At 39.4% G+C, this 288,358-nt stretch overlaps 3 protein-coding genes across 6 annotated transcripts; all 3 read right to left on the reverse strand.

The window, feature by feature from the left end:
* Positions 1-11,284: 11,284 nt before the first annotated feature.
* CYP26A1 (cytochrome P450 family 26 subfamily A member 1) lies at positions 11,285-14,785 on the reverse strand. The gene is made up of 7 exons (XM_081235984.1): positions 14,588-14,785; positions 14,170-14,394; positions 13,626-13,916; positions 13,378-13,536; positions 12,758-12,892; positions 12,088-12,240; positions 11,285-11,814 (listed from the first exon to the last, which is right to left on the reverse strand). The coding sequence occupies exons 1-7, from the start codon at positions 14,774-14,776 to the stop codon at positions 11,473-11,475; spliced, it is 1,494 nt and encodes a 497-aa protein (XP_081092110.1). The 5' UTR covers positions 14,777-14,785; the 3' UTR covers positions 11,285-11,472.
* A 4,761-nt stretch (positions 14,786-19,546) lies between these two features.
* On the reverse strand, positions 19,547-27,348 carry CYP26C1 (cytochrome P450 family 26 subfamily C member 1; the record flags this gene model as incomplete). The annotated part of the gene is made up of 6 exons (XM_081247452.1): positions 19,547-19,924; positions 21,816-22,145; positions 24,106-24,264; positions 25,630-25,905; positions 26,396-26,620; positions 27,145-27,348. 6 exons carry the CDS (start codon positions 27,346-27,348, stop codon positions 19,547-19,549), a joined length of 1,572 nt encoding a protein of 523 aa, XP_081103578.1.
* A 1,721-nt stretch (positions 27,349-29,069) lies between these two features.
* EXOC6 (exocyst complex component 6) lies at positions 29,070-235,965 on the reverse strand (the record flags this gene model as incomplete). Of its 4 annotated transcripts, XM_081236717.1 has the most annotated exons (23): positions 29,070-30,348; positions 31,466-31,578; positions 66,207-66,280; positions 82,270-82,411; positions 94,830-94,859; positions 105,418-105,597; positions 128,522-128,656; positions 129,207-129,318; positions 133,152-133,261; positions 138,828-138,933; positions 142,893-142,990; positions 148,163-148,234; positions 149,729-149,849; positions 149,973-150,019; positions 161,109-161,192; positions 166,003-166,071; positions 168,085-168,237; positions 181,424-181,628; positions 186,429-186,474; positions 189,158-189,248; positions 189,338-189,385; positions 190,661-190,832; positions 223,822-223,933. In XM_081236717.1, the coding sequence occupies 23 exons, from the start codon at positions 223,920-223,922 to the stop codon at positions 30,216-30,218; spliced, it is 2,442 nt and encodes an 813-aa protein (XP_081092843.1). In that variant the 3' UTR covers positions 29,070-30,215. The 4 variants fall into 4 exon arrangements, with proteins under 4 accessions (XP_081092843.1, XP_081092846.1, XP_081092845.1 ...); XM_081236720.1 differs by lacking the exons at positions 94,830-94,859; positions 223,822-223,933 and adding an exon at positions 235,853-235,965; XM_081236719.1 differs by lacking the exon at positions 148,163-148,234.
* Positions 235,966-288,358: the final 52,393 nt, after the last annotated feature.

Consider the following 288,358-nt stretch of genomic DNA (forward strand, 5'->3'; position numbering starts at 1 on the left):
CCGCATGAAAGCCCCCTGAATGCACACAGCCTGCTTTAAACGGCAGCCACCAGCTTCCCAAGAGACATGAGCAGGAAGGCTCTTCAACAAGCCCCCAAATCTTCCCTGGCCTCATCCCTTAGCCACCCCTCTACAAGGATCCGGGAGCAGACAAAATTCGGCCAGTCCCCCCGGGTGTCCATCCAGTCTCCTCTGCTGATGCCTGCTGCTTCCTCGGTGAGCAGAGGAAGAACCACTTGGCAAATGAGTGGCCTTGGAGGCAGGAGCACAGCCCAGGACTGTCTGGGCAAGGAGAACTGGCCCCTCCTGCCTTGTTCCCCAGGCTTTCCTGCTGGGATGTGTGGAAAGTGCCAGACGGGGACCTTAGAGGGTTGGGAAGTGGACGGCCCTAGGCCTCTCCTCCAGCCATGCTGCAGTCGCCTGAAATTTATATAGAGGCTCCCCTCCCCCTCTCGTCTTCCTTCATCTCAGTTGACCCACAGCCTCCCCTAAAGCTCACAAAATGCATTTTCATTCCACTGTGTTATCGTTATGCACGAAAACCTTAATGTTCATTAAGATGGAAGACTGGGACGACAACGCAGATCTCTGTCCTGTTTGTTTGTTTTGATAATGAAAGCTTGGTTCCTTAAAATCCAATTTTTATGTCTTTTTAAAAATGTCTCTTGGGCTTCCCTGGTGGCGCAGTGGTTGAGAGTCCGCCTGCCGATGCAGGGGACATGGGTTTGTGCCCCGGTCCGGGAAGATCCCACATGCCGCGGAGTGGCTGGGCCCGTGAGCCATGGTCGCTGGGCCTGTGTGTCCGGAGCCTGTGCTCTGCAATGGGAGAGGCCGCAACGGTGAGAGGGCCGCGTACCTCAAAAAAAAAAAAAAAAAAAAAAAAAGTCTCAGCCTCCCTTTATAGCCCTCTCTCTCTCAGGCCTACATCTTGCTCTGTGCCCTTGGGAGTTACCTCCTGAAGAGCCTTGAAAAAACACAACCACAAAAGTCTGTCTATCTCCTCCCTTGGCTTCAGAGATCCTGGCTCCCCAGCTACCCGCCCCCCTCCCTTTCTATACACCTCTAGACACCGCACCCGCTGAACAGCAGTCTCTCCCTCCAAACTTGTGTCCACAGCCAAGCTCTCCTGAAAACCAGACCTAGCACCTGCCTGGGGACATGTCCACCTGGTGTCCTGTGGGTCTCCACCCCACAGACCCACCTGTCTCTTCCCCAAACCAGCATCTGCTTCTGGTCCCCGTCCCTCTCAGGAAGCTCACCTGTGCCTAGTCACCATTGTTATTAAGCTTGGGCTCCTGCATCTCCTCATTCCCTGATCTAGAGCATCATGGAGCCCAAGTACATCCACCACCCAGATGTCTCTGGCTTCTGTCTTCTCCTTGACACACCCAATTGTGCCCTAACTTCCTCTCCTCTGAACTTCTCCAATAAACTCACAACTAATTACCAACTGGGGAACTTTACCTCCTTGAGCTTGAGGATGAACTCTGGTAACATATGTAAATATCAATCACCTAGCAAGTGCCAAACAAACATTAATTCTTCCCCCACTTCTTCAGGCCAGTTCTCCGTGATGTGGTTTATCCTCCAGGGACAAATCTGATTTCTAGATCTGTAGTTTGCCAAAGACACCCTGCAATTTTCTGCTTCCGATCATTCAGCCGCAAGAGTATTGAGTGTCTTTCTTCCCCCATCTTAAACCAAGTTCATATTGTATAAAATGATCTGCTTATTTTGATTTATCTAAAATTTTCAGATCAGATTGATACCTGACTTTTTAAAAATAATTATGATTTTTTAAAGCTTGTCTCAGGAAGTTTTTATAAAACAAAGTAGAAAAAACTCATTCCCCTTAGGCATTATCCTTCCTTCTCACTCTGCTTTTGGAAGGATTTTCAATTCAAATTGAGGATAAACTGTATTTTCACTTAGAAAAACACATTCCCTCTTAAGAATAAATCCCCCCGCAAAACAGCCATATCTTTATATGTGTAACAATTTAACATGAAAATGTTATTGATCTCTTTTCTTCTTCTTCTTCTTTCCCATCATCTCTTTAATGATGGAAATTTAGGACTGCACAATCATACGTGCGCGTGCACACACACACATACACACATCCTTTGTCTTTTCAGATTTCTTCCCAACAAATCCTCACAAATGACAGTGATCAGGTTTAATTTAAGTTAGTTTAGCTGACATCAGCTTAGGGCCAGATCCTCAATATCAAAACAGAATGGAAAATTGAAATAAAACTCATAGCTTCTACCAAGTTATCCTGACAATTGCCCGAAGGTCTGTATCTCTCTGCTTGCAGATCAATAGAGAAGAAAAGGTGTGTTAGTGTGTTGATGACTAAAGGGACAGTTGGTTCTGGAGTGTCGAGCTGAGTGTGTGGGCTCTGGAGACAGACCCTCTGAGCTGGACTCCTGACTGTGCCCCTTAAGAGCTAAGGGACTCTGGATGAGTTGCTAACATCTCTGAGTTTCAGTTTTCTCATTTGGGTTGTTGTGAGGATTAAATTAATTCATATATAGAAGTTAGGACAGTGCCTGGCACATACTAAGCATTCGGTGACAATAAGAATCACTATTATTCCCGATAAAATCAGTGCCCCTTCCAAGTACCATAAACCTATAGGCAGTATAATGTAATGATTAGAACCTTTTACTCAGACAGCCTGGGTTCAAATCCTGACTCCACTACTTACTGGCTGTGTGGCTCTGGGCAAGTTACATAACCATTCTGTGCCTCAATAGCTCCATTTGTAAAAGGTGTATTAAAAACTGTACCTGCATCATGGAAATGTCCTGAGAATGAAATGAGACAATGTGAAATACTTAGCACATATAGTAAATGCTCACTGAAGTCTGGTTGTTACTTTTCTTTGCACTCTATGAAAAAAAAGGTTAATTAACTCAAAACTGCTTCCCGAACCGCACAGAGGTTTTCAAAAGGCTAGTGTTGTAAGGTTTTCCACTTTAGCTGCTGATGAGGGACCAAGCTGTATTACAACACACCTCCTATTTGAAGGTTATCCCGAGGTAGGTGGGCCGCAAAGGCCCCTGGGATCAAAGGAGGTCAGAGAACCCCTCTCTCTGCAATTGGCAGCCGGAATGTGGGCATGTGACTGGGCTCAGCCAATCAGATGCTTGCAACTGGGCGGTGGTTTCTGAGAGAGAGTGGGGAAGGTTGGAGCGGGGGAAGGGTCCGAGGGGAGGGGAGACTGAGGGCTGACCTCTAGAGCATCATTCACTTCACCCACAACACCTTCACCTTTTCTCTCTCCTAAAATTAATTACAAAATCAACACATATTCTTTACAACCAGAAGAAGCATCCATAAATGTACTCAGAAAGTGTGATTTATCTCTTTGCAAAGTATCCCCCTCAATTTTCCCAGTCAATAACCTAAGTCCCTCTGCAACTTTTTCTCCCTACTTAACAGTACATCGTAGTCATCCTTCAAGGTCAATGGAAGTCTATCATATGCACCCTATTATGACTCCATAAATTTCCATAACATAAATGAACCACTGTTTTTCCAAACACTCCTCTTCAGATAGACACCTTTTTTGGCTCTCCATTACAGTTTTAAATGCACGTTCTCATTGCCACAGCCTCACTTTCAGGACTCAATCCTACAGAAATATAGCACTAGTTTGTATATAAGGCTGCACAAACAAGGTTACTTACTGATTGCAAGTTGCTTAGAGTATCAGAAACTGGAAATAACCTAAATGCCCAGAAATCTCCCCTAATCTGTGTTTTTATGGCATTTTGTTTGGGCAAGGGGGAGGAATTTCAACTGTGAAAAGTGATTTATGAAAACCACTACTCAAACCCAGGTGAGAATTGGGGACTTTAGGTTCCTTCCAACAATGAAACTTTAGATGCCCTTCATTTTGGGGAATCTTGGAGGCAGGAAGAAAAAAATAAGATGTGTACGTCAAGGTCAGATTACCACAGCACAAGTGGGCCATTGTCAGATCTATTTCACCCACATGGACAGCAAATCTGAATCCTCAGAGAGCCCAAGTTCAGGTTTTGTTCCTATTCAGAGTCCTGGACTGCAATGTGCATAAGAATCACCTGGGACTTTTGATAAACTGCAGATTGATTCAGCAGGTCTAGGGTGGGGTCTGAGATGTTGCATCTCTAACAAGCAACCAGGTGATGTAGATACTGCTGGTCCATGGACCGTACTTTGAGTTGTAAGGACCTAATCAATTCACATCTGCTGTCTGAACTGAATTTTCCTATTTTTCAAATAATGTGGTCGATTAGGGTGACCAACCATCTGACTTCTCCCAGGACTATTCAGTTTTGCACTGAAAGTCCTGAGTACTAGGAAACAGGACAGTTGGATTAGAGCAGGGTCAGATAACTCAGTGGCCTGACAAGTAATATAAATGAAGGAAGTGGGCTGGTTGGAGACTTTGGCAAACAGAAGGGCTTAAACGCTCGCTCTGAGGCTCTACCCAAGGGTCTCCAACTTGCAACCTTGGCACACATGACCCCTCAGACTCCGTGCGCTGAGAAATGCTGTAATAGAGATTTTCTGATGGCAGTTGTAAGTTCCCATATGTGATGGGTCACTATGAAAATATTAGAAATCAAGCACTGCCCAGAAAAGGGATGAAAATGCTTCTAAGAGAGAGCAGAAGAGGCTACCCACCCACTCAAAAACTGAGTATGGTATCCAGCCTCCAAGATGGCCCCCAATGGTCCTCACCTCCTTGTATTCACATCCCTCCTACAATGAATAGGGCTAAACTGTGTAACCAACAGGATACTGTGGAAATGGAGTGTGACTTCCAAGGCCAGGTCATGAAACATACTGAGGCTTCAGTATTGTCTTGCCACTTTGTTAGACCACTTGCTCTGAAGGAGGTCAGCTGCCATGTTGTGAGGATGCCCAAGCAGTCCTAGGAGAGATTCATATAGCAGGATACTGAGACCTCCTGCCAACAGCCCTGTGAGGGAGCTATCTTGGAAGTGGATCTTCCAGCTTCAGCTAAGCCTTCAAGTGACACAGCCCCAGCCAATATCTTAGCTGCAACCCTATGAGAGACTCTGAGACAGAACCACAGTCAAGCCATCCTCAATCAAGCACTCTGAAAACTTCTCAAGGATCAAAGACCCAAGATGTTGCAAACTGGCAGCCATCAGGGCCAGAAACAAGTTTTATTCTGCCTGCACATTTTTTTTAACTTTTTATTTTATATTGGAGTATAGGCGATTCACAATGTTGTGATAGTTTCAGGTGCACAGCAAAGGGACTCAGCCATACATATGCATGTACCCATTCTCCCCCAAACTCCCCTCCCATCCAGGCTGCCACCTAACACTGAGCAGAGTTCCCTGTTCTACACAGGAGGTCCCCGTTGGCCATCCATTTCAAACATATACCTGCACATTTTTCTTTAATGTGAATTAGTTACGAACATCTAAACATCAGGATGTTCCCATGCAAATCTGAATTTCTAGCACCTCCTGAAAAATGGGAAGAGCTTTCATGCCTACAGGTCAAGGATAGGCCAGACTGAGCAGCACCTGCCCCTTTAGAGTGGACTGGTATGCCCTGCATTAACACACCTACCTTCCCCATCTGTTTCTCTCCCTGGTTCATATCACTTGTTAAATTACCTCCTGGCACCCATGAGTCTGTGATCCTTGACTTAGAGATCAGAAACCTTTCTGTCGGTGGTTCTCAAAGCGTGGTCCTGGGACCAGCAGCATCAGCATCACCTGGGGACTAGCTAGAAATGCAAATTCTTGGGTCAATCTAGAAACTCTGGGGTGAAGCCCAGTAATTTGTATTTCAGCAAGCCCTCCAGGGGATTCTGATGCATGCTAACATTGAGAACCACTGTTTCTCACAAATAAGGTTTCCTGCCTTTGGAAACTGTGTTAGTTTTCTAGGGCTGCCATTTTTAAAAGTACTACAACCTAGGTGGCTTAGAACAACAAAAATTGATTGTCTCACGGTTCCGGAGGCAGCTCTTGTCTAGAAGGCTGAAATCAAGTCTCACAGTTCTTGTCTGGAAGTCTGAAGTGGGCTCCCTCTGAAACCTGCAGGGGACTCCTTCCTTGACTCTTCCTAGCTTCTGGAGGTTTGTCAGGAATCTTCAGCATTCCTTAGGCTGCAGATAACATCACTTCAGTCCTCCATCTTCACATGGCATTCTCCATGCGTGTCTTCACATCATCTCCCCTCTGCGTGCATCTCCCTGGGTCCCAATTTCCCCTTCTTATAAGGACTCCAATCAGATTGGATGAGGACACAGCTGAAGACCTCATTTTAACTTGATTACCTCTGTAAGGACCCTATTTCCAAATAAGGTCACATTCTGATGTACTGAGGGTTCGAACTTAAGCATTTTTTTCCCCTGGGAAGGGGGATACAATTTAACCCATAACAGAAACAATTTTCGGCTGTGCAGTAGAAGAAACTTAAAATGTCTGAGGGTCCAGCTCTACCAACACGCAAACCCAGCCCCCGGCCCCACCAGAAATGCCTGCAATCTGTACCCAGGTGCTCTCAGAGGCACGGTGAGAAGCAGAACCTGTAAGCAATTTAGTCTCAAATAATCTGCTCACCTGCCCTTTATTCCTGACATGTATATAAATAAACAATATGTTTTTTTAATTGAAGACTAATGCTACAATGTACCAGACACTGGACAGCCAGTCCTGATTCTCTGTTGTGGCCTTAAATTTCTTGGAGCCTCAGATTTCTCGGCTGTAAACCTAGGGGCTCGGATGATCTATCCATAATCTCCCTTCCAGCTCTAAAAGTCTGTGACTAATTGACGATTAAATGAACTTTCCATTTCAAAATACCAAATCCCCTCCTCTATCATTAAATAAATCACTGTTATGTTGGATGGTATGGCTGTACTTAATGAATCAATCAACATGTTTCGTCAAATGTCTGTTGTAAGCGAAGTACCTTGTCCTCTTTTCACAAAGCATTTGAGTTAAATACATCTGTTAGTGACCAGATAAAATACTTGAAGCATCTGTGGTCAGAGAGGAGTGAGTAGATTTCTGACCCCTTGATAGACTAGGGAGGGGCTTGGCAGTGGTGAGAACTCGTAAGCTGTGGGTCAGCTTCTGTGCTGCGGTGCATGGTTATGAATATTGCAACATGATAACTCTCACCCAGAAAACTCACCTCGTAATCCAGGGCTAAGTTTCCACTCTGTCCCAGGGTTCTAACTCGAGTTGACTCTACTTCAAAAGAAGGAAAGCTTGTTTGGCCAAATACCCATGGAGCATCGGTTTCAGGAATGTGACATGCTGTTAAACCACAGCCGTGTAAGCTTGCGGCTGCTGAGATTTTCCAAGGAAGAAAGTTTCACTTTTCAAAGAAAAACATGGCACCGCAAAGCTGGAGAGACATGAGGTGAATGGCGTCGATTGGCCTCAAGAAACATTTTCTCCCAAAGAACACCTCTTATGTGTGAGTGTGTTCTGGGGGAGGGCAGGGAAGCACATGAGAATGAATTTACAGGATTCCAACGATGAGACACAGCTCCTGCCTTTGAGTAGCTTTTCAGGGAGCTCTGGGGAACGTCTCAGGGCATTGCCCCAGAAGCCAGGTCAAGAGGATGGTCAGCATGGCACAGCTGGGAGAGGCATAGGGGCTGCAGGAGCAGACACAGGACCTGGACCTGCAAGCAACAGGTCACAAGGCAGGAGAGAGGTCTCCCAGCAATCAACGCAGGGATTCAGCGTCTCTGTGAGGACACGCATCAGCCTCCCTGGGTCCCACCTCCACATTTGGCTTGGAGCTTTGACAGAATGATCACCAAGGACTGCTGAATGCCTCTGGAAGAGGATGTCAGGACGTCCTGTCTCCTTAGATTGGAGTTAACGTGCATTTCAAAGTAAAATGAGTATCTGAGCGGCTGAATTAATACAGAATCAAGTCTCAGAGAATCACAATTCTTGAATTTTGGAAGGGAATTTGGGAGTCATGTAACCCAACCTTTCCCTCCGTGTCAGAATCCTTATGGCCGCTTGGTTATCGGCTTCAGTTTGGATGCCTCAGTTGACAGGGAGCTTCTGTCTCCCTTCTATGCCAAGCTCAGCGACCAGTGGTTTCCCCACCAGTGTCCATGAAATCCAGGGGGGCAAGGGACCAAAAAAGTTGCAGAGGGACTTAGGTTATTGGCTGTGTCATCACCAGAGGGCTCTAGTTGACTCAAAGTGTTTTCCTTATATGGTGCTAACATTTCCTTCCTTCTCGCTTACCCCTCCTCAGTGCATGCTCTGTCCTTCAGAACAGGTCTGAACCCGCATTTACTACAGCAGCACTTCAACTATTGGAAGGTGGGGCCTCCACAGCCTCCCTAAACATTCCTAGTTCCTCTCACAGTGCTTTTGTGGGGCAGCTCCTGGACCTGGGGAGGGTCGTCTGAACCCTGACTATGTCCTTTGAAAAACATGGGCCCCACTCCCTAAAAACCGAGAGCCATTTTCCAGGGAGAGTGAAAGCAACATAGGTCAAGTAATGGGCAGTACGTGGGCAACGCTCAAAACCAGAGCCACAGAGACGCAGTGGATGGTGGCTACTTCAGAAGCTAAAAGACGGTCCAGGTCAACCCCGCCTGGGGTGACTCTTCCAGAGGGGCCGGGAAGCCATGACCAGGCCTGAGGCTGAGTATTTGCTAAGCCCTGGGTGATTGTAGCCTCTCACTGTCTGGGGCAAAAGCAGGCCCCGGGCCAGAGTCTGTGGACCCTGGATTTCATGGACACTGGTGGGGAAACCACTGGTCGCTGAGCTTGGCATAGAAGGGAGAAGCCCGCCCCCTTGTGGACCTCTGGGGGGTGGCAAGGTACAAAAAGCACCCTGAAACCTAGAAGGAGATGAGGGGTCAGGGGGGAGCAACCGCTTCCTGTCGCTGCTCCCATTTCCCCAGTTGCCTGCAAGAGAATTGATCTCTGGAGTGTCACAGGGAAGGGGAGTGGTGGCAGGGGACATGAAGGGAAGTTAGGATGTGGAGACTGCTGGGTCTTCTGGCAACAGAAAGTTGGAGACAAATCAGGCAGGTGTTACTAGATGATGGAAAAAAAAGAAGGAAAAAGCAGCAGGAGGCCTTTCCTGGTTCTGCCACTCCCTGGGTGGCCCCAGGCAAATCACAGTCCCTCTCTGGGCCTCCCAGGGCTAAGCTGGGTGAAGACTACAATCCCTCTGAATGCTGGTGCTTTATGGACTAAGCTGGATGCCTTCATATGCCAGTCCTGACAATGGTCTGTCCTTGGTGGCACCACACTCCTGACTGAAGAGAAGGGGGGATGGGAGGCAGCCAGGGCCAGGGGTACGTGTGGAAGGGGAGACGGAGGCCGCCAACTTGACCCGTTTGGCAGGTCTACCCAAGGCCCAGGAGGGCACAGCACCCTCCATCACAATGCCAGGCCCCGGGGTGCCCCCAAAGAGTCCTTTCTCATAGTGGTCTCCCGTCCTTCCACAACGCTGGCCAAATCTAAATCTGGAACAGTGACCTCCTCCTGAAACACTTGTCCACTGGGTGATGCACGGACGCTGACCCAGAGGAAGCTGGGCTGAAAAAACACGCTTGCCCCAGACATTGTGACCAGGGCCCATCTAACGTCCACACGGCAGCCACAAGCATCGATTCTGCCTCACACGAACACACGTTGAATCTGCCTTTACTCAGCGCTAAGCGCATTATCAAAGATTGTGTTTTTAACGTATTTTCGAGATAAATTCCGCAGTACTCTGTAATCGATGAGTCTAATTAAGCTAAGTGTAGCACTGGGAGAAGCAACCCAGAAGCACTTTCCTTAGAGCTCTCTGGGTAAAAAATATAGGTGGATTTCAAAAATTAAATTATATGCTAAAATGGCTCAAATTTCTTTCTGCACTATGCTCATACAGACACGCGGTCACGGTGTCACCGAAGACAGGGTTTTGAAACACTGACTGTCCTCTGGCAAAAAGAAAAGTATTGAAACCCTTAAAAAATGACCTTGTATAAATTATCCGAAATAATGTCCTCAGGCTAGTGTGCTTCTAACTGGAATGATCCAGGGCGAACGTTATGGGGCGGGGTGGGTAGGGTCAGCTTTGTACATCACAGTACACTAAAGCTTTGGCTGAAAAAAAAAAAAAAAAACCCTGTAATTTCTCATTAAAAAAAAGGCATTTATAAGGTTATTATAAGGTATTATAAATTATTATGTAAACACCCCTTAAAAAACAGAGGATTCCAACCTTAAGTTACAATCCAAGTTCCACCTAAAAAACTAAAGTCAGTTAGAACATGTAATTCTCATTGTAGTCAGAACCCTTTTCAAACACCTATTTAGACCACCTAGTTTTTCTGCAGTATTGCCAAATTCTAAAATTGTAATGAAAAATTTAAAGTCCAAAACCTACAAGCCATCAGAGTTTCAGTAAGCAGATTGTGCCATTTCAAAACTGAAAATGTGCTTGCATAAGCAAGTCACTGGGCTAACCTTTCTGGATTGAGAGTCTGGCCTTCAGTTCAGAACATGGCTATGCCAGGGTCAGAAATGTGACAAAACTGCGCTTTCACGGAGGTTAGCCAAGGTTCACAGGGTCATGACTGGGCCATTTTATCAGTCATGTCAGGCTCACACCCTATTGCCTGGCATAGATAAAAACTTTATCTGTCAGTTTGTTAAATTTACTCCTCCTGCCTTATTTTCAATAAAGAAAACCTGGACTCGCTTATCTAAACCAGAGATTGGCCTTTTCCAATACTGTTTTCATATGCAACTTCAGAGTAAAGGAAACACACCAGTGATCTGGGGTCTCATTTTACTCAATAACTGTCTTACCTAAAACTCTAATTTCAGAAAACAGTTCTGACACTGTGCAACACCATAGATTTATTATGTTTATTAAACATACTAAGTTTATGGCTGAAGGTCTTATATTAGATGACCTTCTCAAAGTGTTCTCTTTTCAAATTCAGCTTTCCCTAAAGTAAAGCAAACCCCTCCCCAAATTTTTAATTAACTTTGATAGATTTTCCAAATAGAGAATCTAAATTATCATCAAAAACTTAAGAAAATTACCTTTAGACTGACTCACACACATATAATATATGCTTTCTAATAACTGTTAAGAGAAAAAAACAGCTAAAGTTTCTTCCTCCCAGAAAATAGATATGTACAGATGACAAATAAAGCCATGAATGTAGACATTTAGAAATCTGGTTAAATATACAAATATAAAACCGGTGAGTTTCCCCCCACAGGAATATTAAACGCAACACAAGCACCTTCAGATTTTACTTTATTTGTAAACTATCCAGTTCATTATTTTAATATTTAAAGACTGTGGTACTGTAGAAGAGACACATAAATATTATAATATACATTTAGCAATTAAATATAATAAAATCAACATGACACTAGGTAAAAACGCATATGTACTCTTCAAATAAGTCTGAGGTCTGGGCATTCCCGCCCATCAGATTTCCCCCTGGAAACGGGTGAACCTTGCCGGGAGATCATCCACAGGATACACAGTGGGACTCGTTTTCATTGTAGGAGGTCCATTTAGAAGCTGCCAGTCACAATGCCTGGCCAGCTCCACTGTAAATATTTTGAGAAGAATTTTTGCGAACTCTTTCCCTACACAGCTCCTAAGGCCTCCTCCAAATGGAATGAAGCTGAACCTGGATGCATCCTCCGGGTGAAGCAGCAGAAAGCGGTCAGGATTGAATTCCTCCTTGTTGGTGAAGATATCGGCGACATCGTGAGTATCACAGATACTGTAGATAACATTCCAGCCCTTGGGAATCTGGTATCCCTGCAAAAGATTATGAAGTCCAAAGGACTGACAAACTGGAATTCAACCTTCAACAGGAAAAAAATCTATCACTGATATCCTTGGAGGAGTTATGAGCTGAAAGAAAGGAGATGGGGGAGGTGGAGAGAGAAACAGAGAGACAGACAGACATTCAGAGGCAGGACAATGTTATCAAAAGCCTAAGAAATTTAAGTCAAAGGACAGAGAAACAAAGGGAGATTTAAAACTACAACACAAAAGGTAAGGGTGGGAGGGAGAGAACTTTTAACTTACATTTAATTCAAAAGTCTTAAGGGCAACCCGAAACCCTCCTGGAACTGGGGGATTCAGCCGAAGGGTCTCTTTAATAACACACCCAGTGTATTTAAGCTGTTCCAAAATTTCCATGTCCAACTTGTTGTCTTGATTGCCCTTGCAAAGTAAACCCTATCAAAACAGTCACACAGAGGTGAACGGTTATTCTGTGCTCCAATAAAATCAGCCCAGCAGACGTAAACAGGGCTTAAGTAGTGGCTGGACCCAAAGGGCCTCATGATGGGAAAGTGTGAGGGGGAAACAGGGAGCAGCTAGTTACCATTTGCCTCCACCCCTGGGCCCAAGTCCACTATCTGTTTACAATTCCAAGAGAGTCCTGCTCACCAGTTAGAACCACCAAGTTTCTCCCCTCCCCCAATCACCACCACCACTGCTGGCTGCCACCACAGTCCCCCGGGAGTTCCCCATTCATGCCCTTGAACACACAAATCCAAGAAAGTGGAACCTCTCTGAAAATCTCCAAGGTTCTGCAAAACGTGGAGAAGAACAAGGCTGAACCCTGCCCGAGTGGGATCACAGCTCAAGATTCCTTCTTTTTTATTGGGAAAGGACACTTACCTTTTGGGAAGCTGGCTAGACAGTAGCTGAGTTTCTTAAGGTAATCCCCCCACCCCCTCAGTTCCCCTACCTTACTTTTCAGCTCCTCTCGGACTTTCTGGAGGACATGTGGGTAGAGCCCCAGGTAAGTGATCAGAGATGTAGCTGCACTGGCCGTGGTTTCGTGTCCTCCAAAGAGGAGCTCAGTTGAAGACTGCTTTAGTGCCTAAGAGTGGATTAAGACGAACGTTTTGACAAGTCTGCATGCGATTTTACAGAGCGACTACTCAGAATAGAACTGAGGGTCCTGGAGGGAAGATGAGAAGGGCTGAAAGGGTGCTGACAGAAAATCCATTTAAACAAAATGCTAAGACCCTTTAGTTCAGCTAGAGCAGTAAGGCCAGTAAGAGGCCACTCTCCCAGGAACTCTTAAATTAAAGCCTTGGTTGTATTATAATCACCCAACATTATTTATTTACATCTTGCAAATTCCAACTTTCCTTTTAAAACCTGGAAGGGATAGGGAAAGAAGCCTCTCCCCACAGCTCCGCGGACCAGGTGTCTCACCTCTGTGTCCCATCCCTGGGGTCTGGGAGGGCTTCCTACTCTGGGAACCTGGGCCCCAGGCGGGCACTTTGGGGACCCCAGGAACTGCGCTTGGAAAGCCAGGGGATCAAACTCCGCCGTGTCTCTCCTGAAGCTGCCACTCACCTGCATGTCCAGCCTCTCTCCCCTCTCCCACGAGTGCTCGATCAACAGCTGCAGCGCATCTTTGTAGCCCCCGTCCGCCTCGGCTGCCCGCAGCCCGCAGATCTTGGCGCGAATGTTCTCCTCTATGCGCGCGTGGATGAGGTTCCGCGCCTTCAGTCCCTGAGCGCAGAGAGCGCACGGCGGTGAGCAGAAGCCCGGACCCCGCGCTCCCGGAGCCTCTAGCTCCGCACCCTACATGCCGCCCTTACCCGGTACAGCCCGCTGAAGGGCACGTCTATGGGCAACGAGAAGAGATTGCGGGTCATTTCCTCGAAGGCCTCTACCAGCTGCTGCTCTGCTTCCCCGCCGCTCGCCAGCCGGGACTCGCAGCCCATCAGGATGCGCATAGCGATGCGGAACATAAGGCGCTTCACCTGGGGGTAGACTAGGAGGCCGCTCTCACCGCAGCTCAGCCACTGCTCCAGGCAATTGCCCACTTCCTCAGCGATCACTGGCACGTAGCACTGGAGCGCCTCGCGGCTGAAGGCCCGCATAATCACCTGAGCTCCGAGGAGGGAAGAGTGTTAAAACCGGGCCCCACCCGCCCCTCTCGCCTTCCGGGGCCCCCTTCCGGAAACCCACAACCCCACCAGACCCAAGGCACTTCCCGGCTGGGAAAGCTACACTGGGTTTGAGAGGGTACCTAGCCGAGGCCTTATGCAGCTGGCGCTCGCCCAGCATCTATTATTTGCCTGAACCCCACACGCGAATCGGGTACCCCTTCCTGCCCAGGCGCCGCCACCCCCCCCTCACCTTCTTGCGCTGCTTGTGCAAGGAGTCGTGCAGGTTGGAGAGGCAGCCGGAGCCCAGGATGGTGCGCACAGACGCGGGCCAGTGGACTGACACCAGCCGGTGCTCCCCGAGCAAGATGCGCCGCACGTTGTCCGCTCCCATCACCCGCACCGTGGGCCGACCGAACAGATGTGTCTTGTAGATGAAGCCGTATTTCCTTCGCTTCATCTGCAGGAACTTCCTTCGCTGCGAGAGGAAAGCGGAGGAGAAAGGCGGGAGTGAGGGGGCGCCAGGGAGCGCCGAGCCTCCGGCTAGTACTGATCCTAGCCTCAGTCACCTCCCTCCCGGGGGCGCCTACCCCGGCTTCAGTGGAAGCCTGGAGCCGAGTCGGGCTCCGGGACTCCGGGGAACCGCCCTGTCCCGCCCCTATCTCCCTTACCTGAAGCACCATCTGCAAAGTTTCCCCAAAGAAGGGGAAGCCCATAGTTCCGGGGGGCAACGGGAGGGCGCAGCTGCGGTCCCGGCTGCTCACGCAGTACAGGTCCCAGAGCTTGATCGCTGCCAGGAAGAGCAGCAGCGGTAGCACGAAGGTGCAGAGAGCACTGGCCAGCAATGCTAGGAGCCCCATGGCGCGCCGCGACCTCCCGCGCCACCTGCCGCCGTCGCCAGAGCTCCGAACCTGCCGCGCGCCCGCTTTATAGGCGGCCCAGGTTGCTGCCCACGTTACCTTAGACAAATTAGTTCACCCAAAGTTCATCTTTAATTGCGGATTGGGCCCCTGGCTCCTCCCCCCTCGAGGCGCTGCCCAAAATCTTTAACCGTTTGTTCCGCGCAGAGGCAGAGGCGGCGCGGTGGCGGCTTCCCTCGGAGCGCGCCTCCTGGGGTGCAGGGCTAGGAGCAGCCTGCTTCGCCCATACAAGTTGTGCGGGGCTCTGGGACGCTGGCAGGGGCCGAGCCGGGCTCTGGGGAGCGGGAACTCCAAGCCCTGGGCTTCCTGGCGGTCTCTTTGGAATCCCTCCCGCCGGGTCCGACGGGCGGTCCCAGACCAGAGCTGCCTGCACTGGCTTTCCGTTTACAGGCGCCGTGTGGGCCCCCTTCCACCTGCTGGGGGAGCAAAGGGAAGTGCGTTCAGAGATCGTCCAGCTTTCTCGTCCCACAGGTGGGGAAACTGAGGTGCAGAACGCAGAGCAAAACGCAGGCCTCCCGATTCTCCCAAAGATCCCATAGAAGAGCCCAGGGCCAGGACCCAAGCGAGAGTCGCGGGGAGTCGTGACCAGCTGACCATAGATTGCCAGCTCTCCAAGCCCCTCAAGGAGGTCCACACTCATGAAGTCTTGGAAAGTCCTACTTAAGGTACAAGAGAGGCTCCAGATCCTCAGGACTCCAGGTGCAGCCCTGCACAAGTCTGAGCCCTAACTCTTGACTCCCCAGTGGGGGACAACAGTGGCAATTCATCCGCGGCTCGGCGGCAACCAGAGCTCTGCGATCCTGCCACAGCCGGCCGGATCCCGAGGACCCTGGGGTTAGCAGCTCCAGCTAGGCAGAGGGGAAGAGGGTCCTTGGCCCTGGCAGGATAAGGACACCGAGATGGAGGATGGATGGAAAGCCCGGAGTCTGGGCTCTGAGTCCCGGCTCCATCTCCACTTGAATGACCTTGGGCAAGTTACCGCACAGCCTTGCGCCTGTCTCCTCCTCCTCAATATGGAGGTGCTCATTCTTGACCTGTCTACACCACGGGGAAGCTGTGAGTTTCCAAAAGGGGCTTCTGGGTGCAAATACTCTTCCCAGCTCCAGGCACGCTAGGCTTCGTTACCAAGGTGACCTGGGCTCCGGGCACTGGAGCCATCCTCCGCTCTCCCAGCTCCCACCGGGCAGAAAGCCACCCAGGCGAGAGGGGGCTGGGTCCTAAACTCAGGCCTCTGCCGGCCGCTGTTAAGAGTGTTGAGGGAATCCGTACTGGGAAGTGAGGCTTCTGGCCTTCGCCCAGCTATACAATCGGCTGCTCCTGCAGCCAATGCCTGGAGCTCGGACACTGCGGGAAGCGCACGTGCGCTCCCTGCTTCCCGCCTGGTCGAGCCAGTGGGATTGGGTCCGAACTGCCTCGGACCAGTCAGGGCCACACGCCCCCTTTGATTTGAGCGATGAACCCTCCAGTCGCGCCTAAAACGAAGCAATGATATACGTTTGTTTAAAACTGAAGAGCCGGCTCTCCCAGGAGCACGCCTCACTCATTGGAAAGCGTCCCTCGGGGATGGAATATACTTTGATCCTGACAGCTGTTAAATACGCGGCCCTCCCGCGGTGGTCCCCAAGCCCGGCGGGTCGGGAAGTGTCTGCGGAGTCGCAGGGACCGCACACTCGCCGAAACGCTCCAAGCCTGGGTCGCCCCAGTATGTATTTCGGAGAGTCGGCGTTTCTCCGTAAACCTACTTGGCGTTTCAGAGGCTCTAGGGAAGGGTCTCTCCCACTGTTATTTCTTCTAATGATTTCACAACTCTAAACAGTGACAGACGACTTCGGGGGCACCGACTGGAACCGGGTCGAGACGCGCTGAAGGTAATTCTCAGAAATCCCGGGCCCGCCCCTTTCTGGACAGTGCCTCCGGCCGGTGAGCAAAGCTGGCGAGCGGGGGGCGTGACCTGGGGCCCAGTCCCAATCCTCCGGCCTGACCCGCCTGTGACCCCTGCAGGCCGGACCGTGACATCCGAGTGAACTCTGCAGGGCCATCTCGCCAAGTTCAGCGCGCGCCGGGTCACAAGATGAGCGGGGCCTGCGCGCTGGAAATTGCCACAAGGGGGAAAAATGTTTTAATCTACCTGCCTATCGAGACCCGCGGCGGCGACCGGCAGGAAAGGATTAAATGGGATAGTGAGGATCATTAAAGAGCATCTTAAAGAGGGGGAGGGGCCCATAAATTACCAGCCCAATAAGAACTTTGATCTAGATACCTTGCCAAACTTCTCGTGGGTGGCAGTAGGTGGGGAGAGGGTTCACTGGAAAAAAAAAGTTTCCAAGATGTCTGCAAAACAGCCTGTTGCTAAGGGTTGGGGGGTGGGGAGTGACTTCCTGACTGGGGTCAGGGGAGCCCAGGCAGCTGAAGCACGCATCCTCCACCTTTCTTTCAACTCCTTCTTCCTTTGTCTTGAGCACTCATCCCCACCCCAGGGTTCTAGACCTGCTGTTCCCTCTGCTTGGGGTGCCTCTTTCCCAGCTCACCGCTTGCTGGTTCCTTCCAAAGTAGAATGTCACCCCAGGGAAGTCTTCCCAGGCCCCAGCCTGCCCGGCACTCTGCATTGCAGGCCTGTTTTATTTTCTCCGCAGCACTATCATCATCAGACATGTTCTTGCTCTTGTCTGTGAGTTTATTTACTGTCTACCTCCTTGGTGAGCACGCCAAGTCCAGGAGGGCAAGAACCACATCTGCTCCTTCCTCAGAGAATCAAGAGCTACTAAAGCAAGAGCTCAGATTTTCTTGGAAATTACTGAGAATGAAGTATCAATGGGAAATTAGAGCAAAATTGGAGCTGCCCCTACAGGGGCTTATAGTTAGTGCAGACCACCAGCAGGTAAACCAGGTCTCTTGGAACCAGCTAAGTCTGGGCTTCTGAGAGCCCCCTCCCCCAATCTCTCTCCCCAAGTCAGAATCAGCCCCAAGCCCTCGTCCTCCCACCACCTCAGCCTAGTGGAGTTTCTCAGGCCGAGATGTTGTCTCTGCAGCCTCAGGAGCGCCCTGAGGGCAGGCCCCCAGATCTGCCACTTCTTGCCGGCTCTGTGGCTCTGTCGCCTGCCTGCAGATCCCATGGCCTGGCGCCAGGGCCTGTGGTCAGCAGTGGGTGATGAATTGCCCTGGAGGGGGTTATGGCGGTGTCAGCCGAGCTCCGAAGGGCCTGCTGCACTCTTGAGCTACCGACCCTGCCTGTGTCTGCTGCTTCCCCCTTTCCTTCTGGCCCCAGGATCCACCTTAAGCGTAAGGTCAGGAGGGCACCAGCTTTCTTCTGGTTCATTAAGGGGTCAGCTCAGGCCTTGGCGGCAACCTCCCTGACTCACCCATCATGTCCAACTGCCCCCAGCCTGTCCAAAGGTGGGTGGCAGGTTACAGTGAGCTGTTAGGAATAATGACGCTGGAGGCTCTTGGTTTAGATTTAAACACTGGTTGGGAACTTCTGTGTTGGAAAGGTCCAGAGAGTCCTTAGGCCAACCTAGGGATCACGCTGAAAGGATAAAAGGCCAAAAGCTTCGCAGCAGCCACAGGCCTGGGAGCTGGAGCAGGGAGTAAGTGATGGGGTATAGGAGAGCACTGGCTGAGTGGTCCAGTCTCTTGCCTGTTTCTCCCCTGTAATAAAGGTGGTTGAAGCAGTAAACCAGAACGTTCCTGCAGCCAACTATCTTGGAGATAATTCACAGGCCAGCTCCCTGGAGCTATGCTCAAGAGAGTTCTAGCAGCCTGGACCCCAGGCTGCCCCAGTTCCTAGTCTCTCTCTGGATATATGCAGGGTAGGTCCTTCTGGGGGAAGGGGAGGGGTTCTTTCCTGAGTCTCCCTCACCCCTCATCCCACTTTCCCACCAGGGAGCAGCTGCCCAGCTAAGCTGTAGCCCCCTCACCCAACTATTGCCAGGAAACTATTTCTTGGCCTTTCTGTTTTGGGTACAAATACCTCAAACGTCTCTATGTCTCAATCTCCCATGAAAATAATCCAGCCTTAAAGAGTCCTCTCGTTTGCCTATTCTCCCTTGTATAAATGGAAAGATTAAACGCGTTCTTGAACTAGGAAGTTTTCTTTTAAGAAATCGCCAGCAGAATCCGGCAGTGTTGAGCCTGTTTAGAGCCCTGGAAGCGCCCACCGTTCTGGGTTTCTGCCGAGACCTGCAGAGTGGCTAGGGCGCACCTAGTGGAGGCCAGCTGCCTGAAGGCCTTCCGTTGGGCGCCTTCTCGGTGTCTTCCTATGGCCCAAAGCCAGGCCAGAGATGCGCTCCCGGCGTCCCCTCTTCCTCGCGACCGTTGCAGGTCCCGCATTGTTCTACGGCCCAATCCTCTCCTAACAAGCCTCCCCACGGCCCTGCAATCCACGCCTCCTCCCGGGCTTGGCTTCTAGTGGAGATGTTCCCTCCATCCCTGCTTCGAAATCCTGGGAAGGGCTTAAGAGACTTGGCCCACCACCTTTCCTTCCTCAGGGTGCGTGCGGAGTGCAGGAGGCACCTTCCCACTGGCCAGGGCACTTCTCCAGTGCGGTGGCGGTGGCTCACGCGTCTCCTCCCGCAGAGTCCGGCAGAGAGCCGCATTCGGTAACCGTTTGGTGAACTAGAGAGTGCGCCCGACCCGGTACTGGGGAACGGCAGGAGGGCGGCTCCGCAAGTGCTCCGCTGCCACTGGCCAAGTCAGGTTCCGCGGCGCAGCGGGTCAGAGGCGTCGCCCATCCTGCGCAGCCGAAGGCGCAAGCGGGTGGAAAAAGAGCCGAAGACCGTCCACCGGGTGCACGATGGGCACGGTCTGCATGGCAGGGAAGGCAGGCGTGGCTAGCTCCCAGCGCGCCGTGCGCACCAGCTCCACCGCGAGCAGCTGGAGCACGGCCTGCGCCAGCTCCTGGCCGAGACAGCTGCGCGCACCGCCGCCGAACGGGATATAATGGAAGCGGCCGGCGGCGCCCCGCGCATCCTCGCCCTCAGTGCCGAAGCGCTCTGGGTCGAAGCCCTCAGGCGGGCTGCGGTACACCGCGGCCGTCTCGTGCGTGTCCCGGATGCTGTACATCACGTTCCAGCCCTTGGGGATTTGATAGCCCTGCGGGGAGGTGAGGAGACCCGCCTGACCACGAGGCACCCGGAAACCCAGCCCGAACTGATCCTCCACCCGGGGTATATCAAACAGGCTTCCGAAAACAAGCAGGGAGGCGCGTCTCACCCGGAAGCTACCGCTCTGCATACCCATATCAGCTCCTTCCCTGGTGAGCTGTGTGACGATGGGCTACATGCTCATCTCTGAGCCTCAGTTTCTTAACTGATAAAGTGAGAACAAAAATGCCCATCTTGTTGCGAGGATTCAAATAACGGGTAAATGTGCTCTATTATTTGTTTCACTGTTTTGTTTTTGCCTTTTTTGTTCTCACGTTAGATCGGGAGACCTAAGTTCTAGTCCTGCACCCACCAGTTGCCTGGGTCAGAACAATGCAAACGACAGCTCCTCTATGGTCATCTCAATTTTACAGCTCCTCTTGGGACTGAACGGAAAACTGCCTCTCTGTCCTCACCACCCATCAGCTGTAATGTTCAGATCAGGCAGCCACACTCTAAAAAGGTGCACATGAGAATTAAATTGTTGGAAGGCAGCTTTCAGGCTCCCTTTGCTCACCTCCAACTTTTTCAGCTATTCCACTTTTGTGATGTCTTCCAGTCCCGAGCATCCTGCTTCCCTTGCCTGAACAGCTTCAGGAGGCTCTCACAGGCAAACAGATCTCGGAATCACCAAGGCACTCTCCCTCTCCTCTCTAGGCCTGTTTTCCCATCTGGAACCTGGAGGATGGCTAAGACCCCTGCCTCTATTCACCTTGGTGGTCCAGTGCCCTTCTCCTGCGGTTTCTCTAAGGTCTTGCACCCCAGCGCCCTCATGACATCTGAATTCCAAGATTCAGCATCCACGACACTTCTAAACCCCTCACTAATCCACCTACCTTTGTCTGGGCCATCCCCTCCCAGTGATGTGCCGTCCCCATCCTAACCCCTCACTGTTCCAGTTCAAATGCCGGCTCCCAAAATGTTTTGGTGTCATTCAGCTAGAGATCACTCTCTTCTTCACACCAGTTTGTGATGAAGTTGCTGGCTCTGGCCCCCTTTCTTTCCATGACAGCAACTCAGGGGTACAATCCCATTCCCTTAGGGGTCCTCAAATACTGGTATGCAATGCACTAGGGACATTTGCTGTTTAAGGGTCAGGGAAGGAGGTGCCCACTCTGCCTGGAGCCGCCCAGAGACTGGGCTGGTGGTAGGGGGGATGCAGGGACAGCCATTCAGGCAAACACCTTCAGTTTAGCGGTGCTAGGGCTCCCCTCCCCCGATGCTGCTACTGCAAAGCACAGCGGGGGCCCCACCTGGAGTCAAAGCTGGAAGGGACCAAGGCAGCTTCCTTCCAGAGAGCAAACTGAGGCCCAGAATGAGAAGGGAATTGCCCAGGGTCATAGAGAGATGGAGCCAGTCCTAGACCTTAACTTTCTTGCCCAGCTCATGCCAACCTGATCATACCCCATACTTTAATTAGCCCGCTTCCCTGGAATCCGGCCTCAGCCGGAGGCCTGGACCGGTAACAGTGATTAATCCCTTTTTCTTGTGAGGGAGCCAGAGAGATGGGGTACGGGACATAGTGGGGGTCTCTCTTTGTGCCCCACCCAGCCTCACTGGCTGAAAGGGGGGTGCTGGGCAGAGAAAAGGATGTTTTTATTCTAAAACTCGGCTCTAACTGGTTCACCCAGACCACTGCCAAAAGCTAAAGTGTACAGAGCCCCTAACCTTGCTTTGCTCCCTCAACCGTGGTTCCCGGGAAATGGAAGAGGATTCAGCCCATTTTCCAGGAGGGAAAGCGGAGGCCCGGAGAGGGGAAGAGTAGACAGCTCGGTCGTAACCCCTACCCCACCTCCCCGCGGCCAGCGGCAGGGGCGGGGCGGGCGGCGCGGCGCACTTACGTCGAGCTCGAAGGTGCGCAGGGCTGTCCGGTAGCCCCCAGACACGGGCGGCAGGAGGCGCAGCACCTCCTTGACCACGCAGCCGACGTAGCGCAGGCGGCCGAGCGCCGCCAGGCTGAGGTCGGGCTCGCAGCCGCAGTTGGCCAGGGGCCCAGCACCGCCCTCTGAGGCCGCCGGCAGGCAGCCGCACGCGCGCCCCAGCCCCTGCGCCGCCAGCTCCTGCCGGATCTTGGCGATGGCCGCCGGGTGCTGCAGGAGTAACAGGACGAGGGACGTGCTGGCACTGGCCGTGGTGAAGAAGGCGGCGAAGAGGAGCTCCACAGCTGACTCCTGCAAGACAGCCCGGGAGCGCTGAGTCTCCGTTAGCCGGGCCTCGGCCTCGTGGCCCCCTAACTGAGGCGCAGGGGCCCCACATTTTCCGTTGCGCACAGGCCAGAGCGCCGGGTGCTCCCGTGGCGCGGCTACCTGTGCAGGTCCTGGAGTCGATTGAATCCCAAGTCCGACACTTGGGGAAGTCACAGATGGCAACGAGCAAGAGGAGGATCTATCCACTTGCCGTGGGAGGTTCCCAAAGATAATGCCAGGAACTTTTTTTGTGTACTGTTCTTAGCGCTTTATGTGTACTAACTCATTCGATACTCACCCCGATCCTGTGCTGCACAATATGCCCGTTTTACTGAGGCTCTGAGAGGTGCTCGAGGTCCCTGCTGTCACCAGTCCCAGTAGCCGAGCTGGGAGTCCAGCGCTCTTAACCATGCAGCGCTGCCTGCAGCACTGCTGACAACCCCAGTTGGGCATCCTGACAGTGACGGCAGTGGAACTGACCAAGGCACCCGCAGCAGCAGCGCCAGCCTCCCACCAACGCAAGCATCGTGCTCCTCCTGCTTAGTGGTGGTCCCAGTGACTAAACCTCTTCCTGGTGTGCACTGCCGTAAGGACGGAGGGGCCCGGTGGCTTCGGCGTCCAGGCCCCAGCCCTCACTGCCTGCCTCTGCCCTCCCAACTCCCCGTGTGTTGTCTTCCTTCCTTGCAGCACCCAGTTTGTGTTTACACACTGATTGATGTTATTATAGGATGAATACGTACCCCTCCCTCTCGCACCTCGAGGGCAAGGGCTATAGTTTGCTGATGGCTGTATCCCCAGGCCCAGCATGGAGCCTGGCACTGAATAGGTAGATAATAATATGTGTGGAATGAATGACCTGATCCAAGGCTAACTGCCTGCCCTGGACAAGATGGGGAGCTGGGACAGAGACCTTGGGGCCCCAAGGTCCTCCCTGGCCAGCCAGAACTGAAGATTTCTGGCCAGTGGGTCCCTTCCTGAGAACCTGGAGGGTGTTGTCACCAGCTCCCCAGCCCTGCCAAGGCCGAGGGACCATCCACTTCTTTCCACACCACTCCCCTTCCCAGCCCAGAACTGCTCCTGTCCACTGGCTCCCCCGTTGACTCATAAGCCCCCTGCTCATCTACTTCTAACTCCTTTGACTCTTCCAGACTTCACAGCCACCCAGGAGTCAGGAAAGAGATTATCAGTCCCATTCTCGGAGAAGAAACTCAGGCTGAGTGAGCCCCACCCTTCAGTGGCTGGCTAGTGGAAAGTGGGAAATTGAGGCCCCGAGAAAGGATGGGAGTTGCTTATGGAAGGCTTGAGGTGTTCCCATTTCTAACTTCCCTGCCCCCCAACCTCTCCACTCCTTTTTGGGTTCTGGAGCAGGTGGGTCCAGGGACCACTCCAAAGCTTCCCTCCTTACCTCCATTGTATGTGCACTATGCATACATGGGGAGGGGTTCTAATTCTCCAGGAGATTCTGCAGTGGCAAAACAGAGAGGTGCCAGGTGCCAAGGTGGCTCATGGAAGTGTAGATTTGGGGAGGAAGAGGGGAGCTTCAAGGACACTGTGGAATTTAACCCTGAACCCTTAGGGTTTGTAGAGAAAAGGGGTGAAGAGAGCTTCATAGGCAGGGGGACAGCAGAGGCAAAGGCATGGAGTGACAGAGAAGTGGGGGAGGGGGAGAGCGGTTTGCTGCCAGAACCGGTAAGGGAGGGCCTAGGATTCATGCCATGGACTCTCCTCTGAAAGGGATGGTGACTGGCCCAAGGCCACAGAGATAGTGGGTGCAGCTGAGCCATAAGTAGAAGCCAGGTCTCCTCTTTCCCCTCGCCCTGAGGAGTGCCTGTGGCTCAAAGTGGGCCCAAACAGGATGTGGCTCCGTTGCTCCAGGGATGCAGCATGTGTGTAGAGACCTGCTAGAAACGCAAAAGAGGGGAGGAAAAAATCTCCCGCCACCTACCTTCAGCTCCTGCACTGAGAGCTCATGGCCCAGCTCCCTAGTGCTGTGTATGATTCCGTCGAGGGCATCGCCTGGCTCCGCAGCAGCCTTGTCTTCATGAAGCTTCTCTGCAATGGCCTCCTCCAGGTGCCGATGCAGCTGGTCCCGTGCCCGGATGCCCTGATGTGCGGGGAGAGAAGGGAGGTGGGGCAGGAAGGCTGAGGGGACCAGCCCTGGACACCTACCCCCAAAATCTCCACAGTGCTGGTCTGGCTCTGCTGAGAGCTTGGTGTTAAAAGTTTCCCAGCTTAGCTCCATGCCTGGCACATAGAAGGGGCTCAATAAATGCTTAGGAATTTGTCCATTAACCCCACACACCATTCTCTCTTGATCACAAGCCCCCTTTGGGGCAAGGCAAACAGTTACTGTCCTCCTGATGGGAGGATGCTGAGGCTCAGAGAGGTCAAGCCATTATCCAGAGTCACACAGCTGTCAAGTGTCCATGTCTGGCACAGAACCCTCCCAGGGAGTCAGTCCATTGTTCTTTCCCTGCACAAGGCTCAGGCAGGGGCAGTGGGCACCAGTGCAGAGAGGAAGGGACAACTTGATGCGCTCAGGAAAGCTCTGGCTTAAAGGACACTACTGGAAGTCTGAACATTAGCCTTTGTAAAGGGGTAGGCAAGAGGGCTGGGGTGACCCTCCAGAGTTCATGGAGCAAGCACAGTGAAAGCGGCTGCCTGGGGAAGCATTTTGAGCACTTGGGCTTTTTAGTCAGGGGAGATGCCGTTCAAATCCTGCCCCCCTCCCTAATAGCTGTGTGATCTTGGTTAAGTCATTTAACATCTCTGAGCTTCAGCTTCTTCATCAATAAAATGAGAATAATAATACTTTGCAGACTGAGAGGATTAAATCAGAAAAGGTACCCAAGGCAATCAGCCCATATAGCATGTACGTTTATACATAACTATTATTTTTATTCAGGTGACTGAAAACCAGGGCACCAGCACAATAAGAAGCCCCAGTTCGGTTGCTCTCTGGGCCCAGCCCATCGCTCTGAAGTTTGAAGAGGCCATGGTTCTCTGATCCGGAAACTAGTGGGCCTGGGGCCGCAGGCGGGGAGCCGGTACCCACCCCTCTCCAGCTGGCGCCGGGCTGGGTCGGGGGTGGGGGTGGGGGGCGTGTCTGCGGCCCTAGTGCTCCCATCCATTCCGCAGCCACGGGTCTTCCAAAGAGGCGCTGGAGGCCAGGCCAGGAGGCGCCGCCCTGGGGAGGGGCTGGGACGACTGGCTGGGCGCCCGCCACCGAGACCCAACATCGGGAAGCCGGCGGCTGCTGGGGCTGGAGCTCGTTCCTCAGGCGTGACCCAGAGAGGGTGGGTGGCCCGCCGCGGGTCACACAGCGAGTCAGGACAGAGGCCAGCCCCGACGCCCACCGCCACACCACGCCGCCTCCCCACACTGCAGAGCCTCCATCTCCCAGCAGAGGTGACGCCTGTGGCGCACCGAGGGAGCCCCAAAGGGAAGGTTTGGGGAGGGGCGGCAGTACCTTGCGCAGGCCACTGAAGGGCACATCTAGGGGAAGCGAGAAGAGGTTCTCCACGAACTGCTCGAAGGTCCGGGCCAGCTCCGAGCACTGCGCCTCGTCTAACCGCAGCCCCAGTAGGATGCGCGCAGCCATGCGAAAGGTGAGCGCTTTGGCGGCCTCATAGACAGCGACCGGCCCGCGGGTCGCGCACCAGGAGCGCACCTCACGCCGCAGCGCCCCCTGCAGGCGAGGCACGTAGCGCTCCAGCGCCGCGCGGTTAAACACTCGCGCCAGGATCTGTGGGGAGCGCGCGGGGTCAGCCCTGGCAGCCGTCCGGCTCCCTCTGCTCCGCGACTCCATAGGAGCCAAAAGGCCAATTTCGGCCCCTTTCTCCTCTTCTAAGAGACCCGGACCCAAATGTGTTGGGTTTTGCTCTCGCCATTCCGTCTAGTTCTTCTCTGATGTACACAGTCCCTCCCATCCATCCAGGCTACAGGGGCCACCTCCTCCAGGAAGTCGTCGCTAACCCTCTCTAAGTTTGAATTTCCAGCGCTTCTGGTATCAGAATCGCAGAAGATCGAAGATGAAAGGACCTTTAAGTCCCAGTCCTAGCCTTATAAACCAAAGCCGGAGAAGGTAAGGGGCTGGCCCAGTGGCACCCACTTGTTAGTCAAGGGCCCTGGCCAGGTTCACAGTGTACCCCTAACCTCGCCCCGGACTGGCCCACAGCAAGTTCTCTGAAACCGCGGGTCTGACGTCCCGACGGCACCTTCTGTTTTAGGCTCACCTTGCGCCGCTGCCGGTGCGGCTCGCCAACCGCGCCGAGCAGTGTGTGCGAGCCCAGTAGGATGTGCGCGCTCTGCGGCCACTGGCTGCGCACAAGGCGGTGCTCGCCCAGCAAGATTGTGCGCACGTTCTCGGCGCCGCTCACGCGGATCACCGGCCTGCCCAGCAGGTGCGTCTTGAACACTGTCCCGTAGCGCTCCCGGCGGGAGCTGTGGAAGCGCGAGCCCTGCGAGCCAGGAGCGAAGAGGGATGGGGCCGCTGGGCCTCGGCTGGGGATCTAGCCCAGGCCTCCCAACTGCCGCTTGATAAAAACCTCCTGCTCTAGGCTGGCGCCTTACTCTTTACAAAACAGTCTCAAATGGGCCTCGCGACTACCCTATGGTAATGTACATGCTCCTGTTCCCATTGGTGAGATGAGGAAACTGAGGCTCAGAATGGGGACACGAGCGCCAAAGAGCTCACTGCTGAGACTCGCCCTAGACTCGCACCATTCTATGGTGGCAGGACATAGGGTCCTGGAAACCCTCTGTTCACCCCCGCGTTTTGTCGGGACTTAAGTTGCGTTGGAGAGAACGCCAGTGACATACGGTCCCTTCGAGGGAGCAGCTGGGCAAAGGTCAGGGCCGTGTATGCTCCCTGGGGCCCTGGGCGACAGGAAGAGGCTGGCTACGAACCCTGGGAACATTGAGAACCAGTGGGGGATAGGGAAGAAGGGGCCATATTGGGGTGCGGAAACGACGGACTGCTCACCTGAACTAACCAATGCAGCGTTTCCCCGAAGAAGGGCCAGCCCATGGAACCTTTGGGCAGGGGCAGGGCAGAGGCTCGGTCCCGGCTCAGCGTCCAGCGGAGGGTCCAGAGGTGCTGGGCCAGGCTGAGCAGCAGGCCCGCGCACAGGAGAGCGGTGCCCGCCGCCCCCAGCACCGACAGGCAGCTCAGCCCCCAGGGGAACATGGCGAGCCTGCCGGGGCCAGGCCGCTCCGAGCGCAGGAGGCGCAGGAGCTGCGGCGCCGGCAGCGCGCAGTGTTCACCTGTTCTGTCCGGAAAGGGCCTGGGGCTTGGGGATCAAAACCGAGATTTACAACCTCGGACAAGGACTTCGCTCTAAAAGCAGACGGGCAGCGGAGGGCGGCAGTGACCACGCGCCCTTAGGGAACGTGCCTTCATCGAGACCCGCGCGCTCAGGACTTTCCCCGGAGTCCGACGGCTCCCGGGCCAAAACGCAACCCCCTTGCGCGGGCGCCGGCTGCCTCAGGACCGCTCGAACCGAGCACCTCCCACCTCCCCTGGTCAGCACTCCTTCGATAGAAGCAGCGAAGGAGGGCAAAGAAAGGAGCAACTCACCGGTGTTGCCAACCAGGGCTGCGCTCAGCCGGACTGTAGACCCCCGCCCACCTCTCTCTTCTCCAGCCTTTTAACCCTTTTCGGCCCACCCAGGCCACATTTATATAGGTATTGGCTCCCTCCCTACGGATTGATACCGATTCACACGACGTGACCCGCCTCTGCATATTTAAAGCGCTCCACGCAGAGTAATGATTGGAGGCGGTGGGCAGCGGCGCGCTCTCCGAGGGGTTGAAGTGGGGGAGTGGCAGCCGCTGCGGCGCTATGGCTAAGCCGGGGGCCGTACCCCCGCGCAGATCCTCGGGCGGGGCCTGCAGTTTCGCGCCAAGAACCTCCCGGCTCCCAGCAGGAGCTCGGCGGGTGGACTGACCAAGCGCACGGAGCTAATGCGGGCTCTCTCTGGGATCCCCACCCTCGAACTTCCAGGTGCCCCTTCCCCTCCCGGCACTCCAAGCCTAAAGGGCTGGGGGTTCTCCCCTTTGCTCTGCTTCTGTTTCAGGGAAACTGCGGTCTTCGATGCCTACCTTGGCATCGCAAGCCCTGATGGCCGGGGTTGAGAATCTCGACGTCCCCACCCCTTCGAGGTCTCTGATCTACCACTTCCAGAATCCTTCAAAAGATGGTAGTGTCACTGCTTCTCAAAGCTTCACGGAGACCCCCTAATCCCACGAGGAGCAGATATCCCCCGGCGCCTTTCGGGGCTCGAGGACCAAATTCACTGTCCCCTCCCCCTTCGTATCCTTCCCACCCCATCATTCTACATGATTGCTTCTTGGGGCTTTTTGTGGGACCCGAAATGCCCCAGGACTCGGGCGTCCCAGTCCCTACAGCGCAACGCGAGGGGTGCGGGGTGTGTGTGTGTGTGTGTGTGTGTGTGTGTGTGTGTGTGCAGGGTGCTTGTTTTCCTGCGAACAGTAAAGCAAACTCCTCAAGACCATCACCGCTGAGGACCCACAGTGGTCTGCTCCAAGCAGTACAAAGGCGGCGTCTCTCCGAATCTGGGGACGCCTCATCCCAAGCCAGGGAGACATCCCTGGTGACCTGGAGAGCTGGGTAAGGCACTGGAGGGCCACTACGTTCCAGTCCTCAAAGAGAACTATCAGCTCACGGCTTCTCTGGTAACTTCCAGATTGTATTGTGCCTGTAATTACCATATTTTCCATGTCATATTTTTTAAAACGTTGAATACTTTAGGATAAGAGACGGTCAAGGGAATAAAGGCTTATTTTCTTTGTTTTGGTGACACTCCCATTCCAATAACTAGGGAATAATAGCCCTTCTGAAGAAAGCAGTTGTTTTAAGTCAGGAAGTTCTAAATAGATGCAATATCATTGAATTTCCAACAACTTGCTCAACCTTTTTAATATTTAATCACAAAATCAAGAAATGTACATATAATTCTTTACACTTACTTTATACAGAGTCAAATAAAAGTTTCTTACAGGCATAAATCCTGAAAATGCAAAAGGATTATTCAGCTTAAATACAATGAAGAGAAAGTAAGGATCAGATTGTTATTACCATCTGGACCACAGTACTTTACACAGTAAAACGTACATTCATTTTAGGTTTTCCAGAGTTCATTTGGTTTGGCTTGTTTCCACAGTGAGGACAGGGTACTGAGTCTGCTCTTTGAAGAAAGTAACCTGACCCCTGTGGTAACTTCTGTGTGTAGGAACACATCGCTCCTAGCACAAGCGGCACCTGAAGTGGTTAGCCCCACTTAGTTTCTGTCCTTCTAACTTGAACCAAACCAAACCAAATAAATGGGGCCAGCTACAAACACTATAGTTAGAAATATTAACCCTGCTGAACAGAAACACCTTGCATCTTTAGAAAATCAAATTCCTTTTCTTCATATTCAGATTAAATTAAACCACCCAAGTAGAACAAAATAATTCAAATTCTTATTGGGTTAAATTAAGTTTGATTTCAGGGACTTTTAAAGATTTATATTTCCTCCCTCGAAATCAGCAGAATTAGAAATTTTAGTCTATTTAAATAATATTGAGGTGAAAATTAAAGCTAAAAGTCAGAAAATGACAGTGAAAGATCAGACATAATTTCATTCCAAAACCAGATACTGGAAAACAAACAAACAAACAAAACAGAAAAACCATTCAAGTCTAAGTAGAAAAAACACCAATATATAGAGGCGTAAGTTCTTCTAATGTATTTACACAATCAGTTTCATAGACCATTTTTGACCTGATTTATATATTAGTTTTGCCTTTATTCCCTAGAAGTGAAAAAAAATTAATGTCAGGTTTTCCATATATAAAATATTATTCAGTTATTTAAAAATCCATACAAATGATATTTATAATTCTTTCTTGTTTAAGCTCTCTCATCAGTGTCTTTTCTCTACTGTATTTTTGAATTCTGCAAACAACTTTCTGTATCATGACCAGTGCCTGTTAGAGATCAATGTTGAGACACCATGGATTTGGTGTCACTGAGTGCAAGCAATGTGAAGTTTATGTGTGCTGGGACATACCATTCACCAAACTTCTCAGCTGCTTCACAACTGTCTCTATCAACTTCTGTTTGTCTCGATCATTCTTCCTGAATTGAGCAAATATATTGTTCTTTTTGCTAGTATCCTTCATCCTAGGAATATACGTGAATGAAGAAGCTTAGTAAAAGGAAATTAAAAGCTATACTGTCACAAGTGAAATATCTTGGCATGCTCTGGATTATCTCACACTAATTCTATGCTTGAAAAATATACTTCAAAGAAAATAGGTACTACTAATAGAATTACAGAGAAAGCAACCACACAAAATATTAGCAGCTTTATTTTGCATTTTATATCAAGTGGTGTTTTTTGCATTAGTATGTAAATCTAAAGCAAGTTTTCTTACGCGATGCTATTTTCTAATATCATTCCATAAAGTATGCTAAAATACATACCCTCTATGGACTCTGCAAATCACACTCATAGCAAGACAAGGTGAAAGGAAAAATAACATTAGAAAATTTAAAGCAGTAATTTGTTTGCCTCAGTGGTGTTTCATGGCATTGTAAAACAAGATTACATTTATTTAAAACAGTTCCTATGTCCTCTCAAATCAAATACACCACAGATATTTTGAAATGTGGGAAAACAATATACACTTTTAATTCAAAAATTGAAAATTTTAATAGTGATGCTTAAAATGAAATATGGTAGAGTGAAAAGAAAACCTGCCACATAAAAGAAGGAAAAGTAACACCTACACTTGTTTTACTTTTAATTGGACAAGACACACCAGTAAGTGTTCTGTTACTTCAGTTTTATAATATCATTTTTTCGAAACGCATACCTCTCTACCTGTAAAGAATCCAAGCCCATCATGGTAGGATCTAGACGGCACTGGTGGCAAACATTCCAATCCCTAACTACGTTTTACAAAATACTTTCTTTCCTGTGTTACAGTATTTAAAAAAAAAAAGTTCCAATTCTCACTTATCTGCAGTAAACGTATTTCTAAAGCCAGTTAGGTCAGATATTGAGGATACAATAGGAAAAATGTTTTGTTTGTATCAACATAAACAAATCTCATATAAAATTACACAACACTGAAGGCGAGAAAGAAAGAGGCTTATGTTTTGATCATTAAAATGAACTGAACTTTTAAGTTCCATATAGACATTTCTCTTTTGATAAAAATGTCTAGTTCTTCAATTATCACTGAATCACAAAATGCTAAAATGGTATGCAAAAATGTTTGCAGAATATACTCACTTCTCCAAAAGAGTAAGGGCTGTGTTTGGATTCACCCGAAGGTACTTAGAAGCTGGCTGACCATAATCAGCTAGATAAGTAGACCAATCCCAAACCATAAACAGGTCAAGGAGCTGAGGAAGACGGGGAAAAATGTTAAAGCAACTTTTGACTATTTATCCACAGCTAATACATAAAGTATATGTTACTCTTGATCCATTTTAATATGACCTGCTTCTCAGATGGAACAGAATAAGGAATCTCATTTTTAAAAGTTCATTAACTATATTTTATAACCAACAGTGTATAATATCTTTTCACTTTTCAAATTACTAACATTGTCAGGCCTTGCCTTTCTAATAAAATACTTAATTGCATTTTCAAATAATTGTAAAATAATGAAAACAGTTATATAATTATATTAACACGTAGTGAGGTACAGAGGTTTAATCTTTATACATTATTCAGTTCATACTCAAATTTAATTAATGAGGGTTGCTGCTACTAACTGAAGAATTTTAAAGAACTTAAATTGAACCTTTTTTAAAAAAAAGAGGTTAAGTATGTTTACCTTTCAAAGAAGTCATTTGCACCTAGACTTTTCCCAAAGTAATTTAAACCGAAAAGCTCAGATAATCTCAATGAAGTGCATTAAACAACCTCTTCTGGATTCTCCCTGGTGATAGATCCTCAGTAGTGTTATGAAATGAGGCCTTCAGGACTCAGCCTGTTAACTCTAGGCAATCATTTTGTATAAACAAACAACAACAAAAAGGAAACCTTCTTGTTTTCCGTAGTGTTTTAAAATTGACTATTTGCTCTATAATCTCCAGTTAGAATTGTTGTCAAATATGGAAGTAATCTTTTAAAAGCAATGAAGTGCCTAAACCAAAGCACCAAACTCCTTATCCAAATTTAAAACCCTAATCCCCTTTAAGCCATTTAAAACCAACTTCCTATCCCCATTTGAATTGTTTCAGAAAGATAAATGCTTTACTTACTACCTTCCTTCGGTTTTTATATTACTTTTTCTTTTTGTTTTAGCTCACTTTATAAGTAAGGGGTGTGTTGGTTTTGCTTTCAAATGAAGCAAGTATTTGTATTTACTCATAGGATATGTGAGCCAACCCACTGGCTCTGAGAGGGATAAAATTTCTGGGGTGGTTAAAACCTACAGAAAGTTACAAGAAAGTTACAAGAAACTAGCTCTTCCTTAGGAAGATAATGGACTTGTTTGACTCTTCCCATCCAATATACGGCTACTAATAGAGACTTTCTTGTACAAAGCAGAAAATTCTATAATGAAAATATTTACTACTAATATTAAAAGCCACACTATTTTCTTTCGGACAACATTCTAGGCCATACCAGCCATACCAAAAGTTAAAACACTGGTACAGAAACTACACTGAGACAATGTTAAAAGAACACAGTCTTAAAAAGAAAAGGGAACATATTTCAAGTTCTGTGCAATTTTTGACTCTTGCTTAGCAACAAGTACATTTTCCCCTTCTTTCACAAGGAGGAAAAGTTACTTTCTACACTCTGCAGTGAAAATGTAAATTAGTATAACTTCTCTGGAATGTGAATTTGCAGTATGTATTTAAGAACCTTATAAAAATGGCCATCCCCTTTGACTCAGTAATCCTACTTCTAGGAATCTAACTTCAGTAGACAATAATAAAGGTAGATATAAACTTATGAACAAATATATTAATCTCAAAAATGTTATTTGTGTTACCAAAAATTGAAGAAGAAAAAAACCCCACTGAAAACAGCTTAAATCTCAGTATTAAGACAATGGTTAAGTAGTGAGGTGTATCTATCAGATGTAAGACAAGTATCATGTGGTTATTCAAATTGATGCTTACATAGAATTTTAAATAGCTTGGGAAGAAGTTTATGATAAATATTACTACTAAAATTACATAAAAACCCATCAAAAGAGAGTGGAAAAAAAGTTGAGAAAATGTTAAGAAGAGTTGTAATTTGTGTGGTGGGATTATGGGTAACTTATTGTCTTCTTTATTTTCATAATATTCTACAATGGGCATGTATTAACTTTAGAGTTAGAAATAAGGTTTACATACATATATGTATATTTTTTTCCAATAAATTTCAATAATGAATTCTCCTCATTCAAAATAAAAGCCTCATTTTGAAGGAGTCCTCTTCCAGGTATACGTATGTGTTAGCTCAAGTGTGTGTGGGCATGCGCACAGTCAGCAAAAAGCAACCACTTAATAATGTACTGGCTGCAAATTCCCTTTCTTTCCAAAGGCAAGAGCAACATGACCTTTGGGACCTGGAAGAAGAGGCCTTAAAATAAGGGCTGATCTACCCCCAGGTGGGAAAGGAGGAGCCCATTTAATGAATTTAAAACCTACACCAACTCCAGCTGTGAGTATAGAAATGGTTCTTTTACAGCACAGAAACAGACTTTCCTAGATAAAGAAATATTACGCTTACTTTTTTCATGTATGGTCTGACACTCATATGCAAATTTCTTATTGCTAGAAATTACAGGAACCACAAAATTTAACCTAACTGCCCATCTGTAGACAAGTCTAATCCACATGCTTTCAAATTTACACTAATACTTTATAGAAATACATACAGTGCATAGTTAACTTGTAGATATCAATGGAAATCTGCATAAATTTGCACACTAATGGTTAAGGAATGCATTGCCAAGGTGGATAAAAGGGCTAAGGAAGGTAAGATTTACTTACTCATTCAACAAATATTGACTGCCCACCTACAACGTGCAAACTACTGTGCTAGGCACCAGAGATACAGTATTGAATGAGACAAAGTCCCTGTCCTCAAAGAGTTTCCGCTGTAAGTGGGGAAAGTGGGGAGGCAGAGCTAATAAGGAAACAAGTAATTTTTATGTTAACATGAAGAAATTATAAAGAAAAAAACGATTCACACACAATCTTAGTAGCTTAAACTAGAGTAACACATGAGGAAGCTACTGTCAATTTAACATTAAGTAAGATAGAAACTGATTTACATAGGAGCTAACACTGCTTGCTCTGTATTCTCAGGCCATGAATCCAGTGGCTATAGACTTGAGCACCATTTCAGTGTCCATGCCCCAAAGGATACATGGATGTGGGTGGAGAGGAATGATAAGGCCTAGCAAGCATGCTGATCTCATATTCTGATTTCTCATTTCCACGTGTGTAAGTGACAGGGCCCTGTGGGGCTCCTAGGCACAAGAGTCTTCTTTTGTCCCCCAATTCTTGTAGGCAAAACTCCAGCCTCCATGACCTTCTCTGAGTTCCAAAGGGTAGATGTGAACAGCTGCTAATCAAGGGAGGAGCAGCCAAGAAACCACCTGATTAAAGGGAGCAGAGACTCTCCTCGAGATTAGGAGACCACCTGAGACCACCTGAGACAGATGAAAGGAGGGCAGGCCCTGCACATACCTTAATCTTGTCAGAGACCCCATCCTTGAACCACTGTTATAAAACCCTTCATCAAATTCTCTGGGGTTGGGACACAGTTTTTTGAGGCAGGAGCCTGCTGTGTCCCCCTTTGCCTGGCAAAGCAATAAAGCTGTCCTTTTCTACTTCACCCAAAACTCTGTCTCTGAGATTTGACACCAGTGCAGAGAAGCGGAGCTTTCGGCATCATAAGGATTTTTCAAATGCATAAACCACATTTAATAAGTAAACAGAAACAAACTTCACGGAGCTGGCAGGCAAACTCATAAAGTATGTCCAGCAGAGCGTAACCTCTCAGTAGATATTCAAGAAATATCACTCCCTGACTGATGATACCAGACCACTATTCCAAGTTACTTAGGAGCTTTTTTCTTAGGCTTCATGAGTACAAAAAATGAGCACCCTACAGACAATTTCGGTTTATGAAGACAGCTCTAGAAAAAGGCCAAAGTTGGCCAGCAGGCAAACTAGGGCTAGTGAATGTAGTCAACTGACTTCCACCTTTCCCAGGCTTTCCCTGGGGCTTGATAAAGAGGGATACCCTTATGATAAGGCATTGGGTCTAATGTTAATTGAGGTAAATGATCTTCTTAGAGAAAGAGCAGTAATATTTCTGAATGGTCTACCAGTGTCCTTCCATCCATAACAATTATAAGATCCTTTTCACTTTTTAAAGTACAGTTATACTGACATGAAAGATGTAACACAAAACTAGGACGTTATTCCTGGGTCCTACCTAACACTATGCCAGGCCAGATTTACGGAATGAGTCCATTTCTATAGGTTGCTACCTATGCCTATTTCGACCAAGAAGCATGATCCCAGGTCTCTGGGATTGTTTTAAAAGAACGTGACTGCTCTGGAGCCAGAGTGTGACGGGAAGGGATGCGGAAACTGGAGTGGCACCAGGTACAGCCACTGACACTCCTCTTCACTCCACACAGTCATTGCCTTGGGGACTGCCTCTCACATTCGGTGAGGTTCCACAGGATGTACTAGGTCCTTAATATTTAAATTATGGAAAACCTTACTTCTCTATCTCAAGTTTTGCTTTCTTCAGATGGCAGTAAACAAATAATACATTTGTTATTAATCATACAAAACCTCCCTCAGTCTTAGAAATAAACTGTAAGACATGGTCTCAACAGGTGAATTTATTAGTTAACACATATACCTGAAATCCAAAGATGTAGACCAAACATGAACAAAAACAAAATCTCCCCTAGATTATCCAAAAGCAATTTTACAATTACTTATTAGAGGATAAAGTCAGGCATATTAAAATGAAAATTGGTATTAAGTTCTAAAAATGGGTTTGTTCCAATAGTCAAGTAAAGTAATTCCACCTTAAATCCTTTAGGGAAGTCAGCAAAGTATGGATCATATAAAAATGAATAGCAAAATAATGTGCCTCAGTTCTATTTCATCATGATTTTTAAGATTACCTAAAATTAGCAACCTTTTTTTTTCACCAAGGATTCAAAAACACCCTTCATAACTAATCTAATAATGTAAGGTGGGATTTATGCCAACTTTTTAAAGTGAGTTGTATGTTTCACTTCCTCAGCCACCCCTGTGTGTGTCCAGCAAACAAAAAGATTCAGCTTAAGGAAAGAAATGGTTGCATGGGTGGTCCATTTATATCCTCAAAATAGTTGAATCACGGAAGAATCACTGAATTAGTCTGTGTCAAGGCATTTAGCTTGCTGACAGCTTCTCATCCTAAGTCGCACTCGAAATCTACACCCAAGAAACTTGGGGTCTCAGACCTGTTGAGATCACTTTGCACAACTGACACAATGAATCTAGGCCGACTTTAAACCATTCTATGAAACTCTTGAAGTGACTTTTTGCTTTTGTAAAAGTGAACCCAGAGCGCCAGGTCATTTTTTCCTTGAATCTGGTTTAGCTTTCTTTGTTTTGGGTCTTTTGGGTTTTGCTTTTGAAGCACCTCAGGGGCAGTGACCCAAGGCAGAAGATAAATAAAGTTAAGCCAACCTCAAGAGAAAAGCAATTGGGGATACCAGGTTTGCTTTTGTAAATGTGAACAGTGACCTGGGGGCTCAGGGTCAACTTTAGTCCCCCAAATTCCCCTTTCCAAACACTAAATCCACCTGGGGGACCTCAAAGTTGCTTTGCAGATTCCAAAAGTAAACCAGGAGATCATTTTTCCTTTGCCTCCAAAAAACAAAGCCAAAGCAAGGGTTCCTAAAGTGCTTCAGAGATTTTAACAACAACAAAAATCCTAAATCAGAATGTAGCTTTAAGGAAGAAATATGAGTAATTAGGCACTGGGGATTCAAGAAAAATGGGTCTTATTAAATTGGCCACAATGGGGGGAAATACAAGTCCTTTTTCTAAATAGATGTTGAAATCAAATGACGAGCTCTATATGCTTTTTTTTAAATAAATTTATTTATTTATTTATTTATTTTTAGCTGCATTGGGTCTCTGTTGCTGCGCGTGGGCTTTCTCTAGTTGCAGTGAGCGGGGGTCTTCGTTGTGGTGCACGGGCTTCTCACTGCGGTGGCTTCTCTCGTTGTGGAGCATGGGCTCTAGGTGTGTGGGCTTCAGTAGTTGTGGCACGCGGGCTCAGCAGTTGTGGCTTGTGGTCTCTAGAGCACAGGCTCAGCAGTTGTGGAACACAGGCTTAGTTGCTCTGCGGCATGTGGGATCTTCCCGGACCAGGGCTCAAATCTGTGTCCCCTGCATTGGCAGGTGGATTCTTAACCATTGTGCCACCAGGGAAATCCCTCCATCTACTCTTTTTTTTTTAATTAATTAATTTATTTTTTAAAATTTTTATTTATTTTTGGTTGCGTTGGGTCTTTGTTGCTCTGCCCGGGCTTTCTCTAGTTGTGGCGAGCAGGGGCCGCTCTTCGTTGCGGTGTGTGGGCTTCTCCTTGCAGTGGCTTCTCTCGTTGTGGAGCATGGGCTCTAGGTGTGTGGGCTTCAGTAGATGTGGCATGCGGGCTCAGCAGTTGTGGCTCGCGGGCTCTAGAGTGCAGACTCAGTAGTTGTGGCGCACGGGCTTAGATGCCCCGCGGCATGTGGGATCTTCCCGGACCAGGGCTCGAACCCGTGTCCCCTGCATTGGCAGGTGGATTCTCAACCACTGCGCCACCAGGGAAGGCCCCCTCCATCTACTTTTTAAAGCACTTGGCTTTACCCTTTTCCAGCTATTTGAAAACATATTTGGAAAATTCCACATGCAGCATGGAAGAGAATTTTCAGTAGCAGTTAGAAAGGGCTTGGGCAAAAACTGTAAAGAAGCAGTAATGTGCTTCCACTCACCTCACTTTTTGCCCTCAGGTGTTAATTGCCCTCCTGCTGCCTTTTGGCTCTCTGGTACACCTGACCCCTAACCGGTGCCTGCCCTCTTTAAACGTCCCATCTGCCAAACCCGCTCTCAGCCAGCCTTTCCACTCCCACCTATGTGAGGATCAGAAGCAAGCTCTGAGCACATTGTGGCTTAAAGGCATTCATCTCTTCAAGTCACTTAATTCAGGTGAACTGCACACAGCAGAAGTAGAATGTTCTTAAAGTATTTTTGATGGTAAGCCATGTAATAGTCCTAAATAACTACTAGGTGAGTTTGGAATTTGGGGGGAAAAAAGAGGCAAAAAGAATTTATATCATCAGATTTATACACATCTATATTTGCTTTACCTTGAATTTCTTGGTCACTACCATGGCTAAAAGACCATGCAGATACATATACGTGTACAATTTTATGTGGAAATTTATTCTTTATTAAAAAAATTTTTTTTAAGGAAAGAGGTATTTATTTATTTATTTACTTTTGGCTGCGTTGGGTCTTCGTTACTGCATGCAGGCTTTTTCTAGTTGCAGCGAGTGGGGGCTACTCTTCGTTGTGGTGCGTGAGCTTCTCATTGCAGTAGCTTCTCTTGTTGTGAAGCACAGGCTATAGGCATGCTGGCTTCAGTAGTTGTGGCTTGTGGGCTCTACAGCGCAGCCTCAGTAGTTGTGACACACAGGCTTAGTTACTCCGCAGCACGTGGGATCTTCCTGGACCAGGGATCGAACCCGTGCCCCCTGCATCGGCCGGCAGGTTCTTAACCATTAAGCCACTAGGGAAGTTCCTCTTTATTAAAATTAATTTTATCAAGTAATACATGGTTAATAATCAAATGGGGCATGTCATGAAAACCAACAGTCCATTACCCTACCCTTTCCATTCTCAGAAGCAATCATGTTAACTCTTTCTGTTTTAATACTGGTGATTACCTCAGTATCTCTAAATATGCTTATTTTTCTAGTTTTTATTTATCATGTTGCAGTTACCATATATGAGGATTTACCTTACTTATACTACCTTCCTGTTTTTGGTAGTTATAACAATTTTTCTCTATTTTTGCTTTTATAATTTTAATATAATTAAACTCCTATTTTTGGGCCTCCCTGGTGGCGCAGTGGTTGAGAGTCCGCCTGCTGATGCAGGGGACACGGGTTCATGCCCCGGTCCAGGAAGATCCCACATGCCGTGGAGCGGCTGGGCCCCTGAGCCGTGGCCGCTGAGCCTGCGCGTCCGGAGCCTGTGCTCCACAACGGGAGAGGCTACAGCAGTGAGAGGCCCGCGTACCGCAAAAAAGAAAAAAAAAGAAACTCCTATTTTTTGTTATATAACCTTAAAAAAATTTTTTTAACAGTTTTGAGATATATTTCACATACCATTCAATTTATCCATTTAAAGTATACAAATCAATGGTCTTGAGTACATTCACAGAATTCTGCAACTATCTCAATCAATTTGAGAACATTTTTATCCCGCAGAAGAATACCCATACCCATTAGCAGTCACTTTCGAAACTGGAGTCATGTAACATGTGGTTTTTTGTGTCTGGCTTCTTTCACTTAACATAATGTTTTCAAGGTTCAGCCATGTTGTAGCAGGCATCAGGACTTCATCTTTACTGCCAAATAACATTCCATTATATGGATATACCACATTTGTTTATCCATTGATCAGTTAGTGGACATTTGGGTTATTCCCATTTGGGGGCTATTATGAATAACAACTGCTATGAACAAGTTTTTGTGTGGACATGTGTTTTTATTTCTCTTGGGTATATATCTAGGAGTAGAATTTGTTACAGAAACTTTTAAGAGGATCTTTTGACTCTCCATTTAGTAATGTAAGAATATTAGCACATTATATAGCTGAATTTTAAATAATTCTTTTGGCAATTGGGGTTTAAAATATTTATATTATGTATTTAAACCCAAATAATAAAAGATGTGTAACTAAAGTTTTCTAAAAGTTATTTATGAATGCAGAATATATTAATAAATTATTATCAATAATTTGGGGGGACTGCCCTGGCGGTCCAGTGGTTAAGACTCCACGCTCCCACTGCAGGGGGTGCGGGTTCTCTATCCCTGATTGGGGAACTAAGATCCCACGTGCCATACGGCTCAGTGCTCCCCGACCCCAACCAGAGCCACCAAAGAAAGAATTTTTTCATCCTCTATTTCTAAAACACGAAAAACCTTGTAACTATCCAAACAGAAGAGAACATTTCAGGTATTTTGCTCAAGTAGATTTACCTCAAATAGCTGAATGTGATTTTGGTTTTTATGATACCTTTACATGTATATGTGGCTTGTTTTTCTTCAGCCATGAGTACCTGATTCAGCTGCCTCATACTGTAAGGCGAGTCACACACTGAGTGCTAGCACTTACCTAATTACCCAAACCAGAAACCTGGATTCAGGTTGCTTTGACTCTTCTCTCTCACAACTCCTGCATCTTACTTATTGCCAAATTGTGTCAATTTAACTTCCTAAATTTTTTTTCCTAAATATTTCTTGAATTCACTTGCTACCTACCTTCCACCACCACTACTACTACTACTACTACTGTCCTAGATTAGATATCATACTCTCTCCAATGGGGCCTTTGGTCTTGCCTATCCCCTCTGCTTCTCCTTCTAATACGCCAGGATCCATCAACCTCCACACTGCTGCCAGAGAGATGCAGCTAAAATACAAGTCTTATCATACCATTCACTTGCTTAAAACTTTCAGTGGCTTCCCAGCTCCTACAAGATAAAGTTCAAGCTCCTTAACATGACATGCAAAATGACTTTTTGGCTTCCTCTCCTGCCTTGGAATTTAAGCTCCTAAACAAGGAACTACTCATAGTTCTCTTACAAACCGTGATGATGCCCCAGGACATTGTCATTTTCTTCTCTGAGTCCCCTTCCCCTCCTTCTTCACCCAGGTAACTCTTACTTATCCCATAAAACTTAAATCTGGATTCGCCTCTCTCAGGAAGTCTCCCCAGACCACTAAGCGTTAGCTGTTCCTCTTTCGTGTGTCCTCAGAGCCCCCTCCACAAATCTCTATCATAGTATGTTTCACAGTATGCTGATATCACAGTTATTCTGTCTGTCTACCCACTAAAGAATCAAATATCAATAATTCCTTTTGTAGTCTGGACAGTTCATGGCTATCTCAGCCCTGTCTCTTTCTAATACGCCAATAGTTGAAGTGCCTTTTCTTCTTCCTAATAATGTACTTTGTAAGTGCCTCAAAGCTGGTGACTTGTTTTGCTTACTCTCTGTATCTTCACATTTGGCCCAGTACCTGGTATATAGTAGGAACCAAGTAAATGTATGTTGAGATGAACTGCAAATGTTACCTTTTGACACAAAGGTAAGTATGTTGAGATGAACTGCAAATGTTACCTTTTATGTCTACACAGAGCCCACATCATATATATTAATAAGATGGCGATGTTATCATTTACTTTACATGCCAACTATTTACAATCAAGACAACTCTGAATTTTTAGTAATGTCTTATAATTATTCTGAAGGCCAGACTAGTCTCTTTGACTGATTTAGTTTACGTTATAGAATGTACTAAAATATTTCATAACCAAAGTTCTGCTCCTGAGATTACCGTTTGTAAACCAGTGATGCTACCGTCAAGCATGTTAAATAAACATTCCCAGGTCATACCTTTAATTTTCTGTCTGATTCATTATATCATCTGCCACACTTATATAACAGGTAGTTATATAATGACTTCACCAATGAAGCTCAGACTTCTAATACTAAAGAAATCAAACCTTGAAATTCATGATGTGAGGTGTTCACTAGACTTTCAGTTCTCTCTGATGAGTCACTTTGCTTCATTGAAGCTCTGAAGAAATAAGATCTGCTTATATGAATTGACTTTGGAAGAAATCAAACAACAAAGGAAAACAATATGGATTAGCCAATGAAGAAAAATTGTATGCCAGTGTGTCTTTACTCCAGGATATAGTAGTTGTTCAAATGAGGGAAGCTAGACTGGGCTTTCTTTAAGTTCTCCTTTAGACTGCAGTTGTTAAGAAAAAGAGGGAGGGACTAACCATTTTTTTAAATTTGTAAGAGTCTAAGTGGATATTTCTCTCCCTTCCTCCCCATGGTTGTGTTTTAAAATAATCCAAATGAAAACTTGGGAGACTCTAATAGCTGGATTAATTTAGTCTTCAAAAAAATAAGTCACATATGTTTTACTCTAAAATTTTAGCAAGTAATATATATTATTTATAATTTGTCATTAGTTATAAACACTGACTTTTGCCTTTGAAACAACAAAGCTAAACTAAAACTAAAACTAAATACTTCAGGCCCCAAGACATATTATCATTCTACTCTTTAGCATGGAACTCAGACCATTTGAGACAAATGAAACATACTATGACCATTAAATCCCAATTGCCTCAGAAGGAAAAGGGAGATTGTCACTGTCTGCTAAGGTATTACCATAGAAACTAAGGCAGACACCCCAGTTCTAGTCCTTGCAAGAAATTTTTAGTGAAGTGGGGAACTGAGTTTCAGATACATATGTCATTTGTTCAGCTTTCTAGAGATAAGGTCTCAGTTTTATGTCCTAGAATATAAATACAGACTCTTTATCCTTTTGCCTTAGATTCCTAAAGAATGCAGAGTTAGCTAGTCTACCATACTTAGCATAATGGACATAAGGAAAATAAGGACCTTTATGGTCTATATTAAAGACAAAGAATACTACAATATCTTGGTGAGTATTTGTATTTAATGGGGCTTGCATCCTCACTCATTTTTTTCTTTCAAATCTTATAATAGATTTTATAATTTTTACTCAACTTAAAAAGATATGTATTTTTTGCTTTTCTAAATCTAAAAGGCACTTAATTCTCTTATGTTAACTTATTAACCTCTAATTATCCAGACCTGATTGTATGTAATTACCTTTTGTCAGGTATAATAATTTGCTCAATAAACATGTCAGAACACTTGCTGCTTTGTCTGTTTTAACAGATAAATTTGTTTTTCCATAGCCCCGAGGCATAATTAAATATGAAAAAAGGGGGCAGTTATCAAACTACACAAAAGCTGATTCATGAAGGAAGTGCATATTGGGTTGGCCAAAAAGTTCGTTACGGAGTTACGGAAAACCGTAAAAGGAGCCATGGCTTACTTTGGGACCTGACGCTTGCCTGAGTGCTTAGTTAGTTACAGGTTTCTGGGACAGGGTAACAGTAACAACACTGTGATGTGAACTTCAAAAGGGCAACTGGCAAACTTTAAGACGCACCTTAGTTAAGAAGCAGCTGTTGGTAAATAGCTATTGGCATCCATCCCTCTTTCACTACAGGTTACAGCAGTAAAATACAAAAAGAGAAACTAAATAAAAACAACAGGAGAAGGACTTATTTTCTTGGGAACATAAATGCAGCCAGTGGAATTAAATGGCTTGTGATCTAAGTCCTACAATGCTTGCATGATGTGACTCTACACTATGGGAGTGCAAAATGAAATCCCTACCTGACCTCTGGATAGCCTAAACAGGAAATTAGGACATTTCTAAGCAAAATAGGCTGCGTCATCCTGTTAAGATAATTGTTTCCTTTGACACTCTGCATAAACATCTTACACTAGGCTGTCAGAAAAAATTCAAGCCATAGAGTCTCTTCATTGACTGCCCTCAACATAGCTGAGGAGGTTAAGTTTGTTAGTAATTAGGAAGACAAAGAAGGGGAAAGAGGTATAACAAACAGGTAAGAAAGTTGGAAGCAGTCTTTAAGTATTTAGAGAGAAGCTGAAAATAAATTAATATTTTTTAAAAGGAATTTAATTCTTAAGAAGAATCTGGGTTAATTATGAGAGTATTCAATGATTGGTGCTTCAGGGTGTCAGAAATTGGTACCATTTGGTTGGGAAAAATCAAGTTCCTCCAATGTCTCACATGATTAATACTCTACAGATATGACTTGTTTATCTGATTATATTTCACTTGGATAAGAAGTGCTGTTTCAGGACTTCCTTGGCGGTCCAGTGTTTAAGACCCCGTGCTTCGATCCCTGGTTGGGGAACTAAATTCCCACATGCCGCACGGCCAAAAAATTGGAAAAAAAAAATGCTGTTTCTTTTGACGCCAACAGAATATTTATGTCTATACCTTATTAAATTCCCTCCCAACTCAGTTTTTTTTTTTTTAAATCAGCTTTCATTTTGAATTAATAATTTAAGGGAGTTATAAACTCTGGATCTCAACTTCCTCTTCTATAAAATGAAGGGACTGTGTCTGTAGTATGTGACAAGTACTCTATTTGACACTAGCAATGAAAAGATAAAATGATGACCCAGTGTTTGGATTCAAAGAGTTCCTAAGTGTAATGGAAGAGATAATCATACAAACATAATTATGAACTAACATGAGAATTACACTGACAGAGTTCGGTATAGGTTATTATTATTAGAGCCTTCAATCTTGCTTGGGGGAGTGAGAAGTAAACCCAAGAAAGTACCTTAGTTGGTACCCAAACTGGGTCTTACAAAGGAGTTAATCAAGGGAAAGATGGGGTTTTTCAAGCAGATGAGACAGCATGAGAAAAGGTACAAAGATAAGAAACAGCTGTGTTTATGGGCAGTGTCATGCACTTTATAGTGTTGCTGAACTGAAATATAAGTAAAGAAGACGGTAGGACGAGATAGGCTGGAGAAGGGGATGGGGGCCAGGCCATAAAAAAACATGTATGTCTTGTTAGGGAACTTTGGGTAGCCACTGAAAGGTCTTAAACGAGGGAGCTGACATAGTCATATTCATCATTTAGATAGGTAACTCCAGCAGCTCTGTGAAGAATGGATTTGAGGAGAAAAAACTAAAGGCACAAAAATTAGTTAGGAAACTGCTGTGATAACCTTGAAATACACCAGAACAGATAAGTAAGTAGTTGGGTTTAAGAAATATTTAGGAGGGAGCTTCCCTGGTGGCGCAGCGGTTGAGAATCTGCCTGCTAATGCAGGGGACACGGGTTTGAGCCCTGGTCTGGGAAGATCCCACATGCCGCGGAGCAACTGGGCCCGTGAGCCACAACTACTGAGCCTGCGCGTCTGGAGCCTGTGCTCCGCAACAAGAGAGGCCGCGATAGTGGGAGGCCTGCGCACCGCGATGAAGAGTGGCCCCCGCTTGCCACAACTAGAGAAAGCCCTCGCACAGAAACAAAGACCCAACACAGCCATAAATAAATAAATTAATAAACTCCTACCCCCAACCAAAAAAAAAAGAAAGAAATATTTAGGAGGAAAATTCCCTAGGACATGATGAAAATGACTAGGTGTGGGACACAGCAGAGTGGTGCCATCAACCAGAATAGAGAACATGGAAAGAAGATCTGATTTGAGAATAAAGGGAGGTGATGAGTTGATGAGTTGACAGCTTTGGCCACACAGGATGCAAGACACACATCCCATTGGAAATGTCTACCAAACAACTAGATATGTATCTAAGGCATAGAGCATTTGTGCCAGAGATCTGATGAGAACGGATGAGTTCACCCAGGTAAAGTGGATAGAGAACAGTGTCCTAAGAACAGAAACCTCAGGGACACCAACATTTAGGCAGTAGGAAAAGAAAGCCACAAAAGAGACAGACAAGGAACATTAAGAGAGGACAGCCTTTGAAGAAGAGAGCATTTGAGAGAGGATGTGATCAACATTATCAAACGCAGTAGGAAGAACCAGTAAGATAAGGGCTGAAAACGTCTACTGGCCTTCCCTGGTGACTTAAGTGAATACTGTTTTAGTGAGCAGTGCAGCAAAGCAGGTTGGGTTGAGGAATGAACTGAGAAATGAGGAAATACGGACATAATCCCTTCTAAATCATTCTCTTAAGGAAACTGGGTGCAAAGGAGAGAAAAAAGAGATTGGAAATAGCTAGAATGAGACTAGAGAAGATACTCTCAAACTTCCCTGGCAGTCCAGTGGTTAAGACTCCACGCTCCCAATGCAGGGGGGAAAGGTTCGATCGCTGGTCACGGATCTGGGGAACTAAGATCCTGACTGCAGCACAGTGCAGCCAAAAAGAAAAAAAAGAAGAAAATACTCTTATTCTCTCTTTCCTTCTCTCAGATAGGAAAGATCTGAACATGTTTTTAGTCTAAGGTAGTTAGGAAAAGGATAAAGCAGAGGAAAGGTAGAGGAGTAATGAAACAAAGTCTCATAAAAAAAAGATGGCATCAAGGGCATAGGAAGATGGAGAGCCTTGAATAAAATGGCTACCTATCATCTGAGTCTGAAGGAGGGAAAGTGAGGATGAGCGTGAATACAGATAAACTGTTTGACTGTAAAAGCAACAGCGATAGATTGACGGTGATAGAGAGGAATTAAGGAAGCTTAAAGGGGCTGGAGCTTTCACTCAAGAGTGGAAGAACACTGGCTCTATAAATAGAAATGGGGAACTAGGAGAACAACAATCTCTCCTTCACACAGTGCAGCCCGTGGAAGAACGCATGGCTACCACTAGAGAGGGCTATGGGCTTAGCAGTACCCTCAGAATTCTACAACAAGGAGGCAGAGAAAACATTCTGCCCCACAGTAAAAGCTGTAGGGCCATTTACATTGGAATGAAGGTGTAAGAGGGCTAGAAGAAGTGAAAAGGTACAGAGTAAACAAAACAATGAGGGAATGAGACAGGAAAAAGGTTGGGAGGTGGGAAGGAATGGAGAAAGTAAGTGGAAAAAGAAGGGAGAAAGTACTTAACTTTATTAAGCAATCAAATATTTAATCTTCTAGAAGGAGGGATGCACGGTTGGGAAGTGCCAGAAATGACAATGTCTGACCAAGACTCAGGAAGAAATGGGGAAAGTTGCCATGAAGTTTTCAAAAGGACAGAGAGGCCTCTGTTTGAATGTGGGCTATCTCAAGACATCTGGAGCGGCAGTAAGGGTACTGCCTGGTTAAGGGGAGAGCTTCTAGGAGCTCTGGTTAGATTTTCTGAAATCCCTTCTAATTCTCAAGTCTTAGGATTTCATGACCATGAAAATCATTGAGTCACAGACCGAAGGTAATTGGAAGATGATCTGACATTTAAGAAAACACAAGAGTCAAAGATAAAGAACTATAAATTGTAACACACTTTAGGGACTAAACTGTCAATTAACATTAAATACTAAGCACTGTAATGTATACCTAAGAAGGAAGTTCAGGCAAAAATACTATAATGATTAATTCTCAAGCCAAATAATTGCTTCAGCGATCTCATCCTTTCAATATATATTAGCAAAAATTTTCATCATGACTATATGATCCACTTGGCTCTTAAGAAGTCACTATTGACCTAAAATATACTAATCTAAATTTATTTATTTATTTATTTATTTATTTATTTTTTTGGCTGTATGTGGGCCTCTCACTGTTGTGGCCTCTCCCCTTGTGGAGCACAGGCTCCGGACGCCAGGCTCAGCGGCCATGGCTCACGGGCCCAACCGCTCCACAGCATGTGGGATCCTCCCGAACCAGGGCACGAACCCGTGTCCCCCGCACCGGCAGGCGGACTCTCAACCACTGCGCCACCAGGGAAGCCCTAAATTTATTTTAATACATGGTTTCATAAACATGTAAGAGTGGAATGCATCCCCCCTTCCAAATGCTAGCTGAATGTTAGCAGTGTTGAGTTCCCCGAGCCATCTAAATTTGAGGATGGGTGGCTCTACAGACAACTGAGAACTTCCTAAAGTTTGGAATACGTACATATACCTAATTTGGGGGTTATGTCTGTTTCTCACTTTCCAACCAAATTATGAGTCCTTCAAGGGCATGGTAATCTGTCTTACTTCTCCTTTAGGATACTCAGTAAAAGTTTGTTGAACTGAACTAAATTACATTTCATAGAACACTTTCAGATGCAAAAGTTTAAGGACTGTGTCTTTTCTGTGACAAAACACAGCCATAAAGGAAAAGCAGAGAAATTAACGCACATGTAAAAGCTTCTAATTTAAATCACTAGAAAAGCTTTGCACAAATATAGCCTGACTCTGGGACTCTTTCACACATAGATTACCTAGTGGATCCTGATAGTCTTTACACAAAGTTCACAAATCACCTAACTGTTAATTTTTCTTTATCTCTATTTCAGACCATTAATCATATTTGTGTATAACTTTTCACTTGAACATCTCATTCCAGCGAAGTGGAGGCTTTTCTATACTTTATAAAAGGAGAAACCAAGTTTCAGAGAGATTGTCTTGTTCAAATTTATATGTGAAGTAGGATTAAAAACTAATTTCCTCAATTTATAAATTAAGTGCTTAAACAACTTATTTAGGATGGCTTAATTTACACAGGACTTCTTTTTATTTGTATGTATAACCCATCTGCTTTCAAAAAGAATGCTTGGTAAGGTTTTTTAGAACACTGCTGTAAGATTTCACATTAGATATAGCAAATATAGTATGGGCAATCCAGGTAATTTTGTTATATGTAGCAAAAAAATCGTAACAGTGAATATGGTGTTTCTGGTTATAATATTCATTAGTATGTGAAACAAACTACATTATTGCTATCTTTCTGACAAAGCATTTAAATATTTAAACTTCTCATAAATTATCCTCACAACTCAAAGAAATCTATAATTAAAAAGAGGAACATTTCTGGCTTCCCTGGTGGCACAGTGATTAAGAATCTGCCTGCCAATGCAGGGGACACGCGTTCGAGCACTGGTCAGGGAAGATCCCATGTACCACAGAGCAACTAAGCCCATGCGCCACAACTACTGAGCCTGCACTCTAGAGCCCATGAGCCACAACTACTGAGCCTGCGAGCCTCAACTACTGAAGCCTGAGTGCCTAGAACCCATGCTCCACAACAAGAGAAGCCACCGCAATGAGAAGCCTGAGCACCGCAACGAAGGGTAGCCCCCGCCTGCCGTAACTAGAGAAAGCCCGCAGTCAGTAACGAAGACCCAACACAGCCAAAAATAAATAAATAAAATAAATAAATTTATATTTAAAAAAGAGAAACATTTCTATTTAATAAAAGAAAAATATTAGAGAAAAATATTATTTCTTATAAATGAATAATTGGAATTTTGGCAAAAATGTGAATTAATTTTGAGAGGAAGGATAAAGTTCCCTTTTGGAAAGTGTCAAATACTGATTTTATATCTAATAATTAATGGATGTATAATAGTTATTAAAAGCCAGAATATCACTACTCTTTATTGCTGGCAGACTATTCTAAAAATTTTAACTTATCCCTATCAGTGAAAAAAATAGCAAGAATATCAATGATTAAAAACATTTAGATTTGGGACTACCTCTATTTACATTATGCACTGGCTTATAATTCCCAGTCTATGGAGACAAAGACTCACTCCTTTTGTAACACATTGAAAATTTACCTCAAAATTAATCATACTATAATACTATAGATAAGGAATATTCCCTATTTGTCCAAATGCACAATTACACAAATGATTTTTCCCCATAAATCTGTTAATTTTGTTTATTGTCATATTTACTAACTTAAGCATTTCTCTTTAAAATAATTCTGATTGGTATAATTTTTTTGAGCATTATTTTGGCAGTACCCAGTAATTCCACTTCTAAAGGGCTGTAAAAATACTTACACTATTGCTCAATATAGATGCCTAGGAATATTAACTGCAGCATTACTTATATGTAGAGAAACTGGAGGGACTTCCCTGGTGGTCCAGTGGTTAAGAATCTGCCTTCCAATGCAGGGGACATGGGTTTGATCCCTGGTTGGGGAACTAAGATCCCACATGCCACGGTGCAACTAAGCCCATGTGCCACAACTACTGAGCCTGCGCTCTAGAGCCCGTGCGCCACAACTAGAGAGAAGCCTACGTGCCACAACAAAAGATCTCACATGCTGCAACCAAGACCCGATGCAGCCAAATAAATAAATATTAAAAAAAAAAGAAAGAAAAACTGGAGACTCCTTAATGTCCAACAAAAGAGAACTTGTTTAATAAACTACTCATATGATAGAATGCTATGAAGAAGTGAAAAAGAGTAAAGTAGAGCCATATTTACCAATATGAAATCATGTAGCGTTGCATGAAAAATGTAAATTATAGCGTATATGATCCATTTCCCCCCTCAATCAAAGAATTCTATATGTGTGCATACAAGTGGGTGCATGTGTGTGTGTTTAAATGTACATTTTAAAAAGTCTATCGGGAAACACACCAATGATTTTGAGGTTGAAGAGGAGGAAAAAATGAGAGCTTTCCTTTTATACACTTCTTCATGTTAGATTTTTCTGTGTGTTTTAAACAGGAAGCATGCAATGTTAACTTCCTGATTTTTATAATTGTAGGTAACTATACAAAAAATTACCATTGGGGGAAGCTGGGTGAAGTATACAAAGGATGCCTCTTAACTATATTTGTAACTTCTTGAGAGTCTGTAATTACTTAAAAAAAAAAACCAAAAAGAACTGTGAGCATGTATCATTTTTGTAATTATTATGGTGTTTGTTTGATTTTTCCCCCCTATTTTCAAAAAATCATTTAGAGGGTAATTTTCCAAACTACAAAACAGCTCTAAACCTTTACCCTTAAAATAATCACAAAAATCTAAGTTCAAAATTTATATCAATAACTGAAGAAGGTATAAGCATAAATTACATACCTAGTTAAGCACATAAACTGTAAGGCACCAGAATTATGACACTGAAAGGCAAAAGTCATTTAGGTACAGCCTAATCCTTCCTAATCTAAGCTCTCCCAAAGGGCAGCATACTTTTCTAATATCTGGACCTTAAAGGTAAACTTTGTGAGATGTCTGATCTTGTTATATTCAGGAGTAAACCCAAAAACGTCTTCCTTTTATTCTGTGGCACTTCAAATGAATTTAGGATTGTCTAAGGAAAAAATGCTTGCTGGAGGAGCTGTGTGAACAAGCTTGTTGTCCTGCTACCATATCTAGTCAAGCATTTGGATACTACAACTTTGGCAAATCCCATTAATACTTTAAGAAGTCAAAGACTTTAAAACTTCTAAAGAAAGTTCCTGTGAAGTAGTCACAGGGGCATGTTTAAGCAAGCAGAGTGTGTATACAATATAGTAACAAATACAATGCAAACAAAAGAAGATTTGTTTAATTATAGTGGAAATAATTGTTATTTAAAAGTGCCTTCTTCCTCATCATAAAAGAATAAACTGGACTAGTGGCAAAAGAATTGTATGTTATGATGCCTTAAGATTAGTAACAGAAGACAGAAATTTCAAAGTAAAGTCTTGGCAGACGCCCAGTCTCCAAGGCAAGAATTATGGCCTAACAATTCCTTCATAACTTACAAGGCTCGTTCATGTCCCTTTAGGTAGAATCCAAAGTTGTTCAGTTTGAGTCAAATACAAGTATATATTTATCAGGTTTCTCCTATCTTTCTCTGGTGAAGTGCATCTGAACTTCTTTCCTAAATTTTATAACTATTTGGGGGCATGTTAGAGAGAGACTGTCTGACAATGTATATAAAAGGGTAGAAGAAATTAGGTGAGGAGGATAATGAGAACAAGGAAGTGGGTTCCCAGGGTACTTCCCTTATTCAGCAATATTGTTGGAAGGAACTATGCTCCTCATAGTTTAACATGATATAGGTCTGGCACACAAGCCTTGACATCACCCAGATGAAGTACGGTATACACAAAGAGATGGTAACTTCTAACTCAATCAACTAATGACACCTGCAATGCAAATTTCACACAATTCACTGATTTTAACAACAAAGATTAAGCATGCCATGAAAAAGATCTCTCCCTGAAGTAAATTATACACCATTTTCCCACACAGATTTCATTAAATCATTAAAATATATAGTTGAAATAGTTGAGGAAATAGTTTCCCAACAGCACATGGTAGTTATTAAGAGAAGCAGGAATCCATCCTATTTCCTGATTTCCTACGCGATAATGTCCTCCTCAACACACCATTTAGATTCTTCAGTGGCTTTCTCTCTACACTCTTTAATTTCCATCCTTTCAGCCAAGATATCTTTCTGAATCTAATAGTCATGTTTATCTTCAACTTTATCTTCTTTGATACCAACTAACTCATCTCTCTAGCTCTTATTTTATTGTCTACTGTTCAATTCTGTTTCCCCAGTGGCTGGCTACATAAGGCACTCAATAAACATTTCTTGAATAAATGAATTAGTAAGTGAAGCAATAAATGAAAATCCATCCATACATAATGCCTTTTACTACAAACAGTTCTAGGATTCCGCTAACAAATGTTTAATTTACTTATACACTGCCTTGTTCCAAAGGCATCTTAAAGCAACTTACAAAAATACATGCAAGATAAATACAGCTTAATAACTGAGAAAAGTCAGGGCCAAGAGAAAGTGAAGACAGGAGAGAAGATAAGGTTAGTATACAAAATGCATGTGATGCTATCCTATATATTTGAGCATTCTAGCTCCGTAATAAAGAAGAAAATATAATTAGTTGGATAACTCACAGTATTTTGAGATAAAAACAAACTAGTTGTTGTGGATAAATTCAACCATTTCTCATACTGAAAACAGAAACCTCTGAGTCTACATGAAGAAGCTACTGTGAAATACAGTGAACCACAGCATCAGTAATTAAGTATAGCAATCAATCATCTATACCCTAGACTACCAAAATAATCATCTAACTGTTCTTCCTGATTCTAATTTTGTCCCTTTTCCATCTATTCTCCTTAGGATAGCCAGCATAATCTTTTTAAAATGCAAATCAGAGGATGATACTAACCTGCCTAAAATCCTTGAATGGTTTCCCATCATACATAACATCCCAAACTCCTTAACAAGGCCCTCAAGGTCCTACATGACTTGGCTCTGACAACCTTCCCAATTTCATTTGCACCTCTTTTCCCCTTGCTCACTACACTATAGCCACACTTTCTCTTCCCTGACAGCACCTTAGGACTTTTCATTTGCTCCTCCCTCTGCCAGGAATACTATTTCCCCATATCTCCTAATTTCATTCGGATATCTACTCCTTAAAGAGGTTTACCCTGACAACCCAATCTGAAGTGGTCCACTAACTCCCAGTCACTATTCACGTTAACCAGTTTTATTTTTCTCACAGAATCTAAATGTATTTGAAATTCTATATAAAGCTATTTGAAATTATCATTGTTTGTTATGGATCTCCCTCCAACAAAACAAGTTTTAAGAGCAGGGATCTTGCCTATCTTGTTCACCACTGTATCACGAGCACTTAAAAGAGTGCCCAGAGCAGGTGCTCAAATATTTGTTTAATAAATAAAGACATCTCTGGAAATGGGACAGCTCTTTGTGATCTGGCTTCATCTGGACAGCTTTCAGTTTCCCTAGAGCAGTGATGGTGAGACAACTGTTGTTAGGTCATATATGATGCCTTTGTGAATGTATTAAAACACTGGACCTTCTTCTCGGAAATATGCACATATAGACAAAATTTTGCATAAGCCTCCTAAAACCAACCTGTGATCCCCAGGTTAGAACCCCTGATCTAAAGGCACATAAGGACATTTATGCAATGCAATCTATGTTATAACCAATTCCTGCTCATGGAGTTGAACGCTGAAGGAAAAAAAAAACAGTAAAAAGCTACAAATCATTCCTAACAGATTTCTCTACAAAGTGGCAGAATATCAGAGAAGTCAAATGAGCAATAGTCACAGCTAATGGTTACTTAGTCTCTCATGTAGCATATGGTACTGAGAAGCCCAGATTTGGAATTTATCATGAAAGAAAATGGCATGTATGTTGATGACATATATAAATAAGAAAACAGATCTGAAGTAGTTTTATGGGTTGCCTTTTTTAAAAATGGCATACACTATACTCTTGTTCCAACTATATGAGGTCATATTGGATCAGGATATGGATAGTAAAGTTCCAAAAATTGATAAAGTTAAAAAAAAAAAAACTAAAAAGAATTGGCTTAATATTCAGAATGGTCCATTGACTCTTCTGGGACACAGAGAATCTTCCCTGGGTACCATTAATAAAAAGATGCATGTATCAGGTCACAAAATGACTTTTAAAAAATATATTCTTTAAATTATGTCAGATCAAAGAAGTGATGGAAGGTAAAAGAGTTCTTTTAGGTGTACAGCTCCTCCTTTGCCTGCTAGGGAGGAACTGGTGACAGGTAAAAGAGGCAAAGTGAACAAAGCAGCTTTTGTTCCCCTACCCCTTCTCTTTGTGTATCTGAAGGTGCTTACAGCTAAGTTAACGTGTAAAGTAAACCATCTAGGCAAAAAATTTCTGTAAGTTCTAAAGGACTTTGAAGTTTTTTCATCATGTTTTTAGTACCACTAAGTAGGAATACTATCTTCTTTGTGACGTTTTGGCTTTGTTTTAAGATTCTTATTTTGGAAGGTATTAGGTTTTCTGTCTTAAGGAAAGGTGCCGTTATCTCGAAAAAAGTCACTTCAAATGTATTTAATACTAGGAGATGCTCTTTATAACAAACAAAATATAGAACATACCTTGATTATTTTATCAAAATATCTCTTTCAAAAATTTCCCATCTCATTTACAGTGTATTATTAGTAAGGGGGGGGAAGTAGCAAATATATTCTTTATTTCTCTCCAAGTATGCATACTGTGGCTCAATAACGATAGCCTTGATGATTCACTAAGGAATCTGACAACTGTTAGGATCTGAACTCCATATGAGCTGGTATTTTAATTTCCCCCTTTAATCTCTTCATTCTTCACAAGCAATCCTGTGTTACTGTCTCATGCTTCTTAAAAACAAGTTATTCTGTATGACTGACTGGCTGGTTTATTGAATCTAAGCAGCATTAATCCTCTAGTAATTACCATCCTTCATAAAATCATCTGAATGTTTTAAAAAAGAGGAAGTTCAACAAATTATTTTTGAAAACTTTCTACTATTTTCAGCACTTTTGTATTATTTGTATTTTAGTATTTAAATTTCATCTATCTACTGAAAGGTTTATCTTTTTGCTTTCAGAGCCCTATGTTTTTTTTGTTTGTTTGTTTTGTTTTTGCGTTATGTGGACCTCTCACTGCTGTGACCTCTCCCGTTGCGGAGCACAGGCTCCGGACACGCAGGCTCAGCGGCCATGGCTCACGGGCCCAGCCGCTCCGCGGCATGTGGGATCCTCCCGGACCGGGGCACAAACCCGTGTCCCCTGCATCGGCAGGCGGACTCTCAACCACTGCACCACCAGGGAAGCCCCAGAGCCCTATGTTTTAACCAGAACATAGTTCTAGGAATCCATAGAGTAATGCAGTGTAATAGTGGTCCACATAATTCAGTGTTTTCAAACTGTGTGCCATGGAACACTGATTTGCAGGATAGTAAGAGATTTTTTTTGAAAAGTATTTAGTACTCAAACAGGTTTGGGGGGAAAAAGGGGATACACCTCTATTATAGGACTTCTCAAAGCCTTCAATGTGCTAATGAAATTGTGAATTTACAAGAGAGGAGCACAATATTCAGGATTTCCTAAATTTGTCTATAATTTACTTTCTTCATGACTCACTGTTCCAAATAACAGAAGTTTAGGACATGGTGTTTTATTTAAGTTCTGCTCTATATTTAGTCATTGCTGATCACTCAATTAAGGCATATACTGCCTTTGTCTAAATTCCTATAATTCCCCTGTTCAAAATATTTCTTTATCCATAGAAGAACAGTTGGGTTTGGAGCAATGACAACATTTCTTAGAAATAACATATTATTATTTTAGTATCCCTAATGATGACCAAGGTAAATCAAGAAATGTTTGTAATGCTTACACGTTTACTCGAGAAGGCAGAGAAATGTGTCATGTATTTTTAGAAATACTCCCATCAAAACTAACTGAAATAAAAATTTTTTTACCGCTTTTAAAGTATGTTTCTTTACATGGAACATTAACTGACATGTAATATCCCAATTCCAAATAAGGTGTTTCTGTACACCAAAAATATTTTTGAATATAACTGAATAATTTGCATTCACTTATTCAACATTTCTTGATTGTTTACTATGTGCCAGGAATAGGGTTAAGCAATACATGTATGGTAGTGAACAAAAAAGGCATGACTGGGCTTCCCTGGTGGCACAGTGGTTGAGAGTCCGCCTGCCGATGCAGGGGATACGGGTTCGTGCCCCGGTCCGGGAGGATCCCACATGCCGCGGAGTGGCTGGGCCCATGAGCCATAGCCGCTGAGCTTGCGCATCCGGAGCCTGTGCTCCGCAACGGGAGAGGCCACAGCAGTGAGAGGCCCGTGTACCGCAAAAAAAAAAAAAAAAAAAAGGCATGATTCTTGTCTTCATGGGCTTGTAGCTTAGTTTTTTTCTTTTATGTTACCTGAATTGTTATGAATACTTGCTCTAGAATTGCTTTATTTTTAAAAATACGTTTGATGTGGTGGGGGTATAGTTAGGCTGCTATTTTAAAAACTCAACTTGATAACTAATTTGCTAATGGGGAATGGCATGAATCATGAAATATAAGCATACAGTTAGCTGGGGGACAACAGAAACCATTTTACTTGTATATTAGAAGCACATATCATTTATATTTCAAAGTCTTGTGTTTTATAACTATTTTACATTAAAATGCTATGAGAGGGACTTCCCTGGTGGTGCAGTGGTTAAGAATCCGCCTCCCAATGCAGAGGAGACGGGTTCAAGCCCTGGTCCAGGAAGATCCCACATGCTGCGGAGCAACTAAGCCCGTGCGCCACAACTACTGAGGTGCGCTCTAGAGCCCGCGAGCACAACTATTGAGCCTGTGTGCCAAAACTACTAAAGCCCGCACACCTAGACCCCATGCTCCGCAGCCAGAGAAGCCACCGCAATGAGAAACCCGTGCACCGCAACGAAGAGTAGCCCCCCGCAACTAGAGAAAGCCCACGTGCTCCAACAAAGACCCAATGCAGCCAAAAATAAAAATAAATAAATTTTATTTTAAAAAATGCTATGAGAGCCAATTCTTTTCAATAAATGGTGCTGGGTCAATTGCATAACCATGTGGAACAAAATCAATCTTGAACCTTACACCCCATACCATGCACAAAAATCAATTCCAGATGGATTGTAAACCTAAATATGAATGGTAAAACAATAAAACTTTTAGAAAAAAACATTTATAATTTCAGGGGAAGGCAAAGACTTCTTAAACTGGACATTAAAAAGAACTAATCATGAAGGAAAAAATGATAAATTGGATTTCATTAAAATTATGAGCTTTTATTCATCAAAAGCCACCACTAAGAGTGAACAGACCAGCCACAGAGCAGGAAAAGATACTTGCAATACACACATTTGACAAAGGAAGGACTCATATTCAGAATATACAAAGAACTTCTGGAAATCATTAAGAAGCAGACAATCCAATAGAAAAAAATGACGAAAAACCTGAAAAGTTTACTCACAAAGGAGGATATTCAAATAGACAATAAATAAATGAAAAGGAGTTCAATTTTATAAGTCATCAAGGAAACGCAGATTAAAACCACAATGTAAAACTATTGTATACTCCCTGGAATGGCTGAAAAGGAAGAGACAACTAATATCAAGTGATACCAAGGATGCAGAACAACAAGAACTCTTCTACACTGCTGGCTGAAGTACAAACTAGTATTCTTGCTTTGGAAAACGGCTTCACAGTGTCTACTAAAACTGATTATACACCTACCCCCCTGACTCAGCAATTCCACTCCTAGGTAAATACCTCAACAAAAATGGGTCTGTTCACCAAAAGACATGCAAAAGAATGTCATGTTAGCTCAATTTGTAACAATACAACTGGAATCAATTCATATGTCCATCAATAGTAGAATGTATAAATTATGGTATATTTATATAATGGTAGACTACACAGCAAAGGGAATGAATGAACCATAGCTACATGTAACAACATGGATAAATTTCACAAATATAATATTGAGCAAAAGAAGGCAGAACCAAAAAGTTAATATTGGGGTCAGGGGTGGTGGTGGTAGGTTGAACTGGGAGATTGGGATTGACATATATACAGTAATATGTATAAAATAGATAACTAATAAGAACCTGCTGTATAAAAAATAAATAAAATTAAATTAAAAAAGAAAGTTAATACTGCATGATTCCATGTATACAAAGTTCAAAATCAGACAAAATTTATCTGTGGTGTTAGAAGTAACAATAGTTGTCATCCTTTGAGAGGGAGAAGTGCAGTGAGGGGTAGGGGTCTCTTATGAGGTACTTACTGGTCAAGTTCTTTTTCTTGATCTGGGTGTTACAGAGATGTATTTACGTTGTCAAAAATCAGCAATAGTATGATTTGCCTAAATGTACGTTATATTTCAATAAAACATTTATTTGAAAAGTGCTATGAGATCCATATATATTTTGCACAATTCGAATTCTCTCTCAAATTCTCTAAATATAGTTCAGAGGAATGATCACTCCTCTTTTCCCTATTTTGCCTGAAATAAAATACTTGAAAACGGAATCTAATCGTAGATAAAGAAAAATTGTAATTTTTATGGCACAGGGTTGTAACAGGCAGAAGAAAATGGTATAGAAAAAGAAAATGGCTCATATATAAGCTAATAAGAACCACATATTTGATTTACACTACAAAGGCATACCTCTCTAAGGCTTTAGACTATATATTCCCAGATTTTTTTTTTTTTTTTTAGCCGTGCAGCATATGGGATCTTAGTTCCCCAACCAGGGATCGAACCTGCACCCCCTGCAGTGGAAGTGAGGACTCTTAACCACTGGTCCGCTAGGGAGGTCCCCTATTCCCAGATTTTTAAAAGGCTCTTCATATGACAAGGTATCCGATCACTCACTACCTTTGTAGTTCTCTCATGTGCTCTCCAATCTGTGAGCGTCCATATCATCATGCACAGTCTTAACAGCCCCAAAGCACAGTGGTCTAACCCAAATACCACACTTTCATTAGTGTAGTCTAAGAATTCCCAGCACGCTGTTGGTTCATTTGGAGTTAACTGAAATGACCAGGTCTTTTTCATAATATAAGTCAGATTTCCTACATCCTGTATTTTTAAAAATTTAATTAAAAAAATTAAATACAGCACTTAGTATTTTTCTTGCTAAATTTAACTTTTTTGGCTTTGGCTTATCACTCAAGACTACTGAGAGCACTTTGATTTTGTCTTCTCTCATCTTAGGTAACTTTTCTAGCTTTGTGTAATCTATACAAATAATTCATATTTCTTCTATGTATTTATCCAAGTCATCATTTAAAAAATATGTTGATCCCAAACTGTCAAAGACAGACATCTAGGGCTTCCCTGGTGGCGCAGTGGTTGAGAGTCCGCCTGCCGATGCAGGGGACACGGGTTCGTGCCCCAGTCCGGGAAGATCCCACATGCCGCAGAGCAGCTAGGCCCGTGAGCCATGGCCGCTGAGCCTGCGCGTCCGGAGCCTGTGCTCCACAACGGGAGAGGCCACAACAGTGAGAGGCCCGCGTACCGCAAAAAAAAAAAAAAAAAAAAAAGACAGACATCTAGAGGGTGCTGCCAGATTCTTGACTTAAAGCAGCATTTCCCGAAGTATATTTCATGTAATACAAGCCAAAATTAGTAAGGGATGTGTTCTGTGATGAGTTTAGGTTTACCACACCATTTCTCAGTCCTTACAATTCTAATGCACATGGTAAGTCTCTAAGAGGGAATTAGAGTACAAAGTGTTTCCCAAACTTAGCTGACTCGGAATCTTTTTTAAAGAAATCTTTTCTCATCTTGAGAAATCAGTGTTCCTGGAAAGACACTTCAGGAAAATATAGGGTGAAAAGATACATCAGCCAACATTCTTTAGGGAAGAAACTGTTTTATTAGCTTCAAACCTACCTAATTGCATTATCATCCAACCTACCTCAACCTCTCCATATTGTCTGAAGGATTATCAAGATACTGTCAAATGCTGCAATAATATCTTGCCAGTCTAATTTATCACAAAGTGAAATAGGACCAGGTAAAGAGGATTTAGTATTAGGATTATTAGTGAGCCATGGATGCTCAGTCTACTGTGAGAATTATGCTCAATAAGAAGCTATGAAAGTGAGAGATACATTTTTAAAGTTTCCCGCTAAATTGGCTACATTTTAAAAGTTTTGGTGATTAAAAACTAATCTTTAGTGGACTCTCCTGGTGGTGCAGTGGTTAAGAATCTGCCTGCCAATGGAGAGGACACGCGTTTCATCCCTGGTCCGGGAAGATCCCACATGCCGTGGAGCAGCTGAGCCTGTGTACCACAACCACTGAGCCTGCGCTCTAGTGCCCGAGAGCCACAACTACTGAAGCCCGCGTGCCCTGGAGCCCATGCTCCGCAGCGGGAGAAGCTACAACGGTGAGAAGCCTGCGCACTGCAACAAAGAGTAGCCCCTACTCACCACAGCTAGAGAAGGCCCGCACGCAGCAATGAAGACCCAATGCAGCCAAAAATAAATAAAATTTAAAAAACAAAACCAAAAAAACCTAACCTTTAGTTTCCTGGGAAATTCAGTTATGTGGGACACCTCACTTTCCAGTGATATTTACTGAAATCTTGCTATATATTAAGAACAAGTTATTTTTAAAAGTATCACTGAATACTATATATTATACAAAGTCTTATAATAAAAATAGTTTTAAAATTTTAAGGTTTTCATACATTGTCAAAAGAATTTTACATATTTTGAAATTCTTTTGAAATCCGTTTGAATACATTTAACAAAAGAGATGGTCTTTGTAAAAGAAAACAGATACAAGTAAACAGATACAAGTAAGTATACCAAAGTCCTTCACCATTTAGTGACTTCATTTCAGAACTGGGGGTAGAAGGTTGGTAGGCTTTACTTATAAAAAATGTACATACAGACAAATCATGTTCAAACGGCACGTTTAAAATTGAGTGAAGTAGTAGTATGCTCACATAATGCAGTACGAGTACTGCTAATCCTCCACATTGTCTATTGGGGCAGTAGGTCTTAAAATGTTGTTGAGATAACTGGCTTCCATTAGCAAGCATGTGATTGGCAGGATGATAAAGTCTTTTCACTCACAGGTCAGCTATTTCCTTTTCTTTAGAAGAGGGCAATTCTGATGATCCATCTTTTAGCTACAGTCTCTCATTGAGTCCCAATTCTCTTGCCTTCAGCTTTGATATGGTTCTAACTTTCCTCTTGTATCAGCTCATACTTGTCATCAACTCCTCTATTCAGAACAGCAAATATCAGGAGTTTGACCTCAGGGCAAAGTCCGGGTGGGCAGGTAAAATTTGACCACTAGACCTACTTCCTAATCTTTCATACCCAGCAATTCATGAAGCAGTATCAAATTCAAACTAAAAAACAGAAGCATGACCCCTTATAAGTACTATGAAAAGGGCTTTTTTGCCTTTCTAAGTATACTTGAAAAGAACTGTCAGCTGCCCTATTAAGACAGAAATGGATCACAGACCAGGAAAAAAAAAAAAAGGAAAAGTGTAGAAATTCAACTGAAATGTAAATAAAAGTGTTAGCACCCTCTTTATGTTTGGTGATATACTACTTCACAGAAAAGTGTTAAAATAATATGCTGCTAAGAAATATCTTTATGAAGTTAGGAACATAAAAACACTACTGAAACTTAAGGTATCCTTATTTAAATAATCACTGATACTGATAAAAAACATTACATCACCTCATATGAGATTAAAGTTGTCAAAATGAATTTTATTTTTGGCCAATTCCCATACTTGGCATTTCACCACTAAACTGTTTGTAAGTTAATTTGAAAAACAAATATAGGTGAAAAATAACTATCATTATCAAATTATTAAATCCAGGCCTCTCAAATCATAAAATTCAAGTTATATCACAGCGGTCCAGTAGCTGAAGACAAGAATTAGTTGCATTGGGACTTCCCTGGTGGCGCAGTGGTTAAGAATCCACCTGCCAGTGCAGGGGACACAGGTTTGAGCCCTGGTCCAGGAAGATCCCACATGCCGCAGAGCAACTAAGGCCATATGCCACAACTACTGAGCCTGAGCTCTGGAGTCCACGAGCCACAACTACTGAGCCCACGTGCCACAACTACTGAAGCCTGCGCACCTAGAGCCCATGCTCCGCAGCAAGAGAAGCCACTGCAATGAGAAGCCCACGCACTGCAATGAAGAGTAGCCCCTGCTCACTGCAACTACAGAAAGCCCACGCACAGCAACAAAGACCCAATGCAGCCAAAAATAAATTAATTAATTTAAAAAAAAAGAATTAGTTGCATCTTCTTGTTTATTTATTTATTTATTTATTATTTTTGGCTGTGTTGGGTCTTCACTGCTGCACACGGGCTTCAGTAGTTATGGCTCGTGGGCTCTAGAGCGCAGGCTCGGTAGTTGTGGCACACGGGCTTAGTTGCTCCGTGGCATGTGGGATCTTCCCGAACCAGGGCTGGAACCCGTGTCCCCTGCACTAGTAGGCGGGTTCTTAACCACTGCGCCACCACAGAAGTCCCTCTTCTTGTTTTAGAATACAAAAGTACAAGAAGAGAGCATAATTAAATTTTAACATTAATAATCAGAGAAAATAATTTTAAGACTCTTTTAAGACTAGAAAAATTAATATGACAAAAATTAGCTCATGGGGCTTCCCTGGTGGTGCAGTGGTTTAGAGTCTGCCTGCCGATGCAGGGGACACAGGTTCGTGCCCCGGTCTGGGAAGATCCCACATGCAGCGGAGCGGCTGGGCCCGTGAGCCATGGCCGCTGAGCCTGCGCGTCCGGAGCCTGTGCTCCGCAGGGGGAGGGGCCACAACAGTGAGAGGCCCTCGTACCGCAAAAAAAAAAAAAAAAAAAATTAGCTCATCAAAATTTTCTATCCACTACTCGCTTCCACTGTGTACTAACTACCATACTTTAAAACTATGTTTTATATTAACTAGTTATTTCTATATAAATCTTTTATTTTAACAGTTCCATATATGTGTCATAATAGATTTCAGAATTCTAAATGTTTCATAATAGACGTTTTTATTCACTTAAGTCTCTTAAAGAAATTACCTTGCAGTGGTTAAGTATCCATCTGCCAATGCAGGGGACATGGGTTCGAGCCCTGGTCTGGGAAGATCCCACATGCCACGGAGCCACTAAGCCCGTGCGCCACAACTACTGAGCCTGCATACCACAACTACTGAAGCCCATGTGCCTAGAGCCCATGCTTCACAACAAGAGAAGCCACTGCAATGAGAAGCCCGTGTGCTGCAACGAAGAGTAGCCCCCGCTCACCGCAACTAGAGAAAGCCCACGCGCAGCAACGAAGACCCAATGCAGCCATAAATAAATAAATAGATAGATAGATAGATAGATAGATAGATAAATAAATAAATATTTTAAAAAAAGAAGTTACCTTGATGAGGAAATGTCAATCAGGACTTAATGCCTCTAAGTGTACTACTTGATAAGTAAATCAACAAAAAAGATTTGAGATGTTTATTAATATTTATAAGTCTGCCTTCATAACAATTCCCTAGTGAGCTATATGCTTGTAAAGAGGATTTCTTTGCTGTCAAATGATGATTGTGTTTGAAGGAAGAAAGTACCTAGGATCAGAGTTTTAATCTGCTTTGAACTAACTACCTATCTGGACAAATCAAGGAACAGAATCTTTGCCAACAGCTTTATAAATTATGTGATCCTACAGCAACATGGATGGATCTAGAGAATATCATATGAAGTGAAGTAAGTCATAGAAAGACAAATATCATATGATATCACTCATTATGTGGAATCTAATTTTCAAAAAATGATACAAATGAACTTATTTACAAAACAGAAACAGACTTACAGATATCAAAAACAAACTTATGGTTACCAAAGGGGAAACGCTGGGGGAAGGGATAAATCAGGAGCTTGAGATAAACATACACACACTACTATATACAAGATAGATAACCAACAAGGACCTACTATATAGCACAGGGAACTCTACTCAATATTCTGTGATAATCTATATGAGAAAATAATCTGAAAAAGAATAAATATATTTGCATGTATAACTGAATCACTTTGCTGTACACCTGAAACTAACACAACATTGTAAATCAACTATACTCTAATAAAAAAATTTTTTTAATTATGTGATCCCATCTACAATCCTACAATGAGATTACAAGCTAGTTAACAGCATAAAAATTCATACAAAACTGAGAAAACAGCAAACAATAAATTTCAAATTTTCTGTGAACAGATTATTTGTATATAATGGGAGCTATCCTTGAATCACATATTCTTTGGATTGGAGATCATATTCATGTAAGTGGTCATAACCTAATTTGGAAATGAATATACCACCAAACCTGTTTCCAACTTGGTAAAGGACTCAGTTTTCTATATCATCTTATTAGGCGCAACAGGACAGCAACAGAGATAACTCCTTGTAAAGAAAATGGATCTACCTTCAATAGTAAGAATATCTTCTAATAAACTGAAATGGAAGTTCAGAATCCACTTTCTTCATTTTCTACTATCTTCCCCTTAACTTAGTAAAGCTAACCATCTGTAGATCTAGGTCACTCATAATAGTGTTTCTTGTTTGGCATAATACATGAGCACCAATTGTAAACAGAAATAAATATGAATACATTTTCATATTTATTTAGGTTATGAAAATATTTAGGTTATTTCATACTTAGGTTATGAAAATATTTCATAAATACTTTCAGTGCTTTACAGATTATAATTGGGAGACAGAACAGCTTTTTCAATTTTCTTCTAAACTTGACTTGAAATACCAGTTATTTCCACATGACTCACTGTCTTGTAAGTATTCCTAGCCAGTTTGTGGGTATTGTGCTTCTCTAAAGGATTGTTAAGTTCCATATGACTCACTGTCTTGTAAGTATTCCTAGCCAGTTTGTGGGTATTGTGCTTCTCTAAAGGATTGTTAAGCTCCATAAGGATGAAACTATCTCTTATATTACTTTTGTGTCTATTTCAACCATATCTCCTCTCTCCAAATAATCAATACTTAGCATTTCATAAATACTTATTGAACACTGGCTTGGAATTAGAAAAAGCAGCTCTGTGTTCAAACATTTATTAAAATCAGAGCTCTTTAACTGCTCACACTGGTCCTGTTCCAAACATCACTGTGGAAGAGTCTATTCATACCAATGGTGGAGCCCCATCTCCAGTTATCTCCATCCCTCAAAGGGGATGGGACCATTAATAGACTGATACCACAGTGACTTTCTTTTAATTCCATCTCCATTTGGTTCTTCTTGACAAGGGCAGCAGTCACGCCTGTTGTCAATCCTAGCACTCCTAAGCCCTCTAACTTGGATCTACCCCTCCTCCACACTCCTGTGCCTCTCAGCTTTATTAAGCTCCTTAATCCTATGATTAAGAAAGAAAAAGAAAAAGGAGGAGGAGGAAAGAGGAAGAAAGGAATAAGAAGCAAAATTATGAGAGAGATGGAAAAAGGTAATATGAAGAAAATAAAGAAAATGACAATAGAGAAGTTAAAGAGTAAACTGAATAGAAGAAATTTAAAAATCACATTTGTTATTATACTTAGAGTTATGTGACTAGAAAAGAATTACATAAATGTATAATTAATTACCTTTAAAAATTAGTTTTATCCTTCTTTCTGGAAGCATACAGAAAAACTATAGAAATAACATTCTTTACACTGACAACATTTTAAGCAAGGGGTTCCTTTCAAGGTTGTAATAATGTACGTTTAACTTGGGTCCTAAAACTAATGTTATACTACCAATTTTCATATACGACCATGAAATCATTAAGAAATAATTTAAGCTTCAAGTGTTACTAAACCAAAGTATAAAGTTTTAATTTATTCATGTGCTTTGCAAGTAATAACTAAGTTAAATATTCACCAATAAGAATGCCCCATGAAGTTGAGACACTGAATGGGTATAGGTTCAAAAGAAGGACCAAATACAGTTATCAAAGAAGCACTTTTCTAAAGAAAAGTGTTTTCAAGGCAAACAAGCATTCCTGTAGCATTAAAAAAAAAAAAAAAAAAAAGGTGAGAAGTAGAAACCAATAAATGAGAAGTACATTATTACATCTTACTTGTCTGAGGTCAATGAATGCTAGCTGCAGAGTATCCCCTTGGAATCCTGGCACGGGCTCAGAGCTGGCAAACACTATTTAAAAAAAAAAGAATAAAAACAAGATTGCAAAATATACAAGGGTTTAACCACTAAATTAATTTCTACTCATTACAAATGTATTATAATATTTACAAGTAATCATTTCAAATGAAGACTATTTATAACCTTCAATTTTCACCACTGAGGATGTTCTCCACACCCATTACCACAAATATTTTAATAATTTTAAACTTCCAATCTGCCATTTAATTACTCTAATCCTTAATTACAATAAATTTTAAATGGTTATCCATTTAACTTTTGTAAAAGTTCAAGGGTAGTAATATACTTCAATCAAGAAAAGTTTTCTGACTCTTTTTAGCCTTAAGTGAATGATTATAGAAGCATTTTGAAACTATACCAATTGCACGGTTGTCAACATATTTCAAAACATCTGCTTTGTTACAGAATTTGCTCTACACAAATCCTACTCTAGCTAACAGCGATAATAGGCAGCCATGTAAGAAGTCAGTTTTACATGCAGTTTTACATTTTACAGCAGGTAAAATGTTCAAAGTAGCAAAATGAGGATGATGCAGGAATGCCTGTTCATTTATTTTAAATAATTTTTTTCCATAAAGGAATCCCACCTCTTTAAAAACTAAGAGACATCTTAAGACAAAATAGATTTCTTAAGACAGATTTCTTAATATCTTTAGAAGAAAAATATTTTGAAAGATATTTTTCAACAAATTTTTTTTTTTGGCCACACCGCACGGCTTGCAGGATCTTCGTTCCTCAACCAGGGATTAAAGCAGGGCCACCACAGTGAAAGCGCCTATCCTAACCACTGGACCACCAGGGAATCCCTTTCAACAACTTTTTTGTACTTACAAAAAGTTAATACTAGTAACATAGCTTTGTTTAGTTAGTTGAAGACAATCTCAATACTAGTTATTTTGAAAACAAAAGACTTGTGGCTCATAAAAAAGACCCTATCATTTTACACACATGCTTCTCTGGTAAGAATATGAACGCTTGCCACCACTCTCCTTCCCCATTAATATCTGAGTTTTCTTAGAGAGTATTATGGATTTTCCATTTGTGAATTTATCTGAGCCAGTATTTTAGAAACCGCTTACATTGTTAGCCTATATAGATCTTGGAATAACAAATATAATTCTTAACTTTAGTATATTCTTGTGAAATATAGTTTAGAAAGGCTCAAAAATCAACATCTAAAAACAATAAATACATGAAAGCCTAGCACAGCGTAATTTATTTGGCATTTTTGGAGAATGAAGAATTCAAATTAAGTTTTTCTGTTGATGTTGTTTTTAAGTTAATTATAATTTTTGCTTTAAGCATCAAAACTTTTTTTCATCGTAGGCATTTTTTGATAAAGTTTTAAACTGCATCATAATACTTTCCCTGTCTTTTTTTTTTTAGAATACTAAACACTATATAAACTTTTCTTAATTCTCTTCATTGATAACCATTAAGAACACTTTTTATTCTATACAATACAATAAATTCCCAGGGCTGCTATGGTATTAACAGCTGTTTTCTATTACATTAAATAGCTCAGAATGCTGTGTTGTTTGAGTTCTCGTGTCTATCTTTTATAATTTTTCTGCCTTCCCTCTTACAGTTTTAACATAAATTCTTACTCCCTCCTCTCTCACTTATCTCTTATTTTGTTATCTTTAATCTCCTTGAGCAGGTAAGTAAGCTAATCAATTACTAGAGTAGTATCTAAAGTAAGAGAAAATACAGCCTGAGCATGGGCCTCTCCCACAAGTAAGGTGAATGAGTTTATATATGCCTTTGAGTATATGTACCTTTCAGTTACTCAGAGTTATACCATTTTCCTCCTTACTTCTTGGTTCTCTGCTGGGTACTAAGTAGCTATGGCCATTAGATACGTGACTACATTCACCTTTCTCAGGCCCCCTATTTCCAGAAAACTAAGATTCATTCAGCAAATCTAACCATACTTTTCATTGTTTACTATACTCTACTCACATCACTGTCTTTTCATACAATGAGAAGTAGAATACTTTCATACTGTGGCAACTCCATCACCCCCTACCATTGCCCAGATAACTGAATTGCCTCTTTTTAGTAACATGAGATCTTAATTGAAAAATAACAAGTAAAATTCTAATAGCTTATTAAAAGAAAAGATTTTTTTTTAATCTAAAAAGTACTTTTCTTAAGACCATCCAGCATATCATTGGCTTTCGTGGCAAGTCTCAGGCTACTGTTTCCAAGTAACAATTAACTATGAATCCCCTAATGGTCTCTAATCAAGGCTGTATATGTTAGCTCAGCTTCTACCATCACCACATATACATACACATATAAAGACTTCCTATAATACAGAGAGACTTACTTTATATATCAGGCATAAAAATCAGCTCAATTTCAATTATACTTCGATTATTATGCACTTAATCTTCCAGAATTTTTCTACACTGAAAATAATCTGTCATTTTTCTTCTCTCTCAGTTCCTATTTAAGATACTACAGTTTAATAAGCCCCATTGCTTGGCATTAATCCAAAGAGCTTAGAGTCAAAATTATAATAGTACCATAAATTTATATAACACTTTATAGCTTACAAAGCACTTTCTCACATACCATCTTCTTTAATCGTCATATAATTTATCTTAGTAAACAGGGCATGCAGATGATGGATCACAAAATCTTGCAGCTAGAAGAGACACCCCCCTTTGAAATATCTCCAACAGTCCTCTGAAGCCTCCGTTTAAAACTCACCGAGTTCTTCATTTTATAGGGCAGAAAAATTAAAATTGAAGTGATTTGCCCAGGTCACATAGCTGATTTAGATTTCCTGACATTCAATTCATTGATCCAGAACCTGATTAAGTATTCAGCCTCTCATCTTTTATGCCATCTCTTCTAAGAACCTAACCAATATGGAAGTGAAATTCACTAGTTTATAGCTCTCCGGTCTTTTCTCAAATATTTTTTAGGGATAGGAGGCTTCATATTTTTTCCTTTACTTCTTTAAAACTCAAATGCAGTCAATCCTGTTGGTTTTATCCTCTACAATATCTTCAGTCTGAATCTGTCTCTACCTCAGTTCAAGCTATCATCATTTCTTGCTTGCATTACTAAAATACATTCTTATCTGGTCTCTCTGCTTATTGTGTGCCACCTTTCCATCTACTTCTCCCAGTAAGATGTAAATGTGATTTATGCCACTTCACAGTTTAACACCTTTCAATGGTTCCCCATCACCTTCACAATAAAGTAGGACAAGTAAGATCCTTTATAACCCGGCCTTTGCCTATCTCTCTAGCCTCATCTCTTACAACCTTCCTAGGGGCACCTTAAACTCCTTCCATTCCAAACCATCTGCACTTCCTTGTATATACCACAGTCTCTTACCGAGTACCTTTGATCCTTCTGCCTGGAGCATCCTTCCCCTTCTTTTCCACTGGGTAACTCTTACTTATCCTTCCATTCAATCTACATCTTCCGTGGAAGACTTCCATTACCCTGCAGCCTGGGTTAGGTCCCTCCTCTGTGATCTCCCTGAAACTTCTGCACACAGCCTAACTATACTACCCATTTTGCTATCTTATAATTGTTTATCGGTCTGGGTTTTCCCACAGACCATGAACTCCCTGAGGGTAGGAAATATACTTCCATTTTTATATCCCAATCACCTAGTATAAAGCCTGATACATAATGAGTAGGCAATAAAAGTTCCTTAAGTGAATGAAGGAAAACTGAACAAATAAACTCTAAGGGGATGCCATCCAATCCTGGTAATTGATATGTTCTCCAGCTTATTGATTAGATCTAGAATGATGTTGTCCAACAGAACTTTCTCCAGTAATAGAAATATTCTATATCTGAGCTGAACTGAATTCTTAGTTTTATTTAATTTTAATTGAATAGTCGCATATGACTACTAGACAGTGTAAATCTAGAACATTCTGTGCATATTTAGTGTATTTATTTCAAAATAACTGAGTGTGGGTAAGAATACTCCAAATGTTTCCTTCAGCCGAAACTAAATTGTGAGTTCTCACAGGAAATAGAGATTTTTTTTTTCTTTAACCTTTACATACTCTGTGCCTGGTGTACAAGAGATATTCAGTAAATGCGCTGAATGAATAAATAATAATACAAATAATTAATTTATACTAATATGGTCCCAATAATTCTAGAGGTAGATTTCCATCTGAACTTTTTAAAGAATTGATGACTGATTTTTGGAATAGCTTTAAGTTTGTCTTCAGATTCCTTCTTGGCTCAAGCAGATTCTCAATTTTATATATTTGTCATATTTTGGGGCTTCTTTGTTCTCCACCCTTGGGCCAACTTTTTATTATTTTTATTTAATATCACCTACTTCTTAATATGATATCTTTGTCATTTAGTCATGCCATTAAGGAAAGTTTTTTGTTTTTTTGTTTTTTCCAGTACACGGGCCTCTCACTGTTGTGGCCTCTCCCGTTGAGGAGCACAGGCTCCGGACGCACAGGCTCAGAGGCCATGGGTCACGGGCCTAGCCACTCCGCGGCATGTGGGATCTTCCTGGACCGGGGCACAAACTCGTGTCCCCTGCATCAGCAGGCGGACTCTCAACCACTGCGCCACCGGGGAAGCCCAAAGATAGTTTTTAAAAACACACATTGATCTTGGTCTTTCAATAAGATATTTAAAAATAGTTTCCAGGGCTTCCTGGTGGCGCAGTGGTTAAGAGTCCGCCTGCCAGTGCAGGGGACACAGGTTCAAGCCCTGGTCCAGGAAGATCCCACATGCTGTGGAACAACTAGGGCTTTGCGCCACAACTACTGAGCCTGCGCTCAAGAGCCCACGAGCCACACCTACTGAGCCCACGTGCTGCAACTACTGAAGCCTGTGCCCCTAGAGCCCACACTCCACAACAAGAGAAGCCACCGCCAAAGTTACCCACCGGATTCTTAACCACTGCGCCACCAGGGAAGCCCTGACCATTTCTTTTTTAAAATAAAATAGCTTCATGATATATTCATTTATTCTTTTTTTGCTAGAATATGGAACTTAATAATAATGATTCCAAGTTTAGAAATACTCTAAAGTAGCATTAGACGGACTTCCCTGATGGCGCAGTGGTCAAGAATCTGCCTGCCAATGCAGTGGACACGGGTTCGAGCCCTGGTCCAGGAAGATCCCACATGCTGTGGAACAACTAGGGCTTTGCGCCACAACTACTGAGCCTGCGCTCAAGAGCCCACGAGCCACACCTACTGAGCCCACGTGCTGCAACTACTGAAGCCCGCACACCTAGAGCCCGTTCTGCGCAACGAGAAGCCACCACAATAAGAAGCCTGTGCACTGCAACGAAGAGTAGCCCCCGCTCACTGCAACTAGAGAAAGCCCACATGCAGCAACAAAGACCCAATACAGCCCCCAAAATAATTATTTAATTAATTAAAATGTAAATTTAAAAAAATTTTAAAAATTAAAAACAAATAAAATAACATTAGAGAGGGAGGTAGAGGGGAAGGTGTCACCTTATTGGGAAGGTAAATTTTTGCTGTATCAGTCTAACTGAGAAGAAAATACAATTGAATTAATTTAGATAAAACAAAGTAAAAATTAATACATACTGTTGAAGCTGTGATTATAATGGCAAAAAAAAACCCTTACAAATTGGCAATCTATGACGTTTTAAGAGAACAGAGTATCTATAGGCAAAAACATGAATTATTTGTAAATCTAACAAAACTTTAAGCAGGAAAATATGCCCTTCCTGCCCTCAGGATCTATGCACAGATGTACAGGATTGGTATGGGGGGAACAAAGATGGCTAAGAAGTCAGGCTATAAGTATTTACCCTGGCATGAAAATATAAACCTCTGAAATTAAATGCAGAGGGAATAAGTCCTTGAACAATCCTGTCCTAGGCAGACCGTTATTTTTACTGTAAGGTGGATTATTTGGAAAACATTTACACAGGGTAGGAAGAATTGGGAAGTGGAAGAAAAAGTGCCCATGGAATCAGAAGAGTAAATAGATCAAAAGATTGAAAAAGAGGGTGAGGAGGCTAGGCTAAATAAACTCTCAAGACTGCTTGTGGATGACAAGGCAAGGACATATAAAATGGAATAATTTCATAACTAAATAAATGACTGACTGTAAATAAAAACAGTCTGCATATTGAAAAGATTTCTCATAATTCCATTTCTTACTAGATCTGAAGATTTAAATTGGCTAGTTAGAACCCAAATTTTGGCTCGGCAACGTATTCTATGTGGACCAGATGTGTCACTAGAAGCGATGACGAAGAGCACCATCTAGTGGTTTTTCTGGTGGTAAAGAACTCATGACTGGGAGTCAGGGGTCTTGTTAGAATTCTTGACTGTTAAATTCTGTTACGTGTGGTTGGTAGCAGTGGAATGCAAGCCTCTAGAACCAACTGCCCCTCTACATTCATCACCCCACTCTTATATAAGGTAGTATCTATTCCTCTCCCTTTCTTGGAAAAGGAGCAAAGCAGCCTAAATTTGATACCCTAAATGCCATTAAAACCAGGAACAAACTCAAGTAGGCAAATAATAAAAGAGCATCCAGCTTACTTAAAAAAAAATAAAAGACAAATATCCTCTCATACCATCGACATGATTTTGCCTGAAACCTTTTATTTTGGGGTACGGACCTTTTTCAAGGCTAGAATTAGAGGCCCTGGGGTCATAGCCATATACATACAAAAAAATCTATAGAGACTTTCTTTTTTTTTTTTTTTTTTTGAGGTGGGCTAAGCCTTTATCCAATTGCAAAAAGACCAAGGCCTTCAAACCTAGAGATTCACCTATTTCTCAATAAATCATCATTGAAAAAGGTACCAGTGCTCTTCAACCTGGAGCTTTTTTAGTGCTTATGAATTTAGGATGTTAGAGTCGTAAGAGTTAATAACCTCAGTTAGGTATTTGTGTAGAATATATGAAAAAGTACATTCTAGACCTATTCTGGGTACCTCAAATCCTTCTGATTGCCTGATGCTTTGGAAATGTTATTTTGTTAGGGATGTGAAGGATTTCTGAGATACCTTTATAGGAACTTAAGAAGACACTTTTATTTTTTCCTCTATACTGTTGCATTTGTAAGGTGCCTTCTGTTGCGACCCAATATATGAGGTGTTTAATAAAACAAAAGCACATACACAGATTTAGAACATCAGCTTTATGCCAAGCTTGGCAAATGCTCCTCCAAGAAGTGATTTCTCTTGAACTTATACAAAATCTGTAACAGGATTAAAGGTTCAATGTAGCTTTGCGGGGGGGGGGGGGGCCTACGTTTGCAATTCCGAATGGAATGCCTTCCTGACTTCTCCAACCACACAGTTATAGTAGTATTATTGGTTACGGTCAAGTTAACCAAAAATCTCTACTTTATTCATGCATAAGCCCTACCTAATATTCTCAATCAATACAACTTTTTATCTAAATTAGGTCTGCTTCTTATACTCTGTCATAGTACCATCTACTTTTCTAGAATTTAACAACTTACAATCATATTTATTAGTGCAGTCATATAACGAATGCCTCCCCACTGGGCCTAAACCCCAAGAGGGTTAGGGGCTTTTTCTGTTTTGTTTACCACTGTATCCCCTAAATGCGAAGGACTTGGTAGATATGAAGGAATTAATTAATGCATGACTCTAAAGTACCATACTCTTCTTCGCCTTAAATTTTACTACTTCTGGAACTTCCCTAGTGGCGCAGTGGTTAAGAATCTGCCTGCCAATGCAGGAGACACAGGTTCGATCCCCGGTCCGGCAAGATCCCACATGCCACGGAGCAACTAAGCCCGTGCACCACAACTACTGAGCTGACATGCCACAACTACTGACGCCTGCGCGCCTAGAGCCTGTGCTCCACAACAAGAGAAGCCACCGCAATGAGAAGCCCACACACCACAATGAAGAGTAGGCCCTGCTCACCGCAACTAGAGAAAGCCCACGTGCAGCAATGAAGACCCAATGCAACCAAAAATAAATAAAATAAACTTATAAAAATAAAAATAAACATAGTCATCAAATATGTGAAGAATTTTTATAAATGATCAGTTATATCTATATCAAGAAGTTGAATGGTCTCAAAGAAAATTACAGCAGCATCAATTGGCCTTAACCTTTTTTAAAAAAAAGAGGCCGCATTTTATGTATGTATGTATGTATGCATGCATGTATGTATGGCTGCGCCACGAGGCATGCAGGAGCTTAGTTCCCCCTGACCAAGGATCGAACCCGTGCCCCCTGCAGTGGAAGTGTGGAGTCTTAACCACTGGACCTGCCAGGAAAGTTCCTAGCCTTAACTTTTTGATAACAAAGTTAGGAGAACTCTAGAAAAGCAAATGTAGATTATAGAGACTTCCTGATTTGTTAATTTGTTCATTTATGCAACATATACTCTATGAGCATAGCATTCTGCATTGGGTGCGGACAATTATAAATTCTATGTTGAATTTAATTTAACTATGTATCCTAGATAATTAAATCTCTTCTCTTTCCTCTCTCCTCTTCACCTTCCTCTCCTTTTCTCTTTCTTTTTTTCCCTCTTCATACCACCCACCCCAACCATGGGATGTATTCTCGGGTCTCTTCTACTATGTGAGTCTCTGACTCTAACCACCTAAATCATATAAAATTTACTCATTCACTAATTTTATGTATTCCCTCCTCCTCCTTTCAAAATGTCTGAAATCCATCATCTTCTCTTCATTCCCACTGCCCAAAGTCAAGCTCTTTCTATCCTTCACAGGAAAAAGTTGAATAGTCTTTTAACAGGTCTTCCTACTTGTAGTACCTCTCTCATTTCAGTTCAATTTCCACATGACACAGAGTTAACTTTCTATAATATAGACTTCATCATGTCATGGTCCTGATTAAAAAGCTTCAATGGATCTCTATTGCTTATTAAATAAAGTCCAAGCATTCAGAAGTCTAACTTTTCTCAGCCATATCTTTCAATACTTTCAATCATGCATCTTGTAGTCTAGCTATACAAGACCGTATGAAGATTCCCTAAGCATTCTCTCATCACAGCACTTTTGCCTATGCCATTCCCTCTGCTCAGAATGCTCTTCCTTGCTTTTGATGAAACCTGACTCATCCTTTAAGACTCAAATTTCACTTCTATGACAGTCAATCTTTTCAACCCCATGGCATGTAGGATTAATTGCTCCTTCTCTACAAGTGATACATACTTCTATAAAGAATTTATGGGGCTTCCCTAGTGGCGCAGTGGTTGAGAATCTGCCTGCCAATGCAGGGGACACGGGTTCGAGCCCTGGTCTGGGAGGATCCTACATGCCGCGGAGCAACTAGGCCCGTGAGCCACAACTACTGAGCCTGCGCGTCTGGAGCTTGTGCTCCGCAACAAGAGAGGCTGCAACAGTGAGAGGCCCGCGCACCGCGATGAAGAGTGGTCCCCACTTGCCACAACTAGAGAAAGCCCTTGCACAGAAATGAAGACCCAACACAGCAAAAATAAATAAATTAATTTAAAAAAGAAAGCTGTTGTATGTAGAAAACTTAAAAAAGAATTTATGTTCTATTACAGTTATTTACATGTCTGTTTCCTCCCCATCTAGTATGTGAGATCTTTGCACCTGATTCATCTTTGATTTCCCAGTAATAACAGGTAGTAGGTTCCCATTAAACATCTGAATAAATGAATCTTCCCTACAAATCAGTTGACTCTACATGGAAAAAATTCAGTTACAGACTGAAATTTGAGCTCAAGCCAATTTAACTCATAAGTATGCGTGTCACAAGGAATACCAACGAAAAGGGCACACACTGTTTGAAAAAATAAGTGAGTATATAGATGGATCAGTGCTAATTCTTTCACTACCAGAAAAAACAAAAACAAAAACTAAAAGCACATGGCTGAATGATATGAGAAACTGAATTATTCGTAACTTTCTACCTCCCCAACTTCAGCTGGTTGTGCTATTTGTTTCTACCTGCAGACTGACATTTTAAGGCCTAGGAAATATATGCATAATGTTTTTACAAAGTAATGAGGATGGAAAAATCATCAAACCAAATTATAAAATTTAATTCAGAATAAAGGCCATTCTTGATGCTTATATTTGATGTTAACCTCTTATTGCTTAAATTCTTTGACTTAAGCTTTTCTTGAGTTACCCAAGATCTTTGGTCGTTTATGGTATCTAGTTCCTGATCTCTGCTATCTAACTTCCTTGGACTCTGGATTTCTTACTAGTGTAAAACAGACTAGTAGGATTTTATGTTAATCCCACAAACCAGTCACAGACTTTTTTTTTTTTGGCTGCGTTGGATCTTTGTTTGCTGCACAGGGGCTTTCTCTAGTTGAGGCGAACGGGGGCTACTCTTCGCTGCAGTGTGCGTGCTTCTCATTGCAGTGGCCTCTCTTGTTGAGGAGTATGGGCCCTAGGTGTGCAGGCTTCAGTAGTTGTGGCACATGGGCTCAGCAGGTGTGGCTCGCGGGATCTAGAGCACAGGCTCAGTAGTTGTGGCACACGGGCTTACTTGCTCCACGGCATGTGGGATCTTCCCGGACCAGGGCTTGAACCTGTGTCCCCTGCACTGGCAGGCGGATTCTTAACCACTGGGTTACAAGTATAAGTGCCACCAGGGAAGTCCCTGGTCACAGACTTTTAAGTAATAGTTTCTAAGCCTCTTGAAGGGAAAGTAATTACTATGAATCAATATGGGTTTATGAAGAATCAGAGTAGTAACATTTTCTTCTTTGAAAAACTAATTAGACTGGTAGATGAGGAAAATTCAATGGCCATTATTATCCCTATATACCAGCAAGGCATCTGGCAAAGTTGCTCATAACTTTGAGCTATGATTTAGATTCAAAAATATGAGTTAGATTCAACTAGGGAATTAGCAACTGGCTGAAGAAATCTAAAGATACCCAAGATTTTGAATAATGGATCTAAGTCAATATGAACAGATAGACCCATGTAATGTTGTGGTTCTCAAACTTTACTGTGCATCAGTATCACCTGAAAGGCCTACTCAAAAAGAAATTGCTATGTCCTGTGCCCAGAATTCACAATTCAGCAGGTGGGGTTCAAGAATTCACATTGCTGGGACTTCCCTGGTGGTACAGTGGTGAAGAATCCACCTTCCAGTGCAAGGGACGCGGGTTTGATCCCTGGTCAGGGAACTAAGATCCCATGCGCCACGGGGCAATTAAGCCCGCGCACGTGCACCACGACTACTGAACTTGCGCACATCAATGAGGGAGCCTGAGTGCCGCAAACTACAGAGCCCACGTGCTCTGGAGCCCGTGCGCCACAACTAGAGAAGAGAAAACCCACATGCCACAACTAGAGAGAAGCCCATGTGCCACAAACGAAAGATCCTGCATGTTGCAACTAAGACCCAATGCAGCTAAAAAAAATAAAGAAAATAAAGAAATAAAATAAAATAAAAAAAGAATTCACACTGCTAACAAGTTCCCAGATGATACTGCTGCTGCTCATCTGGGAACCATGTTTTGAGAATCACTGATGTACTTTATATCAGGATACAGATATCAGGTTTTGTTCAACATTTTGCTAATGACCTTGTTAAATAAAAGCATGATTACAAATCTGCAGATGATATTAAATTTTGATATAAAAAGATCTCAATAGGCTAGCTGTGGGACAAATCTTTTTTTTTTTTTTTTTTTTATAGTTCAGAGTACAGACACCCCCTTAATTAATTAATTTATTTTTTTGCTGTGTTGGGTCTTCGTTTCTGTGCAAGGGCTTTCTCTAGTTGTGGCAAGTGGGGGCCACTCTTCATCACGGTGCGCGGGCCTCTCACTATCGCGGCCTCTCTTGTTGCAGAGCACAGGCTCCAGACGCGCAGGCTCAGTAGTTGTGGCTCACGGGCCTAGTCGCTCCGCGGCATATGGGATCCTCCCAGACCAGGGCTCGAACCCATGTCCCCTGCATTAGCAGGCAGATTCTCAACCACTGCGCCACCAGGGAAGCCCCGGGACAAATCTTAAAATAAAATTTAATAGGGATAATCTTAAAATCCTAAAACAAAAACTAATCATCCAAGTATAAGAAAAACAAAGCTCGACAATCACACACAAAAGAAGAGAAAGATAAAGAGATTTTAGAACGCTACAGCTTCAATGATTCGAGAGTATACTCTGGTAACCAAAAAAGGTAATAAGAGTTTGGATTTTACTAATAAAGTACAAAATATGGAACAATGTATTTGATAGTCCAACTACATATTATACTGGTTCCCCCACACCTGGGTATCTCTGTATTCAACTTCGGGTGTCAGACATTAAACAGAAGGCAGTCAAACCAGTTTGTTCAAAGAAGAGCTTTGGACCTAAAATCATTATCACATGAGAACAGTAAGAGGAATTGTTTATCTCTGGCCTCCAGAAGATTCAGAAAGATATGAGAGCAGTTTTCATATAATTGGCTTGTGGATGAAGACTCGGTTTTCTCTATATGACCCTAAGCGGAACTGCCACCTGTGGTTATCAGACTGCTTACTATACACAGGTACCCAGCTGAGGAGAGGAGTGGGGAGGGAACAGGGGCTGAAATCTAGCTCACTTGATAAGTCATGTGCCTTGGTGGGGATGTCCAGCTGGAAAAGGGGTAAACTTTTTCTAATTCATAGAAAGGGGACAACACTGGAGGACTTTTTCCCTTCAGTGGGAATATCTTTTCTAATTTGCACAAAGGCACAATATGGACTAGTGGTCACTCTAGCCCTAAGGCAGAACTAGGTCCATTAGGAGAAGTTTAGAGAAAACAACTGCAACTCAATGTGAGAAACTGACAGAGTAATATATTAAATGCAAACTCATTTCCTGAAGAGTAGTTAATCTCCCTAATTAAATGTTCAAAGAATAGCTGGACAACTACTTGACCGGGTTATTTTAGAGTGTGTTTCAAGGTAGAGCAGTATGTGAGTATGTACTACTAGGTGGGTGGTGAAACTCAATGATCTTTTAGTTTCTAGGATTCTACATCTGAACTATCTGCCTATTTTCTCCATATCCCAGTTGATTCTAAAGGCATCCAGATTCCTTCTCTTCACAAATTTACCATACATTCTAGCCTTCCTCTTACCTAGCCAAATTCCTCTTCCTGTCTCCCTTTCTTCTCCTTTCCCTGCCCCAATATGTAGAAAGCATACACACGGCATTAATACTGAAAATAAACCTTGTATTTAAAAAAATTGCTTTCTTCCAGATTAAAAAACAAACAAACAAAAACACTACTTAAAATAGGGATGAAGGGAATTCCCTGGTGGTCCAGAGGTTAGGACTCCATGCTTCCTTTACAGGGGGCACAGGTTCGATCCCTGGTCAGGGAACTAAGACCCTGAAAGCTGTGTGGAGCGGCCAAAAAAAAAAAGGGGGATGAAAACTAAAATTCCTTTGAACATATTATTAGAGAAAGCTAAGTTTCATTTTTAAATGATTTATATATCAATCACTAAAAGTCATGAGTTGGGGAGTAGATAATTCTTTTGCACCAGGAAGAGAGTGGAATAGATATGAAAAATGTAATGTCAGGGAATTCCCTGGTGGTCCAGTGGTGAGGACTCTGAGCTTCCAATGCCGGGGGCCTGGGTTTGATCCTTGGTTGGGTAACTAAGATCCCACAAGCCTCGTGGTGTGGCCAGTGGGGGGAAAAAAATGTAATGTCAATTTTTATTTGTTCAGTGAGTACTGAATGCGTGATCCTGTATTAAGTAATGATTAAGTAATATTTGATAAAAATCAAGGAGCAGAGCCAACCACAGCCATAATCTTATAGGAATCTGAGTTATCTTCTGTGGTTTGTCTTTGAGTCCTGGTTTCCCCCTTTCCATATCTATAGTACCAGAACCTTGGCCCCCACCAGGCTAGGGTTTATTCCTCTTGCACGTAACCCCGACATCTTTAACTGAGTTATACCTTATACTTAGGTATAATCTCTTCCAAGAGATTAGTCTTTTAAGAAAACATCAACATTTTAAAAGGAACCTTCAGTAACTCCACCCAAGTAAGTAACTAAAGGGAGAAACTGTCCTATGATGTAACAGAGAGGCAAAGTTTTGTGTTTTTTGTGCCTTTCTCTAAGTATAGTTAGGCTTACTCTTCATGGAGAGGTAAGAGGACAGAGAAAAGCTCTAGATACCTGAAGCTGCCTAACCAAACAGTAATTTCCATTTTTTAACAAAAATATCTAATTGAGAAGACACAACCAAATACCAATAAAGGGCTCAACCACCCTCAAGCAATATTTATGTAAAATGTTTACATAAGCATTATCATACTGAAATGATCTCATAAGACAAGTTTTTTTTCCTTTTGGCGTGCGGCACAGCTTGTGGGATCTTAGGTTCCTACCAGGGATCGAATCCAGGCCCTTGTAATGAAATCGCGGAATCCTAACCACTGGACCGCCAGGGAATTCCCTCGTAAGATAGCTTCTAAAGAACTTTAAGAAATCAGTTTCAAATTATTTGTAGAATGAATTAACAATTACTTTGAGTTAGAAACATTTTAAAAAGTGCTTTTTGGTAAGTATTTTTGTAAATACAAGATAAATATCATTTTATAAACAATAGTTTTATTTTGAGAAAGAAGTATATAAAGGTTTTCTAATTAGAGAAAATTAGAAATGCTTTCTAGGAAAAGAAAATGAATCCTTCTCTACCCTAGGGAAAAACTATCTTTCTTTTGCTTTGTAGGTCAGTATTTCTCTTTCTTTGAAGGGAATAGGTGGGGTTTTTAAAACTTTGCGTTTCTTTTTTTGTGTAATAAACAATTGACCTTGATCGAAGAGCCTATATAATTATTTTAAATATTAATATGTTTTTTCCTAGCAGAATGCTTTATATACAGAAGCAGACAAATATTTTTTACTTGTTGAAAAAAAAAATCTGTCACTCCTGCTTCAGGTGCAAGCCACCGACATTTAATTTTTTAACATCTTTCACAGAGAATATATTATTGCAAAATCTGCCCAAATAAATATTTTATAATCCTTCTTGTGCCCCACTGATTTTCAGTTTATCAACAGTGGTGCCTGACTAAACTGTCAACCAAGGATTTTTATCATTTAATCAGTGTACCATTCATTTGAAAGTAATGCAAAAAATTGTCCCATAAACTCATGTTCTGTATAAGGGTAACCTACATCTAGAAGTATATATAACAAGGCGAATAACTAAATAGCACATTCAATTTTGAAGGTGACTGGCTAATGTCAACATTAGATTATGGAATCTGCTAACTTGTCACCTAAAGAAAATAAAGTGAAAAACAATGGTAAAGGTAAAGACTTGAGAAATTCTTTGAGAAAGAGAATCAAAATTTCAGAATATAAAAGAAGCTTCACTTGGAATGCAGGGTCCTAAGATTAATCTTTAGCAGGTATCTGAAAAGTTATTTACGGTAAAGTAAGAATGATAAACTTGGAATAATTTCATTCACTTACTACAAACCTCAGGAGAGTCCTGGCAAGAAGACAAGAATAACCAAGAGAAGGAATAAAGGAAAAAAAATGAATCATAAATGAATCACCTTTTTAATTATCCAGTCTGGATTGTCACTTCAGTGCCCCTCTAGAGCAGAGGTCCCCAACCTTCTTGGCACCAGGGACCGGTTTCGTGGAAGACAACTTTAACATGGGCAGGGGGGTGGGAGTGAGGGGGGTGGATGGCTCAGGTGGTAATGGGAGCGATGGGGGGCGGCAGATAAAGCTTCGCTCACTCGACCGCCGCGCTCACCTCCTGCTCTGTGGCCCGGTTCTGAACAGGCCGTGGACCAGTAGCGGTCCGCGGCCCAGGGGTTGGGGACGCCCGCTCTAGAGGCCCTAAATGTGAAACTGAGATATTTTTCTCTTGTTGAAAAGAAGTTGCTTCTAAGGCTGCCGAAAGTTTAACTGAATCAGGCCTCTTCCCTCCTTTATGAACTATCCTACTACATACTATTTTTTCATATAATTTAAATATAGATTCTTAGAAATGCATCAGATTTAAACAATAAGGTACTTACATTCACACTGTATGACATCTAAGTTAAATTGCTGAACGGCTCCCATGCTTATCTGTTTTAACTCACTGTCCAGGAGCATCTGCATTAATGATGTTGACAGATGCTGGCAGGCTGACATGCAAGCAGTCTGGGCAACTTTCCCCTGTTATACAAATATCCAAACCAAAAAATAAACAAACAAACAAACATATAAATATATCATCGTGTATCACAAAAGTTATATACATGGCATTTTTTTGTTGTTTTTTTTTGGTAGAATAGTAATTATTGGCCTTTCTCTTTCTATGTTCTGAGTGGCTGTCTTTTAGCATAGGAATTGAAAGTAATATTCTGTTGACTTGTCCTTCTCAAGATATAAATATCATTAAAGCTCTAACTGCATGCAGAAAAATTAAAGTACAAGTTTAAAACCCATTATTTATTATTTCAGATCTCCTGAAATGTCTCAAGTATTTTTAAAAATGCACACTAAAATATGACATTTGTGACATAAAGTAACTGTCATGTTGACAGAACATTTTATTCATATAATGCTCTATAAGCTTTCCTTTATAGAGTTAACCAAGCCAAGAATTAAAGAAGTTAATAGTGTAATTTATTAGAATTGAAACTATACCTAATATGCTTTATAGTATATACTTTGATATGTATGTAATATATAAAATATACTTTATAAAATATATTTTGAGTCATTAAGTCCTTACTTCTAATAGGAACATTAGTTTGTAGCACAGCTTCAATTAGGAGGGAAAAAAAGAAGCTTGCATACCAATATGATTTCACAGTCATCTACAGATCTTCATTTAGTTTTAGAAATTAAGTTTTAGAATCATCTGATAATTTAGAAATATGTAGTTAAGTGAGCTGTAAATACTTGTGGTTGTCTTTTAGTATATATATTATTATGTTTTCTACTATAATAAGCTCCTAAAACTCTACATGAATTTTGACGGACAGCCTTGATTCAGGCTATATCTTCTTTAAAATGATAGAAAGTAATTTAAAATGTTTAGACTCCAGATTACTGGGATCACAATATAATATTGCTTTTAGTATAAATTGTTCTTCTAAGCAGGCTTTTTATTTCAACTAAAAGTTTAAATGAAAATATTACAAAAACTATTTTAGGTAAAGTTTTCTAGTGTAATGCTGCTCCTAGTATGGCTATCTCCAAACCACAAGTATGTGATTTGTTGATGGATTGACTCCCATGATAGGATTCAAAGATCTAGGAACAGGGTTAGAAATAATGACATTTGGAAGATGTGCCGTGTTCTGCCTCATTCTCATTAACAAATATTTACCCAGTGATATTTGATAATTATATTTTTTCCTACTTATCACAAAGGCCAATAAAGCTACAAAATCATGAAAATCTTCCAAACATAAATGCTATAATAGATGCAAAATGTTTACATAGGGTTGATCTGTTAGAAAAGTAAGAACAAACATAATATATTTTCAAGTTTACTAGAACAGCTGTTCATTAAGTTACACATTTAAAGTCAGACTAGAAACAAGCAACTTTTATGAATCTTTTATGAGTCTTCAGCATATAGACACTATGCGCAGTGGAAAAACTGTGCATCTGAAATGGAATGCCAATATCTAAATCAAAAACTTTAGAGATAAAAGCTGATGCAAACAATATATTTGACAGATACTGATGGAACTGCCAAAAAGGAATGTAACAAACAATGCAAAACCCAGCATGCTTCAAGACCCCCCAAACCCAAGAGGAATTAGTCTAGGAGACATGCAGCTCCATTCCCCAAGCAGAATAATATCAATATGAATGAGGGGCAGGAGGGAGACAGAAAAAGAAGAAATCAGTGGCATGTAATTTAATTACAATGTAATAGGCTTGAGAATAGTTAATGGAAATGTCATTTTGACCAAATGGAACAACTAGTGCGTTTTAGTTTAATGTACTTCTCCATCAAATCAGCTCCATGTCCTACTTATGTTGCCACTATAATGTACTAACTGCAAAAGCAGATTAATAAATTGCCAGAACAATTATTATTACATTCATTTCATAAACAAACACACTGCATAATGTTAGTAGTATTATTTTAAGGTGATCTTTAAATTTTCACATAGGTTCAGATGCTACAAATGACTATGTAGCAATAGTAATGGAGCCAAAATGATGGTACTAGTACAAAAATTCAGGCTATTCCATAAATTTGGTGGATATAGGTAATGAAAACATATGTGTGTGCGCATGCACACGCACACACACATGCAAACACACGTGCGTTTAGCTTTTTGTTTAAATAATACATGTAATAATAAAATCTTAATATAAAATTTCCTTTGATTATGCACATTAAATACAGGCTTATTGTTCTCAAAGATAGAAGTTTAAAATATTTGTAAAATATTCAAATGAAAAATTCTACCTTTTTTATAGCTCAAAATTAATATCAAAGGTTCAAATCCTTTAAATATTTAAAGTTATATTCTATAAGATTATACTTTCTTAAATGTCTACTTCCTGATTATAAAATGTGAACAAATATTCTTAAATTTTATCTATTACTTATTTTGAGACAGAAAATTTTAATGTTCCCGAAACTCGCACATTCCAAAAACATCTCTGGCAATTCATTTTTGATGTCTGTAGGCCTTGGTACACTTTTGTATAACCAAAACACCCCTTTCTGAACACTATTTTGCTATTATTGTTGATCCTTTTAATACTGTATCACTTTCTAGAACAAAAATAATCTAAGTACTTTTACAACTATCTTTAAAAACTAGCCTTTTTCATTAGAGATGCTCTGGTTTTTAACATTACAGCAAACAAAGCCAAAGTAATTAAGTGAAGTGACTGAGAAAACACAGCACATTTAATATCAAGCACCTAGAAATTTCTGCTGTCCTCATCTGAAAAATTAATTGCAACTATTATTAACATTCTCCTCTTTAACAACATAAATTTCAGTAAATAAGTAAAAACACCTGCCAAACTTTTAAAGGTAACTACTTTTTTACCCTGATCTAACATTTTGCTGAAAAACAACTTGTAAAGAGAGAAAACCCTTGGACAAACTTCTTATATTTCAAAGGAACTTGTAAAAGAGAATCTGCTGACATATTAGATCCTTTTTGCATTACTCAAAAGCTTTTCTTCTAAGAACAATTGTGGTAAAGAGACATTTGGCTCCTAGGAAATTCCCAAAGGGTCAACCATATGCATCCTTCCATGGCACCTTCACAGTGCTGCTTTCTAGATCCATGTCTCAAAAGCAGCTTTCATCATTTACTTGTGTGTCAGTCAATATGATTTATGGACTGCATTCAACAAAGTCAAAGCATATAGAATGAGAAATATGACTACAATCTGCTAATTTGTTTTGTATTGAGCCACTTAAGAGTCAAAGACCTAATGTCAGACTGAGACCAGCAACACAATTAACCGGTCGGTGACAGATTCATCCATCCTCCCTGCCAGGCTGTGCCAATCAAAGACAGCATGAGGTGACATTTGGTGAAATCAGTAAGAAAACTCATTCTCTAAGTAACCTATGTGCGACCTTGATTGACACTTTTTGAATTTAGTTTGTGGAACACAGACACTCTTTACCCAATAGTCCCTCACTGCAAGCTGTGAAATAAGGCTTTTAATGCCAATCACAGGAACAATAAACCACAAACCACCAATCCTCAGTTTAAAAGGAATCAAGAAAACACATCTGTTTGTATGTCGAGCCAAATTTTCAAAATAATTTACTATTATAGATTAGGCTAAAGATACTCTGCTTCCTTTGAAACGTCGTAAAATGACATGGTAACAAAAATACAACACATTTTATTAGATTATAGCTCAAAACTGTTTTGGTTTCAAAGTAATGTTTTGATACATCTACTCTTATATAATAGTAGGAGAAATGTAGAATACTTAAAAACTAATTTGACACATTTAAATTTTCATTTGAAGTTTTCATTTCTGTCTCACCATTCTCTTATTTCAAAGGCCTAATAAAGCAGGACGGTTTGATTTCAATAGTACTTATTTGAAAGCATTTTTCAATGCTGCTTTCATTCTCTCAAATACATTTAACATAAAAATGTACTCCTGAAATCACAACCATTCTTTCTGCGTTGGTCTACTTTCCTTAATGATCCCCGGAGAATCCACTTTCCTTTATTTAAACCCCCACAAAAGATCAACGTGGCACAAAAACCTACTTTTTATTTAAGTTAAAAAGAATATAGACTCAGAAATATTATGTGCTGTATTTATTAATCTTTAAATTGATAACAGGTTTTGTTTTAAAAGGTTATGTAACTCTTGTCAGGAAAAACTGGAAAACAAAATCATGGTCAATTTGAATATTAAATCTAACACTGATAAGCAAATTTATTAATTCTGATTCTATGTGGCTTTTTAAAGTTGTTATTTTTTAAAGTTATTTAAATAAAAATAGTAAAATACTGCTATATTATTCAAACTTACTGCCTCTCAGTTTGCTTCATGAATTTCAGTTATGAGACTATGAAATAGTCTTTTCAGAGGGAAGACAAAAGACGAAAGGAAGTATTTTGATGAATTGGTCAGTCTCCTAAAGAGCTACGATTTCTAGCCTTTTAAAACACATAGTCCAAAAGAGTGAAGTCTTTCATCAAATATGGAGTAAACATTAAAATTAGAAATAAATTCTTAATTGAAAAGTGATGCCTAGTTGAAAAGTAGACATTTTAATTTAAGAAATCTATTCTTCTTTCTCTTTTACATAAGAATCACTAATTTAAATTTTACTATATGAAACTACATTTACTCAAATGTAAAGAATGTTATTAAATCAGGAAAAAAGTACCTAAAAACATGAAAATTTCTCCAAGGTGATTTCACAAATGCACAAAGATTCCTTTACCTAGTTAAGTTATGTTTTAATCTATTTTCTGGCTGAACACTCTATATAAAACTGAAATGTCTCCGATTCCCAATACTACAGAATAGATGAGTTATAAAGGTTTAAATATCAAGATGAATTCCTTTAGTGAGTTTTAATAATAACGTTAACACTATCTTAAAGACACATTTTTGAGATTATGCCCCCAAAATTCACAGGTCTATCAAAATATACTTATTCTAACACCCCTAACATTCTCTAAAATACCTCCTTCACACCTCTCTATTCCTCTCATACTCTCTCTGTCCTCATCTAAGTAGCTCTAGCTCCCAGAGGATTGGTTATCACATCAGTTAACCACAATTCCCATAGTCAATTATGAATTCCCTTTTTCCCCCTCTGAGGCTTTTCTCCTCTAAACAATCCTCAATCATAAGGATACAAGACATAACATAAAGGCTTGCTCTCGGGACACACACACACACACACACACACACACACACACACGGATTAAATAAAATAGAAGTATCGCAAGGTTAGGTTGGAAAAAAAATTCCCCAAACTTGGAAAACTTCAGGACACTTGTAATATATGGCACATTTCTATTTCATGCCTTATCCCAGCTTCCTTATCCCAACCATAGGTCTCATCAAACTTTGGTGGCCTTTTTCTTTTTTTTAAACAATCTTTTGAATGTGGCCTTTGATGCCATGTAACACCCAGATTTTTAGCTTTCTGCAAGTATCATTGTTGCTGTCACGGCAGGTCCCATGACATCTTCAAACTCCTCCTAACTTTAAAAGGCAGAAAGAGAATGCAAGGACAAGTAGAGCAGTGAAAGTCTAGAAGAGGTCAAGGTTTTGAAGCTACTGATTATACCAGAAATCTGGATAAAATGGTAAAAGCTGCACGCATTCTTGTCCGAAATAGCACAAAGAGGGAGCTAGTTTGTACTATGTAGGAACTGACAGATTCTTCCTATCTCTTAAATCTACTTGATAACAGCAAGTTGGGCAATTAGATACATGTTTAAGTAGGGAAGCAATAAAATATCAAGACCCTCTGACTTTCTCACTTGGCAAATGTAAGAAATACAAGAGAAGTTTCCACATGGTGACTGAATACTATGGTCAAGCCACAAGAATTAAGACTGAAAAACCGAAGTATCCCAGGAACTGTTATCAAAGCAACATCTCTGCGACAGCAAAGTCATAGCCTCCTTGTTTTCCATAAGAACCCAGCTCAGAGTATTAGGGCTCCTATAATCATTAAAATGTACTATTTCACAACCCCAGTATGACTTAAAATTTACAAAGAAGTTGTCAGAATCACTAACAGGTTAGGCAACATAGAGTATTTCTGAAACAGGAGGGAAGGGGGCAGGGCACAACCTTTAAAAGAATGACAGAGCCCAAGGACACGACATAAACTGATTAGAACCAACTAGGTCCAAGATGGTGGACCAGTCGACTTCTACTAGACCTTGAGCCTCAGTATATGCTCACTGTAACACGTGAGCAAGCTAAATGACACACCCACAGGTGCCATGACAGTTCCAAGGCCTACCATAAGGGTCAAAAAGTGGGTGGTAGCCCAATTCCTGGAAATCCCCACCCCTTCCCCAAAATAGCTGGAATACTCTTCCCACTCATTAGCCTATGAAATTACCCACCCCTATAAAAACTGACAACCCCCATACCCTGGTACCTTTCTTATCTTCTGAGATGGCCCACACTTTGACTGTGGAGTGTGTTTCTCTCTAATAAATCACTTCTTACCTATCACTTTGTCTCTCACTGAATTCTTTCTGTGATGAGACATCAAAAATCTGAGCCTCATTAAGTCCTGAGACCAGGCATGTGATCTCAGTTAAAAGACCGTGGGTTCAAGTCCCAATCTGGGTTTTGGCCAGGTTCAAGTCCTGGCCCGTGGGTTCAAGTCCCAACCTGAAGTTACACAGTTTCATTTCCACATGATCATTAGTAAAACGGACAAATGTCACCCAAGCCAAGAGGTGGCTGATATATTATAAACATAGCCATGTATATATAAACAGCACAGAGCAGGCCTTTGTCATTCAAGGATTTATGTTTAGGTTTCAACCTTTTAAGAATGACTCTGAGAATCCAGTACAAGTAGGGCCTCATTTGCTGAGGCACACATTTGAATTACTTGCTCTGTGAAATGGGTATTGGGCAGGGAGGGACCACTCAGACTGAATGCAGTCAAAGTCCCAACCTCCCCAAGTCAATGTGGCTTTGCTGTCTTCTGTTAGCCGACATGGATAAAGTAACTCTCGCTAAGGCCTACAGTTTTCAATTATATTTTATATCATTTCTGAAAGAAATTACATGGCGTGGCAGTATTCTCATATTTGGGAATTTTCAAAGGTTTTGGGTATACTCATCCAGAATGTTAAGGGCTTTTTGAACAAGTAACTTCACTGGGCTAAATCCTAGATTGTGGGAATGTGGCTGGGGTAAATACTGTTAGAGTCACTTCCAGTTGAGGGGGTACCTGGGATAGGAGTTTAAAAGACTCAGGGAAATGTATCATGTGAGGGGAGGATACTTATTAAAACAAAACAAAACCCATACAAAGGAGTGATGCCGAAAGCTCAGCTTCTCTGTATACCAGTGCTGAACCAAATCTCGGGGACAGAGTTTTGGGTGAAGAAGAAAAGGAGAGCTTTATTTTGAATACTTTGCCAGGCAAAGGGGGACACAGCAGTCTCCTGCCTTGAAAAACTATGTGTCCCAACCCAGGAGGATTTGATAAGGAGTTTTATAACAATGCTTCCGAAGGGTGGGGTTGCTGACAAGACTAGGGTGTGTGCAGGGTCTCAGGTGGTCTCCTAATCTTGAGAAGCATCTGTGGTCCCTTTAATCTTGCCTCAGGTGGTTTCTTGGCTGCTCCTCTCTTGATTAGCAACTGTTCAAATCTGCCCTTTGGAACTCTGGCAAGGTCATGGAGGTTGGAGTCTTGCCTCCAAGAAATGGGGGACAAAAAAAAGAGGCCTCCATGCCCGGGAGCCTCACAGGGCCCTGCTCAGTTTCAGGAGGAGGGAGCAAACAAGGTAGGTTATCTACTTACCTTGTTTTTTCTAAAGACAATCTTGCAAATGACATTCAACAATACCCTGAGAGTGAAAAATAAGTAGGTCAACTGCCCCCCTCTTGTTTCTAAACAGACAAAGGCTTTAAATCTCAATGCTACCATCTACCACACCAATTTCCATAAGAGGTAGAAAGATTTAAAACATGACAGCTTCCCTACCAGGCTTAAAGTCTCCTGAATGAAAGAAAATGAAGTGATTAAAATGTTGTTGCTTATCTTCTGAATTCCTCCCCTATGTGCAATATTCATCTAAACATGCACTTTTGTTGGGACTTTACTCTGCAAAGTCTAATCTCTTTACTTTTTGTATTACAGTATCTTGCGCATAAGCTTTTTATGAGTATGTATCAGCATCTTGGCCTGTTGCATTTTGTCTTCTCTACCTGACCTGCAAACATTCTGTAAATATGAATTCACCAAAGCAGTTCTACCTCTCCCATCAGCTCTATCCTCACCCTTATCCATTCCTGTCTGTTCCGTACAGGGAAGAAAAAAAAAAAAAGTAGGGGCTCTTTAGCCTCACCAGACCCTGGCTTGCACAGGAAACTTCTGACTCCAACATCTTTCCCTACCATCTCCTTTCTTTCTCTCCAGGGGATCTGACCTCCTTTTCGCTATCTTCATCTGCTCACAATAAAACATAAATTCCAACTCAAACAATCTCTTATCCACATATTTTAGTCTCTTTTCCTCCCCCATCTCGACTTTTGCCTATTTAACTCGAGGTGGGGTGGGGTGGGGGGAGAGAACTATCTTTTATTTTTTTCTTTCTATTGTGTAATACAGGTTAAAGGGAAAGATAACATTTGCATTCCTAGAACTTATTCCTATCTGCAAAAACTCAAGTAACTTTCTAAACATGAATTCTCTGCTGCCATCTGGTAGTGAAACTGCTAGTGGTACATTTTCATTTGTTTTTAATACTGAATCTTCCTGTTCAAAATGATCCTTTGCTCATAAAGCCTGCATCAATGGTATAGTTTATTTCATCTACAACCATTGAAGAGTAAAGTTATAGGATATTTGTAAGTGTGCACATGCATGTATGTACTAATACTGTGTGTATTTGTATAGGTTGGGAAGAGTCCACTTTATGTTTTATTATTATTATTTTAAAATATTTATTTATTTATTTATTTTGGCTGCGCAGGGTCTTAGTTGCTGCATGCGCACTCTTAGATGCAGCATGTGGACTCTTTGTTGCGGCATGCAAACTCTTAGTTGCAGCATGCAGAATCTAGTTCCCTTACCAGGAATCAAACCCAGGCCCCCTGAACTGGAAGTGCAGAGTCTTACCCACTGGACCACCAGGGAAGTCCCAGAGTCCATTTTACTTATTTCCATTTATATGTCCCTGATCTGTTACAGGTCGTTCTTATAATTCTCTCCTAGCCCACTGGCTTCCTACTAAAACTCCCATGCTATTTCCTTCTAAAAGCCTTCTATTACTACTACTTCTTCCAACTATGCCCTGATTAAGAGCAATTCAAAATACCGTTTTTTTCGACCTTTGACAGCAGAGAAATATTTAAGTATGCTATGCTATATACACACATAAGACTTACAAACTTTTGAAATTAAATTTCTCACCAAGATTAGTCAGCATTTAGCTAATAGAGACAGCAACTTAATACCTAAAAGGATTAAAGTTATAAAATTCAAGTATGTTCATTTTCAACTAAAAAGCAAGATTCTTTTTTTTTTACAATTAACTTCCAGCAGTGAAAATAACAACTGTTTTATTACATTATGAAAAAGCTTAAGAAAAAATATAAATTCTATTTCTAATAGTGGGCTTTGACTGTTTTCAACTTTTTCATTTACATTTTCTCTCAAAGTTCTCTCTCTCCAATGTACTGATATACTGTCAATGGTTTGCTCTTGTTGATTTCTGTGTACTTGGAAGTAACTTATTATAAATGTATGGAAATGAATATCAAAATGTGTCATAGAAATACCTAATTTATCACCACAGAAAGAATTATTTCATATAAGTAACTTTTTCAAAACACTGGACATTCAAGTGCCAAATCTTTCTAAATTTCTCATGAATATTTATCTAAAACTGATCCCAAAATCTATCCCTCCTTAAATACAGGACAAGAAACAATTCGAGGGTTTTTTTTGGATGGCAGGATTAGTGTCACTTCTGCATTTTGAATATGCATATGGTCTATCTGCAGGAAACCTGTTAGCATGCTTAATAAGTACTTAACAACTACTACATTCATTTAATAAGCAAAAAGGTCAAGTGAAAGCATGAGGGTCTGTCTCTTCCATGAGTCAAAGTGTTTGTCCTTAGTGATGGCAATTTGCAAGTTATTTTGGTGCTGTAGGTTCTTTTATTTGATTTTAATCACTCTTCAAAATTTATAGTAGCATCTAGAGAGTTGTGATCTGAATTATATTATTCTTTCAAATATTTCTAATCAGTACTGATAACATCTTTACTAAATCACACTCATATAGACATTTTCTAAATTAGTGTCTGTAAATAATAGACTGCAAACTTTCTCTTCAAAACTAGAAAGTATTCTATATTTGACAAATAAATTTCTTGATTCAAAAATTCTGATTTTTGCAGTGTACGTTTTTTTTTTTCTTGGCTGCGCCGCACAGCTTGCAGGATCTCAGTTCCCTGACCAGGGACTGAATCTGGGCCCCGGCAGTGAAAGCCCAGAATCTTAACCACTAGGCCACCAGGGAACTCGCTGCAGTATATTTTTCACACTTTTTAAACATATAAGAAAATGACTTTGGGGCTTCCCTGGTAGCGCAGTGGTTAAGAAGCCACCTGCCAATGCAGGGGACACGGGTTTGAGCCCTGGTCCCGGAAGATCCCACATGCCGCAAAGCAACTAAGCCCGTGCACCACAACTACTGAGCCTGCGCTCTAGAGCCCAAGAGCCACAACTACTGAAGCCCATGCGCCACAACTACTGAAGCCGACGCACCTAGAGCCCGTGCTCCACAACGAGAAGCCACCACAATGAGAAGTCCACACACCACAACAAAGAGTAGCCCCCGCTCACCACAACTAGAGAAAAGCCCGCACACAGCAACGAAGACCCAACAGTCAAAAATAAATAAATTTTTTAAAAAAAGAAAATGACTTTTATAGTAGTCCATTTCTTCACTATTTCTCTCATATTAACTTTAAAAATACTTATCAAGCACTTACTCTATGCAACACACTGCTTAGATGCTACAGAAGATACAATGATGAGTAGATATAGCTCCTAACATAAACAGATTAAATTCCAATAGCAGAAAGAAGGCAAGTCTACAACCACAGTACAAGACAAAATATAAATAGAACCTTGAAAGTGGCACAAAGTAGCAACATATGGTTAAACAGAATTAGCAAAAGCTTCATGAAAGAGGTAACATTAAAGATGTCTTTTGGAAGAGATCCAAGATTTTTACAGTTATAAATGAAGACAAGATAGAAAATTGAAGCTAGATCCAGGACACAGTGAATTTTCCACTTTAAATGCCCTTGTTGAATCATGGACAGAAATGTATCAGAAAGAGGCCGAGATCATTTATTTGTTAGCCTGTGGAATTTTTACTTAATTCAGTAGATAAGTGAGAGACCTTGAAGTTTTGAATACAGAAAATAAGATTAAACTGTGCTTTGGAAAGGATTATCTGGCTTTGATATGTAGGATGAACTGCAATAAAGAGAGGCTATTGGCAGAGACTAACTAGAAGACAATTACAATAATCAAAATTTGAACTTTGATAATAGAAGTAAGAACACAACGGACAAAATATAGGTTAGGAACATTTAAATTTCAAAGGCTAGATGAGATTTTTCAAAAAATAAGAATAATTTTTGATATCTATATTTAAACAACATTTGAGTTCTTATTTTGGCCGTCAAGAGCTTATAATTGGAGGTGGAAAGGATGAACAAATACAATAAAAAGCAAAATGTGATGAAGTCATTAAAAAAGGGTAGAAGCTAAGGCAATTCCGGAGAACAAAACTAGGCTCAGGGTGAAAAAGAAACATTTGCATTGGGTCATGAACCACACTGTGTTATGCACTGAGTTGGATTTCTAGAAGTAGAGTTTGGGTAAGTGTTGTAGAGAAAAAGCATTCAGGAAAAGCATAGATAGTCTTACAAACAAGTAATAGTAACAACTAATATTTTTTGAGTGTTTATTTTATGCCAGGCACTTTTCTAAACATTTCATGTTATACTACCTCATTTAACCCTCACAAAAATCTACAGGCTATACACTCTTATTGAACTCATTTGCAGATAAGGAAAGTATCTCCAAAGTGTGGCCTGTCATGCATGAGGTGACCACAGACAGCTTTCCCAAAGCACTGCCCTCACCACAGACACGTCATGATATTAACTTTCACAGTCAAGTCCCAGAGAATCTTGACTGCTTCACCAAAACTACTAGTATTATCTTCAAACTTTGGTTTCCATAAAACTACAAATATAACAAGAACACTGCCAAAACAATTAGAATTTACCATAAACACCTATGCAGAGAAAAATAAGCCTGCAGAAAGTTCATTATTTTCTAATTCGCATGCTAGCTTTAGCTTGTATCTACTTACCGACATGGCTGCATGATCATTGCTGTTAGTCTGAGAAGGAAGTCAGACAGGCAATCAAATAAAAAAGGAAAATGTATTCCAATAACAACAAAAGTGGTGTTTAAAGTAGCAAAGCAAAATACACTGTAAGACAAGCAAGCTGACTGTGTGTTGCTATAACTTAAAGGCATTAATTAATCACATAAATGTGACTATCATTTTATTTTGAAGATTTACAGGTGAGTTTTTACACCCACACTAATCAGATAAATCCTCCTCCAAACTTTTGTCTACCTAATCAAGTTGTCTAGTCAGCATTAAAATACTGAGAACTTTAGCAGTTACTAAATGTCTGCTGAACCAGCAAATTTAGAAAACACCAGCCCATTGAAAGGGTTCTTTCCTGGAGAACAGTTATTCTCCAATTTTAAGCAAAAAAAGGTAGATTTCTAAGCTCCAGAAATTTTAGTTCAGTTAGGTCTAGAGGCAAGCACTGGAATCTGAATTTTTAACAAGTGTCTCTCCCAAGTGATTTTAATACAAAAAGAAATAAAATGTCTATTTCTTTACACATAGAAAATTATACTGAATAAATGACTCTGAAGATGCGTAGAAAGGATAAGCCACTATGCTTCCACATACTCTAATGTAGCTTAAAATAAATTACTCAAGGAAACATGGCACACTAAATCATCTTACAATTAAGCATTTAAATATATTTTCTCCCCTAAGAAGTGACAAGTCAAAGCAAAAAACAAATCATTGGTCTCAATTTAAATACATATTAGCCCCTGCTGAAGTTTTGTACTAAATACATGGTACTGGCTTATTCTTTTAAGACATTAAGAACTAAATTAGTTAAATATTAATTCCTTAAAATAATAATGATTAATAAAATTAAGTTTAAGGAGCCTTAAAATACTGTTTTTTAAATGATCTAATTTACTTTTCAAATTCCAGTAATAAACTATGTAATATTTAAGCATTACTTTTTTTTTTTAGAAAAAGATATTTACCCAGAAACATGGATTTAACCTTATTATATATTAGGTCAATGAAACTCAAAATCTATTTATTAGTGGCAGTTGAACATCTGGTATAGCCTACACCAAAGGTGACCCTCCATATGGGAAGTTGCCCTCTTCGCCAAACATACAATGAGTAAAGGAGCAACCACAAGCAGAAATGGAGGAAGAGGACACTTACCTAGCCAGGCAGATTATTGCAATTAACCCCAGTAAGCAGTGAGCTGGCAGCTGTGTTAGCCAGACAATTCATTCTTCTAGAAGACTGGACTAGACTCTAGATAATCTCTAAGTCCTTTCTAGATTTAACTTCCAATAAATTTTCTTTGGAATAGCAAAATTATCCCATCACCACAGTTATTTTATTCAACTATTTTTCCCAAAATCTTTCAAATTGTATGTAAAGGTATAAAATTGTATGTGAGATATAAAAGTCATAGAGTCAAGATGAAATTTAGCTAAGATTTAGTAACTCAGTCAATAAAAGTCAGTGAACAACATTTAACACATGAACACCATGTAAGTCATAAGACTTGTGATGTTTTCATCATTGCTCACATTATATAATTTTTGTATGTTATAGTCAATAAATCATCAGATCAATATTATACATTATCATTTTTTAAAAATTAATATACCAATAAGAAAAAACAATTCGTAAGCATATATATATACAATAAATATATGGTTATGTTTTCATTTGATAAGGAAAGCACTAAAATGTATTCAACGTTACCTATGTCACAATTTTAAAAATACAACCTTTTTTTGTTTGTTTGTTTGTTTGTTTGTTTGTTTTGCAGTACGTGGGCCTCTCACTGTCGTGGCCTCTCCCGTTGCGGAGCAAGGCTCTGGTTGTGCAGGCTTAGCGGCCATGGCTCACGGGCCTAGCCGCTCCGCGGCACGTGGGATCTTCCCGGACTGTGGCACGAACCCGTGTCCCCTGCATCGGCAGGTGGACTCTCAACCACTGAGCCACCAGGGAAGCCCCTTTTTTGTATTTTTAATACAATTCTTTCTTGTCTCACATAAAAGGGTGATTAAAGCCTGTGACTGTACTATTGACTATTAAAGTTCACCTTAGCAGTTTTCAGTGAAGTCAAAGGACATGTACATTTATATACTTAACTCAGGAAAAAAGTATGGACCAAAGAACATAAAAGGGAAGAGCTATATGAGAAAATAAGGTGCCAGAATGAATAAATCTTAAGTTTAGGTTGGGATTTTACAGCTGTATAACACTTAATAACAAATTTTAGATATGGGAACCTTAGAGATGGACTCATACAATCACTTTACTTCAAAGAGAAGGAAACAAGTTGTTCAAAATCAAGATGGTAGACTAAGTTTATGTGTTTGCTTCCCATTGATCCTGAGATATAAGTGATACAAAAAGCACAGAATTACAAAAGGAATAAAATATTTAACAACAGAGAAAATGAAGGTGTAGGGAGAAATTCATCAAGGGATATTTTCTAAAAGACAGAAAGCTGATTAAATAGAGAAGAGAAAGCAACTGCCCATTATATGCTACCAGGGAACTACAGTGGAGCTGGGAGTCAGCTGTGCATTAGAGAGAGGTCCAGCTGTGCATATGAGAGAGGACAGAAATAAGAAATGGAATGGAAAACAGGGAAAGTAACTGAAGATTTCTGAAACAACTGTGCCAGTGATCCCCTAACTACAGAGCACAAGCATTTTCCATAATGAGAGAACTTCTAAGGGGAGAGCTGAGGCTCCTGGTATAGGTGGAAAGAGAGAGAGCAGGAAGGAGGGAGGGGGGGAAAAGCCCTCCTCATTCTGGCACAGTGTCATGACAATGGAAAGAGAGGCAGAGAAGGCTACACAATTTGTGGAGCTCAGTGCAAAATGGAAATGTGGGGTCCCTTGTTCAAAAATTATTAAGAATTTCAAGATGCCAGCAGAGGACCAACCCACATGCAGGACCCTTCTAAACTAGAGACCCCGTGCAACAGCACAGGTTACACATCCATGAAGTCAGCCCTGAAGAGAGGAAACCACAATCTCATGGATAGCTCCAGACCTGCTCACTCTAAGGTGAAGAATCCTAGGCAAAATGCCTCTCAAATTAAAAAAAAATTCCAGTCAGATTCCTACTAAGGGGAAAAATAATCTATAAAAAAATAGGGTATTTATACAGTAGCAGAGTAAACCTATATCAGCGTTCCAGGTCCTCTTTGTTAAAAGAGAATGAGAAAAACAAAGAAACAAAAAGCCTATTCGAGAGTAACAGAGATAATTCAAGAAACAGAAAATACCTTCTTTAAAAAACACTCTAATACCTCAGGGAGATTTGAAAGATATATCCATTAAAAAAAATAGAGAGAACAGTATTCTAGGAAAGAGGAACACTTTTAAAACAGAAGTGATTCCTTAAAAATTAAAAAATACAACTAATAAAATATTCTCTAGAAGTACTGAAAATAAAATTTAGAAATTCTCCCAAAACAGGGAACAAAAAAAGATAAAGAGATAGGAAATGAAGGAAAGGATAATAGATATAGAAGACCAATCTAGTTAATGAGAGTCCAAGAAAGAGAGAACAGAGAAGTAGGGGGAAGAAAATTATCTAAAAAATAATAAAAGAGAATTTTCCTAAGCTGAATTTCTGCTTTGACAGAAAGGGATCATTGAGTAAAGAGCTAAGTGAATGAAATAAAAGCTTACATCTCCACACATCCTGTGACATTTTAGAATATTAAGGAATAAAAAATAAATCCTGAAACCTGGATGCCAGAAGACAATGGAGGAATGCAATAAAAATTGTCAGAGAAAAACTATTCAACCTAGAATCATTATAACCAGCTAAACTATCAATCAAACATGAGGACAGAAGAAGGTATTTCATGATATGCAAGGACTTAAATAGGAGGAAATTACTGAGGCAGTTTAGCAAAATCAACCAGTGAAGCAAAAAAAACCACACAGAATCCAGGAAACAGTTCCCAACCCCGGACAGCAGAGAAGGAAAGTCCTAGGTTAACAGCTACACAGAAATTCTAGAGAGCAACTGGTACAAAGTAGAGACAGAGGTCTCTGTAGCTGTCAGAAAACAGCAGATGAAGAACTGATAGAGTGAAGGGTAGGGAGGCTAACACCTTTACCTTACATAGAAGAGAATTAAGATACTGACTAAAGAAAAGGAACAAAAAATAGGAGTATAACCATTTTATATAAAGAAATGATAAACAGAAGAAATAAAACAAAATGTAACAATGAATGGAAGAAAAAGGGGTAAGCAAGAGGTTGCTATATGTGCCTTATCTTTCACAGTAGGGACTAACAGACATTCTCTTTTTAAGATAACCACCAGAAGAAATGAAAACATATGGTGAAATGGTAGCCTGGGGTTTGGGGGGGACAGGAGGAGGAGGTTATTTTCCATCCCAGACTCTTCTGGGCTACTTGATTTATTATCATGTACACAAATTAACTGAAATAAAAGTATATTAAAACCAAACAACCTTTATTTTCAGTTCTATGAAATAAAACAGACATTAGCAAATTAATCCAGAGACTGAATGATTTGTCTACTTCCATAATGCTGGTTAATTGGAAGAATCAGGCCTAGACCCCAAATCTCAGAACTTTCAGTATAGTGCTGCATTTTCAGAAAAAAATTCTTAAGGAGAGAATGGTTTTAAAAGTTAGACACTATCCATTTCTGGCTAAATCATGCATCTTCATTTACTGGATATATATATTTGTTTCTCACAGAAAGCATAATATTTTAAACTACTTATGGAAATAAAAATGCAAATTAAAAATTCCGTGGCACCAGATTCATCATTTACATATATCCCTTAGTGGTTGTAAATCAATAAAACATCTTTACTGAAACAAATACATAACTAGCATTTATGAAAGAAAGAAATGCTGAGTGTTCTTTTCAGCAGCAGATCAGTGCTGGGTCTTTAGGTGGTACTGTATTCACAGTGGAAGGTTACTGAGTTCCATTTGGCAGTCATGAAGAATTACTAGATAACTTCAAGTTGCTCAACAATTTCTTCTATTTATAGACTTGTAAGGGGTGAATGAATGTTGAATGCTTTAAAAAATTCTTCTGGTTTTAAATTTTCTAGCTAATATAAAATCTTATTTAAAAAAACACAAAGCTTACAAGTTAGGCTTAAAAATAAGTATCATAAATGCATAGAAAAAGATGACTTGTAGAATACATGCCAAAATGTTAACTGTGGTTTTCCTTTTACAAGATAACAGCAGGTAATTTTTATTTTCTTCTATACTTAGTTCTAGTTGTCAGGGAAAAAAAATTATTAGAAACAAGAAGGGTCACTTACACATTTAAAGTAGTAAAAATTGCTGATTCCAAGAGTACTGATTTGGGGATAAAATAATATTTATTCCATATACTAATCATACTTCACTGGCATTAGCTAGCATCTGACCATTAGCCACTGTAAGCACTGCAGTCAAGCTATAATAATTATTCAAATAAACATGCTTTACAGTATCTTTCACAATTAATGAAGTTTTTAAAATGTCTATATAATGCAAAAGTATAGAACTCAAAGCTAAATAATATCAAGCTAAAAATGTAGGCATAAATACAAGGAAAAAAAGCAAAAAGATATTAAAATAAAAGTAATACTATAAAGGGCCTTAAAACAACAGAGGAGGGCTTCCCTGGTGGCACAGTGGTTGAGAGTCCGCCTGCCGATGCAGGGGACACGGGTTCGTGCCCCGGTCCAGGAAGATCCCACATGTCGCGGAGCGGTTGGGCCCATGAGCCATGGCCTCTGAGCCTGCGTGTCCGGAGACTGTGCTCCGCAATGGGAGAGGCCACAATAGTGAGAGGCCCGCATACCGCAAAAAAAAACACAAAAAAACAGAGGAAGAAAGGAGAAGGAAAGATAAAACTAACATTTATTAGCAGTACCTACTTTATGTCAAGCACCCTGCCAGTCAACTATTTCACACACGATTTAAATTCATACTCTGATAGTCCTATGGGAAAAATGGATTCTGCCCATTTTGCAGAAGGAAAGGGGCTCAGAGAGGTTACGCAGCTTGCCAGGATTCCAGAGCCAAGAAATTAAAAATCTAAGGCTCAAACATAAGTCCTTCTAACTCTAAAGACCACCCTGTTCTCTCCTCCCTTCATCACCTGGTCCCTAAGAACAATAACAGATAAATGGGTCTAGCTCTGAGTCATAAAACGGCAAGTTCCCTTGAGGCAGATAATATATTTAGCAGGGCAGCTTAACATCATTATTATAAATACTGCCTTTTAGCTTGCTGTTAATTCCTATGGCCAGTAGAGAGCCTGGCTTCTCTGCTAGAGCACAGGGAAATGCAGATGAGGAGATAATTTAACATGGAAGCAAGGAAGCTCTTTACTTTTCCGCCCTCTGCATAGGCTTGCACTGGCTGACTCTTAAGAGGAACAGGTGAGGGAAGTAATATACCAATACTCTCACGCATCCAACCCCAGAGATAGGAGGTATTTAAAGTAGACATTACTGGTGATCTTCCAAATCCTGCAGCTTTCTACCACAACCACAGTGTAGTAGAAAAGAGAAAACAATAAAGTTCTTTCTCTGGGCTCCATCAAAACCATTATTATCCATTAACTTCTATTATTCTCATACCCTGTGAGCAGAGAACACAATTCTATTAGGTGGATTATAACTTTTCTAGAACCAATGGAAATTTTACTAGGCAATGTGGTCAGCAACTGCATTTCATGGCTACCTTTAATGGAGAAAATATTCTTTTGCAACAATGGTAGGGACTGACAAAAAATAAATATGCAATGAAGTTTAGAATGGAGCTTTTAAACTAAAAGTCTTAGGTACTTTTTAGGGTCGGGGGCGAGAGAGTCATCTTTATACCACAGAACCTACACTTCTCTGTCCAATTATTTGCAGTACTGGCACTAGTTGCACTATTTGAAAGAGTGACCCTTGGTTTCATAGCTCCCATTGACTCAAACTCATGGCATTGTTTATTAACACTGCCAAAACCAACAATCATGGAGCCAAAACTAGCTCCCCCATGTAATTCCTCATGTCTATACATGGATAAGCTGATCGACTTGGGACTGACTGTGATAAATAAATATCTTCTGAAGATTCTTTTAGTTTGAAAGAGTCCAAAACTGGCCCCTCTTTCTATCTGGGTACAAAGGTAACCTGAAGACAAGGATTTATTTTCAGCTTAAAACATTTAAATAAAAATGGTAGCTTATATAATGCCATATGTTGCTTAGAAAAATAATACATTTAATAACATTGCCTCTGTTCTTTGCTTGAAAGAACACAAACTAACTGGATATTTTATACAATTTCCGGATTTCAGAGAATTAATACACTAAGCCATAATATAATTATCAATCTTGCTAAAATTTACCATAGGCAATAATTTAATATTTTTGCTTAGGAATTATACTTTTAGTTCATCCCTTGAATAAGAATATACTGTTGTTAGTACCATTTTTTTCTTTTCCTAGCTGTAAACTATAATTTTCTCCTTATTTGGTCATATACTACATTTATTGTTGGTCTACATTGTATAAAAGTGTGTTTTCTTTGCAGAAAAACCCATGTTAGATGACATAAAAATCCAAAATGGCACACAAAGGTTCACCTAAAACTATACAAAATATCATAATAGATCAGATGAGTGACAGGAGTCTGTCATTCTCAATGTCACCACAGTATGTCCTATGAAAAAGCAGGATTTCCCTCTAGATGTCAGTCTCCTGAGGTGAGGCATTAACCCCAAACATTTCTAACATATAACCTCTCTTAATCTTACCCTAGTTATGCACAAAATCCCTACCCATCATCTCATGTCAACCTGCGAAGCAGATACTGCAACAATAGAAACATGATGTGTGTGTATCTTGTGTATGTGTGCACACATGTGCATGTGTTTATTCTTGAGGACTGGTTTTGGCTACAAGCACGGAGATTTACATTCACAAGGTGAATTCCAATTAACTGAACAATTATTTAATGCATACTTTTTTGAAATTAATTGATATAAAAATTATACACACACACACACACACACACACACACACGTTCCCTTTTTCAACTCAAGGACAACAGTGAGGAATATAGTATCATCCCTGGGTAAGCTTCTAAAAGTTCTTTGGCACAAATGCACTGTTAAAATCTCTTTAAGAAATTCTTTAATTTATTTTTTAGCAACACCTTCCTTCAACTATTCTAAGTGGCCCTTTGATCGGGAAAGAGTGAAGGGTGAGGAGAATAACATTATTTTTTTTTTCATTTTAAACAAGGGAGATGGTTGGAAGCAGTTGGGTAGGCTCCATATTAAACTTTTTTGTGTCTAGCTACATCTTAGCATGAGATTAAAAAGGTCAACATTTCTCCCTATTTTATTTGTATAGAACTATTCCATTCACACTTTAACAGTAGTTCTGTTATTTTTTTAAATATACCTAATGAGAGAATGTGCACCCTACCATCATCTCTTTGATCTTTGCCTTCCTTTTTTTTTTTTCCCTTTGGTTGCACCATGCAGCCTGTGGGATCTTAGCTCCCCAACCAGGGACTGAACCTGGGCCCTCAGCAGTGAAAGCGTGGAGTCCTAGCCACTAGACCGCCAGGGAATTCCCTTTGCATCCCTCTTCTGAAGAATCCAGTGTTTCAGCCTATTCACGCTCAAATGTCCCTGTTACATCGGTTTTTTTTTAATGTTTCTTCAACAGATTATTCAAGATATAGATGTACTATGACTTTATATTAGTATAGAACAATGCTCCTATTTTACTTTTAATCTCTAGCCTAAAAATATCCAATAATTTCTTGGCCTTTTCTGATAGGAAAAGGCGTTGATTATACTGACTTTCATAAAAACTACTCCTATTAGAGTTTATTTCTATTTAAGCCTATGCTGTCAACTTCAGGGTTCTGTTTGGGGTTTGGTGGAAAGAGAGTTGTAGTTATTTGGGTTAAAAAGTAAAACAAATTAAAATTTCAAACAACTGACTAAAGAGGTATCATGATCCCTAATTTCAAACTATACTGCAAAGCCACAGTAATCAAAACATGGTATTGGTACAAAACAGACACACTGTTCAGTGGAACATAATAGAGAGTCCAGGAATAAACCCACACATACATGGACAACTAATTTACAACAAAGAGGCCAAGAACATACAGTGGGGAAAGGAGAATCTTTTCAATAAATGGTGTTGGGAAAACCGGGCAGCCACATGCAAAAAAATGAAACTAGACCAATATCTTATACCATACACAAAAATTAACTCAAAATGGATTAAAGACTTGAAACTATAAAATTTCTGTAAGAAAACATAGGAGGTAACCTCCTTGACATTGGTCTTAGCCATGTTTTTTTAGATCTGACTCCAAAGGTAAGAGAAACAAAAGCAAAAATAAACAAATGTGCCACGTGAAACTAAAAAGCTTCTGCACAGTGAAGGAAACCATCAACAAAATGAAAAGGCAATGGGACAAGATATTTGCAAATCATATACCCAATAAGGGGTTAATATCCAAGATATATAATAAACTCACACAACTCAACAACAAAAAAACAAACAGCTGAAAAACTGGACAGAAGATCTGAATAGATATTTTTCTAAAGATGACATACAGATGGCCAACAGGCACATGAAAAGATGTTCAACATCACTAATCATCAGGAAAATGCAAATCAAAACTTCAATGAGATATCACCTCACATTTGTTAGAATGGCTATGATCAAAACAACCAGAAATAATAAGTATTGGAGAAAATGTGGAGAAAAGGGAACCCTCATATGCTGTTGGTGAGAATGTAAACTGGTGCAGCCACTATGGAAAACAGTATGGAGAGTCCTCAAAAAATTAAGAGTAGAACTTCCATATGATCCAGCTGTTCTAGTTCTGCATATTTATTTGGAGAAACAGGAAGATACAGATTTGAAAGTATATACACCCCTATGATCACTGAAGCATAATTAACAATAGCCAAGATATGAGAACAACCTAAGTGTCCATCAATGGATGAATAGATAAAGAAAATGTAGCACATGTATACAACACAATGCTATACAGCTATAAAAAAGAAAGAAATCTTGCCATTTGTGACAACATGGATGGAACTTGAGAGTATTATGCTAAGTGAAATAAGTCAGATGGAGAAAGACAAATACTGTATGATTGCATTTGTATGTGGAATCAAACAAAATAAAAACAAAGACAAACAACAAACTCAAAAATACAGAGAATGGACTGGGGGTTACCAGAGGGGTAGGGGTTGGGGGGAGGGTGAAGTGGGGAAGTGGGTGAAGGGGATGGTAACTAGACTTATGGTGGTGGTCACTGTAGTGTATACAAATATTGACTTACAATGTTATACATCTGAAATTTATATAAATGTTATATACCAATTTTTACTCAATAAAAAATGGCTAAGATTCATCACAAATTGATTTATAAAAACAGAGAAGAAATATTCAAGCTAGGAAGTTGGTTTAAACAAGTAAGCCTCCAACTAAAATTGAATTCTAAAGTATACTTTAGAAAGCAAAATTATAACAATTTTTTGAAATTTTTTATACTTACGGGCAAATGAGTAAACACTTGAAAGATGCTTCTCAAAAAATTAATAAGATCCATTAAGTAACCACTAGCTCTTCCATCTGGCTCAGACATTGTCCAGTCATAATCAGCAAGCTGAACAAATTCATCAATTTTCTGATTAAGTTTGGTATATATTTCTCCTTCTGCTGCATGTCGGGCATCCTGACAGGAGACAACATAAAAAGTAAGAAACAGTTATAGAAGCAGTTAATAAAACAAGTTTTCTTAAAATTCTAAATTTTGTTTTTTATTTTTCTTTGGTCTAACATCTTAAATATTTATTCAAAGTCCAAGAAAACTGTTGGATTTTTGGCTGGAAGTATTTGAGTAGATATCACTTTTTTTCCATTTTTACTATTACCTTTTTTGTCTTTATCTGGTAGTAGAACTTATTAGTTATCAATTCTGAATTGTTCTCACAGCTCTAAGAAATGGAAAACTGAAGTTGTCAAGAATGCAGAAGACCACTCCCATCCGTTGACTCACTGAGGGAAATTAAGTTGGACTATCACAGAAGAAATGAAACTTACTGGTGTTTTGAGTCAAATAGCCCCCCACCCCCACCGCTGCCCACAAAATGGTAACTTCTCAAGGAGGAGAAAAGAAACAAAGGGAGTGATGCAAAAATAGCAGAGTAAGGATATACAAACATTTTCTGATCCATAAAAGCATCAAGAAAACTAGCAATAGTTGTCAAAAATCAATTTTTCTAGAAGTCTGGAAATTAATTCAAAACTTGTAGCAATTCAAGCAGCATTATTCATGAAAAATTTCTGAATCTTGGTAAGGAAACAAGCTTTGTGATGTTTTGATGTGCCCCATTTCCACTCTCCTTGCCCGGGTCCAGCTCCACAGTATCCTTGAAAATCAACATCCCACAACTGTGGTGCAAACCAGCAGCCTGTCAGTGAACAAAGTGGGGCAGAATGGACTGGAGCTCCTTCAAAGCCACATTCCCAGAAAATTATCATTATTTGACCTATCTGGTGGTTCCCTGGAAGACATCACTTGCAGAGATGTCTTTATATGACCTAAACTGGTGATTGTCCAGAGCAGAAAGCCTTTTTCTTGGGAGCATTTGTTAAAAACAATTATAGGCAATTGTTTAACATCACAGATACCTCAGGTGGTAGATAATAGCTAGGGTATACAATAAGCTAACCAAAAAGCTTAAAAGGAAAAACTGGGGAATGAGATGTCCACAGATGGCTTTGAAAAGCTCTGACATATTCCTGGGAACCTAGAAAACTATGACATGCGTAGGGCTGTTCACCTGCTCAGGAAAGACCTGAGAAAGCTCTAAGCTCTCAGTTACAGCTGACCCCAAAGCTCTGTGCAAGCAGGAAGTGAAGACTAATGCAGAGCTGTCAAATGCCTGATTGCTGAAGGCATGCCCCAATACACACACAGAGTCCCTTAGCAAAGACTGGGAGACTGACTGGTTCCAGGTTTTTAGGGAAATCTATGTCCAATCATTAGCTGGCCACTAAGCTAACCAAGCAGAGACTTAAGTGGCCACACACAACAAAAAATACAGACTTCACAGAATTAATTCAGAGAAGTCATGAAACAACCAACCAACCACCAACAAGAAACAACAAACCTTGAGGAGAGAAGAGAATCTGACTTCCAGAATTGCCACATTACATTATTTAATTAATTTATTTATTTAAAAAATATTATTGGAGTATAGTTGATTTACAACGTTGTGTTAGTTTCAGGTGTACAGCAAAGTGAATCACTTATACATATACATATATTCACTCTTTTTTAAGATTCTTTTCCCATATAGGCCATTACAGAGTATTAAGTAGAGTTTCCTGTGCTATACAGTAGGTTCTTATTAGTTATCTATTTTTACTATTAGTAATGTGTATATCTCAATCCCAATCTCCCAATTTATCCCTGCCCCCTTTATCCCCTGGTAATCATATGTTTGTTTTCTACATCTGTGACTCTACTTCTGCTTTGCAAATAAGTTCATTTGTACCCTTTTTTTAGATTCCACATATAAGCAAAATCATATATTTGTCTTTCTCTGTCTGACTTACTTCACTTACTATGACAATCTCTAGGTCCATCCATGTTACATTATTATTTTAAATGTCCAGTTTTCAACAAAATTTACAAGTTACACAAAGAAACAAGAAACTATGAGACACTGGTCTATAAGACAAAGGTTTTAAATCAGCTATTTAAAATAACCAAAGAACTAAAGGAAAATGTGAGAACAATACCTCACAAAATTGACTATAAATTAAGAGACAGAAATTACTTTTAAAAAAGAAGAACCTAATAAAAATTCTGCAGTTGAAAAATACAATAAATGAAATGAAAAAATCATTACAGGGGTTCAACAGCAAATCTGAGTAGGCAGAAGACAAAGAAGATTAGATCAACAATATGAACCACTAGACCTAACAGACATCTACTGAACATTCAACTCAACATTAGCAGACCATGCATTATTCTCAAGTGAACATAGGACACTATCCAGAACAGAGCATATGTTAGGTCATAAAACAAACCTTTAAAGTACTGAAATCATACAAAGTATGCTCTCTGACCACAACGGAATGGAATTAGAAATTAATAACAGAAGGCGATGGAAAATTCACAAATATATGGAAGTTAAACAAGAGACTCCAATAAATAACTAATGGGTCAAAGAAGAAATCATGATCAAAATCAAAAACTAGTTTGAGGGACTTCCCTGGTGGTCCAGGGGTTAAGACTCAGCACTTCCACTGCGGTGGGCGCAGATTCGATGTGGTCGGGGAAGTTCCACATGCCGCATGGTGAGGCCAAGAAAACGAACAAAACAAAAACAAAAAACTTTGCGATAAACAAAAATAAAAGCACACTATCAAAACGTACAGGATACAATGAAAGAGGTGCTTAGAGAGAAATTTATAGCTATACATGCTTATACTATAAATGAAGAAAGATCTCACATCAATAACCTAAACTTCCAACTTAAGAAGCTAGAAGAGGGCTTCCCTGGTGGCGCAGTGGTTGAGAGTCCGCCTGCCGATGCAGGGGACTTGGGTTCATGCCCTGGTGCGGGAAGATACCACATGCCGTGGAGCGGCTGGGCCCGTGAGCCATGGCCGCTGAGCCTGTGCATCCGGAGCCTGTGCGTCCGGAGCCTGTGCTCTGCAACGGGAGAGGCCACAACAGTGAGAGGCCCGCGTACCGCAAAAAAAAAAAAAAAAAAAAGAAGCTAGAAGAAGAAATGAGAGTTGTGGGTTCTCACTCAGACAGCGGCACTCTGACAGAACAGCATGAGGGATGTTGGCGGACTGAAGATTATGCATTGTGTCTTTTGGAACCAAGGCAAAAGATCTTCACGCCTATGCTTCTCTTTTAAAGGATCACACAGACTTGGACAAAAAGCATTTTGAAAGTTAAAACTAGAACAATCTTTGCCTTTCTCTCAGTTTTTTTTAGACTGTAAAAGGCCCTGGAATTCCTTTTATCACCTTAAGGAGGGTGGACAACTTGCCACTCTGGCTAGTAGAACTGAGAGCTAGATTTAATTTGATGGTGGTTGGGGGCAGTGGTGGTGGCAATGTGATATTTCTGGCAAAACTAATACTTATTGGGAATTCCCTGGCAGTCGAGTGGTTGGGACTCTGAGCTTTCACTGCCGAGGGCGCAGGTTCAACCCCTGGTCGGGGAACTAAGATCCCGCAAGCCACACATCACGGCCAAAAAGAAAAACAACAACAACAACAAACATTTATTTAGATTCATATCTTGACTAAGAAGAGACCTAAGTATCACTCACCATTATCAGTCCCATAATATATTTGAATACAACTTAAGCTAATATATCATTTATATCATGTCTATGAATAACAGCAGTACGAAGACACAGATATCTCCCACCCTCAAGGATCTCACAATCCAGGAAGAGATACAATATTACAAAACATGATTAGTGCTATATTAGAGGTTTAAAACAAAGCATGCTGAGTAAACAAAGGAGGAAATAATTACTACTTATTTGATAAAAAGCTTTGTAGAAGGGATGTCATTTGAGTTGTAACTTTTAAAAATATAATCAGGAACTCTTACTTTGGTATTTTGGTTTGTGTGCCTTAAGAAATTTTCAAAAAAAGAACAGCATAAGAGAAGGTAAACATGGACAATCAAAACGTACCATTTTCGCATTTCAATGCTTTTTTGGCTCCCTCTCTAATTTTCACAATGTCTAACCACTTACTACTCACGTTGGGTTGAAGAAAACTAACTACTGGTAGACATCTTTCCATTTGCATGCTTGCCTACACAATAGGATTGAAACAGGAATTCCAAGAAAGATTTTTCTGTTCTCCCTACTCAGAGGTCTAACACAAATTTGACACAGATAACAAAAACTTTCAACACTGTCTCTCCTCAACTATAAAGGAAAACAAACATTGTTTTAAATAAACAGGAATTTAAGATAAGGTAATGTTATTAACTGAAATTTTAATAATTATTAAATATGACAGTAGCTAAATAAGCTCTGACTCAAAATAAAGTTAACTACAGCAACTTAAGCTCTGTTAAAATTTCTAATGCAATGCAACTCTACTCAGAAAAATCTTAAGATTGAGGAGTTTAACATTAGAGTTTATCAATAACACTGTATCAGCCACTATAAATTTGGTACTCTTAGGTAATGTAGGTACAAAACACCCACTAAAATGTAAGCTCCATTAAGGCAGAAAGTTTGCATCTGTTTCTGTTCACTGATTAATCCTCAGCACCTAGAACAGTGCTTGCAACAGAGCAGACAGTTGATGAGTACTTGTTAAAAAAATTTTTTTAATCACTCCTGCCTCAAAGAAGTTTATAACCTAGTTGGGATAGAAAAGTACCACAAATAAAATAATCACAGAATGAATAAATATTAACAAATTAGTAATGACTACATGTGTAGTAAAAGTGTAGTGAAAAAGGAGAGATCATGTGGGCTGGAAAGGCTTATATCACTTGCTGTTCCAGTTACTATTGTTGAGCAACAAACTACCCCCCAAATCTTAGTGACTTAACATAATAGGCATTTTATTCTGCTCACAGACTCCATGGGTTAGGAATGCAGACAAGGAACAGTAAGGATGACTTTGTTCCACTCTATCCAGGACCTCAACTGGGATGACTTGAAGGCTGAGAATGAGACTCAGCAGGGGATTAGAATCACCTGGAGGTTTCCTCGCTCACATGTCTGGATAGGCAGACTCTCCATATGGCTTGGCTTCCCCACAGCATGGTGGCTACAGGGTACCTGGACTTCTTACATGGCAGCTCAGGCCTCCAAGCATGTGTGTTCCATGGATTAAGGTGGAAACAACATTGTTTTCCCTGTCATCTATTGGTTAAAGCAGTCACAAGCCTGCCCAGATTCCAGGGGAGGGGACATAGATCCCCACTTCTTAAGGACAGAAGTGTCAAGAAATTTATAGTCATGAAAAGAAATCACCATCTTGCTAATAATGAATAATGGAAAAATTATTTATAAAAAATACGGGCCAGGGGTTTGAGAAAATAAGAAGAGGTTTGACGGCCACTATTTCACTTATTTTTATATCTTGAGCAAATTACTTAACTTTTGTAAATCCTAGTTTTTCATCTATGAAAAGAGCATCATCATCACTCAGAGAGCTGTTCTGAGCATTACACAAGTTTCTACCATTAATGTAAAATACCAAACAGTACTTGGTACCTAGTAGGTGCTCAAAAAAAGTTAGTTTCCTTGCACCTACTAGTGTTGGGTACTTAGTAATGCTCAATAAATGTTTCTTAAGTGAACCGTATTGAGACAATTAGTATAATCTCAAGCCTTTCATATTGTCCAATTAGCTTAAGTTAACTATAGTTATTTGCATGTAAGGGAGAAAAAAATTGGGTATTAAACATTCACAGAATAATTTTTTAAAACATGAAACAGTGGTGAGATGGAAAGGGGGTCATATTTAATGTGCAGCAATTAGTCATGGCAATAATATATATCTCTCTTTAGCCTCCTGAACAGCATTAGGGGCAGGTACCCAAGATGGCAAATGCTTATGGCCTACAGAACTAAACCATTACACACACTAATGATACCACTTATATGTCAATTTCTCAAAGCAATATAAGTGTTTATTATTACCACTTTGCATTTTGCCCCAGTGTTCATCATCAGCCCCCTCTGTTTCATGTCTCACTACCTTTACTGAATCTCTGCAATTCTAGAAGACAGCTGGATAAGGGAGGCTTAAAGCTCAGAACTGTATAAGCATCCCGTAATGCTCAACCCACTTCCCTTCTATCACCAGGCAAAGAAAATTTGGAGTCTCACTGCTCCCATCTTCTACTACATTCCCTATCTGCTGCACTCAGACTGCTACATATGATTTCTCCTGCTTTTCTGGGATGCCTCTAACATAGGCAAAAAGGGAACAAGATACCTAACAAAATTTAAAAAACCAGTATCAAGGGACCCCTTTCCTCCAAACTCAAAGAGCTAAATAACTTGGTGAAATTTTAGACTTTTTTGTTAAATGGCCATTCTTTTAAAAGCCTAATTTAAATCTACCTTTAAAATCAATGGTATACTTAATTTCCCTTTTTACTCTACAGAATTTCATTAAAATAAAGAAGATGCTATTTCGCATTTTCCTAGATTTTAAAAAAAGCAATATGGAACAATTAAAATATTAACCAAAATTTGAGATGGAGAGAGGGTCCAAAAATCTAGAAAATTTGAAGTCATGAAAGAAAACAAATGCTGTATTTATCTGAAGGAAGAAAAACTATAAAAGTGATGATGATGAAACCATTCACATTATAGTCAAATAAAGTCATTATATGCTTTCTGGATAAAGTGATTCAAAACCCACTAATTTTCTAAAAAAAGAACTAAGCAAAAATAAACGGAAAAAACTCAAAATTTATTTATTACGTTTTGTTGTTACTCTTTAGAAATTTGCTGATTGATCTACTTTTCTGAGGTGACATCAAGAACAGGTTCCACTTTTCCCATAAACTATCCAGATTAAGATAAATTTAAATGAAGTTTGGGAGAGGGGTATTTTTTATTTTTAGAAGCTTATTAATACTTTCAACAGGCTATAATAACAAAGAAATCTAAGGCAGTCAGTGGCTGTGCTGTGTGAAAGAAAAATTTCGAACAGCAGTTCTAGGCAGAAACGTGTTTCTTTTCTTTTCTTTTTCTTTTTTTTTTTTGGCTGCATTGGGTCTTTGTTGCTCTGTGTAGGCTTTCTCTAGTTGTGGCGAGCAGGGGCTACTCTAGTTGCGGTGCACAGGCTTCTCACTGCAGTGGCTTCTCTTGTTGCATAGTACGGGCTCTAGCCTCGCAGGCTTCAGTAGTTGTGGCATGCGGGCCCTAAAGAGCATGGGCTTCAGTAGTTGTGGTGTGCAGGCTCAGTAGTTGTGGCACATGGAGTTAGCTGCATGTGGGATCTTCCCAGACCAGGGATCAAACCTGTGTCCTCTGTATTGGCAGGCGGACTCTTAACCACTGCGCCACCAGGGAAGTCCAGAAACATGTTTTAAAGTTAACACCTGAAAGGACTTTGCTAAGGACTAAGGATTCTGCTTATTTTATAATCCAGACAAATATAATCATTACAAAACAGGTGCATGACCTGACTCACTACATTTTATTTTTAAAGAAATAGGAGTAAGGAAAGAAACACAGAAAAAGATTTCATTGTAACTTTTCCTGTATTTATACACAAGGATACACTGAATTATTTGGTAAGATATTTCTAAAAGAGATCATTAATTGTTATTTAGAGACTGTTAAGAAAATTAGTTTGGATTTCCTGGGTAGTTATACTACAGGTGAAACGGAAATACTCTCAATCCTTATGACCTGACCAGAAAGTCAAGAACATATCAACTAACTCCTAAATTAAATTTTAAAAGATTCAGCTTATAAACAAAGCAATTAAATTCCTCCTTTGCTTGTTAAAGAAACAGTGCCCTCTGGAGACAGAAATGTATGCCGCATAACTTGAGAACTATTTTTTATTTCAATGTACAAGAACTAAGTGATACCATACTATCAGTGGTTCTTAACCACAGGTATGCAACAGAATCACCCTAAGAATTTTTTTAAACAGACATATGCACAAACTCCATGCTAGACTTCACAGACCATAAGCATGTGTGTTCTGAATAAAAGATAAGTAGTAATATCACTGAGTATTTTAGTAAATATCTATGATTTACTGTCTATTATCCATTCCCCCTTCTTGGAAAAGTCCTCAGATGCATTTTGGAAAAATCACTCTGCCCCCATTCACAGCTCTATTTGGTCTGGATAGGACTGATCTAGTGCCAAGGATGGATCCTGATGAGTTTAAGTCAACTAACCATGGTCATCCTCTTACCCACAGGGAGTTCCTTAGCAGCTAGTAGAGGGACACACTCTTTTAGATGATAGAGCATGAGGATATAAGGTTTGGAACTGTGACCTCGCAGCCATTTTACTACCAGAGGAGAAAGCCTATAGCTGCTGCCCCACCATGTACAGTCTGAAGATGAGGCCAAAACTGCATAAAGTGGAGTTCAAAGATAGAAGGACTCTGGGTCCTTGGTGACATTTCCTGAGTAGCTGGCTCTGCCTTACATGGAATCTGCCCTATTCTTGGACTTTCCAGTCATACTGGCTAATAATTTCCCTCTACTGTTTAAGACAGTTCGAGTTGGGTTTTCTATCAGTTCTTGTCAATTTTCTTTTAGTTTCCTTGATTAGTACAAGTGGCTTAAAACATTTTATTGAACATTCTAGAAAAAGAAAGGTTACATTTAATATTACTCATTTGGAGCAAGGGGAACACTTCTATGACGTTTTTCTGAGCCTTAAAAATCTAAGCAAGAGATGAAGTTGGAATTGTCAAAATGAAGGTGTCCTCCCTAGCTAATTTCTTCCTGCTCTTAATTCAAGAAATGATGCTTTGATAACCTATGCTCTTGATCTGGAAATTTCTAAATGTTAGTAGCATATAGCATCCAACTCGTTAGTCAACGTCACTAGTGATACTATAGACAGAAGGAAAAAAGTAGATAAGACTGATCATAGAAACCTAGTAATCAGTTATGATGTGGGAAGGGATATGACAGGAGCAGTTAAAAAGAAATACATCTAAGATAGCTCCAGATTTTCCAGGAAAGGAAGCAAGAAAAATGGTGGTACCACCATAAAAAAATCAGACAGGCAGAAAGAGGAGCCAATTTTTAAAATTACGATTTTTTTACCTTTACATATTTTAGATATCAGTGTGACAATTAAGGGAAGTTGTTTTAATCTTATATTTGGCACCTAAAATCAATTTAAAAAGAAAAGTGATTTGCTTCCTTATGCTTCAACTTAATTTAATGAAATGGCTACTTATCACTAGGTTTTTTCATTATACAATATTACTGTGATTCAAAAATAAAAGTTGTAGGTTTTAGGATATGCTTGGTTGCCTTATATACATGCAAATCATATATTACCTCTTGCCCAATAACACTCTGGATTAAACAAAGCTCAAGATCTGCTCCACATGAACTAAGAGGTCAAATGTAAAAAGTGAAAGAAAGTTTATATTAATTACAAGAACTGAAGTTTTCATAAAGTTCCAGAAAACTCTTTGATTTTTTTTTTTTTTTGCCATGCCACGGGGCATGAGGGATCTTAGTTCCACAGCCAGGGATCAAACCCGTGCCCCCTGCAGTGGAAGTCTGGAGTCTTAACCACTGGACTGCCAGGGAAGTCCCTAAAAGATATTTCTTCATAAAAGAACACAGTCAACATGTAGTATAAATCAGGGATGCATAATCTCTTAGTTCTAAAGTCAACAGGTCACAAATAGTATACTAATTGTTCCATTAGAGATACAGATTACTGTAGGAGTTACAGTTAATTACACCTAAACAATTTCCATGGGGCAAATCCAAAACTCTTCTTAAGATAACTAGAGTTAGATAATAAAAGCTGGGACTTCCCTGGTGGTCCAGTGGCTAAGACTCTGTGCTCCCTATGCAGGGGGCCCGAGCTTGATCCCTGGTCAGGGAATTAGATCCTGCATGCCGCTATAAAGATCCTGCATGCTGTAACGAAGACTGAAGATCCCGAGTACCACAATTAAGACCCGATGCAGCCAAATAAATAAATATTAAAAAAAAAGATAATAAAAGCTAAAGTAGCACACAGAAAGCTACGGCTCAGATGAGAGAAAAAGAAGCTGAAGACAGAATTTAAGGAACCTGATACCAACTGTCGAGAAAGAATTATATTTTCCCCCAGAAGAAACATTCAAAACACATGTAAACCAAACATGATTTTTAAACAAAATATGCATACTTATTAACACAAAATAAATAAATATGATTTTATATCCCTTCTGCTGGGTCATTGCATTTTAGGTTCAGGATCTCTGAACTTTCTGATCTTGAGCTGTCTAGCTTCTAAGAACGGGTTTATACCAGTTCTTCCCTTTCCTCATCTCTGCTGATTGCAACCTTATCCATGCTCCAAATTGATGCAATACCCAAATGCCTTCAGGGTCCAGGCAGGGAAACATAAATGAGTATGACTGGCAAGGTGACTGTGGCAGGCAGGATAACTATGGAGCATATATCTATCTAAAGGTGAGATTCCAAATGCTATAAAACCAAATCAAACATGTCTACAGGACCACATTTTTCTATTTGTTATACACTGTGGTTGTTTCTTTGTAGTTATCTGTCCTTTTAGATTAAAAAATCCTAGTGGTTAAGAACCATTCCACAACCCTTCCTCAGCAACTAGCACAGTACAACAGAAATATATTTTTGCTCTATAAATATGATTTAATATATCCTCCCAGTCCAAAACTATCAGTTTAGATGAAAAGTTCCAACCAATTATTGATTTGTCCCAGAAAAATGTCCTCTGGGGGACTTCCCTGGTGGCGCAGTAGTTAAGAATCCGCCTGCCAATGCAAAACTCCTGAAGCCGAAACTAACTAAATAAATAAATTATATATTTTTAAATGTCCTTTGGACACAATCAAAGCCTCACTTTAGATAGGACAAAGGATTTCTTTTTTTGGGGGGGCTGCGTTGGGTCTTCATTGCTGTGCATGGGCTTTCTCTAGCTGTGGCGAGCAGGGGCTACTCTGTCATGATGAGTGGGCTTCTCATTGCGGTGGCTTCTCTTGATGCGGAGCACGGGCTCTAGGCATGCGGGCTTCAGTAGTTGCGGCATGTGGACTCTGTAGTTGTAGCATATGGCCTCAGTAGTTGTGGCTCGCAGGCTCTAGAGCACAGGCTTAGTTGTGGTGCACAGGCTTAGTTGCTCCGCGGCATGTGGGATCTCCCCAGAGCAGGGATCGAACCCATGTCCCCTGCATTGGCAGGCAGATTCTTAACCACTGTGCCACCAGGGAAGTCCCAGGACAAAGTACTTCATTTCTTGCTCCTTACCACAGTAGGTCCTAGAAAAATCTAAGCCTACCACAGAGCCACTTGCTAAGCTACTCCACTTCTAACAATAGGCCAAAAAGGGCAATATATGTTTTGAACTAGAATCAGAGTCTAGACTAATTCAAAATCCAGCTTCTGGATTATCTGGGACTGTTATAAATCATTATAAATTGAATCATTTTCTAATTCTCAAATTACCAAATTACCTCCTTTTTCTTTTAAAAAGACAAGTGCTATATATTTACCTTTCCAGTTTTCAGGGACTTCTGTATCTCAAAAGTTTTTAAGAATGTCTAGGGGCTTTGGAGTAGCATCTGCCACTTCTTAGGTAATCTAGGTTGTTTGTGATCAGGTTTGCACATCATCTGATATAAACAGTTTTTTAAAGTAGCCTCAACCATTTCCTTCCCTATTCTGTTTCTGCTTTCCACACCTTTATAAGAGGCACTTACTATAAGCAACTGACTACTGATGATAAATTACAGAAAAACAGAAAGCTGAGCACATTCATGTATCAATGGGGTCCATAAATTTTGTGATCTTCCTCTTTGGCTTACAGAGCTGAAAAATGCTTTTTTTTTTCCTGTTAGCTTTTATATTTTTGGTGAAGTAGCATCCCCATTTTTCACTTTTCTGTATAATTAAACTAATTATTTATTCAATAAATATTTAAGCTTTGGCTTTTTTCCCTTTTCTGATCTATCTTTTAGGACTTTATGTCATTCAAATGTATTAAATCAGCTGCAAGCATGGAACTGCTTTATGCAGCCCTCTCTAATGGGGGGAAGATAAGGAGAAGCTGGTGGTAATGAGTGACAAAAGAAATAAATGTCACATACCTTTTAAAAATGACAACCAAGTTACATAAATAAAACACGAAGTTGTACAAAGGAACGCTCCACCAATAACACAAGACTATGTACAAAGCACATGAGTAATCAGAAATTGAAATGTAATTAATCAGTCAAGAAATAATATTGCAAGTGTTATAGCAAAGCAGAAATAAATCAACTTTATATGTAAAATAATGTAACAGTTATAACTTAAATGAGAAATTTTTAAACTTCCTAACGCCTTACTAGTTTTAAAAGTATGATTATATCAGTCTATGAATTTATATCTTTACCACTAAAAATTAAATAAGAATTTTATTTTATTCATACAATAACACCTCAGTTATTCAGAGGTCACATTTGCAGTCAATAATCAAGAAGAAAGCAAAAACAAGTCTCTGAGCAGCTGAAAATAAATTGTAGTAAATTTTATAATGGAATACTACACTGAATTGAAAATAAACTACAGCTACATGCAGCAACACAAATGAAACATTCCAAAATATCATATTGAGTGAAAGAAGTGAGATACACAAAAAGATGCACTATATATGATTCCATATAAATAGTGCCCCAAACAGACAAAACTAATCAGTACTATTAAGAGTCAGTACTGAAAGGCAGAGATAATGACTGGGAAGAGGGATGAGGAAGGCTTCTACAATACTACTTATCTAATGTTTTATTTCTTGATTTCATAATTACATGGGTGAGTTCACTTTTTTCAATTTAAATGTAATTTATTTTTTAGAGCAGTTTTAGGTGCATAGCAAAATTGAGAGAAAGGTACAGTGATTTCCCATATACCTCGTGACCCCACACTGCCACTGTCAAATGCCCCCCAGTGAGGTACATTTGTTACCATAAATGAACCTACATTGAAATATCATTATTATTCAAAGGTCATCGTTTAAATTAAGGTTCACTCTTGGTGCTGTATACTCTATGGGTTTGGACAAATGTATCAAGACATATATCTACCATTACAGTATCATACAGAGTGTCTAAATTATGTTCATGTTTTAGTGTTTCATGGAAGACAGACTTGTGAGCAATGAAATTGGATATTTAGCTGAGGAGATTTCTAAGCAAAGTATTGAAGGAGCAGCTTGGTTCATACTGACTGCTTATAGTAAAACGAGAAAAGAGAGAAATGAATAAAAAATTGTTAAGCAAAAAGGAATCAGAACTTAAAGATGTGGAAAATTCTCAACATGTCCATATTGCAAAAATTGAGAAAGCAGGTTAGCAAGAGAACCCCAAGGGTAAAGCTAAACTATCAGTTGGTAAAGAGATTATGGGGGACTTCCCTGGTGGTGCAGTGGTTAAGAATCTGCCTGCCAGGGGCTTCCCTAGTGGTGCAGTGGTTGAGAGTCTGCCTGCTAATGCAGGAGACACGGGTTCGAGCCCTGGTCTGGGAGGATCCCACATGCCGCGGAGCAACTAAGCCCGTGAGCCGCAACTACTGAGTCTGCGCGTCTGGAGCCTGTGCTCCGCAACGGGAGAGGCCACGATAGTGAGAGGCCCGTGCACTGCGATGAAGAGTGGCCCCCACTTGCCACAACTAGAGAAAGCCCTCGCACAGAAACGAAGACACAACATGGCCATAAATAAATAAATTAATTTAAAAAAAAAAAAAAAAGCTGCCCTCCCGGAGGGGGCTCTTATGCCTCATTTGAAAAAAAAAAAAAAAAAAAAAGAATCTGCCTGCCAATGCAGGAGACAGGGGTTCAATCTCTGGTCTGGAAAGACCCCACATGCTGCGAAGCAACTAAACCCATGTGCCACAACTACTGAGCCTGCGCTCTAGAGCCCACGAGGCACAACTACTGAGCCCGCGTGCCACAATTACTGGAGCCTGTGCGCCTAGAGCCCGTGCTCCACAACAAGAGAAGCCACCCCAATGAGAAGTCCATGCACAGCAGCGAAGACCCAACACAGCCAAAAATAAATACATACATACATACATACATAAATAAGAAATTATGGGACTACATGAGCAGAAACTGCCAATTTGAAAATGAAGGGAGGCTATTGGGCTTCTTAGATGTTACAGGACAGGACCACACAGCTAATAGCAACAACTATGTGCTATTCTTCAAGACAACTGAATAATAACCCCTAAGGTAACTCAGAGATCATCAGAGCTGCCTCCTTGGTTCAAAAAGGGGGGCCACTGCCTCAGATTCAACAGGTCAGAAGGCAGCCACCCAGAGCCTTGTGGATGGGCCCCCTCCAGGCAGAGCTGCAGAGGCACAACCCCCACCTCAGCAAGGCTAGAAAGCAGAATATTAAACCAAAGAGGATTAGTCTTGAGCCTTATGATCTAATGAAATTCACCATACTAAGTTTTGGACTTGCTTGGGACCTGTCACCCCTTTCCTTCTTTTCTCTTTCTCCCTATTGGAATGGAACTTCTATCCTATGCCTGTCCCATAGTTATAACTAAGAAGCACATGACTTGTCTGGTTTCACAAGTTCGCAACTGGAGAGGAATTTTGCCTTAGAATGAATCATATCTGGAGTTTCACCCATATATGATTTAAATGATATTTAGATAAGATTCTGGACGTAAGAACTTAGAGTTAACGCTGGAACAAGTTAAGACTTTGGGGGCTCTTGGGATGAAATGAGTGTATTTTGGATGCAAGGACATGAATTTTGGGGATCAGGGCAGAATGTTATGGACTGAATTATGTGCCTCCAAAATTCAAATGTTGAAGCCCTAACCCCCACTGTTATGGTATTTGGAGATGGGGACTTTGGTTTAGAGGAGGTCATGAGGAACGGGGCCCTCATGATGGGATTAGCGCCCTTATAAGAAAAGGAGGAGCCATCAGAGATCTTTTGCTGTCTACCATATGAGGACACAGTGATAAGGTGGCCATCTGTAAGCCAGTACCTACCATGCTGGTACCTTAATCTCTGACTTCCAGCCTCTAGAACTGTGAGAAAATAATTTTTTCTTGTTTAAGCCACATAGTCTATGGCTCTTTGTTTGTTTGTTTGTTTTTTATGGCAGCTTGAGCCACTTAATGCACTAATAGGAAAGCTATTAACTTTCATACTTTAACCTGTGCCTTGAAACTTTGTTATAGTTGCTAATTAGTTTCAGAAGGTTTTTTAAAAAAATTCTTTCAGAGTTTCTGCATAAACAGTCATATCATTTGCAAAGAAAAATGGTTTTACTTCTCCCTTCCCAATCGGTACATCTTTTCTTTTTCTTACTGCATCAGCTAGAACTTCCTGTATGATGTTGAAAAGGAGTGGTGAAAGGGAACATCCTTGCCTAGTTCCTAACATTAGTGGGAAAGCTTCAAGTTTCTCACCATTAAGTATGATGCTAACTGTAGGTTTTTTGTAGATATTCTTTATCAAGTTGAGGAAGTTCTCCTTTATTACAAGTTTACTGATAGTTTTTATCAAGAATGGGGGTTGAATTTTATCAAATGCTTTTTCTGTATTTATTGATATAACCATGTGATTTTTCTTCTTTAGCTTGATGATGTGATGGATTATATTAACTGATTTTTGAATGATGAACAAGCTTCACATAGTAGGATAAATCCCACTTGGTCATGATGTAGAATTCCTTTTATAAATTGTTAGATTCAATCTGATATTTTGCTAAGGATTTTTGCATCTATGTTCATGTCAGATATTGGTCTGTAGTTTTCTTTTCTTATAATGTCTTTGTTTGGTTTTGGTGTTAGGGTAATGCTGGCCTCAGAGAATGAATTGAGAAGTATTCTCTCTGCTTCTATACGAAAGATATTGTAGATAATTGGTGTAATTTCTTCCTTAAATGTTTGGCAGAATTCATCAGTAAACCCATCTGGGCCTGGTGCTTTGTTTCAGGAGGTTACTAATTATTGATTCAATTTCTTTAATTGATACAGGCCTATTCAGGTTGTCTATTTCTTCTTGTGTGAGTTTTGGCAGATTGTCATCTTTCAAGGAGTTTGTTCATTTCATCTAGTTTGTCAAATTTGTGAGCACAGAGTTGTTCATAATAATCCTTTTTATGCTTTTCTTTCTTGACCCACATGTTTAAAAGTATGTTGTTTAATCTCCAAGTATTTGGGATTTTCCAGTTATCTTTCTGTTACTGATATCTTGTTTAACTCCATTGTGGTCTTACAGCAGACACTGTATGATTTCTATTCTTTAAAATGTGTTAAGGTGTGTTTCATGCCCCAAAATGTGGTTTATCTTGGTGAAGATTGCATGTGAGCTTGAGAAGAATGCATGTTCTGCTGTTGCTAGATAAGTAGTCTATAAATGTTGATTATATCCAGTTGATTGATGGTGCTGTTGAGTTCAACTATGTTCTTACCAATCTTCTGTCTGCTGGATCTGACCATTTCTGGTAAGAGTCGTGTTGAAGTCTCTAACTGTAACAGTGGATCCATCCATTTCTCCTTGAAATTCTATCAGTTTTGGCTTCACATATTTTGACCATCGTCAGGCACATGCACATTAAGAATTGTTATGTCATCTTGGAGAATTGACCCCTTTGTCATTATGTAATGGCCCACTTTATCCCTGATAATAACTTTCTTTGCTCTGAAGTTTGCTGTTTGAAATTAATATAGCCACTCCCACTTTTTGATTAGTGTTAACATGGTATATCTTCCTCTATCCACTAATTTTTTTTGAATAGTTTTCTAAATTATTTATTGATTTATTTGGCTGCACCAGGTCTTAGTTGCGGCACACGGGATCTTCGTTGCTGCATGAAGGGTCTTTAGTTGCGGCATGTGGGATCTAGTTCCCTGACCAGGGATCGAACCCAGGCCCCCTGCATTGGGAGCATGGAGTCTTAGCCACTGGACCACCAGAAAAGTCTCTCCATCCACTTATTTTTAATCTATGTATGTCTTTGTATTTAAAGTGGGTTTTATAAACAACCTATAATTGGGTCTTATTTTATTGATCCACTCTGACAATCTCTGTCTTTCAGTTGGTGTTTTTAGACAGGAGATGTTTAAAGTGACTATTGATGGCTGGATTAATATCTACCATATTTGTTACTGTTTTCTATCTGTTGCGCTTGTTCTTTGTTTCTACTTCTGTGTTCCTCTTTTTCTGTCTTTCGTGTATTAATTGAGCATTGTATGATTCCATTTTCTCTTCTTTCCTAGCATATTGGTTGTACTTTTTTTTTTTTAGCTTTTTTTTAGTGGTTGCCCTAGAGTTTCCAGTATACATTCACAATTATTTCAATTCCACTTTCAAATAACACTAACACTACACCATTTCATAGGTAGTGTGAGTACCTTATAATTACAAAATAATTCTAATTCCTCCCTTCCTACCATGTCATTGCTGTCATTCATGTAAACATACATAAGTACACATATATACACACAACTATATATATATATATATGCATACATAATTGAACACGTTGCTATTAATCTTTTGAACAAACTGTTTTCTGTTAGATCAATTAAAGATTTTACCTTCACTTGTACTTTCTCTGATGCTCTTCCTTTCTTTATATAGATCCAAGTTTCTAACCTATATCATTTTCTTTACCTCTAAAGAAGTTATTTTAACATTTCTTGCAAGGCAGGTCTACTGGCAACAAATTTCCTCAATTTTTGTTTGTCTGAGAAAGCATTTTTCCTTCACTTTTGAAGGATAATTTCATAGTATATAAAATTTTATGTTGGTGTTTTTCTCTCAACACTTCAAATATTCTCCTCCATTCTCTTCTTGCTTACATGGTTTATGAAGAGAAGATGTAATTCTTATCTTTGTTAGTCTAGGTAAGCTTTTTCCTCTAGATTCTTGAAGGATTTTTTATCTTTAATTTTGGGCAATTTTGAACATGATATGCCTAAGGTGTAATTATTTCGGTATTTATCCTGCTTGGTGTTCCCTAAGCTTTTTGAATCCATGGTTTGTTGTGTGACATAAATTTGGGAGAAATCTCTGTCATTATTGGATCAAATATTGCTTCTGTTCCTTTCTCTCTTTTTTCTCCTTCTAATATTCCCATTGCATGTATGCTACACCTTTTGTAGTCATCCCACAGTTCTTGGATATTTTTATTCAGTGTTTTTTTCTTTGCTTTTCTGTTTTGGAAGTTTCTATTGACAGATCCCCAAGCTCAGAGAGTCTTTTTTCAGCCATGCCCAATCTACTGATAGGTCCATCAAAGGCATTATTCATCTCTGTTGCAGTGTTTGTGATCGCTAGCATTTCTTTTTGATTCTTTCTTAAATTCTCCATCTCTCTGCTTACATTACCCATCTGTTCCTGCATGCTGTCTGCTTTATCCATTAAAGTACTTAGCATACTAATCATAGGTTTTTTAAAAAAAAAATTCCTGGTCTGATAATTCCAATAGTCCTGACATATCTGAATATGGTTCTAATACCATATCTATCTCTTCAAACTGTATTTTTTGTCTTTTAGTCTGCCTTGTAATTTTTTCCTGATAGCTGGACATGGTGTACTGGGTGAAAAGAATTGCAGGAATTAGGCCTTTAGTAATGTGGCAGCAAGACAGTGGGAGAGGAGAAGTGTTCTTTAGTCCTACGATTAGGTCTTCATCTTTAAGTAAGCCTTTGCCCCTTAGCTGTGCACTTCACATGTGCTTTTCATTTCCACCCCTCAAGTTGGACAGGATGGCCAGAGCAGAGCATCTCCCATTAGTTTAGGCACTGGTAAATAGTTTATTTTGAGGTAAGATCTTGTTGAGAAAAACAGAATGCTTAAAGAACTGAATGCTCTGGCATATTTCAAAATGGTTCCTTTTCCCTTGCCCCTGCTGGAAATGTGAGAGGATTTTCCTCAAATCTTCACTGAGAGAACCTGGTGCCCCCTCTAAGACTGGGTTCCCCTGGATTTTTAACTCTCAAACTTGTCCATACTGATTTTCTAATATTCATTAATTATACTTCAGGTTTTCCTACCCCAGTAATGATTCCTATGGGTTTCTACTCCATTAAGTTGTGATTCTCTGTATTTCCCTACTTCTCCAATTTTGGGGGTAGCAGTGTGTCCTGTGATCTCACTTCTCTGAAAGATCAAGGAAGAAATGACTTTTTCAGTTTTCTCAGCTTTTTACTTGTTGGGACAGAGTGATAACTTCCCAGCTCTTTACATGCCGGACTAGAAACTGGAAGTCTGTGTTCACTTTTTAATAATTAATTGAGCTATATCTATTTATAATTATTGCATTTATAAATTGTGTGTGCTTATATATGAATGTTACATTTTTTTAAAAAAGTTTTTTTAGAGTCCACGTACCATGTCCTTGCTCCACAGGAAGAGAATTTCAAGCCCTTAATCAAAGATAATTTACCACTGTCACTTTAGCCATAATCCTAAAAACACTTTGCTACATACTCATCAATAGATTAAAAAAGGCAAAATGAAAAAGAATAGCAAGCATATTCTTTCTAGGCACTTACAGTTGCAATCACCGCCAGGACTCAAAAGGAAAGGACTCTTCAGGGTGGCAGGTTGGAAAAGCTCCAGGGAGCAAAGTTAAAAAGCTCTGATGCCAATGAAAAAGAACTGGGCCATTTGTCTACACAGATTAAAAAGGGAATGGTAGTCCCATTTTCCCCTCTATTCTGATGCAAATCTTTTCAGTTAGAGGCCTTACATTAGCTTCAAGTAGCTCTCAGTGTGGGTCCAGGTTAATTTCAAAAAGCTGTGGTACTGCTTGAGGGCAGGAACTACTTACTTTACCTCTTTTGTACCACTCACAGATTTAATACAATGAAAGGCAAGCTAACAAGGCAGTCTATATAATATTTCATAAAGTAAACAAATATGATATAAAATCTACCACTTTATATATGCATATGTGGGATTTTGGAGGGGAAGCAAATGGAGGTATGGGTAAAAGGATCATGTAAGTGCTTATTTCTATAATCATTAAGCAACTAAATAGAAATATGTTTGAGCAGGTCACTGGACTGAAAAGAATTAGGCTAAGAGGTTAACTAAGCAATCCATGCTAATATCTGTAATCAAGACTGTACTTTAATCATCTACAGATTGACTATTCACTGTGAATGGAAATTCCCCCAATCTCCCTCAGTAATTCACTTTAATGTTGATTTAATGATTCTCCCTGTTGAACTGCTTCTCATAGTACAGTTTAAGACAAATTCCTCTTGAAACAGATCAAAGGAAGAGTTGAAGAACACTTAACCTTCAAATATTGAGCTTGAAATAGCTCTTGTTTTTATATCATAAGACAGAAAGGGTTTCCTGAGTTCTGTGCAAAAATAAAACAAAAAATAAACAACAAAAAATAAGGATGCTCTACTATTTGTACAGGCTGAACTTGATTTCCTAGAAAACCCAAGGGGTATCCTATGGCAGTTGTAGCTTCAACTAAATATCTACAACTTAAGGACCACTGGAACGATGGACCAGAGCTAACATTTCTAAACATTTCCTCTCAACAGGCAGATTTTGAGAAGTGTAGTTCCAAGATTCCTTAATCTGAGGCATCATGTTCCAGTATCTGTGGTTCTTTGACTTACAACTGATAAGAAAAATTGCTTGAAGATCCTTAGATGCACCAGATGTCAACGCATTTCATGTTTTAATCAAAGTACAGAGTAAGCCTATTAAATATAATGTTAATAGTTAAATATGCTTACAACTCCATTCCCTAGTAAATCCCTTCTTGACAGCGTATGAGTAACACATGGACATAAGGACAGAGAACAAGAAAGAAAAAGGAGGATTGTGTAAAATCTAATATTGAAGCAAAGAATCAATTTGTGGATAAATGTCTACAAATTTGTGCAGTCTCCTCCTATATTATGGTACTTATTATATCATATTGTCAAGTGTCTTTTTTTTTTTTTTTTTTTCTTTTTTTTGCGGTATGCGGGCCTCTCACTCTTGTGGCCTCTCCCGTTGCGGAGCACAGGCTCCGGATGCGCAGGCCCAGCGGCCATGGCTCACGGGCCCAGCCGCTCCGCGGCATATGGGATCCTCCCAGACCGGGGCAGGAACCCGTATCCCCTGCATCGGCAGGCGGACTCTCAACCACTGCGCCACCAGGGAGGCCCTCAAGTGTCTTTTTATAGTTTTTTCTCCTGTGAGCTCCTTGAGGGCAGGGATACACTTCTATATTTTCAGCACCTAATAGAGTGCTCAGAGCACAGATCATGTACAACAAATGGCACTGTGCTAAGTATCCCCTTTAATCCTCAGAATAATTCTATGAGGTAGATAATATATTGCTATTCTAATTTTGTAGATAATAAAACCAGGAATCATTAAAATGAAAGAATGTGGCCAAAGTCACACAGCAGTCTAACTCCAGAGTATATGCCCTTAATTACTGTACTATACTATCTGAATAAATGAACGCCTGTTTTGTCCAGCTTCTGTCTCAGTTTTAATAAATAATTTTATTAATTCATTCACTCAGATATCATCTGCATTTGTGTCTTATGGATTAGGATGACAACATGGGCTCAAGAATCATCAGAGGAGCATAAGACTTGGGGGCCAGGCAGATAATATTAGGAACCAAGGGTCTTTTCTGGACTTCACACTTTCAAAGTCTGGTTACTGTTTTTTGTTTTTGTTTTTTGGGGTTTTCTGGTTGCACCACGTGGCACGTGGGATCTTAGTTCTCCAACCAGGGATCAAACCTGTGTCCCCTGCATTGGAAGTGCGGAGTCTTAACCACTAGACTGCAAAGTCTGGTTACTGTTAACATTAAATTAGTTATATCTAAATACAAGTATACTGAATTTTTTAACTGTAAATGATTATACTATAATTTTAGGAGATAAATTGGGTAATTTATAATATAGCAAGAGTAGGGAAGATGAGAATTCTTATTAATAGAAAACTTAGAAAGGGTTATGAGGTTAAACTAGCAAGCCTATTTTATAGATAAGGGATCAGTAAATGGTTTATATTAGTTTAACAAAATATTCAATACAAAAGGATTTATTTTGCTAGACTATGCCAGTGTCTCATTTACATGATTTCCAAATCAATAAAATAATAAAAGTTTATATACCAAATTTATGAAATTATTTAATTCATAATGCTTAAAACAACCATTAATTAATCTTTTGTTATATCCCATGGTATTATAAAAACAAATATCTGTCCATTCAGAAAAGAGTAGGACTTGAATAACATTTAATAAGGCAATATTTACTTTTCTTCAGATCAGAGCCAATAAAGGATGTAAAGCAAATCTTACACTTGTCTAATTCTTCTTACAATTTTAATTTCCAAACATACATACACTTATATATATTACATATACAATTAACTATTAAACTGTGAGACATGAAAGAAAATCAAGTTAGACTGATTCAGCACTACTCTAAGTCTTCAAAACATGAAGAAAATGTAATATAGCTATAGAAAATCAATATACTTTTTTTTTTTTTTTTTTTTTTTTTTGCGGTACGCGGGCCTCTCACCATTGTGGCCTCTCCCATTGTGGAGCACAGGCTCCGGATGCGCAGGCTCAGCAGCCATGGCTCACGGGCCCAGCCGCTCCACGGCATGTGGGATCTTCCCGGACCGGGGCACGAACCCGCATTCCCTGCATCGGCAGGCGGACTCCCAACCACTGTGCCACCAGGGAAGCCCTACTTTTCTTCATTTTAACAAGATGTTTAATGCCAAAGAGGAACTGACATTTATCTGCTCATTGTTGACACTGATTACCTCTAATTTTCAATTGTTAGAAATATAATGGAATCATGTGTATAACAAAAATTGTCTTTACTTTTTAAAAGTTTGCTTACAGTGAAATAAAAACTTTTGGTCAGATTTTTACATACCTTAAAAGTAGAGAGCCCATAAAGTCTTGTGGTATGAACAGTTTCTTGAGAAATATTTGTAATGTTAGTTATAAAGTCCTCAAGGTATTTGCAAGCTTGTTCCAGGTGTGTGGTGTTTATAATGATTTGCACTAGCTAGAAAATAGAAAATGCCTCCAGTGAAATGCAGGTTACATGTATACAAAGCCATTTGATTTTTAAAATTAGGATTATTACTTCCAGCAACTGTACCACTTCTGCATAATTATAGCATTATAGGATACAACTGATTATCTGATTTCAAAAGCCTGCTGTAAATACTGCTTATGAATGCTATCATCTAAAAAAAATAACCAAGTGTCTAACTAGCAACTAATTTAAAATAACTTTTCAAAGAACTTTTTCAAATTTTATACATTCACCAAGTAAAAAAAAATGAGTATTTTCACTTTTCATGTAAAGTCTGGCAAACATGAATCTCCATATATCTTCTAACATCATCAGCTATCTACTATTCCCCATGTAAACCCTTTTCCCTCACATCACTGGAATTTACAATGATGCTTTTATTTTAAAACAAACCCACTTCTATTAATAAATTTAAAATGGAAAGCTAGTTTTATAGGATGCTGTTCAGCAATAAATTAATTTAAAATAATTGTTTCATATAATGAAACATTTAGCTATAAATATCTTTTTAACCTACCTCTGTCAAACCTATATGAGGTTTTTTAATAAGATTCAGTAAACAGCTACTCAAAGTTCTGGTCAGCAGCAGATTTGTTGATTTTCTAAGCATATCATCTATTTCTGTTGAGCTAAAAACAAAGGTTGATTTTATTAAGGTTTCCACAAGGGTTACAATTAGTTAGCTTCCTAAATAATTTAATGCAATTTACTAAAATAATTTGCTCTAATTCCTTTATATCTTTAAATAAATTACAGTCATTCATATCTATTAAATCACATATTTCAATTCAATTTAGTTTGACAAAAGGGATACTTTCCATAAAGTAGAATGTTCATTTATAGAATAATTTAAATGTATTCAATTAACCATTACAGTAAAACCATGGAGTACTTAGTATAAGGAAATAAAACTATTCTTAAATTATGACTCCATTATGGTACAGCCACTTTCAAAGACACTTTATATACAACTATAGCTAAAATTACTTTTAAAACACAAATTGATGTGAACCCTCTGGATACAATCGCTAGATTTGATTTTAATATAACTAAGCTATCCATTTCCATTGAGAACTTTTTAAAAAAAGATTCAAAGAAATTACTTGCCTTACACTAGTTTTAATTTGGGGGAGGGAGGAACTAACCCTATGATGTTTCTTAACATCCTAAAAATTACTAGCCTAGCACTAAAAAGCTTATTATTTTCTTCTAACCACTAGGCCTTCAATTTAAGTGTCATGATTTTTTGTATATAGCCTCATTATCAAAACGGTTAAGCTGTCCTTAGACCAAGTTTTCTCAGTCTCAGCACTATTGACATTTAGGCTAGATAATTCTTTGTTGTGGAGCTGTCTTGTACCATTGAAAGATGTTTAGCAGCATCCCTGTCCTCCACCCGCCTGATGCAAGTAGCACTCTTCCCCCTAGTTGTGACAACCCAAAATGTCTCTAGACAGTGTCAAATATACCCTGGGGGGCAAAACTGCCCCAGATGAGACTCACTGTCTTAAACACAGTCTAACATTTTATTTTTAGCACCCTTTCACTTTTTACTTTATTAAAACATTACTCTTAAAAATCTATGAAGTACAAATATTTACTAGTTTACATTTATTTTAAATATGCAAATAGAACAAGATTTGACAAAACAGGTAATTTTCACTACTATTCTAATATTCTCCATTTTAATGCAGGTACTCTTCAATTTCTGCTAACCCTAATTCTGGCAAACCTGAGGAGAATATGCCTCTCTGATTTCTTCGTAGCTAAAGTCAAGACTTCCCAGGGAATAGCATATATATACCAGTAGGGTTTCAGGGTTACACAGTAGCAAACTCTCTGACAGAAATCAGTAGTGTCCCTAGAACAAGCAACGTACTCACACCGATATAAAGGAGGTGGTTGCCAATTCCTCTGGTTTCCTTTCTGACACACTCAAATTATGCTTAAAGACACCCGTATAGCACCTGTATAGCATCCTTTTCAGATGAAAAGTTATGCATGACAGATAATGTCTTTTGTTTTAATTCCCCTGAACTTCCTTGAATGCTGAATCAGTGCGTAAGTAAAAGCAGAGAAAGAAGACCTATCAGCACTTACGTCCTATTCGTGCCAGCAAGATTTACCCAACAATGACCAGGATTTTCTCCAAGAGGTTTTTATTCTAACTGAGCAATTTTTTTCCCTTAACTCCTTCTCTTTTGAGCTTATAACCTGTACTCTTCCTAATTTTTAAATAACAAATAACACAGTAATTAAATCTCAATATACAATAAATCTCCTAAATTATTTTAGAGCTTAGCCTCTTATGAAAACTGAAAATTCCTTAAAGATCATATTAGATCCAGATGTTTTCTCTGCAACCAAATAACTGAGACTTTAGAGTCTCATCATGAAATCACTTAATTCTCTGGCCCTGCTCTTATTCACATATAAAAAGAACCCCAGACATTTTTACTATAAGAGCTCCAAAGCATCTTTTTGGTCTAAAAATCTAACTGCAAAATATGTTTAAACATAATAAAAGAGTTTTAAACACAGCAAGTTATTTTTCCATAATTCTTTAATGACAAATTTTTAAAAAATGACTCAGCTCAATTTTAGGCCACAGATGTAAATTTTTAAAACAAAATGTCAGAAAGCTGATAATCTAGAATAAATTTAGATTTAGATATTTTTATACTAACTATGCTTTCTGTATTCTGAACTACAAAATGAAAATAGCCAATGTTATTTAGTAAAGCTAATTTTAAAAAATGTAAGTATAAAAAGCCTTGCTAAATGAAAAACATAGTATCATAGAGTTAAATAGAATGACTGGATATTGAACTAACAAAAATGACAAATATTTTTATCAAAGAGAGAAGGAAAAGATAGATAATCTTTTCTGCTGTAGCATTAGTATACAACATTTACCTTTTAGAATGCTAGGAGTTCATGCACAAAAAGAGCCAGAACTGAGGGGGCAATTCTAGTTCTAGTCAGTCAATAGGGAAGCTTTAGGGATAATTACACATAATATTATGACTAAGGGCTTTTATCTTTGGTGTTATAAATGTGGTAAAAAATCAAATAACGGGACTTCCCTGGTGGCACAGTGGTTAAGAATCCACCTGCCAGTGCAGGGGACACAGGTTCGAGCCCTGGTCCGGGAAGATCCCACATGCCGCAGAGCAACTAAGCCCGCCCGTGTGCCGCAACTACTGGGCCTGCGCTCTAGAGCTCACAAGCCACAACTACTGAGCCCCTGCATGCCACAACTACTGAAGCCTGCGTGCCCAGATCCTGTGCTCCACAACAAAGACAAGCCACCACTATGAGAAGCCCATGCACCGCAACGAAGAGTAGCCCCTGCTTGCCACAACTAGAGGAAGCCCGCGTGTAGCAACGAAGACCCAATGCAGCCATAAATAAATAAATAAATAAATAAATTTACTTATTTAACAAAATCAAGTAACAATTAGAGATCCACTGTCTCTCCTCTGTAAATAAACAAAATGAAAGTTAATTCCAAACTGCTAAATTTCTATACTTTCTACAGTTTACCTCCCATCTACCATCCACATTGAGGCCAGAGTAAACTTTCTAAAATATTACTCCAGTCCTGTCCTTTCTTAGTTAAAAATTCTTCAACAGTTCTCCAATGCCTGCAAATGAAATATAAAAACTCCAAACTCTAGTCTCACATCTTATATTGTAGTATCTCATCTGCTCCTACCTTATGTGCCTACCATGTGCCAGGCTACACGGAGTGCTTTATACACGCTCACTTCCTCATTTAATTCTTAAAACCACCCTATGAGTTATGTCTCTCATTTTACAGATGAGGGAACTGCAATTTAAACAGATTAAGTGACTAGCCCAAAGTCCTACTACAGCTAATGAGTGTCAACATCAAGAATCAAGCTCAGGTGTAAGTCTGAAGCTCATGTTCTTAACTACTGCATTATACTGCTCTGTTTTAGATCGGAACTTTAGAATGTTCAATGAAAAAAAAGATAGGCATAAATTATTGGTAGCTCTTGGACCATTAGAGCTCCGCTAATGAAAACTACCACTGTAATAGTCTGTCATTCCTTTTCAATGAATACTCATTTGTATCCACTGTTTTTCCAATGCTGAATGATATTGTGTGTTATGTTATAAGCTAATGTCTTTAAAATACATGTTTAGAAACGTTGGTATAAGAGACTAGTAGAGTATGATGAAGCTTAAGGCAGTGGTTCTTAAACTTGGAGTGCATCAGAATCACCCAGAGTACTTGGTAAAGCCAAGGGCTCCATCCTCAGTTTCTAATTCAGTAGGTCTGAGGTTGCATTTCTAGTTAACCCCAAATGCCACTAAGATATGTAAGCCTTCCAACGAGATAACAGTCCACTGAAGAGTCATGGCCTAAAAATCAAGTGTTAATGTTTCACAAAAATAGCTATGATAAAGATACATTTCTTATTAATAAACTTACCTCCGGTGTAATGACTCTGAAAATTTAAGGCTGGCATAAATAAATTCTTTAACTTGAATATAAATATGAGGCACTGATTGAGACATGGGCAGTTTCTTTGGGAAAGATTGCTGTTGAAAGAAAAACAAAGTTGAAACTGTTGCTGAAATTTTAGAAAAAGATATTCTAATCACCTCAAAAATGTAAAAATTAAATTGATTTCACATTTGAATTAGTAGTTAATACCTGCATTTTAAAGTCTACTGTTATCTCATTATTTTTAAGATTTTAAAAAGAACTAAAATATTTCTGAAGAAAATAATGTGGCAATTTACCTGTTTCTTAAATCATGTTATCAGACCTCTAACAAGCAGAGAAAGTATATAAGTGTGTGTCCTGATCATAAGTATCCTGCAGAAGATGCTTAACTTTTTGCTTCCTTGCAGCCGTAATACAGAGTCAGGTTGGCATGAAAATTATGGGCCAGCTTCCTGGCTCAGTGTCATCAAATAATTCTAAGACTCCCTTCACTTGCTTGAATGCCAATTTAAGAAAGTATCCACTTCACTCCATAACTCCTAGAATACCTTACAGCAGCTTTCTGACCTATATACATCTAATGCCAGTATGAAGCTAATGGTTTGCAGTGTGCTTCTTGGCTAAAATGCTTTATCAGCCAACATCCATTAGCAAATTCTCAGTCTCCAAAAGGTAAACTCTCCTGAAGATTGTTACCAAAAGCCCCCTCTTTACGCTTCATGAAGCCTAATCTACTTCAATCTTCACATTCATTGCAACTTAGTTTACATCATTGAAAACACCCTCACGAAGGTCACCAATGACCTCACAGGTGTTAAATCCAATAACTTTTTATGTTACCTGATTCACCTGAACAATCTGACACAATGGGCCTCCTGCTTTCCCCAGCCCCTAAAAAACCCCCATTTTATTTATTTACTTTTGGCCACTCCAGGGGGCATGTAGGATCTTAGTTTCCCGACCAGTGATTGAACCCGTGCCCCCTGCATTGGAAAAACAGTGTCTTAACCACTGGACCACCAGGGAAGTCTCGCCTCCTGCTTCTTAAATGATCTCTCCTTCCTTGGAATCCCTGACCCACACTGGTTTTCCTCTGTTTCTCTACCTTCTCTATATCTCCTCCTCTAGCCATCCCTTAATTGCTACTCCTTAGGGTTCTATCCTACACCTTCTTCCCTTCTTACCACACATACTGTCCTTAGAGAATCTCACCTACTCTCACCATGCAAGTGCCAATATCTCCCAAATCTAAAACTCTAGGCCAAATCTTTCTCCTGAAGTCCAAATCTGTATATCTAACATTTGAACACCTCAATTTAGCTGTAACATTTGAGACATTCTCAACAGAACCAAAAGTGAAATGATCATCCCTTCTTTCTAAATCTGCTCCTCTTGCGTTTCCTATCTTAGTGAATGCTACCACCATCCAAGGCAGAAATGTGGCTATCACACTTGCGCCTCTATCTTCATCATCCTTCATATCCAAGTGATAATCAACTCCTGTCATTCCTACTTCCTAAATATCTCAAATCAAGTTCCACAACCATAACTCCCATTCAGGTCACCAATCTCTCTTGCCAAAATAACTGCAACAATCCCCAAGCTAGTATCCCAGCCTTACTCTTCTCCAATCCATTCCCCACACACTAGCCAGAGAGATCTTTCTAAAGCACAAATCTGATTATGTTTTTACTGCTTGCAATCTGGTGGTGACTTATTCGAGCCATCAGGCTAAGCTCCCTAACACTGTTTACAAGGCCTATTATAGTCTGCCACTTTCTACTTCATCTTCATTTTTTGATCTTCGTCTCTTGCACTTCATCAACCTTGTACTTTATACTGCAGAATTACAGCCTTTCTCCATGCTGTTTCTTCTATCTTGAGCAGGGCCAACTTCTGTGAATTGTAATTTCCTGTTTATTTAATCTATCCCTCACTTGACTACAAGTTCCTTGACAGCAGAGACTGAAAAACTAGCACATAGCACAGTGTCTACTAGATAGCAGGTGAATGATAAATATATGAATTAACATATGTATTCTTAGGTACCTCCAGCAGAAAGAAACTTACAATAAGCTGGTAGTGAAAACATTTGCAGAGAGCAGTCTCTCTCCAAAACTGGTAGGTTCAACCTTTCCAAATTTAGGAACTGAATTAGGAGTACTACAAAAATCAACTAAAGAGTTGCTATTCTTTAAAATCACCTTATAATAATGTGAGAGCTAACTCACCTCCAAGTTATGTTTTACAGAATAATGAAACCAAAATTAACTATTTGAAAGCTATTTCAACTTTAAGAATTGATTTTAATGACATTAAAGACAATATGAACATGTTCTTATTTTAGCCAAAGGATCCTAGTTAAATTAGCACAGCTATCTGCAAAAAGACAGATTTTAGCATATATGTTCAGTCTTATTCCTTTCTCACTTGTCATTTCTGCTGAAAATAACTCATGTTATTTGAGAGACAATTTTACATCTTTTTCAATCGTTTTAATTGAAAATTATACTTAAAATAGGAAAAAATTAAATATATAAACACACAACCAAGAGACTATTACTACATAACTTACGGGATTTCTAAGTTATCACATTTAAATTTTCCATGTGCCTTTTGCCTTAATGACAGTTTTTTTTAATGATGAATAATACACAAACCAATGAATACAATTCCTAACAAGCTTAATCCTCAGATGCTGTATATTTTGGAAGTACCCTACAAGCAAAGTCAAATATCCTTTTAATTATAAATCTATTTAGAATACTTTAGTGTAATTAGAAGAGACATTAGAGATTATTTAGTTCAACCTCCTTATTTGACAGATGAGGCAAAAATGCCCAAATAGGGTAAGTCACTTGCCCATAATAAGCCACAGACAGAGCAAGCACATGAATCCAGACCAAATCCAGTGCTCTTTTTGCAGATGCTATATCCTGAACACATTTATTACCAGTAACTAAAACAAAACAAAGCCAAGCTGTGAGACAGAGAATATTCTTGTAATATTTCTTTTAAAAAAAATACATTTATTGGGCGTCCCTGGTGGCACAGTGGTTGAGAGTCTGCCTGCCGATGCAGGGGACACAGGTTCGTGCCCCGGTCTGGGAAGATCCCACATGCCCCAGAGGGGCTGGGCCCGTGAGCCATGGCCGCTGAGCCTGCGTGTCCGGAGCCTGTGCTCCGCAACGGGAGAGGCCACAACAGTGAGAGGCCCGCGTACCGCAAAAAAAACCCAACAAAAAACCCCACAACATTTATTTATTTGTCTGTTTGTCTATTTATTTTTGGCTGCATTGGGTCTTTGTTGCTGCACGTGGGCTTTCTCTAGTTGCGGTGAGCGGGGGCCACTCCTCGTTGCAGTGCGCGCGTTTCCCCGTTGCCGTGGCTTCTCTTGTTGTGGAGCACGGGCGCTAGGCACGCGGGCTTCAGTAGTTGTGGCTCGCGGGCTTAGGTGCTCTACGGCATGTGGGATCTTCCCGGACCAGGGATCGAACCTGTGTCCCCTGCATTGGCAGGCGGATTCCTTTTTTTTTTTTCCAGTATGTATGTATGTATGTATGTATGTATGTATGTATGTATGTATGTATTCATTCATTCATTCATTCATTCATTCATTTATAGCCGCGTCGGGTCTTAGATGTGGCACGCAGGATCTTCACTAAGGCATGCAGGCTCTTCATTGCAGCGTGCGGGCTTCTCTCTAGTTGTGGTGTGCAGGTTTTCTCCTCTCTAGTTGTGGTGCACAGGCTCCAGGGTGCATGGGCTCTGTAGCTGTGGCGCGTGTGTTCCAGAGCACGCAGCTCTAGTTGTGGTGCACGAGCTCAGTAGTTGTGGCATGCAGGCTTAGTTGCCCCGTGGCATGTGGGATCTTAGTTCCCTGACCAGGGATCGAACCCTCATCCCCTGCATTATAAGGCGGATTCTTTACCACTGGACCACCAGGGAAGTCCTGGCAGGCAGATTCTTAACCACTGCACCACGAGGGAAGGCCCTCGTAATATTTCTTGACAGGGAAACTTTGATTGGGGTTTCAAAAATACAGAACTAGAGGGCTTCCCTGGTGGCGCAGTGGTTGAGAGTCCACCTGCCGATGCAGGGGACGCGGGTTCATGCCCCGGTCTGGGAAGATCCCACATGCCGCAGAGCGGCTGGGCCCGTGAGCCATGGCCGCTGAGCCTGCGCGTCCGGAGCCTGTGCTCTGCAACGGGAGAGGCCACAACAGTGAGAAGCCCGCGTACCGCAAACAAAACAAAACAAAAAAATACAGAACTAGAATAATTATTCTGGTCTTTTGTGTGTATTAGAATACAATTAGGTATATGCAATGGCAGTGTTAGCTATAATCTAAAAGCTATGCATTAAAATACTTGGTCCTGTATTTAGTGACTATTACACGTAATATGCTTAGTTTATGTATATACAAATGTAACATAAAAATTTACAGTCACAATTCACACAACTCATTCAGAATTCACTCTTGTTCATTATTAAGGGATAAAAATGTAGAAAAGGACTAAATTATAAAGTGTTGAAAAAATAATAAAAAAGATTAAGGGAAAAAAATCAAAAATGAAGAGAATGAGAAAGGTTATAATAACAGGAAATATGACATCCTTTTCTCGTAAGATCTAATTCTACTCAGGGATACTGGATTGGTACAAGCGTGTGTGTTTCTGTGTGCACGCACGCATATGGGCAATCAGGTGTATTTCCAGAATACTCTACATGCTGGTCTATTTCCTTTCTCTAGCCTATCTTTTGTTCAGACATCTTGACTCCAGAAATAGACATTCTTACTTCAGAAAAAAATCTACAGGTGGCTATTGCCTTCATACACCTCTTATTTAACCAAGATAAACTTTTTTTTAAAATAAATTTATTTATTTTATTTTTGGCTGCGTTTGGTCTTCGTTCCTGCATGCAGGCTTTCTCTACTTGCGGTAAGCAGGGGTTACTCTTCGTTGCGGTGCGTGGGCTTCTCATCGCGGTGGCTTCTCTTGTTGCAGAGCACAGGCTCCAGGTGCGTGGGCTTCAGTAGTTGTGGCGCATGGGCTCAGTAGTTGTGGATCGTGGGCTCTAGAGCCCAGGCTCAGTAGTTTTGGTGCATGGGCTTAGTTGCTCCTCAGCATGTGGGACCTTCCCAGACCAGGGATCAAACCCGTGTCCCCTGCATTGGCAAGTGGATTCTTAACCACTGCGCCACCAGGGAAGTCCCCAAGATAAACATTTTATACAAATATATTTTTAGAAAAAAAGCCACAAAATAAGATCTTCCACAGTGATGGAAATTTCAAAGAAATTCTCTCTTTCCTTACAATATTATCTTATTCCTATAATCTACTCAACATTTAGTATATCTAATTTGGAATCCACCCAATGATAGTAACACCTGCCCTGGGAATCCACCTAATATTTGGGACAAGGGCTCCTAGTAGCCCCAGGAAAGTCCTTTCTTAACCTCACCAAAATAGTAGTAGTAGTAGTAACATAATCTTTAAAAGTTAACAAAACATAATTAATTTTCTCAAATAACACAACAATAACAACAAAAGCCTCAAAAGAAGCTATTCTCACACTATCAGGTTAATATAATGTAGCAATAAATATGATTAATTTATTTTTAAGAAAATTCTTGAATTAAGAACTAGCTTGTACCTTTTCAAGGTCTGGATCTTGAAAGGGAAATTTACTGATGACTGTTTTATATTCTTCTTCATTAACAATAGGGATGGGACTATAATTATCTTCTTCAAAAATGTCCCTGTTAAGAAAGAAGACAGAATTGAAATTTAATATTAGAAAACATATCAATAGAGTGCTATAGGACAATACTTTTAAAAAACCCCAACAATTACAAAATCATTTTTTGTGTGTCAGTTAAAGTTCTAAACAGGAAAACAGTGCCTAATCACTCAGAATTCTGAAATTCAATAGCAAATAAGTCTGTCCCTCAAAATTAATGTGCAATCTCTTCTTTCCATTTGATATAGTCTGAACAAACTCATTACAACTAAAAATGAGGTGAAGAGTATCCCAGTCACATTTCTTGATAGGAACAGCTCTCAAGTTGTATGTTTTTTGTCTTCTCTTTCCAACTAGACCATAAGCTCCTTGAAGATAAAAACAATGTCTTCCATTTGTTTGTCTCTCATAATGTTGTACTTAGAAAAGGACCTTTTATACTTAGTAAGGTAGACACATTTACTACTCACCAAATAGGCAAAGTCATATGACTAGTTTTAGCCACTGGACTGTGAATACAAGTTACATGTGTTGCTTTAAGTCTAAAGCATTTATGAACTAACTGTGTGACCCTTAGTCCCACAGTGATAGGGGAGACCACCATGTTGAGAAAGTAGAATTACAGATGTCAAAAGCTCAAATCTTGGACTACTAGACGCACTATGGACTTCTGTGCAAGTGAGAAATAAAATGCCAGTGTTCATCCAATGAGATTTGGGGCATTTTTGTTACCGTAGCATAACTCATCCTGTCCTAATATACCTGCTGTCCAATCAACTTCCTTTTAATCAATAATTCAGTTTGATTTTTATTTACTGAGCACCTATTATGTGCTAGTCTGGGCTAACTCTGATGAAAACTCCCTACCCTCATGAAAATAAAAGCAAGATCCCTGTTCTCAAACCTAACAGGAGAGATAGATATGCAAACAAATTATAATGTTTATAATGATGTGTTATACGTACAATAAAAGAGGTGCAAATTTCAGAAATAGGACAAAGGAGGAAGTGATAAACTTTATCAGGGTAGGTGGGGGACATCTCATGAAAAGTTTTACAGAGAAGCTACGGGCTCTGTAGGGTCTTCAAAGATGAAAAGAAACACTTCTAATGAGATTATGGGAGAACAGCATTTCAGAAAGATGTAACATAACATGCAAAAACATAAGCGGAGAAAAAGTGTAAGTGTGGGGAGGGGTTGAGTAAAACCACAAGTAGTGCAGTACTACTGGAGTATAAAGTATTCAAGGGACATGGTTTAAAATGAGCCTGGGCAGATGGACAAACTGAGGCATGCAGATCTTATCCTGTAGGCAGTGGAATACCATAGTAGGTTTTAGGCAGAGGAATGTCATAGGAAGACTTTCACACAGTGGAGGAAAAACTAGGAAAAGGACAATAATGAACAGAGAGATGCCAGTTAGAAAGACTGAATAATCCAAATAAGAAGTGATGAGAATTTGAATTAAAGCTGTATTTGTGTAGGAAGAGAGGAAGTGGCAGAAACAAGAGTTTTTAAGAAGTAAAATATATGGGATTTAGAAACTAAATGAGGATTATGAGGGAAAGTATTATATATTCCTGATGAATCCGTGGTTTCTGGACAGGGCAAATGGACAAATGATGTATACCTCACCTCATCAGAGACATTTGCTGAGGTAAGGAACATAAGAGAAGGATATGGTTTGGACAGTGGATGATGGATATCTAATTGATAAATGGCTCTGGCATCTTAATGAGAGGCTGGAAATAAAGTCATATGCTTGTAAATCACTGAGGTGCACAAGGTAGTTAAAATACGACTCTGTTTGGAGCTAGGCAATCAAGAATATAAATAAAACACTAGTGCTGTCAATATAGGTGGAGGGAACCACACATTGATGAAGTATGACAGTAGTCAGATCATAAATTCTATCATGGACGTCGTCAAGTTTTAATTATTCAGTACTGATAACTTACGTTTTCCCCATTTAACTGTTAGGTTGTCAATTGACTACCGGTACAGTCTTTGAAGATACAGATCAAGGACAAAAAGTGCTTAAAATCTGCTACTTCTTAAAAATCTAAGCAAAAAGCATGACAGTCCTGAAAGTAGAAGTCAAAATATATTTGGTAATTACAATTGACATGCTATCATTTGCTCTCATCCATGATGATAATGGAGGATAATGTTAATCCTATCTCTTTTTGAAGGAACCCATTAGCTTTTCAGAGAGAAAACAATACCTCACAGTTTCCCCAATCTTGAGGAACAATCTCACTACTAGAAGTCTTAAGATAGATAAGAGAGAATAGCTGGTTCAATACAAATCTATCAGCAACTGTAAAAACTTAAACAGTCTTCTGAGAAGGGTAAGTTAATAGCAGAAATCCTATAAGTAAAGATTTTTATATACAAATATATATAAATAAAGATATCATATTATATCACATTAGATCATGGCATATATATTATATATTACCATCCCTATCAATAAGCACTACCTCTATTTCTAAAATACTAAATATCAAAAATTGTCAATATTTATACATGACTCATCTAAGACTGTCAATTATTCATTTGGGACAACATCCTGACAAGATCACTCCTATGGAATGTTAATACAAAAAGCTTAAATAAGGATTGATTTAGTTCATCTTAATAGAAGTGTATAACCTTGTAAACCACTTCGGTATTTTAAAAGATTTCTATCACAGTATTCAGAAGGTCAGCCCTCCATAGGTTTTGAAAACTGATGGGGTAAATGCCAAGCTAGTGTTAAATCATTTAACATATTTTCTATTTTAATAACATCAACTATTATTGCCACAGTGTTTCTATCATATTTTGGCTAACCTAGATGTAAGCTCTCAAGATTGACTTTTTGTTGAAACAAAGAAAAAAAGAAAGGAAGGAAGGGAGAAAGGCAGAAAGGGAGAGAGAAAAGTTTTTAGAATTTAAAAAGGAGGGAGTTGATATTTCTTTTCATGGCAACACAAAATTATATAGTTATTAAAATACTTTGTGCCCTGAAGGCAAGTGGTTAAGGCAAAAATAATTGTCCTAATTAGATACTTTAAGATTTTTAATTTAACAATTATGTTGTTTGTAAAAATAGCACTTTCCCCAAAGAAAATTTATAAGCCATACATTTTTGTCTCTAGTACTAAATACCACTGAATATTTACAGCCTCATATCTAATCATTTACTGGGGCAAAAAACTACAGAGATTAGGACTGAAAGTAGAACAATTAAAAATTGATTATAAGTGGTACAGCCACTGTGAAAAGCAGTATGGAGGTTCTTCAAAATATTTAACATATATTAACCATACAATCCAGCAATTCCACTTCTGGGTATATGCCCAAAAGAACTGAAAACAGGGACCCAAACAGATAACTGTTCGCCAAGGTTCACAGAGGCATCATCCACAATTGCTACAAGGTAAAAACAACCCAAATATCTGTAAGTGGATGAATGGATAAATAAAATGTGATATACATAATGAAATATTATTTAGCCTTAAAAAGGAATCAAATTTTGACACATGCTACAATATGGATGAAGCTTGAAGACATTATGCTAAGTGAAATAATCCAGACACAAAAAAAACAGACAAATGCAGACACAAAAACTGAACATTGTATGATTCTACTTATATGAAGTACCTAGAGTAGTTGAATTCATAGAGACAAAGCAGAATGGTGATTGCCAGGGACTAGAAGAAGAGAATGGGGGTTACTGTTTAACTGGTACAGAGTTTCAGCTTAGGAAGATAAAAAAGTTCTGGAGATGGATAGTGGTGATGGTTGCAACAATGTGAATATACTTAATGCCACTGAACTGTACATTCATAAAAGGTTAAAATGGTTAAGTTATATATATTTTACCACAATAAAAAATATTATAAGCATTTTTTATTGCTAAATGCACAAACCAATTACTTTAGCATTTGACAAACTTTTTCATTACATTAAGGCACCATGGCTTAGACTAACCTGAAAACTCCAGCCCATTTTTTAAGCAGTGTTTCATTGTATTGATCTCTTATTTCAAATAAAAGGTCAAAAAGTCGGTTCACTGGAAAACCATAACCCTAAAACACACACAAAAAAGCAGATAAACCAGTAAAATAAATAAAGATACTCATTTTTAAAAGTTCAGAATACTAGAGAACTGTTTGAAGTGATCACTGTATCATATTGTATGCCATCCTAACAGTATGAAAAAAAGATATCCTTTCGACTTTCTACTAAGTTGTACTAGGTAAAAAGGAGTCTAGAAAGAGTTTTATGAACTGGAATAATTTTTTTATTTCTTCTCTCTCTTTTTTGTCTGGATTACACTGTTAACCTTAAAAAGTATTAGAACTCAGAATTGGAGAAAAAGTTCAAGATTAGCGATCTATACATCTTGGGAAGTTGTCTCTAAATAAGACACAAGAAGAAAAGAGAATACATTCTGTCTGAAACATGATGGTTTCCTTTTGCACCTTCAATTTAACACTGACTTTGTTGTACAGAGAAAAGTTATCAAATGTAACACTCCAAAACTTTATTCCTTTGCAAGTCCAAATCCATTTGAAATGCTACCCATATCAGGACCAAACACTTCCTGCTTGCCTCAAAGTTGTCCCTATTCCCCTTCAAGGCTTACTTCTTCATCTTTGGTCTTGATCCTATCTCCTCCTGCAGGAACTGCTCCATGCATTATCTACTCACTCTGCTGTGTCTTTAACTTCCACTAGCTCCTTTCTCTTCACTAAATAAACATGCTAAATTGCCTCCCACCTTTTTTTTTTTTTTTTTTTTTTTTTTTCTTTTTGCGGTATGCGGTATGCGGGCCTCTCACTGCTGTGGCCTCTCCCGTTGCGGAGCACAGGCTCCGGACGCGCAGGCCCAGCGGCCATGGCTCACGGGCCCAGCCGCTCCGCGGCACATGGGATCCTCCCAGACCGGGGCACGAACCCGCATCCCCTGCATCGGCAGGCGGACTCTCAACCACTGCGCCACCAGGGAGGCCCGCCTCCCACCTTTAAACCAAGAACTAAAGAAAACAAAGAAGCCTTCCCTCAGTTTCCTGTGTCACTCCTTACATAGCCAAACCTACTACAATCTAACTCTCACTCCTATTCCTTTATTGAAACTGCTCTTAGCAATGTCACAGAGAATCTCCTGAATATAAAATTGCACGATCTCTCACTCCATCTTACCTCTGTTTCTTGAAACTCTTCTGTTTTGAATTCTATAACACCACTCTCTCTCCTTGTTCTCCTTTTATCTATGAGTAATCCTTCTGGATTCCTTTTTTCTTCTATCTCTATCCTTCAATCTTTTCTTCTAGCTCTCTAGGGCAATTTCAAGTTGTTTGACTTCAAACACTACTTTCTCTGATTATTCTCAATCTGTATCTCTAGCTAGACCTCTATAAATTCTAAATATTTAATTCCAACAGCAATTAGACATCTCTAGTCAGTCTGCCAACAGGCACATTAAAGTTAACTTATCTCTTCCCTTTCAGACTAAACCACGTGTTCTTCCTATTTCCTATCCCTGTTAATAGTTCTATCATCAATCCAATTTATCAGGAAAGAAACGTGAAAGTCATCTAAATGCCCTCAAGACAAACACACCTAATCAGTCATCAAATTCTTTTGATTTTACCTCCTTTACAAATCTCATTCAAACCTATCATTCTTCTCTATCATTTACTACCTTTCTTTCTTCCAGAAATCTTCCCAGTATCACTGTTTTACTTCAGGTCCTTAACATCTCTTGCCTAGACCACTGACTGTAAGAGCTTCCTAAACTGAAATTCCAACCATCTGTCTCTTTCAACTCAATCTATTGCCCAACTCTTAAAATTATCATCTGAAAGTGCACATCTGATCATGCCATTCCCCTATAGAAAGCTTACTAAAGCCTCACAAGACATGCCACAATCTGGCTCAAACTACCTTATCAGTTTCATTACCACTCTCTGCCCTTCTCTGCTTACACTCAAACACTACAGTTTTTTGTTTTTGTTTTTGTTTTTTTTTGGGGGGTACGCGGGCCTCTCACTGTTGTGGCAGGCTCAGAGGCCATGGCTCACGGGCCCAGCCGCTCCACGGCATGTGGGATCCTCCCGGACCGAGGCACGAACCCGTGTCCCCTGCATCGGCAGGCGGACTCTCAACCACTGCGCCACCAGGGAAGCCCACACTACAGTTTTTAACACCATTAAGCTGCTCAGCCAGTCTCATGCTCACCATACCATACCTCTACCTGTAACTGACACATGCTATTTTGTCTGCCATTAATGCCTCTTCCTTCATATCTACTTGCTAAACTCACATTTCCTTCAAAATCCAGCTCACATTTCAACTTTCTGTGTAGCCTTTCCCAAATCCTGGAATCAAAGTTATCATTCTATCTTCTATGAGCCCAAAGCTATTTAATATATTACTAAATTAGTATGTCTTATTATACATCTTATTTGTTTACAACTGAAGTGTGAGTTTCTTGAAGCCAACAATCTTTATGTCCCTACCGTTCTACTGATTTTTATATCTATCACTGTATATATCATCTAGCTGTTAGCACACAGGGGGTGCTCAAAAATATGTTAATGAATGAATCAATAAATGCTTGCTTTTTATTTGCTTAATAGGCAGTAAGCAGAACTATGAACATGCTGTTTTTTATTTTTAATTTATTGTTTAGTCAGCTTTGTTTTAAATGATGAAATAATTACATTTTTAAAAGAAAAAAATTCCTTAAGTTGGCAAAGTGCCAATTTTAAAAGCTAAATATTGTGCAATATTCTTTAATTAGTTAAAGGTTAATTAGAAAAGACCCTCCTCAGGATTCCCCTGGCGGTCCAGTGGTAAGAATCCACCTTCCAATTCAGGGGATGCGGGTTCGATCCCTGATCGGGGAACTAAGATCCCACATGCCACAGGGCAACTAAGCATGCACGCTCTGGAGCCTGCGTGCCACAACTACAGAGCCCACATGCAACAACTACTGAGCCCGCATGCCACAACTAGAGAGCCCACGTGCTGCAACTACTGAGCCCACATGTTCTGGAGCCCGTACACCACAACTAGAGAGCCCCCATGCCACAACTAGAGAGCCCTCGTGCTGCAACTACTGAGCCTGCATGTCACAACTAGACAGAAGCCTGCACACTGCAACGAAAGATCCTGCATGCCGCAACAAAGATCCCACGTGCCGCAACTAAGGCCAGACACAGCCAAATAAATAAATAAATAAATAAATAAATAAATATTTTTTAAAAAAAGAAAAGACCTTCCTCAATTCTTCAATTATTAAGTATAACTTGAAAAGCCAGTATTTATTAATTCAGTATGAGATTTACCTAATAATCAGCCTGTCAGTATTCAGTGAAATGAAAATACTGCAGGATTTCTGAATAAGTAAGAAGAACTGGTTTGTTTTCCTTAACTTTATTTCAAAGCAGTAGGATGAGAAAGGTATATTTACAAGGGTTTATGCACCCATCACTGTTGCTTTTCTAATGCTTCTATTATTTGAATGTTGTCTATTACTCCTTGATTCTCTGCAGAGTTCCTTGGAAACACATCAAATACTCAATCTACAACTGAATCTACAGTTGTACACAAAGTGCCAACTCAAGAACAGCTTGTATGGTTTTTAAAAAAGAGGTAAGGAGCTTGCACCAGAATATATATCAGTGCTGATACTGATATCAAGGAAGTCTTGTTACCAAAAAAAAAAAAAAAAAAAAGAAAAGCCAACTGAGCTAAATTTTGTACTTAGTGACATAGTTGATTTACATTCTGATAAAAGTTTCTTTTCATTATGGATCCATAACAAACGATTTGTAGACCTGTGATCCCTGGACCATATTTTGAGTAGCAATGCTTTAAGTCATTAAGGATAGCAAACCTCCCTCAAGTTACTTAGACGTAGGCCCCAGATATTAAGGAAGTCTTTAATAAAACTTCCTAAGTTTTCTTACAGAGAAATCAGTATTACAGGTACATTAGTCACAAAATTTATGAAAGCAAAAATCCCCAAATTATTTTGGTATTATAGTATAAGCCATACAAACTAATAAAGATGTAAGGCAATAAAATAATTTACTAAGGAGCTTGTGGTATCTTCTCCTTAGGTTTAAGAATAAAATAGACAACTATTATTCTAGGATGGAAAGACTCCTGTGATAAAGCCAACAATTTAGCATTTCCCAAAGCATTTTTTATGAAGCTCTAGATCTAAAAGATTCTCTAAGGGGAAAAAAGATTTACGTGTCAAATATGTTGGGAAAATGCTGCATAATCACCTTCCTTTTGGAAACGTATGGTGTAAATTTGCTCTGAGATAGGCTTTTAGTGGAAAAATCTGTTTTACTTCACTCAGCATTTTCTAAACATTTTTGACCACAGAACTTTTTAAGTAACATCTATTATCACACTTTGGAAAATGCTGGTCTATATTTCACAAAAAAGTTATTCCAACCATAAAAATCCCATAAATTTAAGCATGAAAAACAAATGCAATCAATTCTTTATTATCTGTGATCAAGGAAGAGGGACAAGTTTAAAACTTTGATACTGAAAACCACCACAAAGACATTGAGTTTTAAGATAATTCAGTTTTAACCTTATTTTAAAAAGAAAAACAAAACCCAAAACGCAAAGAAGTAAAGTGATTTGCTTACAGTCACAGTACACCTGAAATTAGGAAGAAAATAAGTACACACAGTTTTCAAACTAGTATGTGTTTTCATATACAGTATCACATTTAAAACTCAAAACAATTCTGAAAACTAGTAATTAACAAACTCATTTTCACAAATGAGGATCTAAAGTTTAGAAAAGTTGTAGACATACAATTAGTCAATAGCAAAGGCTGAATATAAACTCTGGGTCTTTGTGATTCCACAGCTCATGTTCATTATCCTCATGCAGAACTTTAATCTTCTAATTTCGAGTTCAGGGTTCTTTCCACTACACCGTGTATTTTTTTTTTTAACTGCAAAAATATTGCATCTACTCTAACAGAATGACCAGTATTTTAAAAGATGGTAATATTCCCTGAGCTCTATCCAAGCTTCATAATCAGGAAGGAGGTGGTATGAAAAGTCCTGAGTAATAGGAGAATATCAACACATAAGTAAACATTTGATTACTACTAATTTACCACCATTAAGCCACAATAAAATAAATGAGTGTGGACTATGTTTTGAATAGTTTTAAGTGCTCAAATAGCCATTAATTGAATATTAGATTATCACCCACCTGCAAAGTATCTGCAAATATTACAATGAGATTCTTCAGTTCCAGAACAAGATCAGGATCAGTGCAATAAGACTGCGAGAATGAAGGGTAAGTCGGGGTGGAAACACAAACAAACAAACACACACCAGAGTCATTTGGTTAAAAACTAAGAAATAAAACTTTAAAATTTCTCCCTTAATTTGCCTGATTTACAATAAATTTGAAGTCTTGGTTATTAGATCCACAGCTGGCTTCCTCTATTCATGAAAAAATTCTTAGGGAAAGATCATAACATGACATAACTAAAGTATCTGTATTATATGAAAAGAAAATTTTCTGAAATTTGTACACACTAAACTATGGTCAAAGCAATGATGCTTATATTTCTAAAAGTCTTTAGATTTTAAGGAACTAGTTATTTCAAATTGAAAAAATGGTTTATATATAGACCATATATTTCTACTTTTCAATTATTTATTCTATTATAAAAGAGATACAATCAATATATTTCTCTAATATAAGAAATGACAATTTAAGTATTTTCTTAGTAATGCACCAAAGAAAAATAATTAATTTCAAAGGGATAGTGAAATTCATTCTTGTCCCCTTAATAGCATGTAATAAGATTTTAAATATGATATGTTGCATTTAATATATTATGATTTCATACGTGATGCCATGGAATTAATAGGAAGCACACTATCATATTACATATTCATAGCTGGCCTGAATATAAACCATGATAAAATGTATTGTTCTTTATTATAATATGTTAGAAAAAGTTGTAGTTCATTGGACAAATACTGTATCCAGAATCTATGTCCCTGATAAATAAAAATATAATGTATTTATAATCTAAATATCACTTAAACTAATAATCTTCCTGCAAAATACTTTCAATCTCTATTCTCAATAATAAAATTTTAAATAATAGATTATAAAATTTTAAGTTTGGGGAAATTTCACTGAAGGTAAACTCCCAAAATTGTCTTAAAAAAAAGTCCACACTAAGAAATTATTAATTTCAATAGTCTTTATAACACATATTTTCATTTCCACAAAAGGCATATTATAAAAATATTTTATCATTTTACCTTCATTCATAAAAATAATTCTCACTACTTAAAGGGTCATTATTCTAAATGAGTTCAAATTCTGAGAACTGCATATTTTTAAGAAATTTATAACTGTATTACTGCAAACAAATTATAAACATCGAAGAACAAGTTCTACTGAGTTTTAATGGTGGAGTTTACTTTGGAAACAAAGAATCTGGACTGATAATTAAAAACCCTTTCTTCATGGTGCTTTTCAGTGATCTAATGAAGAGGTCAGTTGAGACTAATGAGACCAGCTTAATGCTTCATCTTCTATAATGCTGGACTAAAAGTGTCTTCAGAAGCCCCACTCAGTTGCAATATTACCAGACAAACAAAGGCCTGTCATTACTGCTTCCAAAGCTGAGCAATTACCAAAAAAAAAAAAAGCAGAACTAATGGAGGTATAGTTTTCTTCTGACATTATGCATTTCAGAAGTTCTTGAAGTAACTGAATTAAAAATTTAGTAACATAAATTGTCTGACTTACTGAATGAGCTCTAAGGACAGCAATTATCTTTGAGAGGGCCATGTTCCAAAGTTCATCAGTGTATGCCCGGGTTACTAATCCTTGGGTCACATGTAAAATGTGATCTTCCACCACAAAGAACCTAAGAACAGTAATTACCAAAATAACATGAGTTAAAAAAAAATTAAAACCTAAATAGGAGATCATTAGTTCTGACACATAACACAATATCAAAATAATACTTATTGCCATATTAGATACATACCCTACGATTTGAGTGAAATATCTTCTATAGCCATCAACTGTTTCATGCTTTAAATGAAAAATAAAAATCAATTTAAAACAATAAATATCAGTAACATAAAAGTTAGTTCCAAATCAGTGCAACATTTATTAACAAATATTTATTGAGAGTCTACTACATGCTGCATACATTTTTAAGGCACCAGGGATACACTGGTAAATAACAAAAAGTCCTTACCCCTCATGGAACTTGCATTCGAAAGGAAATAAACAATAAGCAAATTAAAAAGTCAATATGATTTCAGAACCTCCTTCTCAGCAGGCTAGTTCAAGCTACCATTATCTCTCACTTGGACAATTAGATCATTCTCCTACCTAATCTTCCAAGCTTTCAGGCTTGATCCCTACAGTCTATTCTCCAGATAGCTGCCAGAATGATAGTTTTCAAACAGTAATCAAATAATTCTATCATTTGCTAAAAATCCTCCAATGACTTTTCATCTGATTCATAATACAAGTCAAATTCCTTTAAAATGGTCTATGATTTCCTATTGTTTATAATTTTAACAAAAGGTATACAGGAAAATATTTGATCATTTGAATTTCATAAAAGTTTATTACATGAAATATAACAATTAAGTTCAAATATTATATTTTATATATTTCATAAAAGTGATCAAAAATTTCAAACATCTGGATTTTTTCAGGGAGGGGACTGTTATTACTTTTTGAATTAAAAATACTATGATCAGAGAATATAGTCTCTATGACACAAATGTTTGATATTTCTTGATACTTGCTTTATAACACAGTATGTAGTCACATTTTAGGCTCCATGTGTACTTAAAAAAATGTTTCTACAGGTGCTGAAACAGAATTCGTTTTGTTTTGTTTTTTTTTTGGCTGCACTGTTGACTTTTGGGATCTTAGTTCCCCGACCAGGGACTGAACCCAGGCCCATCGCAGTGAAAGTGCTGAGTGATAACCACTGGACCCTCAGGGAATTCCCAAACAGAATTCTATACAGTTTATTAGATAAGCCTATTAAGCATGTTCTGTATTCTTATTAATATTCTGTCTACTGGCTGATAAGATACTGAAGCATCCACTATGCTTATGGATGTTTTTATTTATCCTTTAAGTTGTGGCAATTTTGCTTTAAATATTTTGAGTCAATGTTATCAAGTACTTATAGATTTAAATTACCATTTTTATCACCTCTAAGACAAAAATTTCTTTTATCATTCTAGCTTTTTAAAATTATATTTAAGTAGAGAAGCAAGAAGAACAGCAGCAAGAAGAATGACAGAAGCAAGAAGACAGCAGAAGCAAGAAGAACTACAATCCTGCAGCCTGTGGAACAAAAACCACATTCACAGAAAGACAAACAAGATGAAAAGGCAGAGGGCTAATGTACCAGATGAAGGAACAAGATAAAACCCCAAAAAACAACTAAATGAAGTGGAGATAGGCAACCTTCCAGAAAAAGAATTCAGAATAATGATAGTGAAGATGATCCAGGACCTCGGAGAAAGAATGGAGGCAAAGATCGAGAAGATGCAAGAAATGTTTAACAAAGACCCAGAAGAATTAAAGAACAAACAAACAGAGATGAACAATACAGTAACTGAAATGAAAAATACACTAGAAGGAATCAATAGCAGAATAACTGAGGCAGAAGAACGGATAAGTGACCTGGAAGACAGAATGGTGGAATTTGCTGCCGCAGAACAGAATAAAGAAAAAAGAATGAAAAGAAATGAAGACAGCCTAAGAGACCTCTGGGACAACATTAAACACAACTACATCCACATTATAGGGGTCCCAGAAGGAGAAGAGAGAGAGAGAGGACCCGAGAAACTATTTGAAGAGATTATAGTCGAAAACTTCCCTAACATGGGAAAGGAAATAGCCACCCAAGTCCAGGAAGCACAGACAGTCCCATACAGGATAAACCCAAGGAGAAACATGCCGAGACACTTAATAATCAAACTGGCAAAAATTAAAGACAAAGAAAAATTATTGAAAGCAGCAAGGGAAAAACAACAAATAACATACAAGGGAACTCCCATAAGGTTAACAGCTGATTTCTCAGCAGAAACTCTACAAGCCAGAAGGGACTGGCACGATATAGTTAAAGTGATGAAAGGGAAGTGCCTACAACCAAGATTACTCTACCCGGCAAGGATCTCATTCAGATTCGATGGAGAAATCAAAAGCTTTACAGACAAGCTAAAGCTAAGAGAATTCAGCACCACCAAACCAGCTCTACAATAAATGCTAAAGGAACTTCTCTAAGTGGGAAACATAAGAGAAGAAAATGACCTACGAAAACAAACCCAAAACAATTAAGAAAATGGCAATAGGAACATACATATCGATAATTACCTTAAATGTGAATGGATTAAATGCTCCAACCAAAAGAAAAAGGCTCACTGAATGGATACAAAAACAAGACCCATATATATGCTATCTACAAGAGACCTACTTCAGACCTAGGGACACATACAGACTGAAAGTGAGGGGATGGAAAAAGATATTCCATGCAAATGGAAATCAAAAGAAAGCTGGAGTAGTAATACTCATATCAGACAAAATAGACTTTAAAATAAAGAATGTTACAAGAGACAAGGAAGGAGGCTACTTAATGATCAAGGGATCAATCCAAGAAGAAGATATAACAATTATAAATATATATGCACCCAACATAGGAGCACCTCAATAAATAAGGCAACTGCTAACAGCTATAAAAGAGGAAATTGACAGTAACACAATAATAGTGGGGGACTTTAACACCTCACTTACACCAATGGACAGATCATCCAAAATGAAAATAAATAAGGAAACAGAAGCTTTAAATGACACAACAGATCAGATAGATTTAATTGATATTTATAGGACATTCCATCCAAAAACAGCAGATTACACTTTCTTCTCAAGTATGCACAGAACATCCTCCAGGATAGATCACATCTTGGGTCAAAAATCAAGCCTCAGTAAATTTAAGAAAATTGAAATCATATCAAGCATCTTTTCTGACCACAACGCTATGAGATTAGAAATCAATTACAGGGGAAAAAAACGTAAAAAACACAAAAACATGGAGGCTAAACAATATGTTACTAAATAACCAAGAGATCACTGAAGAAATCAAAGAGGAAATCAAAAAATACCTAAAGACAAATGACAATGAAAACACGATGATCCAAAACCTATGGGATGCAGCAAAAGCAGTTCTAAGAGGGAAGTTTATGGCTATACAAGCCTACCTCAAGAAACAAGAAAAATCTCAAATAAACAATCTAACCTTACACCTAAAGGAACTAGGGAAAGAAGAACAAACAAAACCCAAAGTTAGCAGAAGGAAAGAAATCATAAAGATCAGAGCAGAAATAAATGCAATAGAAACAAAGAAAACAATAGCAAAGATCAATAAAACCAAAAGCTGGTTCTTTGAGAAGATAAACAAAATTGATAAACCATCAGCCAGACTCATCAAGAAAAAGAGGGAGAGGACTCAAATCAATAAAATTAGAAATGAAAAAGGAGAAGTTACAACAGACACTGCAGAAATACAAAGCATCCTAAGAGACTATTACAGGCAACTCCACGCCAATAAAATGGACAACCTGGAAGAAATGGACAAATTCTTAGAAAGGTATAACCTTCCAAGACTAAACCAGGAAGAAATAGAAAATATGAACAGACCAATCACATGTAATGAAATTGAAACTGTGATTAAAAATCTTCCAACAAACAAAAGTCCAGGACCAGATGGCTTCACAGGTGAATTCTCTCAAACATTTAGAGAAGAGCTAACACCCATCCTTCTCAAACTCTTCCAAAAATTGCAGAGGAAGGAACACTCCCAAATTCATTCTATGAGGCCACCATCACCCTGATACCAAAACCAGACAAAGATACTACAAAAAAATAAAATTAAAGACCAATATCACTGATGAATATAGATGCAAAAATCCTCAACAAAATACTAGCAAACAGAATCCAACAACACATTAAAAGGATCATATACCATGACCAAGTGGGATTTATCCCAGGGATGCAAGGATTCTTCAATATATGCAAATCAATCAATGTGATACACCATATTAACAAATTGAGGAATAAAAACCATATGGTCATCTCAATATATGCAGAAAAAGCTTTTGACAAACTTTAACACCTATTTATAATAAAAACTCTCCAGAAAGTGGGCATAGAGGGAACCTACCTCAACATAATAAAGGCCATATATGACAAACCCACAGCAAACATCACTCTCAATGGTGAAAAGCTGAAAACATTTCCTCTAAGGAACAAGACAAGGATGTCCATTCTCACCACTATTATTCAACATAGTTTTGGAAGTCCTAGCCACGGCAATCAGAGAAGAAAAAGAAATAAGAGGAATACAAATTGGAAAAGAAGAAGTAAAACTGTCACTGTTTGCAGATGACATGATACTATACATAGAGAATCCTAAAGATGCCCCCAGAAAACTACTAGAGCTAATCAATGAATTTGGTAAAGTTGGAGGATACAAAATCAATGCACAGAAATCTCTTGCATTCCTATACACTAATGAAGAAAAATCTGAAAGAGAAATTAAGGAAACACTCCCATTTACCACTGCAACAAAAAGAATAAAATACCTAGGAATATAACTACCTGGGGAGACAAAAGACCTGTATGCAGAAAACTATAAGACACTGATGAAAGAAATTAAAGATGATACCAACAGATGAAGAGATATACCATGTTCTTGGATTGGAAGAATCAATATTGTGAAAATGACTATACTACCCAAAGCAATCTACAAATTCAATGCAATCCCTACCAAATTACCAATGGCAGTTTTTACAGAACTAGAACAAAAAAATCTTAAAATTTATATGGAGACACAAAAGACCCCAAACAGCCAAAGCAGTGTTGAGGGAAAAAAACGGAGCTGGAGGAATCAGACTCCCTGACTTCAGACTATACTACAAAGCTACAATAATCAAGACAATATGGTACTGGCACAAAAACAGAAATATAGATCAATGGAACAAGATAAAAAGCCCAGAGATAAACCCATGCACCTATGGTCAACTAATCTATGACAAAGGAGGCAAGGATATACAATGGAGAAAAGACAGTCTCTTCAATAAGTGGTGCTGAGAAAACTGGACAGCTACATGTAAAATAATGAAATTAGAACACTTCCTAACACCATACAGAAAAATAAACTCAAAATAGATTAGAGATCTAAATGTAAGTCCAGACACTGTAAAACTCTTAGAGGAAAACATAGGAAGAACAATCTTTGACATAAATCACAGCAAGATCTCTTTTGATCCACCTCCTAGAGTAATGGAAATAAGAACAAAAATAAACAAATGGGACCTAATGAAACTTAAAAGCTTTTGCAAAGCAAAGGAAACCATAAACAAGATGAAAAGACAACCCTTAGAATGGGAGAGAATATTTGCAAACGAATCAACGGACAAAGGATTAATCTCCAAAATAAATAAGCAGCTCATGCAGCTCAATATTAAAAAAACAAACAACCCAATCCAAAAATGGGCAGAAGACCTAAATAGACATTTCTCCAAAGAAGACATACAGATGGCCAAGAAGCACATGAAAAGCTGCTCCACATCACTAATTATTAGAGAAATGCAAATCAAAACTACAATGAGGTATCACCTCACACCAGTTAGAATGGGCATCATCAGAAAATCTACAAACAACAAATGCTGGAGAGGGTGTGGAGAAAAGGGAACCCTCTTGCACTGTTGGTGGGAATGTAAATTCATACAGCCACTATGGAGAACAGTATGGAAGCTCCTTAAATAACTAAAAATAGAATTACCATATGATCCAGCAATCCCACTCCTGGGCATATACCCAGAGAAAACCATAACTGAAAAAGACATATGCACCCCAATGTTCATTGCTGCACTACTTACAGTAGCCAGTTCATGGAAGCAACCTAAATGCCCACTGACAGACAAATGGATAAAGAAGATGTGGTACATATATACAATGGAATATTATTCAGCCATTAAAGGGAATGAAATTGGGTCATTCGTAGAGACATGGATGGATCTAGAGACTGTCATACAGAGTGAAGTAAGTCAGAAAAAGAAATATCATATATTAACACATATATGTGGAACCTAGAAAAACGGTACAGATGAACGGGTTTGCAGGGCAGAAATTGAGACACAGATGTAGAGAAAAAATAAAAATTATATTTAAGTATATACTGTTTCTATTCTTTTAGTGGTTACAGAAATTACACTATGCATACTTAAGTAATCAAACTCCAAAATTAATCAATAATTTTACTCTTTTCTGGACAATTCCAAAACTGTAGAACAGTTTCACTTCATTAACTTCCATCTCACACTAATGTTTACGTTTTTGTTACTGTGCATTTCAACTCTATCTTGTTTTAACGTCCATAATATTTTATTAATATTATTTTCTATAGTCAACACAGATTTGTCCACATATTTACACTTTCCTTGCTATTCATTCCTTCTAACATCTCATATCTTCCATTTGGCATCACTTTCCTTTTGACTGCAGTATATCCTTTCTTTAGTAAGGGTGTCTTGGTAACAAACTCTCCTCTTCTTTGCCTGAAAATGTCTATCTTTGCCCTTGTTCTGCTGAATATAGAATCCCAGGTAGACAGTTATTTCCCTTCAGCACTGAAAATATTCCACTGTCTTGTTTATTTGAAAATAATCTCTTCTCTCTGGGTATTTTTGAGGTCTTCTCTTTATCTTTGTTTTTAAAGTCAAATTTACTGAGGTATAATTTACATAAAGCAAAATTAAAACCCTTTTTACATACAGAGTCCGATGAGTTTTGATGAACATAGACATCTGTGTCACCACAACCAAAATCAAGATATAGAATATTTCTGGGCTTCCCTGGTGGTGCAGTGGTTGAGAGTCTGCCTGCTGATGCGGGGGACACGGGTTTGTGCCCCGGTCCGGGAAGATCCCACGTGCCACGGAGTGGCTGGGCCCGTGAGCCATGGCTGCTGAGCCTGCGCCTCCGGAGGCTGTGCTCCGCAATGGGAGAGGCCACGGCAGTGAGAGGCCCGTGTACCGCCAAAAAAAAAAAAAAAAAAAAAAAGATATAGAATATTTCCATCTCAAAAAAAGTTCCCTTTATGCCCCTCTACAGTGGATCACTCTGCCCAACCCTGGCCCGTTGTCACAGATCCCATTCTATCCCATAGTTTTGCCTTTTCAAAAATGTCATATAACACAAATCGTATTATACATAACTTTGTTGTATCTGAATTTTTTCACCTAGAATAATGCTGTTAAGATTTATCCATGTCACTGAATGTATCAGTTCCTCTTCTACTGCTGAGTACTATTCCATTATGACGAGGTACAACAATTTTTTTTTTTTTTTTTTTTTTTTTTCCCAGTACACAGCCCTCTCACTGTTGTGGCCTCTCCCATTGCGGAGCACAGGCTCTGGATGTGCAGGCTCAGTGGCCATGGCTCACGGGCCTAGCCGCTCCACAGCATGTGGGATCTTCCCGGACTGGGGCACGAACCCGTGTCCCCTGCATCGGCAGGTGGACTCTCAACCACTGCACCACCAGGGAAGCCCGAGGTACGACAATTTGTTTATCTATTCACTAGCTCACAGATATTTGAGATGTTTCTAGTTTCTGGCATTTATGAATAGAGCTACTATAAACATTCACATATGAGCCACTATGTGGATAAATTTTCATCTCTCACGGGTAAAAACCTAGGAGTGGAATTGCTGGGTCATATGGCAAGTGTATGCTTAACATTATAACAAACTGTCAAACTATTTTCCAAAGTGGCAGTACAATATTTATACCTATCAGAAGTTTATGAGAGTTCTAGCTGCCCCAAATCCTCACCAGCACTTGCTATTATCAATCTTTTTAATTTTAGCCATTCTAGTAGGTATGTAGAGGTATCTCATTGTGGTTTTAATTTGCATTTCCCTGATGAAAAATGATATTTAACATCTTTTCATGTGCTTATTTGCCATCTGTGTATCTTTGGTAAAATGTCTATTTGAATCTTTTTAGTCTGTCTTTAGTTAGTTATACAAGTTCTTTATATATTCTGGATACAAGCCTTTTATTAGACATGAGTTTTGCAAATGTTCTCTCCATCTATGTCTTGTCTTTTCATTTTCTTGACACTGCCTTTTGAAGAGTAGAAGTTTTCCATTTTGATGTTCAATCTATCAATTTCTCTCTTTATGGTTCATGCTTTATGTATCTCACCTAAGAAAATACTGCCTAACCCAAAGTCACAAAGATTTTAACCTTTGTTTTTTCCAAAAGTTTTACAATTTTAGCTCTTATATTTGGGTCCATGATCCATTTCTTGAAATGTTGAATGAGGTAAGCATCAACATTCATTTTTTTGCAAATGGATAATTTCATTCTCTTGTAGTAAAAAGACACACTTTGTACAATTTCAAGTTTTTTAATATTTACTGACATTTATTTTATTACCCAGAATATCTATCTTGGTAAAACTTCCAGGTACACTTGGAAAAGCACGTGTGTTCTGCTGTTTTGGGTGAATTATTCAATAAATGTCAATTAGTTCACTTAGCTCATAATGTTTTTCAGGTCTTCTATTTTCTCTTTACCTTTGGTGTTCTACATTTTCATTTTAAGTTCTCTAAAAGTGTACTTCTTTTTATTTAACCTACTTGGATTCCTTGGACTTGACTCTGTAGGTTTCTGTTTCTCATCTGTCTTAGTAAGTTCTCAGGTATTACCTCAAATATTCCTCTGTTCCTCTTGTTCTATCCTCTCTTTCTAAAACTGCAACTAAATATGTTACACCTCTCTGTATCTCCTCTATCTTTCTTCTATATTTTTATTCTTTTTTTTTTGGTTTTTTTTTTGGTTTTTCTTGGTACGCGGGCCTCTCGCTGTTGTGGCCTTTCCCGTTGCGGAACACAGCCTCCGGACGCGCAGGCTCAGCGGCCATGGCTCACAGGTTCAGCCGCTCCACAGCATGTGGGATCTTCCCGGACCGGGGCACAAACCCATGTCCCCTGCAACAGCAGGCGGGCTCTCAACCACTGCGCCACCAGGGAAGCCCCTATATTTTTATTCTTTTGTCTCTCTATGATGTAGTCTAGAAATTTCTTCAGATCAACTAAGAGAATTCATCAACCTGTTCACGAAATTTTTCATGTTGGCTAATATATCTTTTTTTTTTTTGGCAGTACGCGGGCCTCTCACTGTTGTGGCCTCTCCCGTTGTGGAGCACAGGCTCCAGATGCGCAGGCTCAGTGGCCATGGCTCACAGGCCCAGCCGCTGCATGGCATGTGGGATCTTCCCAGACCGGGGCACGAACCCATGTCCCCTGCATTGGCAGGCAGACTCTCAACCACTGCGCCACCAGGGAAGCCCTGGCTAATATACCTTTAATTACTAGGTATTCTACTTGATTTTTTCCCACATTTTTTTGGTAATTCCTTTAGAGTTTCTTGTTGCCTAATGATATCAGCAAGCTTGCCTTTTATTTCTTTAAATATAATAGTGTTATTTTATATTCTATGCCTAATAACTCAAATATTGAAAGTCTTTTACAATTTATTTCTGTTGTCAATATTTCTAATGATTCTCACTTGTTTGATAACTAATTCTGAGTATGAGCTGCTAACTTTCCTTGAAACCTCAACTATGGATATCCTTTGATTTGGTATGAAGGTTTGGGGAAGAACTGCATTTGCTTCTACTAGGCACCTGGAGACAATATCAAAATGGAACCACTTTAAATTTTCAGCTTGAGATTTTTTTGATTATCCAAGTAGAATGAATTTGGATTGCAAACACATTTGAGGAACTGCTTGTTATGAATTCTCAGAGATTTTTTTTTCTTTGTTTACTCAGCACCAGGATTTGGGATAGGCAATTTTCTTTAGTGTATTTGGCAAAAGGACCAGAGAGGTTTTGCTAGATGGTTTTATCTCTAGGTCATACTAATAATGGGCTATAATTCTTTGGAGTCTCAGCCTTACAAAGGAGACAGTCTCTTATCACCCACTTTGGGTGACTCTACACTTAGCCCCCTGTACCCTTATGTCCTCAAAACTTATGCTTTCCCATTCAGCACATGCCCCTAGGATAAAAGCTACATTCAGTTCTTCATTATGCCTGTCTGAATTTCTTTCCTCATTTAGGTTTTCCTGTTTTGTTTTTCTTATATTTAGGTGTATTGAGGTATAAGTTACATGAACAAAACTCTTTTTCATGTGCTGTTTCTATGTGTTTTCACAAATACATCTAGTCACATACCTATCACCATAACCAACATACAGAACAGTTCCATATTGACTTAGTTTTTTTTTACATTATAGATTATTTTATTTCAATTTTTCCTTATTTTTCTACAGTGAATACATCACAATTTTATAACCAAAAAAATACATATATGCTTGAGAATGACTAATAAAAATCCCACAAACATAGCCCTTTCAGATTACTTATTTAGTCTTTGCCAGGACTATACTTTCCTACCTGATCCTCAGTACATTTTAAAAGAATTTAAGATTTTAAAAAATGTTTTATCCAGCATCTTTAGTTGTTTTTTCAGTAGAACAATTAATCAAGATACACAGTCTAGGGCTTCCCTGGTGGCGCAGTGGTTGAGAGCCTGCCTGCCGATGCAGGGGACACAGGTTCGTGCCCCAGTCCAGGAAGATCCCACATGCTGTGGAGCGGCTGGGCCTGTGAGCCATGGCTGCTGAGCCTGCGCGTCCGGAGCCTGTGCTCCGCAACAGGAGAGGCCACAACAGTGAGAGGCCCGTGTACTGCAAAAAAAAAAAAGATACACAGTCTACCAGATTGTCAGAAACTAATTATCACTCCCTGACATTTAATATATTTACTTATTTATCTTTTTATTTATTCATTGTCATATTTATTCACTTACAGTCTATCTTCCCTAATAGAATGTAAGTTCATGAGAGAAGACACTTAGCCATTTTGTTCACTGCTGTAACCTCCACACCTAAACCAATTATTGGAAATGGTAGGTATTCAATAAATGTTTGTAGTTGAATGCATGCCTTGAAGAAATTAAAGAGGATAAAAACTTCAACATAACCAATTCGAAATTTTCACATACTTACCATATTTGACTGGGGTTGCAATACCAGTCTTGCCTGTTTCTTTCTTTGTTTTCGGTAATAATTTTCAAATGTTTCCTCATCACCCTAAAATAAAATCAGAAGACTAATGAAAAACACACATACACAAACACAGTGCTAAATGGCTAACTTTACCCCGTAAGAGTCATTTTTCAGTTTTTAACAACTGAATTTAAATGCGGAATGGTATTTCATATTGAATACCAAGAACAAGTTTTGGCATTATGGTTCATAGATAGTAACCTTGTTTGGTATCATGACAATTAAGAAGACTAAAGGTAAGTTCAAATAATTTGACTGTTCCCCGACTTGTCACTTAGCCTTTATACATTTTTGACTGAAGAAAGAAAATATCGCTGTCAGTGAGGGAAACTAAGAAAATCAGTTGGAAGCCTCAACTTCTGAACATGTTGTACAAGAACTAAGCAAATCTGACCACGGGACAAAATATACTATTTCTAACATGGTTTACTATTAATCTGCACAGGAAGAGAAAGGGAGGAACCCTTTGTGTATACTGTCCCTTGATTAAAGAAGACTTCTCCTTTATTTGGCACCTTGGAAGTTTTTACACATCAAGACAATGCACAATGGTACCATCAGGTATCAGTGAAGGATATGTTTTTCTTTTATCAAGTAAGTGTGGTAGCCTCCAAGACACCCCCCAAAGATCCCTTGTGTAGTCTCCTCCCACATTGTACCAAGGTAGGTCTATGGGACCAATAGGATGCAGCAGAAGTAAAAGTATGTCACTTCTGAATTAAGTTATAAAAGGCATCATGGTTTTCATTTGGTCTCTCTCAGATCACTCACTTCTGGGGAAAGCCAGTTGCCACATCATGAAGACTATCAGGCAGACTTGCAGACAGCCCATGCGGCAAGAAACTGAGACCTGCCAACAGCCACATCTGTTACACAGGTATAAAGGTACAGTCTTTCCCAGAGGACTTAGTGCCTGTTGACATAAACTCCCAGATAAAGATATATAAAGTGTCTGTATTAAAAACTGAGTGTTGTGTGAAAGAGTCAAGTCAATTACTAAATGCAGCAAATCTTTATGAAATATCAGGTAAAACGGAAGGCACTGGGGTAAGAACAACAAACAACACTCATGGTCTCTTGCGGATCATACACATATAGAACAGGAATAACACAAAGTAACAGAAGTGCCTACTGGAACTCACTGTAGCACGGTGCCACATAAGACAGAAAAATTGAGCACTATCAAAGCAAAAAATCATTCTTCTACACCAAACTCAAAAACTTATAGAACACCCAATTCGAAAGGAGTTGTGAAAGAATAAAACTTCATGTGATTAGACAAAAGGAAGCCTAGTTTTCAATGTTACTACAGATAGCAGTGTGATCGTGATGGAACCTAACCTCTGTTTGCCTCAGGTACGAATGCAGTTAAATGTATATACTACTACCTCACATTGAAAAGAATCTATGAAGTTAAGGTAGTTTATACTCACACACATTGAAAGAACTATTTTATCAGAGACTAGACTAAAAGTATTATTGTTTTGATACTACACTATGATTTATTATAGCTTTAAAAAGAGAAATTCTGGGCTTCCCTGGTGGCGCAGTGGTTGAGAGTCCGCCTGCCGATGCAGGGGACACGGGTTCGTGCCCCAGTCCCGGAAGATCCCGCATGCCGTGGAGCGGCTGGGCCCGCGAGCCATGGCCGCGGAGCCTGTGTGTCCGGAGCCTGTGCTCCGCAACGGGAGAGGCCACAGCAGTGAGAGGCCCGCGTACAGCCAAAAAAAAAAAAAAAAGAGAGAAATTCTTTTTAAAGGTCTATTCAGTAAAGTTCAACACACTTGAAACGTCACTTACTTATCTGTAAAACAGCAAGTTTACACTGATATTGTGCTGTTAGATCACTTGCATCTCAGCTAGGAAGTGCAGAACTAGTCCTGTCTTTTAATAGAGGACTAAAAGAAAAATGTTAACAAATAAAGATAGTTCTATTTGCTCTAATTAACATGATTACCATTCTTTTTTCAATTACATAAATAATCCAAACCTCAAAACTCCTTAAAAGTAAATGGCTTAAGAAGGCAGTGGGATGACATATTCAAAGTGCTGAAAGAAAAACCAAGAATTCTATATCCAACAAAACTACTCTTAAAAAGCAAAGGAGAGGGAATTCCCTGGTAGTCTAGTGGTTAGGACTCTGTATTTTCAGTGCTGAGGGCCCAGGTTCAATCCCTGGTTGAGGAACTAAGATCCCACAAGCTGCGCAGTGTGGCCAAAAAAAAAAAAAAAGCAAAAGAGAAATTAAGACACTCCCAGATAAACAAAATTGAGAGAATTTGACACTACCAGAAACTTCCCTAAAAGAAACACTAACAGAAGTACTTCAGTCAGAAATGCAAGGACACTAGACAGTAACTCTAATTCACATGAAGAAATTAAAAGTACCAGTAAAAGTAAATACAGAGGAAAATATAAAGACAGTGTATGTGCATTTTTGTTTGTAACTCTTTTCTTCTAATTTAAAAAAACAACTGCATAAAGAATTATAAAATTATAAAACTGTGTCAATGGCTAATGTGTAAATATATAATTAGTATGAGAACAATAACATAAAGGAGAGGGATTAATGAGAACTAATTATACTGTTTTAAGATAAAGATGTTATTTGTAATTCCCAGGGCAAACACTAAGAAAATACTAAATATATAAATGTGTGTGTGTGTGTGTGTGCGTGCGTATAAATAAATGACAAGGGAATTAAAATGGTACATGAGACAATATCTATTTAATGCAAAAGAAGGCAATAATGGAGAAAGAGAGGAACAAAAAAAGACATCAGACATATTAAAACAACCAGTAGATGTAAATCCTACCTTATCAGTAATTACATAAATATAAATGAACTAAACAATCCAATCAACAGGAAGAGATCAGCAGACTGAACTGGAAAAAAAAACACAGATCCATCTATATGCTATCTTACAAGAGACACATTTTAGATTCAAAGACACAAAAAGGTCAAAAATAACATAATAAAAAAATATACCATGCCAAGAGTAACCAAAAGAGCCTGAGTGCCTATACTATAATCAGCCAAAATAGAATTTAAGACAAAAAATATTACAAAGAAGGACATTTTATAATGAAAAAAGATCTTACCATGGAGACATAACAATTATAAACATATACACACATAACAACAAAGCCTCAAAAACATATGAAGCAAAAACTGGCAGAACTAAGGAAGAATAGACAATTCGACAGTTATAGCTGGAGGCTTCAATAATCCCACTTTTAATAACAGATGAAACAAGCAAAAGATCAACAAAGATAAAGAAGATTTGAACACTATAATCAACTAAACCTAACTGATGGCTATAGAAAACACCACCCAACAACAGCCAGATACACATTATTCTCAAGTTTACATGAAACATTCTCCAGGATAAAGCATATGTTATGCCATAAAACAAGCCTCAATAAATTTAAAAGGACTGGAATCATACAAAGTATGATCTGTGACTACAGTGGGATTAAATTAGGAATCAATAACAGAAGAACTTTTGTTTGTGAACAGAAATTCACAAACATGGAGATTAAACACACTTCTAAATAACTAATGGGTTAAAGAAGAAATCACAGGAAATTAGAGAATACTTTGAGATAAATGGAAACAAAAACACAACACACCAAAACTCATGGAATGCAGCTAAAGCAGTAGTTAGAAGGAAATTTATAGCTTTAAATGTCTGTATTAAAAAAGAAGAAAGGGACTTGTCTGGTGGCACAGTGGTTAAGAATATATCTGCCAGGGCTTCCCTGGTGGCTCAGTGATTAAGAATCTGCCTGCCAATGCAAGGGACACGGGTTCGAGCCCTGGTCCAGGAAGATCCCACATGCCACGGAGCAACAAAGCCCGCGTGCTGCAACTACTGAGCCTGCGTGCCACAAATACCAAAGCCCACACGCCTAGAGCCTGTGTTCCACAACAAGAGAAGCCACCGCAATGAGAAGCCTACACACCACAACAAAGAGTAGCCCCCACTTGTCACAACTAGAGAAAACCCGTGCGCAGCAACAAAGATCCAACACTGCCAAAAATAAAATAAAATAAAATAAATTTTTTAATAAATAAAAAAGAAGACAGATCTCAATCAATAACTTAAACTTCTACCTACATGAAGGAAGTTGGACACAAAAGGCCACATATAGTATGATTCCATTTATATGAAATACCCAGAATAGGCAAATCCATAGAGACAGAAAGTAAATTAATGGTTGTCAGGGACTGGGGGGAGGGGAGAATAAGGAGTGACTGCTAACAGGTAAGAGGTTTCTTTTTGTAGTAATAAAATGTTCTGGAATTAGTTGTAATGGCTGCACATCCTTGTGAATTATACTAAAACCACTGAACTGTATACTTTAAAAGGGTAACATTTTGGGTATATGAATTATATCAGAATAGTGCAATCATGTTTTTAAAAAAGATAATTGTTTAACCAAAACTAGTAACAATGTAGTGTGGGGTAAACAAATGTAGAAGTAACGTATTTAAAAGTAACTGTGATACAACAGTACAAAGGCAAGAAGGGAGAAATGTAAGGTTCTTTTAACATACATGAAAAGTATACTTGAAAGTGCACCATGATTAAGTTAAAGAAAAAAGTAAATGCCTTACACACAGTGGATATTTCACAAGTAAATATTGCATGAAGGTTTAGAGCTCAATGAGCTGGTGGTCAGCCTTTAGAAAAAGCAGGCCTAAAATGCATACCTGTCTTTTTAATAATACAAATATACACACACAAATGTGTATACACACATATGTATACACACACAGAGATATATATGTATATATATATACCCATGCACATATACAAAAGATACTTACCAGAACAGAATAAATGTGCAAACATCGGTAAACAGGGGAAAAATCAACAAGATCTTGAACAGTTAAGACCTGAAAAATAAAACCATTTTTTAAAAATTATAGGTCAAACTACTAGTCTACTGTTGAATAATATAAAATTAGAAAAGGAGATTCATGCACTTTGTGTTATAACATTTATCAACTATAAAAAGCACACACTATAAACACAATGCCTTTTTTATTTTGTTTTGGCATTTGTTTAGTAATTCATTCTGCATATATTTATCATCATTGTTGATATTTTAGATTATAAGGTAATAAAGGGGAGAGACTGTATATCTTTAACATGCTTGATAGATTACCAGAAAATTGCTATGGATAACTAGATACATCATTATTGCTTCTGGTAAAGATGATGCACAAATGTATGATTTAGCTATAGATGAAATTCCTTCTCTTATGCATGACTTAAAATTATTTCATCAAATTGAAGAAATCATCATTATTATTTTATGGAACACTAACAAAGAAAAAAAACCACTACCACTTGAAACTGTAGTATCATCAATTTTAAGATGTTTCCTGATTCTGAGATGTTAATAATATTTTTTAAAGTACACCTTACAATTAAAGAAACAGTAATATAAAGTTCCCTAAACTTGAGAAATAAACTTTTTTTAAAGGAACACATTTCTATTCTCATGAATCCTCTGAGTGAACTTAAATTATTTTTATTATAGAGTTACTTATTTCGGAAAATGATAGAAACAAAATGTAGTAATAATTAGAGTATGGATTTCAGTGTTGGGCCTGACGGCAATGTTCCCAGCAATTAAAGATATACAAAACAGACTAGGGAAAACTGAGACACGAAGACCAGATGGTCCATTTTTACCATTCTGAATCTCAAGGGAGAAAAGACTTACAGAGATTCTCTGAATATTGATTAAGAAAGAGCAAAAAAGTAGATTTCAAAAACATTTATTTCATTTCAAGGGACTAATCAGTTCACATTAATTCCACATTAGAAAGACATTAAACTATTCAAGGCTGTTTATTTATCTGTATATCAGACATCTACTATATATGCAAACATAAATGTATATACATACATACATATTAACATACATATACGTACACACACATATATACACACACACACTCACAAATACATACAGACTCACTCATCCTCAGGTATATAATGCAAATGTACATACTGAACACTCATTGGTTCCCCCAGACACAGAGCAGCCATGGACACATATTTATATGGTTCCTTTTTAATCAATCAATTAAAAGTTCTTACTACACCCCAACAGTGTCCTTAGAAAAAGAATTTAAACTCTCACTGACAAGGTGAAACTTATAAACAATTGGGAATACTAGACTCCTTATGGTATTAACTAAATTCAAAAGGAATTCAACAGAAAAGATAAAAAGTAGGCTCAACAGAAGACTTCGAGGAGGGAACAAAAGCAGCACTAGGACTAGGAATGAATTTGACTGAAGAGGATAAAAGAAAGCAAATATTTAGGACAATTTCAAGGTTTCTAGACTTAGTAAAACTTTTTTAAGAAACTGAAAACTTAACTTTAATCATATTAAAATTATTTTGTAGTATCTCAGCACCAGCCGAAGGATAAAAAGGTAGGCTATCCAGAATTAGTCTAAATGGCAAGGTTAAGCCATCATGCAATTAAATGTCTGCCACAAGTAATTAAATTATGAGTGATCACTACAAAAATATCATTAAATTTACACTTTTACTGCTAATTATGGCAGAAAACCTAGGTTCAACTATCTGCAGCTTACAAATATAATCTACAATATATCTTGTTTATCTGTCAATTATTCTGTCTAACATTTCAGATGATTCCTTTGCCCTAATAGCTCATTACAAACTGATCTACGTAAATTCAGTTTCCACATGGCAAGACTGAGTGAGTGTCACACAGACAACATTACAACTCAAGAGAAAAAAAAACATCCAATAATAGATGAGGGAGGGAGAAAGGAAAGAAAAGAAAAAAGGAAGAAAAGAAAGGAAGAAACAAACAAAAAAAGATACAAAGAAAGAAAGAGAAAGAAACAAATTCCCATCACCTCCTCTTCATTCTCATCCTCTTCCTCAAACACAGGTTTCAATACAATTTCATTCCTTTCTTCTGGAATTCTATCATTTATATACATAGTCTTCCCAAATTTTACATTATTTTGCTTCTGCAGAATAACACTGAAGAGTTTCTGCTGCTGTGCCTATTTGGGAAAAAGAAAAAATAAGTTTATTTGAAAAATTATTGTAATCAAAATTGGTTCAAGAAGTTATTCATATTTTCTCTTTTTATTATTTATTTATTTATTTTATTATTATTATTATTTTTTTTTTTTTTTGCAGTACGTGGGCCTCTCACTGTTGTGGCCTCTCCCGTTGCAGAGCACAGGCTCCGGACGCGCAGGCTCAGTAGCCATGGTTCACGGGCCCAGCCGCTCCATGGCATGTGGGATCTTCCCAGACCGGAGCACGAACCCGTGTCCCCTGCATCGGCAGGCGGACTCTCAACCACTGTGCCACCAGGGAAGCCCTTCTCATCTTTTTAATGTCTGTAGGTGTAGGATCTGGAATGATGTCCCATTTTTGTTCATGATTTGCACCCTCCTTTTTTCAACAGTCTTGCAGGGGTTACAATTTTATCTGAAAACACTAAGAACCAACTTTTGTCTTTGTTGATCCTCCCTTTTGTATTTTGTTTTCTATTATATTGGTTTCTACTCTTGATTATCTCCTTCCAGTTTCTTTTTTTCAATTTTATTTTATTGTGGTAAGCAACTTTAACATGAGATCTACCCTCTTAAATTTTAAAGTGTACATACATATTACATTATTAATATGTATATCAATAATTTAATACATTATTGTTGATAGGTATAATACTGATATTTATAGAAGACCTATAGAGTTTGTTCATCACTTTTTTTTTTTTGGCCGCACTGTGCGGCTTGTGTGATCTTAGTTCTCCGACCAGGGACAGAACGGGGTCCACAGCAGTGAAAGCTCGGAGTTCTAACTGAGACAGGCCTAGGACCTGGGACCCTTTGCTTCAGTGCTGCAATACTTGCACCTGGACGAACCTCTCCTCCAGCAACAAAATACAAAGAAACTATAAGGGACTAAAAATAACTGCATGCATGCACAGTTGGGGCAAACTGTGGACAAAAGATACAAAAGGACCAAAAATCCCCACTGCCACTTTTTAAGAGCCCAGAGCAAAAGCAGGGTACTGAGCATGCCCTCTACACATTAGGCCACCTAAAGGGTGGGCAAAACACCTAAGCCACCCCTCCAGCCTGACCCATGGACACACCCCTACCCTCACCCCATATAAGGAACAAGCTCACCCCTCCTCAGGGAGTAAGCAAGCAAAGGAACCTGTTGTCTGTTCTCGCTCCCCCCTGCTGCAGTAGGGGCCCCAGTAAAGCCTTGGCTGAATTTCTTGTCTGGCCTCTAGTCAATTTCTACTTATTAGGGAAGACCAAGAACCCTGGTAGGTATCACTAACCACTGGACTGCCAAGGAATTCCCTAGAGCTTGTTCATGTATACTGAAACTTTATGTCTGTTGATTAGTAACTCCTCATTTCCCCCTGGCAACCACCATCCCACTCTTTGATTCTATGAATTTGACTAACTTAGATAGCTGATAATTTCCTTTTTAAAGGCTGGATAGTATTCCATTATAGGTACATACCACATTTTCTTAATCCATTCATTTGTCAATGGACGTTTACACTGTTTCCACATCTTAGGTATTGTGAATAATGCTGCAAAGAGCATGGGAGTGCTAATATTCGTCAAGACCCTGATTTCAGGATTTTTAGATAAATACCCATAGTAGAACATACGATAGCTCCATTGTTAACTTTTTTTTTTAATTAGTTGATTTATTTTTAATTTTTGGGGGCTGTGTTGGGTCTTCATTGCTGTTGCACAGACTTTCTCTAGTTGTGGCGATCAGTGCTCTTGGATGTGGTGCTCGGGCTTCTCATTGTGGTGGCCTCTCTTGTTGCAGAGCACAGGCTCTAGGCACATGGGCTCCACTAGTTGTGGCATGCAGGCTCAGTAGTTGTGGTTTGTGAGCTCTAGAGCACAGGCTTAGTAGTTGTGGCACACGGGCTTAGTTGCTTTGTGGCATGTGGGATCTTCCCGGACCAGGGCTCAAACCCATGTCCCCTTCATTGGCAGACAGATACTTAACCACTGCGCCACCAGGGAAGTCCCCATTGTTAACTTTTTGAGGAACCTCCATACTGTTTTCCATAGCAGCTACACCATTATATATTCCCGCCAACATTTTATAAGAGTTCCAATTTCTCCACATCCTTACCAACACTTGCTATCTTTTTTTTTTTTTTTTGCGGTATGTGGGCCTCTCACTGTTGTGGCCTCTCCTGCTGTGGAGCACAGGCTCCGGACACACAGGCCCAGCGGCCATGGCTCACGGGCCCAGCCACTCCACGGCATGTGGGATCTTCCCAGACTGGGACACGAACCCGTGTCCCCTGCATCGGCAGGCAGACTCTCAACCACTGCGCCACCAGGGAAGCCCTGTTTTTTTTGATAATAGCCATCTTGAGAGGTGTAAGGTGACATCCCATTGTGATTTTGATTTGCATTTCCCTAATGGTTAATAAATTTAGCATCTTTTCATATATCTGTTGGCCATTTTTATGTCTCCTTTGGAGAAATGTCTTTTCAAATCCCTAGCTCATTTTTTTTTTTTTTTTGCGGTACGCGGGCCTCTCATTGTTGTGGCCTCTCCCATTGCGGAGCGCAGGCTCAGCGGCCATGGCTCACGGGCCCAGCCGCTCCGCAGCATGTGGGATCCTCCTGGACCGGGGCACGAACCCGTGTCCCCTGCATCGGCAGGCGGACTCTTAACCACTGCGCCACCAGGGAAGCCCTCATTTTTTAATCAGGTGATTAGTTTTGCTTTGTTTTGTTTTTTGCTAGTAAGTTGTATGATTTCCTTACATATTTTGGAGACTAACCCCTAATCAGATACACAGTTTGCAATTTTTTTCTTCCATGCCGTAGTTTGTCTTTTCACTCTGTTTCCTTTGCTATGCAGAAGCTTTTGAGTTAGATGTAATTCCATTTATTTTTGTTTATGTTGCCTATGCTTTTTGTGTCATATCAATACTTCTACTTTCATTGAGTTTAATTTGCTACTGTTTCTCTAACTTCTTGAAATGGATACTTAAGATCATTGATTTCTGCCTTTCTTTCCTAATTTATAAATTTAAGCCTACAAATTTCCCTTAAACTTGACTTTTATCATATCCTACAAGTTTTTCATATATCACATTTTCATTATAATTCAATTCAAAATATTTTCTGGTTTCAAATGAGTTTCTTCTTTGACCCATGGGTTATTTAGAATTTTATTTCTTAATTTCCAAATATATAGGGATTTTCTACTTATCTATTTATTACCAGTTTCAGGAATAATTCCAATGTGGCCAGAGAATATGTTCTATATTATTTCAATCCTTTGAAATGTATTGACATTTCCTCTATGGACTAAAACATAATCAATTTTGATGAAGTTCTTTAAAAATGTATATTCTGAAATTAAGAGATACAGTGTTACATGTGTCAAATAGGTCAGGGTTGCTAATAATTATTTTAAAGGACTAAATCCTTACTATACCTATTGGCTCTAGTAGTTACTGAGAGGAGTGTTGAAATCTATTATGATTGTCAAGATGTCTATTTCTCCTTTTAATTCTGACAATTTTTGCTTTTACATATTTTGAGACTATGTTATTAGATAGAAATAAATTTAGAATTGTTTATTTTCCTGATGAACTGAACCTTTTATCACTATGAAATGTTACTCTTTCTTAAGCTTTCTGTGTTAAAGCCTACTTTAATATTAATGTACATACATCAGCTTTCTCTTGGTTAATCTTTTCATGATACAACTCTTCCATCCTTTTGCTTTCAACCTCTCTATATGTTTATATGTAAGATGTCTTCTGAAAGCAGCATAATTTAACAGAGTTTTTAAAACTCATTATCAATTCCCCTCCCAACTTAAGTGTGGTTGTTGTTTCACACTGTTAATTCTATACATACATAAACCTTATAAGATGATTTTGTTTCATACAGCCAATAGATATGTAGTTTTATCCCAAATAGTTGCCCTTTCTATTTACTTCTGCATCTCTGGCCTTCTAACTGGGATGATTTTATGTCTGAAAACACTAATATTTCCTTTAGTGCAGGTCTGCTAGAAAAAAATTATCTAGGTTTTTATTTATCTGAAAAATACCTTCATTTCACCTTCATTTCTAAAAGATTTTTGCTAGGTACAGAATTCTAGGTTGACACATAAGGCTTATCAGCACTTCAGATATACTTTTCACTATGTTTTGGCTTCCATTGATTCTGCTGAGAAGTCAGCTATTGACTGATATTATTATTGTCCTTTTGAAGATAATACATTTTTTCCTCTGGCTGTTTTAAAATTTTTCTTTGTTAGTTTTCAGTATTTTACTATTATATGCCTAAATATGGGTTTGTATTTCTTCTGCTTAGAATTCATAGCACTTTTGTGGCTTCAAGGTCTGTCCATATTTTTTATGCCCTATTCTCTCTCTTTTCTCCTTCTGGGACTATAATTACATATACATTAAACCTTTTCACCTCACCCCATATGTCTCTAAGCCCTTTCCTGTACTTTCCATTCTTTTGTCTTTCTGAGCTTCAATTTGGATATTTTCCTCTGACCTATCTTCTGGTTCATTAATTTTTTCTTCAGCTGTGTCTAATATGTTCTGCCTCCTATACGATGAGTTCTTAATTTGTTAATATATTTTCAGTTTTAGAATCTCAAGATGATTTGCTTTATGGTTTCCAATGATCTCCAACTTCTCAATCTTGTCTTATAATTCCTTGAATACATTGGGTTGGTCAAAAAGTTCATTCGGGTTTTTCCATAACATCTTACAGAAAAACCCGAATGAACTTTCTGGCCACACCATTATTAATTAATTAATATTAAAGTCTATGTCTAATAGTTCCATTATTTAGACTTTGTTTTGCATCCCAGATTTAAGCTTTATATCAATTACCAATGAGTATACTCATCTTCCATTGAGTGATTCAGGTCAAATAATGATTCAATTATTTTAATGACCTTTGGTTTGGAGCACTGTCAAGGTTTTACAAAACAATTACCACTAATTCTTTTTTAAGAGGAAAACCAAATACATTCATCTAAAAACACTAGAAAAATTTGGGCTTCCCTGGTGGCACAGTGGTTGAGAGTCCACCTGCCGATGCAGGGGACGCGGGATCGTGCCCCAGTCTGGGAAGATCCCACATGCCGCAGAGTGGCTAGGCCCGTGAGCCATGCACTGAGCCTGCATGTTCGGAGCCTGTGCTCTGCAACAGGAGAGGCCACAACAGTGAGAGGCCCACATACCGCAAAAAGAAATAATAAATAATAAATAAAAATAAAAACACTAGAAAATTTAAAAGATATGATACATACAGGAACATACATAAAATATACTGCCTTAACTTCAATGGATTATTTGTAGAGAAAAATGTCTACTAACCTCACAGAAGGAACTATGGTATCAAGTTGCAAGCTTATTTTATCTTCCACAGAAAATGACCACAGCTTGTGAAGACTAAGAATGCAGAAGCTGTTATCCCACAACTGACTTAATTATTGACAAAAATGAACATTTATACAGATTAATAAGTTGAGAAGCCTTGTATTTTTTTTTATACATTTTAGTGATACTTCACTATCAGAACTTCATTATCAGAGATTGAAAAAAACATAGGCTTAATTCCAGGATTTTAATTTCCTTACATAATGCATGTTAGTGGAACATTCCCTCTGTTGTGATAGGTCAGATCGTAGCTACTCTGTTCTGTTAGCATGTAGAAAGTTTATCCACTGTCTCTTTCGGGTGAATTTTCTCTGAGGAATACACTACTGCCAATCAGACCTTTCTAATCCCAGGTAATCAGACAATGCAAATCACAGAAATCTAGCTCTGCCCTCACCTAGACTTTAAGGCTGGCTCCAGAGGCTTGTGCTTAAGAAAATCATTATCCCTTCTCCTCCATTACCATTATTAACCTACTCACTGAAAAAAAAAAATCAGAATTCCCTTTCTCCCTCTGTGCCCAAACTTATTTTGTCTATGATTTTTGGTTTTCAGAGTAAAAAATCATTTATTTAGAACACTGCTTCCAAACAGTGTTATGTACAAAACTAACATTTCACACATTATCAATAGATACTCCTTGAAAAAAGGGTTCTATGCTCAAATAAGTAAGATAAATATTACATACTTTACCTCCCTTCCAGGGGATTTACAATTCATAAGAAATATGCTTAACTTTATTTAACCCAGGTTTCCAAAACTTATTTGACCATTTAGTCCCGTTCTCCCCTAAAGAACAGTATTAAAATGTGTACCAGGGGATATAATATGAAAATGTTAACTGAGACTATGAACTTTAGGTATTTAATGACTAATTAAGTATCAGACTACTCATAGTGGATTCATCTATCACATCAGAATGAGGAAAAAAAACACTACAAATGCAAGTCTGCCTTTTACTTTAAAAAATTCTCCCTAGAGAAGCTAAAGCTCAGCTCTAAATTCCTTCCAAAAAAAAACTTTTTGTGCATCTCATGCTGGGCACAGTGCTAGATCCCAGGAAGGTAGAAATAAATAGGATATATCCCCTCACTTTAAAAACTCACTGTCCAGTTAAAAACACAAAATATGCAATTATAGTGTAGTGTGAAAAGTACAACAGACATATGCACTGAGAAGGAAGAGACCATCTCTTATTAGCAGTAGTGAGACAGAGGAAGGTAGATTTTACAGATGAATACTTAAGTCAGCTTCTGGGGGGAAAAAAAGCAGCAATTCATCAGACTGGAAAATTTAGAAGAATGGAAGGCATTCTAGGTAGAGGAAATAACCAGTGTAGTCAAAAATTTATGAGATGTGTACTTCTGTAGCACACAGGAAGAGGGAGTATCCAGAGATGAGGCTTTTGTTTCATGCTGAGGAATCTGAACTTAGGTAAAGAGTAACTGGGAATCACTGAAGAGTGAGTGATGTGGTTAAAGTTGAATTTTAGGATAATAAGCAAAAGGAGAAAAGACTAGAGATAAGGAGAATAATTAATTTGATATAACAACAGTCTGGGTATGTACAGCAGAGGATACAGAATCTACAGATATTTAGAAGTAAAACTGATAGTTACTAAGTAGGACTTTGTAACAAACTACATAGAGTATAAATACTCCTGAAAAGTCTAGAGTACTCCCCAGTTTCTGGCTTGTGAAAATAGGAGATACTGCTATCTGAGACAGGAAATACAGAAAACACAGATTTAGTGAGAAGATAATGAGGTTACTTTCAGAAATGCTAAGTTTGAAGTGCCTATAGGACATTCGAGTGAATATATAACAAGCAAATCCATAAATGGGACATGAGATCACAGAATTAAACACAAGATACAGAGAACCTCCAAGGGAGGGAGCTACTTAGCAAAGTACAAGGTTTCCATTTATGTCACCTAAGGAGATTCCAGAACCGAACTGTGATTCTGACAAAGTGATGACACTTTATGAGAGACTCCAGAAGGCTTCCAATGCTCAAAAAAACCATAAGATATTAAATGGGTGCAAGAAGGGAAACCAAAATTGAACAAAACACAAATTTTCTTATCAGATCTTAAGGACTCTAGTTGTTCCACCATAAGAAAACTCTCTAACCTCTCAGTTTCGTGGGAGACACCTTCTAAAGGAAATATTGTAAGGAAAAAACCCCTATAGACAGATGATTAGGAAAGGTTTCTGTATAAAACATCTGTCTTTTGGTTGAAGAGGTAGGGAGCTTGATTGTTTATACAAAAAAAAAAAAAAGAAAGAAAGAAAATAGTGGTGAACCAGGAAGTCTATTCCTGCCCAGCAGGAAATTCTTATAAACCTTAAGTCCTAGAGCCCATGATTTGATGGACTGCCTAGGTAGAAAAAGTCCAAAACCATTCTACGAAAAACAGGTCAGAGAGAATAAGTTTAATAATGAAACTCTTAATTAAAATGTATAACGGAACATGAACTTTAAACTACTGTTCACATCTTCACACTGAAAAATCTTCCATGTGATTGTGTTTTTAATCCCCATGGCATACACATAATTCCTTGTTCACATGTAGGAGAAAAAGTACTGAAAACAAGAATAAAGATACTGAAGGCAAGAACATAAAGTTGAAGAGCTCACCAGTGGGGAAGAACATTCACTGATCAGAGGCAATCACTCAGGAAGACTTAAGATCCTGAAAATAATGGGAGGTGCTATGGGAAGAATCAATTGCTTCTCTGACTCCCATTTTAGCATAAAATGTACCAGCAGTCCTGTGAGCATCTTGAATTGTTGAAGTGTCAGCAGTGGAGGAGAAAGAGGAGCTCTTCAGAGGAAAACTATGAAATCCCACACTTTATTCTAGCTTAACAGTGAGTTAATGTCCAATCTTTTGGTTCTACCGGGGCTTTCTTAACCTATATAGTTCTCTGGAATAATCATATTATCTAGATTCAGAATCTCTGGATTCTTTTCCTGAACTTGGCTTCAAATCTTACTCTCTTACACTTTCTTAATATTTATTTTTTCCAGGCTACTAATGTGATGTTCAAACTCTAACTTGCTGGCCTACACTTCTACTATTTCTGTTCCTATAACACCACCCACAACTAACAATATTCCCACCATCCCAATGGTAGGGAAAATAGCCCCAGGCCTAGCTTTCATAGAAAAGAGAGGCAAAAAGTGTGGTTTAAATTCTGCTTAGTAGCTTCTTCTTATTTACAGCAAATAAAGATATTTTGGGGAATTCCCTGGAGGTCCAGTGGTTAATACTCAGTGCCCTCACTACCAGGACCTGGGTTTGATCCCTGGTCAGGGAACTAAGATCCCACAAGCTACTCAGCGCAGCCAAAAAACAAAAAACAAACAAACAAAAAAGAACTTTTGTCAACCAAGTATTTAACTAATCTTAACAAGAGATAACTATCAAAATAATTTGAAAATCAAATCTGCTATATGGAGAAAAGGAAACCCTCATAAACTGTTGATGGGAATGTAAATTGGTGCATCCGCTGTGGAAAATAGTATGGAGGTCTCTCAAAAAACTAAAAATAGAGCTACCCTATGACCCAGCAATTCCACTCCTGGGTATACATCCAAAAGCAAAAACAAAAACACTAATTAGAAATGATACATAGGGCTTCCCTGGTGGCGCAGTGGTTGAGAGTCCGCCTGCCGAGGCTAGGGGACATGGGTTCGTGCCCCAGCCCGGGAGGACCCCACATGCCACGGAGTGGCTGGGCCCGTGAGCCATGGCCACTGAGCCTGCGCGTCCGGAGCCTGTGCTCCGCAACGAGAGGCCACAACAGTGAGAGGCCCCAACAGTGAGAGGCCCGCGTACCAGGAAAAAAAAAAAAAAAAAAGATACATAAACCTCAATGTTCACAGCAGCATTATTTACAATTCCCAAGATATGAAAGTAACCTAAGTGTCCAATACACAGATGAATGGATAAAGAAGATGTGAGATACAGATGCGCACACACGCACACACATACACACACACACACGCAATGGAATACTACTCAACCATAAAAAGGTATGAAATTTTGACATTTGCAGCAACATGAATGGACTTGGAGGGCATTATGCTAAGTGAAAGAATTCAGAGAAAGACAAATACTGTATGATACCACTTATACATAGAGTCTAAAAAATACAACAAACTAATGAATATAACAAAAAAGAAGCAGATTCACAGATATAGAGAACAAACTAGTGGTTACCAGTGGGGAGAGGGAAGAGGGAGGGGCAATATAGGGGTATGGGATTAAGAGTTACAAACTATTAGGTATAAAATAAGCTACAAGGACATATTGTACAACATGTGGAATAGAGCCAATACTTTAAAGTAACTATAAATGAAGTATAACCTTTAAACATTGTGAATCACTATATCGTAAACCTGTAACTTATATAACATTGTATATCAACTATACTTCAATAAAAAAATTAAAATTTAAAAAATCATACTAAAACAATGAGAAAAGTAAAAAAAAAGAAAAGAAAGAAAGAAAGGAAAGAAAATCTGCTATAGTCCATCTACAGGTAAGAAACACTTAACTACAAATTTTTTTTAAATGAGACAACTTTTAAAAAACATTATTGTATATCCTCACAAGTCCTACATTATTGTACATTGTTTTCATTTTTTAAAGTAAATTCATCCTGGTAAAGAATTTTCAAAATCAATGTATCCTCAAAGTAAAACAATCTATTAAACAAGGCAAGTTAACATAGAATATAATACTGTGTAAAGCTGAAACAATTAATAGAAATATAATGGAGTTATCTGATTTATAGCCAATCCTTTAAAAGTTAAAATAGGAAGAAACTTCATATACTGAATTTTAATTTCCTCTGCTGTGGCAATAATCTGATACAGACATATTTCTTTAATTAGAAAAATGAACAGACAACCTAATCAAAAAATGGCCAGAAGACCTAAACAGACATTTCTCCAAAGAAGACATACAGATGGCCAATAGGCACATGAAAAGATGCTCAACATTGCTAATTAGTAGAGAAATGCAAATCAAAACTACAATGAGGTATCACCTCACACCAGTCAGAATGGCCATCATTAAAAAGTCTACAAATGACAAATGCTGGAGAGGGTGTAGAGAAAAGGGAACCCTCCAACACTGTTGGTGGGAATGTAAATCGATACAGCCACTACAGAAAAAAAAGTACGGAGGTTCCTTAAAAAACTAAAAATAGAGTTGCCATAACATCCAGCAATCCCATTCCTGGGCCATATCCAGAGAAAACTCTAATTCGAAAAGATACATGCACCCCAATGTTCACAGCAGCACTGTTTATGATAGCAAAGATATGGAAGCAACCTAAATGTACATCAACAGATGAAGGGATAAAGAACATGTGGTGTATATATATAATGGAATACTACTCAGCCATAAAAGGATGAATGAATTAATGCTATTTGCAGCAACATGGATGAACCTAGAGATTATCATACTAAGTGAAGAAAGTAAGAAAGAGACAAATACCATGCAACATCACTTATAAGTGGAATATAAAATATGATACAAATGAATTTATTTACAATACAGAAACAGACTCATAAACACAGAAAACAAACTTAAGAGTTACCAAAGGGGAAAGGGGGTGGGGGAGGGATAAATTAGGAGTTTGGGATTAGCAGATACAAACTACTATGTATAACACAGATAAACAACAAGGTCCTACTGTTTAGCACAGGGAACTGTATTCAGTATCCTGTAATAAACCATAATGGAAAAAAAACATGAAAAAGAATATGTATACGTATAACTGAATCACTTCGCTGTAAACCAGAAACACAACACTATAAACCAACGACACTTCAATTTAAAAAAAAAGAAAAAAGAGGGACTTCCCAGGTGGCACAGTGGATAAGACTCCACTCTCCCAATGCAGGGGGCCCAGGTTCAATCCCTAGTCAGGGAACTAGATCCCACATGCATGCCGCAACTAAGAGTTCGCATGCCACAACTAAGGAGCCCGCCTGCCACAACTAAGGAGCCCTGAAGCCACAGCTAAGGAGCCCACCTACCGCAACTAAGGAGCCCACCTACCGCAAATAATTAATTAATTAATTAAAAATTTTTTTAAAAAGAAAATAAAAGCTTCTCTAAAGTAGTTTGTAATACTTGAGAAAAAATCAGGAGTTAGAAAGCATGATGAACATAGCTTTATTTCTATGACACTGTGATTATTGGGGGGTTTTAAAAGCGAACTCTTAGAAGTTTTAATTCATTTAAATAATTTTAAAACGTTTTATTACTGAAAATTTCAAATACAAAGTAAACAGATAAATATAATGAACTCTCAAGTTCACATCACCTATCTTCAACAATTAATGTTTATACATCCTTGTTTCATCTATGTCTTTACCTATTCACTCCACAAACCCCCCATGCATTGTTTACAATTTTTTTATTTTTATTTTTTTATTTTTTATTTTTTTGCGGTACGCGGGCCTCTCACTGTTGTGGCCTCTCCCATTGCGGAGCACAGGCTCTGGACGTGCAGGCTCAGCGGCCATGGCTCACGGACCCTGCCGCTCCATGGCATGTGGGATCTTCCCGGACCGGGGCATGAATCCATGTCCCCTGCATTGGTAGGCGGACTCTCAACCACTGCGCCACCAGGGAAGCCCTTACAATTTTTTTTCAGATAAGACTTACATACAGTAAAATATACAGATCTTAACTATACAATTTTGACAAGCGGATATACTTTGTCATGGTATAGAACATTTCCATCTCCCCAGAAAGTTCCCTTGTGTCGCTTCCCAGGCAATCTCCCCACCCAGAGACAGCTACTGTGTTGATTTTTTTTTTTTAACCTTAAATTAGTTTTGCCTGCTTTAGAATTGCATACAAATAGATATAAGTGTGTGCTTTTCTGTGTCCAGCTTCTGTAGCTCAGCATAATGTCTGGGAGATTCATATGTGTTGTTACACATATCAGAAATTCATTCCTTCTTATTGCTAAGTAATATTCTATTGCATGAGTATAGCACAATTTGTGTATCCATTCTCCTTTTGATGTCCATTTGGCTTGTTTCCAGTTTTTTGGCTAGTTGTGAACAAAGCTGCTGAGCATCGAGCATCGTGAGGATGCGCTTTCATTTCTCATTGGTAAATATCTAGGAGAGTAACTGCTGACTCAAAAGGTAGGTACATTAATTTTATAACTGCCAAATATTTTCCCATTGTTTGCCTTTTTGTTACTGAGCTGTAGGAGTTAATTCAAAGATAATACTTTCAATTTGCTTTAAAAAGAGAACAATTTATAACCTTAGCATAAAAGGGCTCCCACTTACCTCTGTGGCTGCCACTTTTTAGCTAATTTTATACCAAATTTGCTGAAAAAAGTTAATGTGATACTACATACATGGGGAAGATTGCTGAGAGATCAGTTGGTGAATCAAGTTAGATCAACTTTACTTAATTAAATAAGGAATAACTGCAAACCAAAGAAGAAATGCTGATGAAATCCATTCTAAACAAGAATAAGGAAAGCTAAGAAAAGGCTAAAACTAAACAAAAACAAGTATTTTATGTAAGTAAAAAAAGTAAACTTTGGTATATTCAATAACCTAGATTATTAACGAACATTAAAAGTCTCCTTTTTAAGAATGTCTGTATGTGTAAAACTGAGTCACTTTGCTGTACAGCAGAGATTGGCACAGCACTGTAAATCAATTATACTTCAATAAATAAATAAAATTCTACTTTTTAGTCTCACCTGTTTCATTGCTGTTTCACCTATTTTGTCAGAATGTTTGCGAATGCTTTCCAAAAAGTCTTTGAGATCAGACATGGAGATTTCTTTAATATCTTCACGGAGCTTAGGAAGATTTTCTATCATTAGCTGACAAAACCGGTATTGACTAACCCGGGGAAAATACACATTCTCTAATTGTTCCATAGTTTTTAGAGCAGAATAATACCTGTGAGAAGTTAAAAAGAACACTCTATAAAAAGTTCTTATTACATTTATTTTACAAGTAAGTCCAAATAATCAGTCCAACACTCCCAACAAAAAGGATATTGTTATAGTAAAAATAAAATAAATAAAATAAACATCTATTTCTATTTACTAAGCACAAACTATAAACCATATGAAAAAGTTGCAGGATGAAAATTCACTAACAAACAACTTCTGTACTTCATTTCATCTAAATCTATAACATCACAAGCATCATCACAGTCATCATAATACCTTAAATGTATATATGTATAATAGTTCCAAAATTTTTAATTAGAATATTTAATTATTTGATATATGATTTCATGATATCTCTCCCATCCACATCCCCTACTATCAAAAAAGTACACAGCACAGGTTTAAATCAAATCAAAGTGAAATATATTTTAAGAAAAATTTTTTGGAAAATTTTACACTCTTTAAGGCAATTAGAAATAATATTGTGTCACAAAAACCATTTAAAAAGCCATTAATAGAGTAATTTTTTTTCAATTCAAAAAATATTTTTTGAATGCCTATTACTTATAAAAGCATTGGTGGGGGCTTCCCTGGTGGCGCAGTGGTTGAGAGTCCGCCTGCCGATGCAGGGGACACGGGTTTGTGCTCCGGTCCGGGAGGATCCCACATGCCGCGGAGCAGCTGGGCCCGCGAACCACGGCCACTGAGCCTGCGCATCCGGAGCCTGTGCTCTGCGGCAGGAGAGGCCACAACAGTGAGAGGCCTGCGTACCGCACAAAAAAAAAAAAAAAAAAAAAAAACATTGGTGAAGATGGCGGTGTGGGAAGACTTGGAGTTAGCATCTCCCCACAACTAGGACGCCTGCCAGCCACTGGTGCGGGGCTGTGATGCCCAAGGAGATGGGAGTGAACCAGTTAGAGGTAGGGAGACTGAGAGGGGAGGAGAAGTGGAGGCCAGACAGGATCGGTGCCCCTGAGGCCAGGGAGATGAGGAGAGGCAGGTGGGAGGGACTCTCCGGGAGGAGCGGGAGAGGAGCAGAGGGCGATCACCTGGCCCACTGGGCCCGGGGAGCCTGCTGAGCTCCCAAGCCTGTCCCCCCACCTCCAAAGCCCCATTCCAGGCCATGCGGGTGCTGGGGGCATAGGAGGGAGGCTGGGGAGATCAGGAGAGGCAGGTGGGAGGGGCCCTCCAGGACTGAGGAGCAGGAGAGGAGAGGAGGGTGTTTGCCCCGACCACTGGAGCCCAGGAAGCCTGCTGGGCTCCCAGGTGAGGTCCCCTGCCCTCTGAGACCAGGGGTGGGGGGCACGCCTGGTAACCTTCTGTTCCTTCAGCCTAAGCCCCACCCCCCACAGCCCCCAGGGCCTTTTCCAGACCTGTGGGTCCAGAGCATTGGCCCCACCCACCGCCCAAACCTCACCCTTGCTTAGGCCCCGCCCTCCACATCCCAGGCCTCGCTCCCCCCCCCCTTTTTTTTTTTTTTTTTGCGGTATGCGGGCCTCTCACTGCTATGGCCTCTCCCATTGCGGAGCACAGGCTCCAGACGTGCAGGCTCAGCGGCCATGGCTCACGGGCCCAGCCGCTCCGCGGCATGTGGGATCTTCCCGCACCGGGGCACGAACCCATGTCCCCTGCATCAGCAGGCGGACTCTCAACCACTGTGCCACCAGGGAAGCCCGCTCCCCCTTTTTTTTTTCCTTTTCCCTCCTCTTTTTTACTATTGTGGTACTGATGTACCTTCCAGTTGTTGATTCATCTATATTTTTATTTTTACATTCTTTCTAACATATCTGTTAATTTCCTAGTCTTATTTTATTTTTTACTTTGTTATTGTTCTTTTTTTTTTTTTTTTTTTTTTGCCACCCCATGGGGCTTGCAGGATCTTGGTTCAGGAGCCCGGGGTTGGGAAGAAGCTCCTGCAGTGGGAGCTCCGAGTCCCAACCACTGGACTAACAGAGACCTTGGTACATCCAACCTGACTTAAAACACTGATAACTGTGTGACAAAAAATAATTTTTTTAAAGAAGAAAAAGAGGGACTTCCCTGGTGGTGCAGTGGTTAAGAGTCCGCCTGCCAATGCAGGGGACATGGGTTGGATCCCTGGTCCAGGAAGATCCCACATGCCAGGGAGCAACTGAGCCCATGTGCTACGACTACTGAGCCTGCGCTGTAGAGGCCGCGAGCCACAACTACTGAGTCCACATGCCACAATTGCTGAAGCCCACGTGCCTAGAGCCCGTGCTCCACAACAAGAGAAGCCACCACAATGAGAAGCCCGCGCACCGCAACAAAGAGTAGCCCCCGCTCGCCACAACTAGAGAAAGCCCGTGCACAGCAACGAAGACCCAATGCAGCTAAAAATAAATTAATTTATAAAACTAAAAAAAAGTTTTAAAAATAAACTCACTTTCACTTAAAAAAAAAGTAGGTTCACAAAGTACCCAGCACAATGGAAGTAAACAGACCCACCCACATCAAAGCTCACACCAGGAAATTACAGACCACAGATGACAAAGAGAAGATGCTAAAAGAGAGAAAATGTGGGTCACAAACTATGGATGAGAAATCAGAATGACTTCAAACTTCTCATTGGCAAACGTGGAAGTTGGACGGCATGAAAGATGGGTGTGTGTGTGTGTGTGTGTGTGTGTGTGTTATATAATAAGCCTACCTAGCATGCAGATGCAGATCTTAGTTTCTAAATACCATTACTCACTAAAAGGAGCTGTACTTTGGAGGACGGCTCCAGATCTAGGGCAAGAAAAGTACATGAGTCTGGAACATCTTACTCATTGTATGATAAGCAAGAAAGCACTCAAAGACTCCTCAAATGAGGACACAGGAACTGGCTTAAGGGGTTCCCCTAGACAAACTGGGGACAATTTGTGCATTAAAAAGAACAAAGAGAATTACAGATTATAACTCATTTATTTTTTAAAAATCTGTGAGTCCATAGTGATAATCAGAAAAACAAAGAGCTAAAAAGAGGAAAAGTTCTTTACATTAAAAAGTCAGCTAGGGCTTCCCTGGTGGCGCAGTGGTTGAGAGTCCGCCTGCCGATGCAGGGGACACGGGTTCGTGCCCCTATCCCGGAAGATCCCACATGCCGCAGAGCGGCTGGGCCCGCGAGCCATGGCCGCGGAGCCTGTGTGTCCGGAGCCTGTGCTCCGCAACGGGAGAGGCCACAGCAGTGAGAGGCCCGCGTACAGCAAAAAAAAAAAAAAAAAAGTCAGCTAATAAATGTTAAAGGAATGATAGAAGTATAAAAATCACCATTTTGTAACCCCAATGTGATAAGTGACTAAAATAAAACTCCTAAAACCACTGGGTGAAAGATTGTCAAGAAACAGGACTCAAAATATCACCCCCCACAGATTACATATTAATTGCAAAGAGAAAAATATACCTTTTCTTAAGAGATCTCATAGCCATCCCCTTAAGCAAATCATCAAATTTAGGATAACCTAGAGATAATCTGATAGCATATACCTTCTGATGTCATACACAATACCACTTATGTTGTACTCATGCCAAAAACATCTAATCTGCATCTAATCATGAGAGAATGATCAAACAAATCCAAAATGCCCTGGTCTACAAGACAACTAACCTTTTCTTTGTTTCTCATGAGAAACAAAGAAAAGTGGGAAGACTATTCTAGATTACAGGGACAAAAAAATACATACTAACCAATATTTCAGGAAGGAAAAGAAGATATAAGACATTTTGGGGACAACTGGGTAAATTTAGATATAAATATTAGATTACGAATATCTGAAGAAATATATAATGCCCCAAGCTTGAAAATAGAGAAGTAATAGTAAAACTTAGTTATTTAATGACATAAATGTAAATACCAAAATAATTTCTTAAAAGAGGTAAAGGTTTTTGCCCCTAGGAAGGAGGAATGGTGAATGGCAAAAAGGGAAGGTGATGTCTGGGTTTTTTTTTTGCAACAAACACACAGAACTATTAACTATTATTGTACTTAAAATATGAGGATGTACAGCTTTGATAGATAAAATACAATAAATTAATAATATACACATAAAATAAAACTCTTTCAGAATAGATTATGGCTCATGTATTAGTTAGGAACAAAACCATTCTACAATTAGTACCGATTGGTAAAGACCAATAAAATTCAATGTAAAGCACTATGAAGCAGGACATACACAAATCTGAGTATAGATTTGCATATACTGCAATGTGATAATTAAGCAGTTATTAATAAACAAGAAGAAATGATTACTTCCCTGTTTCAAGCACATCTCATTTGATTATTCTATGTAATTTAAAACTGTTGATCTTTAAAACATTTTAAACATAATTATATCTAATGCTCCTACAGCAATTCATAAACTACTTTAAATTACTTTATCTTCCATCTGTCATGTATTCATATGTATTATAAAAGAGAACATGAACTACACTAGCCCAGATTACCAAAATGTAACTACCCACACTTTGCTTTCACAAAGTACACACTTAGCCTTTGATTGTATGCAACATTAATGTGTTGTTAAGTTAATCAATATTTTTTTATTCCTGTTCAGTTGTCTATTTGTTCTTCATCAATATTATCAATCTCTGATATCAATTACAAAGGACAAGGATCCACAAATAAATGGCTAAGGACTGCTTTACTGAATGATCCTGATGGGCAAATTGCATTAACAAAGAATGGTTAAACACAGAAAAGCAACACTTCAGATGATTCACTATAATTTACGGTAATTTTATCTATGCTCTCAGTAATAGGAAAAAAAACTCTTATTAAAAACAATTAGGAAAGAAAACAACTCACCTTTTTGCACTCATCTGTTCTTTCAGCTTACTGTACATTTCCAGCACTGCATTAAAAAATATAACTTATTTTAGCTTTCAAAATAAAAAAAAATTTTGAGAGATGAAAATAATTAAAGCAGGGAAGAACATATAAATTCATAATTTTCTCCGTACCTTGATTTAGGCTTATATTTTCAAATAAAATTTTATACTTCAATTAAATGAAAACATTTTAATTTCTACATATATTGAACATTACATTACATAAATTAATACATTATATTGAAATGGGAACACTTGTACATGCTAACACCTATAACTGAGACAACAACCTAGTAACAATTATCCTAATCAGAAACTTACTAATATCTCTTCCTGGATTTTAGTTATTTGAGAGAGAAAGCTGAGCAACAGTGAGATCAATTGATTTTGATTCAATATACCAAATAAAATAATGCAACTGTGTTACAGCTCACTAAACAAAATTTTACACCAAACGCACAGAGAAAGAAAAAACTCAAAAGTTTACAGCGGAGAGTAAATTATAATAAAGGCATAAATAAACATAACAAAGTATCTATATTTGTTTGATCATTTCCATCGAAGGCTCAGAAATACAATTATTCAATAAAATTGTTATAAGCTTCAGCAAGAAGACACACTGCCACCAAAAAGGTTTTAATGCAATGATGTAGATTACCATTCATCCTTAGTAAAATTTCAAAGTATAAAGTAGGTAAATTACTGTTAGATCATCAAGTCAGCTCACATTTTCCTAGACAAGAGAGATAGACACATTTTTTTTTTCAGATTTTTTACAGTCTTATGGCTACTCCCTAGGGGTCTTCAGGTTCACAAAAGATATTGTTTAACTGCCTCAAAAAACATAAAAACTGCAATGGTGGCTATAATGAACCAGCCCTAACTCTGCAGACCCTATATATATCTCTATCAAAGTCCCTTTATTGCAATGCAATATATCTCACATTTTCCAATCAAAGCGTTACAGTGAACACATAACCTAGGAAAGAGCCTAAAAAACTGCTGTTACAAGTATAAACTTTCTTTGAAGTCTCCTGTTTTATATCAACAATTCATGTAAATTTCACATCTACCTTACATTATTTCCATATTGTTTTCATATAAAAATAATGCTTTCCTCAAAAATAATTAATTAACTAATACACCAGGAAAACGCATTGTTTACCCTGTGACTTCTTATATCCTCTCATACTCCTCTTAACCTAAGGAGGAGTTAGGTAGTTGTACAGTAATGGCTTACTTGTCTTTATTCACATTAGATGGTGGGACCCTTCAGAGCTGGGACTATATCATTTTCAACTTTATATTTCCAATATCTACCATAATGCCTGACACAAAAAAGTAGGTATGAGTGTATAATTAGATAGAAGGATAAATGGAGGAAAGGAGGTAGTTCTGGATGTGGCTATTAAGAACACAATGTTGACATGAACTCAGATTTCCTGTCCAGCCTTGAGAGCAAAGACAGTAGCAGTAAAAAAAAATCTAGCTTCTACTTCCCTTTATTTCTCTATTTCAAATAGCCCACTAGGGTTGAATAAGCTGAATTTACTCTTTCTTATTCCATCAGTACCCAACTTTTTAGGCTCATTACCATTCAGGGACAAAGCATTCAAACCTAGAGGCTGTGTTCATGACTATTTCAGTGTATCTGATGGTGACAAAGAGGTATTATTAAGCATTACTATAAGGAAATAGGTTTCTCAACCCTAAAACCTAACATAATAAGCAGACATTTTATTTACTCAAAGTTAATGTGCACATATCCCTGGTCCATTAGAAATTAAGATGAGCAGAATTTCAGTGATTCTAAAACCAAAAAAAGCTTTATTCTCACAAGTCAGAAAACAATTATTTTAGCTAGTAAAATATGCTAACAGTTTATGTAATTTGTAGTCTAAGCTAAATTTACATTATATAAATATTATACAAAGCACCTTATTTGATTGCCCTGGATGTGGAGGTTCAGGTTCCTTCCAAAAAAAAAAATAAGTTAAAAATGGGACACTGAGATTTAGCTTACTATATTAAAAAAGGATGTCATACCCTTGTTTCCTTTTGTTTGAACAGGGTGTATCCAGGTAAAGAAAGTACTGGTTGGTTTCTTCAGAATTTATTTGACGTCCCAGGAACATGTGAGCCCTAACAGAGACACCAGAAACTCAAAACCTAAAAAGTCAGTCTTCCCAAGATATAAGACGAAAGGCAAGACCGAAAAAGGGAAAAGATCTAGCACTTTTGGATGTTTTCTTATTAGCAAAATGAAATTGTGACCAAAGACAAACCTGCTTAAGTGACAAAAAGAAAACAATGGAAAACTAAAGGTAAAAAAATTAGGCAAATTAGGAAAATGAAAGAAAATGTAATCAAAAGACACTCTCTCCATGGGAAAGTATTCTGAGGGGAAAAAAGGCAGGGGGTGGATTGGGGAGGGACAAAGGGCAAACTAGGCAGAAAGGAAATGGAAAGGTAGAGGTTGTTCTAGGAGACCGATGTGACAGATCATCAAATAGGGGCCTTAAAATAAGGAAAACCATGAAAATTCAGGGAATAAAGTAGATAAGAAAGAATACCATGGGCTCCGGCGGGGGGGGCCGGACAATCACCAAGTAATCTGTACTACCTATAATGAATAATGACTATACACTACCATTAAATTACAATTTCACCAAGCTGAACGTTACATTATAGTCAAGTTTAACTTACCTGGAAGGCATAACTGCAATTTTTCTACTACAGTTGTAATATTCCTCTGCTGAATTCTACATCGAATAATATCTTCTGTTTGGACTATCACCTTAAAAAGAAGAAATGTCCATATTTTAAAATGAACAGTTAAATTGCATCCACATATTGAATACACAGAAAAATGTATCATTTTCTCACCTCCTTTCCAGCATCTTGAAATCTTCGGTTGGTATCAGTAACTTGCACCTTAAAAATAATTTCACCTTAGTTAGACAAATACACATAAAACTGCCCTGATGTAACTGCTCACCCTTGTAATCAGATCATGCTTCATGAGAAACTTAGAACAAAGAAATGCAAATTCAAATTAACTCTACAGCTTGAACTTGAACTTTTGATTGAAAAGGGCTTTTGTTAACTTCAATTACTTATGACAGTTCTTTTTAACAGATTCTGTGGCAAACTTCTCAAATTTAATCCAGATTTTTGAACTTTACTTGCTTCTCTAAGTCTGTAAAACAATTCAAATCACTGACCCAGTTGACCACTGGTCCCTTTTTGATAACTTCAATGAGGTCTATGTGCCATTCATTGTCTGTAGGAAATGGTGATTGCATTTTATGGTAATTAAACATTCATACTTTGCTGAATGCAAACACTGGGTGGTTGATTAACATCAAACACGGAAATCTCAATCCACAGCAACATTTTAATGCTGCAGGTGCAGGCAAAGCTCAACCTCAAATTTTCCCACATATTAAGTGACTCATTAGGTCATCATAGTAAGGAAGCACATTCTGGTTTATTAAAAATCTCATTAATTTCTGAACAAAGATGCTCAGTGACCTCATTGATGCTGTATTTGGTCTCTTGTTATCTGAATATCCTTTATATAATGGTTTTCTAATCATAACCTCTGGTGAACCAGGGTCATTCTGTCTGCTAAGCTCTCCAAATGTAAAGAAAAGATAAATAGGACAATTCTTATAACTAAATATTTTGTATTCTGACAGAACAAATCCAGGTCTCATTTAATAAATAATGTTTTTGCTGTGTGGCAGAAAATGTAGACCAGCTTTCCTTAAGGAAACTACACATTGCTATTAAACTAAGAAAAAAAACCAAAAAACAGTTTCACTATTATTAAATAATTTTGAGAACACAATCATTTATAGTAAGTTTTTAGAAGTTTTCAGAAGATAGCTTTTTATCAATATTGTAGTAATCGTCACTTTAGAACTCTAAAACTCCAAATGAGGCCTTTCATTGTGTGAATTTTTTTAGTTCAATTCCCTGCATGGAAAGAAATCCTGTTAAGTAAATGCATTACTTGGTTTACAAAAAAAAAAAGAGATTACTCCTGTCATTAGCATGACAACTGTATTAATAGAGCATTCCCAAATATGTACACTAATCCACTTCTTAAAAATAGTGTTTAATAATGATTTGTAAATATGCACTATAAACTAATACTTGAGTAATTTGAGAGCAAAGGTAAATAGAATTTTAACTGTTTCTTACCTTCAGTTTTTCTGCATCAGTCCTTACTTTAAGGAGTTCTGTAATAGCATCTACAAAACCCTGATGATGAAAATTACACATCTTTTCAATTTCCTTGTCATGATTACGGATACAAGCATCTAACTTTTCCATAAACTTCTTGTGTGCATTTGGTTGGTCATCATACACAGACCTGTATATATACAAAAAGAAAGCTAACATTAACTTCCCAGTTCACCAAAATTTACTCTTTATTAAGCCCAACCCAATCTCTGCAAGAGCTGATATCTTAAAATAAAATCTCTGAACAAACAAACTCGGTTGACAGTACTGACATTAATAGAAATAATTTGGGTGGAAAATACTTAACTTCTTTTTGAACATGTCAATATTTAAAGAGCCACAAGCCCTCTAGATATATCACTAGGCATCTGGAAATAAAAGTCTGAGATTCAGGAGATGAATCTTCAACATACTAGTGCTCAAAAAAGAATCACTAAGTGAATGATGAAGGAATGAATGAACAAACTCCTGATTCCTACAGCATTTACTATGTGTCAGGACATATTCTGAGTGCTTTAATATATAACTCTTTAATCCTCATAACAAGCCTGTAACGTAGTATTGTTATTACCCTTGTTAATTTACAGATAAGTTACAGATTATGTAACTGTCATAAATTCCACAACTAGCAAGTGACAGCTACTTGCTAGTTGTGGAATGAACATGAATACGGGATATGAATCCTGGTAATCTGGCTCCAGACTTCATATTCCCAAGTACAAGGCCATACTGCAATCACCCCAATGTTCTCTAAACAGGACGTTTAGAGACTACTTTATCTTAGTATCTTAGCTACTGTATCTTAGCTCCTGCTGTCTCCACACTGAGGGACTTCCCCATCCACCATGAAGGAAAGGATTAACCTTGCCCAGAAGAAGGTTTGGCCCTTGCTCCCAACTCCTAGGCGGTTAGCCTTTGGAATGTCCTGCCTGATAGATGCCTTTGTTTACTTGGGCGCCTTGGGCAATGCCAAATAGTCTAAGCTAACAATGTGACTTACAATGTGATTTACAGTTGATGGGGGCATGGGACCACATGGTATGAGCTCTGGAGGGGCTGAAGATTAAGGTCAGCAACTCAGGCAGTCAGCCGTGCCTATGGGACCAACCCCCAGTAAAAGACACCATGGCTTGGGAGAGCTTCCCTGGTTAGTAATACTCCATGACTGTTACCATGCATCATTGCCGGGGGAAATAAGTGCTGTCCACATGACTCCAGTAGGAAAGGACAATTGGAAGCTCCCTGATGGAACTCTCCTAGATCCTGCCTGATGTGCCTTCTCCTGTTGTTAATTTTAATCTGTATCTTTTTAAAAATTATTATTATTTTATTTATTTATTTAGGCTGCACTGGGCTTTCGGGTTTCTCTAATTGCGGCACACAGGCTTAGTTGCAGTATGTGGGATCTTAGCTCCCCCACCAGGGATCAAACCCGGGCTCCCTGAGTTGGGAGTGCGGAGTGTCAACCACTGGACCATACTGAACCTGAGAGCAGTCTTGGGGACCTCCCAAAAATGTGCGCCCCCATCTGTTGCCCATGGTTTGAGGTTCAAGTCCCATTTCCTCCAGCAGGTCTTTTTCAATCATTTCCATGCCAAGTAATCTTTTCATCTGTAGGACAGACGAAAAGTCAGTCTGCTCACTCTGACACATTATATACAAATATTTCTTTACATTGTAACTTAAATGTTTCAAGTATATGTCATATATTGTGTTTCTCCACAAAGACCATAAGCTTCTTGAGGGCAGCCTCCATGTGGCAGATTTTTAGTGAGTACCTATTATAACACTAGACACAGCATTATAAGGTTGCAATCATTAAGAACTTGGGCCTTCAAGAGCTAAGCTAGAACTAGGCTCTGATCTTGGATATCTTCTCTTTACTACCTATACTGTCTCTAGATCTCACCTAGACTTGGAGTTTTAAATTCCATAAACACTCTGACACCTCCCAAATTTATATTTCTAGGCCTGACCTCTCCCTTGAACTTCAAACTCATGCATCACTCCAACTGGATATCTGATAAGCATCTCAAATATGTCCAAAATGAATTCCTATCTTCTTCCCCAAACCCTGGTCCTCCCACAGCCTTCCCTCATATTAGTAAACTCCATTATTCTAGTTGTTCAGGCAAAAAAACCTTGAAATCATCCCTGCCTATTCTCTTCTCTCACCTCCCCACCAAAACAATCCAGCCACATCTCACTACCTCCACTGGTATCACCCTGCACTAAGCCAACAACGTGTCTTGCCTAGATTATTGCCAACAGCTCCCTAACCAGTCTCCTTGATTCCACCCTTGTTTCCCTTCAGTCTGTTCTCAACAAAGTAGACAAAATAATCCCACTAAAATATAAGTCAGACCCCATGTCTCTCTTCTGCTCAAAACCCTATTTTTCTTACAGCAGCCTATAAAGCCCTATATAATTCTGCCCCATATTATCATAATGACCTCACTTCCTAATACTTTACTTATTCCACGCCAGCAACACTGGCCTCCTTGTGGTTCCTGAAACACACCAAGCACATTCCTGTCCTATGCTTTGCACATGCTGTTTCCTCTAGCTGGGTCACATTTCTCACACATGGCTGTCTCCCTCTCCTCCTTCAGGTTTTTGGGTCTCCTTCTTGATGAAGCCCTTTCTGGCCACAATATCCACATTATAAACACACACACACACACACACACACAATTCCCTTTCCTGCTTTTTTTTTTTTTTCTAAAATAAAGGAATTTACTTTGTCACTGCATCACTCTTACCACTATTGAATATGCTCTCTATTTCACACTTTTATTTTCTGTCTTTGCTCACTGGAATGTAAGTTGCAGGAGGGCAGAGAGTTTTTGTCTGTTTTGCTCCCTGTTGTACACCCAGCCCTAGAATAGAGCCTAACATGTAGCAGATGGTCAATAAATAATTGATAGATGGACAGATGGATGGATGGAATCAAAAAGGACACTTACTAGCTGCTCAACCTCAGCTAAGCCATCCAACTTCTTTAAATCCAAATTCTCTCAACAATAAAATAGGGACTTAAAAAAGTATCTACATCAGAGTGTTATGACGATTAAGTTAGTAAACATATGAAAAACTCTTAGCACAATAACTGACACATAGTAAGTGCTCAATATACACTGGTTACTATCATAGTATGCACATAAGAGACAACCAAATCCTTGTTAAATAAGTGAACCATCTCATCTGCTGAATAATGAAGTACTGGCTGCAAATATCAAATAGCTAGCACTCAATTACCCATGCTGTAGGAGTTAACTACCCCTAATACCTGACAATTGTATAGGAACTTTTATAATTTTTACATCTAATGTTTCATTTATTTCTTACACCACACCAGAGAAAATATTATTGCCTCCTTTTTACAAATGAGGAAACAGGCATAGAAATGGTAAATGAGTTGCCCAGCATCGCCTAGTTAGTGAGTGACTGATGCAGTACCAGAATTCCCATCTCATGCTTTTCCTATAATTAACACATATAGCTAACAAGAACTCTTAATTAAACAAACAACATTATACCAAAGGAAAATTTGTGTGCAAGAGGAAATTTATTTAACTGACCCTGGTGTGCTATAAACAAATTTTTATTTCATAATTGTGAACAAGTGTTATATTTCTTTAAGTAATGTATATATATGCATTTCTAAGATCATTTTTTACATATTTTAATAAAAGTTTGATATTTATCTGGCTCTTAAAATACCAGGTAGTAAACAGAAAATACCAAAAGAACCGGCTCTTTTTTTTTTTTTCTATTACTGTTGTAGCATTGTAGCAATAAACTAGCAAGAGGTATTTCAGGACTGCCCTACTACAATGTCACTCCAAGAGAAAGTTTGATTCCTTTTGTGAGTGCAAAGGCAATACTGTTATCTCTTTAAAAAATAACACTGACACATAAATAAAAAGAAAGAAGAGAAACAATAGTTATTTCCCAGAAGTCTATTTTATTTTAGAAAGTTCTTAAAGTCCAAACCTTAGTGTGCCTTTCCAATTTATTCTCTAGAGCTTTAAGAACTACTCCTGGGCTTCCCTGGTGGCGCAGTGGTTGAGAGTCCGCCTGCCGATGCAGGGGACACGGGTTCGTGCCCCGGTCCCGGAAGATCCCACATGCCGCGGAGCGGCTGGGCCTGTGAGCCATGGCCGCTGGGCCTGCGCGTCCGGAGCCTGTGCTCCGCAAGGGGAGAGGCCACAACGGTGAGAGGCCCGCATACCGCGAAAAACAAAAAAAAGAACTACTGCTTCATAGTGATTCAGAACACTGCCAGTGCATCTATCATAGCATCTATTTATATATATACACACATATATAGGGATATAATACATATATTACAGCATATATATTACAACATTTAATAGCAGTGTATTATAGCAGGTGAACACCTTTTTTCCTACTGATGTTATTAGTATGGAGAAAAACAATATCATGACATACGTAATACCCACCATCTGTTAACAGAAAACCAAAGCCTGAAATGGGTGAACTACTTACAGTCCATGCCTTACGCTATTAAAATAGAATGGTAAGTCCCAATATAGGCAATAAAATTAACATTAAAGAATTAGTACTGTGAATGAGAAGGAAGAGTAGGTCTTGATCTGCCTACTGATAAGTCTCTCCTGACCCTTGGTAACCATCTGCCATTCCAGTCCTGAGTACAAGCTGCACTCCAAGCTGATACAACCACTTGTCAACCACAATCCGTATCAAGGAGATCATTCTGAGCAGAGTACACAGAAATGAAGTTGAGATAAAGAAATGTTCTAAATCACAGAAATGAATTACATTTAAACAAAGTATTGAAGGATGACCTGGCAAGTGCCAGAATCCAAAATTCACCAAATGATAGAATATTCTAGGGTCCTGAAAAGAACCCTAGGAAGTTCATAGTTCTGCCTTTCTTAATTTAATAGATGCAACGCAAATCTAAAAGCCAAATCCAAGTACTCAAAACAGGCATTAATCACGACATGTAGTTGAGCTGACCCTCTGCCCACTCTTATGAAAAGTAAAGTAAAAAATAATTACTCTAAAAATTTGCCAGTAAAGCCAATAACAAATAGCTAAGTGAATAGAGACAGGCAGGAAGGGAGAAAAGGTGGGTATATATAGAACACTGGAAAAAGGAAGAAAAGAAGAGCAATTATTATCCCAAGAATTTTTGCATAGCAAGGATTATCAATCTTCTCTCTGAAGGGGCCCATGCTTAATTATAGAGATAATCTGGTGACAAGGTGGAGGGAGACGTTTATGGAGAGAAGCAGAGAAGATGTGCACTCCTTGTCAACAATTCCCCAGAGACTTAGTGGACTAAAGAGGAGTCATATTCTGCTGCTTCTGGCTTAATGTAATAAAGACTACAAAAAAAACAGTAACACACGACCAAGTACTCACTATTAGGTGATTTACATGCATTATCTCATTAGTATTCACTACAGCTTAATGATCTAGATACTGTTAGCATCCCAATTTACAAATGTAGTTTGGGAAGATAAAGACTTTAAGTCCAAAGTCACAGAGTAGTGGGACCAAGATTTAACCCCAGGTCTACCTAGCTCCAAAGCCAGTGCTCTTAACCATTATTTTAGACAGCCTCTCCAATCAGAAATGGTGATAAGCAGCATGAGAATGCAGAGAAGTTACCAGCATAGCAACTAACCAGATCACCTTTGAAGATCAACAATTGAGAATGACTCATTAGGGAATCCCTGATGTGCACTGTTGCACCCATCAGGTGAAATCATCCAACGAACAGAAAAGGGGATGAGAACTGAGGCATAGCTAATTGTTAGGCAGCATTAAATTACAAACGCAAGAAAATAAGGAGGAATAAAGTATGAAGCAGAGAAAACTGAGGGCCCGGTACTCAGCTAACCTCAGCTGAAGGGACTCTGAAAAACCTATTTTTCTTCTTCCTTTTTATGTCTTTGAATGATAATCATTATTCTTTGAAATTCTGACTTGCAGGGCAAGAAAGGAAATACCATTCAGCACTATTCATTCCTTGAATCCTAAGTTGGTTAACAGTTGTATCCATCTAATTAGTGTGCAGATATATTGCTGTTCTAAATGTTCAAGCAATATACAATGTTAATGAAAATAATTTTTTCTTCTTTCAAAATGTCCCCGGGATTTTATAATGTCTATTGGCAAGCCTAATCAAGTTTCTATAAATAAATACACACAGATATGACAAAACCAGGAAGAGTGAACATTAGAAAGTCGGTAAATTTTCCACTACCCACATCCATTATGGTTGCAACTTAGTGGTCCATATGTAGATAATGACTTCAATATAAGAGTCCAGTCAGCATTTCCAAAAGCTTAGCACAATAAAACCTTACTTCTGGCAAAATTTAATGCTAATCAGACAAAAGTCAGATGCAAAATCAATTTTAAGAGATGACTTTAAAACTTCGTGAAGAAAAACAAAGATGGACTATGCTACACTATGATTTTATTTACATATTTTAACTTTAGCAACTAGGAATGCATAAAAGCATTCCCGTATTTGTCTTAAAAAAATCTTTATGTCTTAAAAGCATAGCAAAAAAAAAATTTTAGGTACACACTTTCTATCTTCATTATATCTAATCTTCCACACCAATGCAAAGTACGGAAATATGAGTTATCTCACAGTATATGATCATCTGATATATCAGGCTTACAGCATGTAAACAAGTAAATGTGCTTTCTGAAATGCCTCTTGAATTGTATGCACACGGCTCCACCTAGTGGTAATAAAGTAAATACAAGAAAACTAAGATGTCATTTACATGTTAAAATTGGTTCTTTGAAAATTAATGCTTTTATCATCAAATCAAATGTCTTAATGGAGGCACTCAGGCTACTTCGATATTTTAGACAGATGCTACGTTCTGTTAATAATATTAATAATTTACTAATCATATTCCAATTTTTTTAAGAAAAACATCTTTCTGAAGGAAAACAAACATTCACAAGATACTATGTGAAAAAGAACTCACTTATTACTGGCAACATTAGGATTTTTTTGTCAAAAAGCATATAATACCCGTACACTATTTTCAGTATCTTTTTCTTTCATTGTACCTTCATTGTAAAAAAAAATTCCATCATAATAACTCTAAAGAAAATAAAATCTGTTTCCTGAGAAATTATTTTTTAAATTTTCTTTTACTAAAATAATTGTATCAGCTACTTCTGACTTCCACTGTATGCTTTTTAATGTCATTTTCTACTTTTTCAAACATTAACCATTTTTTCACCAGTTCCTCAAATGACACATTTGCCTTAATTCTGTACTTCTAGTAATAAAAAATTGTGTTTGCATCCATTTGAGCATTCTATATTCTTCCAGTCCATAGGCATTTTTCTATTCTCTCACCAATGTTTCAAATGGTTTATCAAACTTAATTTCTAAAGTATTAATTTTATATTTCCAATAATTAGTATTCAAGATTTGGTATTTCATATTAATGAGATTATTTATGATACTTTTTCAGCAATTTCATATTTGTATTGAATGCTTTTCATGTTCTAAGTACCAATCATACTGATTAGCACTGAACTTTTGGTTACTAACTATAAAAATATACTTTTCTAATATTAAACATATTTATGACAATTAACCACCCTAGGATTATCAGCTTTTGACAAATTTAACATTCCTAAAAACGCTGCTATGAAAACAATGTTAAACGTAATACAGAAAAAGTGATCAGAAGTTTTCAAAAGCTATGAAAACCATCTTATCCAATACAAATTACTTACTATCAATCTCAAAAATAGTTTTAAGAAAAGGTTGTCGGTATATCAATAAATTTGGTAAATTCAGCAAATTGGTCATGCAACAAACCCGTCATTTGGCAAGTAATTTAAGGCCAAGATTTGAAAATATTTCCTTAAATAGAAGCACATGAATTGCTAGTTTAAGTTCTTTCAGAACAGGATACATGTAAGCCCCAAGTATAAAAGGGCAGTTACACACCAGTGAGATGCTACTTTGTCTCATCAGCAGTTCTCTGTGCCTACTGTATGGATCCTGGAAACTAGGAGAAGCTACACTGAGATACTCTAACTGCCCCTACCCTAAGTGACCACTTGGTTTTTGTATCCTACGCTATGTAAGTTGGAAATGTAATCTAATTTTTCAGTGGAGCAGTGTCTTCAATACCAGTTTACAACGCACTTGAAAACCTGCAGCTAGAGTCAGAAATGGGACTTGATACAGTGCAACTCTCTTCAGCAGCCTTTAGATACATTTAAGGTGCCCCAAATTCCAGTAACAGCCATATGAGAAACAATGAGCTAAAATATTCAAAGAGTGCAAATGAGTTCTCATTGGGGAGAAAAGCCCCTTTTAAATAAGGTCACATGATTTGGAATTCTTTTTTTTTTAAACAACGAATAGCAAAGACACCCTTTCCCTTCCTTAAATACACAAAAGGACTGCTCAAAGTACCACTCCATCTTGGGGAAAAAAATAAATTTATATTACAGTTACTTAGCAACTTATAACAGCAAGAAAGAAAGTAGTCAATATAAGGTATCATGTTAAATGTTAGTATTCCTAACATTTTCCATTTCATCAAATACATCAAACATGAATAACAAATTCCCAGAACTTTCCCTGATTCTCTGTAATCCAGGTGCAAATAAGAAGTGAAATAGCTCAAAAGCATTAACAGCAGGATAAAGAGAAAGGAGAATTCTTTCCAACAATATTCATTAAGTACCAGCCATGTACAACAGAAACTGAAAATTAAGCGCAAAAGACAGGCATATGCACAGGTAACTTTAATACAGAGGATGGCTGCTCCCTAAATCATTAAAATTTATCTGTGCTGAGCCTAACTCTTCAAGGAGGCAGGAAAGTAAATGAAGTTTTATAACACAGGTCCAAAATTCTCTGACACACCTTCTCTTTCCTTTAAACTTGGACAGGCTTATGACTGCTTCAACCAACGGAATATAACTTAAGTAATAGTATGTGACTTCAGAAGCTAGAAAGAAAAGCCATGCAGCTTCCACACAGAGGTCTTTAGATACTCATTCTGGGGAAAACCATCCATCACGTAAGAAATCTAACAATCCTAAAAATGACATGCTGAAGAGGCCACATGTGGGCACTCCCAAATGACAGCACATCAACTGCCAGCAATGTGAGTGAGCCACCGTGGCTGTCTAGTCCAGTTGAGCCTCAGCTGATTTTAGCCCAAGCAGCAACCAATATCTGACTGCAGCTGCATGAAAGACCCCAAGCCACAACTGTCCAGTAGAATCCTTCCCAAACCTCTGAAAAAGGTTTCTAAGTACACGAACAAATTGTTTGGACATTTGCTTAAAATATTTAAAATCGAATTAAATTTAAATCTTTTCCAGAATAATTCCTTTTTTCACTATTTCTTTTGCCCTTTTGGCACTAATCCTTTTTGGCACTGTCCTTAACTTCTTTTTTGACCCCAGGATGCTCCTCCCCACAATATGCCTCAGTCTTAAACTTCCTTCAGAATTCACCTCAAGATAGTTCCTTTGGGATACTTTCATGAATAGCTATATTGAATAATGACTTCCCCATTACCTGGAATTTTCCCAGCTCTTTTACATACAGTCTATAATACACTATCTTTTATTTATTTGTATAACACATCAAATTTATTCTCCAATTACTTAGTGTATGTTTTATCTTCTAAATTCCTTGAGAACTGAAGGTGTCTTCAGTCCACAAATACTGTGAGGATGCAAAGAACTGCAAATCTTAATAAAGAGAAAAGGTTCACTAGAGGGCACTCTTCACCAAAAAGTAATCTCTAGAAATCCAAATATTTTTCTTTTACGATTGTATCAAAATACGGTGTGCATCTCATACTCAACCTAATTAACAACTAAGTACTGTGATATCAAAATAAAAATATTTCCTCCTTTCTTAAATCTGCTTTATGCTGTCATCTACTGCTTTAATATAATGGTTAAAAACAGCAGAACAACAAAAACAGACATACAAATCAATGGAACAAAATAGAGAGGCAAAAAATAAACCCACACACCTACGGTCAATTAATCTACGATAAAGGAGGCAAGAATATACAGTGGAGAAAAGACAAGCAAGTAGTGTTGGGAAAGCTGGACAGCTGCATGTAAATCAATGAAATTAAAACACTCCTTCACACCATATACAAAAATAAACTTCAAATGGTTTAAAGATCTAACTATAAGACATGATACCATAAATCTCCTAGAAGAAAACATAGGCAAAACGTCCTCAGACTTAAAACGTAGCAATATTTTCTTGGATCAGTCTCTCAAGTCAAAAGAAATAAGAGTAAATATAAACAAATGGGACCTAATCAAACTTAAAAGCTTCTGCACAGCCAAGGAAACCATTAACAAAATGAAAAGACAGGGTTTCCCTGGCGGCACAGTGGTTGAAAGTCTGCCTGCCGATGCAGGGGACACAGGTTCGTGCCCCAGTCCGGGAAGATCCCACATGCCGCAGAGCGGCTGGGCCCGTGAGCCATGGCCACTGAGCCTGCGTGTCCCGGAGCCTGTGCTCTGCAATGGGAGAGGCCACAACAGTGAGAGGCCCGCGTACCGCAAAAAAAAAAAAAAAAGAAAGTCAGCTGTAAATGCATTTCATTCTAACTCTGAAAGGATTCCAAAATTATGCATTTTTAAAATAAATATACATTAATACACATTAATTTAATTTTTATAATGTGTTTTTCAAAAGACACTTTGCCAAATAAGTGTAATTCAGAAATAGTGTGGAAGAAAACCGAAAGATGGTTACCCTAATACAAGGCTGATCCTAACTCCCACTATTCATCCTGACCACACAGTCCACTTCTGCTGGTCATTTCACAGCTCAGCAGAAAAAAACAGACAAAAAACAAGAAGTTGAGAAGAGCAATTCTGTGTCCATTCAAAAGCAGAACAAAATAAAAAATAAAAATAATCTTTTACATTTGTACTGGTGCTTTGCAATCCACAAAGCAATTCTGCAAACATCATTGCATCTGATACCAAGAACCCTAGGGAAGTGGACAGGGCAACTGGTTTTATCTCTGCCTCACAGATGAAGGAAATGAGGCTCAGAGAAGTTAAAGGATTTGCTCAACAGCACGTGTCTACAAAAGGCCAGAGCCAGGTCTACAATCCAAGTCTTGAACTCACATGGAGTGTTAGAGAATATTGCACGAAAAAAGGTAAAAGGAGCTCACTGCAAAAAATCACCAAACACTCAGTTGCTGAAATTCTTTACCTTAAATATGTCAGTAACATGTTCATTACTCAATTCCAGAGCATCTTTCTTATTACTATGGCAATGCCTCTATTAATGAATTCTGTCAAAATTAAGCTCCTTTAAAATGAAGTTGGCAATACTCAAACATCAACAACACACACACTCTCTCACAAACCACACAAATAGTTGCCTGCCTTCACATTCAGGCATGACAAAAACAGAAAACAAGACAACAAACAAACCATTGTACATGGATTCTAATAGGCCTGGTCTACCAAATTGAAAAGAACTAGCCCTTCTACTAAGAAAGGCTAAAAGCAAATCTGATTTATACTCTTTTTAACACAGGAATGAATGAATGAGGATAGGAATGATGAAAAAGAGAAGGCAGGGAAAGATGGCATCCTGTTTTTTCCGCCATTTAAAATTGAAAAAGGGCCTGAAGACGGTACAAAGGTCAGTGATTTTTCTTGCATCAAGCAACCCCCAGTCCTGGAGAGAATAAACCAGAGACTGGCCTTACTAAAACTACTGGAGGCCTGTATCTTGTAACTGCAGAGCTGCAGAGGAATAAGGGACCTATATCTGACCTAGTACAAGTTCAAGATACAGGACCCGCCCTCCCTGAGTATAATTCTGGTCACATTCCTTACTGTTTCCAATCTTAATGTAAACCTTCCCACCTTTTAAAGTTAAAATTTAATAATGTTTTTATATTGCAGCTTTCATTATCTGATACTCTAAATCAGAAGGCAAAGCATCATGACTAAGATACAGGCTCAGAAGCCAAATGGCCTATGTTCATATCTAGCTCACCACTTACTGACTGCCTAGGGCAAATGACTTAATCTATCTCCACCTCAGTTTCTTCATCTGCAAAATGAGTACCTCATTTGCTTCTTATGAAGATTAAATAAAATAACACATATAAGTGTTTAAAACAGTGGCATATAGTAAATATTCAACAGATGTTAGCTATTACCTATTATTTCCTACATGATTATTTTCACTTCCAGGAACCAAGGTTCTAAGAAATTATTTTAGAGTTAATATCACTGTTCACAGAATTTCACAAAAAATAAGAACCACCTAAAGGTGCAACAACAGGAAATAATCAAATAGAGAAAATAGGTTGAAAATTATATATAATGTAATTTAACTTCATTTAACAAATATTTAACAAAGTTCAACATTTAAAATGTTGAATATCATAACTTCAATAAATAAATATTTGTTGTTTCTAACATAAAAAATGACTAGAATTTTGATTATCCGTAAGCAGTAGGAAAAAAAGTGATTTTTTCCCTCCTATTCTATATATTCTTCAAGTTTTCTATAATGAAGGTTCTTGTTTTTCATTAATTCAGTTCAAAAAGTATTTAGTATTTAATATGAGTCTGTTGTACCCATGGCATTATGCTACGTAACACAGTTGGAACTAATCAGAGATGCATGACAATAATAAGCTTCATGGACTATTACATTAGGCCTGCATTTAAGACATTTATTTAAAATATACAGGGAATTCCCTGGCGGTCCAGTGGTTAGGACTCAGCACTTTCACTGCATGGTCCAGGTTCAATCCCTGGATGAAGAACTAAGATCCTGCAAGCTGCACAGTACAACCAAAAAAAAAGAAAGAAAGAAAAGAAAATATATATCCTAAGACATACAACTAAATAACATTGTGTAGCATTTTTTAAAATCCATGCTATAAGATTGCAGACACAGAAAATACACATATATGTATATGTGAGCATATATTTATTTATTTATTTATCCACATAGAATTCAGTCTTCTAAATGTCAAGATTTCATAGAGGAAATAGGACCTAAGAAAGGAATTCAGTGACAGGTAATACTTGAGTAGGTGGAGAAATAAGGAGGAGGGAATTCAATCATGGTAAACACAGCCAGGAAGGAACATAGTGTTGTGAAAAAGACAATTAAACTGTCTAACTGATATGAAGGATACCTGTTGTAAGTAGAGAGAATTCTATCATAACTCTTAGAGTAGTTATTCTTAACCTTTATCTGGGCAGTGGCCAGGGAGTGGCAAGACTCTTCTCTGCGATTTTAATAAAAGTTATAGATCTTCTCCCCAGAAAAGTGCACAAACACAACGGCAATATATTCTTTGTCTCTGAAAACTGTTCACAAGGCTGAACGAGCAGTACAGCCCCTTCCAATCACAGTACGTTGCACCAGAGGTGTACAACTGATCCGAGCTGGTTCAATTAGACACATTCTTTCAGGAATTTTGAAGTGGAATTCAGAAATAGCCAGCTGTATGTGCCTGACTGACATATAGAAGCTGTAGGTAGTCATCCTCAGAGAAAGCCAGACCTCAGAAAATGAAGACAGAATGAAGCATGGAGAAACAGAAAGAAATATGGTCTTCTACTTCTTTGTTCCAGTCTTTTGAGAAGTATGATTTTTGTGAGATACCCAGTAACTTTCATTTTTTTCCTTAAGTTAATTCAAGTTGATTTGGTACTTATAACTAAAACAAACGAACAAAAAATCCTTAACTGAGACATACATGCACACAGGCACACACGCACACAACACCCACACACATACACAATTTTACAATTATAAGGAGTTGACAAACTCCCTCATCTGATCAATACATTAGAGTACGTCTTCCCAAACGAATAAGTTATAGGCATACCACAATAATGATCATCTCAACCCTCATTCTAACTTTCTGTTTGTGACATGATATAAAAAATGCTGGGAAGAATTACCACAAAATAATCCAGAAATAAAGGCATAGTTTAAACAGATGCTTGAGGAAAAGAAAATGTCAAACAGATCTCTAGAATAATAATAATAAACAGTAATAATATAATGCCATCTAGCTTTTACACAACACTTTTAATTTCTTCAAAACATCCACAATATTGTACAGCCAAGTAAAGAACTCAGGATAAGTTAAGTGTCCTAAAATACCAGTGTTGGGTATCTAAACCAAATAGGTATCTTGTAGCTGCAGAGTAACTGAGAGTTTCTAGCAACTCTAGGAATGTATAAACACAGAAATGTATAAACACAACATTTAATTTCTTTCATCACAGAATGCTGAAAAAGATTTCTTGTTAACAAAATATTCACCCTTTTCCCATGAAATATTTCATCTAGTTTGCCACATGCATTCTTAGAATGCTTTAGTAAAAAATGCCCAGGTGTTTCCTCTAATTCAATTGAAGATAATTCTGTCAAACAATATTTCAATGATAGAGATGACATGCCCTAATTTTTTAAAAAATGGATATGATCATATCTTAGAGGATCATACAACCTATCAAAGCATCAAGATCAAGCAAAGGCAAAAAAGCAAAGGATGATTTTCTCCACATTTCTGATGTTATATTTTACTTGCCTTGTTTTCCTCTATGTACAATTTCTCAGCCTTGTTCTCAAGAATAGTATCCTGTTTCCATGCATAGGAAAGAGCCTAGTGCAGTCTGTTAGTTAACATTACTTCCTATAACTAGGATTGACATTCTGCAATACCAACATTAACACTCACTGGCATTCTGGTTAACAACACAGCACAAAGATGATGGTTAATGGACATCCTCTATGGTGAAATGTGAATTGATAATCAGCTAACAGATTTGCAATAGACTTCCTCCTTCCTGTTTTTACACTCCTGACCAAGGAGATGTCTCTTCCTGTTGACTTTTGTGCTACTTGGTAAAAAGCTAAAGATGAGGAATGGAAACACCTAATACACAGAAATTTAATTTCTCCTCTAGGATAACAAATTGAATTGCTAAATAAATTTTAATTCAAAAACCTTAAACAATTAAGCAGATTAATGAATGCAGACATAGACTGCTTCCCTAGAAGAATTTAGAAAATTCAACAAAAATATCAAATTGTCTACAGCAGATCTAATGTGCAGTTTGCCTAATAACCTAAGAGATGATCTATATATGCTACCAAAGTCCTTTACAGGAGTATTAATCTATAATTAAGGAGGAATTCTCTTAAGATTGACTTCTCAGCAAAACAACCAACAACAAAAACCACCATTCACCATGGAAAAGAGAAAATTATTTGAGCTTTACACTTACAGTCTGTGCACTTTATGCTAAAAAATACAGTTCAAAATATAAATATAAGATTAATATTTATATACCCAAAACGTTAGCAACAAACTTTCATAAAACAGAAACTATAAGAGATGTGAGAAGAGACAGTAACAAATTAACAAAATGGGACAGTAACACACCTCTCTCAATTCAAGAAAGATCAGGTGAAAAACAATATGAGGTCTTAGAAGATATAACCAACTTATTTAATAAGGAGTCTATGTGTAAAACTGAGAACCCAAATAAAAAATATGCTTTATTTTCAAGAGTACATGAAACACTCATGAAAACTAACCATATATTAAGCCACAAATAAAAACCTCAGTGAATTCCAAACAAGAGAATTAGTGCAGATTTACCTAACTGTAGTGTAATAAAACTAAAGATTAAAAGCAAATTTTTAAAAATAAAAAACTTCGTATCTAGAAAAAATTTTAAGACATACTATTAAAAAAACTGTTGGATCAAAGGGAAAATACAAAAATAAAACAGCAGAATTTCTTTTAGATAGCAATAAGGGGGCTTCCCTGGTGGCGCAGCGGTTGAGAGTCCGCCTGCCGATGCAGGGGACACGGGTTCGTGCCCCGGTCCGGGAGGATCCCACATGCCGCGGAGCAGCTAGGCCCGTGAGCCATGGCCGCTGAGCCTGCGTGTCCGGAGCCTGTGCTCCGCAACGGGAGAGGCCACAACAGTGAGAGGCCCGCATACAGCAAAAAAAAAAAAAAAAAAAAAAAAAGATAGCAGTAAGGAAAACAACAGAATATGTGAGATACAGCTAAATCAGTCATCAGAGAAAAATTAATAGCATTAAATAATTACCTCAATAAAATAAAATAAAGCAAATGCAAAATACAAAAAGCTAGAAAAAGAATAAATCAAAAGAAACAGAAGAAATAAATCGTTAAATATAAAAGCAGAAAGGAATGAGTTAGAAAACATAAATTACTAGAATGAATAAATTCCAAGACAGATTTTTTTTAAAAATCAACAAAACAGACCAACCACCAGCAAACCTAATCAAGGAAAAAGTGAGTGAAACCACAAATATCTACATTAGAACGGACAACGGGGATAAAACAAGCCACCAAAACTGAAGAAATTTTAGCATAAGACTACATTTGCACAACTCTACTCAAATAAATTTGAAGAAATGGATAATTTTTCAAAAGAATAAAACTTACTGACGCTGTATAGACAGAAAGTGTAACACAGACCAAATGTCACAGAAGAAATAAAGGAATCAAGACTATCCTACAAGAAAAAAAGAAAGAAAAAGAAAGGCACCAGACCCAGCTGATCTCATCGGTAATTCTAACAAAACTTTAAAGATTAGATAATAATCAATACTAATTATATTATTCCAAAGAAAAAGAAAGAAAACTTCCAATTTTATTTAATGAAATAAGCACAACATTGATTCAAAGACCTGAGAAAGACTGCACCGAAGAAGAAAACTACAGACCATCTCATTTATGAGTATCAATGCAAAAAAATTTTGAAAAGCATATGCACAAACAGAATCCAATGGCACACTAAAACAGCAATTCATCATGACACAAATGGGATTTATTCTATGAAGACAGGACTATTTCAAAATAGGAAATGCATTAATAAATTCAATCATATTAATGGAGCAAAAGGAAAAAAAAAACATATGACCATCTCCATAGACACAGGAAAGACAAAATTCAGCAGTGTTTCATGTTAAAAACACTAACTAAAATGGGTATTTTTCCTCAGCATAATAAAATATAAATACCTCGGCTCAAAAGCCAGAGTTCTCCTTAATGAGGAAACACTAAAGGCTTCCCTGCTAAAGTCAAGATAAAGATAAAGATGCCCACTATCTCTACTGTGTTGCAATTATTAGGCTATGAAGTTTGACTACATAGTAATCTAAGGTTTAAGACCTGGAATGGAAGAAGTAAGATTATTTCTATATACAAATTATATAATTATATTCCTAGAAAACCCATAAGGAATCAATGGAGAAAAAATTACTACAAACAGTAAGAAAATTTAATAAAGTAAGAGGTTAAAAATTAACATACAAAGATTACCAGCATTCACATATATAAACAAAAATGAGAATGTAAGAAAAAACCCAACTAAAATAACAACCAAAAAATAACTACACGTAACCTTAAAGAATTCTAAAATTTATTTGTGCAAAACTTCTAACTCTCCTGAAAGACATAACATGTTGGTAGATATGAAGACTAAACATCATCAAGATGTCTGTTCTCACTATTTAATTTATAAATTTAACTCATTCTCAATAAAATACTTTGAGGATTTTTCTAGAATGAGACAAGTTTATTATTAGGTTCATTTGGAAGAATAAACAAGGAAGAGTCACTAGGAAACCCCTGAAAAAGATGAGCAATAAGGTGAGGGAAGCCCTACCAGATACTATAGCAATAGAGTCTCTATAATTGTATGATGGTATATAGCACATGAACAAACATGTAGACAATGAACAGGATAAAAACCAGAGATAGACCCACCACATAAGAAAATTCAGTAAATGATAATGGCAGTATCTCAAATCAATGAGAAAAAGATATACTTTTGAATAAGTGTTAAGATAGCTGGCTTGCCATATAAAAAAAGATAAAATCAGGAAATTCCCTGGTGATCCAGTGGTTAGGACTTCTGTGCTTCCACTGCAGGGGCGGGGGGCCAGCCAAAAAAAAAAAAGATAAAATCACATCATACCCCAGGCAAATTCAAGAGGATCAGAAATGTGAATGTAAAAAATAAAGCCATGCAAGTACCAAAAGAAAACATGAGTCGATCTCCCTATAACCTAGTAGCATGGAACACTTTCCTATAATTCAAAAATCAAGCAAAAAGGCCAAAGATTGATGAATTTTCTTTTCTTTTCTTTTTTTGGCCATGCTGCGCGGCTTGTGGGACCTTAGTTCCCCGACGAGGGATCAAACCTGGGCCCTTGGCAGTGACAGCGTGGAGTCCTAATCACTGGACTGCCAGGGAATTCCCTGAATTTTATTTTCATAAAAACTTCTGCATGGCAAAAAAGGGATATGCATAGTAAAAGACAAAATGAAAAAAAATGTTTCCAACTAATGGCAAGAAAAATTGTGAAAGATTTTGAAATGGACAAAAACAATTACTGAATGTCCCACCTAACGGCACCCTTCTAGATTATCTGTGGTTTTCACTGTCTTGGGCTATTTTACATTTCTGTAAATTGCTGAAAGCTGATAGTAATGCAAGTTACTCTTGCCCATAGAAATGCAAAACACTTTTACCAGTGGAATGCAACTGATTATTGCCCTGCAGATACTGACCAGTTATTTGTCTACTGACAAATCTATTTCAGCATTCCCAAATGCCTATATCATTTTTTTTTTGCCATTGCCTTTAAAACAATTGTAACATCTTACTGGTTCTCTCATTAATTATTAAGTTAAATAAAATTCCCTGGCATGCATTAATTTTTATTTAATGATAGCTGTGACTTTCTCAGTCATCACAGCTCTGTTTTTAGGGTTTTTTTTTGGGGGGGGGCGGTTCTTGGTTGGCTTTTTTTTCCGCCATTCTGCGCAGCTTGTGGGATCTTAGTTCCCTGACCAGGGATTGAACATCCCCCACCCCGCCCTTGGCAGTAAAAGCACGGAGTCCTAACCGCTGGACGGCCAGGAGAGTCCCTAATTTTATATCTGTATAATTTTATCATTTTTAAAATTTATCTTTTAATAGTTTTGGAGGTTTCACCAGGATGCCCAGTGGATTCACCCAGCAGAACCAGGAAACTGCATTACCACAGAACTGCACCTCATGGGCTGCTTTAGCTTTTCAAGGTCTTCTAGGAGGAAAACTCAAGTGGCAACATACATTTAACTTTGCTGACTGTTTCTGTAAGTTTTGTTTTGTTTCTTTTCCCTCTCTACAGATTGTATATTTTCATCTGGTTTCCAGTTACTATATGGCCAATAAGTTATTACCCCTAAGTGGTAGCAATGACTGAGAATTTGGTTTCATAGTTTGACATTTATTTGATGATCCCTATACAAGGATGACAAATCTCTTGGGTACAAGATGAAAGACACTCTGGTTTGTCTATTTGCCAATTTTGAGCTCAAATTTTTTAAGAATTTCATTTTCAGTTCTTTGATAACTAGACCCGGGAGGTTTTCTCTCTACAACTCATGTCTCTTGACCTGGGGGTGAAATTATAGAATCAAAGCTATAAAGCTCTGTATCTGTAATTCAGAAAGGTTTTTACCTCTCATTGTGTGTGATAAATCAAACAATTTATCTCCAGAGGTTATTCAGTATTTAGATTTTTTTTTTTTTTTTTTTTTTTTTTGCTGTACGCAGGCCTCTCATTGTTGTGGCCTCTCCCATTGCGGAGCACAGGCTCCGGACGCACAGGCCCAGCGGCCATGGCTCACGGGCCCAGCCGCTCCGCGGCATGCGGGACCCCCCCGGACCAGGGCACGAACCCGTGCCCCCTGCACCGGCAGGCGGACTCCCAACCACTGCGCCACCAGGGAAGCCCCCAGTATTTAGATTTTGAAGTCTCTATTTTGACTGGCTTATTGATAAAAAAAAAAAAAAGCACTTATATAAATGGAATATTTGTAAAATTCCCAGAAAACAAAAGAAACTGAATTTCTAACACTTTAAATGTGCTAGACTTCTTTAAAAATTTCTTCCTACATGAATTAACTTAGAAACATTTAAAAAATCTAAGTTCAGGGCTTCCCTGGGGGCGCAGTGGTTGAGAGTCTGCCTGCCGATGCAGGGGACAGGGATTCGTGCCCCAGTCCGGGAGGATCCCACATGCCGCGGAGCGGCTAGGCCCGTGAACCATAGCAGCTGAGCCTGCGTGTCCAGAGCCTGTGCTCCGCAACGGGAGGGGCCCCAACAGTGAGAGGCCCGCGTACAGCAAAAAAAAAAAAAAAATCTAAGTTCACATAATTCATGTACAGTTTGACCCTTGAACAACTCAAGAGTTAGGGGCACCAACCCTCCACACTGTCAAAAATCCACATATAACTTTATAGTTAATCCTCCATATCCAAGGTTCCTCTGTATCTGCATTCTGCATTCGCCGATTCAACCAACCTCGGACCCTGTAGTACTGCTGTATTTACTACTGAAGAAAAATCTGCGTATAACTGCGCAGTTCAAACCCCTGTTGTTCAAGAGTTAACTGTACAACTTCAGCAAACAAGCCTAGTTGGATCATTTTGGTTTATAAAAATAGCTATTTATTTTTTATGATTAATCATTTTATTCCACTTGGGTTTGTTTTTCCCTGAACACACACAGGTTTACTAATCAAACAAGCTAACATTACCCTACAAAAATATTCAAGATGATTAAAAATGTAAATTTGTGCTCAACTAAGCAGAATCATTACTCTGACAAACTTTTTATTTCAACACATATTAAAGATTAATTTCTAAGATCTTTAGGTAACTTAAAACCTTAATATTAAGTTAATTATGAGACAATCACTGGGTAGCAGTTAATTTTTAAGTATAATGGAATCCTAGCAGACTGATTACTAAGCATAACTAAGTTTATATACTTTTGCTTCTTATTTTTATATGTTATTGAAAATCTATAGTTTCCGGATGTGTCCATGAAAGTGTTCATTTTTGCCACTTTAAGGTATAAAAGTGACATTTGTATCTGTAAGAAGTTGTATTCACGAGATTTGCTCTTATTCAGACAATTCTCAATGTTCCACTTCCGTGTTTCAATGTGAAATATAAATTAGTTACTTTGGTTAAAAGTTAGAACCATTAGCAGTAGTTAAGATACTAGGAACAGTGACAGAGAAATACAACTGTGTATGTACTTCTGTTTTATCAAGGAAAAAGAGCAGCTTTCTCCTACAGCAGTAGTTTTCAAATTTGGGGGTCTCTTTTACATAACTCTCAAAACTTACTGAGAAATCGAAAAAGCTTTTGTTTATGTGGATTCTAACTATTGATATTTACCGCATTAAAAACTAAAACTGAAATTTTTTGTGTGTGGGTATGGGGGGTGCTGCATAGCGTGGCTTGCAAGATCTTAGTTCCCTGAGCAGGGATGGAACCCAGGCCCCCAGCAGTGGAAGCGCCAAGTCCTAACTACTGGATTGCCAGGGAATTCCCAAAACAGATATATTTTTTTTAATTGACCGATTCATTTGAAAGTAGCAATGATAAATGCACTGCATTTTAATGTAAATAACCTCTTAGCATTATTTGAAAATAGTTTTGACCTCACAGATCCCAAAAAAAAGAACAAGTGCTCTAAAGCAAACTGTTTAAGAACATGGAAGAGCACAATGAAGGACAAAACATGGAAAATGAATTTTATTTGCCTTCATTTACAATATAAGACTGAAAATACGCTATGATATGTTTAAAATTTAGCAACATTTGTTCAGTTTTGTTGGGCTTGCTTCCTTGGTTTACTGGTTTAATGACCTGCCTAAAATATGAAAGGTTACTCTTTACCTTCTATGTAATCTGCCTAGATGACTGTTTTGCCAGAATAATGTCTGTACTTCATGTGGACTTTATTATATTCTTGATTATTCAATAAAAAACAGAAAAGGTTTCCTCTCACTTATGAAAGAACTAAGTTGCTTTACAATCAAGTTATCTATGTTTATTTTTTAAATGCTTTACTTTCACTTTAATTAACCAAGTTTTGCTTCTCAGGCAACCTCTGACAACTGTTCTGATTTTGCCTTTCCAATCTGGATCCTATAGAAAAAATAAAATAAAACTTTCAAGATATCTTTCACATCTATAACTGTCTTGGAGATGTCCCAGAAGAACCCAGAAAGAGCACAGTTATTTATTTTCATCTTATAAAAAGACTATAAATAATTAGGTTTGTTTGATATATTACTATAGTAAATGTTGCACGGGAAGAGCTGTCAAATTAGAGAGATGCTCACCCTTCCTAAGTTAAATGTGTATAAGTAAAAAATGTTATAATACAAACATTTTTGAAATTGTACTCTTCATGGGAAGCCCTTGAATGTCAATTTCTGGGACAAAAATTGCTAGCTATAACTATGTTTTCACTAATCAAAACTTTTAAGTAGTAATGTATTGTACCTGACAGAAAATTTTACTGTTCTCCATTCTAATATTAGTTACAGGAATAAATTAACCATAGCCATTAAGCCTCTGTCATCTACAGATAGTCTTTGTTTCACTCTTACGCTTGCCCAAAAGCTCTGCTATAAGCTGTAAGTCCGAGTTTATGGCTTCAACAATGAAGGACAGTTTCAGAGCCTTGCGGCACTTCAAACTATTGACACTTCACAAAATAGACTTTTTAAAGTTAAACATAGAATAGTCATATGACTCAGCAATTCCACTCTTAGATATATACCTAAAAAAACTGAAAATAGACATTCAAACAAAAGCTTATACATGAATGTTCATAGCAGCACATTCACAACAACCAAAAGGTAGAAACAACCCAAATGTTCACCAACTGATGGATGAATAAAACATGGAATATCCACACAGTGGAATATTATTCAGCCATAAAAAAGAAAGAAGTACTGATACATTGTTACAATATAGATGAATCTCAAAACATTATGCTGAAATGAAAAAAAGACACAAAAAGTCATATACTGTATGCTTCTATCAATATTTTAATGAAATATCCAAAAAAGGTAAATCCATAGAGACAGAAAACAGAGTAGTAGTTGCCAGCAGCTGGGGGAAGAGGGGGAATGGAGATTAGCTACTTAAGGAGTACAGGGTTTCCTTTTGTAACGATGAAAATGTTTTGCAGCTAGATAGAGGTAATGGTTGTACAACATTGTGAATGTACTAAATGTCACTGAATTGTACCTTTAAAATGGCATATTTTATGTTTTGTGAATTTTACCTCTATTTAAATGAAAAACAAGATGAAGTTTCCCAGAATTCATGAACCTACTTCCTAGTGAAACAACCATAACCAATGAAAATTACTTAAAAACAAAAAACACCATTTGAAATCTCTGAAAATTGTCCCAAGAGCATACAGCAAATGAAGAAACATTTATTCAAGAAAATCTACTAAGAACAGTAAGAGCTTATGGCCCCTGAACCACAACTAACACTCTTCCTCCAGCTTAGCATGATAGAAGCTCCATCCTGGCTGGGTGTGGCTAAGTAGTCAGGGCTTCCTCTCCCCCCAGGTTTCAGTTAAGGGTCAGAAAAAGGGCAGGCATACCGCATTTCTCATCCTCCCTCCCCCACAGCTCTGTGTTACAGAAGCTAAATTCCAGGTGAGTGTGGCTGAAAGGTTGGGGGCCTCCTTCTTCCACCCAGCCCTCCTTCCTCCACCCAGCCCCATGAAGGATGTCATAGGACAGAGGCTTTCCCAAAGATGGAGTAGCCAGGAATACTGGGATCCCAACTGCCCCACCTCAGCTTGAGACAGGCTGGGACCTGGGACCTGGGACCTGGGACCCGTTGCTGCAGTGTCTGAACCTGGGCAAATGTCTCCTCCAGCAACAAAATACAAAGAAACTATAAGGGACTTAAAATAACTGCCTGCATATGCAGATGGGGCAAATTATGGACAAGACACGAAAAGACCAAAAAAAAAAACCCCAACTGCCACTTCTGAAGAGCCAGGAGCAAAAATAGGGTGTCAAGAGCAAAAGCAGTGTACTGTGCATGCCCCCTGCACTCAACACCACCAAAGGGGTGGGCAAACCACCTAAGCCACCCCTCCAGCCTGACCCCTGGACACACCCCTACCTTCACCCCATTTAAGGAACCAGCTGGCCCCCACCTTGAGAAGCAAGCAAAGGAAATTGTTACCTGTTTTTGCTCCCCCTGCTGTAGCAGGGGCCCCAATAAAGCCTTGCCTGAATTTCTTGTCTGGTCTCTTATCCATTTCTATTGATTAAGGAAGGTCAAGAACCCTGGTCTGTGACAAGCTCGTAGGACAGGGGCTGTACACTTTGAGGGGCAGGCCAAGAAGAACAGAGGTTACTGCCCCACAGAGTCCCACTCCTCTGCCCCATCCAGAGTGCTGCTCTTTAAGAACAGTATCACCTGAAACAGGCCATTGTTCCTGCCCCAAGCTCTGGTGCAGTGGCGTAGAGATTATCCCCACTGGAAGAAGCCGGAGAAAATTGCAAAGTTCTCCCTCAAAAAACTGACTTTATTTCGAACAGAATGTAAGGAAGTCCAAACATTATGGTACTCTTGAAAACAATGGAGATTTTGGTAGTAAGCAATTGAGAGGAGGCTGGTACCTCCATGTGATCAACAAGTTAAATCATAGGTCAGCCAGTTTACCAAAAAGAACCAGAGAAAGAAAATGTGAAGAGCCCTCCTATGATCAGAACAAACCTCAGAGATTGGCCTGAAAAACTAACCCTGCACTCAAACACGTATTTGTACATCATGTTCACAGCAGCATTCACAACAGCCAAAAGATGGAAGCAATCTGAGCGTCCATCAACAAATAATGGATAAACAGAAAGTAGTATATACGTACAATAGTATATTATCCAGCCTCAAAAAAGAAGGAAATTCTGACACATGCTACAACATGGATGAACCTTGATGACATAATGTTAAGTGAGATAAGCCAGTCACAAAAGAACAATTATATGATTCCACTTATATGAGGTATCTAAAGTAATCATATTCATAGAAACAGAAAGTATGGTAGTAGTTACCGGGGGCTGCTGGGACAATGGGGAGTTACCATTTAATGAGTACAGTTTCAGTTTGGAAAGGTGAAAAAGTTCTGGAGATGGATGGTGGTTATGGCTGCAGAGCAATGTTAATGTACTTAATGAAACGAACTGCACATTTAAAATGGTAAACTTTATGTTATGTGTATTTTATCATAATTCTCTAAGTAATATTTAAAAATCAAGATTGGGAAGATTAGGGAACTTAATCCACTAGAAAAATCATTAAGCCAGGAATAAATATAAAATAGAGAAATAAATGAAAAAGTCTATCATTTTTTCCTTCAAACTTACTAAGCATGATCTAGTTGGATGTGTTCTAGCTGCTGGGGTGTGTAGTAGATCCCTGTTACCTGGTGGTGCATTCTCCTCCCAGCTACTAAGGACCCATAGCTGCACCCGTCTCTGGAGACCTGTGAGTAGGAGGCACTCTGCCCAGTAATGCCTGGGAAGGTGTGCCCCCCAGTAGTCACACACTCTGGGGGGTAGCCTATAGCCAATGAGAGGTTGTTGGAGGTGGGAGTAAAAGTTCAGCCCCATAGCCTCAAAGTGGAACAACTCTGTGATATCATTCTTTTTTTTTAAATTTATTTAATTTATTTATTTATTTTTGGCTGCACTGGGTCTTCGTTGCTGCACACGGGCTTTCTCTAGTTGCGGCGAGCGGTGGCTTCTCTTGTTGCAGAGCACGGGCTCTAGGGGCACAGGCTCAGTAGTTGTGGCACACGGGCTTAGTTGCTCCGCGGCATGTGGGACCTTCCCAGACCAGGGATTGAACCCGTGTCCCCTGCATTGGCAGGCTGGAATCTCAACCACTGTGCCACCAGGGAAGTCCCTGTGATATCACTCTAACTTCAGAGCTCCTCCTGGAATCAGGCTGAGACTAGACTTAAGATGAACCCACAGTTTTAGATCTCCTCTACCCTATCCTATTTCCCTCACTCCTACAGGTTTCATCTGAAAGTACTGCCTCAACAAATTACTTGCATAAGGGGTAAAAAGAAACTACCACTGCAAAGGGGACCAGATTTAATTGGATTAGACTGTGAAACAACTTATGCCCCTGAATACTGTTGAAAACAATAAAGCAACCAGCCAGCAATTTCTGGAGTCTAACATGTCAGTGTGATATCAAGATAACCAGGCAGGGACTTCGCTGGTGGTCCAGTGGTTAAGACTCCATGCTGTCAATGCAGAGGACATGGGTTCGATCCCTGGTCAGGGAACTAAGATCCCACATGCCACAGGGCGTGGCCAAAAGATTAAAAAAAAAAAAAAGATAAGCAGACAGCTTAACAGAGAGATCAGGGAAAGACATAAGGAGAATTCTGCTAAAACCACTATCATTCCAGAGTGACTGTGTACATGCCAAGACTGTGCCCTCTGAGGAGCTGCAGCAGAGGCTTCACACTGTGAGGGAAATACACTTGACTGAAATAGTCCAGCCGAGCCACTAAACAAACAAACACAAACAAAAACAAGCTCCAGGGACTTCCCAGGCGGTCCAGTGGGTGAGACTCGGTGCTCCCAATACAGGGGGCCCAGGTTCAATCCCTGGTCAGGGAACAAGATCCCACATGCATGCTGCAACTAAGAAGTCTGCATGCCGCAACAAAGACCCTGCATGCCACAGCTAAGACCTGGCACAGCCAAAATAAATAAATTAATTAATTAAATAAATATTAGGGAAAGAAAAAAACAAGCCCCAAAAGGTGGTTGTGGGGGTGGGGGGGGGAATCAATATGAAGAGTTGATACACGGCTTCCCTGGTGGCGCAGTGGTTGAGAGTCCGCCTGCAGATGCAGGGGATACGGGTTCGTGCCCCAGTCTGGGAAGATCCCACATGCCGCGGAGTGGCTGGGCCCGTGAGCCATGGCCGCTGAGCCTGCGCGTCCGGAGCCTGTGCTCCGCAACAGGAGAGGCCACAGCAGTGAGAGGCCTGCGTACCACAAAAAAAAAAAAGAGTTGATACAATATACTGTCTAAACATTTTAGTTTTCAACCATAACACGAATTATGAGATAGGCAAAGAAATAGGAGACTATGACCCACACACAGGAAAAGAAACAGGCCCTGTGAGAGGGCTTAGATGGTGGAGTTAACAAAGACTTCAAAGTACTAGGTTCATAGTACTAAAAACAAAACATGCTTAAAGAAGTGAAAGAAGGTATGATGACAATGTCTAATGAAATAAGAGACTATTGACAAAGAAAGAGAAATCATAAAAAAGAACCAAGTTAAAATCCTGGAGTTGAAAAGTCAACAACAGAAAAGAAACACTCATTAGAAGATCTCAACAGTAGACATAAATTAGCAGAAGAAAGACTACTTAAACATAGACTAATACAGAATATGTAATCCAAACAGAGAGAAAAAAGAATGAAGAAAATGCAGAGCTTCAGAGAAATGTGAACAGCGTTAAGCACACCAACATACACATGATGGGAGTATCAAAGTAAGGAAGAAAATGGAGCAGAAAGAATATCTGAAGAAATAATGGCTGAAATTTCCCAAATTTGATGAAAAACATTAAACTAAACATCTAAGATGATCGACAAACTACAAGAAGGATAAACACAAAGAACTCCATACCCAGACACATCACAGTAAAAATAATAAAAGACAAAGGGAAAATCTTGAAAACAAGGGGGAAAAAAACACATATAAGGGAACCCCACTGAGATTAACAGTTGACTTATCAACAGAAGAAATGGAGGCCAAAAGGCAGTGGGATAATATATTCAAGTGTTAAAAGAAAAAACTGTCAGCTAAGAATCTTATAACCAACAAAACTATCTTTCAAATAATGAAGGCGAAATAAAGACACTTGCAGATAAACAAAGACTGAGGGAATTAGTTACCAGCAGACCAGCCTTACAAGAAATACTAAGAGAAGTTCTTTATAATTAAAAGAGTGAACCCAGATGGCAATATGAACACATGCACACACACACACAAGAACACCAGCAAAGGTAACTATGTAATTCTAAAAGACAGTATAAATGCATCTTTCCTCTCTTAGCTAATTTGAAAAGCAATTGCATAGGACAATATGTACATAACTGTATTGACAACATATAGAAACATATTTGAAAATAACAGCACAAATTAAGTATGTGGGAACAAAGCTGTAATGGAATAAGAAAATGACACAACTAAAAACTCAGCAACGAATAAAGAGAATTAGAAATGGTAAATAAGGCTAGTGTAACAAACTCTATGAATATACTTGTTCTCTTTCTCTCAGCTTCTTTGAAAAATAAGAAGTTATATACAGCAACAAATGTAACACCATATTGTTGTGTTTGTAACATATATAGATGTAAGATATTACAATAATAGCACAAAAAAGGGAAAGAGGACAGTTATATAGAAGTAATGTTTCGGTACTTCACTGGAATTAATTAGAATTAGTTAATTTAGAATTAATCTGAAAGCTGATTCTGAGAGCAACCACTAAGAAATAAATTTCTTTTAAATACTGGGGAAAAAATCACTAAAGTAATTAAAATGTTACACTAGAAAATATTCACTTAACAAAAAATAGTAAAAAAAAAAAAAAAAGGCGGGGGGGGACAGAGGAGCAAAAAGAAATGAGACATACAGAAAACAAAACGTAAAAGGACAGCTATAAATCCAACTACATAAATATTAACATTCAATATGAATGGATTAAACAATCCAGTCAAAAGTCAGAGATTATCAAACTGGATAAAAAACAAGATCCATCACACTTTAGATTCACGGATAAAAATCGTTTGAAAGTAAAAGGATAGAAAAAGAGTCATTCAATCAAGAATATGTAACAAGTATACACATTTATACACCTAACAACAGAGCCCAAAACACATGAAGCAAAAACTATCCAATACCCAATAATGGATAGAACTAAGCATTATATCAAAAAGGAAGTAGAAGACTTTGAACAACTATTATCTAATGAGATCTAACAGACATCTATAGAATCTTCCACCCAACATCAGGATTCACATTCTTCTCAATTGCCCATGGAACATTCTCCAGGATAGACCACATGTGAGGCCATAAAACAAGTCTCAATGAATTAAAAGGACTGAAGTCATACCAAGTATGATCTCTGACCAAATGCAATGAAATTAGAAATTAACCATGGAAGGACATTTGAGAAATTCACAAATACATAGAAATTAAACAACATACGGCTAAATAACCAATGACTCAAAGAAGAAATCACAAAGGAATTTTATTTATTTTATTTTATTTTTTTTGCGGTACGCGGGCCTCTCACTGTTGTGGCCTCTCCCGTTGTGGAGCACAGGCTCCGGACGCGCAGCCTCAGCAGCCATGGTTCACAGGCCCAGCCGCTCCGCGGCATGTGGGATCTTCCCGGACTGGGGCACGAACCCGTGTCCCCTGCATCCACAGGTGGACTCTCAACCACTGCGCCACCAGGGAAGCCCGAAATACAATTGATTTTTGCATACTGATTTGGTGTCCTATATCCTTGCTAAACCTACTTAACAGCTCTAGTAGCTTTTCTATGCATTCCATAGGATTTTCTCTATAGATAATTACATTGTCTGCAAATAAAGATGATTTTCCAATCAAGGTTTTTTTTTCTTATCTTATTATACTGGCTAGGACCTCTAGTACAGTGTTGAATAGAAGTTGTGAGAAGGAACATCCTTGCTTTATTCCTGATTTTAGGAGAAAAGCATTCAGTCTTTCACCATTAAGTTTAATGTTAACTACAGGTTTTTCATAGATGCCTTTTTTCAGGCTGAGGAATTTCCATTCCTAGTTTCTGAGGGTTTTTATCAGGAATGAATGTTAGATTTGTCAATGCTTTCTCTGCATCTATTAAGATGATCATATAATTTTTTTTAGTTTAATATGAACTACGTCAGTTGGTTTTTCAAGTGTTAACCAGCATCCCTTCTTGAAATAAATCCCATTTATTATTCTTATATATTGTGGATTTAATTTGCTAAAATTCTGTTTAAAGTGTTTTAGTGTGTGTATTAATAATGCTGGTGTATAGTTTCCTTTTCTAGAAATGTCTTTGTTTAGTTTTGGTATCAGGTTAATGTTGACCTCAAAGTGAGTTGAGAATTGATCACTGGTATCTGCTCCCTTTTTTCCCCTAGAAGTTTATCAATTTTACTCATTTCAAAGAATGAGGTTTCAGTTTCACTGATTTTCTCAACTGTTTTTCTATGTCCTATTTCACTGATGTCCACTCTGATCATTATCATCTTCTTTCTTTGGCTCTTTTGGATTTCATTTGCTCTTTTTTTTCTAGTTTCTTAACTTAGAAGATGAGGCCATTATTTTAAACCATTCTTTTTCAGTAGAGGTGTTTAGTGTATTTCTCTCTAATTATAGATTTAGCTGTATCCCACAAATTTTGATATGTTGTGTTTTCATTTTATTCGTTCAAAATACTTTCTAATTTCTCTTTCCATTTCTTCTTTCATCCATGGGTTATCTAGATGTGTGTTTTTCAGTGTTCAAATATTTGGGAATTTTCCAGATACTTTGCTACTGACTTCTAATTTAATTCCATTGTGGCCAAAGAACCACATCATACACCAGGCCCTGTGAAAAGTGTATAATATGCTTCTCATTTAATCATCTGGCTTCCTCCAGGAAGACTGATCTGATAAAGTGAGTCTGGAAAAGGTCAGGCTGAAAAAAAGTCTGCCACTAAGAAAAATAATATTAATAATAACTATAACAACATAAGCCTACATGCCAGCTAAAACTTAATTGAGAAATAACAACAAAAATTAATCTTAATGCTGAAATATTTATGAATGAACTGCTGTCTGGGATTTGCTTCAAAATAATCCAGGGTGAGGAAGAGTGGAAATGGGAAGAGATCAAATGAGACTGGCCAGGGGTTGAATTGAAGCTAGATGATAAATTCATGTGGCCCATTAGACTTTTCTACTTTTTAAAACACTTAAATGTTCCCATAATGAAAGTTTTTTAATTTAGTATTAGCATTTCACTCAGTGAAACCTTGGGAAAAGATAACAGTAGCTTAAATTGTTCAAGAGAAAAGACCACTAATAGTACCTTCTACATGTGTGTGCAAAGAGTCTGCTTATAAATGAGAGATGACAAGTGTATATATAGGATAAGTGTGAGTCAACATAGTTCGCTAAAAAAAAGAGTGTGGGTTTCAACAAAGTGAGGTTACAAAACTGTCCAGCAAAATAGAACAGAATGATAACACCATGAATATATATATTCTATTTGTGTCACAAAAATCTCTCAATATACAGTTGACTGTTGAACAATGAGGGGGTTAGGGCCTCGGACTCTTCACGCAGTGAAAAATCCACATATAACCTATAGTCAGCTGTCCATACACTGGTTTCCTCCATATCCCGGGTTCCACATCCTCGGATTCAACCAACTGTGGATCGTGTAGTACCACGGTATTTGCTATTTTAAAAATCCCAGGTATAAGTGGATCGACAGTTTAAATCCATATTGTTCAAGGGCCAAATGTATTTCAAATTTTTCTTCTAAGTCAATTTCATCTGCTATCAAGAACACTGCCTAGCACATTTTCTCAAGAAGAAGCATCTCCTTCATAACCAATAATATTTTCAAAATCGGACTGTTCTGATAACTGTACCACATACTGTACTCTTTCAGTTTCACCACGCAGTGAGGAAAACAAAGCTTCCTTTTAGTCTATTACTTCTACTTTCATTACCAAATGCAGAGTTTTATGAAAAGAATTACATTGAAAAATTAAGAAAATGAACTAATTATTCTTATCATAAATGGAACTTCATTTGACAAAAATATATCAGATGCCTACCACATGCTTCGTGTTAGGCATACAGCAGTAAACAAATAGGCAAGGTCCCTAAGGTCCTGGGCTTTCTGGGCATCTAAACACCTACCCCTCCCCTGTCTACAAATAAAGAATCAAGGTCCAGAGAAGTTAAATGATTTTTGCCCATGACCGCACACTTCATCCGTGGTTAGACTAGGGTAAACCAAGAACCCAGGTCTCCGGATTATCAGAGCAAGGTGGATTTACGTCATAACTTGAACTGGCTTCACTTTATACTACATCCTCAGTCCACAAAATATCCAGCGCTCCATTTCTAGGAATGTATCCTGAAGAAATATAATAATAATGATTAAAGCCCAATGTGTCCCAAGTTCCCTAAGTGAATAATAACTTCATTATCATCACAGCGAAAAATGAAACCTTGTGTTTAAAAGGCACTCATCCTTGAAGAAAGTGCCTAACACTCTAATGGATCACTATAGTACCCGGCTAATATTCTATTAGGGCAGCAGGTATTCAGTCTGGAATATTCATTGTTTTTGTACTATTTTTAAAGGGTGGAGATTCTTTTTAAAATAAACTGGGAAATGCATGCAAAATTAATGTAACGTTCGTAAATAAGTAAAAGCTCCCCAGACTTGCCGAGCGAGCGCACGGTCACATCAGCGCGTTCCCGAGCGTCAGCTCCTCCCCTCCAGCCCACGCTCCCTCCTCGCCCACTCTGGCCGCGCGGGAGGGGCGATAATGGTGCCGGCGTCTCCCGCTCAATTTCAATTCTCCCACGCCCTCGGCAGCCCAGCTCGCCAAGGTTTCCACCTGCGCGAGCGTCGGTACCTCTGTCACGCCGGCTGTCGGCACTTAACCTTGGCCTCCGCCACGCCCGCAGCCAAGCCGCCCTCGGCCCCTGCACGATCCGAGAGCCAGGAAGCCCCAGGCGCGTCCTCGAGACCCCAGGCCAGGGCCGGGACTGGACTGCGAAAGCGGGGCGGCGCCGCGGCTCCCGGGGTCAGAGGCGCCTTGGCAGCCACACCCTCCAGCTGCGCGGTGACAGCTCCCGCCGCTGAGGCGGGCCGCGCCGACAGGTGTAGCCTCCCGTGCCGCCCCGCCCCGGTCCCGGCTCAGGTCCCGGCCAGCCGCCCTGAAGCGCCCCCACCCGCCCCCTCGCGCACCACCTGTCTGGCCGCTCCGCGCGCCACCGGCGGCGGACGACCCGCCCGGCTCCCGACGAGCGGCCGGAGGGGGCAGCCCGAGACCCCGGGAGGATGAGAGCTTTACCGGAGGGTGGGCCCCACGCAGGCGGTGTCGGTGCTCTGGATCTCCTGCAAGATCCGCTCGTGCTCCGGAACGGTGCCCAGACCTTCGCCGCTCTCCGCCATCTTGGCTGGAAGCTGAGGAGCCAGCGAGGCGCGGCGCCGCGAGAACCGCGGGGGCGAGCGGCCTGTGGCGCGAGCGCGAGGGGGCGGGGAAAGGGGCGGGGCTGGGAAAGGGGCGGGGCGGGCGGGGTGGGGCGGGCAGCGCAGGGGCGCGCGGGTGGCGTGGGAGGCAGCGCGCGGGCCCGCGACCAGGTGTCGGGTCTCCACACCTGCGGGAGGCCAAGGTACTGCCGGGGGCGGTGGGGCGTGGAGACTCGTCACCTCCAGCTCTCGCTCGGCACTACTTGTCCCTAGTTGCTGTCTATTAACTGGCTGGGCTTTAACACAGATCCCTGTATTCTGTGTGCCCGACCCTCTGCCACGCGCTGGGGATACTTTAGTAATGAGGGAGGTCGACAATCTGTAATAAAAGCTATGGGAACGTTTAACAGGGAGGCCTGATGTACTACTCTGGGTGGTGGAGAGTCAGAGAAAGGAAAACGTGTACTCAAGAAAAGCAAAATGGTGTGTGGGAGTACGATTTATTTTAGGAATGAGCCAGGAAGGTTCCAGCTGGCGACTGCTCTGAGTGGATTCCTGTCCCTGCCCGCGGGAAGTCCACAGAGGCCAGTCAACTTGGAAATAAATTATAAGCGCCAGAAAAAGTAAATGACATCAAACTATGACACCTTATGGCAAAGATAAAAGTGCAATGTGTGATTTCATGCCAAAGTCCTTGAACCCAAGTGCCCCCAAGTTGCTGTGGCTGGGATAAGGCGTGGAAGCTCTTGAGAGCAGTGGGCATCAGCGAGATGGGAAAGAAAGGCAGGTGGCTTGGGCAAAGGTACTAGTGTAGAAGAGTTCTGTTTAGTGAAGTGTTTGTGGGACGCTGAGTAAACCAGTTTGTCATGGTCAAAGCAGCGACTGAGAAGGTTAGTCAAGAAGAGAGTACATACCTAGCCCTGAAGGACAAATATTTTCTGGTCTCCATTAATCCAGGGCTCTGAATGTCCCTTTGAGTCAACCAAGCTCTTTCCTATACAGCTGTGTAACTCACTCCTTCAGTGAGCTTTTTCTAGAAGCTTTTACTACTTCCATCCTCCTCCCACAAAAATCCTGGGAAATGATATTGCATAATAATTAAGAGCATGAGCTCTGAAGACTGGTGTCTTCAATTTAATTCCCTGGTCCTTCACTCCACAGCTGGGTGACATTGTGCAAGAACCTAGTCCCTTTATAATTCAGTTTCCCCATCTGTAAATGACCATAATAGTACTGTCTACCTCATTTTGCTGTCCCATGGTGTGTTAGCTTTCTATTATTGCTGGAACAAATTATCACAAACTTAGCTTAAAACAACTCAAATGTATTATGTTATAGTTCTGTAGGCTTGATGTCTAATACGGGTCTCACTGGGCTAAAATCAAGGTGTCAGCACAACTGTGCTTTTTCCAGAGGCTCTAGGGGAGAATTCGTTTCCTTACCTATTTCAGTTTCTAGAGGCCCTCCACATTCCTTGGCTCATGGCCCCCTTCCTCAATCTTTCAAGCCAGCAATATTGCATCTCTCTGACCATTCTTCTGTAGTCACATCTCCCTTTGACTCTGACCTAGGCCAGAAAAGATTCTCTGCTTTTAAGGACCCATGGCATTAGGTTTGACACAACCCCGTAATTCTGGATAATCTTCTATCTCAAAGGCTTAACATTAATCACATCTGCAATATCCCTTTTGTCATGTGAGGTAATATATTTGCAGATTCCAGGGATTAGGACATGGACATTGTGGGGGAACCATTATTCTGCCTGCCACACTTAGTAAGGGCCCAATAAACATTACTAACATATATAAATGTCCTCCTTCCTATTAATGTGAAATTTCTGCCCTCCTTGGAAACTTTAACTCAGATTTATCTCCTTCATAAAGATTTCCCTAACGAATCACAACCTTCTCCACTGACTCTAGATTCAATGTAGCACATATATCCATTCCACCAACAACTGTTTTAAGAGTTTGCACTTGTTTTGATTAGTTCCTTTTTATAATTCGAATTTTGTTTGTTCTGTACAGTTGACCCCCAGGGAACCGAAACACGGCTGACCTCAGTGCACACTGGCTTGGAAGACTAAGGAAGCTCTGCTACATCCAAATACTTATTCTACCAAGAAACCCTATCACAAGCCTGTTTCCACTGTCTTGATGGTACAAGAGAATCCAGATCTTCTCTGGGTAATCTCACTTCCTCAAGCTGTGAAAATATACAGAAAAAAAAAAAAAAGAAATCTCTTCCCAAGTCCACCAGCACTTTCACACCATGTTAAGGTCCTTAAGTTCAGAGATGACTTTTTTTTTTTTAATTTTTCAATTTCTTATAGTTCCTCATAGAGTCCTGCACATGGCTGAGAGAAAGTTGGAGGGTCTTTAAACCAGACAATGCTGAAGTTCTGAAGCCATTGGAAAGAGTTCAGGATGAGTTAGAAAGGAGCATTCCAAACAGGTCTGAGTAGGTAGGAGTTTAATTAATCCATTATTGGTAATAATTAGGAATTAAAACAATATCAAGTTGTAAAAAGTTAGTTTCTTCAAACTTGTTCTTTATATGTTGACATTAAATATAACATCTTATAATATTATGTATTCAGTTGCCTTAATAGAAATCTGCAGCACAAACAAAACGTTACCTCAGACTCCCTGATGTTTACTTTTATCAGGAGCTTCAATGCAAGAAATGATATTTATGGACTTTTGTCAGAGGATATAAACTTCATCCATTCCTCTGGTTATTTAAATTTTTATCCTTGGATGGAGCCAAATACCTAGACCCTAGTGTTTTGGCCCTTCATACCACTGTTTTTTACTGAGTAGTAAAAAACTGAATTTTTTTCTTAGCAGACTGTGTCCTCAATTGCTGAGGCACCACCACCTGGTGTTAGCACATCTGAAATGCAGGTTCAGCTCTTGAGAGGGGAAAATAAGCCTTTTGAAAATTGAACCTGAAACCAAAAAATAAGATCCGAGAACAAATTTTTACCGTCCTACAAAGAGAACAGAAAGCCAGTTCTCTCTGCAGGAAATGGCAGGCTATCTTAGCTCAGACGATGAGCAGGGCCAGAATTCACTGTTCTGAAGAGTAAAGCAAGGTGAGGAGACATATGGCACAAGCCAGCTTCTTATTTGGCAATGCCCCATACTCGTGGGGCATTCCTTTCTGGAGTGTTCATTACCCAGACCTTTTCCCCTTCTCTTCTCCAACCCTGATGCCATCTGTCTAAACCCAGCTCCAAATGCCCCTGCCCTTGGAAGCCAGCCCTGCTTACATACTCCTCACTCCTGGCCTGTTTCAACATCTGCCCATAGAGATTACCTCAACGTTAAGTGGCAGTATCTTCCCCTCAAGTCAAGTCAAGAGGGAAGGAAATCCACATACCACTTCTCCTTCTGAAACAGCTCTTGCTGGTTCCCTCTGTGACTTCTGACAGTTCCGTTAATACCTGAAGTTTTTTGCTAAGAATTTAAAGCTAGATGTCCTAAATAGCTAACTATGTAAATTTTAATTATGGACGTAGCTATAACAAACACATTTATGTGAAAAAAGGCCTAAAGTGCTACATTTCTAAAAGGCTCCAAAATGAAGAATTTCAGCTATAGGCCAAAATAAAAACCATAATAGCTATTTACTGAGCACTATTTGCTAAGCCCTTTATATTATCTAATTTAATCTTTACTAATTTAATTCATAATTTTTTTTTGGTAATTAAATTAATACTAATTTTACTAAAATCTAATTTCACCCTCTGGGGTACTTTTGCTATCTCCAATTTCATTTGAAGAAACTGAGACTTAGAGAGATTAGGTCACTTGTCCAAAGCCACACAGCTAGTGAGTTGGAGAAGATGGAGCTAGTAAGCTGCTCCTGTTTTTCCTGTTAATAAAAAAAATCAGATAAGAAGACTGTTCCGATGTTGTTTTACCCAAGGAATAAATGACTCAGTCTGGTCTGAAGAGGTTGGGGGCAGTAGAGCACACTGGAGGGCTGCACATGCATGTCGAGTTATTTTGGGGGCAGTGGATGTTGACTTCCAGAGATCCACCCAAAATCTCTCATCAGGACTCCGGGGAGGGAAAAGGTATATCAGGAAGACTGACAGAGCAGGAGACGCGCTCTGTGTCTGGCAGGAAACTAACCAGCAAAGTAAGGGTTTAACCTGTAGATAAAATCTTAATCATTAACGACTTATACTTTGAGCCGCTTGTCTACAGACTAATAAACAATCTTGGGAAAGCCTCTCCGTCAGAAGGAGGCTGTAGAATGCAGCTGCCCAGGTCTGGCATTTAAATGTTTGGGTTCAAATTCCAATTCATCTCCTACTAGATGTGGGGCCTCGGTAGAGTGACTTAACTTGTCTAAGCCTCAGTTTCTTCAAGTGTGAGTTGGGAGCAATAATAGTCCCTAGCTCACCAAGTGGTTAAAGGAGATTAAAGGGGATGATATATGTATAATGTTGCATGAGCATTGGAGACGAGGATTATCCAACATTTGTTATTAAATCAGGAAGCCCAGAATTTAGCTTCCTCTTTGGTAAAATAAAAATAAAAACCAGACACAATATTGTTCTTTTTTTCTAACCATTAACAAAATAGCCTAATTCTGTATCAGAGTTCTCTGAACCTGAACCTCATTTTTTTTTTTTCTGAATGCTCGATGGGAGGAAACTGCCTGAAAGTTGTTCCTGTTGTGGCTGGGGAACCAGGGCCCTGTCTTTGGGTTAGACCCTTGGCTCTGGATCCACTTTAGTGAGCCCTCCGGATCTTGCTTTAAGTCAAGGGTCTCTTCATTGTCCTTGGAGGCACACACATCATGGTGCCGAACAATCAGCGAGTCTGTCTCCATTTCCAGGCATGGGACAATGTCTGTATAGTTTACAACCAGCCCAGTTACTATTTGTTAAATAAATAATACACATGCAAATACTTCTCATGTTAAGCTTAATGTTGTAAAAGCATGTTTCATGAGATAGGGTACAGCTCTACAGAAAGATTCCCTTTCTCACTCCTAGGAACCCTATAGCAGACTTCCTGATCTTTATCCTCTCAAGCCTTTGCTAATATCATTCAGATGTTTCTTAAAGAGTTTAAGAGCCTTTGTTATATAATTGCAGAACTTTATCAAAATGTAGAGTACAGGCAGTCTTTATATATTGGCTCTTATCAACTAACCCTTCCCTGTGCCTTTTAGCCACTCTTTGGGGCTGTCTTGTCAGCTGCTACCCTCCAGCTTCTACCTTGTTGGTGCAGTGACCCCAGGTGGCCATAGTCTGTAAGTGCAAGAGAATGTGAACAAAGCCCAGCCAAGCCTGGGAGGATTCCTGCGGCAAAACTGTGTCCAGGAATCTGTTCCATATCCCACAGAGGAGAACAATAGAAGGAAATCTGAAATTGAAGCCAAATAAAATCAGTTTTTCTGAAATATGGGCCAGTCCTCAAAGAAGTTCAAAAGTAATTAGCCCCAGGTTCTCTTCATTCAACAACTGCTTTTATTGAACGCCTGCTGTGTGCCAGGTTCTGCGCTAAGCTCTCAGAGCTGGCTCATCCATGCGGGGCCTAAGAAGCTGCTCTTGGCTTAATGCCCTGCCATCACCATCTTGTAATTCTTAATAATTTTTTGAACAAGGAGGCCTGCATTTTCATTTTGCATTGGTCCTGTAAATTGTATCACTAGTCCTGCCCTCAGAACAATGTCCTGAAAGCACCATTACATTGCTCATCCCAAAGCTAAACATTTTAAAGTCCACTGAGCAATTAAAGAGCAACAGTATTTTCTCTGAATTCCATTCTCTCCTTCCTCTCCCCACGGCACGCCAGCGCCAGCTTATAACACCATTTTCTCTTCTCTTTCCTCTTTCTTTCCTCCTCATTGTTGGCTTTTTATTCCTCACTCTTTCCCCACTTAGCTTTTCTTTATTGCCTTTCACCCTCTCTCCCTCTCTTCTCACTCGTCCTATTGTCCTATTTTTTTTTCTTCTCTCAGCAAAAAAGGATTTAGATATGTAACTAATATAATGTAATGAAATGTTAATCAAGATAATAATAGCTGACATTTACTCCCTGGACCTCCCTTTTGTAAAGTAGGATCCCTGGACCTCCCTATCCTTCACCCTGATTTGTTATTCTTCATAGCACTTATTACCGCTTTTTAATTTATTTTTAGCTCTCTTCACTAAAAGGCCAGCTCCCTGTGAGCAGGGAGTTTCCAGGTCTCTTGATCTTGCTACATCAACAAGACCATTGCCCATCCTCCACCACTGCCTGCCACATTGGAGATGTTCCATAAATATTTACTTAATGAATGACTGAGCATTTGCTATGTATGAGCCACTACATTAAATACACATAATGCCTAATTCATATAAACCTTTCAATAGTTCTATTAGTAAGTAGTATAGAGGCAAAATTTGAACACATGTCCTTCTGGCTCCAGAACCCATTCATTTAACCACTAAATAAACAGAACTGTCTCCTTGCTTGGAGTACTTAGTTTCCAACGTAAAAAAAAAATGTTTTTTTTAACTTCTCTCTAGTGTTCCACTGAAGATCAAGCAGCTAATGGTATTATTTAAGTGTTCAGTGCAAATGTGGCAACTACACAGCCCACTCTCATCAGGGACCCCAGGCTTTCCTGAGGTGCTACAGACGTGGCAGGCCTCAGTCATAATTAGGCCCACAATTATTCCTGAACAGTTTCTCTGGATTCCATTTTATATCCACAGCATGCTGCACACTACACCACTCCCAGTAGAGATTAAATGAGGTCATGATATTACATTAGCATCAAATATAAGAATCAGTAAATAGGATTTTGAAAAGGGATACCTCTCTCCCCTGAATATTAGGCAACCAAAATAAAATTTACATTACTCAATATTTTCCCCCTGCTCAGAATTTCAAGGTGTTGTGAGTGCTTGTTTACTTCAACACTCTAAAGTGTATATTATACTATGCTGGAATATATATCCCGGATGTAAATTAGACATAATAATAATAATAATAGCTAAAATATTGAACATTTACAATGTGCTAGGCCAGCATTGTGCTAAGCACTTCAAATACATTTGAGATAGGTTTTATTATAATTCCCATTTTATAGTTTCAGAAACTACGGCCAAAATCAAATAACTAATAAATGCTAGAGCTTTGATCTTAACATACTTAATGAAATAAGATTTAACAGAAATCTTACACTTCTGAAGATAAAAACAGCAAGAGCATCCTAGAATGTCTACAGCTGAATTTAACTAGTTATATTTTTTAGTATGTCATTCTAAGATTTTACTGTGTTTACAGTTCAGGCGGTTGTTTTTAGTTGTTGTTATTTTAATGTTTTCTGTTCTTTCCTAAAAGTATGTTATCTTCATTCTTAAAAACATTAAAGTCAAAGAAATAATAATATCCTGTTTGCTCTTAAACTGTTAAAACTTCATGGTCAGCTTTTGGAAAAGAGCCCGAGAGAGTCTGTGAGTACAAGTGTAAAACAATTATGTTATCATAAAACAATTACAAAAATTTCTTCTGGTACGTCATCATGTATAATTCCCTTTTCCTCCTATTTTTCCCAGCCCTCGGCAGGGCTTTCTTTGGATATGTCCTCCTTTTCTTCCTCCCACTAACACTGCACTGCCCTTCAATCTCTTTATCTCAGTCTCAGCTCTAGCCATAAGACACACTGTAATTTCTGAATTCAAATTGGTTCAGACATGTTATGATTTCAAGACCTGTTCTAAGAGGCTAACAACACACCTGCAGGAGCCTAAGAGGCGTAATAAGCCCAGGCTATATCCAGGTATGAGAGGGTATCCATGGGGGACCAGGTCTAATGAGTGAGGCCTGGCAGCAGGAAGTTCTAGTGTGGATATGATCAATGGAAGGATGCTGCTCTACTGTGTTATCCTAAGACCATAGCTACCATTGCTATTTTATCAGAACCACTCTCAACATGAGGATTCAGAAAACCACTACCAATGCACTGGAATTGATATACTACTAGTTGAAAGCTATTAACTATCCTTGTTCAAGGAAGTTGGTAATGCTGAGTAAGGCTGAATAAGGTACTAGTGTTGTAGTTCGTTTTCTTTTCTTTTCTTTTTTTTTGGCTGCACCATGGGGCATGTGGGACCATAGTTCCCTGACCAGGGATCAAAACCCGTGCACCCTGCAGTGGAAGCATGGAGGCTTAACCACTGGACCTCCAGGGAAGTCCCTGTAGTTTCTTTAAGCATGGCTCCAGACAGCCGGTAAGACTACCAGGGAGAGGCACGCCCCCTAGAGGCAGCAGCTGGCAAGGAGTTGGGCATATCTAGGCCAACTGGAGGAGCTGGAGTAAAAATCAGAAAACCTAATAAGAATAAGAAAATCTAGTGGAAATTACCATATGGTGGTAACATGATAAAAACAGTGATGCCCAGGGCAAAAGGATTAGGGTAGCAAAACTAATTCCAGACTCCACCTGCTCATGAGTTTTAGCCTACCAAGCATCTGCCAGCCAGGTGATTTTGAATGCCCAAAGCAAAGCCATGCTAGGACAACACAGGCACTAGCAGTAGGCCTTTCTTTACATTTCTCCCTTTTCTTTGAAATTCAGTCACTGTCTGCATGGTTAACATCAAATTCCAATTTGCCACCCTGGAAATTTATTCCCCAATTCAATTGTTAGAGCTGCCTGAGATGTCTTTATCGGGTATTTCATTGGCAACACAAATAAACCATGGAAAAAACATAATGTCTCAACTCTCCCCTAAAACTATCTCTCCTTTAAACTTAATACTTTGGGCAGTGGTCCCATTTCACACATAGATGAAAACAAACACAGGATCTCAGAATCATCTGATTCTTGTCCACTTTTCCAGCAAAACAGAAAGAAGACCAAAGGAGTTGACTCAAGGGGCCCACTGGGAGAGTCAGGCAGGAGGCAGGATGGGAGCAGCCTTGTATGAAGTCAGGAGGTAGGTAGAAGGCAGCCTGGGCAGGTGAATGAGACTATGGCCATCGACAGTACCAGACAACACGAGTCCCGGTCCCAGCAACCCCCTCACGACTCCTAGGTGGAGGAGACCCATTCTCTCAGATGATGGTGGGGCTAAGTGTGCCAGGAAGCCTTGCATACCCTATTAAAGAAGGGCTGTTGAGCCACCCTTAAATGACACTAGCAGAAATCATCTCTGGGCTTTGAGTTCCTGAGCTCTCTGAGCTCACCTTGCTAGAGAAACAAACCCCACCTGACCCTGATCTGAACACTGACCTTGAGCAGGGCACCTCAGAAACAAGGTGGGCTGGGAGAGGAAGCTAACAGTTTAGGATTTTACAACAGAAAACGTCTGTAGAAGTAATGCCTTTCTTCTGTGACAGGGAAGAACAACTAGGAGGATGCTTGGATATTTTCTCTACCTCAATTCCCAGGTGCAGGGCTTTCCCTGAGAATGTTTCTCTGCTGTATTCCCAGCCCCATCCTCTCAATGTCCTAACCCTCCCCTCACTGTCCATTCCAGCCCTTGGGCCAATCTCCCTCCAGCCAAACTTCTTTTCCACCCTCTCTGCCTTTAGAACTTGTAACTATTCAAATACTTTAGCCTTCTCTTCTTCCCTGAAATGAGGACTTTCTCTCTGGACTACCTTCTTTCTTTTGCCTCGCAAGGACATCGTTAGCTCAGAAGCTCATACAAATTAGTTCAACAAATATTTATCTAGCTACTGTGTGCCAGGCATGGTAGAAGCTTCTGCAGAGGATGCTAAGATATAAGTAAGACACAGGTTGTGCCCTCAGGAGTCTTTAGCCTGAGAATGGTTATAGTATAAAATACACACACACACACACACACACACACACGCATCCAAGTGAGTCAGAATAAACGCTCTGGATTCTTTGGGGCTTCAAAGGACGAAATGCTCACCTGTGGTTGATAAATCAGAACATTTGAGCTGTGCCTTGCAAGATGAGCTGGATTTTGGCAGGCAGAAATAAGAATGAAGGATAATAAAGGAAAGGAACCATGAGCACGAGAAGGAAGAAAATCTCAGGGCATATTATCAAATAGTGAACACTCCAGTTTGGCCAAAATGGAAGTCCTGTCTTTATTTTCCAACCCTCATATTTGGCCACATGAGCTGATTATGTTCCATAAGAGCAGTGAGCCAGAATAGGTGACATTGGAATATCAGTGACATGCACAGGGATGTGTAGAAAGGTGTCGAATGCTAGCCTAAGAAGTCTTCATTTAATCGATGATTACAGCATCAGTTTAGGAAAACTAATTTTGGTGAATATTGTCCCAATTAAAGGCTTGTTAGGAGCTCTGTGTCTATCTTCCAAAATAACATTGAGGTGTTTTAACAGTAGCCTTTGGAAAAGACTGCTCTTACTCCTCATTCAATAACCTAAATACAAAGCTAACAGTGGGCATTCCAGGTCCACTGGTGGTGATGACAGGCAGCACCTGGAGAAAATATTTGTGCTGTGTCTACTCTTGTGCTGCTGGGAGAGTGCTGTGACTGCCAGATCTAAACCAATTCTTTTCTTTAGCAAGACCAAGTACAAGACTGGGATATTTGCCCTCAGAACAGAGGGTAGGACAGATCCAATACCCAAAGCAGGAAGTCAGATCCAGTACCAGAGCAAGACTAGCTGATAGTTCCAAGGATGCATGAAACCTATAGATGTTGGCCAGGGTTGTGAGATCAGGAGAGAAGTAGAGGGGGTCAGGGGTGAAGACCAAGGGCTCTAAAGCAGCAGTAGCAGCAGAGGCCACAGTAATTAACACACATCCAGGCTCCCTTTATCCCCCTCTCATGTTTCCCTTTAGACTTCTGACCTAGCCACCAGGCAGATGCACAAGTTTGAGAAGATGCTAGTACGGTATAAAGTATGTTCCATTTGGAAAAAATTACCAAGTTTCCTATTAGTGAAAAGCTTTAGTTTCTTCTACCTATTGAAGAGGGTAAAAATCACCTGCCCTTCTTCAAGGATGTTCATGATGCTCAGATAAAATGAAGGTGTAAGGAACAGTTATAATGGAGTTGTAATTATTTTTCAACTGCACCTACATGCTGATAGCCCAAGAATCAACCAATAAATATCAGTATCTTCCCATACCCCCAACACTACCCTAGGCCCTTTGAAAAGATTCAGAATTTATTTAATGCAAAATCAAATTTAAACATTTGGGAGAAATTTATTCAGATTTAAACTGTAGGATTTCAAAGCATTTTGTCCTGGATCTTTCTGAGACTGAAAAGACAAGAGCAAAAAAAAAAAAAAAAAATCCTTTCACTTAATCTACAAATATTAGTCAACAAATATTTATTGTCTATCACTGTCACATTCAGTGATTACCATCCTGTTCCCACACTGATAAGTGTCAGGTACAGGCAGACAGTCAAAAAGAATTAAATTTTTAAAACTGCCTGTTTAACACAGAGATACATGGTCTTTCATTTTAATCCTGTCCTTGAACTATGCAAATTAATCCCCATCTTACCAAAGAAGCTATTTTTAAATCTTATATAGAAATAAAAAATACATATCCGAAAGGTCACCACATACCCAAGAGCAGCAACAATACAAGCAAGCATTCTACGTTTTTTCCTACAACTCACATCCACTCAAATATAAATGAGTTTCAATCTATTTGGAGTTGGCATGAGGTCCTTTTTGATCACTTGAAAGTCAGTTCTATTTTTTAACCTTGTGGTGATGAATCATGAAACAAATACAATGCAAAAAAAAGTGGATTATTTATTTACTGTCATTCCTCTAAGGATAAAATTTTGAAATTAGGTATGTACAGAGTTATAACCATTTTTCAAAAATTATTTTTTATTCTGTTTTAGAGAAAAGGATAAAAAGAAGTGAATAAGACTACCTTATGAACACTAAAGAAGAAATAACAAAATATAAAGGAGCCCTACCTTAAAGTAGCTTCAATGGGCAGCTCAAAAGACTGAATCTCGGCCAGGACATTCTCATAGGTTTGATCTGGGTCTTCCACCAACATTGCTCCTGATTTTCCAGCCACAGACATCAGATTTTAAGTGCAAAACAGTTGTAATTTATAAGAGAAATGCAGTTTTCCTTATAATTATGACAAGGGTTCTGTGTTCACCCAGAGTAGCAGCAAAAACTGAGCTCACTGTCTGACTTCATGCTATCAAAATCCTTGCTTCCAAGAATGTTGCACAGCTGTTGCTGTCCTGTCTCTACTTATAACGTTTAATTTATTATTAACCTTGACACAGTTCAGAAAGTTCCTGCCTGATGCCTGCTGTATTTATTTACTTGTTTCTCAAAGACAGTAACTGCAAACTTTGGTAGGAATTAGAAGAATTATACTATAAAAAGTTATTAAGTACAATCGACTTGTTAGGGCACATATTATAATGTTATTTATGCTAATTACACCATTAAAGCTATGCTCCTAGTTATTCCTGCAACTATACCCTTGCCCACAACCCTAAAAGATATAACAATCAGAGAAAAACATAACAATCCTATAGGCTATAATTTTGAGGTCACTGGGCAAGCACCTTGATTCCCCATCTGTTTCACTTCTCCACACGACTCACTGCTGTGTCAAGTTCCACCATTATAGAGCCATTCCATTTTTTGTCTCCTGTTCAAATACAAATGCTCCTGGGAGTAAATTTTAATCCTTATCAATCATTTATGCCTTACTGTGAGTGAGTTTGCTAGACCCTTTCTGCAGGATAGATTTTGATGGGTAGGGCGAAAACATGAAGGTGCCAGGACGTTAAGGGGCCTGGTTGCCACTAAGAGGAAGAAAGTGTGCAAGAACTAGAGGCCTAAAATATCAAGGAAAAATGTGGCCGACAGCCAGCCCCAAGCAGGCCTAAAAAATTATATGGGTACATATTTCCCATTACCATTTGTACTAGATCTTCCTCAGTTCTGAGTTTAACCTCATGCTTTCTTGCCCAGTACAAGAAAGTGGGTATTTAAGGGATGAGTAGGGACTTCCCTGGTGATCTAGTGGTTAGGACTCCGTGCTTCCACTGCAGGGGGCATGGGATCGATTCCTGGTCAGGGAACTAAGATCCCGCATCCCACATGCCTCGCAGCCAAAGAAAATAAAAAATAAAGGGATGAGTAGTGACATTCTTCCATATGAATCTACATTTTTTAAGTTTTTATCAGATTTGTTAATAATGCTCCACAAAGAAGTTGAAGTTCTTTCTCCTCAAAATGTACCCTTCATGTAACCACAAGGCATATGTCATAAATTGCATCCACTTTTCACTTTTCCCTGCACCCATACCTTTGCCAGTGCCTCACCGAGTGTCCCTCCATGCCCCAGGAATGTGGGCTTAGCCCATGAGTTCTGCTAGGCAATGATATATGAGCTGCAGTGACAGTACGTGAGCGCCAGGCCCGGGCTTTGTAAGGCCTCACATACTGCTCTTTGCACTCTTGCACTTCTGCCATCACCTGAGAAAAACATGCCCTGGCTAGCTTGCTGGTCCAAGGAGGATGAGAGATGCATGAAGCAGAGTCATCCCAACTGACCCACAAAACTGCAGGGAGAAGCTTATTTTCCCAACCAGCTGCAGCATTCTGATGCAGAGCTGCTCACCCTAGCCCCAGCCAGATCAGCCATGCCCCAAATACCCACAGAGCAATAATGAATGATGGTTCTTCGCAGCCACTGAGTCATGGGTTATACGCAGCAATAGCAAACCAATGCAGCATTCTTCACATCAACTCCACCAATAGGCTCAACTCTTAGCCCTAGTTTTCCTCCATGGAAGAATAGAAAAATGCATCAGGAATACGTCGAACACCATTTCCCCTTCTTCAAGACCTGACCCAAAACAGTAATTTTCTATCTTGTATTAAAGTCATTTATGTGCAGGGTTTTTAATTTATACCAAATTATCAGATTATTTAAGAGCAGAATGTCTATTTGATTTGTATTTGTATTCCCTGTAACACAACACACTGCCCTGTGTAACAGTAGGTGCTCAAGAAATGCTTATTGAATGAATGAATGATTGACAGCAAAGCTACAAGCTAAGAGTTACTTCTGCCTTATGCCCAAGTGTTGGCCCAAATGATGCAAAAATATGAGATTTCCAGGTTGAATTTATCAGACTATGAGAATACATAAATTCATGATGGGAAATCAGTCTGGTCATAACAGAGTATTGGTCATCACTTTATTATATAGTAGAGAACAACTTCATAGGTAATGCCACATACACATGAACATATATCTGTGATGACCCACCGAGCCTTAAATATAACATAGTTTAAAATTTGATTTTTCTCCCTACATACCCCAAATTTTTATTTTTAAAATTTTCATACTGGGCTTCCCTGGTGGCGCAGCGGTTCAGAGTCCGCATGCCCATGCAGGGGACATGGGTTCATGCCCCGGTCCGGGAAGATCCCACGTGCCGTGGAGCAGCTGGGCCCATGAGCCATGGCCGCTGAGCCTGCGCATCCAGAGCCTGTGCTCCGCAACGGGAGAGGCCACAACAGTGAGAGGCCCGCGTACCACAAAAAAAAAAAAAAAAAATTCATACTTACAGAATAATTACAAGAACAGTCACATAACCTTCATCTGATTCATCAATTGTTAACATTTTGTTACATTTGCTTTCTCTTTCTCTCTTTGTTTATTCAAGGGGATTTTATAATGTAGGCATATGCTTTTAATACATAGAGTGATAAAACTGTGTTAATTTAAATAGAGTATTTTTAGAACAGTATAATGCTATAAAGTAGTATAATTAATGTACCACAATAGCTTTGACTCATAGTTACTGCCCTACCCTGTTCCCACTACACAGCGCTGTTATCCTCTTCCTGTACAGCCAGCCCCACCAGGAGACTCAAACTCATCCATCCTGTTAGTTTGATTGCCTCCCTCCACCCCTTAGCTCTCCCCATACCTCCTCTGCTCCCACCCCGTCTCTTCTGCTCCTCCCACTTCTGTTAAGTGAATTTTCTCTCTGCTTCTTACTTTCTTCTAAGCCGTGTAAGACAGGCTACAACTTCCTGTTTCCACTGACTAAACCAGCATCTTCCTTTTATTCAAAACTTTCCTTGAGTGCCATTTCCTGCCGGAAGTCAGCACAGATTGAATGAACAGGAGAGGATCTCCTCTCAAAAGTAACAGTCAGAAAAACAACCTCCCCTCTCCCATAGCGCTGACAACAAATTCACCAAATAAGGAAAAGAAAAGGAGGTAATGGAAAAATTTTAAACAGCCATATTCCAAGATGCCCATAAAAGAGAATGGGGAGTAAGACTGGAATGTTCCCAGTCTCAACCCTTAACCTCGCCTCCCAGCTGCAGCTCAAACTCTTTTATAGTACTACTTTCTGGGATCAAGCCTGACCACTGACAGGAGATGATTAAGTAGCTCTAGGCCAGTGGTTCCCAATGGGTGATCTTGTCTCCTCCCACCCCTAGGGCAATGTCTGGAGACATTTTTGATTGTCTCAGCTGGAGGTGGGCGCTACTGACATCCAGTGGGCAGAGGCCAGAGGTGCTGCTAAATGATGCACGATGCACAGCACAATCCTCCACAACAAAGAATTATCTAGCCCCAAATGCCAGTAGGGCTGAGATTGGGAAATCCTGCCCTAAGCAGATCTTTGGGACACATCATCAGGCTATGTGTGGTGTTGATATGGCCCTGGTCCTGGGCCCCTTTCTAGGCACTTTTTTCCTGCTCTGTAACTAAGCCTTTGTTCTATTAATCTGCTAGGAACCCTCTAGAACTAGAAACTGACCCTTTAGAAAAAGTAAGTTTATTATTCAAATAAAACCTGGTTGGATTTTTGCATTCCTCCCTCACCAAAACTGGAATCACAGCCTCCTTACTCTATACTGGAACCACCAATGGGAAACATTATGCTCATGGGTTTCATTGGCACAGGTGCCCCTTCTGCAATTTGCAGTCTCTAGGAAACAACTGGGAGCCTGGGGGCAAGGCAGGGGTGGTTAGAAGGTAGAAAGATACCAAAAGAGGTGGACTAGCCTGACAATTCTCACCTGGTGTTTAGTTCTGTTAAGAGGCTTGGTTCCACCCTTCCACCCCTACAGCATACCTTCCTGTAGAGGTAGTTTCCTCACCTTTATAGGTAATTCTCACACCTATATATCTCTTGATGGGTCCAGGAAATTAAAAAAACTGTTACCTAGGAAGAAAAGAGAATTTCTTAGTATAATAAAAGGAGTCTATCCAAACAAACAAACAAAACAAAACAAAAAAAACCTCGTTAACATCTTACTTGGTGACAATATGTTAAACGTTGGCTTCCTCAGTTCAGGGAAAAAAACAGTCCTTAACTCTATTTGAAATTGACCTGGAAGTCCTAGCCAATGCAATGAGGCAAGATAAAGAAATAAAAGATATAAAAGACACAGACCTACTAGAGAATGGACTTGAGGATATGGGGAGGGGGAAGGGTAAGCTGTGACAAAGTGAAAGAGCGGCATGGACATATATACACTACCAAACGTAAGGTAGATAGCTAGTGGGAAGCAGCCGCATAGCACAGGGAGATCAGCTCGGTGCTTTGTGACCGCCTGGAGGGGTGGGATAGGGAGGGTGGGAGGGAGACGCAAAAGGGAGGGGATATGGAAACATATGTATATGTATAACTGATTAAATTTGTTATAAAGCAAAAAATTTTAAAAAAAAAAGGAAAAAAAAAAGATCAAATGGGATTATCCCTTAAAAGGCATTTATAAATTACAGGATATATTTTATTATACAATTTTCAAAAAGATCAATAAATAATGTCATTAAAATACAAAAAAAAAAAAAGAAATAAAAGATATAAAGGTTGGTAAGAAATAAGAAAAACTGACATTTGCAGAATACATGATTGTATTAAATAAATACAATAAGTATCTAGGAAGTTGATGTACTGACTAACTAGGACTTGAGGGTCTATTGGGCCACAACTGAAAGTGCTAACAAAATTTTAAAACATTAAGGAATGACAAGGTCCAAGATTTCAGAAAGGCAGAATGAGGATTACAAAGCCAGTGGGGCCAGAGGTCAACACTGAGTTAGGGGCCTGTAAGATAAGCAAAAGCACAAGAAAATCAGGAGCAGCCTGGATGTGGGAACTCCTGAGCAATTATCTAGAATGACCTTTAGCTTTTGAAGATTACTTTTATAAATTCATTTGGTATGGTAAGTGGATATTCTAACTTTTAGGGTCAGGGATGATGCCACAGGTAGCAGCAGCTCTTCATATGTCATAATATATAATCTGCCTTTCACCTCTGACTTGCTGCCTTACCATACACATCTGACAGTGTAACTTAAAATACAGGAACATTGCCCAGCTATTATATACGTGCACAGGAGTTTTCCACTTCCTCCCCCATAAAACTCAACGTGTGAGCTTCTAACCCCCACATGGTGACTTGTGTTTCTCTGGTCCTACCTTCCCCTACCTGGTATCTTCTCTGGCCAGCAACTGAGCTCTCCTAGGCCAGACTTGTCTCTGGTAGCTGGCACAGAGAACCATCTTTTTCAGCATCTCTCCACCTCTTCCTTTCTTCCTCTCTGTCTTCTGTTTTAATCTTCAGAGACATCAGGTACTTGTCATTCCTACCCCACTTGTCATTCTCATCCAAATAATCACCTTGTTTCATGTGCACACACATTCAAGCATGTACATACACACACAACTTCTCTAAAACCACAGTATTTTTAAATGGAAGGATCATCTTCAAGCTCTAAAATTGAAGGTCAAAGAGATTTTTTTTTTAATTGCCTAAGATTTTTGTGTTGGTAACAGAACACAGAAAAGAGTGTTAACCTCCTGACTTGTAGTCCAGTGTTCCTCCGCTGTGCTATTCTGACTTTTTTTCCTCTAACTCTACCCCACCATGACTAGCATCTTTGCAAAGAAAGATCTAAGCAAAGAAATTTACCTCAATCAGAAATAATAAACATATTTTTTAACAAACACCTACATAGCAATTAACATATGCCAGACATTGTTCTAAGCATTTTACAAATATTAATTCATTTAATCCACACAACTTCCTATGAGGCTGATTATTATTATCTTCATAAACGTATAAGTCAATCATGTAATTCAACTGCTAAAAGTCTAGTGCAATTTTAGGCTGTGCTAATAACAGTACAGAGTTCAGCGCAAAGAAGGCTAAAATTCAATTGTATTCTGTGTTCTCCTTCTTTTTTTTTTTTTTTTTTTTTTTTTTTTTTTGTGGTACGCGGGCCTCTCACTGTTGTGGCCTCTCCCGTTGCGGAGCACAGGCTCCGGACGCGCAGGCCCAGCGGCCACGGCCCACGGGCCCAGCCGCTCCACGACACGCGGGATCCTCCCGGACCGGGGCACGAACCCGCGTCCCCCGCATCGGCAGGCGGAGTCCCAACCACTGCGCCACCAGGGAAGCCCTGTGTTCTCCTTCTGATATTCACTTGGCTCACTCTGTCACTTCCTTCAGACCTTTATTCAAAAGTCACCACCTCAGTGATGCCTTCACTGGAAACAAAATCCAACATTTTAACTTTGATCCAGAACTCTCTATCCCCACTACTTCCTCCAATGTATTTATTTATTTATTTTTATTGTTGCTGTTATTTTTTGGCCACGCCCCATGGTATGTGGGATCTTAGTTCCCCAACCAGGGATCCAAACCGCGCCCCCTGCAGTGGAAGCAGGAGTCTTAACCACTGGACCACCAAGGAAGCCCCCCTCTGCTTTATTTTTATCTCTCAATATTTATCATCTTTGAACATACAATATACTTCACCTGTTTTATTACCTGTCTCTCCTCTTAAAATGTAAGATTAATGAAGACAGGGAATTTTTTTCTGTTTTGTTCACTGAGGTATCTCCAGAGCCTAGAAGTGTGCCTGGCAAAGAGGGGACACTCAATAGTGTTTGTTGAATGGGTGATGAATGAATAAATGAGAAAACGTACAGATGAGAAAGGTGAAAAATAAATACCTGAATAATTATAATATATGAAGGCAAGAGATGAGTACCAGAAAAGAAGAAGGAATAAAAATGCCAGGAAGAGCAACCCAAGTGTCCACTGAAAGATGAATGGATAAACAAGAATATAGTACAAACATACAATGGAATATTATTCAGTCTTAAAAAGGAAGGATATCCTGTCACATGCTCCAACATGGGTGAATCTGGAGGACATTATCCTAAGTGAAATAAGCCAGTCAGAAAAAGACAAATACTGTATGATTCCACTTATATGAGGTGTCTAAAATAGTCAAATTCATAGCCACAGAAAATAGAATGGTGGTTGCCAGGGGATGGGAGGGGTGGGAAACGGGGAGTTGTTGTTTAGTGGGTATAGAATTTCAATTTTGCAAGATGAAAAATTTCTGGAGATCTTGATACACAACAATGGGAATATACTTAACACTACTGAACTGAACACTTAGAAATGGTTAAGATGGTTTTAAAAAAAACAAAGGGAAAGCTCAGGAGAGAACAAAAATAGCCATGTAGGAGGGACATTGGTATTGAAAATTGAAGAATGGGTACTATTTGGATATTCTAGGGTGGTGAGGGAACTCACAGCCCATTCATATGCAAAGCAGTTGGTGGGAACATGGACCTCTGATGTAGAGAGAGGGCATGGCCAGGGAATTGAGTGAGGCCAGGGTGGTAAACAAGGGTTGCTTGCTGGAGAAAGGTGTGGAGATGGAGAAGTAAACAAAGAGTGTTCCCTTGTTGTTGTTTGCTGCTACTGTTACTATACCCACAGCAACTAACAGGATGGCTGGCACTAGTGAGGTGTTCAATAAATATTTGTTCAATAAATAACCTTGACACAGCAGTACAGTGCTTTGTAAGTAATAGGCAACCAATAAATATTTAATCGTGATAGCACAGTTTGTCTTACAAAGGCTATCTAAAATAAAATCGTTAAAAGTTGTTTTAGTTATATTAGCATTATTATTTCAACATTAGGAAATCTTTCAAGATGCTCAATTAATTTTAAAACTTTAGCATTTTTATTTTCAGGAGACTCTCAGCAATATAGTTAGTTATTTGAAAGTTAGTTTTTTCAGAAAAATCTATGGTATCCAAAATTGTGTTTCCAGAGGCCATTCTATATATTTTTCCTATCATCTTCAAAATTCAGGATGTAAAATTTCATTACAAAAAGCATTTTGGTCTTTTAATGGATCAGTGTTTTCTCAATAAACTATATTCCTACTGTTCTTTTTTTTTTTTTCCTACTGTTCTTTAAAGAGTAAATTTTTTTTTTTTTTTCTGGCTGTGCTATGCGGCTTGTGGGATTTTAGTTTCCTGACCAGGGATTGAACCTGGGCCCTCAGCAGTGAGAGCGTGGAGTCCTAACCACTAGACCAGCAGAGAATTCCTAAGAATAAAATTTTTAGGTAATTAAAAAAAATTTTTTTTTAATCTGTTCTAAATTTCTTTCTTTTTTACTGGCCACACTGCACAGCATGTGGGATCTTGGTTCCCCCACCAGGGATCGAATCTGCCCCCCTGCAGTGAAAGTGCAGAGTCTTAACCACTGGACCACCAGGGAAGTCCCTGTTCTAAACTTCTGATACAACTCACCACATTTTTCTGTTTATAAACTCATAGAGGACATGGTGTTTCCATGAATATTATATCATTGCTGTTATCTGAGCTTCTACTCCCAGGAACATGCCATGGTTCTGTACATCTTGGAAACTTTATACATGCTACTTCCTTTATCTAGAGTACCCTCCCAAAACGTGTTTTCTTGTATGGAGCATGGAGATAATAACAGTATCACCTACCTCCTATGGTCATTGTGAAGATTACATGACTTTTGAACACTTATTAGGTAGAACACTCTGGAGAGTGTTTGGCACATGGACATCAGTGTGGGCTGTTACTGTTACTTATTTTTCAAGGCCTTGTTCAAATGCCTGGCTGTGTAGAATGATTTGCTACTATCTCCCATAACTCTCAAACATGTCTATCAAAGCTCTTACCCCTTAGTATTATTGTTTGTCTGTCAGATATTCATCTACCTTACTGGACTGTGAGCTACACAAAAGCAAGGAATGTGCCTTATGCTTCTTTATATTCCAAGCATCTAGCATGATGCATGGTGGGCATGTTCTGAATGAATGGAAGACTTCAGTGGGAATGACGAAGACAATATGACTCCAAAACAACCGTGAGTAGTGTTTACTGCTTAATTAAATTGACATTTTTCTATTTTGCCAAGGACATTCTGAATTGTTTTAATTAATTGTGATTATTGCTTTTCCTTATCTTCGTGCAAATCTGGGGTTTCATTAAGAGAAGGGGAAGGTAAAATCTCTTCTACCACTCACTGTTTTTCTGAGTTCTCAATAAACATAATTGCTCTGGTAGAAACAGCTTCCCCCAAGTAAATACTTGAAACTTATACCTCTTACGTTTGCTATGCTAGGGTGTTCTGATGGAAAATTTTTAGGGCGCCCTTGTTGATCTTTTTCCAAGTGTAAATCTTAAACATGTTCATCCTGGCGATAATCAACAGCGTCAGTCCTATTGTCACAGAGCTAGATTATGGCGCTACCTAGTGGTCAACTTTGGTCACGGAGTTCATTGAAACTGGCTCAGGCCCTTCTAGGTTTTAATTTTATTTTTTACATTGGCAATTGTAAAACGTCATCAGAAATCACTAAATATCTTGCTCTCTTTTTTCTAGTATTTCTGGCAACTGTTCTATGTGTCTTTTATCCTCCATTCATCTAGTTCAGATCTCTTCAGCAGAACTGAGAAGACGTTATGCAAAGCCTATTACCAAGCTGCCAAAAAAAAAAAAAAATAGCTACCCTTTTCTTCCACAGGAAAACCTGTACCTTTACTGTCAGAATTCAGGACACTAACTTCTTTGGGCCACGACACGAGAGGATAGGTTCCCTTGTGCCCCATCTGAGTCTACGCACGTCTGGCAGGCAGCCCTTGGCAAGTACATCCTTCTTTGCACACATTCTTCTAAACAATCATCTCTTTTCCCTCTTTTGAAACCAAACAATCCCTTCAAAAATATGGTTTCAGGCATAAAATAGGAAATAGTACTAAACAAACGGAAATGTTTTGCTTTAAATACTGAAGCCATTTGTTTACATTAAGAAACAGTTCGCATTCAAAGCCCATAATTGAAAAGAAACATGAATCATCAATCACAAGGGGACTTTATAGATAAGAAATCGGTGCTGGCCTGAACAATTGTGTTAAACACGAACAACTCTTCTTGGGAGCTTTTGCTGAGTCATTTTTCAGGAAGTGGGCTGTCCAGGGAGATTTCTACGGGAGGAACAATTGACAATATTTTCGTATTAATAACCTCCAGTTACTTTATTGTTCTCAAAATTTTTGTTAATGAGTACTTTCCTGTTCAGTGAAAAAAAAATTAATCAAAAGACAAAGCCTAATCTGATTTATTTTTATATGTTTGAGGTTCTTTTCTTCTGTAAGTGATACTAAATATATTTAAGTAAGAGTTATAAAACATCCACATTCCTGAGCATAATATCAGGAAATATTTTGTTCTGAATCTTTTTTTTTTTTTTAATATGTGCTATAGTATATACTGGACACGTTTCTTAGAGTGATTCCAAATAATCATTTTGGATTCAAATTCCTTTCAAGGCAGTGGCAGTGTTTCCACTTGGTTTGGAGCCTCTTCTGCCCAACTCTTTCTGAGATTTCTCTCAGTTACCCTCCTCAGATAAGTGACAATCAGTGTGGGCTCCTGGACACCAACTAAAAGATTAGGCCATTCATACAAAGTACCCTCAGAAAACTCTCCAGTAAAAGCGTAGGACAGACCGGGTCAGTGAGTTCCCCAGAGACTCCCAAGTAGACACACTTTTTGGTCCTGTCCACAAGCAGAGCCCCTTTCTCTCTTAGTCTGTGACAAGGGACTGAGATCATCTGCCTATGGAATTGGGGATAGTCAATTGCAAAATAAGATCAGTGTGTGATTATGATTTCTGTTAGTGTAAGTAATTATCATGCTTGTGGTCCTGATTTAACACAAATATATCTCCCACAAAGTGCCCCTGCTCCACCTGTCCCCACAGAAGCCCTGCTGAGAAAGCCTCACTTCACATGCACAGTGTAGCTTTCCTTCCATGCTAGGTGATAAACAAAGTGGTCCAGCTATGCAGGCAAGTAGCAGAATCAAAGTAGATTTCTGTGTAGTGTAGCAGTTACATGCACAGACTCCAGAATGGGACTTCCCGGGTTCAAATCCTATCTCTGCTAATTATTAGCTATGTGACCTTGGGGACGCTTCTGTGTCTGGAGTTTCCTTATGTACATAATAGACAAGCTCCTATCTCATAGATTTGTTGGGGAAATTAAATTAATTAATGCAAATAAGTTCTTCAGAACAGTGCCAGGAAAGTAAAAAAAAAAGCACTATGGAAGAGTTAGGATGATGCCATTGCTTAATAAGGAACCACATTATGAACCATTGAGGATAATTTTTTGTTTTTTTTTAAATCAACTGCTTTATAGTAAGTAGTATTGTTCTCCTATATCCTTTAAAATGGACATAGGCAGATGTTTCTCTGATGCTCAATGGTCAGAGTTTTGAAAAAGTCAGCGGCCCATAAAAATGTCAGGAGACTACAATACTCATATGCTTATTATAAAGTTATTTCCTATGTACCAGTCTTTAACTTCTGTTTGTTTACTCATCGTTGAGAAAAGAAGCTACACATTTAAGTACCTTCTATGTACTAAGCCCTTGAGAAATCCACAGGTCAGTGGAGAAATTTCTCCTTTATTCCAACCAGCCTGAGAGTAGGGGTCTGGGAGTGAGACACCTACAGTCTACGCCCAGGATGGCGTGCACACCTGCTGAGAGAATTACCCTCTGGGCCTTCAAAGTGTCAGGCTTTGAATGCAGATCCATCTACTTCCAGAGCTGATAACCACTATGTCTCCCTGGCTCATTGAAGCTTCACAACCCAGGACAGTCCCTTTTACCTGAATCCTAGAACCTTACATTCCATGTGCAACCCCAGCATTAGTTACCTATTTGGTCTACCCTAGGCTCCTGGAGTTTATTTTATAGGGGTAAAAAGATGAATCAAGATTCTAATCTAAGGAGGGAATTCCCTGGCAATCCAGTGGTTAGGACTCTGCGCTTTCACTGCCAAGGACACGGGTTCAATCCCCAGTTGGGAAACAAAGATCCTGCAAGCCGCGTGGCTCAATCAAAAAAAAGATTAGAAAAAGAACCCCAAATCCCAGGAAGGAACCTCAAAAGAAAAAGGATCTGATTAAATGCAATTTTAGTGTTTCATTTTCTGCTTTGACATTCCCCAATGATAACTAAAGGACTGTACTGCGGAGAAAGGGGAAAGCTGCCGTTTTCTTGTGGTTTTCCTTCACATCTCCCTGGCTTCTCCTTCTCAGCCTTCTTCTTAGGCTTCTTTTCATCAGTCTGTCCTTTACGATTTTTTTTTTATATATAACTTTATTTATTTATTTATGGCTGCGTTGGGTCTTCGTTGCTGCATGCAGGCTTTCTCTAGTTGCGGCGAGCGGGCTTCTCATTGCGGTGGCTTCTCTTGTTGCAGAGCACAGGCTCTATGTGTGTGGGCTTCAGTAGTTATGGCTCTCAGGCTCTAGAGCGCAGGCTCAATAGTTGTGGCACAGGGGCTTAGTTGCTACCGGCCTGTGAGATCTTCCTGGACCAGGGCTCGAACCTGTGAGCCCTGGTCCAGGAAGATCCCACATGCGCTCAGGCTCAACGGCCATGGCTCACGGGCCCAGCCGCTCCGCGGCACGGGGGATCTTCCCGGACCGGCCACGAACCCGTGCCCCCTGCATCAGCAGGCGGACTATCAACCACTGCGCCACCAGGGAAGCCCCGGCAGGCGGATTCTTAACCACTGCACTACCAGAGAAGTCCCGCTCTGTCCTTTAAATGTAGTTGTTTCCCAGGAATCTGTCCTCAACTACCTTTTCTTCTTACACTAGACTCTATGAGTTCATCTTCCACTTGTATATTGATGAGTCCTAAATCCAGACCTTCAATTGCACGTCTCTCCTAAGCTCCAGACTTCATTTCTAACAACCTACATAACACATCCACCAGGATATCCTGTCTCAGCAGCACCTGACATTCAGCATGTCCCAAGCTGAACACATTAAATTTCTTCTCCATCTTAGTCTGTTTGGGCTGTTATAACAGAATATCATAGAATGGGCGGTTTAAACAACAAACACTTATTTCTCACGGTTCTAAAAGGCTGAGAAGTCCAAAATGAAGGCACCAGCATATTTCGTGTCTGGTGAGAGCCTATTTCCTGGTCCATTATGGCCATCTTCTCACTATGTCCTCACACGGTGGAAGCGGCAACAGAGCTCTCTGGAGTCTCTTTTATAAGGATACTAATCCCATTCACGTGGGCTCCACTTTCATGACCTAATCACCTCCCCAAACAATCACACTGGGGATTAGGTTTCAACATATGAATTCTGAGGGAACACAAACATTTAGTCTATAGCACTCTTCTCCCACTGTAAGCCAATTTCCATACGCCAAACACCCATCTACTAATAAGGATGATATTCCCAACACAGATATTCTCAACCCGCTCTTGCTCTCCAAATCAATCTCTGCCTATCTCTGATCCATTAGCTCTGAGCCTGGTCACCTCAGTGCCTTTGTAGATGCTGTTTCTTCTGTCTGGAATGCCTTTCCATCTGTTTACCTGGTGAAAAAATATCTATGTATTCTTCAAGACTCAACATGGGGGGGCCTCCCCGGTGGCGCAGTGGTTGAGAGTCCGCCTGCCGATGCAGGGGATACGGGTTCGTGCCCCGGTCCGGGAGGGTCCCATATGCCGCGGAGCGGCTGGGCCCGTGAGCCATGGCCGCTGAGCCTGCGCATCCGGAGCCTGTGCTCCGCAACGGGAGAGGCCACAACAGTGAGAGGCCCACGTACCGCCAAAAAAAAAAAAAAAAAAAAGACTCAACATAGGGGACTTCCCTGGTGGCACAGTGGTTAAGAATCCACCTGTCAATGCAGGGGACACAGGTTCGAGTCCTGGTCTGGGAAGAACCCACATGCCGCAGAGCAACTAAGCCCGTGTGCCACAACTACTGAGACTGTGCTCTACAGCCGCAAGCCATAACTACTGAGCCCGCATGCCAAAACTTCTGAAGTCTGTGGGCCTAGAGCCCGTTCTCCGCAACAAGAGAAGCCACTGCAATGAGAAGCCCGTACACCGCAATGAAGAGTAGCCCCCACTCGCCGCAACTAGAGACAGCCCGTGCAACAAAGACCCAGCGCAGCCAAAAATAAATAAATTTATAAAAAAAACAAAAAAGACTCAACATAGACAGCCCCCTCCTCAAAGCCACCCTGGGTCTTGGATTGTACTCCACGTGGGACATAATTTGGACAGGGGATATATATATTTTATTTCCAATATAAACTATAAATTCAACTAAAGTTCTTTGAAGACCACTTCTGGGCCTTGGACCTATTCATGTTTGTGGTTCTCAGAGCACTTAGTTACAGGACCTCACACATAGAATCCTCAACAAATGTGTGGTAGAATAATCAATCAGTTAATGCAGTAAAGGGACTTCCCTGTTGGTGCAGTGGTTAAGAATCCGCCAGCCAATGCAGGGGACAGGGGTTCATTCCCTGGTCCAGGAAGATCCCACATGCCGCGGAGCAACTAAGCCCGTGCGCCACAACTACTGAGCCTGTGCTCTAGAGCCCACAAGTCACAACTACTGACTCTGCGTGCGTAGAGCCTGTGCTCCGAAACAAGAGAAGCCACCATAATGGGAAGCCTGCACACTGCAGCGAAGAGTAGCCCCCGCTTGCTGCAACTAGAGAAAGCCCACGCGCAGCAATGAAGACCCAACGCAGCCAAAAATAAATAAAATAAAATAAATAAAATTTTAAAAATGCAGTGAAAAGGAATCATTGTACTTTATAGTGGTGAGTTACTTCCTCCTCCACTCATTCTTTGTCTTCAAATTTCCCATTACTTACTATCACTTTTCTGGATTGGTCACCACTCAGAAATTTTTAATGTTGTAAACAGTTCTATCTCACAAAACATTTTGGAGTATATTTGGTTTATAAGACCTGACACAATCTGGCCCCTTACAAGGACACCTATTGTAGAGTAAAAACCGAGTGAATGACTAATGTGAATTTCTTCACTTCAAACACACTATGATAAAAAGAAAAGTTTCCATTTATACCAGGTTTTGCAGGGTTGTGGTTCAATAGGTGATCTGTATGCTTCCTTTTTACTTCCAAACACATGTGTTCCTTTGTTTCTCAGGAAGTAATCATCGTGTAGCCATGGAAATCAACGACTGCAGAGGAAATGTTGCAGGGGAATAATGAAGCCAACTAACTCAACTCCACAAAAGTTGGTCACATCCTAAAATAATTAAAGTACAACCATCCAAATGCTCTTAGAGGAAGTGTTAATCGGTGCTTGGTATTTTTTTTTATTGGAGTATAGTTGCTTTACAATGTTGTGTTAGTTTCTACTGTACAGCAAAGTGAATCAGCTATACGTATACACATGTCCCCTCTTTTCTGGATTTCCGACCCATTTAGGTCACCACAGAGCACTGAGTAGAGTTCCCTGTGCTATACAGTAGGTTCTCATTAGTTATCCATTTTATACTTGGTATTTTGACAATAACCTGTACAGTATGTGAAAGCATTTCAAAAATTCTAAAGAATTTATAAAGTGTAATATATTATCAAGACAAATGTACAAATATTTATTGAATGACTACTATGAACTAGGCCCTTTCACAATATTCCCTCATTTTATCATCTCAACAGCCCTATGAAATAGCTATTTTTGGTATTATTTCCAACTGCAGATTAAAAAAAAAAAAAAAAAAAGTGGACTCTGAGAGGTTGAATGACTTGCCCAGAGACAAGTAAGTGAGAGACAGCACTTGAAGAAGAATGCTCTTTCCACCAATCAGAATTCATCTTAGAGATGAATGCTGCCCATGTCCCATGGCCTGAATCCTAAGAGGGACTCAGCACAAAAGAATCCGCCTCCCAATCAACTTTCCACTCTTGGAAGTAATATTCAACTGATTCTTTCTCTGCTTTCTCTGCTTGGAGGTGGATTGTGATTTGGAGGTTTAAGACCTCTCACTAACAGGAAAGAGCAAGACCATAAATTCTTTCTTTTAAGTCATTTATAAGCCATCAACATCTCATCAGTAACATTCTGACACAATGGACAATTCTACTGTTTTCTTCTTATACTAGATTTTGTTATGTCAAAATCTTTGTAAAGATCCACAGTTTGTGTTATACAGAAATTTGTCTTGTAATGATGTTTCAGAAGAAGGCATTGAGAATGGTAACAGTATTTTAATCTTTATTTAGAATCTTAAAGTAATGGAGCTTATGTTAGGGAAAACTTATGGACACAGTCTCGTTACTTTATAAGCTGTAACTGGCGCAGTGGTTAAGAATCCGCCTGCCAACGCAGGGGACATGGGTTCGAGCCCTGGTCTGGAAAGATCCCACATGCAGTGGAGCAACTAAGCCCGCGAGCCACAACTACTGAGCCCACGCACCGCAACTACTGAAGCCCGCACGCCTAGAGCCCGTGCTCCGCAACAAGAGACACCACTGCAGTGAGAAGCCCATGCACCTCAACGAAGAGTAGCCCCCACTCGCCGCAGCTAGAGAAAGCCTGTGGGCAGCAATGAAGACCCAACGCAGCCAAAAATAAAAATAAAGAAATTCCCTTAGAAGTGCTAGAGTTATATACAAACTCTATTCCAAAGCTTTAGTCATGTCATTACTGATAGTGGTAGAAATGAATGTGTCAGACTCATTCAGATTCATTTGCTTTATCATAAGCAACCAACCACTGTCATTTACTAAGGACCAGTTATGTGCTTAGCTCTATACTAGGTTCTGTAAAAGATCCAGAAGAAATATGTGGTTGCCTTTTATGACAAGGTGAATTGGTAAAAATTATGTTAGGCTTCAAGTCACAGAGAAGAGACTACAAGTGGCCTTTGTTCTCTTGTGTAAAAGAGTCCAGATAGGACTAGGACTGGTCCAGGGCTGGTGTGTGCACTTATCTGCATGAGGCTGGGAAAGACAGACCAAAAGATATTTGGTCACAGTGCCATTTTGAATGTAGTTAGGATTCCATTAGAAAGGATGGAAAGAATGGGAATGGATAGAGAGAAGGTACCTACATTTGCAACCACCAAAGGTGAAGAAACAGAAGGACAGTAGAGCCCAGACAAAAAGATCAAGGTCTTCAAAATGAAAGAATAATTGGGATTAAATCTCAGCTCTGCTACTTACCAGAAGCAGTGGGATCAGCTAAAAGGTGCTTTGGACCAGGGTGGTAGAATGGAGATAATGAGAAGTGGTCAGATTTTGAATATATTTGAAGGTAGAACACACAGGATTTGTTAACGAATTAGAATGAGAGGTATTAGATAAAGAGGAGTTAAGGGTGATGCCAAGATGTTTTTTGTTTAAGCAGCTGGGAGAATGGAGTTGACACTTACCGAGAAGGGGAACACTGTGGGAGAAGCAGGTTCAGGAAGGCAGTGGAAGGAGATCAGATGTTCAGATGTTTATTGGACATCCTAGTAGAGATGTTAAGTTGCAAGTTGGACATATGGTCTGGAGCACAAGGAAGTAGTACAGACTGGAGATATAAATTTAGAAGTGATCAACATATAGATAATATTTAAAGCCCTGAGATTGGGTGAGATCATCAAGGTAGTAAGTGTAGATGGAAAACAGAAGAGATTCTAGGACAGAGTCCTGGGGCACTCCAACATAGAAAGATCAACACTGGAGATCGAGAGATCTCCAACACAGAGATATCTAGGAAACGAAAAGAACAAGACAAAAAGAATTAGAAGCAATGTGGTAAATGGGAAACCAGGAGTGTAGTGGAAACCGTGTGAAGGTAATATTTATTTGAGAAGGGAGTGACTGTTTTAGTTGCTGCTGATAGGCCAAGTAAGATGAGGACTGAAAATCAACCACTTCATTTGCTGTGGTTGCCTTATAAGAGTAGTTTCAGTGGATAGTGGGTATAAGAGAAGAAGAAACGAGGAGAAGAATTACAGACAACAAGTACAACTTTTTTGAGGAATTTTGCTGTCAAGGGAAGGAGAAAGGGGATCAAGAGAGGGTTTTTTTGGTTTGGTTTAGTCTTTGATGAGAGAATGCTTATATGGTACTGGGACAGAGAGCAGGAAATTGATGATGCAGGAGAGGGGAGGGTTTCTTGCAGCAAGCACTGTCTTTGACTGACTAGGCAAGGGGGGTGGAATCTAGTCTGTAAGTAGAGATGTTTCCTTTGTAAAGAGTGTGGAGAGTTCATCAAGAAGAACAGGAGGGAAGGCAGAGTCTATGAGCCCAGATGCTGGTAGGTGGGTACATGTGGTCGTGGGAGCTTGTAAAAGTTTTCTTCTGGTGGCTTCCATTTTCACAGTATATAGGGAGCAGGTCACCATGACAGTCAGGATGTGAAATGAGTGGTTGAAGATTTAAGAAAAGAAGAAAAGGTATAAAACAATCCCCTTCCAGTAGAGTGACCGAATGAATGGCCTCGGGAAATATAGTATGATTGCTGGGCAGCTTGAAGGGTCCACAAGAGATAAGTGATCAGAAATTTAAAATGAGACCAGTCAGCTTGGTTGTGTGTTTTTCTCTGGCTTCATTCAACTGTGTGAATGGAGTAGGGAAGGTTAAATTTAACAAAGGTTGTAGATTAGCCAAGTTAGTTCAACAAAGTAAGAGAAAGACAAGGGAGTTGAGAGTACATTCAAGGGACTGATTAAAACATTTGACCACAAATTTAAGCTGAGTAAGGGGAAAAGTGAGGACATGAAAGGAGTGAGGGGCCATGAAAATATAGTTGAATCAATGGATTTTAGGTTCCATTGGAGTTGAAGGATTGTTGGAGTTCACAGAGTGTTTGTATGTCTGCTAACAAAAAAAGCCTGAAATCCTCAAATCTAAGCCTCATTGATGTCCAAAGATGCTAGAACTTAGGGGCTTGCCAGTGTGAGCTTCCCTATTCACCCACCCCAAATAAACCAACCAGCCTTCTTCCCTATGTATCACTGACCTGATACAGAGAGTGACCTCATAATGCGGCGTGATTAAATCCTGGTCCCAGATTCCAGATTTCCATACACTTCCAGCTGTTTCCTGCAAATGGCAAAGTAGAGACTCTAGTGGGCTCTCTGACATGGCAGAATGCCAGGTCAACCAAAGAATGTCTCCTTTCTATAGCCTAGAGAGAACTGAACATCAGGTCTCAGGCAGTCTCTTGCGTTCATCAGTTCATCAGTTTTCAAGGCTAAGCCACATGTTTTCAGAAAGCGTCTCATTAAAGCTGTCCCACAAGCAGCAAGGCTGCTCTTTCTTGAGTCTCACTCTTACCTTGGGTGGAATGGAATGATCTATCAGAACCTCTCCGGCCAGGCTCTTTAAACAAGAGCAATGAAGAACCTAGTATTTTGGACCGTACAAGAAATGAAAAAAAAAGGCCCCAAATCAAACATCCCAAGAAAACCATTCTTTCCGAGTGGGGTGCCAGGGTCCACTTTTCCCAGCTAGTATTTGACAAATGCACCCCCAAGCATCTTCATATCATTGACTAACTTCACAAAAACATCATAGAATCAAAAGAGCATTTACACGAGTCCTGCTGAAATTCCTCTTGCTCTTTCCTTGCCGGCCACTGAAAACCCAAGGTTTCTTTTAGTATCTAAGTTGATGACTCCATAGTCAGGCATCTTCAATTTCCCTTATACAAGTCTCTTGTGAGGATTTTAGAATTTTTAAACCTTTATCTTCATTGAGTGACACAGGCCTGGAAGAGAAGAAATGCTCAATTAATAGCCTTTTCTTTTTTTTCTTTCAGCTTCTTTTAAAAAATCTCCCTGCAATAAACATAGGACCAACGATACAGGAGTTCTGAGTAAATGTGAGTTTACTTGATTATAACAAAAAAACCCAGCAAGTAATGTGCTTTTCTTTCTTGAAACTTTTTTTTAGTCATTGAAAAAGTTTAAAATAAACATCAAATGCTACTCCTTTTTCCCTTTTAAGTCAGGTCCTACAATACTTATAATATTTGCCACCCTTCACAAATCCCAGATCCTATAAAAGGTTGAACTTAGATTATAAGGTAAAGATTTGCCATCAGAGAATGGAACTAAAAATCAGAATGTCTTGCTTCTGTGAGTTTAAGAAAAAGCCTTAATGGTTCTTTTTAGTGTGGGGTTTGGGGTTGAGTAGTATTTAAAGCACTAAACAGTCTCTCCAGTATTTGAGGGGATTAGGTTTAGAGTTCATTGTGTTGACTGTCTTTTGAAAGATTAGATAGTTTAGTTAGGCTCCTACTGACCATGTAAATGTCTCAGTGTTTATTGACTGTCTGCAGTCATTATCAAAGACTCTGAACACAATCGACACCTTGTAAACAGAAATCCCATTATTTTTGTGGTCCCGATAAGATTTACTGAGGATTTAATTTTTTTATGATTGACTGGCCAGTTAAAGATATTAATACAGTACAGAAGAGTATGATAAATGAGTATGAATTCAGTCAACAAACTTGCCCTTTTATTTTGTTTGGAAACTAAAATCTCATTTTACTTGTAGATTATAGAAATAATTATCTGTACAGTGCTCTGTTTAAAACTACTTAAGTACATTTGAATGTATTATATGCATTTCCACTAATCCTTCAATGATCAACAAAGGGATTTATGTGTTTTAGAAAGATGCCTCAAATCATCCAGTAGAATTCCACGGATGGTGTAGTAATTTAGTTTGGGAACATTATAAGGACTTATTTGTTGGGATGGTTTGGACCTGCTTTTTAAAATGCTTTAATCAAAATAAAATTCAAAAAGTCAGGCAGTAGACATGTTGCATTTGACCACAGGTAAAAATCCATGGAATCAACATTATTTTGATTCTGAATCCGGTGATCTCTGATGGGGGAGGGTGGGGTTGCTATTCAAGCTTCCCTCCCTGCCCTCCAGTAAGGTGCGTGAAAGATAGGAGAGGGTAAGGGAAGTAGGGCCTCCCTGGGGACCTCTATGGCAAGACTTCAAGAAAAGATGACTTCTACAGCATTCGGAGTTTAATGAAAGCAAGAAGGAGCCCGGCTTCAGGAAGCATTGGTAGGGGACTAAAGTTCAAAAAGAAAGCAGAAAGACAATTGGGATTAGACAGTTTCGCCTGAGAGAAGTGGAGTCCCCATCAACGCCTTTGATTGCCTCTGAATGAAACATAAATTACTGAACGCAGGACACAAAACCCCCATAATGAAACTGCAACACATCTCAGCAGCCTCAGCTCCCAGCCTTTGATCCCAGCCTTCATCCCCCCCGCCTCTGCTTCCTCACCTCTTCACTCTGAACATCCAAATGTCAGCTCTCCTGTGATGCCTTTACAAACTCCCTCAGACACATACCTCACTTGCTCCACTATATTCATGGATTTCTCATCATTTCTTTGTGTGCCCAGCTTTCCCACATCTGTAAGCTCTAAGAGGGCAGGATTCAAGCTTACTCTTTCTTTTTACAACCCCAGAGTTTAGCATATAATATGTGCTTAATAGATGTGTAAGGAAGAAGGAAGACACATATCTAGGACTCTGCTTACGCACCCGCCCCATTCTCTCCTCCAGTATGAAGCTCACCCATCAGTCAAAAACCAAGTGCTTTTTGAAGAGTCCCCTGACCAATGATCTCCCACTTCTTTAAACTCTCAAAGCACCTAGGTGAGAATTACACAATTGACACTTAACAGACTTGTGTCCTCAGCTTAGTTGTGTTTTTATATCTATGTGCCATTTCCCCAACCATAATCAAAGAGCTCTTTGCAAGTCTTTAACCGCTTTGCGTTATCCACAGTGCCTAGTGGTACTCTGCTTAGAGTTGCTTCCTACTTAGTGTTGAATAAGGAGGAGAGGGGGAAGGTCTGAAAGGTAGTCCAGGAAGGTTATTTTAAGAGGCGCAGTGAAGGAGGGGCATATACAGGACAACCCAGGCCAAGACAGAGGTCAAGCGTAAGGAGCAGCACCTCAAAAGGAGACAAAGAAAATCTACCGAGTCTTTAACAAGGGGCAGGGGGTTACTACAGGAGGGCAGGTATGCACTGAAGCTAATGCAAAAGCCAGGGCATTGCAAGTAGGAACAAATGTTCGTCATCGGTTGCTGGAGACAAACCAGGCAAGGAGGGGAACGTCAGAACAGTGAGAACTCGTTGAGCACCAATCATGTGCTAAGCGTCTGACATATATTCTTTTTTTTAAAAAAAATCTTTATTGATATATACTTCGCATAGCATATAACCCACTCATTTAAAGTGTACAATTCAATGGGTTTTAGTGTATCCATAGAGTTGTGCAACAAACAGCAAAATCAATTTTAGAAAATTCTCATCACCCCAAAAAGAAACGCTGTTCCTATTAGCGGTCACTCCCCATTTCCCTTATACCATCACCCTCCCATCCCACCTCCAGCCCTCAGCAACCACTAATCTACATTCTATTTCTATAGATTTGCCTATTCTGGACATTGCATGTATATGGATCATACTACATATGGTCTTTTATGACTGACTTCTTTCACTAGCCTAATGTTTTCAAGGTTCATCCATGTTGTAGAGTATATCAGAACCTCATTGCTTTTAATTGCCAAATAGTAATCCATTGTATGGATTTATGACATTTTATTTATCTATTCATCAGTTGATGGGTATTTCGGTTGATTCTTAACATACTTTCTTTCATTTATTCTTCCCAGTACTCCTGGGAGGTAGGTATTAATGTCCTCATTTCACAGATGAGTAAACTGAGTCTCAGAGAGATCAACTACCCTGCCCCTTCATGTAAATAAAGGCACTGAGATTGAACGGGGTCTGCCTGAGTCCAAAGCCTCTATGTTTAATCACCACCTGTTACGTGGCAGACATTGTCAATGGAGGCATGCAAACCACACCAAATTCCAGAGACCTATAGGGATCATTAATATTCCCCATCTTTCAAGGAATCTAGCTATAAATTTTAAAATGTGAAAAAAAAATGAAATTCCCTGGCAGTCCAGTGGTTAGGACTCCACGCTCTCACTGCCGAGGGCCCAGGTTCAATCCCTGGTCAGGGAACTAAGATCCCACAAGCCACATGGCACGGTCAAAAATAAAAAATTTAAATTAACAATAAAACAAAATAAAATGTGATAGTTGGGTGAAATAGCAGAAAGAACATGAGTTTGGGAGCTAGAAACCTTGATTTTGAATCCCACATACTAGCTTTGTGAGTTGGGGCAGACTGTTTAAATTCTCTGAGCCTCAGTTTCCTTACCTCTAAAAATGCAGAAAATTCCTACCTTGCAGGGTTTTTGTGAGGATTAGATGAGCTGACAAATATAAAATGCCTGACATATAGTAGGTAATCAAAATATGGTAGCTATTATTATTATCATTACTCTTTGCAATGATGCCAAAAGCAAGTAAAATACACCACACACACACACACACACACACACACACATACTTCCTTCATAGAGAGGAATCTGAGGAGGTTGGTTTGGGATATTTAGTAGTGAGAAATCTAGGCAGGAGTCTCCAGTGGTAGGCAGACAAAGATAAGGGGCAGGAGCTCAGGTGAGAGGTCAGGGCTACAGATTTGGGGGTTATCAGTATGGTGGTGAGTGTTGAAGCTGTGACAACTACTCAGGTAGAACCAGGCAGAAAATCAAGAAATGAGTCTAGTGTCTGAGCCTTGAGATGTCCACAATTATCACCAGGAAAAGGAAGAAGAAGCAGTATAGGGTGTAGAACTAAGTATTTGGAAGGGCTGTGGTTACACCAGAATAGCATTTAATTTTGAGAGCCAAAGGAGAAAATATATTTGAGGAAGGGATAAGAGGTAGAGGGGAGAAAATTGAGAAGGTTGTGTTGTAGAAAGATTTGCAATAATGAGATTTGGCAATCAGGAAGTCAATGATGACCTTAAATGCTGAGCATCTATCCATCTGTTCACTCATTCATTCATTCATTTCTTCATTCAGCATTCGTTGAACACCTCTAGTTCACCAGGCACTGTGCTACACCTTTAAGAAACACATGGATATAACACAATCCTTGCTGCGTTGAGCATGACATAAATAGAAGGAAACTTCAATGTTCTGTGACCCCTTTTGTCCATGAGTTGGGCCCAGCAGAAGAAACTCTGTCTTCAGGGGACAAAGGTGATGGATGGATAGAGAATTAGCAAACCAGGAGGAAACTGAAGGGCATGTCAAAGTCAGGCTGAAAGAGGGAGGGGCTTTTTAATTTTAAAAAGGGAATTCAAGAAGGTGAAAAGAGAAGGCAGAAGGCTTTGGGTTTACATAATTGACAAAAATGTTATCTGGAGGCTTCTCCTTCTCTCATTGGTTTACAATTGATATTTCACTACATTGAGTCTATCAATTTTTGAAACTTGGAGTGAATTTTTTAAAGTTGACATCACATTTCAAGTGCATATGTTAATAATTTTTCTCCAAAGATCTTCAAGGATCCAGAACTTTTTTCGTCCCAGAACTTTGAGTAAAATGGATCCTTCAAGAAAATGCACCATGTTTTTCTTTCAGTTCCAGGACCTTTTGATCCACTACAGAAACCACAGACTCCTCCCCTCTCCCCATCCTCCAGCACCCAATCAGGGTACCCTCATCTGTGGCCATACTTCTCATTTACCATTAAAACAAATAAAGAGGGCTCCCCTGGTGGCGCAGTGGTTAAGAATCTGCCTCCCAATGCAGGGGACACCGGTTCGAGCCCTGGTCTGGGAAGATCCCACAGCCTCAGAGCAACTAAGCCTGTGCACCACAACTACTGAGCCTGCGCTCTAGAGCCTACGAGCCACAACTACTGAAGCCCACGCACCTAGAGCCTATGCTCTGCAACAAGAGACGCCACTGCAATGAGAAGCCTGCACACCTCAACAAAGAGTAGCCCTCACTCACCGCAACTAGAGAAAGCTCGCTTGCAGCAACAAAGACCCAACACAGCCAAAAATAAATAAATAAAATAAATAAATAAGTTTAAAAGAAACAAATTAAGAACACTGGATAAAAATCAGTTCAGAAGTTACAGATAGGAAACAAAAAACAAGCATAATAGAAATGGAAATACTTAAGAAATAATACCAGAAGCCCAAAAATCAAAAGCAGAAAATTGTGACACATTTATTATTAAAGAGTAAAACAAGTTAACACTGAAAGAGTTAAATTAAAAATTTTAAGGAAGAACTTAAATTTTAAAAAATGGAACAAACCAATACCACAAGAATCAAGAAGATTAATCGGGCTTCCCTGGTGGCGCAGTGGTTGAGAGTCCGCCTGCCGATGCAGGGGACACGGGTTCGTGCCCCTATCCCGGAAGATCCCACATGCCGCGCAGCGGCTGGGCCCGCGAGCCATGGCCGTGGAGCCTGTGTGTCCGGAGCCTGTGCTCCGCAGCGGGAGAGGCCACAGCAGTGAGAGGCCCGCGTACAGCAAAAAAAAAAAAAAAAAAAAAAAAAAAAAAAAAAAAGATTAATCATTGACAAGCTAAAGTAACACTACAACTTAAAACCAGATGATAAGAAAATGTTAGTAACATTAAGACAAAAAAAAGACAACAGAAAGATTTCTAAAAATCTAATCAAAAAAGAAAATATAACGATAAGAATAAAAATAGAAAATGAGTGTAAATAAATTAAAATAGCAAAGAAGAGACCAAATTAAGAACCAAAAACTCAGACACCAAAGAATAAAATCATATCAAAGCTAAAATAGGTAAAATTAGTGAAAATTAAGTCAAGAGAAATATAAATCAGAGCAAAAAAAAACACACTGTAACACAAAAATACAAATATTTTTAAGGCTAAAGTGTTAAAAATAAATGTCTAATAAGAATGAAACACACATCTAGAGGGGAAAATTGGCAAGTAGTGTTCAATCTTAACGTGATCCTCTGGGTTAAATGAAGCCACCACCCCCCCCAACCCGTCCCAGTTCCTGTCGAAGGGTGAGGGCAGAACCAACAGAATAAGAGCAGAACAGGGTCTTTTTCCTCCATCTTGATGGTAACACAATGCCATGCCCTCGGTGCCACGGCAGCTGGAAGAGGTCAGGCCCCCAGGGACTCTCCAAGAAAGCACTAGTGCCTCATTGCTGCTCCACACTGTAAAAGCTCTTACAAGTGGTAACCTCATAAGCCCAGACTGAGATGGTAATTCTGTTCCATGAAGTCCTCAGAGTCTTGGGCTTTTACCAGCTTTCTGCTCACCATTCCCTGCTCACCTAAGACCCTACACTAAGGCTTGTTCTCATGGCCCATGATGGAGCTCCAGTCATCTCTCTCTGGGAGAAAAGAAATATGCAAGGGCAAAGGGCATACACCAGTTAGCGCTTCACGTAGGTTCCCAGACCTGCCTCTCAGAATTTCCACTCACATCTCATCTCATTGGCCAGAATTAAGCATCACTTAGTAGCAAGGCATGCTGGAAAATGTCATTTTAATTCTGGGGGCTATGTGCATAGCTGCAAATTCTGTTATGATGGAAAGTGAGAATGGATACTGAGGGTCAACTAACGGTCTCTGTCCCAGTAGGATGCAACATCAGCACGCTTCTCCCTTCCCCTCCTGAGGAATGCACGTTTATTTCAGTTGAGAGCCAATATTAAAAGTCTTTGGTTCCCCTGGTCTTGCTAGAGGAAAGAAGACTCCAGTAAAACCACATGAACAAATATGACATAAATATGAATGTTTCCACATACTGAGAGAGGGGCCACCATTTGATCACAAGATGCCAATGTCTCACCCTGGTCTAATGCATCAAGAATCTGAAAGCTAAAGTTATTACCCAGTTGTGAAGACCTAGAGTTGCCTCTTTATAAAAGGGAAGGCAATGGCTTTCTGGTCTGGTTTCTGCCTCCTATTTGGTTCCATAAAAATCTTGCCCTGAACAAGTTGCCCAGTTGGATAAGCAGGATTTTCCTCATTTCCCCCTTTGGAATAGGCCCAAAGAAATTTACAGAGGAATTTAAAGGAAGGTACAGGTCTACCATTATGCTTCCAGCACTGTATTAGTCACAAAGAAGAATGACAGAAGGAAAGCCTTTCGGGCCCTGTGACTTGAGGGTGCATTTATGGGGCCTCAGTTTATCTCTGTGTAATGAAGTGAGAATTTGGTGGTTCTAAAACTATGGTTTGTATAAGCATCATACTAAGCAGCTGGTTTAAAAAAGGCAGATTCCAGACAGATGAATAAATTTTACTGTAACAGTATGAAAAACTTCACTGATGTGATTTCAGATTCCACATTGTAATTACCCTTTAAGAAACTGTTACTTGTCCAGCTTTGGTGAAATATCAAAAAATATATATATTCACAATTACCTGAGAATGCTATTAATATATCCTTCTTTTTTCCAGCTACATACCTATATAATGCCAGACTTCAACCAAAACAACATATCACAACAGATTCAATGCAGAAGCAGAAAAGAGAATCCATCTGTCCTTAATTAAAGCCAGATATTAAAGAGATTTGCAAAACTATAAAGTAATACCACTCTTCTTACTGAATTATTTATAGTTTTGGAAAATACATTTACTTTTCATGAGATATGTATGTTAACATATAATGGCTTTATTATTGTTATTTTAAATAGATTAATAAATATTTAAATTTTTAAAACAACAAAAAAAAATTCAGAATCCAAGCCTTCCAAACCTCCCACCCCACCATTACTGCCACCATCACCACCACCAAGAATATTTCTGGTTCAGCAGGAATGAGGCTGGGCCTAAGAGTGTTCATTCTTTTTTTTTTTTTTTTGCGGTACGCGGGCCCCTCACCGCTGCGGCCCCTCCCATCGCGGAGCACAGGCTCCGGACACACAGGTTCTGCGGCCATGGCCCACAGGCCCAGCCGCTCCGTGGCATGTGGGATCTTCCTGGACCGGGGCACGAACCCGCGTCCCCTGCATCGGCAGGCGGACTCCCAACCACTGCGCCACCAGGGAAGCCCTAAGGGTGTTCATTCTTGATAATTCCCTCAGAGTGATTCTGATGCATGGGGTCCTCAGACTACACTTTGGATGGGAGCTCTCTATAGTCTCCCATACCCCAAACTATAAATAGGAAAGAAGGGAAGAGAAATACATTAATACAGGGTCAATAGAGAGATTTCCAAATGGTATTTTATTTTCCTCTGAGTAGATTTCAAGGCCAGTCATGTCTCCTCTCCAAAGACAAGTTTTTCGAGTTAATGCCTCAAAGTGTCATGGCTTCCTCACCTGTCCTTAAACCTGCCTCTCTGGCCAGTGCATTTAGCTATGTTTGAACTCAGTGTTTCCTTTGGTAAAGCTTTCCCCCATTACAGTCATTTCGCAGAGGATTTATAACCTTCAAGGTAAAGGTCCCTGAAACAAGACCCAGAGGATGATCCCCACCATAGACTCATTAAGAGCACTTCAGGTACATTAATGTCCCCTGTCCCTGGATTTATTACAACATGATAAAGCCTCTTTTTAGAAAACATACTCTTAGTTCCATTTATCCAGCAGGCTTTTCCAGAAAAGAGATTAGAAGTAAAATGATTTGAGACAGAATCAAAGAATTCTATCTTTTTAATTAGTCTGTTAAACACAGGAACACCTAATATAAATATTTGACTCTGTGGTTGAGCGTTGGCTCTGAGGTCAACAGGGGAAATTTATAGGGAACTCTAAAGGCCCTCAAAATAACTGTCTTGGGTTATGACTTCTCGAATTGCTCTTCATTGCCAATAGTGCTGCATTTGGACATAAATAAAATTTGCTGAATTAGGGCACTGTTCTGGTTAAAATGTTTAATCTTCACTTTAAATGAGTTGTGGTCATTGAAGCCTTTTTGTTTTGTGGAAGAGGGTACCTTTACACAAGGTAAGCTCTTTTTACACAGCCTAATGACTCACTAATTTAAAATCCTTTCTGGATAGATGCCAGGCTGGTCTGGTCAACATGGGGAGGGAAGAAAGCAGAAACCTTTTTCAAAAATATCTTAGGTTGGGAACTATACTTAGTATTTTGTAATAACATATAAGGGAAAAGAATCTGAAAAAGAATTTATATATCTATATCTATATATATATCTATATATATATATCTGAATCACTTGGCTGTACACCTGAAACTAACACATTGTAAATTAACTAACTTCAATAAAAATTAATTTAATTAAAAATATTTTAAATAAATTTTTTAAAAGACAAAACAAAATTTTAGGTTAGTGTAATTCTACAATGCATAATTTATCATTAAACATATTATGCAAATGATGTACTAAGTACTTCAATGGGGAAGAGGTTACTAATCACATACTTAAACTGTATCTGCTTTGCACGGAAATCTGTCTCGAAAATGAAATTTAATATTTCATCACGTGATGCTTTACACCATGGGCTCTGGACTGTCTGACTCCGATGTCCCAGATTTGTTCCTTACCTGAAATGAGAGGCAGCGGTGTTGTGGAGACAGAGGACGTAAAGGAAACTTCCACAGCCAGGACAGGACAAGGGGACAAAAAGGAGGAGAGAGGAAAAAACCCCAGGGACAAGGGTGCAAGAGTGTATGTTCCATTTTAGAACACCTTTAAATGGACATTTCCTTTTCTACTAAGTTTCTACTCAGGGCTATCTTTAAATATTGTGTTGGGTAGAGCCCTGAAACGGCTCCCTTTACAACACACTCCTCCCCTACCACCCCAAAGATTACTGCCCCCCACACAGTACCTGAAAGCCTTTATTTCATCTTTGCAGCTCCAGGCCTTAACCCAGTGCCTGGCACATGGTCGATATTCATTAAATGTTTGTTGAATGAATGGATGGATGGATGGAGAGAATAGAGAATCATCGATTTAACACATCTTTTAAAGTACAGATCTCCTTATGAAAGTTAGAGGACTACTGATCACTGTCATTAATGTCATTAATGTGTAATTAATGAAATTCCTTGGGTGGAATTAAAGTGACAAAGAATTTGAGCAGAGAAGAGAGGAGAAAGCAGGCCTGGCTCAGCACATCAAAGAGTAGTCAAAAGCAGTGTGAGGATTTTGTGCACCTGGAGGATGGGGGTGAGGATGTGAAGAATCCCAGTGAATTTTCCAAACTGGGATCACACCACTGTTCTGGCTGGAGGCTTTATCTCTCTTGAACTTTAGGGAAATAATTTTCTTTCTATTCATCCTGCACTTCAGTTTCAAGACCCTGAAAAGCCGAGGTATCCTCTAGCAAAGAAATGCTTGTCATGACTTATTTTGAGCATATTAGTGGGTGGGTGTGGGGTAGGGGGTGGAGGCTGGGAGGTGGATGGCATAGCTCTAAGAGAGGGCTGGGGAAACGCAGGCATCAGCAGTGGCCGTCAGCCATACAATGTGAACAACTTACTTGATTTCCCAATCTCTGATAGACTTGCCATCTTCCTCTCTGAAAATGATGCTATTTTCACCATCAAAAAAGAGGCCATAGTGGGACTTCCCTGGTGGTCCAGTGGTTAGGACTCCTCGCTTCCACTGTAGGGGGGGATGGGTTAAATTCCTGGTGGGGAAACTAAGATCCTGCATGCTGCGAGGTGTAGCCAAAAAAAAAAAAAAAAAAAAAAGAAAGAAAGAAAGAGGCCATTGCATTTATTGTTGTTCTAATAATAACATTGATGGGGAAATGGTTAAATAAATTATAGACTACTATGCAACAGTTTAAAAGAATGAGGTTGATAAATCTACCAACTTGAAGAGTTCTCAAAGCCATATTGTTAAATGAGAAAGGCAAATTGGGAAAAAATATGCTATTTCACCAAGTTTTTAAAAAACACATATGTGGGCTTCCCTGGTGGCGCAGTGGTTGAGAGTCCGCCTGCCGATGCAGGGGACACGGGTTTGTGCCCCGGTCCGGGAAGATCCCACATGCCGTGGAGCGACTGGGCCCGTGAGCCATGACTGCTGAGCCTGTGCGTCCAGAGCCTGTGCTCCGCAACGGGAGAGGCCACAGCAGTGAGAGGCCCGCATGCCGCAAAAAAAAAAAAACCACATATGTGAATAATATACTTCTGGATGTATGCATATTTGTAAAATCACACAAATAGACCTAGAAGCACCACACTGCTAACGGTAGCTGCTCCTGGAGAGAGGATTAGGACCAGTCAGAGGCAAATGGATCAAAGGTGACTTCTGCCTTATCTGTATAGTTGCTGGGTACAAAAGAAAAAAATTAAATTATGGCCTTTCCTCTGGAAAAACAAGAGAGGAAGTATTCACCAGTCACTCATTTACATTCTGGTGGGCCTCTCATACTCTTGACCTACTGGGTCATTATCTCCAAAGGCTAGAACCAGCATGTTTGCACTTTACGGAGCCTAAGTCTCTGTTGTCCAATATAGTAGCTATTGAGCACTTGAAATGTGGCTAGTCCAAATTGAAATAGGCTGTAAGTCTAAAAATACACAACAGAATTCAGACTTAGTACAGAAAAAAAAAGTAAAATAGCTCATTAGTAATTTTGTATGTTGATTACTTGTTGAAATTATATATTAAATAAATATATAATTTAAATTAATTTCATTTGTTTCTTTTACTTTTAAAAATGTGACTACCAGAAAATTTTAAATTACATTATATGGCTTAATGTTATATTTCTATTGGACAGTGCTGGTCCAGGTGATGAAAATTTTAAATATGCCAATTACATGAATAAATGTATACGTAAACAATTTGTTTTCCTATCAAAGAAAATTTAGATGAACACTTCAAGAACTTTGGACCCATTTTGGCTGGTTTACATTCAAACAGTACACTGAGGAGGTATCTCCAGGATTTCATACTGAGTTTCTGTTTCTCCATCTGTAATATAATCCACCTTGTAGGATTATAGTGAGAATTAGAAGGGGTCCCTTATTTAAGATCCTTCATCTGGAACTGTCTAATGTGAAGTCATCTTTGGGGGGAGGCCTAAACCAAATTATCCTTTTACTCCTCCCAGCTCTTCAATGACCCTTGTCAGGCCTAATAAATGTGAGTGCCCTTCTCCGCCTTCCTCAATTCAGTACTAAAAAGACACCCATTCAACTATCAATTGCTCCGTGCAGATTTTTTAAACGATTTTTTTCAAGTTAACTCCACTTAATACATTATCTATTTCGGGTTCTTCTTTTCCTTCTGGATTTGTTTAAGCTTCTCAAAGCTCCTCATTCTCCAAGCAACCTCCCCCAGGTGCCTTTCTCCTCCCCTCTGCCCACCCGTGGTGTTCGCTGCAAATACAGGCTTCCTAGAAAACCATTTTATCCAGCCTTAGTGATTTGGACATAGCTGTTTTTATCTGAATCAACCATTTCCTTATATGTTCTAATTTCACTTTCCAGTTCTATTTCCTTGGTTATTTGGTTCTCAAATTACAGATCACTTTTTCCAGAAAGGTGGTGAAAGTAATTTTAGCATATGTTGTAGCACTGAAGTATTTCCCCCAGTCCTTTATTATACAAGTAGTTGAGCTTAAACTGTACATTCAAGATCTGTTCAATTCCCTTCAGGCAAATTAAGCTTCATTTTTTTTTTTGAAGTAATTGAGCCAGACATTATTTTCTCTAAAGTAAACAAAAGTTTCTCCCTAGGCCTCAGCTGATATTTCTAATAGCAGACCTTAACAAAATAACAATAGCTAACATTTATTGAGTCCTTATTATAAGCCAAGCACTGTTCTACACACTTGACATTTAATATTTTTAACAATGATTCCCCAGCCTGCTCAAGAGGAAATTGCTGAGCAAAAGTATTAGTTCATTATCTTGTCTTCTATTTGTTCTTTTTTCTGTTGTGTACTCAGGAAAAACTCTGTCCCAGGTTTCACAATCCCTGGTTTTGAATATTCACACCCAAAGTCACTAATCTTTCTTGTTAACACCTTGTAGTTTGGCCCTTGATTAATTCAATCAGTGATTAGCACTTCTACAATAAGTGTTAATCTCTCTTTTAAAATACCTCAAAGCTTGGCCCTTTACTGAGGCTTTCTACCCCAATCACAGTATACAGGACAGGATTTCCCTATTGTGAGCGATATCTACAAGGCATTTCCCATGCACACCACCAGCCTGGGAAAGGCCTGCTTCAAAATCCGCTTGTACAATTAAAGCATGGAATTATAGGCTCAGGTTTGCACCCACCACATGCAATAAACTCCAACTGTGTATGACTCTTAATTCTGTTAAAAGCAGGCGGCCAGATACTTCAACACCAAAAGTGAATAAACCTCCAGAGGGCACCCTCAGCAGTTCAGTCTGCGAGAAGGGGATTCCGGGCCTGACAGAGACCTGCTAGGCACTGTTCTCTGGTTCCCAGCTGCCCAGACGCTAAGTTGCTCAAGCATGAGAAATAGGGCCTTCTCAGAAGCAGCCAGCGCAGCCTCAAGTGCCTGAGCTGGCAGGTGCGAAGGCCTCCAGCTCTCCGAGAGCAGTTTTCTCCCTGACAATGAGTGAATCGAACTAACAAATAATTTCGGGGATGCACCCTACCAGTGTCCTTTCTACCAGGGTATGGGTTTACCTTAAAAGCATGTGTGGGCTCACACTCTCAAAGTAGCAAGCCCTGGGAAGGCACCTCACGTGAAGAAAGACAAACAGAACAAGCTCACTTTTTCTTTTCCTTTTAGAAGAGAACAGCTTTGATCATGGTTCCATGGTAGGTGGTCAGCTTCATTGGAGCACTGTAGTTTCAACACTTTAAAAAGTTCGTATAAAGGCAAACTTCTCCATGCTCTCCACCACTTATAGAACTCCGGGGGGTTTCTCTCAACATAAAAGAGTGTCCTAAGAGATCTTTCCAATGAACTTGGATATTTTCCTATATAGCACAACAGTATTGTCACAACGTTACCTTTAGGATACAGTCGTACATCATTAGACCAGTCTTCCTACTCATCAATTCTTTGACATAGGTGCAGCAAATATCCTCATTCCACTTCACAGATAAGAAAGTGGAACCCTTGGGCTTCCCTGGTGGTGCAGTGGTTGAGAGTCCGCCTGCCGATGCAGGGGACACGGGTTCGTGCCCGGGTCCGGGAATATCCCACATGCCGTGGAGCAGCTAGGCCCGTGAGCCATGGCTGCTGAGCCTGCGCATCCGGAGCCTGTGCTCCACAACGGGAGAGACCACAACAGTGAGAGGCCCGCGTACCGCAAAAAAAAAAAAAAAAAAAAAGTGGAACCCCAAAGAGATCCACTGTCTGACCTAAATCACATAGCCATGTCACTGAGTGGAGCTGAGACTTAATTAAACTCAGGTCCCCCCAGCTTGCGTGGACAAGAACATAATCACTGGGCTTTATTGGGATCTTTCTCAGTGGGATCAGAACTTGGTGTGAGCTAGTTATTAGCAACAGACCAATGGCTAGAAAAAAAAAGTAGGTAAGCATCACAGCTGCACTGGGATGAAAGGAACATGTATTTCTCCATGGTCAAGCCAAGGGGCTGAGGGAGCCCCAAAGCCAGGCATGGTGGTAGCAGCCAGTTATGCAAAGACCCATGGAACTGGTGTAGAGAGAGGTGAGAACTCCAAAGGAGGAACCAAGGGCAATCATGAATAGTTCTTGAGCTATAACTCTGGGGTAAGGAAGGGCTTAATAATACAGATTCCTTGTTCTACCTATTCTTATGAATCAAAATTCCTGAGAGTGAGACCAGGAAATGTGCATTTAAATGAGCTTCCCAGGGATTCTGACCACGCTTGGAGAAGCAAGGGCAGACTCTGCAGGTGTGTGTGGCTTCCTGCAGCAAAGACAGCTCGGCTTGCTCCTGCGTTGAATGAGAGCAGATGAGCAAGAGAAAGCTTTCTCATGAGCTGAAACAAGAAAAGACAGGAGTAAGAAGTATGAAAGTGCAAGGAACAATTGCCCTGAGTTCTCCCAGAGAGGGCTCCAGCACTACACAGGTACAGGTGTGGTGAGGTCAGAGGGAGGACTTGGCTACCTGGGCATCCACTATCAAACCAAAACTGTGGACCGACCAACCATGTCCTACTGTAGTGGGGAGGGGAAGTGAACAAGAGAGAACAACATCAACGAAGAGACTTTTTATATATTTTAGATCAAAGCTTTCATTCTAACTGCTACTCACTCACACAGACACACAAAACATCAAAAAAAATTATAACAGGAACAACAGACGTCTTCACACTCTAGGAAAGAATAAGCAACTTAAGAAAGGATGTGCATGTATTATCAGTTGTTGAGACAAGTAACAGATGACAAGGCTCAGCCATAGGCACTAAAGGAAGACATTTGTCAGAAGCAGGGTGGAGATACTGGGGATGATTTTGGAGAATTACTAGGAAGACAAGACTACCTTACATACCCTCACTAAACCTCAGATCCCTTGTCTGTAAAGTGGGGATAGTAACCTTACCTTTGACATGGGGCTGTTGAGAGAATTAAATGAGATAATGTATATAATAATGTGTGTGATGAGTTTAACAGGTTAACTGGCATGAGCCGTGAGCCATGGCCGCTGAGCCTGCGCGTCCGGAGCCTGTGCTCCACAACAGGAGAGGCCACAACAGTGAGAGGCCCGAGTACCACAAAGAAAAAGAAAAGAGAAAAAAAAAATTCAGACAGAGTAGACTTCAAAGCAAGGAAAGTTATCAGAGATAAAGAAGGGTATTATATATGATAAAGGGGTCAATTCTCCAAGAAGACATAACAGTCCTTAATGTGTATGTGCCTAACAATAGAATATTCATCTACATGAGGCAAAAACTAATAGAACTGCAAGGAGAAATGGATGAATCCACAATGATAGTTGGAGAGTTGAACACCCTTCTATCAGAAATGGACAGATCCAGCAGGCAGAAAATCAATAAGGACATTGTGAACTCAATGCTCACCATCAACCAACTGAATATAATCAACATCTACAGACTACTTCACCACACAACAGCAGAACATACATTCTTCTCAAGCTCACATGGAACATTCACCAAGATAGACCATATTCTGGGCCATAAAACATACTTTAACATTTTTAAAAGAAGAGAAATCATACAGTGTCTGCTCTTAGACCACAATAGAATTAAATTAGAAATCAATAACACAAAGATAACTGGAAAATCCCAAAATACTTGCAGATTAAACAACACTATTCTAAATAACACATGGGTCAAAGAAGAAATCTCAGGGGAAATTAAAATAATTTTTGAACTGAGTGAAAATGAAAATTTAACTTAAAATTTGTGGGATGCAGTGAAAGCAATGCTTAGTGGGAAACTTACAGCATTAAATGCACATATTAGAAAAGAAGAAAGATCTAAAATCAATAATCTAAGCTTCCACCTTACGAAACTAGAAAAAGAAGAGGAAATTAAATCCAAATTAATCAGAAGAAAATAAATAATAAGAATTAAAAGAGAAATCAATTAAATTGAAAACAGGAAATCAATAGAGAAAAATCAATGATCCCAAAAGCTGGTTCTTTGGAAAGATCAATAAAATCCATAAGCCTTTAGCCAGGGTAAGAAAAAAAAAAGAGGACACAAATTACTAATATTAGAAATGAAACAGAGGACATCACTACAGATCCCATGGGCATTAAAAGGATAATAAACGAATAATATGAACAACTCTATGCCCACAAATTTGATAACCTAGATGAAATGAACCAATTCCTTGAAAGATACAATCTGCCAAAATTCACACAAGAAAAAACAGACAATCTGAATAGGTCCATATTTATTAAAAAATTGAATCAATAATTAATAATTTCCCAAAACAGAAAGCACCAGGCCCAGATATGTCCACTAGTGAATTCTACCAAACATTTGAAGAGGAAATTATACCAATTCTCTAGCTCCTTTCAAAGGATATCCTCTTTCAGAGGACAGACGCAGAGGGAATACTTCTGAACTCATTCTAAGAGGACAGCAATACCTTAATACCAAAATGAGATAAAATATTACAAGTAAAGAAAACTACAGACCAATATCTGTCATGAATATAGATGCAAAAATCCTCAAAAAAGTTAGCAAATTGAATCCAACAATTTATAAAAGGAATTAGACAGCATGAGCAAGTGGGATATATCCCAGATTCACAAGGCACCATTCAAAAATCAATTAATCTATCACATCAATAGTTAAAAGGAAAAATCCTATGATCACATCAATAGATGCAGAAAAAGCACTTGACAAAATTCAACACCCACCATGATAAAAACTCTTGGTAAACTAGGGGGACAATAACTTCCTCAACTTGATAAAGAATATCTACAAAAAACGTACAGCTAACATCATACTTAATGGTGAGAAACTTGAAGCTCTCCCACTAATCAGGAACAAAGAAAGAATGTCCCCTCTCACAACTTGTTTTCAACATTGTACTGGAAGTCCTAGATAATGCAGTAAGACAAGAAAAGGAAATGAAAGATATACTGATTGGGAAGGAAGAAATAAAACTTTCTTTGCTCAGAGATGACACAATCATCTGCATAGAAAATCTGAAAGGATTGACAAAAAAAAAAAACCTCCTACAATTAATAACTGATTATAGCAAGGTTACAGGATTCAAGTTTAATATACAATAGTCAATTACTTTCCTAGATACCAGCAATGAACAATGGGATTTGAAATTTTTAATACAGTACCATTTACTTTATCACCCAAAAGATGGAATACCTAGGTATACATCTAACAAAATATGTACAAGGTCTATATGAGGAACTCTATAAAACTGTGATGAAAGAAATCAAAGAACTATATAAATGGAGAGATATTCTTTGTTCATTCATGATTAGGAAGACCTAGTATTGTCAAGATGTCAGTTCTTCTCAACTTGATCTGTAGATGCAAGGCATTCCTCATCAAATTCCAGCATGTTACTATGTGGATTTTGACAAACTGATTCTTAAGTTTATGTGGAGAGGCAAAAGACCCAGAATAGCCAACACAATATTGAAGGAGAAGAACGAAGTTGGAAGACTGACAATACCCAACTAAGCCTTACTATAAAGCAAGACTGTGTGGTATTGACAAAAGAATAGACAAATAGATCAATGGAGCAGAATAGAGAGCCTATAAATAGACCTACACAAATATATGATTTATCTTTGACAAAGGAACCATGACAATACAATGGAGCAAAGATAGTCTTTTCAACAAATGGTACTGGAACAACTGGACATCAACATGCAAAATAATGAATCTAGACACAAGTACTTATATTATTCAAATTAACTCAAAATGGATCATGGACCTAAATGTAAAACACAAAACTATAAAACTCTAGAAAATAACATAGGAGAAAACCTAGATTACCTTGAGTATGGTGATGACTTTTTAGATACAACACCAAAGGTATAACCCATGAAAGAGAGAAATTATAAGCTGGACTTCATTAAAATTAAAAATTCTGCTATGCCAAGAGACTGAGAAGACAAGCCACAGACTGGGAGAAAATATTTATTAAGAAAAAAATACGTGATAAAGAACTGTTGTCCAAAATATACATAGACCTCTTAAAACTCAACAATAAAAAATGAAGAACCTGATTTTAAAATGGGCAAAAAGATCTGGATACCTCACTAAAGAAGATATACAGATGGTAAATAAGCATATGAAAAGATGCTCAAAATCATACCTCATTTGGGAACTGCAAATTAAAACAATGAGGGCTTCCCTAGTGGCGCAGTGGTTAAGAATCTGCCTGCCAATGCAGGGGACACGGGTTTGAGCTCTGGTCTGGGAAGATCCCACGTGCCACGGAGCAACTAAGCCCGTGTGCCACAACTACTGAGCCTGCACTCTAAAGCTCGCAAGCCACAACTACTGAAGCCTGCACGCCTAGAGCCCATGCTCTACAGCAAGAGAAGCTACCACAGTGAGAAGCCCGCATACTGCAATGAAAAGTAGCCCTGCTTGCAACTAGAGAAAGCCCACGTGCAGCAACAAAGACCCAATGCAGCCAAAAATAAATAAATAATAAATTTTTAAAAATAAATAAAACAATGAGATACTACTGCACACCTATTTGAATGGTCAAAATCCAAAACTCTAACAACACCAAATGCTAGTGAGGATGTGGAGCAAAAAGAACTCTCATTCTTGCTTGTGGGAATGCAAAATGGTACAGCCACTTTGGAGGACAGTTGGCAGTTTCTTAACAAAACTAAATATATTTTTACCATATGATCAAGCAATTGTGCTCTTTGGTATTTACCCAAATGAGATGAAAACTTACGTCTACACAAAAACCTGCCCATGAATGTTTATAGCAGTTTTATTCATAATTGCCAAAAGGGAAGCAACTGGATTTCCTTCACTAGGTGAATGGATAAACTGTGGTACATGCAGATGATGAAATAGTATTCAGCCCTAAAAAGAGATGAGCAACTGGGGAGGCTATGCCTGTATGGGGGCAGGGCGTATATGGGAATCTCTATACCTTCCACTCACTGATGCTATGAACCTAAAACTGCTCTAAAAATTAGTCTATTTTAAAAAAATAATAACATTAGATAAACAAAATGTCATAATTATTACATAGCACTTGGTCTACTAAAATGCTTCCAAATTCCTACTGAAGATTTTAAAAGATCCACATGGTGACCACGCTTTTTTTTTATTGGGGTATAATTGATTTACAATGTTGTGTCAGTTTCAGGTGTACAACAAAGTGAATCTGTTATAAACATACATATATCCACTCTTTTTAAAATTCTTTTCCCATACAGGTCATTACAGAGTACTGAGTAGAGTTCCCTGTGCTATACAGTAGGTCCTAATTAGTTATCTATTTTATATATAGTAGTGTGTATGTGTCAGTCCCAATCTTCCAATTTATCCCTCCCCCCAACCCCATGACATGGTATAAAAGGAAAACTAAAAAGACCAATAATCTGAACTTTAGTGTTCAAAGAAATTGTGAGGAAAAAACTAATACAACCAACTTTTAAACCCCACAAGAGAATAGAGTACATGTTACTGACTTTATTGAGAAAACTCTGGTCAGGCTAAGAAAACAGATGATACAGAGCAGCAGAGCAGAATCGATCTGACTAATTATAGTGAGACTTTTGTCCCACATCCTTGAGTTTTCTAAAAAGTCAGGAAACAGGAGTCCAGTGACATTGTTCTTGGTTGGAAAGGCAAAGATTCTCATTAGATTAAGGAACTGAGGAGAGCTTTGAGAGGTCAGTCCTGAGGCCAGTGGTATTCAAAGGGTCCACTGGGTAGAAGTCTTTGACACAGGAAGAAAGAAGGGAACTACCAAGGCTGTGGAGAGGTCAGAGGGAAGAGGTTTTACTAATAACCCCTCACCCCAACACCTTGAAGGTCTTAATCCCGCTCCCTGAGAACTTCTCTGGGAGACCCTAACCTAGCTGGAGAAATGTTGGTCTGAGTGTTCTGACCTCGTGGAAGTAAGAGTCAGGAGAAGCAGAAACAAAGACTGGATATGTACTTCTCCTCTTGCCTCCCTGAATATTCTTTCATTCTGTCTTTTCTTTTCTTTTTTTTTGCAGTACGCGGGCCTCTCACTGTTGTGGCCTCTCCCATTGCGGAGTACAGGCTCCGGACGCGCAGGCTCAGCAGCCATGGCTCACGGGCCCAGCCGCTCCGCAGCACGTGGGATCCTCCCGGACCGGGGCACGAACCCGTGTCCCCTGCATCGGCAGGCGGACTCTCAACCACTGCGCCACCAGGGAAGCCCTCATTCTATCTTTTCTTCGTCAATTTATATTTATAGAGTGGCTCCCATGAGCTAGGCTGTGTGCTCGGTGTTGGGGATGCAGCAATAAATAAAGTCCTTGCTTTCATGGAAGGAGAGGCAAACAATAATATGATATAATATTAGAAATGTAATTATGTAATAAATAGAAATGTAATAACATGTCAGGATATGAGAGATGCTACGAAGGAAAATAAGGTAGGTAAATGAATAGAGAGTGATAAGGTATTGGGGTGCTATTTTAGATGAGGGAAGTTTTCTCTGAGGGGGTGAAGTTTGGGCAGAGACTGACTGAAGGGGTTCTCAAAGAAATAGCAATAGATTGAGCCATACCATCAAGAGGAACATGGTGAAACGTTTCTTGTGGTTCTATATCTGCAAATATTATTGCACTGAAAAAGTGAAAATGTGGTACCCAACTGAAAACAAAAATTGGGGGAAGGAAGGCCAGGAGATGACAAGCAGAAGAAGATGGTGAGTTTTGGTATCAGACAAACATGGGTTTGAATCCCTACCCTGCTGGGTGACCTTTATGATAACCTGCAAAACAAGGACCAACTGAAGTGTCAACTTTACTGGGTTATTATAAGAATTCTAAGAATTCAATGAGATGATACATTTAAGACTATTAAGCCCAATGCCTTGTCATATTGTAAAAGTTTTTTAAATGATAGCTATTATTATTGACCACATGTTACAAATTGATTAGTTTCATTTTCTTGCTCAAAATAATTTTAGAACAAAGATTGACATGCCTAAAAGAGAAGAAGGTTTTTTATCTAGGATTCATGGATCTCTATGTCAGGGGTAAGAGTGTCCATGGATTGGTTTTTAAGGTGTCTGTGAATCCCTAACACTGTGTGTAAAATTTGGGGGATATAAGTGTATTTTTCTGAAAAGAGTGTACCTGGCTTTCATTACATTCTCACAGTAGCCAATGACCCCAGGTATTTGCCAAACCATCATTTCCCTGTCTTTGTTGTTTGCCAGCTTTTCCATTTCAGGTTATTCTAGTTTTCTGATTACAGAGTATTTTTTTTTTCAGAATAGAAGTTTTTAAAATGAACAAAAATATTTAAAGGTCTCTCTTTCTCCTTACTGTCTTGTTAATTTAAAAACATTATCTATTGGTGATAACATTCTCTTTCATTCTCCTTTTTACTTGTTAGAGCTGGAATGTGAGTTCTTATTCACTCTGAGATTTCTTAAAAGCTGCACCTTCTTGGTTTGATTTTCTGATTCTGTGTTTAAAAGTCAGTGTCACTTTGTCATATTCCTTCTTACCTATATAGTCTGTATTTCCATTTTTCAATGGAATTTTCTTATTTATCATTTGTTAGTACAGCTGAAACCCAAGTTATATGAGTAATACAATCCTTAAAAAAAAGAAATGAAATGAAACTATGCAATTTGAGCCTATGTAACTGAAAGTTTCACAATTATGGGCAAGATTTTGAACATACAAAATAGTACAGTGAAATTTACAAACTTATCAAAAACTGCTACACATCAATTGCAACTTGAGGAAATAACACATTTTTATACCTGCATCCTGTTTGTTAGGTCACTTACTACACTGGCCATATAATGGACTGTCACTGGCTCCCTCAGGTTGCCTGGCTGATTCTTCAAAGAGAAGTTGACAATATTTGGAGTCTGAGCCTCCTAAGAGAAGTGACTTTCTGAATACACTATTTGTTAAGACTCTTGACAGCAAAAGTCACATCCACCTTCAGCTGGACTAGGCACAGAGAGAGAATTCATAAGCCCAAGCAACTAGAACGTCTAGGAGTCAGTCTCTAGATTTAGACCCAGCTGGACCAGCGTCCCATACTATCAGGCCCTCTCTCCATCTGACCACTGCATCTCAGACAAGCCCCATGCATGTGAGGGGTCCAGATAGATCAAGGCTTACATTTCCTTACAGCCAGTACTCCCAGACAAGGCTTCACTTCCTCAATAACTGCAGCAGAAGTTCTTGCAGGAATTAGGCGTGTCCTGTCCATCCTCCCTACACATGGCTTGTGATTGGGGATGCTCTATCTGATCCACATGGGCTGAATATGGGAGAGAGTGGATTTCCCAAAGGAAAATGGAGGTTCCATAGCAGATACTATCCATTGCCACTCAACATACATTTCCCCCATTGCCCACACAGAATTCAAATTATTCAGATAGGACAGAGATCCTTTGATCTTAGGAAGAGTTTGCTCTTATCCTGACTTCTGGGATTAATTAGGACTAGAAACCTCATTCCTTTAGCCTTATTATTGGTCTAGGACTGGCCACGTGATCCAGTTCTAACCAATGAGAAATAAGCAGAAGTATGCTGGGTGGAGCATTTTGGAAAGATTTGCTTTTCTGGAAAAAAATATGGCATGACTCTCTTGCTCCTTTGCCCTTTACCCTTCTTGCTACTTGGAATAAGGATGTGATGCCAGAGGGACTTGTGACTGTGAGGCAACAATATGAGGATGCATACAAACACCCCCCCAAAGCTGGTAGACTAGAAAAGTAGAAATTTCCTGGGTACTTGATAGCTCCAGTGAGCCCATGCACTAGCCCTGTCAACCTCCAGACTTATTATGTGACACAAGAAACCCTTGTTTGTTTAAGCTACTGTTAGTTGTGTTTCCAGTTACTGGTAGCCAAACACAGTTCTAAATGCTGCAGGTGCTATGACCAGAAAAATAAGGAATGGATGCTGGACAGGCAAAAACAATAAATTTTCATCAGAGATACTGAGACACTGATAACCCAAGGCTGGACTTTACTCTTGCTTCAAACAGGTACCAGGATACCACTTCCTAAATAATAGAAAGAGCATGAAGAGGTAGAAGGAGGATGCAGAAAGGAATATGGAAGGATATCTCAGACTGATTTAATCTTCTTCCCTTCTTCACTGAAAACAGATAGTGTGATAAACATCCATTCCACCAAATAAAGACGAATATGAGTAAACAAGTTCTTTTAAAATGTTAACACCATGCTTCCAGGAGGCTTACACCCAAAACAGTCAGAAGAGAATGGACTTTGCCATTCAAATTTTATCCCTGCCACTTATTAGCTATGAGACCTAGAGCAAATTATAGTTAACTGGGTCTCAGTTTCCTCCTATGAAAAATGGGGATAATGGCTTCTACCTTGTAGGACTGGGGTTTTTTTCACTCCCATACTTGCTTTTCAAAAGAAAAAAGTTGTATTAAAGCATATTATATATCACTGGTTAAAGAGATGGTTCATGTACCCATGAATCAGTGCAACCTGAACTTTTACACCTAGAAACCACACACTTCATCACTGATTAACAGCAGGAAACTTACCATATTTCCTAACCACTATGTACACTCAATAAATAACACCTACCAGATGCAAAGGATCAACTCCCCACATGATATACCTTTCATTCCCAGGTTGAGATTTTTGTCAGTTTTGTCTACCATCTTACCCCCAGCATGCAGAATAATTCTTGGTACATATTGGGCACTCAATAAATATTTGTTGAACAGTCGAATGAATCTTTTATCTCATAGGTTTCTATGATAGGTAGACTTTCCCCCTATTTGACCTTCCTATTTCCCTAAGTATGTTGAAATCTGTTCATTTTCTGAGGTTCACATGAGGCTTAAAATTGTGGAATAAAGGGAAGGATGCCTGTTGACTCTAGTCACCTTAACAGAAGTGGTAACACACTGAAAGTGACACAAATGACAGTTCTGCCTAGCTCATATCAAATGGACATAAGCCAAAGTCATTCTGAATTGTCACATCTTTTTTTTTTTTTTTTTTTTTTTTTTTTTGCGGTACGCGGGCCTCTCACTGTTGTGGCCTCTCCCGTTGCGGGGCACAGGCTCCGGACGCGCAGGCTCAGCGGCCATGGCTCACGGGCCCAGCCGCTCCGCGGCACATGGGATCCTCCCAGACCGGGGCACGAACCCGTATCCCCTGCATCGGCAGGCGGACTCTCAACCACTGCGCCACCAGGGAGGCCCTCACATCTTTTTAAGATAGCATGATAATAATGGCCAGCCACCATGCTAAATGCGTTATGAATATGATCTCATTTACTCCTTCCAACAATCCTAAAACACAGGTGTCATTACTCCAATTTACAGATGAAGAAACTGGGATTTAGAGAAGGTGCTTTATCTAAGATCCATCACCCAGATAGAAAGTAATGGAGCCAGCATTCAAACTCAAGTCTGTCCAACTCCCAGAAAAATGCTCTGAACCATTTTGCCACATTACCTTATCTGAAAGTCAAAGCCACTGAATAGGAAGTAGACCTGTACAGATGGGTCATGAGGTACAGAACCAACCAAATCTTCTAAACTTGGAGTAACCTTGACCCATGTGTAGGAGATGGACAAGACCCAAAGCTCAGATCATCATTCATAGACATCCAACACCATTGGTATCAGTCCTCCACCCAGAAAAGGGACAGACCTTCCCCATTGACCCGCTGTTATTTATTTTAAATACCACCCTTGCGATAGATTTTATTCACATAATATCATAGTAGTTCATTGGAAATCAATAATATTCTACTTGGTTTTGGTTCATCCAAACATGGCAGGCAATTAAAATTTGTTTCATATGATATTCTTTTATTTTATTTTATTTTATTTTATTTTTTTTTTTATTTTTTTATTTATTTATTTTTTTGTTACGTGGGCCTCTCACTGTTGTGGCCTCTCCCCTTGCGGAGCACAGGCTCCGGACGCACAGGCTCAGCAGCCATGGCTCACGGGCCTAGCCGCTCTGCGGCATGTGGGATCTTCCCGGACCGGGGCACGAACCCGTGTCCCCTGCATCGGCAGGCGGACTCTCAACCACTGCGCCACCAGGGAAGCCCCTTATTTTATTTTATTTATTTATTTTTTTGCAGTACGTGGGCCGCTCACTGTTGTGGCCTCTCCCATTACAGAGCACAGGCTCCGGACGCGCAGGCTCAGCGGCCAGGGCTCACGCACCCAGCCGCTCCGTGGCATGCGGGATCCTCCTGGACCGGGGCACGAACCCATGTCCCCTGCATCGGCAGGGAGACTCTCAACCAATGCACCACCAGGGAAGCCCCATATGATATTCTTTTACTAGAAAATATCACTGAGTAAATTGATAACTGTGTCTTTGCCTAAAACCATAATGTTGAAACAGCACTTCTTATGGTACACCTATTTAGAGTATGTTGGAATGACAAGTCATTATACCAAAAGAAAGAGAGTCATTGCCCAAAAAGTGGCTTAACTTTTCAAGAGCTACTATAGTGAAAAATCATTAACTGGGCAGTTGTTTTAGAAATCTGCTTCAAGTCACCCAGGTTCAATTATCAACCCATGACCAATCTTGTTTCACCTATTCCCTCACCCAGTTTCTCCCAGATTATTTTTGAAGCAAGTCTAGATTATATTTCATTTATAAACCAGAATTGTTTCTGGAAGAGAAAATCTGCTAAGCTTTTAATAAATTATATGCAAACAACCACAGACTAAAGTTCCACAAGTATTCCCCAATATTACATCAAATGTCCTGATAAAAAATTCTTTCCATACTAAGCATTTATAATTTAGACATAGTTTCAAAGTTCAACTCTCTCATATTAGCTATGTGACTTTTGGCAAATTATTGGGTTGGCCAAAAAGTTTGGAAAACCCTAAAACGAACTTTTTGGCCAACCCAATATATAACTTCTCTATAAGCTTCTGCTCCCTCATTCAGAAAATGGGGGCTGATAAAGATATTTCATAATGTTGTATTGAGCTAATAATATATAATGCAGTTGGCACAGACATGGCCTCATAAATACATAGTAAAGGAAGTTTTTTTTCTTTCAATGTCTGGCACAGAGTAAATGCTCAGTAAAGTACTGTTTACCATACAGTTATTCCATGACTGTGAGGGACTCCTGTGACATCTGATGGGCTTGCTGGTGTGGTTACCCATGGTTGGTACTACTGGATGAGATTGTCTGACTCTAAGTCTAGAAGCTCTTCCCAGAGATGGATCTTCCCTCGGCACAGCTCAAATGAGCAGTCCATCCCCTTCCCCTCACACCCTCAAACTAGTTAAAAGCAGATAGGTCACAAAACCTAGAAAAGAAATAGATTAAAGCAGAAAGAAGAATTCACCCAACTATATTCAAGCAAACAGAAGATCTAGAAATAGCTCCACATATTAAGCATGAGCAAGATTTTCAAAAACAGTGTGGCAGCTATGCAAATATGTTGCAACAAAGAAAGAGGAAAAAAGGTCAATGACAAAATAATAAAACAAGAGAATAAGATGAAAAGGGAGATAGAGGTTAAGGAAACAAATCAAGGGTCCGAGTAATACTATTGAAGAACTATTAAGTAAATATAAACCATAGGGAAAATAATAGGCATTTGCTGAAAATTGAATTATTAATGCAATGAATAGGCTTCAGTTTTGCTTCTTAACAACTGTGCATAATAATTCAAAGACATTAAAGTAAATAGAGAGAAGATAATAGAAATGGAAGACAGGGACTTCCTTGGTGGTGCAGTGTTTAAGAATCGCCTGCCAATGCAGGAGACACAGGTTCGATCCCTGGTCCGGGAAGATCCCACATGCCGTGGAGCAACTAAGCCCGTGCGCCACAACTACTGAGCCCATGTGCTGCAACTACTGAAGCCTGCGCACCCTAGAGCCTGCACATTGCAACTACTGAGCCCATGCACTGCAACTACTGAAACCTGCATGCCTAGAGCCTGTGCTCCACAACAAGAGAAGCCACTGCAATGAGAAGCCCACGCACTACAATGAAGAGTAGCCCTTGCTTGCTGCAACTAGAGAAAGACTGTGCAAAGCAACAAAGACCCAATGCAGCCAAAAATAAATAAATAAACAAACAAATAAATAAATATTTCCTAGTAACAGTTAAAAAATTAAAACAAACAACAATGTGAACAAAAAAACAAACAAACAAAAGAAATAGAAGACAGATAAAACTGTTCAAATTAAAGACAACAGATGTCTCTGTAGTACGAAACCTAACAAATCACACAGAAGTTTTGTTTAAAGTTCTGAAAGAAGAAAACTTCACTTAAATGAAGGAAAAATTAAATCTGCATATTAAAGGAGCACACAAGTTGCAAAGGAAAAGAATCATATAGCACAAACAAAATTGAGAACTGAACTTTAAGAAACAATTCTTTAGGAAAACAGTCAAGAAAAACAAGTCATTTATAAGATTTTTGTTTTTGTTTTGTTTTCATAAGCCAAGCAGGCTTCAAACCCTTCCTGATCTTATTCCATGCAAGAAGTACTGGAACATGCCTGTAAAGACAAATTGTAATTCATCTATAAAGGTAACAAGTGAACATCTCAAATGTGAAAATAAACTCAGGGAAAATAATACACATAAACTCTTCTTGAAAAAAAATATACAATGATGACTCAAACCAAAAGGAGATAAACAGAGAAAGACCTATGTCAAAAGACAAGGGAGCAATATCTACCAAATTCTGAGAAAAAGAAAGTGTGACTCAAAAATTTTATATCCAGCCAGGCTATTTTTCAAAGTAACAAAAAGACATTCTCAAGACTACAAATATTCAAGGAATATAGCTACTAAGGTCTTCTTGGCAGAGGGTGATGGATGCAGGGAGGCTACTTGATGATGAAACCCATACAAACCAGAGAAGAATTAAAGTACAGAACTCAAGGATAGAAAAGATATGATAAAAGACTGGTACAGACCACTGAATTCACTTAAATACAGAACAAAGATTAACCAACTATGGAAATTATGGTTACAAAACAGAATATAAATACTAAAAACCTTAACCACTAAAAAATAAAATGAACTAACTAAATTCAGCAGAGGAAAGGGGAGACAGAGGAAATTTTTATGTACTAATGTCCTCGGTTTTCCTGGGAGTACATCAAAGATGCTCTCTAAAACTGCAACATGAAAGTGAAAAAAAAAAAAAACATAATGACTCAAAACTCTTAATACTTATTTTAATCTTAGGAGTATCTTTAAAAAGCTAACGTTCTGGGCTTCCCTGGTGGTGCAGTGGTTGAGAGTCCGCCTGCCGATGCAGGGTACACGGGTTCGTGCCCCGGTCCGGGAGGATCCCACATGCCGCGGAGTGGCTGGGCCCGTGAGCCATGGCCGCTGAGCCTGTGCGTATGGAGCCTGTGCTCCACAGCGGGAGAGGCCACAGCAGTGAGAGGCCCGAGTACCGCAAAAAAAAAAAAAAAAAAAAAGCTAATGTTCCTTGTGATAAACATTTTTTTGAAAATTATTTAAAAAAATTTTTTAACATCTTTATTGGAGTATAATTGCTTTACAATGGTGTGTTAGTTTCTGCTTTATAACAAAGTGAATCAGTTATACATATACATATGTCCCCATACCTCTTCCCTCTTGCATCTCCCTCCCTCCCACCCTCCCTATCCCACCCCTCTAGGTGGTCACAAAGCACCAAGCTGATCTCCCTGTGCTATGTGGCTGCTTCCCACTAGCTATCTATTTTACATTTGGTAGTGTATATATGTCCATGCCACTCTCTCACTTTGTTTCAGCTTACCCTTCCCCCTCCCTGTGATAAACATTTATTTAAAGTTCAGCAATTCCTTCAGTTTCACTTTAATTTCTTTTTCTTTTGTCAAATTCAAATAAGATTAAACTTAATATTGTTATTTAAAAATAGCACATCTGGAATGATCCCATTTCTCACTAGCAGTCTTTTTCTCTGCGTGCACATAGGATGTCTAAAGTAATGTTCTTTTATAACAAGGGTTAATGGTAGGTTTGGGGGTAATTTTTCACTTTTCCTCTGTCCTTTGCTATCTCCTTCCTCTACCTCCTCCGCCTTTTCCTTCTTCATTTTGGAAATGAACCTGGATTATCTTTACAAAAACAGCAATCAGTATTCTAAAAAGTAAAAGTGAACAGGGAAGAGAGTTGGTCAATGCACAGAATCTTTGTCATGACTCATCTGCTCATGAACCCATATACATGACCTTAGCAACCTTTGGTCACATCATGCTTTGTAAATGGAAAATACAGTTGCAGAGAAAATGCCAAGCAAGCAAATGGTAACAAAGATGACAAAGGACAAGGAAATGAGAGGACAACCTAAAGAAGTGGTACAAGCTTTGGTTTGGAATCACAAGACCTGAGTTCTTGTTCTGGTTCAGACACTTACATTTTGTGTCACCTTGGATAAATCACTGAACCTTTCTGAGCACCAGGCCCAATATTGCAATATATTCCCATTTCTCATGAAAAGGTGGGAATATATATTTTAGGTAAAATATCATGATATTTAAATGCTGGAAACTAACCCAAAATATTTTAAACACTTACAGACTAAACGGAGCATATCTGAGGCCGTATTTAGCCTGTGGGCTTACCAGCTGGTGACCAACACTGTTTACATACCCCATCAGTGGACAAAGTTCTGGACCTAGTGGAAGTTGCCCAGCAGTGTACTGGACCTACACACTTATAAGAGCCAATTGTGTTTATTCTTCCTAACTCTGTATTCAATGACATCATCATGTTGGTAGCTTGAAATCAGCCATGGAAGCAGTATTTACACCATGGAAATCATAAAATGCTATAAATCAGTCCCCCTGCCCCCCCCCATCATAGCTGGTTGTGAAATAGAATACCACTGTAGCTACCTGATCAGTCTCAGCTGATCCTATGGTTATTTTACTGTATATCAAAACTGGAAGAGATCTAAGATAGTCTGCAAGAAAGGAAAACTCAATCAAACTAGCTAAAGCTAAAAGGGGGGAATTTAATTTTTTAAAAAAGTGCTGAACTACCAAATCTTAGGGAAGCAAGGACACAGTCTCCTGATTAAGACAAGAGGAAACATAGGATTGGATTCCACACAGAATCCCTCTCTCTCCATCACTAGCTTTGGCCTCTCTCTCTCTTGGTGTTAGTTTCATTCTCTCTTAAAGCTTCTCCTCTGGGGCAAGGATCAAGGCTAGGGGTGGCAAAGAGAAGCACTCGCTCCCCAAGGGCACAGGACAGCTGCTGGCACATAGGGCACCTTCTTCCTCTGGGCTGAGGAAGCCCTGCACCAGGGTACACAGTAGCTTAGTTGGGAACACAGGCTGGGTTTCAGTCCTCGTTGGCCCCCATCTGGGTGCCTGTGTGCAGGGTGCAATTTACACAGCTGTACACAATGGCCCCATATGAGCACATTCTCCAAAAGTGGTGCCTTTCAATAAGCTTTAGCTAAGATGTTGATGTAATGGTGTTAAGAATGTGACGAAAAAACAATAGGGAAGCAAGGATCAGTTTGGTTCAAAATAAAGTTGAAACCATTCATAGTTAAACTTGGAAATCCAAGAGAAGGAGGCTCCCCTCTCCTTCCTCTCTTTTTATTTTTTAATTTTTAAATTATTTTTTAACATCTTTATTGGAGAATAATTGCTTTACAATGTTGTGTTAGTTTCTGTTGTATAACGAAGTGAATCAGCTATATGTATCCATATATCCCCATATCTCCTCCCCCTTGCATCTCCCTCCCACCCTCCTTATCCCACCCCTCTAGTTGGCCACAAAGCACCGAGCTGATGTCCCTGTGCTATGCGGCTGCTTCCCACTAGTTATCTATTTTACATTTGGTAGTGTATATCCCCTCTTTTTAAAATAAACTTTTTCTTTGGGGATAATTTTAGATTTAAAAAAAAATTGCAAAGATAGATAGTTGCCTCCCCAAGAAATAGAAGACCCAGATGAAATGTTTTTGTAAACTTTCTGAAACTTATAAAAATATAAGCATATGATTTTACTTTCTATTTAGTCCATTAGTAAAAACAGGGTGAGAGTTAGCTTTAAAGTTCAGAATCTTGCGCTAAGTTTGTTCAAAACTTATTTTGAAATATTTATCAAGTGGGTACTTCCCCACTCTTATCTCTATATAGTATCTTATGTTAAAAATAAAGCCAAAGGAAGAAAAAGACTGTTAATAATTATGCCAAGGGCAGTTCATTCATTGCCTCCTTTCATTTGACAAGGACTTCCAGAGCATCTTGATATGTCCCAAGCATATTAAGATGGAAGGCATAGAGTGATGTAGAAGACAAGCATTGTCCTCACCGCAATGGAGATTCTTTTTTTTTTTTTTTTTTTTGCAGTACACGGGCCTCTCACTGTTGTGGCCTCTCCCATTGCAGAGCACAGGCTCTGGACGCGCAGGCTCAGCGGCCATGGCTCACGGGCCCAGCTGCTCTGCGGCATGTGGGATCTTCCCAGACCGGGGCACGAACCCATGTCCCCTGCATTGGCAGGCGGACTCTCAACCACTGCGTCACCAGGGAAGCCCACAATGGAGATTCTTGTTTAGTGGAGGACAGATCAAAGATACAAAGGTCTAGAGAGCACAGGAAAGGGACAAAAGTTTGTGAAAGGGCATGAATTGGTAGAACATGTGACAAACCAAAAAGAGGGTATACTGACTAAAGTTCTTCAAGTTTAATTTTTTTAAATAAAACCAAAGCCAAAAAATTTACATGGACCATTGAACGCATCTGTAGGTACATTAGGCCTATAGAGCATTTGAAACATTAGATAAGTAATTACACAAATAATTAAGAAGTGGACTATTTTATAAAACATCTACAATACCATGAGGAA

The sequence above is a fragment of the Mesoplodon bidens genome (genome assembly GCF_964165515.1).
Source record: "Mesoplodon bidens genome assembly, chromosome: 1".
Taxonomy (NCBI): domain Eukaryota; kingdom Metazoa; phylum Chordata; class Mammalia; order Artiodactyla; family Ziphiidae; genus Mesoplodon; species Mesoplodon bidens.

What these genes read in the sequence shown, in the direction of transcription:
- CYP26A1 (XM_081235984.1), bottom strand. Translation starts at nt 14,776, where the DNA reads ATGGGGCTCCTAGCATTGCTGGCCAGTGCTCTCTGCACCTTCGTGCTA. An exon ending in TGCACAAGCAGCGCAAGAAG is followed by an intron (nt 13,917 to 14,169) that starts GTGAGGGGGGGG and finishes CTCGGAGCTCAG; the next exon opens with GTGATTATGCGGGCCTTCAG. An exon ending in TTAAGACTTTTGAATTAAAT is followed by an intron (nt 11,815 to 12,087) that starts GTAAGTTAAAAG and finishes AATCTTTTGCAG; the next exon opens with GGATACCAGATTCCCAAGGG.